Source organism: Zingiber officinale, chromosome 2A (genome assembly GCF_018446385.1).
Source record: "Zingiber officinale cultivar Zhangliang chromosome 2A, Zo_v1.1, whole genome shotgun sequence".
NCBI lineage: Eukaryota > Viridiplantae > Streptophyta > Magnoliopsida > Zingiberales > Zingiberaceae > Zingiber > Zingiber officinale.
Window position 1 is genome coordinate 264,319 of NC_055988.1, and position 288,358 is coordinate 552,676.

At 38.9% G+C, this 288,358-nt stretch overlaps 9 protein-coding genes, 3 long non-coding RNA genes and 2 pseudogenes across 42 annotated transcripts; 5 read left to right on the forward strand and 9 right to left on the reverse strand.

The window, feature by feature from the left end:
- The first annotated feature begins 5,912 nt into the window (after positions 1–5,912).
- LOC122040348 (leucine-rich repeat extensin-like protein 3) lies at positions 5,913–6,245 on the forward strand. The gene has a single exon (XM_042599669.1). It carries the CDS (start codon positions 5,913–5,915, stop codon positions 6,243–6,245), a length of 333 nt encoding a protein of 110 aa, XP_042455603.1.
- A 20,560-nt stretch (positions 6,246–26,805) lies between these two features.
- Positions 26,806–27,243, reverse strand: LOC122040350 (glycine-rich cell wall structural protein 1-like). The gene has a single exon (XM_042599670.1). The coding sequence runs from the start codon at positions 27,241–27,243 to the stop codon at positions 26,806–26,808; it is 438 nt and encodes a 145-aa protein (XP_042455604.1).
- A 4,386-nt stretch (positions 27,244–31,629) lies between these two features.
- Positions 31,630–31,962, forward strand: LOC122040351 (classical arabinogalactan protein 9-like). Its single transcript, XM_042599671.1, has one exon. It carries the CDS (start codon positions 31,630–31,632, stop codon positions 31,960–31,962), a length of 333 nt encoding a protein of 110 aa, XP_042455605.1.
- Positions 31,963–49,976: 18,014 nt separating this feature from the next.
- On the forward strand, positions 49,977–52,001 carry LOC122040352 (36.4 kDa proline-rich protein-like). Its single transcript, XM_042599672.1, has 3 exons — positions 49,977–50,305; positions 51,543–51,606; positions 51,714–52,001. The coding sequence occupies exons 1-3, from the start codon at positions 49,977–49,979 to the stop codon at positions 51,999–52,001; spliced, it is 681 nt and encodes a 226-aa protein (XP_042455606.1).
- Positions 52,002–110,081: 58,080 nt separating this feature from the next.
- On the reverse strand, positions 110,082–116,565 carry LOC122040416. Of its 2 annotated transcripts, none has more exons than XM_042599727.1 (4): positions 116,296–116,565; positions 115,481–115,655; positions 115,238–115,400; positions 110,082–114,592 (listed from the first exon to the last, which is right to left on the reverse strand). In XM_042599727.1, the coding sequence occupies exons 1-4, from the start codon at positions 116,356–116,358 to the stop codon at positions 114,562–114,564; spliced, it is 432 nt and encodes a 143-aa protein (XP_042455661.1). In that variant the 5' UTR covers positions 116,359–116,565; the 3' UTR covers positions 110,082–114,561. The 2 variants fall into 2 exon arrangements, with proteins under 2 accessions (XP_042455661.1, XP_042455662.1); XM_042599728.1 differs by having other exon boundaries at positions 116,305–116,564.
- Positions 116,566–123,947: 7,382 nt separating this feature from the next.
- LOC122040353 lies at positions 123,948–125,967 on the reverse strand (annotated as a pseudogene).
- LOC122040421 lies at positions 125,967–153,605 on the reverse strand. 11 transcript variants are annotated; one of them, XR_006128608.1, is made up of 10 exons: positions 153,325–153,605; positions 152,769–152,836; positions 152,319–152,660; positions 152,063–152,226; positions 151,820–151,982; positions 151,004–151,095; positions 145,364–145,452; positions 142,127–142,294; positions 129,390–129,580; positions 125,967–126,185 (listed from the first exon to the last, which is right to left on the reverse strand). It is a non-coding gene; the product is annotated as an uncharacterized LOC122040421 (long non-coding RNA). The 11 variants fall into 11 exon arrangements; XR_006128606.1 differs by lacking the exon at positions 145,364–145,452; XR_006128611.1 differs by lacking the exon at positions 142,127–142,294.
- On the forward strand, positions 144,697–176,062 carry LOC122040420 (ankyrin repeat-containing protein NPR4-like). Its single transcript, XM_042599732.1, has 2 exons — positions 144,697–144,788; positions 175,800–176,062. Exons 1-2 carry the CDS (start codon positions 144,707–144,709, stop codon positions 175,946–175,948), a joined length of 231 nt encoding a protein of 76 aa, XP_042455666.1. The 5' UTR covers positions 144,697–144,706; the 3' UTR covers positions 175,949–176,062.
- On the reverse strand, positions 163,775–184,720 carry LOC122040419. Of its 8 annotated transcripts, none has more exons than XR_006128599.1 (6): positions 184,442–184,719; positions 183,180–183,351; positions 182,937–183,099; positions 182,135–182,226; positions 167,105–167,295; positions 163,775–163,937 (listed from the first exon to the last, which is right to left on the reverse strand). XR_006128599.1 is itself a non-coding variant. In XM_042599731.1 (4 exons), the coding sequence occupies exons 1-4, from the start codon at positions 184,493–184,495 to the stop codon at positions 182,196–182,198; spliced, it is 420 nt and encodes a 139-aa protein (XP_042455665.1). In that variant the 5' UTR covers positions 184,496–184,718; the 3' UTR covers positions 176,540–182,195. The 8 variants fall into 8 exon arrangements, 1 of the variants encoding a protein (XP_042455665.1); XR_006128602.1 differs by lacking the exons at positions 163,775–163,937; positions 167,105–167,295 and adding exons at positions 183,436–183,777; positions 183,886–183,953 and having other exon boundaries at positions 176,540–182,226; positions 183,180–183,318; positions 184,442–184,720; XR_006128601.1 differs by lacking the exons at positions 163,775–163,937; positions 167,105–167,295 and adding exons at positions 183,436–183,777; positions 183,886–183,953 and having other exon boundaries at positions 176,540–182,226; positions 183,180–183,343; positions 184,442–184,720.
- A 2,671-nt stretch (positions 184,721–187,391) lies between these two features.
- LOC122040354 lies at positions 187,392–198,755 on the reverse strand (annotated as a pseudogene).
- A 188-nt stretch (positions 198,756–198,943) lies between these two features.
- Positions 198,944–230,757, reverse strand: LOC122040417. Of its 12 annotated transcripts, none has more exons than XR_006128594.1 (9): positions 230,437–230,757; positions 226,069–228,542; positions 225,512–225,721; positions 225,171–225,342; positions 224,928–225,090; positions 224,126–224,217; positions 215,191–218,596; positions 202,386–202,576; positions 198,944–199,238 (listed from the first exon to the last, which is right to left on the reverse strand). XR_006128594.1 is itself a non-coding variant. In XM_042599729.1 (4 exons), the coding sequence occupies exons 1-4, from the start codon at positions 226,120–226,122 to the stop codon at positions 224,187–224,189; spliced, it is 429 nt and encodes a 142-aa protein (XP_042455663.1). In that variant the 5' UTR covers positions 226,123–226,525; the 3' UTR covers positions 224,048–224,186. The 12 variants fall into 12 exon arrangements, 1 of the variants encoding a protein (XP_042455663.1); XR_006128595.1 differs by having other exon boundaries at positions 226,060–228,542; XR_006128596.1 differs by lacking the exon at positions 230,437–230,757 and adding an exon at positions 229,446–230,428.
- Positions 230,758–242,688: 11,931 nt separating this feature from the next.
- On the reverse strand, positions 242,689–244,914 carry LOC122040355 (subtilisin-like protease 4). The gene has a single exon (XM_042599674.1). It carries the CDS (start codon positions 244,912–244,914, stop codon positions 242,689–242,691), a length of 2,226 nt encoding a protein of 741 aa, XP_042455608.1.
- Positions 244,915–272,605: 27,691 nt separating this feature from the next.
- On the reverse strand, positions 272,606–282,228 carry LOC122044335. Its single transcript, XR_006129516.1, has 3 exons — positions 281,738–282,228; positions 273,012–273,149; positions 272,606–272,839 (listed from the first exon to the last, which is right to left on the reverse strand). It is a non-coding gene; the product is annotated as an uncharacterized LOC122044335 (long non-coding RNA).
- Positions 282,229–283,825: 1,597 nt separating this feature from the next.
- LOC122040423 lies at positions 283,826–286,924 on the forward strand. Of its 2 annotated transcripts, none has more exons than XR_006128617.1 (3): positions 283,826–284,518; positions 284,596–284,699; positions 285,183–286,924. It is a non-coding gene; the product is annotated as an uncharacterized LOC122040423 (long non-coding RNA). The 2 variants fall into 2 exon arrangements; XR_006128616.1 differs by having other exon boundaries at positions 283,826–284,403; positions 285,183–286,915.
- Positions 286,925–288,358: the final 1,434 nt, after the last annotated feature.

The following is a 288,358-nucleotide window of genomic DNA, read 5'->3' on the forward strand; positions in this document are numbered from 1 at the left end:
AACCGAGATTGAAATTTATTTTATTATGAAATACGGTTTTGTAGCTCCAACAAATCAGAACGGTGAAGAAAAAGAAGAAAGCAATTGGACAAAAAAAGAGCAGAATGAGTTCGTAGCAAACAGTCGTGCGGAACATCACCTGCTAAGCGTATTACCGCCTCAGGAAGTAAACCGCATCGGAAGCTACTCATCAGCTAAAGAACTTTGGAAGAAGTTTCTAGAACTCCACGAAGGCACATCCGAAGCAAAGCTCGCTAGAAGGGACATCCTCCGAAACAAACTAATGAACATCCGCTTGGAGAAAGGTTCGAAAGTAGCCGGTCTACATGCAAAGGTAAAAGAACTAGTTACTGGTCTCGAGAACCTCGGTGAAAGGGTAAAAAATCGGGACGTCTTACGCTACGCACTCAACGCCTTTCCCAGAACTCCAGAGTGGACGTCAATCATCGACGCCTACTACATCTCAAAGGACCTGGAGGTAAGTACATTAGAGGAATGTTTTTCTACTCTTGAATTACACGAAACTAGATGTGCAGGAACGACAAAGGATACAACCCAGACTATAGCGCTGAACACAACTCAGAAGGATGAACTCGAGTCAGATTCCGAAGACGATCAAGAAGCGCACATGGTAAGAAATTTTAAAAAATTCTTTAGGTCTAATAAATTTAAAATGCAGAATAAAAAGAATCAAAAAGGAGGAAGAAAGGTGCGATGCTACCAGTGTCAGAAGGAGGGACACATAAGAGAAGACTGCCCAGAAATCAAAAAGGACAAAAGGAAGTCTCCCAAGAAACACAACCTAAAAGCAACTTGGGATGACACTTCTTCATCTGAATCAGAAGCTCAAGAATAGGCCGGGATAGCACTGATGGCAAGCTACGATGGACAAAGTATATCAGAATCGAGCAACGATGAAGAGGGAGCGACCTCGGATGAAGGCAGCGAAGCAGGGGGAGATTCAGGCTTTAAGTCTGACATGGTAAGTGAGGTATGCCTCTTACCCCCTGATCAACTTTACTCTGGCATTAAGGCAATGACTAAATCCATGTATAAATTAGAAAAAGAAAATGCCAAATTAAAAAATGAAATTTTGGAAACAAAAGGAATTTTAGCAAAATCATGTCTAATAGAGGATTTTGATAAATTGAAAATTCACAATGAAAAACTAAAAGAAGAAATAGAAAGATTGAAAAAATATAAAAGTTCAAATATTTCTACTTTTAGAAATTATAGAGGTTTAAATTGGTATTATAGATTTCATCAAAGTCAAATTAGAAATATATCAAAAATCTATGTACCTAGGAAATACTTGGTTAACCCTGTAGGTAGGAACCTCTACTGGGTTCCAAAAACTTGTTTAATTTAGACTTAGCAGTTTCAGCAAGGAAATTAAACGACTAATTTCATTATGAGGCTTTGTCTAAGGAAGTGGTTGTTGCTCCAATAACCAAGAAGGCCTAGTGCCTCGCCACGACCTGGAAGTCAAGTATCGAAATGAAAAGTTTAATTGACTAATTGAAAAAGTATTAATTTAATTTACCTAATGCTTTAAAAGAGTTATTCAATTTGTGTTAGAAAATATTTTTTTTAAAAAATAATAATAATAATAATAAATTTTTTTTACTTAGAAAATTTCTGATAATTATTGATTTAGATATTTTTTTTATTAACTTAGAAATTTTTCTATGAATATTGTCTTAGACATTTTCCTATGAAAATTGCCTTAGAAATCTTTTATGAAGTTAGATAAAAGATATTCTGAATATTGACTTAGAATTTTTTTCTAAATATTCTCTTTTGAAACATTGCCTTAAAATTAATTTTTAAGTTTAAAATTAATTGCCTTAGAAAGTTTTATGAGAATTCACTTAAATTTTTTTTTACCTTAGACTTGTTTAAAGAACCCCTATTTTTAATGTGATCAAAGGGGGAGAAGAATGTTAAGTCTAGGGGGAGGTATATAAATTTTTTTTATTAAATATCTTTGGACTTAACTACAAATAAATTGTTTTTATTGCATCTGTTTTTCCCTAGCTTAACTTGGGTTGCTCACATCAAAAAGGGGGAGATTGTTGGAACCCCGAGGTGTTTTGATGTGATCAAACAAGTTAAGTTAGGTCCTGCGTTGTTTAACCCTTGTGTCTAAGTGTGCAGGAACTTAGGAACACAGGAAGTCGAGCGGAAGACGCGGCTAGCGAGAAGGACGGCACGGGAGAGAGCCGACGGGCTCGGTGCGTCCGAGGGACGAGGTGTCCGCGGAAGAGTACACCGTGGAAGAGAGACCGATGCGATCGAGGGACGAGAAACCGGGAAGGAAGGCTGCTCGAGGAGAAGGCCGGAACATGGGTTCGGGTGAGCCCTATTCCGGATGGCCAAGATCACCCAAGCTAGTGGAGCCGGAGCGAAAGGCCCGGACCGAGACGAGCTGAACCGAAGCGGAGGCCAGACTGAGAAAAGTCAACAGTTTACTTTTGGTCTGGGCGTCCGGAACCATTCCGGGCGCCTGGACCAGTCCGGGGCGCCCGGACCCAACGTTTGACCAGATCGAGTTCAAACTCGATCTGAACGTTGGGGGATAAAGTTTTATCCCCCCAGGGCGCCTGGACCCTTCCGGGCGCCCCGACCAAGGCTATAAATATAGCCTTGGTCCAAGAAATCAACAATTAACTTGTAATCAACTCCGTGCTTTACTTTTCTTCTTGCGTTAACGCTGTAAGAGGCTACTCCGCCCAGAGGAGAATCAGATAGTGCGCTTACATTCCTTGGATTAGCAATCCCCTGATTGCAAACCAAGTAAAACTCTGGTGTCTGTTTTTCTTTACTTAGTCTCTTTTATTTATTTAATTACAAGTTCTTTTAAGTTAGTTGAATATCCGAGAAAGGTTCGTGTTTTATCTTGTAGGGCAATTCACCCCTCCCCTCTTGCCGGCCTCCAAAGGGACCAACAGCTTCCACCTCCACCACCCGCCTTCCAGTCACCACTCACGGCCTCCAATGAGCCCTTCAAGGCCCCCAATCCCGCAAAGTAGGCTCCAAAGTTGCCCCCAAAGCCGTCGTCTCCACCGATTAAGCTGCCACCGATTGAGCTGCCGCTAATTCAGCTGCCACGGCAGCCGCTTCCACCACCCCCACCACACCTGTGACTTGTGAACCCTGTGAATTCATCCCTTTCTAGCTAGTAAATAATGTTAGGGACTGTTTATCTAGTCCAGTTTAATGAAATTATGAGGTTTTTCAACTAAAAAAAATGCACTGTGCAAGGTTATTAAACGACTGTGCTAGACAGTATATTGATACGTCGACAGCAAAGTGGGACAAATATGATTCACTAAACATGATATCTGTCCCATTGTAGAATATTTAACTATAAACTTGAAAACTTGCACAGATCTTTTAAAAATATATGTAAGTCACTAAGAACTTACTAAGTTCTACAAGGAACAGAGACCTTGAATGAGGCTTCAAGGGCTTCTTTTTAATTTTCTTCGTCTATATTAATAAGCATGTGAGTTTTAATTAAATCCTATACAAGAAAATAATAGATAAGAAAGAAAAAAAAAAGACAAAGACAAAGACAAAGACAAAGTGTGAATAATCAAAATATCTGCACATATTTTAATTAACGTAGTGAATTCAAAGGATTATAAATATTTTATTTGAATGAAGCTAGTAGCTTGTCCTTTCGTTTTTAGTTTTACAAAGCCAATTATAAATATTGCTCTAGTTTTCTTTTGCGTGACTGGCTGTTGTACTATTTGTGCTTGGTTCAGTTTCAATTGAACCTGAAAATATAAATTAAAATGTTTTTAATTAAAATATTCAAGTTTTTGTTGGTGTTTGATCGTCGTTTGATCATTGCAAACAACTTACCTCTATAGGATGAGAAATTATGACTAGGATATGGGAAGATTCATACATATGTTTGAGCCATGATAGTAGATACATATTATATGAGGTCATTCATTACTCATTAGAAAAATAATCCAATTGTTTTAGTTTGACCATTTAATTCAAGTATGCATCTTCATGGCCTATGTCTAAACTAATGCTCATAGATATCAATTATTTAATAAATCATTTATGTATTGAATGTTTTTAAGTTTTATGCATGATAGATATAGTGTATAAAGAGTCCTTTACTAGATGCATTGTGGGAGGGTCTTCAACTTAATTTGGTCGGTATTAATTAGTAATCAACTTAACCAGGTGCACTTTCTTAATTAAACCACTAAGAGTGGTATTTGGCCCCCCTTCAGCATCTCTATATCTCAAGCGACGCGAGCCTTTAATTCAATTTCTATGTATTTGACAGACAGAGATAATGACAGTGTTTATCAGGTAGTACTTAATTTCCAACTAATTTAGAGCTTAACAAACCCTTTAAATGAGCTCATTGTTGCTGGGCTCTTGCATATTTTATTTGGATAGATGCATCAATACCGTTTATTTTTCTCATCTCATCTTTTCTGCAAAGTTTCTCTTTATCATGCGTCCGCTTCTTGCTTGCATTCACTGCCATTAACCTTCGCCGCCTATCTTTTCTTGGACCTTCAGGACCCTCATCCTCCTCCGCTCTCATTTATGTCCCTAGTTACTATCGATCTTTGCGGCCGCCTTGAGTGATCCACTGTTTGCCTGAGTATTTCGGTAAGTTCCAGTATTGAAGCACCTATTTTGAGCTACTACACCTTTTCTTCTTCAGTTTTTTTGTAGTAGTGCTTGGCACCATTGGTCGATCAGGAAACTTAACTGTTTTTTGAAGTGTAGGTATTTTTTGCCTTCCCTTTTTCCTGAATCAGAACTGCAAGCAAAAAATAAAAAACAAGGTGGCGCCTTTTGATGCTTCAACCTTCCTGCGAGTAAGATCTCAAAGATTCTGCTAGAAGGCAGCGAGCGGGGGCAGGAGTGGAGGAGGAGAGGGACCAAAGCACTTGATTTTTAAAATGAGGTCGGAAACTAGACTAGATTCGTTGGTCTTCCAGCTTACACCTACACGCACCAGGTATGACGCCAAATCCTTATCAACGCCTCTATTTCTTGTTCGATAATGAGGGATAGATCGAGGGATTTATATAGAAAGACCAGATGTCCGAGAGTGTGAAAATTATAGATCTTGTAAGGTATTATTGTTTCTATGATGTGGTGATTTGAACCAAAAAAGTGATATCTAAAGATTTGATAATGGATGCATTTTATTTCCTGGTGGAAGACTACTTTGATGCCGGAATATTAATTAATACAATATGTTTTATAAAGAGACTGAGAGTATTTTTCTCGATCAAGATAGACGCTTTCCAGTTTTACACGTGCAATGGGTAAGAATTGAACTATGATTTGTTGATTTGGTAATGGTAGTGGTGTTTCCTTTTCCAACTAGCTGGTATGAGTGTGATATCATTTTGATTTGTGTGCATGCCTCTGCTGTAGACACTTCTAATAAACTTATGTATACTGAAGTTTGGTATACTGGATTTCTTTATACTAAAACTTCAGTATACCGAAGATTTGGTGTATCAAGTGTCAGTATACTAAAGTTCGCTAAATCGAAATTCTTTCTATTGATGCTTTGGTATACCGAAGTTTTGGTGTACCAAGTGTTGGTATGCCATAGTTCGGTATACCAAACATCAGTATAGGTATACTGAGCCGTGGTAGAGATGGACTACCTGTGGAAGAATATAGTGGAAGAACTTTGATAATTTTTTTAATCATTAATGTTTAGACAGAGGTTGTTGAGCCCCTCATTTTAGAACTAACATATTTTATAATCTGTATAATGTCCCTGTCTTTTTTTGCGAGGGTAACTGTCACATAGGGGTTGACGCCGCCGGCTCGCAGGCTACATGTACTGCCCCTCCTCTTCTTCTTTATAAGCTTCTCCTACCAGCTAGTAATTTTCATCTTCGACAATGACTCTTGTGGTGGTGGTTCTGATGATGACGCTCGCCGCGACCTGCGCTTCCTTCTGGCTTCCGCTATCTGTTGCACCGTTGATCACAGAGCCATTCAACGCCTCGAAGCCTCCAATGTTACTGCTGATAACAGAGCTGCCACAGCTGCCGCTTCCACCTCCACTACCCACCTTGCTATCACCACACACGGCCTCCAATGAGCCCTTCAAGGCCCCCAAGCCCGTAAAGTCGGTTCCAAAGTTGCCCTCAAAGCCGCCATCTCCACTGATTGAGCTGTCACCGATTCAGCTGCCACCGCAGCCACTTCCACCACCCCCACCACCCCTGTGACCGGTGACCTGTGAACCCTGTGAATTCATCCCTTTCTAGCTAGTAAATAATGTTAGGGATGATGTTTATCTAATCCAGTTTAAAAAAATTATGTGGTTTTTCAACTAAAAAAAATGCACTGTGCAAGGTTATTAAACGATTGTGCTAGACAGTATATTGATACGTCGACAGCAAAGTGGGACAAATATGATTCACTAAACATGATATCTGTCCCATTGTAGAATATTTAACTATAAACTTGAAAACTTGCACAGACCTTTTAAAAATATTTGCAAGTCACTAAGAACTTACTAAGTTCTACGAGGAACAGAGACCTTGAATGAGGCTTCAAGGGCTTCTTTATATTTTCTTCATCTATATTAATAAGCATGTTAGTTTTAATTAAATCCTATACAACAAAATAAAATAAAAAAAAGACAAAGACAAAGACAAAGACAAAGTGTGAATAATCAAAATATCTGCACATATTTTAATTAATGTAGTGAATTTAAGGGATTATATATATTTTATTTGAATGAATCTTGTAGCTTGTCCTTTCGTTTTTAGTTTTACAAGGCCAATTATAAATATTGCTCTAGTTTTCTTCTGTATGAATGACTGTTGTACTAGTTGTGCCTGGTTCAGTTTCAATTGAACCTTAAAATATAAATTAAAATGTTTTTAATTAAAATATTCAAGTTTTTGTTGGTGTTTGATCGTCGGTTGATCAATGCAAACAGCTTACCTCTATAGGATGAGAAATTATGACTAGGATATGGGAAGATTCATACATATGTTTGAGCCATGATAGTAGATACATATTATATGAGGTCATTCATTACTCATTAGAAAAAATTAATCCAATTGTTTTAGTTTGATGATTTTGTAAAATACCGGAAAATAGAGAAATAATAATAAGCGATTTTTCCGGAATTTTTGGAAATTTTTCGGGAATTTTTCCGAGCTCGTATGGATGAGTTAACGGGGACAAAAATGGGGCCCGGAAAAGCCTGTTTAGGTTACCCCATTTTAACGAGGAAAAGTTTCATTTTCCTTTTTATTTCTTTTTCTTCTTTTCCTTTTTTATTTATTTATTTCTTTTCTTTCTCTTCCTCGCGTATTTCCCCCGCGCGCCTTCTCCCCCTCGCGCCCGACGTCGTGCCCTAACCGGCGGCGGTTACTTCCCGCTCCTCCTTCTACTTCTTCCCTTCTCTTCATTTTTTCTGCCGACGCTACTTTCTCTTCTTCTTCCGACGCCGAGCAGCGCCGAGCCTAGCATCTCCGCCGACTCCCTCTCTTCGCCGGTACTCCCGCCGTCGCCTGTGCCCTAGCACCGCCGGGTGTCCCCCCTCCTCTGGTCCAACGAGACACCGTCGGCCTCACCTTCATCTCCTTCCTTCTATGCTGCCCGAGCCGACGATCACAGTTGACGCTAAGCCCTAGCCCCCGGCCAGCCTGCGATTTTCCCCTTTCTCCTCTTCTCTTTTTTCAACGATTTTGGAGGTAAGTGCCATACCAAGTTGGAGTTGGGTTTGATCTCTGTGTTTGATCTTGATTCCCTTCTTGGTTGCTGATCTAGTCACGGTTGGGAGCTGTGAGGGAGGGGAAGGCTCTGTTGAGAAGTATTCCAACATCAACAATTGGGGTTTTCGGCTTGAGTCCTGGCCAGCAACACAGTTCCAGCGGGGAAATCAGAGATATACAAGGGTAAGTGTATGGTAGATGTGGTGGATTAAAAGATTAAATTGTTGTCTGTGTTTTTAGGATAAATTGTGTTGTTGATCAGCCATTTCCACCTTGCTGCAGTCACTGGATCCAGCAGCAACTTTCTCTAGCAGTGGGTAAGTACAGATTTAGGTGAGTTTTTGTGTTGAATCTACGATGGTTTATATTATAGTAAGTCCTAATTAGAAGGTGGAACGATTAGGGTTAATGAAGTTAACTCTAATTGATTTATTTGGATTAGAATTTAGTTTGGCTAATTGTTGTATGATAGAATTAGCTAAACTAGACATTATGTTTGATGCCACAGGACTTTGACGTGAGACGAATATCTTGATGTCAGATTTGGACATTCCTATTGGAGGCGGGTACTTCTGACTTTATGTCGTTTGATATGCACAGTAGTGAATTTAACAAATTGCAATAATTATGTTTCTTATCTATTTCGATTAGTCACTACCCGATACTTGTTACATGCTTGATTGATACTTGTTTTGCATATCATGTTATTTCTTACCTGCTTATACATGCTTATAGGGGGTAGTGATATACCATGCTTCACCATGTTCAGGACCTAGGTTTTATACCTTGTTTTATCTGTGTACCTTTGATTTGATTCATTGACCTAAGGTGCACCTTCTATATATATATGGATTAGCTCAGGATATTTCCATGGTTAGTGTCATGCACCATTCGTATGATTGCATGCTGTGCGATAGTCCGCTTCATTATTGTTGAGCACATCGCCAGTTACATGGATCTGCACACACCACCACTCATGGGTTAGTGGTCGATTCAGGCAGAGTGTGTTGCAGCAGGGACTTTGTTAGGCACCGTTGGTCCGCCGACAGAGATTCCTCCCCGTCATCGTGTACAGGGAGTTGAGAGCGTTGTGCTCCCCCATTTATGATTTGGGATAGGAGGATAGGTGTACTCCGACAGCATCCCGTCCACTCGGCCACTCATCAGGAGCAGTGACGACAGAGTGCACGGTTGTCACAGCCCTACCCACTCTGTCTCACTATTGTGTGTGAGATGGTTGACTGGCGTCAGGGGTGACCAGGACGCATCATTGGTATCATACGCATTGATGCATTTATTTCTTGTGATTGTGTTTGCTGCATTTATTTGCTGCATTTTGGTTGGATGGCCATGCTTGACATGCATACAGGATTTCTATACCTCTCGGACTATTTATCCTTGTACCAGGTCCTGGTTAATACAGTTTTCTCTTGTTTACTACAGTTGCATTTTTTCCTTCTTATATCAGGAGACTGTACGCATGATTAGTGTTAGATGTTATTTCTCTACTATATATATCAGTTGTTACCCGCTGAGGAGTTGACTCACCCCGTGGATATTTACTATTTTCAGGTTGATGCTGTCAGGAGAGAGTTCCAGTTGCTAGTCCCCTGGAGTCCACGAGGATGTCTATTGTCTTTTGGTGTCTTTTACTAGACTATGTTGGAAACTGTATTGTTTTGATATACTTGGATTTTATATGGACATTGCCGATGGGTTTTTAATTGAATTTGTTTTACTACACGCCTGCCTAGATGGCAGAAGAGGTAAGTGGATTTTATCGTCGGATTTGAGCTTTATGAGTGTAGTGGAGTAGGATATCGGTTTTGAGCTTTACGAGTGTAGTTGAGTAGGGTTGTTTTTGAGTCATATTATCCCTATTCTAGTTTGTTATCTATTTAACTGCATGGATGGCTGTGTGATGTATTTTTATTATTGTTATTATTCGAGCCGCATGTGGCTGAGGTATATGGTGGTGTAGAAAGTCTCAGATTGTCCGTCGTACAGGGGAGATGCTGCCGAAATTTCTTCGAACAGGGACTCCTCCGGGGCGTGACAATTTAGTGGTATCAGAGCTTAAGTTTTACGATCTTTGTTTTCGTATTTTGGATATTTGGAATAACCTGATACCAATTTATTTGGTATCAGAGCGCCAAGGTTGGCGATACTTGTTTGATTTCCGTGTGTTGGATTTTCGAGATTTATCTGATACCAATTTATTGGTATCAGAGCGGGTTATGATACCTGCTTTTGGTGTTCTGGATATTTGGATATCTATTTCGGTTTGTACGGATTTCCGGTGATTTTTCTCGTTCAGAATTTTGAGGTCAAATTGGGGACTGGACAGCGACGGAACATCTCCAGACGGCAAATAGGTATGATGTTATTTTATGATTGTTATACTGGTAATAATATCTGTGATATAACTTAACAGATATGAGGAGGTCTACACGTATTGCTGTGAGACGTGGTGTTGGACGGCCACGTACGAGGACCGTGGGATCTCTGGACTTGCCAGAGATGCCTACTAGTGCTGAGCCTGTCAATCAGGGACAGACTCAGTATACTGCGGGCCCGTCGGGCTCTCAGATCCCAATGGCTCCTTTAGAGGTACCTACCTCTGCTGCACCGACTGTATCCACCCCTACTGTATTTACGGTATCACCAGGGGTAATACCGACATACCCCGCACCTGCTCCGACCCAGTCTATGGCGTACTCGGCACCACCGCCACCTGGACCTACAGTGTACCCGACACCAGTGACAGCACTTGCACCAGCGATGTCGGCTGCTCCACCTCCGGTATCACTACCTATTGTACCTCCAGTCGCGGCCACCTATGTTCATCCTACAGTGCCACCGACGGCTTATGCTCCAGTTTTTACAGCAGCACCGGGAGTACCTCCTCCGGTTTATTCAGCGATACCATCTGTAGCACCAGCTCTAGTAGTTTCGCCAGTTCCTGCAGCCGTCCCGACACACCTCACTGACATTGCCACGGCACGAGCTAGGATTCCAGTATTAGCAGAGTCGATGAAGAGTCGATTCACACTCTTCCAAGGAGACCTTGACCCAAGTATGTCTCTATCATGGATAGAGACTATGGAGCAGACCTTCTTCTATATGGCTTGCTCCGAGTGGGAGAAAGCAGAGCTGGCTGCTTTTCATTTACGGGATGAGGCTAACGCCTGGTGGATTACTCAGCGTTCCATAACATTACTTGGGCCAGGTTCAGAGAGGCTTTTGAGAGCCGTTTCTTTCCACTAGCATATCAGATGGCTCGCCGGCAGGATTTCATGAGTCTGCAGCAGAACAATCGCTCGGTGACAGAGTATAATACTGAATTCAACCGGTTGGCTAAGTTTTGTCCAGAGTTAGTTGCGGAGGACAGATCCTACATGATGCAGTTTATACAGGGACTGGATGGTCATCTGCAAGTAAGGCTTGCCGGTTTAGGGATCGCATCTTACTCAGATGCACTGGATCGAGCCTTGATGATAGAGTTAGCTCAGCAGAGAGCATTTTCGGACAGGAAGAGGAAGCATACGGGTCATACATCTAGACAGATCCAGCAACCATCGACTACACAGCAGCAGAACTGGAAACGACCCGACAGCGACATTCACTGTTTTAGATGTGGATCTAGAGATCACATCACCCCAGCCTGCTCTCTGGGACAGCCAGTTTGCTTTTATTGCAAACTGCCTGGGCACCAGAGCTGAGATTGTCAGCTGAAGGCTCAGCACACGGCTTCTGGAGGGTCGGGTCATAGGGGACAGTCTAGTCAGACGGGGGCGTATCGAGGAGGGCAGAAAGCCCAATCTTCACATCGTCAGCAGGGGATAGCTTCACCTGCAGCAGCGGCATTTGGCATGCTTGGACAGGAGTACTCCGGTGCTTCCATAGCACCCCAGAGTTCTGTTCCAGACGCAGGGGCAGTATCAGATGCAGCCTCAGCCTCTAGGCCAGTACCAGACTCAGTCCCAGCCATCGGTACAGTATCAGTCGCCACCCTCTCAGACTTCTCTGGCGCAGTATCCAGTACCACCTCAGTGGCAAGCTTCTGCCCAGCCGTAGCAGCCGTTGGCAGCGTTACCACCTCCTCCTCTGCCAGAGTCTGGACGTATTCATGCGATTACCAGAAAGGATGCGCAGCGAGTCGACGGATCCATTTTTCACGGTACGATTTCTATTTATGCCTTATCTGCAGATATACTGATAGATACTGGTAGCTCGTATTCTTTTATATCTCATACTTTTATACGAGAGATTGGTAGATTACCCAGTTTCAGACCCCAGGGAATGATCGTCTCTCTACCGTCTGGTGATACATTGGACGTCACTAGGAGGTCAGAGTTGCCGTTAGATTTTGGCAACATGATACTTACTGTAGATCTGTTAGTATTGGAAATGGTCGATTTTGATATTATACTTGGCATGGACTATTTGTCAGCATATCATGCCACAGTTGATTGCCAGACGAGGGTGGTCACATTCCGGTCATTATGAGTTTTTGGTAATGCCATTTGGTCTTACAAATGCTCTAGCGGTATTTATGGATTGTTGTGGTAGAGCGTTGCTCCCACATATATAGTATTTCTTGTGATGGAACGTTGCTCTCACATTCGATGATCTATTTCTCTAGTGATTTGTAGCCAGTGATCAGATTTCAGATTTGTTGTCGGGGATCTTATAGTTGAGTATGTCTGTTGTACGGGCATTATGAGTTATAGGTTTTACCATTTAGGCTTACAAAGCCCTAGATGTTTTCATGGACTCGATGATTTCGGTATTCCTAGGTTGTTTGGATCGGTTTCCATTGTCTTTGTTGACAATGGTGTAATCTATTTCTTTTTGATCCAAGCTCGATACCCCCATCTTTTCACTTGAGGTATGTGATTTAATTTACCGTTCAGCATTTATACTTTCTATCTGTTGTTAGTACTTGCTGATGGTAGATAACGAAATTTGGGGAACAAATTTTTGTTAGTGGGGGAGAATGTAAAATATCGGAAAATAGAGAAATAATAATAAGGGATTTTTTCAGAATTTTTGGAAATTTTTCGGAGCTCGTAAGGACGAGTTAACGGGGACAAAAATGGGGCCCGGAAAAGCCTGTTTAGGCTACCCCATTTTAACGAGGAAAAGTTTCCTTTTCCTTTTTATTTCTTTTTCTTCTTTTCCTTTTTATTTATTTATTTCTTTTCTTTCTCTTCCTCGTCGATTTCCCCCGCGCGCCTTCTCCCCCTCGTGCCCGACGCCGTGCCCAAACCGGCGGCGGTTACTTCCCTCTCCTTCTACTTCTTCCCTTCTCTTCATTTTTTCTGCCGACTCTACTTTCTCTTCTTCTTCCGACGACGAGCAGCGCCGAGCCTAGCATCTCCGCCGACTACCTCTCTTCCCCGGTACTCCCGCCGTCGCCTGTGCCCTAGCACCGTCGCCTGTGCCCTAGCACCGTCGGGTGCCCCCCCTCAGCCTCGTTGTAAGGACCCGCCTTCTACTAGCTAGGCTGTAAGGTCGGACCGTCACATTATGCTGTGCTAAACTATATCCATGACCATCACTAAATCTAGATGCGGAAGCTGTACTAATTAAAACTTTGCTAAGCTCTTATCATTCCTTTATTCTATATGTGCTAAGGGGTGTTATCTAAACTATTCATGACATATTGTACCTCCCCCATGCTCAAGGAACTGAACTAAGGGTCTTCCGGCTGTTGTCAGGCCTCCCAATCGATCCATGGATCGATTGGAATGGTCTAATCGATCCAGTGATCGACCCAGCACGCTACTGTATGCGGAACTTAGGTTGGATTGATCCAGTGATCGATCCAGCACGCTACTGTGCTCGGGGCAATATTCTGGATCGATCGGCTGATCGATCCAGACTGGCTAATCGATCTAGTGATCGATCCCAGAGCTTTCTGTTCGCGACAGAAGGCATCCAAATCGATCAGCTGATCGATCCAGGAGCTTACTGTTCGCGGTATGAACTTCTCAATCGATCGGCTGATCGATTGAGAAGCCTCCAATCGATCGGTCGATCGATTGGGGTTTCTGATTTCGTACCAGAAGTCTGATTTCAGCACTGTTTCATGCCTCAATCACACATACAAGTTCTAAAACAACTGAGAAACATTCTAACATCACATAACGAATGTTCTAAGCATGGTAGAGTGCATAATTTGCTAATTCATGGCATTTAACATACTAAGGTGCGGAATACTAAAATGCTAACAGTTCTAATGTTCAAAACAAAACTCGCTGCAATTCCCTAAAATCTTTGTTCCAAGTTCCATCCACACACGTCTTCATCATTGCATTGACCTCCAGCCTCCGCTAGTCCATCTTCCCTTTATTTTTATCTGCAGTATAAGGAAAATAGTATCTGTAAGCTTGAGAGCCTAGTAAGAAACCATCTACCTCACTAAAACATGCATACGATGCAAATTATGTTTTTAAAACATGCTATTTGAAATACATTCTGAATATGCTAAGCATGACATGACATACAACACATAGAAGCAAAACTGATCATGGCAATAAAGCTAATTTTAAACTATCATGTTGTATCAACAGAAAGCTAAACTGGTATCAAAGCTAGGCTAGGCTAATACTAATTTGGTGCTAGAGTTTTACTAAATCCACATAACTATTTGTGAAGTTTTGAAAACTATTTTCATAGATAGATTAAAATAATAAACATGCTGCTGTTTGGGCCCGACAACTGTACGTGCTATGCACGCATCCCTAACTAGACCCGGGTTTACAAGTCCCGAATTTAGTAGGGTTACTAGGTTAGCTGAACCTAGGGACGACTATAGGAGCCCAACCCAATGGATATCTAATTCAGTACAGTGCCACTAATAAAATAAAATACTGGTTATAGCTGAATTTTTGCTGTTCTTGCTATTTTTAGGTTATCTGAACCCAGAGCTAGGTTATCTGAACCTATAGGCGACTATGGGAGCCCACCCATTGGACCGTAGTCCCATATAAGCTGTACTAAAGCTAAACATACTGAATGAATGCTTCTATCGCATTTAGCTAAGCTAGTAAAATGCTCAAGTTGCATTTTAACCGTGCTAATAATTTAATCGAACACTTGGTATGCGCTAATTCACATCCTTTGTGCCGAAAATCCACATACTACTAAACTGAAGCATAAAATTCACACGGAAGCTACTTATACTGCAGGTGAGGGGTTTCTTACCTCCTGTTTGGATTTTCTTACAAATCTAATCGCTAGGTTTTCCGGAGGAGAGATCTCTTCGACGATCTTCTCGCGTCTATGTGTTCCTCTCGCGGAGGGGAGTATCCTCGTGTCGGAGTCGTCGCCGGAAGGTGGTCCTAGAGCCTAGGGGACGGAACCCTAGCCCTTGCTTGGTGCGCCGAGAGAAGGAGGAGGAGAGGGAGGGGGCGGAGTGAGGTTAGGGTGAGGGTGAGGAAAAGTTACGTTAAAAATAATTCTTCACTTATTAATTCCCTATTTATATTAAGTGGTTAATTTCGCCCAGCTCTAATATAAATTTAATTGTCTCCCTTCCCTTTCAGCACGACCCTGCTGGGTTCAACTGGTTACTAGGGCTATCTATAAGTCGTAGGACCCAATCGGTCTTGGGTTCAATTCCCGCGTAGGCTATTTTACGATTCCATTTATTTTTGCTATCTTCGCTACTCTAAAAATTCTGTAAAAATATCCTAAAATTCTAGAAAAATACTAGGATATTTCTAATAATTATTTTAAGAAATTCCGGGCATTACAATCCCCCATACCTTATAAAAAGTTCATCCTCGAACTTAGAATAACTCTGGGTACTTCTGTCTCATACTGGCTTCTGTCTCCCAAGTAGCCTCTTCTGCTGTGTGATTTTGTCAAATGACTTTTACTAATGGTACCTCCTTATTCCGTAATTTCTTAACTGCTCGGTCTATTATCTGAATAGGTCGACTTTCATAGCTGAGGTCTTCGCGGACTGGTACCGACTGGGGCTCAATCACCTGGGTGGCATCTGGGATATGCTTCTTCAGCATAGAGACATGAAATACATTATGGATGGCTGACATCTCTTGGGGTAGCTCTAGCTCATATGCTACCTTGCCAACTCTTCTAGTGATAAGGTATGGTCCCACATATCTGGGACTCAATTTGCCCTTCTTCCCAAAACGCATTACTCCCTTCATGGGAGCTACTCTGAGGAATACTGTATCCCTAACTGAAAACTCTAAAGGTCTGCGTCGTGTATCAGCATAACTTTTCTGGCGGCTCTGAGCTGTCTCTATCCTCTGGCGGATCTGCTGTATAGCTGCTGTGGTATCTGCTACTAGATCTGTCTAAAGTTCTAGTTCTTTCTGTTCACCACTCTCATACCAGCAGATTGGAGATCTACACCTCCGCCCATAGAGAGCCTCGTAAGGTGCCATGCCGATAGTGGCCTGATAGCTGTTGTTGTATTCAAATTCTGCTAAGCTCAGATACTTGCACCAACTTCCCTTGAAGTCTAGGGCACACGCTCGGAGCATATCTTCGAGTACCTGATTTACTCGCTCTGTTTGACCATCTGTCTGAGGATGGAAGGTTGTGCTAAACTTTAACTTAGTACCCAATGCTGACTATACACACTCCCAGAATTGAGAGGTGAATCTGCTGTCTCTGTCCGAAATAATGGTCCGTGGGACTCCATGTAGTCTGGCGATCTCCTTGAGATATAGCTGAGCTAGCTGTTCCATGGAGTAGGATATCCTGATAGCTAAAAAGTGGGCTGACTTAGTCAACCTGTCGACTATCACCCAGATGGTATCAAAACCATTCGTGGTTCTGGGTAGTCCCACTATAAAATCCATGGAGATGTCTTCCCACTTCCATTCTGGAATCTGGATAGGCTGCAGAACTCCTCCTGGTCTCTGGTGTTCTGCCTTGACTCTCTGACAAGTCAGAAAGGTGCTAACGTATCTAGCGATGTCTCTTTTCATCCCGGGCCACCAAAAACGTTTCTTTAAGTCCTGGTACATCTTGGTGGAACCAGGATGCATCGCATAGGGAGTCCTGTGAGCCTCATCTAAGACCTTCCTGCGTAGTTCCTCCTGATCTGGAACACAAAGTCTGTCACCAAAGTACAATACCCCACTATTGGTCATTCTGAACTCTCCACTTTCTGATTCCGCTAACCCTTGCTTGATTTTCTGTATTTCAGGATCCTGTTCCTGAGCTATCTGGATGTCACCAAGCAGGTAGATGCTAAGGTCATAGTAGAGAGTTGTCCCACTATGGGTTCGAGACCGAAATCTGTGATCTCCTTCTGTAGAGGCGGTGACATGGCTGCTAGGGATAGTAAGGTAGCACTGAACTTTCTGCTAAGTGCATCTGCTACCTTGTTAGCTTTTCCTGGGTGGTAGAGGATGTCTATGTCATAGTCCTTGACCAGCTCTAGCCATCTGCGCTGTCGCATATTCAGATCCTTCTGAGTGAAGAAGTACTTCAGACTCTGGTGATCTGTATACACTCTGCACTGAGCTCCATACAAGTAATGCCTCCAAATTTTGAGGGTGAACACGACTACTGCAAGCTCAAGATCATGAGTAGGATAATTCCTCTCATAGTCTTTGAGTTGTCTGGAGGCATAGGCGATCACCTTGTCATTTTGCATCAGCACTGCTCCTAGTCCCAATTTAGAGGCATCACTATAAATGTCAAAGCTGCCTGTGTTTTCTGGTAGAGTCAGAATAGGTGCACTGGTCAATCTCCTCTTTAGCTCGCTAAAGCTGTTCTCACAGTCCTCTGTCCACTGAAACATTCTGTTCTTTCTGGTAAGAGCTGTCAGTGGGGAGGCTATCCTGGAGAAATCTTCTACGAATTTTCTGTAATAACCTGCTAATCCCAGAAAGCTTCTGATCTCACTGGCGTTCTTGGGTCTTTTCCAACTACTCACAGCTTCTATCTTACTGGGGTTTACCATGATACCATCCTTTGAGATGATGTGACCCAGGAAGGACACCTGATCTAACCAAAATTCACATTTCGTGAACTTGGCGTACAGCTGGTTCTGCAGAAGGGTCTTTTCAGGTGCTCTGCGTGTTCTTCCTGAGTTCCTGAATAGATAAGAATGTCATCGATAAACACAATAACAAATTTATCTAAGTAATCCCTGAATACTCTGTTCATGAGGTCCATGAAAGTAGCTGGAGCATTGGTCACGCCAAAGGGCATGACTACGAACTAGTAGTGTCCGTATCTAGTCCTGAACGCTGTCTTGGGTATATCCCCTTCTTTAACCTTCACCTGATGATAACCTGATCTGAGGTCTATCTTAGAGAACACTGTTGCTCCCTTTAGCTGATCGAACAGGTCATCTATTCTGGGAAGACGATACCTGTTCTTGATGGTGACTTGGTTCAGTGCCTTGTAGTCTATGCATAAGCGCATGCTCCCGTCCTTCTTCTTCACGAACAATACAGGCGCTCCCCATGGTGAGTGACTAGGACGTATGAAGCCCTTGTCAAGCAGCTCCTGTAATTGCCCATGAAGTTCCTTCAGTTCTGCTGGAGCCATGCGGTAGGGTACTTTGGAGATAGGATTTGTATCGAGAAAGAGTTCTATTTCAAATTCAATCTCCCTGTCTGGTGCTAGTCCTGGTAACTCCTCAGGGAAGACTGCTGGGTAGTCACACACGACTCGGACCTCTGCTAGCTGTTGGTCCTTGTGCTGACTGGTATTGACTACATGTGCTAGGAATCCCGTACATCCTGAATCCATTAATTTCTGTGCTCTTAGAGCTGAGAGAAACTTCTTGGCCTTTCTCTTTGGTTCTCCGATGTACTCGAACTGTACTTCTGCTTCCGGTTGGAATACGACTTTCTGTTTACAGCACTCTATAGAGGCACCGTATCTGATCAGGAAGTCCATTCTAAATATGACATCATAATCAGTCATTTCTAGCACTATCAGATCACAAAAGAGTTCTCTGTCGGCTATAATAACTGGCACTGCTCGGAGCCAGTGCGTGGATGCCATAATTTCTCCTGAAGGTAGCATCGTCAAAAATTGGCTACTGAGTACCTCTGGAAGTATCACTAACTTCTCGGCAAATGCCCTGGATACATAAGAATGGGTTGCCCCAGTATCGAATAAGACAGTTGTACTTTGCTGTAAAATACTAATCTGACCTGAAACAACTGTCGAGGCATTCGCTACGTTCTCTCTGGTGAGTGAGTAGATCCTCGCATTGGTCATAACTGGAGGGGCTTCTAGTCTGCCCTGGCTGATGTGTGGACCATCTAAAGCGGCCTTCATCTGATGTAACTGAGCTGGCTGGCCTCCATACTGAATCAGCTGTGGTTGAGGAAGACTGGTCTTGTTTTGGCACTGCTTAGCCATATGCCCTTCCTGTCCACATTCAAAGCATCCTCGTGTGCCCTTACGACAAATTCCAGGGTGGAATTTCCCACAAGTAGCACATTTGGGATAACTAGGCTATTTACTAGCTGGTCCTCCTTTCGGGTAACTCCCTGGTTTGCGCTTGCTACTGGAGTTCCCTTTCCAGTTAGAGCTGTGGCTCTGTTGTTTCTGAGTACCTGAACTTCCTTGTCCTTTAGACTCTGCGAGGACTTGCTTCTGCTGCTTGATATTGTTCTGGTAGTGCTCGGAGGTCAGAGCACTGCTGACTAGTTCTTCGGTGGTTTGCGGCCTGTGAACGCCGCCAGCCACGTTCATTGCTATTTCCGGCCTCAGCATCTTGAGCATCAACCGAACTCGTTCTTTTTCTGTGCTGACTAATTCAGGGCATAGACGAGCCAATCTGTTGAATTTCTTCACGGCTTCCTCCGCTGAAAGGTTGCCCTGGCGAAACTCTGTGAACTCGTCATAGTGGCGGTTCGTGACCCGCATGTGAAAGAACTCCTCGAAGAATTCTTTCTCGAAGTCAGCCCATGTCATCTAGTTTACAGGGCACTTCGCTCTAATTCTCTCCCACCACATACGTGCATCTCCTGTCAAGCAGAAGGAGGCGCACTTCACCGTCTCATGTTCTGGCCAGTCCAGAAGCTCTATCGTACTCTCCAGTGTTTTGAACCAGGCCTGAGCATCCCATGGTTCACTAGTGCCTAAGAAATTCTCTGGCTTGACTCTCTGCCACTGGATCAGATAGGCTTCTCTTCTTGCCTCTGTTGCTGGGGCTACTGGTGCTGTAGGCTGGACTGGTGGAACCTCTAAGACTACTGGCGTTGCTAAGTTTGGTTCCGGGGTGACTGTGGGAGTTAGCCTTTAAGGTGGCTATCTCCTGTTGCTGTAACTGAGCCACTAATGCTGTAAGGTCTGGGGGAGGCACTGAACTGCCTGCCTCATGCTGGGGCTTAGTAGCTGGTGCCCTTCTAGCTGGGCGTCCTCGTGCCATTTCTAAAGACATAGAAGACATACATAACTAATCAAATCATGGTTACATAAATACTGCTATCTTGTTAAACATTATCACATACTAACATGCTTCAGTTAACATAAGTTATAACGAGAAAACAGGAACATAAAAAAAAATGAGAGGTATTCTTACTTGGAAGCTGCAGGTTCAATGCTGATGTGTGTGTAGGAAGTATGGAAACTGCTCTGATACCACTCTGTAAGGACCCGCCTTCTACTGGCTAGGCTGTAAGGCCGGACCGTCACACTATGCTGTGCTAAACTATATCCATGACCATCACTAAATCTAGATGCGGATGCTGTACTAATTAAAACTTTGCTAAGCTCTTATCATTCCTTTATTCTATATGTGCTAAGGGGTGTAATCTAAACTATTCATGACATATTGTACCTCCCCCATGGTCAAGGAACTGAACTAAGGGTCTTCCGGCTATTGTCAGGCCTCCCAATCGATCCATGGATCGATTGGAATGGTCTAATCGATCCAGTGATTGACCCAGCACGCTACTATATGCGGAACTTAGGTTGGATCGATCCAGTGATCGATCCAGCACGCTATTCTGCTCGGGGCAATATTCTGGATCGATCGGCTGATCGATCCAGACTGGCCAATCGATCCAGTGATCGATCCCAGGGATTTCTGTTCACGACAGAAGGCATCTGGATCGATCGGCTGATCGATCCAGGAGCTTACTGTTCGCGGTACAAACTTCTCAATCGATCGGTTGATCGATTGAGAAGCCTCCAATCGATCGACCGATCGATTGGAGTTTCTGATTTCGTACCAGAAGTCTGATTTCAGCACCGTTTCGTGCCTCAATCACACATACAAGTTCTAAAACAACTGAGAAACATTCTAACATCACATAACGAATGTTCTAAGCATGGTAGAGTGCATAATTTGCTAATTCATGGCATTTAACATACTAAGGTGCGGAATACTAAAATGCTAACAGTTCTAATGTTCAAAACAAAACTCGCTGCAATTCCCTAAGATCTTTGTTCCAAGTTCCATCCACACACATCTTCATCATTGCATTGACCTCCAGCCTCCGCTAGTCCATCTTCCCTTTACCTTTATCTGCAGTATAAGGAAAATAGTATCTGTAAGCTTGAGAGCCTAGTAAGAAACCATCTACCTCACTAAAACATGCATACGATGCAAATTATGTTTTTAAAACATGCTATTTGAAATACATTCTGAATATGCTAAGCATGGCATGGCATACAACACATAGAAGCAAAACTGATCATGACAATAAAGCTAATTTTAAACTATCATGTTGTATCAACAGAAAGCTAAACTGGTATCAAAGCTAGGCTAGGCTAATACTAATCTGGTGCTAGAGTTGTACTAAATCCACATAACTATTTGTGAAGTTTTGAAAACTATTTTCATAGATAGATTAAAATAATAAACATGCTGCTGTTTGGGCCCGACAACTGTACGTGCTATGCGCGCATCCCTAACTAGACCCGGGTTTGCAAGTCCTGAATTTAGTAGGGTTACTAGGTTAGCTGAACCTAGGGACGACTATGGGAGCCCAACCCAATGGATATCTAATCCAGTACAGTGCCACTAATAAAATAAAATACTGGTTATAGCTGAATTTTTGCTGTTCTTGCTATTTCTAGGTTATCTGAACCCAGAGCTAGGTTATCTAAACCTAGAGGCGACTATGGAAGCCCACCCATTGGACCGTAGTCCCATATAAGCTGTACTAAAGCTAAACATACTGAATGAATGCTTCTATCGCATTTAGCTAAGCTAGTAAAATGCTCAAGTTGCATTTTAACCGTGCTAATAATTTAATCGAACACTTGGTATGCGCTAATTGGCATCCTTTGTGCCGAAAATCCACATACTACTAAACTGAAGCATAAAATTCACACGGAAGCTACTTATACTGCAGGTGAGGGGTTTCTTACCTCCTGTTCGGATTTTCTTACAAATCTAATCGCTAGGTTTTCCGGAGGAGAGATCTCTTCGACGATCTTCTCACGTCTATGAGTTCCTCTCGTGGAGGGGAGCGTCCTCGTGTCGAAGTCGTCGCCGGAAGGTGCTCCTAGAGCCTAGGGGACGGAACCCTAGCCCTTGCTTGGTGCGCCGAGAGAAGGAGGAGGAGAGGGAGGGGGCGGCGTGAGGTTAGGGTGAGGGTGAGGAAAAGTTACGTTAAAAATAACTCTTCACTTATTAATTCCCTATTTATATTAAGTGGTTAATTTCGCCCAACTCTAATATAAATTTAATTGTCTCCCTTCCCTTTCAGCACGGCCCTGCTGGGTTCAACTGGTTACTAGGGCTATCTATAAGTCGTAGGACCCAATAGGTCTCGGGTTCAATTCCCGCGTAGGCTATTTTACGATTCCATTTATTTTTGCTACCTCCGCTACTCTAAAAATTCTGTAAAAATATCCTAAAATTCCAGAAAAATACTAGGATATTTCTAATAATTATTTTAAGAAATTTCGGGTGTTACACTCGTGTTGGCCCTCCTCTGGTCCAACGAGACACCGCCGGCCTCACCTTCATCTCCTTCCTTCTGTGCTGCCCGAGCCGACGATCACAGTCGACGCTAAGCCCTAGCCCCTGCCCAGCCTGTGATTTTCCCCTTTCTCCTCTTCACTTTTGTCAACGATTTTGGAGGTAAGTGCCATACCAAGTTGGAGTTGGGTTTGATCTCTATGTTTGATCTTGATTCCCTTCTTGGTTGCTGATCTAGTGACGGTTGGGAGCTGTGAGGGAGGGGAAGGCTCTGTTGAGAAGTATTCCAACATCAACAATTGGGATTTTCGGCTTGAGTCCTGGCCAGCAACACTGTTCCAGCGGGGAAATCAGAGATATACAAGGGTAAGTGTATGGTAGATGTGGTGGATTAAAAGATTAAATTGTTGTCTATGTTTTTAGGATAAATTGTGTTGTTGATCAGCCATTTCCACCTTGCTGCAGTCACTGGATCCAGCAGCAACTTTCTCTAGCAGTGGGTAAGTACAGATTTAGGTGAGTTTTTGTGTTGAATCTACGATGGTTTATATTATAGTAAGTCCTAATTAGAAGGTGGAACGATTAGGGTTAATGAAGTTAACTCTAATTGATTTATTTGGATTAGAATTTAGTTTGGCTAATTGTTGTATGATAGAATTAGCTAAACTAGACATTATGTTTGATACCACAGGACTTTGACGTGAGACGAGTATCTTGATGTCGGATTTGGACATTCCTATTGGAGGCGGGTACTTCTGACTTTATGTCGTTTGATATGCACAGTAGTGAATTTAACAAATTGCAATAATTATGTTTCTTATCTGTTTCGATTAGTCACTACCCGATACTTGTTACATGCTTGATTGATACTTGTTTTGCATATCATGTTATTTCTTACCTGCTTATACATGCTTATAGGGGGTAGTGATATACCATGCTTCACCATGTTCAGGACCTAGGTTTTATACCTTGTTTTATCTGTGTACCTTTGATTTGATTCATTGACCTAAGGTGCACCTTCTATATATATATGGATTAGCTCAGGATATTTCCATGGTTAGTGTCATGCACCATTCGTATGATTGCATGCTGTGTGATAGTCCGCTCCATTATTGTTGAGCACATCGCCAGTTACATGGATCTGCACACACCACCACTCATGGGTTAGTGGTCGATTCAGGCAGAGTGTGTTGCAGCAGGGACTTTATTTGGCTTCGTTGGTCCGCTCATGGGTAGTGTGACGCAGCGTGGTAGCCGGCAGAGATTCCTCCCCGTCATCGTGTACCGGGAGTTGAGAGCATTGTGCTCCCCCATTTATGATTTGGGGTAGGAGGATAGGTGTACTCCGACAGCATCCTGTCCACTCGGTCACTCATCAGGAGCAGTGACGACAGAGTGCACGGTTGTCACAACCCTGCCCACTCTGTCTCACTATTGTGTGTGAGATGGTTGACTGGCATTAGGGTTGACCAGGACGCATCATTGGCATCATACGCATTGATGCATTTATTTCTTGTGATTGTGTTTGCTGCATTTATTTGCTGCATTTTGGTTGGATGGCCATGCTTGACATGCATACAGGATTTCTATACCTCTCGGACTATTTATCCTTGTACCAGGTCCTGGCTAATTCAGTTTTCTCCTGTTTACTACAGTTGCATTTTTTCCTTCTTATATCAGGAGACTGTACGCATGATTAGTGTTAGATGTTATTTCTCTACTATATATATCAGTTGTTACCCGCTGAGGAGTTGACTCATCCCGTGGATATTTACTATTTTCAGGTTGATGCTGTCAGGAGAGAGTTCCAGTTGCTAGTCCCCTGGAGTCCACGAGGATGTCTATTGTCTTTTGGTGTCTTTTACTAGACTATGTTGGAAACTGTATTGTTTTGATATACTTGGATTTTATATAGACATTGCCGATGGGTTTTTAATTGGATTTGTTTTACTACACGCCTGCCTAGACGGCAGAAGAGGTAAGTGGATTTTATCGTCGGATTTGAGCTTTATGAGTGTAGTGGAGTAGGATATCGGTTTTGAGCTTTCTGAGTGTAGTTGAGTAGGGTTGTTTTTGAGTCATATTACCCTGTTCTAGTTTGTTATCTATTTAACTGCGTGGATGGCTATGTGATGTATTTTTATTATTGTTATTATTCCAGCCGCATGTGGCTGAGGTATATGGTAGTGTAGAAAGTTTCAGATTGTCCATCGTACAGGGGAGATGCTGCCAAAATTTCTTCGAACAGGGACTCCTCCAGGGCGTGACAGATTTAGTTCAAGTATTCATTACTCCTGGCCTATGTTTAAACAAATGCTCATAGATATCAATTATTTAACAAATCATTTATGTATTGAATGTTTTTAAGTTTTATGCATGATAGATATAGTGTATAAAGAGTCCTTTACTAAATGCATTGTGGGGAGGGTCTTCAGCTTAATTTGATCGGTATTAATTAGTAATCAACTTAACCAGGTGCACTTTCTTAATTAAACCACTAAGAGTGGTATTTTCCCCCCCCCCCCCCCTTCAGCATCTCTCTATCTCAAGCGACGCGAGCCTTTAATCCAATTTCTATGTATTTGATAGGCAGTGATAATGTCAGTGTTTATTAGGCAGTAATTAATTTCCAACTAATTTAGTGCTTAACAAACCCTTTAAATTAGCTCATTGTTGCTGGGCTCTTGCATATTTTATTTGGATAGATGCATCTATACCTTTTATTTTTCTCTTCTCATCTTCTCTGCAAAGTTTCTCTTTATCATGCGTTCGCTTCTTACTTGCATTCACTGCCATTAACCTTTGCCACCACTTTTTTCTTGGACCTTCAGGACCCTCCTTCTCCTCCTCTCTCATTTATGTCCCTAGTTACTATCGATCTTTTCAGCCGCCTTGAGTGATCCGCTGTTTGCCTAAGTATATCGGTAAGTTCCAGTATTGAAGCACCTATTTAGAGCTACTACGCCTTTTCGTCTTCAGTTTTTTTGTAGTAGTGCTTGGCACCATTGATCGATCTGGAAACTTAACTGTTTTTGGAAGTGTAGGTATTTTTTGCCTTCCCTTTTTCCTGAATCATCACTACAAGCAAAAAAATAAAAAAACAAGGTGGCGCCTTTTGATGCTTCAACCTTCTTACAAGTAAGATCTCATAGATTCTGCTAGAAGGCAGCGAGCAGGGATGGGAGTGGAGGAGGAGAGGGACCAAAGCACTTGATTTTTAAAATGAGGTCGGAAACTACACTAGATTTGGTGGTCTTCAAGCTTACACCTACACACACCAAGTATGACGCCAAATCCTTATCAACGCCTCTACTTCTTGTTCAATACTGAGGGATAGATCGAGGGATTTATATAGAAAGACCAGATGTCCGAGAGTGTGAAAATTTGAGATCTTGTAAGGTATAATTATTTCTATAATGTGGAGATTTGAACCAAAAAAGTGATATCTAAAGATTTGATAATGGATGCAATTAATTTCCTAGTGGAAGACTACTTTGATGCCCGAATTACTTAATACAAAATGTTTCATAAAGAGACTGAGAGTACTCTTCTCGATCAAGATTGACGCTTTCCTGTTTTTCATGTGTAATGGATAAGAATTGAACTGTGATTTTTTGATTTGGTGATGGTAGTGGTGTTTCCTTTTCCAACTAGCTTGTATGAGTTTGATCTCATTTTCATTTGTGTGCATGCCTCTGCAGTAGACACTACTAATAAACTTACGTATACTGAAGTTTGGTATACCGAATTTCTTTATACTAAAACTTTGGTATACCGAAGATTTGGTGTATCAAGTGTCGGTATACTAAAGTTCGCTAAATCCAAATTCTTTATATTCAAACTTTGGTATACTGAAATTTTGATGTACCAAGTGTTGGTATACCAAAGTTTGGTATACTAAACTTCAGTATAGGTATACTGAGTGGTGGTAGAGGTGGACTACCTCTGGAAGAAGATAGTGGAAAAACTTTGATATTATTTTTTAATCATTAATGTTTAGACAGACGCTGTTGAGCCCCTCATTTTAGAACTAACAGAGTTTATCTTATGTATAATATCCCTGTCTTTTTTTTTGCGAGGGTAACTATTCATATGGGGGTTGTGGCGCCGGCTCGCAGGCTATATGTACTGACCCTCTTCTTCTTTATACGCTCCTCCCACCAGCTAGTAATCTTCATCTTCGACAAAGGCTCTTGTGGTGGTGGTTCTGATGATGACGCTCGCCGCTACCTGCGCTTCCTTCAGGCTTCCGCGCTCTGCTCCACCACCGATCACAGAGTCATTCGACATTTCGAAGCCTCCAAAGTCACCGCCGATCACAGAGCCATTCGACGTTTCGAAGCCTCCAAAGTCACCGCCGATCACAGAGCTGCCATAGCTGCCATAGCTGCCGCTTCCACCTCCACCACCCACCTTGCAGTCACCACTCACGTCCTCCAATGAGCCCTTCAGGGCTCCCAAGCCTGCAAAGTCGGCTCCAAAGTTGCCCCCAAAGTTGCAGTCTCCACCGATTGAGCTGCCGCCGATGTAGCTGCCACCGTAGCCGCTTCCACCACCCCCACAACCCCTGTGACCTGTGACCTGTGAACCCTGTGAATTCATCCCTTTCTAGCTAGTAAATAATGTTAGGGATGATGTTTATCTAGTCCAGTTTAAAGAAATTATGAGGTTTTTCAACTAAAAAACATGCACTGTGCAAGGTTATTAAACGACTATGCTAGACATCATATTGATACGTCGACAACAACGTGGGACAAATATGATTCACTAAACATGATATCTGTCCCATTGTAGAATATTTAACTATAAACTGGAAAAAGTTGCACAGATCTTATAAAAATAGATGTTAGTCGCTAAGAACTTACTAAGTTCTATGAGGAACAAAGACCTTGAATGAGGCTTCAAGGGCTTCTTTATAATTTTCTCCATCTATATTAATAAGCATGTGAGTTTTAATTAAATCCTATACAAGAAAATAAAAGAAAATAAAAGACAAAGACAAAGTGTGAATAATCAAAATATCTGCACATATTTTAATTAACGTAGTGAATTCAAAGGATTATAAATATTTTATTTGAATGAAGCTAGTAGCTTGTCATTTCGTTTTTAGTTTTACAAGGCCAATTATAGATATTGCTCTAGTTTTCTTATGTATGAATGACTTGTGTACTAGTTGTTCCGGTTTCAGTTTCAATTGAACCTGAAAATATAAATTAAAATGTTTTTAATTAACATATTCAAGTTTTCGTTGGTGTTTGATCGTCGGTTGATCATTGCAAATAGCTTACCTCTATAGGATGAGAAATTATGACTAGGATATGGGAAAATTCATACATATGTTTGAGCCATGACAGTAGATACATATTATATGAGGTCATTCATTACTCATTAGAAAAAATAATCCATTTGTTTTAGTTTGACCATTTAATTCTAGTATGCATCTTCCTGGCCTATGTTTAAACAAATGCTCATAGATACCAATTATTTAATAAATCATTTATATATTGAATGTTTTTAAGTTTTATGCATGATAGATATAGTGTATAAAGAGTCCTTTAATAGATGCATTGTGGGGAGGGTCTTCAGCTTAATTTGGTTGGTATTAATTAGTAATCAACTTAACCAGGTGCACTTTCTAAATTAAACCACTAAGAGTGGTATTTGGCCTCCTTCAACATCTCTCTATCTCAAGCGAGAGCCTTTAATCTAATTTCTATGTATTTGACAGGCAGAGATAATGACAGTGTTTATCAGGCAGTAATTAATTTCCAACTAATTTAGTGCTTAACAAACCCTTTAAATGTGCTCATTGTTGCTGGGCTCTTGCATATTTTATTTGGATAGATGCATCTATACCGTTTATTTTTCTCTTCTCATCTTCTCTGCAAAGTTTTTCTTTATCATGCGTTCGCTTCTTGCTTGCATTCACTGCCATTAACCTTCGCCACCTCTTTTTTTTTGGACCTTCAGGACCCTCATCCTCCTCCTCTCTCATTTATGTCCCTAGTAACTATCGATCTTTGCGGCCGACTTGAGTGATCCATTGTTTGCCTGAGTATTTTGGTAAGTTCCAATATTGAAACACCTATTTAGAGCTACTATGCCTTTTCTTCTTCAGTGTTTTTGTAGTAGTGCTTGGCACCATTGGTCGATCTGGAAACTTAACTGTTTTTGGAGGAGTAGGTATTTTTTGCCTTCCCTTTTTCCTAAATCAGCAATACAAGCAAAAAATAAAAAGCAAGGTGGCTCCTTTTGATGCTTCAACATTCCTGCGAGTAAGATCTCATAGATTCTGTTAGAAGGTGGCGAACGGGGACGGGAGTGGAGGAGGAGAGGGACCAAAGCATTTGATTTTTAAAATGAGGTCAGAAACTAGATTAGATTCGGTGGTCTTCCAGCTTACACCTACTCGTACCAGGTATGGCGCCAAATCCGTATCAACGCCTCTATTTCTTGTTCGATACTAAGGGATAGATCGAGGGATTTATATAGAAAGACCAGATGTTCGGGAGTGTGAAAATTTGAGATCTTGTAAGGTATTATTGTTTCTATGATGTGGAGATTTGAACCAAAAAAGTGATATCTAAAGATTTGATAATGGATGTATTTTATTTCCTGGTGGAAGACTACTTTGATGCCGGAATATTACTTAATTCAATATGTTTTATTAAGAGACTGAGAGTACTCTACTCGATCAAGATTGATGCTTTCCTATTTTTCACGTGCAATGGGTAAGAATTGAACTGTGATTTATTGATTGGTGATGGAAGTGGTGTTTCCTTTTCCAAAAAGCTGGTATGAGTGTGATATCATTTTGATTTGTGTGCATGCCTCCGCTGTAGACACTTCTAATAAACTTACGTATACTGAAGTTTGGTATATCGAATTTCTTTATACTAAAACTTCTGTATACCGAAGATTTGGTGTATCAAGTGTCGGTATACTAAAGTCCGCTAAATTGAAATTCTTTATATTGGTATACCAAACTTTGGTATACCGAAGTTTTGGTGTACCAAGTGTTGGTATACCAAACTTCAGTATAGGTATACAGAGTGGTGGAAGAGGTGGACTACCTCTGGAAGAAGATAGTGGAAGAACTTTGATATTTTTTTTTAATCATTAATGATTAGACAGAGGTTGTTGAGCCCCTCATTTTAGAACTAACAGATTTTATCATCTGTATAATGTCCCTGTCTTTTTTACGAGGGTAACTGTTAACATGGGGGTTGTCGGCGCCGGCTCGCAGGCTACATGTACTGCCCCTCTTTTTCTTTATACGCTCCTCCCACCAGCTAGTTATCTTCATCTTCGACAATGGCTCTTGAGGTGGTGGTTCTGATGATGATGCTCACCGCTACCTGCGCTTCCTTCTGGCTTCCGCTCTCTGCTCCACCGCCGATCACAGAGCCATTCGACGCCTCGAAGCTTCTAAAGTTATCGTCGATCATAGAGCTGCCACAGCTGCTGCTTCTACCTCCACCACCCACCTTGCAGTCTCCACTCACGACCTCCAATGAGCCCTTCAAGGCCCTCAAGCCCTCAAAGTCGGCTCCAAAGTTGCCCCCAAAGTCGTCGTCTCCACCGATTGAGATGTCGCCGATTGAGCTGCTGCCGATTTAGCAGCCACCACAGCCGCTTCCACCACCCCCACCACCGCTGTGACCTGTGACCTGTGAACCTTGTGAATTCATCCCTTTCTAGCTAGTAAATAACGTTAGGGATGATGTTTATCTAGTCCAATTTAATGAAATTATGAGATTTTTAACTAAAAAATTGCACTGCGCATGGTTATTAAACGACCGTGTTAGACAATATATTGACACGTCGACAACAAAGTGGGACAAATATGATTCACTAAACATGATATCTGTCCCATTGTAGAATATTTAACTATAAACTTAAAAACTTGCACAGATCTTTTAAAAATATATGTAAGTCACTAAGAACTTATTAAGTTCTAAGAGGAACAGAAACCTTGAATGAGGCTTCAAGGGCTTCTTTAAAATTTTCTTCATCTTAATTAGTAAGAATGTGAGTTAATTAAATCATATACTAGAAAATAAAAGAAAAGAAAAAAAAAAGACAAAGACAAAGTGTGAATAATCAAAAATTTGCACATATTTTAATTAAAGTAGTGAATTCATGGGATTATAAATATTTTATTTGAATGAAACTAGTGAAAATTTGAGATCTTGTAAGGTATTATTGTTTCTATGATATGGAGATTTGAACCAAAAAAGTGATATCTAAAGATTTGAAAATGAATGCATTTTATTTTCTGGTAGAAGACTACTTTGATGTCGGAATTAGTTAATACAATATGTTTCATAAAGAGATTGAGAGTACTCTTCTCGATCAAGATTGAAACTTTCATGTTTTTCATGTACAATTGATAAGAATTGAACTGTGATTTTTTTTGATTTGGTGATGATAGTGGTGTTTCCTTTTCCAACTAGCTGGTACAAGTGTGATATCATTTTGATTTGTTTGCATGCCTCTGCTGTAGACACTTCTAATAAACTTACGTATATTGAAGTTTGGTATACCGAATTTCTTTGTACTAAAACTTCGGTATACCAAAGATTTGGTGTATCAAGTGTCGGTATACTAAAAGTTCGCTAAATCAAAATTCTTTATATTGAAACTTTGGCATACCGAAGTTTTGGTGTACCAAGTGTTGGTATATCAAAGTTCGGTATACCAAACTTCAGTATAGGTATAATGAGTGGTGGTAGACGTGGACTACTTGTGGAAGAAAATCATGGAAGAACTTTGATAAATTTTTAATTATTAATGTTTAGACAGAGGCTGTTGAACCCCTCTTTTAGAGCAAACAGATTTTATCATCTGTATAATGTCCTTCTCATTTTTTACGAGGGTAACTATTCACAAGGGGGTTGTCGGCGCCGGCTCGCAGGCTACATGTACTGCCCCTACTCTTCTTCTTTATAAGTTCCTCCCACTAGCTAGTAATCTTCATCTTCGACAATGGCTCTTGTGATGGTGGTTCTGATGAAGACGCTCGCCGCGGCTTGCACTTCCTTCTGGCTTCCGCTCTCTGCTCCACCGCCGATCACAGAGCCATTCGACGTCTCAAAGCCTCGAAAGTCACCGCCGATCACAGAGCTGCCACAACTGCCGCTTCCACCTCCACCACCCACCTTCCTGTCACCAATCACGGCCTCCAATGAGCCCTTCAAGGCCCCCAAGCCCGTAAAGTCGGCTCCAAAGTTGCCCTCAAAGCCACCGTCTCCATCGATTGAGCTGCCGCCGATTCAGCTGACACCGCAGCCGCTTACAACACCCCCACCACCCCTTTGACCGGTGACCTGTGAACCCTGTGAATTCATCCCTTTCTATCTAGTAAATAATGCTAGGGATGATGTTTATCTAGTCCAGTTTAATGAAATTATGAGGTTTTTCAACTAAAAAAAATGCACTCTGCAAGGTTATTAAACGATTGTGCTAGACAGTATATTGATACGTCGACAGCAAAGTGGGACAAATATGATTCACTAAAATAATATATGTCCCATTGTAGAATATTTAACTATAAACTTGAAAACTTGCATAGACCTTTAAAAAATATATGCAAGTCACTAAGAACTTACTAAGTTCTACATGGAATAGAGACCTTGAATGAGACTTCAAGGGCTTCTTTATAATTTTCTTCATCTATATTAATAAGCATGTGAGTTTTAAAATGAGTTCGGAAACTAGACTAGATTCGGTGGTCTTCCAGCTTACACCTACTCATACCAGGTATGACGCCAAATCCTTATCAACGCCTCTATTTCTTGTTCGATATTGAGGGATAGATCGAGGGATTTATATAGAAAGACCATATGTCCGAGAGTGTGAAAATTTGAGATCTTGTAAGATATTATTGTTTCTATGATGTGGAGATTTGATCCAAAAAAGTGATATCTAAAGATTTGATAATGGATGCATTTTATTTCCTGGTGGAAGAATACTTTGATGCCGGAATATTAATTAATACAATATGTTTTATAAAGAAACTGAGAGTACTTTTCTCGATCAAGATTGACGCTTTCCTGTTTTTCACGTGCAATGGGTAAGAATTGAACTGTGATTTGTTGATTTGGTGATGGTAGTGGTGTTTCCTTTTCCAACTAGCTCGTATGAGTGTGATATCATTTTGATTTGTGTGCATGCCTCTGCTGTAGACGCTTGTAATAAACTTACGTATACTGAAGTTTGGTATACCGAATCTCTTTATACTAAAACTTCGGTATACCAAAGATTTGCTGTATCAGGAGTCGGTATACTAAAGTTCACAAAATTGAAATTCATTATATTAAAACTTTGGTATACCGAAGTTTTGGTGTACCATATGTGGGTATACCAAAGTTCGGTATACCAAATTTCAGTATATGTATACTGAGTGGTGGTAGATGTGGACTACCTGTGGAAGAAGATTGTGGAAGAACTTTGATATATTTTTAATCATTAATGTTTAGATAGAGGCTGTTGAGCCCCTCTTTTAGAGCTAACAGATTTTATCATCTGTATAATGTCCTTGTCATTTTTTGCAAGGGTAAACATTCACAAGGGGGTTGTCGGCGCCAGCTCGCAGGCTACATGTACTGCCCCTCCTCTTCTTCTTTATAAGCTCCTCCCACTAGCTAGTAATCTTCATCTTCGACAATGGCTCTTGTGATGGTGGTTCTGATGAAGATGCTCGCCGCGACCTGCGCTTCCTTCTGGCTTCCGCTCTATGCTCCACCGCCGATCACATAGCTATTCGATGCCTTGAAGCCTCCAATGTCACCGCCGATCACAGAGCTGCCTCAACTGCCGCTTCCACCTCCACCACCCACCTTCCTGTCACCACTCACGACCTCTAATGAGCCCTTCAAGGCCCCCAATTCCGCAAAGTTGGCTCCAAAGTTGCTCCAAAGCCGCTGTCTCCACTGATTGAGCTGCCACCGATTGAGTTGCCGCCAATTCAGTTGCCATCGCAGCCGCTTCCACCACACCTGTGACTTGTGAACCCTGTGAATTCATCCCTTTCTAGCTAGTTAATAATGTTAGGGACTGTTTATCTAGTCCAGTTTAATAAAATTATGAGGGTTTTCAACTAAAAAAAATGCACTGTGCAAGGTTATTGAACGATTGTACTAGACTGTATATTGATACGTCGACAGCAAAGTGGGACAAATATGATTCACTAAACATGATATCTGTCCCATTGTAGAATATTTAACTATAAACTTGAAAACTTGCATAGACCTTTTAAAAATATATGCAAGTCACTAAGAACTTACTAAGTTCTACGAGGAATAGAGACCTTGAATGAGGCTTCAAGGGCTTCTTTTTAATTTTTCTTCATCTATATTAATAAGCATGTGAGTTTTAATTAAATCCTATACAAGAAAATAAAATAAAAGAAAGAAAAAAAAAAGACAAAGACAGAGACAAAGTGTGAAAAATCAAAATATCTGCACATATTTTATTTAACGTAGGGAATTCAAAGGATTATAAATATTTTATTTGAATGAAGCTAGTAGCTTGTCCTTTCGTTTTTAGTTTTACAAAGCCAATTATAAATATTGCTCTAGTTTTTTTTGCATGAATGGTTGTTGTACTAGTTGTGCTTGGTTCAGTTTCAATTGAACCTGAAAATATAAATTAAAATGTTTTTAATTTAAATATTCAAGTTTTTGTTGGTGTTTGATCGTCGGTTGATCATTGCAAACAACTTACCTCTATAGGATGAGAAATTATGACTAGGATATGGGAAGATTCATACATATGTTTGAGCCATGACTGTAGATACATATTATATGAGGTCATTCATTACTCATTAGAAAAAATAATCCAATTTTTTTAGTTTGACCATTTAATTCAAGTATGCATCTTCCTAGCCTATGTTTAAACAAATGCACATAGATATCAATTATTTAATAAATCATTTATGTATTGAATGTTTTTAAGTTTTATGCATGATAGATATAGTGTATAAAGAGTTCTTTACTAGATGCACTGTGGGGAGGGTCTTCAGCTTAATTTGGTCGGTATTAATTAGTAATCAACTTAACCAGGTGTACTTTCTTTATTAAACCACTAAGAGTGGTATTTGGCCCCCCTTCAGCATCTCTCTATCTCAAGCGACCCGTGCCTTTAATTCAATTTCTATGTATTTGACTGGCAGAGACAATGACAGTGTTTATCAGGCAGTAATTAATTTCCAACTAATTTAGTGCTTAACAAACCCTTTAAATGAGCTCATTGTTGCTGGGCTCTTGCATATTTTATTTGGATAGATGCATCTATATCGTTTATTTTTCTCATCTCATCTTCTATGCAAAGTTTCTCTTTATCATGTGTTCGCTTCTTGCTTGCATTCACTGCCATTAACCTTCGCCACCTATCTTTTCTTGGACATTCAGGGCCCTCATCCTCCTCCTCTCTCATTTTTGTCTCTAATTACTATCGATCTTTGCGGCCGCCTTGAGTGATCCGTAGTTTGCCTGAGTATTTCGGGAAGTTCCAGTATTGAAGCACCTATTTTGAGCTACTACGCCTTTTCTTCTTCAATTTTTTTGTAGTAGTGCTTGGCACCATTGATCGATCTGGAAACTTAACTGTTTTTGGAAGTGTAGATATTTTTTTTCCTTCCCTTTATCCTGAATCAGCACTACAAGCAAAAAATAAAAAACTAGGTGGCACCTTTTGATGCTTCAACCTTCCTGCGAGTAAGATCTCAAAGATTCTGCTAGAAGGAAGCGAGCGGGGGCGGGAGTGGAGGAGGAGAGGGACCAAAGCACTTGATTTTTAAAATGAGGTCGGAATCTAAACTAGATTCGGTGGTCATCAAGCTTACACCTACTCGCACCAGGTATGACGCCAAATCCTTATCAACGCCTCTATTTCTTGTTCGATAATGAGGGATAGATTGAGGGATTTATATAGAAAGAGCAGATGTCCGAGAGTGTGAAAATTTGAGATCTTGTAAAGTATTATTGTTTCTATGATGTGGAGATTTGAACCAAAAAGGTGATATCTAAAGATTTGATAATGGATGCATTTTATTTCCTGGTGGAAGACAACTTTGATGCCCGAATTACTTAATACATTATGTTTCATAAAGAGACTGAGAGTACTCTTCTCGATCAAGATTGACGCTTTCGTGTTTTTCATGTGCAATGGATAAGAATTGAACTGTGATTTTTTTGATTTGGTGATGGTAGTAGTGTTTCCTTTTCCAACTAGCTGGTACGAGTGTGATATCATTTTGATTTGTGTGCATGCCTCTACTGTAGACACTTCTAATAAACTTACGTATATTGAAGTTTGGTATACCGAATTGCTTTATACTAAAACTTCGGTATACTGAAGATTTGGTGTATCAAGTGTCGGTATACTAAAGTTCGCTAAATCAAAATTTTTTATATTGAAGCTTCGGTGTACCGAAGTTTTGGTGTACCAAGTGTTGGTATACCAAAGTTCGGTATACCAAACATCAGTATAGGTATATTGAGTCGTGGTAGAGATGGACTACCTGTGGAAGAAGATAGTGGAAGAACTTTGATATTTTTTTTAATCATTAATGTTTAGACAGATGTTGTTGATCCCCTCATTTTAGAACTAACATATTTTATCATCAGTATAATGTCCCTGTCTTTTTTTGCTAGGGAAACTGTTCACATGGGGGTTGACGCCGCCGGCTCGCAGGCTACATGTACTGCCCCTCCTCTTCTTCTTTATAAGCTCCTCCTACCAGCTAGTAATCTTCATCTTCGACAACGACTCTTGTGGTGGTCGTTCTGATGATGACGCTCACCGCAACCCGCGCTTCCATCTGGCTTCCGCTCTCTGCTCCACCGTTGATCACAGAGCCATTCGACGCCTCGAAGCCTCCAAAGTTACCGCCAATAACAGAGCTGCCACATCAACCGCTTCCACCTCCACCACCCACCTTGTTGTCACCACTCACGACCTCCAATGAGCCCTTCAAGGCCCCCAAGCCCACAAAGTCAGCCCCAAAGTTGCCCTCAAAGCCACCGTCTCCACTGATTGAGCTGCCGCCGATTGAGTTGCCACCGATTCGGCTGCCACCGCAGCCGCTTCCACCACCTCCACCACCCCTGTGACCGGTGACCTGTGAACCTGTGAATTCATCCCATTCTAACTAGTAAATAATGCTAGGGATGATGTTTATCTAGTCCAATTTAATGAAATTACGAGATTTTTCAACTAAAAAAAATGCACTCTGCAAGGTTATTAAACGATTGTGCTAGATAGTATATCGATACGTCGATAGCAAAGTGGGACATATATGATTCACTAAACATGATATCTGCCCCATTGTAGAATATTTAATTATAAACTTGAAACCTTGCACAGACCTTTTAAAAATATTTGCAAGGAGCTAAGAACTTACTAAGTTCTACGAGGAACAGAGACCTTGAATGAGGCTTCAAGGGCTTCTTTTTAATTTTCTTCATCTATATTAATAAGCATGTGAGTTTTAATTAAATCCTATACAACAAAATAAAAGAAAAAAAAAAGACAAAGACAAAGACAAAGTGTGAATAATGAACATATCTGCACATATTTTAATTAATGTAGTTAATTTAAGGGATTATAAATTTATTTGAATGAATATAGTAGCTTATCTTTACGTTTTTAGTTTTAAAAGGTCAATTATAAATATTGCTCTAGCTTTCTTCTGCATGAATGACTGTTGTACTAGTTGTGCCTGGTTAGGTTTCAATTGAACCTTAAAATATAAATTAAAATGTTTTTAATTAAAATAGTCAAGTTTTTGTTGGTGTTTGATCGTCGGTTGATCATTGCAAACAACTTACCTCTATAGGATGAGAAATTATGACTAGGATATGGGAAGATTCATACATATGTTTGAGCCATGACAGTAGATACATTATATGAGGTCATTCATTACTCATTAGAAAAAATAATCCATTTGTTTTAATTTGACCATTTAATTCAAGTATGCATCTTCTTGGCCTATGTTTAAACAAATGCTCATACATATCAATTATTTAATAAATCATTTATGTATTGAACATTTTTAAGTTTTATGCATGATAGATATAGTGTATAAAGAGTCCTTTACTAGATGCATTGTGGGGAGGGTCTTCAGCTTAATTTGGTCGGTATTAATTAGTAATCAACTTAACCAGGTGCACTTTCTAAATTAAACCACTAAGAATGGTATTTAGCCCCCCTTCAGCATCTTTCTATCTCAAGCGACGCGAGCCTTTAATCCAATGTCTATGTATTTGACAGGCAGAGATAATGACAGTGTTTATCAGGCAGTAATTAATTTCCAACTAATTTGGTGCTTAACAAACCCATTAAATGAGCTCATTTTTGCTGGGCTCTTGCATATTTTATTTGGATAGATGCATCTATACTGTTTATTTTTCTCTTCTCATCTTTGTTGGGATCCTTCGTACTCGGCTAGAGAGGGGGGTGTGAATAGCCGCCCCAAATCGATCGCGTTTCTTCCTACAATTCGTTAGCGCAGCGGAAAAACAAACAAGGAAACGAAAACAAGAAGATCAAACCTCAACGCGTCGATGTAACGAGGTTCGGAGATGATACTCCTACTCCTCGGCGTGTCCGTAAGGTGGACGAAGCCTCTCAATCCGTCGGTGGATGAGTCCCCGGAGAACCGGCTAATAATATACTCCTTGTGGGTGGAGAAACCTCACCACAATCTTTTGCAACAGCAAACAAAGGAGTACAACAATAGAGACAACAAACAAGAACAATAGAAATTGTAAAACACTTGCTTGCCTCTTGTTGTCGATTGGAACCTTGATGAAGCAGCCTCGGATCCAGCAGCTAGAACACCGGCAGAAACTCACGCAGAGCTTCAAGACGATGAGAGCTCAGCAAAGCTCACAGCAACTCAGTAGTCGAAGAGCGAAGCTCAAGAAGAAAGGAAGAAGATACCCTGTAGAAGCCCTCAGCCCTTTATAACTGCGAAGCAGAAAGATGGAGACGCTTCAATTCGTCAGACACCGATCGGTCTACGGACCGATCAGACTGGCCGATCGGTCCCGCATCGATCAGCCGCACGTAGCTCGATCGATCGTGGACCGATCAGACCTGGATCGGTCCACGCACCGATCCTAACTCTGTGCTTCCGCGACATCGTCTCCCGATCGGTCCCCGCATCGATCAGACATCTTTGATCGTGGACCGATCACCGCTTCTTTTCGCCTCTGTTCGCTTGCTGATCGGTCACTAGACCGATCAGTAACCGAACAGAGAGCTTCTGTTCGGTATCTGATCGGTCATCAGACCGATCAGAGAAAACAAGGTATCACTGGATCGGTCTGGTGACCGATCCAGAGCTTGGTTTTTGCCCAAACCAAGTCCAATATCCGGTCAACCTTGACCTATTGGAACTTCATCCCTAGCATCTGGTCACTCCCTTGACCTGCTAGAACTCCCTGCCAAGTGTCCGGTCAATCCCTTTGACCTACTTGGACTTTCCAACACCAGAAGTCCGATCATCCCTGATCCATCTGGATTTTCCTCTTCGTGCCAAGTATCCGATCACTCCCTTGACCTACTTGGACTTTCCATCACCAGAAGTCCGATCATTCCTGATCCATCTGGATTTTCCCTTGCCTGGTTTCACTCACCAGGACTCTCCAACTGCCTAACATCCCAGTTAGGACTTTCCCACTGCCTGGCTTCACTTACCAGGACTTTCCACACTGCCTAACATCCCAGTTAGGACTTTCCCACTGCCTGGCTTCACTCACCAGGGCTTTCCAACTGCCTAACATCCCAGTTAGGACTTTCCCATTGCCTGGCTTCACTCACCAGGACTTTCCAATTGCCTAACATCCCAGTTAGGACTTTCCCTCGTGCCAAGCTCCCTGCTTGGACTTTTCCAGTGCCAAGTCTCCATACTTGGACTTTTCGCGTGCCAAGCTCCCTGCTTGGACTTTTCCAGTGCCAAGTCTCCATACTTGGACTTTTCCAGTGCCAAGCTCCCTGCTTGGACTTTTCAGGTCAACCAGGTCAACCTTGACCTACGGTTGCACCAACAATCTCCCAAGTTCGTATTCTTGTCAACACATCAGAATACAACTTTTCTACTCTCGTCAAACATTGTCAAACATCAAAATACAACTCGAGTCAAGTCACCTCGAGTCGGGTCAACTAGGTCAACCTTGACCTAAGGTTGCACCAACAATCTCCCCCTTTTTGATGTTTGACAAAATCCAAAATCAAGTTAGGTTAACCTGATAACCTAACTTAGGTTTTCCAACGATCTTCCAATGTCCAATGTTCTTTCTTTGAACATTCTCTGGACATTCTCCCTTTAGGTTAACCCGATAACCTAACTTGGGTTCTCCAATAATTCTCCCCCTTTTTGACACACATCAAAAAGAATTCCAATGTTCTTCCTCGAACATTCCTTGACATTTTTCCCTTAGCTTAGGTTAACCCGATAACCTAACTTGGGTTCTCCAATAACTCTCCAATGAACACTCTCCCCTTTTTGACACACATCAAAAAGAAAAAGAGGGTATCAAGGTCAAAAGTTTCTTCCTAATGAAAGTCTCATACCTTTCATTGAAACTCTTAATTTCCCCCTTGATACTAAACTCAACAATCAACTTAGTGATAATCCCATATCACTAATCCTCAAAAGTCTTAAGGAGTAAAAACTCCCCCTAAAAGTCAACTCCCCCTTGACAATTAGGTAAAACTCCCCCTAAAGGTCAACTCCCCCTTGACCATTGCACCAACAATGTCTTTGTGAGTTCCAAACCTTTAGAAATCCACAAAACCCAACTTCCAGCTGAAATTTCAGACCAACAGCTGAAAATCAGAAACTGGCACGCTCTGATCGGTCCCCAGACCGATCAGGCCTTCACCAGATCGCACCAAGCTCTCTGGTTCTTACTGGATCGGTCTGCAGACCGATCCACGCTTCACTGGATCGGACCACAGACCGATCAGGACTTACCTGGATCGGTCCCCAGACCGATCCAGACTCTGATAGGCAGATTTCTGAAATTTCCTTCCCGAAATTCAGAAACTCCTAGAAAATTCCAGAAAATTCGAAAAATTGTGAAATTTTGAGGATACATTCCTCATAACATATATTATCATGGAAAAAATAGTTTTCTATGAGAATAACTTCCATTTTCAAATCTTGATACAAAATTCAAAAACTTTGAAATAGTTCAAAGTTAAGTCAACTTTGTATCACAATGTTCAATGATGAATGCTATCACTAGGAAAGCTTCATCAAGGTTTTTCAAATCAATTTTAAAATGCTTTTAAAATCATTTGAATTTAGGACCATAATCTTAGGGCTAGATGTACATGACTTGTACACAAGCTTTCCCTATGATCCTCCTTTTCTTGAATTAGGCTCATCTAGGTACAAAAACTATGCACCTTGATCCTAACTCATGATCCTAATATCTCACACACATCTAAGGTGTATCAAACCACATTCAAGTCAATTTGATGTGAGATATGGGTTTAGGTATCTTAGACTAAGTTCTCATGCATTTTCTAAACACAAATTTGATCTCAATATCAAAATGTGTTTTTCATCCTTAAATCAATTTCATTGATTCTTAATGCAAGAGATGATGACATGGCATAAATTAATAACATAAATGAAAACATGTGCCAATGTCATGATGTCATGGCATAAAGTTTGAAACTAAACTAACACATGACATATAATAACCTAAGCATTATCATGGCATTTCAAATGATCATAAATTAAATATGATGTCATGACATGGCATATGGCAAACAACCATGGTAAGTTAACACAAATAAAATACCTAGATTACCTATCTAAGTATCCTTAATCACTTAGCTAACTTAAATTCTAATCCTAGATTGCCCAAAGTGCTCCAAGAAAATGTCAAAACCCAAATTGACATTTCTTGATCTCTTGTTTGATTTATACCATTTAAAATTCTACAAGAGTAGCACTTCTAAGTTAAGGCCCGGATTGCCTTGATTACCTAAGAGAATATCAAAATCCCAATTTGATATTTCTCTAGGTTTTTCCAAATTGTGTCAATTTAAAGTAAGATTAATATATTCTCACTTTGGCACAACTTACTCTTCCAAGGAGTGAATGATAAAGATTATTCCATTTCATTTTCAAAGGTTTCCAAAAACCTTGAAAATGCTCCTTGAGTGTCAATTTCCTCAAAGTTGGGTTAACTACCCTTCTTATTGGAGTTGACACTCTCTAACCCATCTATGGGGTAGAGAAAATGCTCCTAGGGACCCAATACCTATTTGAGCTCATTGGGTTCACTAAAAATTCACTAGGGATGACTTCCCTAGCAACCCTCCTAATGACCCTCTTAGGCTTTAAAGCCTTGGTCATTTGGGTCTCATCAAAGTCAACTATAGGGGTGACTCCCCTTGTGACCTTGGTAATGGTCTTCCTAGTCTTAGGTTTTGTTCCATAATCGAATGGAACATTATGATAGGTGGGCTTGACCATTTGGGACTTAGGTTTGTGACCCAAACCCTTTTTGTCCTTGGACATTGGTTTTTGACCCTTAAACCCTAGAGATGACTTCTCCATGTTTTTAAGAGCCTTTTCTAAATTATCAATTCTTGACCTCAAGACTTGATTTTCCCTCTCTAATACCTCAAGTTTTAATTTGTCATTTTCTCTTGAGATATTCCTAGGCATGTGTCTTGTTTTCTTGGGATTTCTACCTAAGTTTTCCTTAACTTTAGAAGCGTTAATCCTAGGGTTGGTATTTCTAGTGTTATCCTTACCTAGGCTAACATGTTTAGCTCCTAAGCACATGTATTGGTTCCTAAAGTTAACATGCTTATCATTATTAACAATTGCAACAAAACTACTAGCATGAGTTTTATTAGAATTGCAATAATGAACCTTAGAGATTACCTTAGGGTTTGCCTTAGCTCCCCCTATCGATGTGCTCGGTCTCTTGTCCTTGTGAGATTGCCTCCCCCTCGGACATTGGCTCCTATAGTGTCCCCTTCGCTTGCATTGGAAACACACCACGTGCTCCTTGCCCTTGCGTGTCGGGACTCCGGCTTCCTTGACTTTTGGCGCCGGTGGAGTCTTTCTAACCCTCTTTGGACACTTACTCTTGTAGTGCCCAAATTCCCTACACTCAAAACACATTATATGCAATTTACTTGAACTTAAAGTGTTTGAGTTACCTAGGGTTGAGGATGAATGGATGCTCTCTTCTTCATCCCTCCCGGAGGTAGAAGCTTCTTCTTCGTGCTTCGATCTTGAAGAAGAAGAACTCACTTCCTCTTCTTCTTTAGATGTTGAGTAACCCTCAACTTCCAATTTGCTCTCTTCATGATGTGAGCTACTTGGCTCACTAGGCTCCTCTTCATGGCTTGAAGTGGAGCTCTCTTCATGGTACTTGGCCAAGTTATCCCATAATTCCTTGGCATTGTTGTAACCTATCTTACACAAGATGTTAGTAGGCAATGAAAATTCAATTATTTTCGTTACCTCTTCGTTGATTTCGGATTTGTGAATTTGTTCTCTTGTCCACTCCTTCTTCTCAAGTGGTTTTCCTTCCTTATCCACCGGAGGAGTAAATCCTTCTTGTACACAAAACCAATTCATTATGTTAGTCATAAGAAAATACTTCATCCTTACCTTCCAATACGCGAAGTCGCCGCATTCGTAGAAGGGTGGAATGGTGACGTCTTCTCCATAGAGATCCATTCTCTAGCTTTGCTCCCACGGGTGTTGATCCGATGAAGAGCGAACCTCGCTCTGATACCACTTGTTGGGATCCTTCGTACTCGGCTAGAGAGGGGGGTGTGAATAGCCGCCCCAAATCGATCGCGTTTCTTCCTACAATTCGTTAGCGCAGCGGAAAAACAAACAAGGAAACGAAAACAAGAAGATCAAACCTCAACGCGTCGATGTAACGAGGTTCGGAGATGATACTCCTACTCCTCGGCGTGTCCGTAAGGTGGACGAAGCCTCTCAATCCGTCGGTGGATGAGTCCCCGGAGAACCGGCTAATAATATACTCCTTGTGGGTGGAGAAACCTCACCACAATCTTTTGCAACAGCAAACAAAGGAGTACAACAATAGAGACAACAAACAAGAACAATAGAAATTGTAAAACACTTGCTTGCCTCTTGTTGTCGACTGGAACCTTGATGAAGCAGCAGCTTCTCAGATCCAGCAGCTAGAACACCAGCAGGAAACTCACGCAGAGCTTCGATGAGCTCAACAGAGCTCAAGAGCACACCAAAGCTCAATAGTCGAAGAGCGAAGCTCAAGAAGAAAGGAAGAAGATACCTGTAGAAGCCCTCGGCCCTTTATAGCCGGGAGAAAGCAATGAAGAAGGTCGTTGGAGACGGCTAGAACTCGATCGGTCTACGGACCGATCAGACTGGCTGATCGGTCCCCGCATCGACCGCCGCGTACGTAGCTCATCGATCGACCCTGGACCGATCAGATACCGGATCGGTCCACGCACCGATCCTAACTCGGCCGTGCTTCGCGACATCGTCTCTGATCGGTCCCGCATCGATCAGATAACTGATCGGTCCGTGGACCGATCACCGCCTTTTCGCCTGCTTGCGATCGGTCACTAGATCGACAAGAATCAACAGAGCTTGTTGATCGATCGGTCATCGACCGATCGAGAAAAACAGTATCATCGATCGGTCTGGTGACCGATCCAGAGCTTGGTTTTTGCCCAAACCAAGTCCAATATCCGGTCAACCTTGACCTATTGGAACTTCATCCCTAGCATCTGGTCACTCCCTTGACCTGCTAGAACTCCCTGCCAAGTGTCCGGTCAATCCCTTTGACCTACTTGGACTTTCCAACACCAGAAGTCCGATCATCCCTGATCCATCTGGATTTTCCTCTTCGTGCCAAGTATCCGATCACTCCCTTGACCTACTTGGACTTTCCATCACCAGAAGTCCGATCATTCCTGATCCATCTGGATTTTCCCTTGCCTGGTTTCACTCACCAGGACTCTCCAACTGCCTAACATCCCAGTTAGGACTTTCCCACTGCCTGGCTTCACTTACCAGGACTTTCCAACTGCCTAACATCCCAGTTAGGACTTTCCCACTGCCTGGCTTCACTCACCAGGGCTTTCCAACTGCCTAACATCCCAGTTAGGACTTTCCCATTGCCTGGCTTCACTCACCAGGACTTTCCAATTGCCTAACATCCCAGTTAGGACTTTCCCTCGTGCCAAGCTCCCTGCTTGGACTTTTCCAGTGCCAAGTCTCCATACTTGGACTTTTCGCGTGCCAAGCTCCCTGCTTGGACTTTTCCAGTGCCAAGTCTCCATACTTGGACTTTTCCAGTGCCAAGCTCCCTGCTTGGACTTTTCAGGTCAACCAGGTCAACCTTGACCTACGGTTGCACCAACAATCTCCCAAGTTCGTATTCTTGTCAACACATCAGAATACAACTTTTCTACTCTCGTCAAACATTGTCAAACATCAAAATACAACTCGAGTCAAGTCACCTCGAGTCGGGTCAACTAGGTCAACCTTGACCTAAGGTTGCACCAACAATCTTCTCTGCAAAGTTTCACTTTATCATGTGTTCGCTTCTTGCTTGCATTTACTGCCATTAACCTTCGCCACCTCTCTTTTCTTGGACCTTCAGGACCCTCATCCTCCTCCTCTCTCATTTATGTCCCTAGTTACTATCGATCTTTGCGGTCGCCTTGAGTGATTCGTTGTTTGCCTGAGTATTTCGATAAGTTCCAGTATTGAAGCACCTATTTTGAGCTACTACGCCTTTTCTTCTTCAATTTTTTTGTAGTAGTGCTTGGCACCATTGGTCGATCTGGAAACTTAACTGTTTTTGGAAGTGTAGGTATTTTTTGCCTTCCCTTTTTCCTGAATCAGCACTACAAGCAAAAACTAAAAAACAAGGTGGGTCCTTTTGATGCTTCAACCATCCTGCGAGTAAGATCTCATAGATTCTGCTAGAAGGCAGCGAACGGGGACAGGAGTGGAGGAGGAGAGGGACCAAAGCATTTGATTTTTAAAATGAGGTCAGAAACTAGATTAGATTCGGTGGTCTTCCTGCTTACACATACTCGTACCAGGTATGACGCCAAATCCTTATCAACGCCTCTATTTCTTGTTCGATACTGAGGGATAGATCAAGGGATTTATATAGAAAGCCCAGATGTCCGAGAGTGTGAAATTTTGAGATCTTGTAAGGTATTAATGTTTCTTTGATGTGGAGATTTGAACCAAAAAAGTGATATCTAAAGATTTGATAATGGATGCATTTTATTTCTTGGTGAAAGACTACTTTGATGCCGGAATATTACTTAATACAATATGTTTTATAAAGAGACTGAGAGTACTCTTCTCGATCAAGATTGACGCTTTCCTATTTTTCACATGCAATGGGTAAGAATTGAACTCTGATTTATTGATTGGTGATGATAGTGGTGTTTCCTTTTCCAACTAGCTGGTATGAGTGTGATATCATTTTGATTTGTGTGCATGCCTCTGCTGTAGACACTTCTAATAAACTTACGTATACTGAAGTTTGATATACCGAATTGCTTTATACTAAAACTTCTGTATACCGAAGATTTGGTGCATCAAGTGTTGTATACTAAAGTTCGCTAAATTGAAATTCTTTATATTGGTATACCAAACATTGGTATACCGAAGTTTTGGTGTACCATGTGTAGATATACCAAACTTCAATATAGGTATACTGAGTGGTGAAAGAGGTGGCCTAACTCCTGAAGAAGATAGTGGAAGAACTTTGATATTATTTTTTAATCATTAATGTTTAGATAGAGGCTGTTGAGCCCCTCATTTTAGAACTAACAGATTTTATCATCTGTATAATGTCCCTATCTTTTTTGCGAGGGTTAGTGTTCACAAGGGGGTTGTTGGCGCCGGCTCGCAGGCTACATGTACTGCCCCTCTTCTTCTTTATACGCTCCTCCCACCAGCTAGTAATCTTCATCTTCGACAATGACTCTTGTGGTGGTGGTTCTGATGATGACGCAGCCGCTACCTGTGCTTCCTTCTGGCTTCCGCTCTCTGCTCCACTGCCGTTCACAGAGCCATTCGACGCCTCGAAGCCTCCGAAGTCACTGCCGATCACAGAGCTGCCACAGCTACCGCTTCCACCTCCACCACCCACCAAGCAGTCACCAGGCACGACCTCCAATGAGCCCTTCAAGGCCCTCAAGCCCTCAAAGTCGGCTCCAAAGTCGCCCCCAAAGTCGCCGTCTCCACCGATTGAGCTGCCGCCGATTGAGCTGCTGCCGATTTAGCAGCCATCGTAGCCGCTTCCACCACCCCCACCACCCCTGTGACCTGTGACCTGTGTACCTTGTGAATTCATCCCTTTCTAGCTAGTAAATAATGTTAGGGATGATGTTTATCTAGTCCAGTTTAATGAAATTATGAGGTTTTCAACTAAAAAAAATGCAGTGTGCAAGGTTATTAAACGACTGTGCTAGACAGTATATTGATACGTCGACAGCAAAGTGGGACAAATATGATTCACTAAACATGATATTTGTCCCATTGTAGAATATTTAACTATAAACTTAAAATCTTGCACAGATCGTTTAAAAATATATGTAAGTCACTAAGAACTTACTAAGTTCTACGAGGAACAGAAACCTTGAATGAGGCTTCAAGGGCTTCTTTATAATTTTCTTCATCTTAATTAATAAGCATGTGAGTTTTAATTAAATCATATACTAGAAAGTAAAAGAAAAGAAAAAAAAAGACAATGACAAAGACAACGTGTGAATAATCAAAATATCTGCACATATTTTAATTAACATAGTGAATTCAAGGGATTATAAATATTTTATTTGAATGAAACTAGTGAAAATTTGAGATCTTGTAAGGTATTATTGTTTCTATGATGTGGAGATTTGAACCAGAAAAGTGATATCTAAAGATTTGATAATGGATGCATTTTATTTTTTGGTGGAAGACTACGTTGATGCCGGAATTACTTAATACAATATGTTTCATAAAGAGACTGAGAGTGCTCTTCTCGATCAAGATTGACGCTTTCCTGTTTTTCATGTGCAATGGATAAAAATTGAATTGTGATTTTTTTGATTTGGTGATAGTAGTGGTGTTTCCTTTTACAACTAGCTGGTACAAGTGTGATATCATTTTGATTTGTGTGCATGCCTCTGCTATAGACACTTCTAATAAACTTACGTATACTGAAGTTTGGTATACCGAATTTAATTATACTAAAACTTCGGTATATCGAAGATTTAGTGTATCAAGTGTCGGTATACTAAAGTTCGCTAAATCGAAATTCTTTATATTGAAACTTTGGTATACCGAAGTTTTGGTGTACCAAGTGTGGTTATACCAAAGTTCGGTATACCAAACTTCAGTATAGGTATACTGAGTGGTAGTAGATGTGGACTACATGTGGAAGAAGATTGTGGAAAAACTTTGATATTTTTTTAATCATTAATGTTTAGACAGAGGCTGTTGAACCCTTGTATAATGTACTTGTCTTTTTTTGCGAGGGTAACTATTCACAAGGGGGTTGTCGGCGCCGGCTCGAAGGCTACATGTACTGCCCCTCCTCTTCTTCTTTATATGCTCCTCCCACTAGCTAGTAATCTTCATCTTCGACAATGGCTCTTGTGATAGTGGTTCTGATGAAGACGCTCGTCGCGACCTGCGCTTCCTTCTGGCTTCCGCTCTCTTCTCCATCGTCGATCACAAATCCATTCGACGTCTTGAAGCCTCAAAAGTCACCGCCGATCACAGAGCTGCCACAACTGCCGCTTCCACCTACACCGCCCACCTTCTTGTCACAAATCACGGCCTCCAATGAGACCTTCAAAGCCCCCAAGCCCGCAATGTCGGCTCCAAAGTTGCCCTCAAAGTCGCTGACTCCATCGATTGAGCTGCAGCCGATTGAGTTGCCGCCGATTCAGCTGCCACTGTAGCCGCTTCACCACCCCCACCACACCTGTGACCGGTGACCTGTGAACCCTGTGAATTCATCCCTTTCTAGCTAGTAAATAATGCTAGGGATGATGTTTATCTAGTCCAGTAGAATGAAATTATGAGGGTTTCAACTAAAAAAAAATTGCACTGTGCAAGGTTATTAAACGATTATGCTAGACAGTATATTGAAACGTCGACAGCAAAGTGGGACAAATATGATTCACTAAACATGATATCTGTCCCATTGTATAATATTTAACTATAAACTTGAAAACTTGCACAGACCTTTTAAAAATATATGCAAGTCACAAAGAACTTAATAAGTTCTACGAGGAATAGAGACCTTGAATGAGGCTTCAAGGGCTTCTTTATAATTTTCTTCATCTATATTAATAAGCATGTGAGTTTTAAAATGAGGTCGGAAACTAAACTAGATTCGGTGGTCTTCCAGCTTACACCTACTCGTATCAGGTATGACGCCAAATCCTTATCAACGCCTCTATTTCTTGTTCGATACTGAGGGATAGATCGAGGGATTTATATAGAAAGACTAGATGTCCGAGAGTGTGAAAATTTGAGATCTTGTAAGGTATTATTGTTTCTATGATGTGAAGATTTGAACCAAAAAAGTGATATCTAAAGATTTGAGAATGGATGAATTTTATTTCTGGTGGAAGACTACTTTGATGCCGGAATATTAATTAATAAACATGTTTTATAAAGAGACTGAGAGTACTCTTCCCGATCAAGATTGACGTTTTCCTGTTTTTCACGTGCAATAGGTAAGAATTGAACTGTGATTTGTTGATTTGGGGAAAGAAGTGGTGTTTCCATTTCCAACTAGCAGGTATGAGTGTGATATCAATTTGATTTGTGTGCATGCCTCTGCTGTAGACACTTCTAATAAACTTACGTATACTGAAGTTTGGTATACCGAATTTCTTTATACTAAAACTTCTGTATACCGAAGATTTGGTGTATCAAGTGTCGGTATACTAAATTTTGCTTAATTGAAATTCTTTATATTGGTATACCAAAGTTTGGTATACCGAAGTTTTGGTGTACCAAGTGTTGGTATACCAAACTTCAGTATAGGTATACTGAGTGGTGGAAGAGGTGGACTACCTTTGGAAGAAGATAGTGGAAAAACTTTGATATTATTTTTTAAACATTAATGTTTAGACAGAGGCTGTTGAGCCCCTCATTTTAGAACTAACAGATTTTATCATATGAATAATGTCCCTATCTTTTTTTCGAGGGTAACTGTTCACATGGGGGTTGTCGGCGTTGGCTCGCAGGCTACATGTACAGCCCCTCTTCTTCTTTTTACGCTCCTCCCACCAGCAAGTAATCTTCATCTTCGACAATGGCTCTTGTGGTGGTGGTTCTGATGATGACGCTCATCGCTACCTGCGCTTCCTTCTGGCTTCCGCTCACTGCTCCACTGCCGATCACAGAGCCATTCTACGCCTCGAAGCCTCCAAAGTCACCGCCGATCACAGAGCTGCCACAGCTGCCGCTTCCACCTCCACCACCCACCTTGCAGCCACCACTCACGGCCTCCAATGAGCCCTTCAAGGCCCTCAAGCACTCAAAGTCGGCTACAAAGTTGCCCCCAAATCCGTCGTCTCCATCGATTGAGCTGCTGCCGATTCAGCAGCCAACACAGCAGCTTCCACCACCCCCACCACACCTGTGACCTGTGACCTGTGAACCTTGTGAATTCATCCCTTTCTAGCTAGTAAATAATGTTAGGGATGATGTTTATCTAGTCCAGTTTAATGAAATTATGAGGTTTTCAACTAAGAAAAATGCACTGTGCAAGGTTATTAAACAACTGTGCTAGACAGTACATTGATACGTCGACAGCAAAGTGGGACAAATATGATTCACTACACATGATATCTGTCCCATTGTAGAATATTTAACTATAAGCTTAAAAACTTGCACAGATCTTTTAAAAATATAAGTAAGTCACTAAGAACTTACTAAGTTCTATGAGGAACAGAAACCTTGAATGAGGCTTCAAGGGCTTCTTTATAATTTTCTTCATCTTAATTAATAAGCATGTGAGTTTTAATTAAATCATATACTAAAAAATAAAAGAAAAGAAAGAAAAAAAAAGACAGACAAAGACAAAGACAAAGTGTGAATAATCAAAATATCTGCACATATTTTAATTAACGTAGTGAATTCAAGGGATTATAAATATTTTATTTGAATGAAACTAGTGAAAATTTGAGATCTTGTAAGGTATTATTATTTCTATGATGTGGAGATTTGAACCAAAAAAGTGATATCTAAAGATTTGATAATGGATGCATTTTATTTTCTGGTGGAAGACTACGTTGATGTCGGAATTACTTAATACAATATGTTTCATAAAGAGACTGAGAGTACTCTTCTCAATCAAGATTCACGCTTTCCTGTTTTTCATGTGCAATGGATAAGAATTGAATTGTGATTTTTTTGATTGGGTGATGGTAGTGGTGTTTCCTTTTACAACTAGCTGGTACAAGTGTAATATCATTTTGATTTGTGTGCATGCCTCTGCTATAGACACTTCTAATAAACTTACGTATACTGAAATTTGGTATACCGAATTTCTTTATACTAAAACTTCGGTATACCGAAGATTTTGTGTGTCAAGTGTCGGTATACTAAAGTTCGCTAAATCGAAATTCTTTATATTGAAACTTTGGTATACCGAAGTTTTAGTGAACCAAGTGTTGATATACCAAAGTTCGATATACCAAACTTCAGTATAAGTATACTGAGTGGTGGCAGAGGTGGACTACCTGTGGCAGAAGAAAGTGGAAAAATATTGATATTATTTTTTAATCATTAATTTTTAGACAGAGGTTGTTGAGCCCCTCATTTTAGAACATACAGATTTAATCATCTGTATAATGTCCCTGTCTTTTTTTGCGAGGGGGACTGTTCACATGGGGGTTGACGCCGCCGACTCGCAGGCTACATGTACTGCCCCTCCTCTTGTTCTTTATATGCTCCTCCCACTAGCTAGTAATCTTCATCTTCGACAATGACTCTTGTGATGGTGGTTCTGATGAAGACGCTCGCCGCGACATGTGCTTCCTTCTAGCTTCCGCTCTCTGCTCCATCGCCGATCCCAGAGCCATTCGACCTCTCGAAGCCTCCAAAGTCACCGCCGATCACAGAGCTGCCACAACTGCCGCTTCCACCTCCACCACCCACCTTCCTGTCACCAATCACGGCCTCCAATGAGCCCTTCAAGGCCCCCAAGCCCGCAAAGTCGGTTCCAAAGTTGCCCTCAAAGCCGCCGTCTCCATCGATTGAGCTGCCGCCGATTGAGTTACCGCCGATTCAGCTGCCACCGCAGCCGCTTGCACCACCCCCACCACCCCTGTGACCGGTGACCTGTGAACCCTGTGAATTCATCCCTTTCTTGCTGGTAAATAATGTTAGGGATGATGTTTATCTATTCCAGTTTAATGAAATTATGAGGTTTTTCATCTAAAAAAAATGCACAGTGCAAGGTTATTAAACGATTGTGCTAGACAGTATATTGAAACGTCGACAACAAAGTGGGACAAATATGATTCACTAAACATGATATCTGTCTCATTATAGAATATATAACTATAAACTTGAAAACTTGAACATAACTTTTAAAAATATATGCAAGTCACTAAGAACTTACTAAGTTCTACGAGGAAAAGAGACCTTGAATGAGGCTTCAAGGGCTTCTTTATAATTTTCTTCATCTATATTAATAAGCATGTGAGTTTTAAAATGAGGTCGGAAACTAGACTAGATTCGGTGGTCTTCCAGCTTACACCTACTCGTATCAGGTATGACGCCAAATCCTTATCAACGCCTCTATTTCTTGTTCGAGACTGAGGGATGGTCGAGGGATTTATATAGAAAGACCAGATGTCCGAGAGTGTGAAAATTTGAGATCTTGTAAGGTATTATTGTTTCTATGATGTGGAGATTTGAACCAAAAAAGTGATATCTAAAGATTTGATAATGGATGAATTTTATTTCCTGGTGGAAGACTACTTTGATGCCGAAATATTAATTAATGTAATATGTTTTATAAAGAGACTGAGAGTACTCTTCTCGATCAAGATTGACGCTTTCCTGTTTTTCACGTGCAATGGGTAAGAATTGAACTGTGATTTGTTGATTTGGTGATGGTAGTGGTGTTTCCATTTCCAACTAGCTGGTATGAGTGTGATATCATTTTGATTTGTGTGCATGCCTCTGTTGTAGACACTTCTAATAAGCTTACGTATACTGAAGTTTGGTATACCGAATTTCTTTATACTAAAACTTCGGTATTCCGAAGATTTGGTGTATCAAGTGTCGGTATACTAAATTTTGCTAAATTGAAATTCTTTATCTTGAAACTTTGGTATACCGAAGTTTTGGTGTACCAAGTGTGGGTATACCAAAGTTCGGCATACCAAACTTTCAGTATAGGTAATACTGAGTGGTGGTAGATGTGGACTACCAGTGGAAGAAGATAGTGGAAGAGCTTTGATATTTTTTTAATCATTAATGTTTAGATAGAGGCTGTTGAGCCCCTCTTTTAGAGCTAACAGATTTTATCATCTGTATAATGTCCTTGTCATTTTTTGTGAGGGTAAACATTCACAAGGATGTTGTCGGCGCCGGCTCGCAGGCTACATGTACTACCCCTCCTCTTCTTCTTTATAAGCTTCTCCCACTAGCTAGTAATCTTCATCTTCGACAATGGCTCTTGTGATGGTGGTTCTGATGAAGATGCTCGCCGCGACCTGCGCTTCCTTCTGCCTTCCGCTCTCTGCTCCATCATCGTTCACAAAGTCATTCGATGCCTCGAAGCCTCCAAAGTCACTGCCGATCACAGAGCTGCCTCAACTGCCGCTTCCACCTCCACCACCCACCTTCCTGTCACCACTCACGACCTCCAATGAGCCATTCAAGGCCCCCAATCCCGCAAAGTAGGCTCCAAAGTTGCCCCCAAAGCCTCCATCTCCACCGATTGAGCTGTCGCCGATTGAGCTGCCGCCAATTCAGCTGCCACCGCAGCCGCTTCCACCACCCCCACCACACCCGTGACTTGTGAACCCTGTGAATTCATCCCTTTCTAGCTAGTAAATAATGTTAGGGATTGTTTATCTAGTCTAGTTTAATGAAATTATGAGGTTTTTCAACTAAAAATAATGCACTGTGCAAGGTTATTAAACGACTGTACTAGACTGTATATTGATACATCGACTACAAAGTGGGACAAATATGATTCACTAAACATGATATCTATCCCATTGTAGAATATTTAACTATAAACTTGAAAACTTGCACAGATCTTTTAAAAATATATGTAAGTTACTAAGAACTTACTAAGTTCTACAAGGAACAGAGACCTTGATTGAGGCTTCAAGGGCTTCTTTTTAATTTTCTTCATCTATATTAATAAGCATGTGAGTTTTAATTAAATCCTATACCAGAAAATAAAAGAAAAGAAAGAAAAAAAAAGACAAAAACAAAGACAAAGTGTGAATAATCAAAATATCTGCACATATTTTAATTAACATAATGAATTCAAAGGATTATAAATATTTCATTTGAATGAAGCTAGTAGCTTGTCCTTTTGTTTTTAGTTTTACAAAGCCAATTATAAATATTGCTCTAGTTTTCTTTTGCATGAATGGTTGTTGTACTAGTTTTGCTTGGTTCAGTTTCAATTGAACCTGAAAATATAAATTAAAATATTTTTAATTAAAATATTCAAGTTTTTGTTGGTGTTTGATCGTCGGTTGAGCATTGCAAACAGCTTACCTCTATAGGATAAGAAGTTATGAATAGGATATGGGAAGATTCATACATATGTTTGAGCCATGACAGTAGATACATATTACATGAGGTCATTCATTTCTCATTAGAAAAAATAATCCAATTGTTTTAGTTTGACCATTTAATTCAAGTATGCATCTTCCTGGCCTATGTTTAAACAAATGCACATAGATATCAATTATTTAATAAATCATTTATGTATTGAATGTTTTTAAGTTTTATGCATGATAGATATAGTGTTTAAAGAGTCCTTTACTAGATGCATTGTGGGGAGGGTCTTCAGCTTAATTTGGTCGGTATTAATTAGTAATCAACTTAACCAGGTGCACTTTCTTAATTAAACCAGTAAGAGTGGTATTTGGCCCCCCTTAAGCATCTCTCTATCTCAAGCAACGCAAGCCTTTAATCCAATTTCTATGTATTTGACAGGCAAAGATAATGACAATGTTTATCAGGCAGTAATTAATTTCCAACTAATTTAGTGCGTAACAAACTCTTTAAATGAGCTCATTGTTACTAGGCTCTTGCATATTTTATTTGGATAGATGCATCTATACCGTTTATTTTTCTCTTCTCATCTTCTCTGCAAAGTTTCTCTTTATCATGCGTTCGCTTCTTGCTTGCATTCACTGCCATTAACCTTCGCTACCTCTCTTTTCTTGGACCTTCAGGGCCCTCCTCCTCCTCCTCTCTCATTTATGTCCCTAGTTACTATCAATCTTTTCAGCCGCCTTGAGTGATCCGTTGTTTGCCTGAGTATTTCGGTAAGTTCCAGTATTGAAGCACCTATTTTGAGCTACTACGCCTTTTCTTCTTCAGTTTTTTTGTAGTAGTGCTTGGCACTATTGATCGATCTGGAAACTTAACTATTTTTGAAAGTGTAGGTAATTTTTGCCTTCCCTTTTTCCTGAATCAGCACTACAAGCAAAAAATTAAAAACAAGGTGGCACCTTTTGATGCTTCAACCTTCTTGCGAGTAAGATCTCATAGATTCTGCTAGAAGGCAGCAAGCGGGGATGGGAGTGGAGGAGGAGAGGGACCAAAGCACTTGATTTTTAAAATGAGGTCGGAAACTAGACTAGATTCGGTGGTCTTCCAGCTTATACTTACTCGTACCAAGTATGATGCCAAATCCTTATCAACGCCTCTATTTCTTGTTCGATACTGAGGGATAGATCGAGGGATTTATATAGAAAGACCAGATGTCCGAGAGTGTGAAAATTTGAAATCTGGTAAGGTATTATTGTTTCTATGATGTGGAGATTTGAACCAAAAAAGTGATATCTAAAGATTTGATAATGGATGCATTTTATTTCCTGGTGGAAGACTACTTTGATGACGGAATTACTTAATACAATATGTTTCATAAAGAGACTGAGAGTACTCTTCTCGATCAAGATTGACGCTTTCCTATTTTTCATGTGCAATGGATAAGAATTGAACTATGATTTTTTGAGTTGGTGATGGTAGTGGTGTTTCCCTTTCCACTAGCTGGTACGAGTGTGATATCATTTTGATTTGTGTGCATGCCTCTGCTGTAGACACTTCTAATAAACTTACGTATACTAAAGTTTGGTATACCGAATTTCTTTATACTAAAACTTCGGTATACCGAAGATTTGGTATATCAAGTGTCGGTATACTAAAGTTCGCTCCCTAAAATTACATCAGCGCCTCTTATCTATGCCATCAATTGTAGGGATCTTCTCTCTACCATCCGATGAGTGTGCTAGACAAAAACAACCACCATCAAAATCAAATCGCTACCATTAAAAGCTTTGGCAGGGATGTGGCTTTTCATTCTCCGTGGTGCATGTACCAAGATAATTATTGGATCTAGAAGTAAAAAAGGTACCACCATCCACTAATCATTAGATTAAATTTGACTTTAAAATGTTGCCAGCACATGTCCCTGCATTTAAGGCGTTCGGCGTGCTCGCGGCCCAAAGCAGAGAGCGTGAGCAATTTATTAAATGTCTTTCCACATTAAACCAAGAATTTGATCATGTACATTAAATACCGTGCCTTCTCATTTTTTTTTTTTTTTGTAGCTGACACCCACGTCACATTCCGAGCATAAACGAGATATTACAAAATTAATTGACGATAGTATGTTACACCTAGCATAACCCAATAAATGAAGGAAAAAAAGCAAAATGAATTCCAAAAAAATAAAGTTCATGAAGTAATTGTCTATCACAAGACAAGAGTACTGTCCCACCTAGATTACTCAAAAAAAAAAAAAAAAAAAAACCAACAACAACAACAACAACAGTGCATGAAGCTTACTTATCACATTAAAGGGCTGATACAGAGTTCTATTAGTAGGTAGGAGTATAATGGAGATCAAACCCTTTATTGATACAATAGAATCCATAGTTGCCACAAGATTCATTGAAAGAGGTTCACAAAAGAAATCACTATTTTTATGATAAAATCTGATGTAAACCCAGCAGAACCATTGGATTCAAGTTTTCTAATCCTTTTTCGGCAAGTAAGAATTCTTGATCAGACTGCATCATGAAGTTTGGCTTATGGAGGCAATTTTAAGTAGGTAAGTTGTGCCCATCTGGTTTAACCAAAGCTGTCGGTTATATACCATATAACAATTTGAAGTAATCTCAGACGAGCACCATACGTAATTTGGAGTGTCAAAGAATCAAAGCTATTTTCATGAAATTTATCTGATATATTTCATTATCTTAGTAACCAATGATTGTACTAATCCAACATTTTCTTAGCCTTTGATATCAACATAATTGATAGTGTCCATCTGATTCAATTAGTCAATCAATAAAGTCAATTTATTTCAGTCAGACAAGAGATAGGTCGCCTTTGGGTCGACCAGTAGCCTTCATCTTAGTTGGAGCCAATCTACGGAGTTGCAGACGACTAATTAACTGATGGAAGATGGAGCATGAGAACGGTTTGATATTAAATTGATGTTGCCTGAAAAATACTATGGTACCAAATTGATGCGGAACCAGATCGAATCAAACTCATAGAGACGATATTGAACATCTCGTCTTGTATCAAAACTACTAAACATCTTAAAATAAAATAATTACTATCTTGAAACACTAACCTACAACCAGTGTCGCAATCTCAACGATGAGGTTAGAGAAGTAATAAAATGCTATTGCCAAGTACTCATTCCTGAGGAATGAAACATGAACAGAGATGAGGAGGCTGTGTCAGTGACAATGGAAGATCAACCACATCAGCAAATTTTTTAATTTCACCAACAGTTGGCTTTCGAGCATCACTGATGGTCTCCTCAATAGTCAGCACGCACGAGTGTAGCTAGGATTTTGCTTGAATGCAAAGAGGACTTGAATGTCATCAGATTGGATGAAAACTAGCATCCGACAAGGCGACAATGCAGTAGGACCACATCCATTATTCCAAGGCCTTTCTTTGAAGCGAGATAAGCAACATTCTGCACGAACATGAGTTGAATGACATAAATTTGTAAAGAAGATTATCTTCTAATGATTGTCTCACTTGATCTCTTGATGTACAAATGCAGATATGAGCAGATGTGTCACTGTGTGCCTGATTCGTAAGATACAATGGTTTGATAACTAATTGACCAACACACGGTGGTGGAGCAGGTTTAATTTATGGATTCCAGACCGACTTTACGTAAAGTGCTCATCCATTTATCTAGTCGACTGGGAGCTATGTTGACTTGGTGTTATATATACCAACTGACATGGTCTCGGTTATGTATAAGACTTGGTATGTACGTGAACGGGTACTATGCATGCTATCGACCGGCACCTGTTCGCCGGCCTGTCAGCTCGCCCGATCAGTCACTGTCCGCTCGACCAACCTCTGTCACATCCCGGCCTGTCTGCCCGACCCGGTCGACTCCTCACTCGACCAGACTGCTCGACCGTGCAGCACTACATCCCGGCCTGTCTGCCCGACCCGGTCGACCCCTCACTCAGCCAGACTGCTCGACCGTGCAGCACTACATCCCGGTTAGCCGCTCTACCCTGTCTGATCGGCTGAACTGCTCACCCGACCTGCCTCTCGCCAGGCCTGTCTGTCGCCCAACTTGCTTTTTGCCAGGTTTGTCTGCACTCGGCCTGACTGCTTCGCCCGACCGGCTTGTTTGCCTATCAATTCGTCCGGCCTGCCTCTTGCTAGGCCTGTCTGCCCGATCGTACTGCCCAGTCAGCCTTTCTGCCCGCCCAACCGTACTGCTCGGTCACTCTGGTTGGAGTGCTGATCTGTCCGATCGGCCTGCCTGCCTCTTGACTGCTCAGCTTGGAAACATAGACCTGCTGCTTAGCAGATCTGCTTGCTCGGTGACTGAGTCCGATCTGCCGCTCTTCGACATGTAGCAGAAACCAGTCCCTGTTGACAGCCTGAGATTATCCGCTCATGTCATCTCGATTGTAAGTTGAATTTAGATTCTGTGTAATTTTAAATTCAGCTAAATTTCCAAAAATTTCCGACAACATATTGTTATCCAACATTAATGTCTTTCAACTAACACTTGAGATAAAATAGTAATTGAAATCAATCAAAGCAACATGACAATCACATTTGTTACAAATTCTTAATGAGCAATTGAATCGGGATTTTGAAACGGCCAATTAGAAAGCAATAATATTTATTCATTGAATTAAATTTGAAAAAGGTTGTAGAATATTAGTTTGAGAGGATTAATAATGCTTACTCATGGATGCTACAGGAGACAATAGACAGTTTATAATAGAGATAAATAAAACATAAGCTTGTATGATGTTTTCAATCATCAGATACATAATGGTAATAAGTCCATACTGAAAGTTCTTAATCAGACTCACTGACTCAGTTTCGGGTTGACTGAGTAGTGCATTTGTTCCAACATAATAATAATAATAATAATAATAATAATAATAATAATAATAATAATAATAATAATAATGTATTTGAGCGGATTTACCATCAGGTTTAATTTCACGGACGTATTAGCTAAGTAGGTATAATTGTCAATGTCAAGATAAGCTATGTTAAGTAAATAACCACATTTATTTATTTCAGGGCAATGGTTCGATGGTTAGATCTTTTAACTGATAATTAAGGGATCTCAGCTGTGGACTACTATAAAAAATTTTCCATCTAATGAAAAGTGAGCCTAAGAATATGTGGAAAAAATTTTTGAAGCTTGTTTTTATATTTTTATATTTTTTATTTTTTTGTTTTTTATTTTAAATTTGTTTTGCTTATAGAGTCGATGGCGTCGACGCATTGATAGCAGGTCGAGAAGACTGATGTGCCTCCTCAAATTTATAAATTCAGCTATTAGAAATTCACCAAGCGTATAAAAGAAAATGTGAATTGCGGCCCAGTAACTACTCATTACCATTCTACTAATAACCCAAAAATATGCCCATTTATTAGCCAATTACCAGTGGTTCTAATTATGAATCCAAATTCTCGGCCCTTTTACAAACCAATTATACGTGCATAATCCTATTAACGGACCTAGATATGATATATTTATAGGAATTTTTTCTCCAAATGGGAGACACAATCAAAAGATATTGGACTTTTGGGATGTCCGCTACGCATGCTTCCTAATTTATCCAGTTGGCCGATGAAAAAATTTCATAGGGTTGGATCAGTCATCCCATTTAAGCCCGCTAACAACCCACTTCATCCCAAATAATGCACAAATCGGGCCCATTAATGGCCCACGTAAAAGACAACCCATTTATTCCCAACAACGTGTAAGGGCCCACATAACGGCACAATTATTTCTAGATGGGTCCAAAGTTAACCCATTTAACCCATAAAGATATATGTGGTCTAATCACCGGCCTATTTATACAATGCCCACTTCATTCCAAATAGCATGTCATTGACCCATTTAGAAAATCTCACCGTCATGACCCTTTATAGCCCATTAATGGCCTGTTAATGTTAATTACCACCCAATCTCGGTCTTTTAGCCCAGCGTAAAGAACACCCTGTCATTCAAAATTTACCTCATTATTGACCCATCAATCCTACCAAGAGCACTTAACAAAAGCCCATTGCATATAATGGCACACCTTTGGCCTATTAACAATATTAAGGAGTCCACTAAATGCGAGATAAAGCCCCTATTAAGGCTATTACAAGGGCACTAACACAAACAGCCTACTTGTGCATGCTCAGAAGCATATCAAGCACAACTTAACTATCGACCCATTAACGGTCTATCAACAACTCGCAAATAGCGAATAACGCACTGTGGCGGTTGAATCAACCTTTTATAGCCCATCAATATCTTAATAACAGGTCTATCAGCGATTCATATATTGCCACTAAATCAGTTAACGTTGAACTTGGGTGACTGATCCAACCCACAAAGGTTTCACAACTCAGAAGCCCAATATCGCTTGGTTGCGCGTCCTATTTAGAGGAAAAATCTCTACAAATGTGTTATAGCTAAGAATCGAACCGTGAATACTTGAGAGCGACAACTAAACGTCATTCTAATGGACGCCCGTCCGTCATCCCTGTACAAGTACCCTCTAGCTTTAATCTTGTACTTTTTGAAGAAGTAAACAAGAACTTATAAATCCAATCACCATTATGAATGATGCCACGTAATAGTTTGAGTAGTTAGTAGCTAGAATTAATTAGAGTGTAAAAGGACCATCAAGTTCTGGATCTTGAAAATTTAACTGACATTTAGCTAGTGAGAATAAACCAAAGGGAATGAAATTTTCCCTCATACCATATTCTTTTCAATACCTCCATATTAAAAGTCACATAAGCAATTTTAATGCAATCAACATTCAATCTTACTCATCATCAAGTATTCATGACATCTCAGTGATTGATAGTCAAACCTCATAGTCTAATTGCAATGACGAAAGATATCGTGACTGAATAGTTAAAGCAAATTTCAGCTGGGTGGAGTAACTAAATCTGTAATATGCATGCATGAACTGTACAATTGTAGGAAAGAACATTTGTCGAATCCCAAAGGAGCTAACATTGATGAACCAGCTAAGAAAGGAATATAATGATCAGTTTAGCTAAGAGACAGGCCGACCCTGAGGCATGTCACCGGAAGCGATGACCAAGGGCCCCCAATTTTTAAGGGCCCCAAATTTGACATGTATATATAATATATATTATATATAATTAGATTGCTTTAATAAAAATCCAAAAAATATATTTTATTAGATTTTTTTAATAAAGGTAAAAATATATATTTTCTATTAAAATTTAAGAAAGAATTCTAAAAAGAAGGAAGGTAAACAATCCTATTTTTCTCTTTTCAAGATTTTATTTCTTGTATAACTTTTTCTTCATTAATTTATTTACATAAGTCATAAGACTCTAAAGAGTATTCCTCCCTTCTTTTCCTTTGAATCTCTTCTAATTACAGTGTTGGCCCTGGGACGGGTTGGCGGGGGCGCTGGCGGCAAACGTATTCACCTTTTTCTTTGAATCTCTTCTAATTAAATTAGAAAAGTTTATTCTCCAATTAAAATTTTAGTTTCATCAATATCAACATTCATCAATATATAAACTTACAACATAAGTTACCTACTTATCTATATTTTTTCTTATTATTAATATTCAATATTGATTTTTAATATTGTATTGGAGTCAATATTTTATGATTTTTTTACAGATTTGAAAGAGTTTAAATAAATCATCCCAATTTTAATCATAATAGAATAGATTATATCGATTATTTCAAGCACAAACAAGACTTTATTGTTCTTTGACTATTATTTTCATTATTTGTGTTTGTTTCATTATTAACTTTGTTGCTGGTTTTGTGTGTTTTATTTTTACATTTAAAATTTATAGTACAAACATGTTTCTAAAAAAATATCAATCTAATTGGAGACAGAAAAAAAATAAAAGAAAAAGAGTGGAACAAATTATTAAAACTCACAAAGTTGTTCTTAAGTTTTTAAAGCTTGCTCTTCAATTGAAGATTCAGTTGATGAATTACAAGAAGAAAGTCAAAAAGAACTAAATGATCATGCAACAAAAGAGTAACAATCGAGTAATCATGAAGAATTAAATGATCATGCAATCAATGAGTGGGAAGAATTGAGAGAAAATGATGATCATAATCATGCAACGAGTGAGCAGGAAGAATTAAGAGAAAATGATGATAATGATTTGAATGTAAATGACTTGATAATTTTATGCATAGAAAATGAGGGGTTAGAAAAACTTGATTTTGAAGACCTTATTAATGATTTTGCTTCTCAAAATGCTAGAAGATATAGATTTTTCAATAATTATTTCATACTTTTTTTTTGTATTTGTAAGTATTACACTTTCTGGAGAAACTTAGGAAACATATTTTGTATAGTGTTGCATTTTTTGAAGAATTTTGAGAAATATATTTTGTATGGAGTTTACCATATTTTAAATGAAATATATTGATTTTCAAGTTTATCTATTAAACTATATTCAAATTGTACATTAGTAAAAAAATTTTCCTATGGATGTCCCTTTTCTCTTTTTGCCCAAGGGCCCCCAAAAGTCAAGACCGACCATGCTAAGAGAAAGCCAAGTTAATTTGGTACGTAATTTGTCAATCTTCTTAATTAAAACAACAAATTCGTTTTTGTTTGAAAAGTCATGGAGTAACAAATTGTACCATGTCAACGATCAATTGCCTTGAAATTAAACAGTAACTTAACTTATGGGAGGCATGGTCAATTTCTACGTCACTTATCGCTAGCTAGCTCCTTGGCATGCATTTAGTTTTTTTCTCAATCACTTCACGAAATTATAATTAATTTTATTGGAGATCTATGGACGGAAAAATCGCATTGTTCATTGTCACAAATTGTACCATGTCAACTGATCTTATGATTGTAGCATGAACAGCTAGCGAGCGAGTGTTAATTAAGTCACGGTGTCAGCAACCAATTTTGCAATAGAGACTGAAAAGGAAGAAGACAAAGGAAAAGAGCAACTTCATCTTGGAAGGTTGAAGGAAACTGATAATAAGCATTGGAAGCTAGTCCCATTTTTTATAGAGAGGATTAAGCTGAGGGGGAGCAGTGAAATTAAATATCCTGTGGAGTGCTTTAACCAAGAAAGAAAAGAGCGGAAGAGATGGTGTGTGACACACATCAAATAACGTTAAATGTGACACGACAATGAAACATGCAATAATTATAATGTCCAAGAAATTTGGTTGGATTATGATTTTGATTTATTTGCTTGAAAATCAATTTTGAACCAAGAAATTACAGTATAATTTGGTAAATTTTAGAGGAGGATATTTTTATATTGATAAAATTTAACATGTTTCTTTATTATGTCACTATAGCGCTTATGCATGCATCTCCAAGCACATGCATGTTTTCCCAAATGTCCTATAAACAGAGAACTCAAAAAAGTGTACCTAAGACATTTCCTTAATCAACCATACCATTCTCTGATGTGATAGTCTGGAAGCTTCTAGGGTGTGTTTGGTTGGGGGTTATCCTTGATAACCTTGATTATTCATTCAAGGTTATCAACGAAAACCCTATTTGGTTTAAGTAATCGATAATTCTCGAGTAATGTTCTATGCTCGACACATCAGCAAAAGGGGCATGCAACCTGAAATCAAAAAACTTTGAAAACTGAGGTTTTTCTTGATTCCGGTGTTAACGAATTTTTTTATACTAAAAATACCCTTCGATAAGAGAACAACGTGAAAAAAAAAAGGAAAAAAATAAAGAAATTAAAGAAAAAGTAAAAAAATATATAAAAAATTAAAAATTAAAAATGGTAAAAAAAAGGGGGGAAAAAATAAACACATAAAAACATAAAAAAGAAAAGTAAAAAAAGAAAAAAAGAAAAAAGCATACCAAAAACAAGTAAAAAAATATAAAGAAACCTAAAAAATTAAAATAAAAACTTGGTAAAGAAAAAGTAAAAAAAAATGTTTAAAAAAAAGAAAAAATAAAGTTTAAAATAATATTACTAATAATTATTATTAAACTAGGTTATTCATTAAAACTTTCAAACAAATAAATTTTTATTACATTACCTAAATTAAACCAAACATTTGTTTATATTTTTTTTTACCATAACCTTGATTATGTGATTATCTGGTAATCAGATACTTTAATATACATGATAACTTGAAACAAATACACCCTAAACTCTAACTAAAATTAATAAAAAGATTACAAATAAATAAAAAAATTATTAAAAAAATAAGACTGTTAAAAAAATAGAAATAAAAGTTAAAAAAAATGGGGACATTGAATAAGGAGTATAAAGGTAAAAAAAAGCATGTCTCTTCTTTCACACAAACCCTTCTTAGCATATGGATTTAGTCAGCCGCCTCAACCTCCTTGCCGGATTCTCTTCCTTGAGCTGGTGCGGAACTAGGAAGCCTTCCTCTTCAAAATAGGAGTCCATTTTTGTAGGACGGGTAAGGAAGATGTCAGGTCATAATAGAAAGGGAATTGGTTGTTGCGGAAGCGAAATCAAAGCAATCCAGTTATTCACTAGCTCCGGTTTTCCTCTTGTAGTGTGGGACATGTGGAAATAGAGTTTTTTTGCAGGGGACAAGGAAGATGTCGAGTCTTAATAGAAAGGAAATTGATTTCTTCGGATGCGAAATCAAAGCAATCCACCTACTCACCGAGTTTGGCTTTCCTCTTGTACAACGGGACTAGTGGAGCACCGGACTACTGAACAAGCCAACTCTTTCTTCTACTCTTTTCTCTCTTAATTAAAGTTCTTCGTCCCTATTGTTTCTCCTCCCGATAAGCCGGAATAACCCATGGAGAACGGATTTTCGTCGGACGAGGGACGGATGTGAGCAACTCGAAGGTGGATGACTATGCAGAGAAGAGTTACACGACGCTGAGGACTGGGAACCACGGGATCCACAATCAAGACAGCACCTTCCGCTGCCCCTTCTGCCCTGGCAAGATGAAGCAGTGCTACTAGTTCAAGGATCTCTTCCAGCATGCTACGGGAATCACCGCCCCAAACTCCCACAAGAGCTCTCTCAAGGCCCAACACCGCGCCTTCGTCCGCTTCCTCCAGCATGACCTCGCTACGGTCGTCGACGGCTCTGTTCCTGCCACCGCAGTCGCCACCGACTCGTAGCATCGCCCTAAAGAGGAGCTGCTCGTATGGCCTTGGATGGCTATCCTAGTCAATGCTGATCCGTCCAATGCAGAGGGGGAAGCTAACTCACTCATTGACCAGCTCTCGGACTTCCATCCCACCGACGTCGTCTTCTTGCATTTGGAGGATGAGAAAGGAGGAAGATCTACTGGCACAACCGTGATTGTTAAGTTCCAAACCAGCTGGGTCGGGTTTGAGAATGCTATGTACTTTGAGAAACACTTTAAGGTAAGGCGACGAGGTAGGAAAGAATGGATTGAGCTGTAGGGTGACAGCTCCAGCGCATTGCATGGATGGTTAGCCCTCTCTGATGACTACAACAAAGACAACGACATTGGTCAGTACCTGAAGAAACATAGCGAACTAAAGACCGTAAAGCAGGTAACTGAAGAGGAAAAAAAGAAAAATGGTAAGCTTGTCGCCCATCTAGCACATGTACTGGACGTTAAAAATAAGCAGTTGCCTGACTTGGAAGTAACGAACAACAAAACTAACTTCTTCATCCACCAACCGAAGTATGAGAAAGCTTCATACATCGTTGATCCAGTCTAGAAGCGACGAAGTTTCAGTATAAATAACTTCGGTATATTGAAATTTTGTTATACCGAAGCTTCAGTATAAAGAACTTCAGTATACTGAACTTTAGTATACCAACACTTGATATACCAAATCTTCAGTATACCGAAGTTTTGGTATACCGAACTTTAGTATACCAAATTTTCAATATAATTTTATTTCATAATGTTCATATCAAAATTTTAGTATGATCGGCATGTAATTTATACTGTACCAAAAATTCAGTATTTTGAAATTTCAGTATACCCTCTAGCTCTAAACTTATACTTTCTTGGAAGTAAATTGGAACTAAATCCATATCACCATTAATGAATGTCATGTAACAATTTTGAGTAGTTAGAATTAATTAATTAGAGGGTAAAATGACCATCGAATTCTTGACCTTAAAAATTTTACAGACATTTAGCTAGAGAGAGTAAACCAAAGGGAATGAAATTTTCCCTCATACCATATTCTTATCAATACCTCCAAATTGGAAGTCACATGAGCAACTTATTTAAATGCAACCGACATTCAATCTTACTCATCATCAATTATTCATGACATCTCAGTGATTGATAGTCAAACCTCATGGTCTAATTGTAATGACGATCGATATCGTGGCTAAATAGGTAAAATAAATTTCAACAAGGTGGAGGAACTAGATCTGTAATATGCATGTAGAACAGTTGTAGGGAAGAACATTTGCCGAACAACAAAGGAGCTAGCATTGGTGAGTCAGGCAAGAAAGGAATGATTAGTTTAGCTAAGAGAAAGCCAAGTTAATTTGTTACGTAATTTGTCAATCTTCTTCATTAAAACAACAAGTCTATTTCCGTTTGGAAAGTCGAGCAGTAACAAATTATACCGTGTCAACGATCGATTGCCTTGAAATTGAACAATAAGTTAACTTATGGGAGGCATGGTAATTTTTTGCGTCATTTATCGCTGGGTCGGGTTTGAGAAACACTTTAAGGTAAGCAAACGAGGTAGGAAAGAATGGATTGAGCTGCAGGGTGACAGCTCCAGCGCATTGCATGGATGGTTAGCCCTCTCTAATGACTACAACGAAGACAACGACATTGGTCGGTACCTGAAAAACATGGCGAACTAAAGACCGTAAAGCAGGTAACTGAAGAGGAGAAAAAGAAAAATGGTAAGCTTGTCGCCCATCTAGCACATGTACTAGACGTTAAAAATAAGCAGTTGCCTGACTTGGACGTAACGAACAACAAAACTAACTTCTTCATCCACCAACCGAAGTATGAGAAAGATTCATACGTCGCTGATCCAGTCTGGAAGCGACTAAGTTTCAGTATAAAAAACTTCAGTATACTGAAACTTTGTTATACCGAAGCTTCAGTAAAAAGAACTTCAGTATAATAAACTTTAGTATACCAACACTTGATAAACCAAATCTTCAGTATACCAAAGTTTTGGTATACCGAACTTTAGTATACCTAATTTTTAGTAGAATTTTATTTCATACTGTTATATCAAAATTTTTGTATGATCGGCATGTAATATATACTGTACCAAAAATTCAGTATATTGAAATTTCAATATACCCTCTAGCTCTAAACTTATACTTTCTGTGGAAGTAAATTGAACTAAATCCATATCGCCATTAATGAATGTCATGTAACAATTTTGAGTAGTTAGTAGAATTAATTAATTAGAGGGTAAAATGGCCATCGAATTCTTGACCTTAAAAATTTTACAGACATTTAGCTAGAGAGAGTAAACCAAAGGGAATAAAATTTTCCCTCATACCATATTCTTATCAATACCTCCAAATTAAAAGTCACATGAGCAATTTATTTAAATGCAACCGACATTCAATCTTACTCATCATCAATTATTCATGACATATCAGTGATTGATAGTCAAACCTCATGGTCTAATTGTAATGACGATCGATATCATGGCTAAATACGTAAAGTAAATTTCAACTAGGTGGAGGAACTAGATCTGTAATATGCATGCAGTACAGTTACAGGGAAGAACATTTGCCGAACAACAAAGGAGCAAGCATTGGTGAGTCGGGCAAGAAAGGAATGATTAGTTTAGCTAAGAGAAAGTCAAGTTAATTTGGTACGTAATTTGTCAATTTTCTTCATTAAAACAACAAGTCTGCTTCCGTTTGAAAAGTCGAGCAGTAACAAATTATACCATGTCAACGATCGATTGCCTTGAAATTGAACAGTAACTTAACTTATGGGAGGCATGGTAATTTTCTGCGTCACTTATCGCTGGGTCGGATTTGAGAATGCTATGTATTTTGAGAAACACTTTAAGGTAAGCAGACGAGGTATGAAAGAATGGATTGAGCTGCAGGGTGACAGCTCCAGCGCATTGCATGGATGGTTAGCCCTCTCTGATAACTACAATGAAGACAACGACATTGGTCGGTACCTGAAGAAACATGGCGAACTAAAGACCGTAAAGTAGGTAACTGAAAAGGAAAAAAAGAAAAATGGTAAGCTTGTCGCCCATCTAGCACATGTACTGGACGTTAAAAATAAGCAGTTGCCTGACTTGGAAGTAACAAACAACAAAACTAACTTTTTCATCCACCAACCGAAGTATTAGAAAGATTCATACGTCACTGATCCAGTCTGGAAGCAACGTAGTTTCAGTATAAAGAACTTCGGTATACTGAAACTTTGTTATACCGAAGCTTCAGTATAAAGAACTTCAGTATACTAAAATTTATTATACCAACACTTGATATACCAAATCTGTAGTATACCGAAGTTTTGGTATACCGAACTTTAGTATACCGAACTTTAGTATACCAAATTTTTAATATAATTTTATTTCATAATGTTCATATCAAAATTTTAGTATGATCGACATTTAATTTATACTGTACCAAAAATTCAGTATATTGAAATTTCAGTATACCTTCTAAGTCTAAACTTATACTTTCTGTGGAAATAAATTGGAACTAAATTCATATCACCATTAATGAATGTCATGTAACAATTTTGAGTAGTTAGTAGAATTAATTAATTAGAGGGTAAAATGACCATCGAATTCTTGACCTTAAAAATTTTGCAGACATTTAGGTAGAGAGAGAAAACCAAAGGGAATGAAATTTTCCCTCATACCATATTCTTATCAATACAACCAAATTAAAAGTCACATGAGCAATTTATTTAAATGCAACCGACATTCAATCTTACTCATTATCAATTATTCATGACTTCTCTGTGATTGATAGTCAAACCTCATGGTCTAATTGTAATGACGATCGATATCGTGCGTGGCTAAATAGGTAAAGTAAATTTCAACTAGGTGGAGGAACTAGATCTGTAATATGCATGCAGAACAGTTGCAGGGAAGAACATTTGCCGAAGAACAAAGGAGCTAGCATTGGTGAGTCAGGCAAGAAAGGAATGATTAGTTTAGCTAAGAGAAAGTCAAGTTAATTTGGTACATAATTTGTCAATCATCTTCATTAAAACAACAAGTCTGCGTCCGTTTGAAAAGTCGAGCAGTAACAAATTATATCATGTCAACGATCGATTGCCTTGAAATTTAACAGTAACTTAACTTATGGGAGGGATGGTAATTTTCTACGTCACTTATCGCTGGGTCGGGTTTGAGAATGCTATGTACTTTGAGAAACACTTTAAGGAAAGCAGACGAGGTAGAAAAGAATGGATTGAGCTACAGGGTGACATCTCCAGCGCATTACATGGATGGTTAGCCCTCTCTGATAACTACAATGAAGACAACGACATTGGTCGGTACCTGAAGAAACATGGCGAACTAAAGACCGTAAAGCAGGAAACTGAAGAGGAAAAAAAGAAAAATGGTAAGCTTGTCGCCCATCTAGCACATGTACTGGACGTTAAAAATAAGTAGTTGCCTGACTTGGAAGTAACGAACAACAAAACTAACTTTTTCATCCACCAGCCGAAGTATGAGAAAGCTTCATACGTCATTGATCCAGTCTGGAAGCGACGAAGTTTCAGTATAAATAACTTCGGTATACTAAAACTTTGTTATACCGAAGCTTCAGTATAAAGAACTTCAATATACTGAACTTTAGTATACCAACACTTGATATACCAAATCTTTAGTATACCAAAGTTTTGGTATACCGAACTTTAGTATACCGAACTTTAGTATACCAAATTTTCAATATAATTTTATTTCATAATGTTCATATCAAAATTTTAGTATGATCGATATTTAATTTATTCTGTACCAAAAATTCAGTTTATTGAAATTTTAGTACACCCTCTAACTCTCAACTTATACTTTATGTGGAAGTAAATTGGAACTAAATCCATATCACCATTAATGAATGTCATGTAACAATTTTGAGTAGTTAGTAGAATTAATTAATTAGAGGGTAAAATGACCATCGAATTCTTGACCTTAAAAATTTTACAGACATTTAGCTAGAGAGAGTAATCCAAAGGGAATGAAATTTTTCCTCATACCATATTCTTATCAATACCTCCAAATTAAAAGTCACATGAGCAATTTATTTAAATGCAACCGACATTCAATTTTACTCATCATCAATTATTCATGACTTCTCTGTGATTGATAGTCAAACCTCATGGTCTAATTGTAATGACGATCGATATCGTGGCTAAATAGGTAAAGTAAATTTCAACTAGGTGGAGGAACTAGATCTGTAATATGCATGCAGAACAGTTGTAGGGAAAAGCATTTGCCGAACAACAAAGGAGCTAGCATTGGTGAGTCAGGCAAGAAAGGAATGATTAGTTTAGCTAAAGAGAAAGCCAAGTTAATTTGGTACGTAATTTGTCAATCTTCTTCATTAAAACAACAAGTCTGCGTTCGTTTGAAAAGTCGAGCAGTAACAAATTATACCATGTCAACGATTGATATCCTTGAAATTGAACAGTAACTTAACTCATGGGAGGGATGGTAATTTTTTGCGTCACATATCGCTGGGTCGGGTTTGAGAATGCTATGTACTTTGAGAAACACTTTAAGGTAAGCAGACGAGGTAGGAAAGAATGGATTGAGTTGCAGGGTGACAGCTCCAGCGCATTGCATGGATGGTTAGCCCTCTCTGATAATTACAACGAAGACAACGACATTGGTCGATATCTGAAGAAACATGGCGAACTAAAGACCGTAAAGCAGGTAACTGAAGAGGAAAAAAAGAAAAATGGTAAGCTTGTCGCCCATCTAGCACATGTACTAGACGTTAAAAATAAACAGTTGTCTGACTTGGAACTAACGAACAACAAAACTAACTTCTTCATCCACCAACCGAAGTATGTAAAAGCTTCATACGTCGCTGATCCAGTCTAGAAGCGACGAAGTTTCAGTATAAAGAACTTCGGTATACTGAAACTTTGTTATACCGAAGCTTCAATATAAACAACTTCAGTATACTGAACTTTAGTATACCAACACTTGATATACCAAATCTTTAGTATACCGAAGTTTTGGTATACCGAACTTTAGTATATCAAATTTTCAATATAATTTTATTTCATACTGTTCATATCAAAATTTTAGTATGATCGGCATGTACTTTATACTGTACCAAAAATTCAGTATATTGAAATTTCAGTATACCCTCTAGCTCTAAACTTATACTTTCTGTGGAAGTAAATTGGAACTAAATCCATATCACCATTAATGAATGTCATGTAACAATTTTGAGTAGTTAGTAGAATTAATTAATTAGAGGGTAAAATGACCATCGAATTCTTGACCTTAAAAATTTTACAGACATTTAGCTAGAGAGAGTAAACCAAAGGGAATGAAATTTTCCCTCATACCATATTCTTATCAATACCTCCTAATTAAAAGTCACATGAGCAACTTATTTAAATGCAACCGACATTCAATCTTACTCATCATCAATTATTCATGACATCTCAGTGATTGATAGTCAAACCTCATGGTCTAATTGTAATGACGATCGATATCGTGGGTAAATAGGTAAAGTAAATTTCAACTAGGTGGAGGAATTAGATCTGTAATATGCATGCAGAACAGTTGCAGGGAAGAACATTTGCCGAACAACAAAGGAGCTAGCATTGGTGAGTCAGGCAAGAAAGGAATGATTAGTTTAGCTAAGAGAAAACCATGTTAATTTGGTACTTAATTTGTCAATCTTCTTCATTAAAACAACAAGTCTGCTTCCGTTTGAAAAGTCGAGCAGTAACAAATTATACCATGTCAACGATCGATTGCCTTGAAATTGAACAGTAACTTAACTTATGGGAGGAATGGTAATTTTCTGCGTCACTTATCGCTGGGTCGGGTTTGAGAATGCTATGTACTTTGAGAAACACTTTAAGGTAAGCAGACGAGGTAGGAAAGAATGGATTGAACTGCAGGGTGACAGCTCCAGCGCATTGCATGGATGGTTAGCCCTCTCTAATAACTACAACGAAGACAACGACATTGGTCGGTACCTGAAGAAACATGGCGAACTAAAGACCGTAAAGCATGTAACTGAAGAGGAAAAAAAGAAAAATGGTATGCTTGTGGCCCATCTAGCACATGTACTGGACGTTAAAAATAAGCAGTTGCCTGACTTGGAAGTAACGAACAACAAAACTAACTTTTTCATCCACCAATCGAAGTATGAGAAAGCTTCATACGTCGCTGATCCAGTCTGGAAGCGACGAAGTTTCAGTATAAAGAACTTTGGTATACTGAAACTTTGTTATACCGAAACTTCAGTATAAAGAAATTCAGTATACTAAACTTTAGTATACGAATCTTCAATATACCGAAGTTTTGATATACCGAACTTTAGTATACCAAACTTTAGTATACCAAATTTTCAGTATAATTTTATTTCATACTGTTCATATCAAAATTTTAGTATGATCGGCATGTAATATATACTGTACCAAAAATTTAGTATATTGAAATTTCAGTATACCATCTAGCTCTAAACTTATACTTTCTGTGGAAGTAAATTGGAACTAAATCTATATCACCATTAATGAATGTCATGTAACAATTTTGAGTAGTTAGTAGAATTAATTAATTAGAGGGTAAAATGACCATCGAATTCTTGACCTTAAAATTTTTACAGACATTTAGCTAGAGAGAGTAAACCAAAGGGAATGAAATTTTCCCTCATACCATATTCTTATCAATACCTCCAAAATAAAAGTCACATGAGTAATTTATTTAAATGCAACCGACATTCAATCTTACTCATCATCAATTATTCATGACATCTCAGTGATTGATAGTCAAATCTCATGGTCTAATTGTAATGACGATTGATATCGTGGCTAAATAGGTAAAGTAAATTTCAACTAAGTGGAGGAACTAGATCTGTAATATGCATGTAGAACAGTTGCCGGGAAGAACATTTGCCGAACAACAAAGGAGCTAGCATTGCTGAGTCAGGTAAGAAAGGAATGATTAGTTTAGCGAAGAGAAAGCCAAGTTAATTTGATACGTAATTTGTCAATCTTCTTCATTAAAACAACAAGTCTGCTTCCGTTTGAAAAGTCGAGCAATAACAAATTATACCATGTCAACGATCGATTGCCTTGAAATTGAACAGTAACTTAACTTATGGGAGGCATGGTAATTTTCTGCGTCACTTATCGCTGGGTCGGGTTTGAGAATGCTATGTACTTTGAGAAACACTTTAAGGTAAGCAGACGAGGTAGGAAAGAATGGATTGAGCTGCAGGGTGACAGCTCCAGCGCATTGCATGGATGGTTTGCCCTCTCTGATGACTATAACGAAGACAACGACATTGGTCGGTACCTGAAGAAACATGGCGAACTAAAGACCGCAAAGCAGGTAACTGAAGAGGAAAAAAAGAAAAATGGTAAGCTTGTCGCCCATCTAGCACATGTACTGGACGTTAAAAATAAGAAGTTGCCTGCCTTGGAAGTAACGAACAACAAAACTAACTTCTTCATCCACCAACCGAAGTATGAGAAAGCTTCATACGTCGCTGATCCAGTCTGGAAGCGACGAAGTTTCGGTATAAAGAACTTCGGTATACTGAAACTTTGTTATACCGAAGCTTCAGTATAAAGAACTTCAGTATACCAACACTTGATATACCAAATCTTAAGTATACCGAAGTTTTGATATACCGATCTTCAATATAGCGAACTTTAGTATACCAAATTTTCAGTATAATTTTATTTCATACTGTTATATCAAAATTTTAGTATGATCGACATGTAATTTATACTGTACCAAAAATTCAGTTGGAGTCCAAGAGGTGGCCAGCCAAGCCATGCTTGGTGGCCAAGCCATGCTTGGTGTTCAAGCATGGGGCTGGCCACACATAGAATAAAAAGGAATTTTAATTTTGTGTTAAAATCTTTCCTTTTATAGCCATTAATGAAGGAATTTAAATGAGAAATTTTATTTTTAAAATTTCCTTTTATAGTCATCCACATGGTTTTAAAAGAGAGTTTTAAATTTTAAAATGTTTCCTTTTATAGCTAGGATCAAAAGAGAGATTTTAATTTTGTTAAAATCTTTTGTTATTTGTAGTTACCTATAATGTTTAAAAGGGTATTTTTAATTTTGATAAAATTTTCCTTTTTTGTAACCATGATTTAAAAGAGAAGTTTTAATTTTAATCTTTCCTTTTTTCAGTTGTCAAAATGTTTAAAAGAGAGAGATTAATTTTTAAAATTTTCCTTTTATAGCCATGTACAATAGGATATTTAAAAGAGAGGTATTTTAATTGTTGTTAAAATTTCCTTTTTTAAGGGGAGGCCACAAATAAGGAAGTTTTAATTATGTTTAAAACTTTTCTTTTTTTGCAATCAAGGAATATAAAAGAGAGGGAGGGGGTGCCTCATGAGACACACAACCTAGGTTTTCTCTTCTTCTCTTCCTTTGGTGGTCGACCATCCTTTTCTATCTTCCCTCTTCCTTGTGGCCGGTGGCATTAAGGAGAGAATCTCATCCTTAGTGGCCAGTTGTATAGAGAAGAAGAAGAAGAGAAAGAGGCATTGTATCCTAGCATCCCTTGGTGGTAGGTGGCCGGTTTTCTCTCTTTTCTCCCTTTCTTCTTGTGCTTCCTTAGGGTCGGCGGCACATCAAGGATTGGAAAGTCCTTGGTGGCCGATTGCTTGGAGTGGAAGAAGAAGAGAAGAAAGTTTCCTATTTTGACATCCCTTGATGGCTTAAGAGTCTTGGAGGAGGAGAAGTGGTTCGGGTGGATTTCATCTTGGTAGATCGTCGCCCACACGACGTCCAAGAGGAGGAGAGGAATACAATAGAAGATCAAGAGGTCTTTGTCTACAAAGAAAGGTACAACTAGATAATTATCCCTCCATGTTCTAGTTTATTTTCTTTGTGTGAAACCTGAAATACCAACACAAGAGGCTAACGATTTTAGGTTATCGATTTTGTCCATCAATTTCGTGTTTCGAATTTGTGTTTTGATCTTGTGCTTCTATTGAGGTCTCTGTAGTTAAACCTAGTTTACTTTGAGAAGTTTAAATATTCAATTTCTTTGAAAGACTTTGTCTAGGAAGTGGTGGATGATCTCATACCCAAGAAGGCCTAATGTCTCGCCATGTTTAACCTGGAAGCCAATCTTTGAAATAAATATTTAATCAACTTCTGTAATATCGTTTAACTTATGAAGAACACATCGATTAAACTTGGAGTAAAAATATTATGTTTTGTTTCCAATCCAAGTTTAATTTCTGAAGAGTAACTTGGATTAATCATGTTAAGCATCGTTTGCAATCCAAGTTTAACTTTAGTAGAACACATGGGTAGTTAGGAAAAGTTCTGTGCTTGTACAAAATTTTTGTACAGGGGAACAGAACGGAATCCGGTAGTAGCAACCAACAGAAAGGTGGTGTGTGACAACTAACACATCGGGATGTGATTAATAACGTTAAATGTGGACAGTGAGGAGGTTCTTGGTAGGCGGGTTTCGAATGCTGGAATGGGAATTAAATCTATTTCATTCCCATTCTTGATGCTTGGTAGATGGGAATTGGAATCAAAATATGGATTTGATACCCCTACTCTCATAACCCACCCACCCCTAGGTTATCATTAAACTCATTCCTCCCTATTCATGTGATTTTTTTTTGACGCCCAGCCCCTTGAGTCGAACCTTTTCTTCTCTTTTGATTTTCGCATTTCTGGGTCTTTCTTCCTCACTCGCTGCTGCGCCTCAACTCATCTCTTTGCCACAGTCTGGTTTATCGAAGTTGAGTCAGTTGCCTCAACTCATCTTTCTTTCTCTTTTGATTTTCGCATTACAGCATCTTTTTTTTTTACCTAATTTTCGTCAATCGGAATTAGTGTCCTTTATTTCTATTGCCTCCTTATTTTCTATTGGTGACAACAGTGGTCTTTTTTCTAGGACTATGGAACTCGATCGCCGCTTTTGAGATCTCTCTCTTCAGTGGATGTAGTTTTATCATTTTCGTTCGATCACTTCGTCATGTCATCTCTTATTTCCTATGATGTTCATTTACTCTATAAATATTTTTTGAAATGGTTGTATACTTTACTTTATGTGAAGTAAAAAATCTACAGAAAAAAAAGAAAAAAAAACATACAAACTATTTAATTATGGCCAAAATTTATACCACTTTTCTATATCTTGATTTAACTTAAGCCACTGTTTAAACCCAAATTTCTAGATAGGAGACATAAGTCAATGAGGTTACATGTTTTTTTATCTGAAATGTTGAGCATTGTTATGATTTGGTTCCGTATTTATTTATGTATGCATGAGCTGTTTGATATTTATTCATGTATGGTTTTGGTTCTGACTTATTATTGGTGACATCGGTTGCTATATGATGTAGATAAACATGGCACGACCACCGTTAAACTATAGAAGACAAAGATTATTATGCACTTTGTGGAATATGTATGGAATGCTCATGAGTTGTTTGGTTGTCATACTTTATCATATTGCAATACTTGCATATCGTCGAAGTAGGATTCGTCAAATAAAAAGTAAGGAGGACAAATCGATTGCACGTGTGAAATGGATGTTCAACCTTACAAAAGAGAGCGATGAAATAAGTATTAGTGACCTTCGAATGGATAGGAGAACATTCAGAAAAAATGTGGAACCGCCACATCAGCGGCCCCCTAGAGCCGGTCCCACGAATATGGAGGGAGGTAAATGTAGGTACACAGCTGAAAGCGCATAGACGGGACGCTAACCCCAGGTAATGACACCCCGAGGATCGAACCCTGGACCTTTCGGCCACGAAACTATGCACCCCTAGCTGTGCTACGCCCTGGGGACAAAGAGAACATTCAGGATATTGTGTGATATGGTTCAAGATGTTGGAGATTTAAAAGCCACAAAAAATTCCACCATTGATGAAATTGTGGCCTTATTTGTCTATGTGTTGGCACATCATAAAAAAAATTGAACGATGAGTCTCCTTTTTAAATGAAGTCGGGAGACAGTGAGTCGTCATTTCTATTAGGACCTTGACGTCCGCTAGAGGGGGGGTGAATAGCGTCTCACCCAAAAGTTTACTTCCTATAATGTTAGTGCACAGCGGAATACAAAAACAAACTAACAAATACGAAAGTTAACCTAAAACAAGAAAGAAGAAGACAACAAACCAAACACAAACCCTAACACAAGGTGTTTACGTGGTTCGGAGATAACTTGCTCCTACTCCACGACGTGTTCGTAAGGTGGACGATCCCTCAATCCGTCGGTGGATTAGTCCCCGGCAAACTCCGGCTAGCTCAACCTCCTTGTGGGTGGAGAAACCTCACCACAACTCCAACCAAGATCACTTGGACACAAGAGATCCTTGAGCACTTTGGTGACTACTAATTAGGCTTTAACCAAATCTAATTTCGTCACCTTGGCCGGCCATCCCAAGCTCCTTATTATAGAGCTTAGAACAAATCAGTAAGCTGATTTGCCAGTTACCAGTCGACTGGTCCTTGCACCAGTCGACTGGTGTCAGCCCAACGGCTCTCTCAACGGCTATCTACAGTGCACCAGTCGACTGCTACAGTCACCAGTCGACTGCTACAGTACTGCTACAGTAACGCTACAGTACTGCTACAGTAACGCTACAGTAAACCCTAATTCTAGGATTTTACCTCGAGTACATTCACTCAACACTCGTTCTCGCCCGACCAACCTAGACCTAGCCTTCTAGCCTCCTCCATCAGCCTTGCGTCCCTCGGATGCCTCCCCATCCTTCACGTCTTGCCTTCTGGAGCTTCCATCGGCCTTGTCATTGTTGTCGGGTCTTCCTTTGCCAAGAGATCGCGCCTCCGGGACTTCATCCATTGCCAAGTCACACTTGGACTTACGTTGCCAAGACTACATGCTTGGACTTAAACCGCCAAGACTCATCCTTGGACTTTCCTCCTTTGCCAAGATCACACTTGGACTTACGTTGCCAAGACTACATGCTTGGACTTACACCGCCAAGACTCACCCTTGGACTTTCCTTGTTGTACCTGTATCCTGCACACTCACAATGCATATCAAATACAACAATAAATCTAACTTAAACCTTTGCCCAAACATCAAAACTTAGGGCACCTAGATTGCTCCAACAATCTCCCCCTTTTTGATGTTTGGCAACCTGTTTAAGTTAGGGAAACATAAATGTAATACATATGCAAATAAATATGCAAATCAACTCTTGCATAAATAATGGAACCTAAATCTCTAGGCTCCCCCTTCACCTAAGCTCCCCCTTGAGCTAGGATTTCCCGCAAAGGTAAACTTCTTCCCCTTTGCCTAAACAATCGCTCCCCCTTCACCTAAGCTCTCCCTCGAGTTAGGATTTCTTGCAAAGGTGTATAGGTTTCCCACTTAAACCTAGACTTCTCCCCCTTTGCCATACATCAAAAAGAGCTCCAACAATATCCCAATTGTTGAAAACATGTCATCCAAATTGACCCTAAACTCATGTATTTATCCCCCATGGATCTCATACATTTAAACGAGTTGACACGGTCAAGAACAACGTTAAAAAACATTTTTAGGCTGGTATCAATCGACTGAACTAGGTACCAGTCGACTGCCCCCTTCGACAGAACATTACAGAAGCATTCTGTGGTCGAAATCTACTGTTACCAGTCGACTGGTATCGAAAAAATGAGCTTACAGAGACATTCTGTGCTCAAAAACACTGTTACCAGTCGACTGGTATCTGCACCAGTCGACTGGCACCCTATTTCTGTAAAAATCAGCCTTTTCAGGCCAACTTCAGAAATGCACCAGAAATTCTCTAGACCTCCAAAAATCCCTAAATTTTGTGGAGAGGTCTATTGTACCCTTGTATACTTGGGAAAAATATATATAAAAATATATTTATCACAGATCCCAAGATTGACACAAAATTCAAAACTAGCTAAATAGTTCAATTAAACATTGACCTAAAGTCCTAATTTTGGCTTCCTCTTGATGTATCTACCCATACTAAATCACAATACTTCCCTAGCATGGGTTTATATGACATCTATACATCAAAAACTAATTTTTATGCAATATGAGCCCTAATGTCATATTTTCATGCATGAAACACATCCCAATTGTGCTAACCCACTAGGTTAGAGACTTAAGTCTGTCTCCTAACCACTTGGCACATTTGATAACCCATATATCATGGGTCCCAAAAGCTCTTCCTATCCTTAGGAATCTTAACCTTAGTCACCTCCTTGGTGACTCATCCACTATGGCTAGGCCACTTCGATGCACCTCGGGTGACACTTGGACTACTAAACTCACATTCTTAACCTTAGACACCTTGTTTTTGATTAATTTCTTCTTGTCCTTAATCTTGGACACCTCATCCTTGCTTTAATTATATGCTACCCTAGCATATTCCTTCTTATTGACCTTGGATGACTCTCCCTTGTCCTTGGTAACACCTCTCCTACCAATGTCATGTGCTACCTTAACACTTGACCTCCTTTTGGTCTTGGAAAAGATTTTTATGTTTTCAAATAGTAACTCCCTCTAAAAATATGGTCAAACTTCTATCATTGCACCAACAATGACTTGGGGTTCTTAAATAATTAGGAAAACCAAAACTTGAAGTTTGAGGTTCAAAGTTCAATAATGAAACTAAACTTCAACCGAAACTTCACTCTAGTTTTTCTTAACCAATTCATACTTGTTTTCATCATGAAAACTCATGTAGACATTATTTAGGGTATACTTTATCAGAGAAAAATAGTTTTCTATGAAAATACTTTCTATTTTCAAAGATTGACACAAATTTGAAAACTCTTGAAAACTTCAATGTTTTCTCCTAATTTGTGTCTAACTTTTCAATGATGATTACTATCAAAAGATAGTCTTCACAAAGGTTTTGCAAAAGTATTTTGAAATCATTTTCAAAACCAATATCCAACCACGTTCTTTGGGCTCAATGCACATGACTTGTACATTAGCTTTTCCAATGATTGGAAGACACATAACTATGTGTTTTGATGAACCTAAAACTCAACAAGATGCACTAGATCAATATCTTGAGTTTTGTTCACCATCTTAACATCTCACTTGTATCTAACGTGTATTAAAACACATACAAGTCACCTTATAGTTCTTTGCGAGATGTATATTTGGTCTTGCCCTAAACTAAGGGATCATGCATCTCTATCTAGGCATTGTAAAAATCATGATCATCCATCTAAGATGTCACTTGATATGATCCCTCTTGTTGGAACACTTCCATACATAATAAATGCCTTTTGTCCTTAATCACAAGGAAATTGACATACTGCATGATGATTAATGACATATATCAAAATAAGCAATTTTCAAAAGCAAAGCATGTTATAGCTACATGATGTATGTATGACATGACATGATATTTTTGTATTTTTCATAATAAAATGTGAATGATGTCATGACATATGATGGGCAAACAATCATGGCAAGTTAGCATAAATAAAATTTACCTAAATTACCTATCTAAGTATTCTTAACCCTAGCTAACTCAAAATTTAACCCTAGATTGCCTAATTTTATTAATAAAATGTCAAACCCCAACTTGACATTTCTTTAATTTCTTTCTAAATTTGTGACATTTTAAGTTAAACAAATTCCTCAAAGTATTGCACATTTTACTCTTTCCAAGAGTAAATGAAATCAAATTAAAACTTAGATTCGCCTTTAACCTTCTAAGAAAATGTCAAAACTCCAACTTGGCATTTCTTATCCTTTTCTAAATGTGTCAATTTAAATTAAGTTCAAAACCTCAAAGTTTGACACATTTTACTCTTCCAAAGAGTAAACATCTTACATTAGGACCTAGATTTTCCTTTAATTACTCTAAGAAGATACAAAACCCCCAATTTGGTATTTCTTATGTTTTTCCACATTGTGCCAATTTAATTCAAACATAATTCCTTAAGATTTGGCACATGTTACTCTTTCCAAGAGTGACAATTTGGATTAAGGTTTGCATTTCCCTTAATTCCATAAGAAAATGTCGAATTCCAAATTTGGCATTACTTTTGCTTCTCTCTAGTGTGTCAATTTAAATTATATTTAACTCCTCAAATTTTGACACATATATTACTCTTTCAAAGAGTAACCCAATAACCTTTTTCTTTTTCAAAGGTTAACAATAACCTTGAAAATGCTCTCAAGTGTCAACTTTACAAAGGTTGGGTTAACTATCTTTCCAATTGGAGTTGACACTCTCTAACCTATCTAGGGTGTAGAGAATATGCTCCTAGGAACCCAAAACCTATTGGTGCTCCTTGGATACTCTAGGTACTCACTAGGGATGACTTCCATAGATACCTTCCTAAGGACCTTTTTAGGCTTCTTAGAAACCTTGGTCACTTCCACTAGGTCACTTCTAGGGTTAACTCCCCTTGTAACCTTATTTGTGACTTTGTTTAGCCTTTTTGGAGCCTTAGTCACCTTTACTAAGTCAACTCTAGGGATGACCTCCCTTGTGACCTTCTTTGTGACATTATTAGACTTCTTAGAAGTCTTAGTCACATTGGTCTTTGCAAAAGTACTCTTAGAGACAACTTCCCTTGTACTTTTAGCTTGACCACTAAACCTAGGGTTGGTCCCATAATTATATGGAACCCTATGAAAGGAAGTCACATCCTTTTTGGCTTTAGGTTTGTATCCCAAACCTATATAACCATTGGATGGCTCTTGTCTAGCTTTTCCTAGGTTATGCTCATTTTGACCCTTAAGAATATTTTCCATTCTTGCTAGGGTTCTTTCTAAATTATCAAGTCTTGACCTCAAGACTTGGTTTTCCGTCATTGAATCGATAGACTTGGATTTTTCTTGACCCCTATGAGCATTTCTATATCTAGGCATATATCTATAATCCTTAGAGTTATTGCCTAAATTGTTATCTACCTTCCTAGCCTTATGTGTGATAAATCTAGCATGAGGAGGAATATATTTACCCTTAGTGTCATCATGCTTCCTGCTTTCATGATAATTAGTATTAAAACGATTTAAATTTGAACTAGCATTCAAATTAGGGTTTACCACCCTTACCCTTGAAGCTCTCTTCTTCTCCCACTTCTTCAAGTGCACCAATTTCTTGAGCTCTCTTCTCCTTGGGCACTTTGTGTGGTAGTGACCCCACTCACCACATGTAAAGCACCTAATATGCTTCTTCCCCTTCTTCTTCTTCTTCCTACAACTCACATTAGTTTCTAAATTAACTTTAGTGAGTTTAGGGTTTACCTCCTTTACCTTCTTGAGCGAAGGACATCTACTCTTGTAGTGCCCCATCTTACCACACTCAAAGCATTTGATGTGGTCCTTTGTGCTCTTCTTGGTAGTTGAGGTGGAGGTTTGAGCTTCCAAGATCTCCTCTTCCTTGGATTGCTCTTCTTCCTCTTCACTTGAAGATGTGGAAGGTTCCACTTCTTCCTCCCTTGATGATGTGGATGATACCTCCTCATCTTCCTTCTCCTTCTCGGATGTTGAGCTCATGTCAACATTCGATTGGTCCTTCTCTTCTTGGACCAATGAACCCTTCTCCTTGGGCTCTTCCACTCCTTGGATTTTTGTAAAGTCTTCATGATAGGCAATGATATTTTTCCAAAGATCACTTGCATTTGTGGTTTCACCTACACTCAACAAAAAATTAGAAGGTAGTAAACTATGTAAAATTCTCGTTACCTCCTTGTCCGCCTCCGATTGCTCTCGTTGCTCTTCGGTCCAATGTCGAGGTCGGAGGCGTTTACCCTTCTTGTCCGTAGGAGCTTCAAATGGGTCACTCAAGACAACCCATTGATTCCAATCCATTTGGAACCATGTCTCCAACCGCTTCCTCCAATAATTGAAGTCTTCTTTGTCATACGGAGGTGGAATTCGGATATCCCATCCGAGCGGTCCTTCGGACTCCATCTTCTTCTTCCTCTAGCTTCTTGCTCTCTTGGCGGTTAGTCCGTAGAAGAGCGACCTCTCTTTGATACCACTTGTTAGGACCTTGACGTCCGCTAGAGGGGGGGTGAATAGCGTCTCACCCAAAAGTTTACTTCCTATAATGTTAGTGCACAGCGGAATACAAAAACAAACTAACAAATACGAAAGTTAACCTAAAACAAGAAAGAAGAAGACAACAAACCAAACACAAACCCTAACACAAGGTGTTTACGTGGTTCGGAGATAACTTGCTCCTACTTCACGACGTGTCCGTAAGGTGGACGATCCCTCAATCCGTCGGTGGATTAGTCCCCGGCAAACTCCGGCTAGCTCAACCTCCTTGTGGGTGGAGAAACCTCACCACAACTCCAACCAAGATCACTTGGACACAAGAGATTCTTGAGCACTTTGGTGACTACTAATTAGGCTTTAACCAAGTCTAATTTCGTCACCTTGGCCGGCCATCCCAAGCTCCTTCTTATAGAGCTTGGAACAAATCAGTAAGCTGATTTGCCCGTTACCAGTCGACTGGTCCTTGCACCAGTCGACTGGTGTCAGCCCAACGGCTCTCTCAACGGCTATCTACAGTGCACCAGTCGACTGCTACAGTCACCAGTCGACTGCTACAGTACTGCTACAGTAACGCTACAGTTCTGCTACAGTAACGCTACGGTAAACTCTAATTCTAGGATTTTACCTCGAGTACATTTACTCAACACTCGTTCTCGCCCGACCAACCTAGACCTAGCCTTCTAGCCTCCTCCATCAGCCTTGCGTCCCTCGGATGCCTCCCCATCCTTCACGTCTTGCCTTCTGGAGCTTCCATCGGCCTTGTCATTGTTGTCGGGTCTTCCTTTGCCAAGAGATCGCGCCTCCGGGACTTCATCCATTGCCAAGTCACACTTGGACTTACGTTGCCAAGACTACATGCTTGGACTTACACCGCCAAGACTCATCCTTGGACTTTCCTCCTTTGCCAAGATCACACTTGGACTTACGTTGCCAAGACTACATGCTTGGACTTACACCGCCAAGACTCACCCTTGGACTTTCCTTGTTGTACCTGTATCCTGCACACTCACAATGCATATCAAATACAACAATAAATCTAACTTAAACCTTTGCCCAAACATCAAAACTTAGGGCACCTAGATTGCTCCAACAATTTCAATCTATGTTTTCGAGCAATTTACAACTACACAACATATTGCTCAAGAAACCTGAACCAATACGTAGTGACTATGAAGAAGATAGATGGAAACCATTTAAGGTAAGCATTCTTTAATTGCCTATAATTCTTCAGTTTAATTGTATTTTTTATTTCAATATATAATTCTTATATTAAAAATTATTATAGGGTTGTTTAGGTGCTTTAGACGGTACCTTTATCCAAGTGACGCCCCCTAAAGAAGAAAAATAATGTTATCGCACAAGAAAAGGGGGATTGTAACAAATGTGTTACGACTGTGTTGCCCACAAATGCAATTCATTTATGTGTTACCTGGGTGGGAAGGTTCTGCCCATGATGGTCGGATACTTCGTGATGCCACCAGTAGATCATCTGGTTTTAATGTCCCCCAAGGTAAATAACAAATACTTTTTATTCGAAGTTGGAATTATGACAGAGTTTCAAATTTCTGGAATACTTGCATTTATTAACTAGTGTCCTTGGTTTAGGCTGTTATTATTTGGTCGATGCTAGATATTGCAACTCAGATGGATTTTTGGCAGCTTATCAAGGGCATAGGTATCACCTCAATGAATGGGAAGGTCGTCATCCAGAGACAGCCGAAGAATATTTTAACATGAAGCACTCTAGAGCTAGGAATGTTATTGAGAGGTGTTTTGGATTGTTGAAGGGACGTTGGAAAATTTTAGCTCCCCCTTCATTTTTTCCAATGCAAACCCAGGTTCGTATTATCATTGCTTGTTGTTTGCTTCATAACTTGATCCTTAAATTCGTGAGCCATGATCCTCAGGAGTGTATTCCTGATGAAGATGAACAAAGTGAAGATGATGATAGTGATCACAGGACTGAAACGGAATACATACGTGCAATTACCCCAACTGATCAATGGACTGCATTTAGGAATAATTTAGCACAACAAATGTTTAACAATTGGGAAAATGAAGTAATTGATATAGAATGACTTTCATTGTTGTGATGTTTGTTCTGTTGTCTATGCAACTTTGTGAAAACTTTTATGCATACTCCTTATTTTGATGTTTGTTTCATTTGATTTGTTGCCTATAAAAAAACTTTTATGTGTCATTAAAATGAACATTCTTTCAACTAGATTTGATATTCTTGTAATTTCATTGTTATATTATATGTCATATTATGCAATATTCTTTCCTCTTCATATTATATTTTATGTGACTCTGATATGACCAGGATAGTAGGATGGAGAGTAATCCAGAGGAATCTGTGGGAAAGAATGTAGCATGAGGAAGAGGTAAAAACAAAGTTTTCTGGACGGAAGAGGAGAGTTGGGCATTAATAAGATGTTTGCAAGATATGACAACCGATCCTCTTAGGAAAACAGACGGAGGGTTCAAGAACAACTACATGGTCGAGATAAGAAAGATTATGATCCAAAAGTTGCCAACTTTCACAAAATCTGTCAGTCACATTGAATCTAGGATCAAAACCTTAAAGAGGAAATTCCATGCTATCATTGAAATGTGCGGACAAAGTGGTTGTACTTGGAATAATGTTGAAAAGAAGATAGTTATGAAGAAACATGGTATCTTGAATGGATTAAGGTATGTATATTAGTCATTATTTGTTTTTTTTTTCAAATTACACGCTATCAAACTTTGTTAAATTGATTGTTATGTTTTGTTTTTTTGGATAGAATCACAATGACGCTAAAGGTCTCTATAATGTATCATTCCCTTATTTTTCGGAGTTAGAGATGGTATATGGCAAAGATAGAGCAACATGCCTTATCGCGGAAGATCCTATGATGGCTGCACAAAATATCACTGATATGGATGCTGGGTTGACCATATCGGGTGATAATTCACTTGCTGAAAAAGGAGTTGAAGTTGATTCGATGTCAAATCAACAACCTTCTGTTACATCAAGGGCATCTCACTCTAAGGAGAAAAATCCATTGACAGAATTCAAAAAGTTTCGAAGAGGGCAAAGACTTCAGCTGTGCAAAATGTCGATTCTGACTTCAAGTTACTCAATGCTCAGGTTGAGGGATTTATGCAAACTGTTAACTCACAATTTGAGTCAATGTCATCTTGGGTTCAAGGTAAATCCTCAAAAATGCCACAAGTTCTTGAGATGTTGGATAAGTATGGTTTCGTTGGGAAGAACAAGTACAAGGCTACTCAAGTAATTTGTGAAGATCCTGTGAAGGTTGAGTTATTGCTCAGTTTGGATCTCTCGGAAGTTCAAGATTTTATACTCAGTTGCTTGGAATAGTATGTTTGTGATGTCGTTGGATTTGATGAATATTTTTTTGCTTCTATCATTTTTGATATTGTGATAGATGTTCTAATTATGCAAGACCATTGACAAAGTTGTTGCCATCATATTGCATTTTTTTTAATAAAATTGTTCAGTCCATGACTTTGTGTGATTAATTTTGTATTTTACTTATAAGGGTAAAATGAGAATTTTGGCCGATTCCCATTCCATAATTTAAGTCAAACCAAGCAACATTAATGGGTATAATATCCATTTCAGTATCTACACCAAGTATCATCAATCCAGTAATCATTCCCATTGTCATTAATCCCTCAATCAAAACACGTTATCATTCTCATTGCCAAATATATACCAAGCGCCCCTGAATGTGCAAAAAGTTCACTTTGATTAGGGGTGACATACTGAAAATATCAAAAAAATTGCGTATACCGTATACCATATGTTGTACAAAAATATTTGGTATACACTCAAATTATGTTGATACCATACCAAAATTTTAGTATACTAAAAATTCAGTATATCAAATTTTAAATATACTGAATTTTCAGTATGATTAAATTCCATACTATTTAATGTAAGATGTCAGTATCAGTATAGTATACAAAATTTTTTGATATAAATGTTATACCGATACCGATATTGAAAATTATGAAACGGTATAATACCGAACCAAAATTTTCAATATACTGTTAAATCAGTATGATTTGATATATTTCAGAATGATATGTGCAGTATAACAAAATTTTAATATTTTTTCCCACCCTTAACTTTGATGATGCATACAGTAACTGGGGCATCCTTATTGGCTGTGATTTAAACTAATGATTGCCTATTCTTAGCGCCCTCTACATGCACCATTATTCTTGCTGACTATTACGTTTCTTCTCTTTTCCATCATTTATTTTAGTTGTGTTGAATAGAAAGATATATGAAATAGAGAATAATCATCCCAATCCCCTAGTTACATTAATACGTCAAAGATAATAATTATTACAGGATGACATCGGTTCCATTGGCTCCAAAGTCACAGTCATGACTCACGGCTCCATCGGCTCCTTCTAGCACCCAACGGGTGGGTACCATATTGCAGTTATAACAACCATACTCCTATTTGCCAAACAACAAATATGAATTCGTTCAGCAGGATGCGATGGTGGAGGAGGTGGTGGTGTCATGGCGTCAGCAGCCAATCTTACAGCAAGAGGCAATGGCGGGGGAAGTGGTGGTGCTGTGGCGTCAGAAGCCAGTCATACAACAAGAGGAAGAGGCACAAGAAGTAGTGGTTGTAGGTTCAGCGGAGGCCAGCAAGAGGGGGGTGAATTACTCCTGAAAAATAAATATACCCTCCTCAACGTTTTTAACAAAATAACTAGCAACTATAATAAAATTAAAAGCAGAAAGGAATCAGAGAAGACCCAGAATTGACTTGGTTACAACCGAGACAATTGTTAATCCAAGGTGATGAAAAGCGCAATCAAGATCTCCTTCTCTGAAGGCGGAGAAGCCTTTTACACACTTAAAGAGCTCACAAGTTGCTAGGAAATCGAATACAGAATTCAATAATTATTTCCTAGCTCCAGGTGCCTTTATATAGCTTCTGGAAGTTCTATCCCGAGGGTCCAAGGTGCCTCCAACAAGGTTCAAGGCGCCTCTAACCAAAGTCAACGGATAAGGTTCTATCCGCAGCTCAACGACTGTTTTGACCAGATTGGAGGCGCCTCCAGCCTGATTGGAGGCGCCTCCAATGTGGAGGCGCCTTCAATGCAGATGGAGGCGCCACCAAGATGGAGGCGCCTCCATGATGGAGGCGCCTCCATTAAGGCTTGAGGCGCCCTAAGAAGAATTTCCAGCATGGTGCTTCTTTTGCTTCGGCTTCCGATGCTCCGTTCTTTTGGGTGATTCCCGCCAACCGGAATAGGGCTCACCCGAACCCAATTCCCGGCCTTCCCCTCGAGCAGGCTTCCGTCCGGCTTCTCGTCTCTCGAACGCCGCGCACGTTCTTATCGCTCCACCGGAGTACTCTTCCGCAGCTCTCTCGTCCTTCGGACGCACCCAGCCCGTCGGCTCCTTTCCGGTGCCGTCCTTCTAGCTAGCTGCATCTTCCGCTCGACTTCCTGCGCTCCTAAGCTCCTGCACACTCAGACACAGGGATCAAACACAAAGCAGGACCTAACCAACTTGGTTGATCACATCAAAACTACCACGGGGTCCAACAATCTCCCCCTTTTTGATGTGCATCAACCCAAGTTCAAGTTAGGGTAACAATATACATAAAAAGTAATTTAAAGAAAAATTACTAAACTAACAAGTTAAGCATAATTTTTACAATTAGTAAAATTACAACACTTTTTATAAAAATATAATTTTTTTTTAACTCCCCCTAAATTTGTACTTTTCTCTCCCCCTTTGATCACAGCAAAAATGGGGTCTTAAGAAAAAAATTTTCAAGTAAGATTGAAGTTTTGAAAAATTTTCTAAGTAAAAATGAATTTTTTTTAAAAAAAAATTTCTAAGTCAATTAAAAAAAATCCTAAGTAAACTTTTTGAATGTTCCCAAAAAATTCCTAAGTCAAATAAAGTTATTAAGAATTTCTCTAGGAAAAAATTTCTAACTAAAATAAAAAATAATTTCTAAGTTAGAATTTTTAAGAATAGTTTCTAAATAAAAAAATGTTTGATAAACTTTCAAAGCATTATTTAATTCTTGTTTTTAATGTTTTCTTTTTGGAAAGTTAATTAAACATTTTCTTTCAATATTTTAGCTTCCAGGTCGTGGCGAGGCACTAGGCCTTCTTGGTTATTGGAGCAACAACCACTTCCTTAGACAAAGCTTCCATAAAGAATTTCAATGTTTAATTTTCTCTCTTAAAGCTTTTAAAAAAATATTTAATTTAGCACAGATTTTGGAACCCAATAGATGTTCCTTCCTACAGGGTTATTCAAAAATTTAGGGGGTACATAGTCTCTTGGTACTTTTCTAAGTTGACCCTGATGGTTTCTAATGTACCAATTTAATTTACCATAAATTCTAATTTTTTAATTTGGAAACTTCTTTAAGCATGCATCATTTTTCAATTTTTCAATATCATTTTTTAATTTTGTATTTTCTAATTTCAAATTTTCATTTTCCTTTTCAAATTTATCTAACTCTTTAGAAAGTGCTTTTATAAATTTAAAGGACTGAGTCAGGGTTAGATTGCGTACCTTACTTACCTGACTCGGTGATGCTCCCCCTTCACTGCAGCTTTCCTCTTCTGACGTTCCTCCCCCTTCATCGATGCTCATCTCTGAGCTAGACGTTTCTTCTAGCTGATGGTTGGCCATCAGTGCTAGTCCCGAGAATGCTTCGAGTTCCGATTCGGAGGATGACGAATCATCCCACGTTGCCTTTAGGTTGTGTTTGGTTCGAGCTGGCTTCTTGCTCCTTTCCTTATCCTCCTGTTTGCTCTTCAATTTTGGGCAGTCCTCCTTGATGTGCCCTTCTTCGTTGCAGTTGTAGCAACAGACTGTCCTTCTCTTTTGACGATGTTTACTTGACTGCGATCTAAATTTGTTAGATTTAAAAAACTTCTTAAAATGTCTTACCATTAATGCAGCTTCGTTTTCGTCGATTGTCGCTTCGGAGTCAAGATCGTCGAAGGTTGAAAATAATTGTTCCAATGTACTTACCTCGAGATCCTTAGAGATGTAATACGCATCTACTAAGGAAGCCCAATCGGGAGTTCTCAGGAAGGCGTTGAGCGCGTACCGGATTGAGTCCCGGTTCGTTACCTCTTCTCCAAGATTGGTTAGTTACGTGATCAGCTCTTTGATCCTTGCTTGGAGTTGCGCTACCTTCTCGCCTTGGTTCATCCGGAGGTTCGTCAACTGGTTCCGGAGGATGTCGCGCCTCGCTAGTTTCGCTTCGGAAGTACCTTCGTGAAGCTCCAGGAATTTCTCCCAGAGATCTTTTGCGGAGTCGTAGCTTCCGATCCGATTTACCTCCTGAGGTGGCAGTACACTGAGTAGATGGAACTCAGCCTTTCCGTTGGCGACGAAATCGGCTTGCTCCTTCTTGCTCCATGTGTTTTCTTCTTTGTCTTTCGGCGCTGCAAAACCATATTTCATTGTAATAAGAATATCAAAATCTGTTTTAAAAAATACCTCCATTTTGCGCTTCCATGTGGCGAAGTCTCCGTCGAACTTCGGGGGATGGATGTTCGCTCCGGCCATCGTCTTGATCGTAGTGCTTCAGTTGGCTGTTAGTCCTTCTGAGGCGATCAGACTCTGATACCAATTGTAGGATCAGCGGAGACCGGCAAGAGGGGGGTGAATTGCTCCTGAAAAATAAATATACCCTCCTCAACGTTTTTAACAAAATAACTAGCAACTATAATAAAATTAAAAGCAGAAAGGAATCAGAGAAGACCAGGAATTGACTTGGTTACAACCGAGACGGTTGTTAATCCAAGGCGATGAAAAGCGCAATCAAGATCTCCTTCTCTGAAGGCGGAGAAGCCTTTTACACACTTAAAGAGCTCACAAGTTGCTAGGAAATTGAATACAGAATTCAATAATTATTCCCTAGCTCCAGGGGCCTTTATATAGCTCCTGGAAATTCTATCCCGAGGGTCCAAGGTGCCTCAAACAAGGTTCAAGGCGCCTCTAACCAAAGTCAACGGATAAGGTTCTATCCGCAGCTCAACGGCTGTTTTGACCAGATTGGAGGTGCCTCCAGCCTGATTGGAGGCACCTCCAATGTGGAGGCGCCTTCAATGTAGATGGAGGCGCCTCCATTAAGGCTTGAGGCGCCTTAAGCAGAATTTCCAGCATGGTGCTTCTTTTTCTTCGGCTTCCAATGCTCCGTTCTTTTGGGTGATTCCGGTCAACCGGAATAGGGCTCACCCGAACCCAATTCCCAGCCTTCTCCTCGAGCAGGCTTCCGTCCGGCTTCTCGTCCCTCGAACGCCGCGCACGTTCTTCTCGCTCCACCGAAGTACTCTTCCGCAGCTCTCTCGTCCTTCGGACGCACCGAGCCCGTCGGCTCCCTTCCTGTGCCGTCCTTCTCGCTAGCTGCGTCTTCCGCTCGACTTCCTGCGCTCCTAAGCTCTTGTACACTCAGACACAGGGATCAAACAAAAAGCAGGACCTAACCAACTTGGTTGATCACATCAAAACTACCACGGGGTCCAACAGTGGTGCTATAGCATCAGTATATATGAAAATCCAAAAGCCAAAAACAACGACAAAGAGCTTCATGTTGAAGGTTGAAGATAAACGAAGCAGATGGTAAGCGTTGTTGCAAGCTAGCCCAATTTATAGAGAGGATTAAATGTAGGGGGAGTAGCATTTAATTGTTCACGTGAAGGGCTTGGTTTTAACCTAGAGAAAAGCACATACAATTGTCGTTTGCGGAGTGTTTTAACCAAGAGAGTAAGAGGGGTGGTGGTGCGTGACAACAATAGCATCAAATGTTGACTAGGGTTGGAGAAAAATACCAAAAATTTGGTATACCATACTTATTGTACCAAAATATACTAAAAATACTGATTTTGTAGTATACCAAAAATTTTTGTACGATATTATTGTTAGGACCAAAAGTAGCTAGAGGGGGGGTGAATAGCTCGTCGCTCGACGTTGCTTGTTTCTTCTAAGATGTGCAGCGGAAAATACAGAAACAAATCACACAACGCTAACACGGTTGGTTTACTTGGTATCCACCTCACAAGAGGTGACTAGTCCAAGGATCCACACCACGCACGCACCCTCCACTATGAAAACACTCCTTTTCGGTAACTACCGAGGGCGGAGAAGCCCTACAAGACTCTCAGTACAAGAAGAAAGGAAAGGGAAACAAAATACAAGCGCAAAGCTTACAATGAGTACAGAAAACCCTAACCCTAACTTCTCTTCTTGCCTTTGATCCGCCTCTTGACTTGGAAAGCTTCCAAGATCCTTCAAGAACTGGCGATCTGATCTTTGAGAGCGCTGTGGAGGAGTTTGCGAGAGATCTGGAGTGAATCGGTGAAGAGATACTGAAGGAATCGCACGCCAACAGCTATAAACGACGCCAACGGTCGAATCCCAATCGATTGGATTGCTCCCAATCGATCGGGGAGGGTTTGGATCGATCCACGGATCGATCCAGAGCGCCTCTGTGCTCTGGAAAAATGCCTGGATCGATCCACGGATCGATCCAGCGCTTATCGCGCGAAGCAGCAGCGTCCCAATCGATCCACTGATCGATTGGGACCTCTGGATCGATCCACGGATCGATCCAGAGGGGTTCTGTTCGCGGGGACTCACCGGATCGATCGGCGGATCGATCCAGATCTTCTGGATCGATCCACTGATCGATCCAGATCTGCTGGATCGATCCACGGATCAATCCAAACCTGCTGGATCAATCCACGGATCAATCCAAACCTGCTGGATCAATCCACGGATCAATCCAAACCTGCTGGATCAATCGGCTGATCAATCCAAATCTTGGTTTTTGCCCAAAACCAAGTCTAAAGCCCCTAAACCAACATCTAGTCAACCATGACTTGTTGGTACATAAGACCTAGCATCCGGTCATCCTTGACCAGCTAGGACTCTCTCACCAAGTGTCTGGTCAATCCCTTTGACCCACTTGGACTTTTCTCCTTGTCAAGTATCCGGTCGGTCCCTTCGACCTACTTGGACTTGTCTTTTTCGTGCCAAGTATCCGGTCAATCCCTTTGACCTACTTGGACTCTCACCAAATGTCTGGTCAACCTTGACCCATTTGGATTTCTCTTGCCTGGCTTCACTCACCAGGACTTTCCCAATTGCCTAGCTTCACTCACTAGGTCTTTCACCTGGCTTCACTCACCAGGATTTTCCTCCTGCCTAGCTTCACTCACTAGGACTTCCCAATTGCCTAGCTTCACTCACTAGGTCTTTCACCTGGCTTCACTCACCAGGATTTTTCTCCTGCCTAGCTTCACTCACTAGGACTTCCCAGTCAAGTATCCGGTCATCCTTGACCTACTTGACTCTTCTTCAATCAACCTTGCATTATCAAACATCGAAACTCAAACCAAGACTCAAGCTTGGTCAACCAGGTCAACCTTGACCTGAGGGATGTTGCACCAACAATCTCCCCCTTTTTGATGTTTGACAATACCAACACTATCACTTACAATACCACATGTAATTTAGGCTAATCCCATAGCCTAAACCTTCTTCATGCCACTAGGTAATGAATACATAAGTTAAGCCCTTCATTCTCCCCCTAAGAGGGCAAACTCCCTCTAGATAATGAAAGCCTAACTTACTCCCTTTCATTCTCCCCCTATTGGCACACATCAAACCATCTTTGAGCACACATCAACCCGTGCCTCAATTTTGGGCACTCTTCAACAAATGCCCCATTGTTGAAAACTCTCCCCCTGAAGAGTTGCTCATCGTTGTTCACAACTTCACTCGTTGTGACCAACACGATAATGAAGGTCTCATACCCTTCATTAACCTTAACCCTACATTCTCCCCCAATATAGGCAAATGCCCATCCTTGAGCATTATCCACTTGAAGCCACTTGAACAATGAGGATATCCACTCCCCATTAAAGTTCAAACGCTCAACCTTAAGCATGTTCTTAATGGAAGGTTGACCACCTTCCAAGGTTCATGAAAAATAGTTTTCATGTCTTTAAAGAGTCCCTCCCCCTAAAGACATGGTGGTAACTTCTGTCATTGCACCAACAATGACTTGGAATCCCCAAAACTTTAGGAAACCCAATTTTTAGAAGTTTTGAGGTTTAAATATTCAAAATTTGAAACAAACCTCAACCTAAACTTCAACTTAGCCTTCCTTAACCAATCCATCCTTGTTTTCCACACGAAACCATCCTTTTTATGTATACAAATGTATTTTCAGGGGTTTGGAATGGTTACCTAGACTAAAATAGGTTCAAAATGTTGAAAATAAGCTTTCCCAGCCAAAATCAGCATCTTCAATCGATTGGAGTTGGGTTCCAATCGATTGAACCCTGCTGAATCGATCCACTGATCGATTCAATCTTCTTGGATCGATCGGCTGATCGATCCAGCGAGCTTCTGCTCGCGAGAAATGCCTTCTCAATCGATCGGCTGATCGATTGAGGCACTCCAATCGATCCACTGATCGATTGGAGGCCTGAAATTGCTGAAATTCAATTTCAGCCAATTTCAGAAACCCCTAGAAAATTCTACAAAATTCCAAAAATCGTAAAAATTTGTGTAGACATTATTTAGGGTATAATTTATCATGAAAAAATAGTTTTCTATGAAAATACATCATATTTTCAAAGATTGACACAAACTTGAGAACTTGCAAAAACTTTAGTGTTTTCTTCAAGTTTGTGTCTAACTATTCAATGGTGATTACTATCAAAAGATAGCCTTCACCAAGGTTTTCCAAAATTATTTTAAAAACATTTTCAAAACCAATATCCCACCATATTCCTTGGGCTTAATGCACATGACTTGTACATTAGCTTTCCCAATGATGGGAAACACACATAACTATGTGTTTTGATGAACCTAAAACTCAAAAGAATGTACTAAATCAACATCTTGAGTTTTGTTCATCTTCCTAACATCTCACTTGTATCTAATGTGCACTAAAACACATACAAGTCACCTTATAGTCCTTGTGAGATGTGAGATTTCGATTTTGCCCTATTCTAGGGATCATGCATATCTATCTAGGCATTTGAGAGATATTAGACATCCACCTAGGATGTCACTTGTTAATAAGTGTTGTTAAATGCTGTTTGTCCTTAATTACAAGGAATTAAACTTAATGCACGATTATGTTATGACATACATCAAAATGAAATTTTTTTTTAAAAAAAAATATCCTATAACTACATGATGTATGGATGTCATGACATGGTATTTTTGGACTTTTCATAATAAAAACATGAATGTAAACATAAATATGATGTCATGGCATATAATGGGCAAGCAATCATGGCAAGCTTTAGCATAAATAAGAAAATATACCTAGATTACCTATCTAAGTATCCTTAAGCACTTAGCTAACTCAAAATATACCACTTGTTTTAACTTAAAACGTTAAACCTAGATTGCCCTAAATGCTTCAAAGAAATGTCAAAACCTAAATTGACATTTCTATTTCTCTTGATTTGTTTATGCCACTTAAAAATTAAGCATATCCTCAAATATTGGCATATTCCATTTTTCCTCAAGAGTAATCACATAAATCAAAGCCCGGATTGCCTTAAATTTCTAAGAGAATACCAAAATCCTAACTTGGTATTTCTCTAGGTTTTCCCAATTTATGCCATTTTAAGATAAAATCAAATTTTCCACCATTAGGCATATTTTACTCTTTCAAGGAGTAAATAAAAATTCCATTTCATTTTCAAAGGTTAACAAAAACCTTGAAAATACTCCTTGAGTGTCAATTTCCTCAAAGTTGGGTTAACTACCCTTCTAATCGGAGTTGACACTCTCTAACCCATCTATGGGGTAGAGAAGATGCTCCTAGGAACCCAACACCTATTGGTGCTCCTTGGATGCTCTAGGTACTCACTAGGGATAACTTCCCTAGATACCTTCCTAGTGACCTTGTTGGGCTTCTTAGAAGCCTTGGTCACATTTTCTAGGTCAACTCTAGGAATAGCCTCCCTTGTGACCTTGTTAGTAACTTTCTTAGACTTCTTGGAAGTCTTAGTCACATTGGTGGCAAAGATACTCTTAGGGATGACCTCCCTAGTATTTTTGACTTGACCTCTAGACTTAGGGTTTGTTCCATAACTATATGGAACCCTATGATAACTAGGCATATCCCTTTTTGCTTTGGGTTTGTATCCCAAACCTCTATGGCCATTGGATGACTTTTGTACCCCTAAACCTAGGTTATGCCCATTTTTCCCTAATAGGATATTTTCCATCCTTTTTAGGGTCTTCTCCATTTTATCAAGTCTTGATCTCAAGACTTGATTTTCCCTCACTAAGTCCTTTGTATTTGATTTTTCATTTGTTCCATGAGCATTTTTATTCTTGGGCTTGTATCTATTATCCTTAGCGTTCTTGCCCAAAAGTCTATCTACCTTCCTAACCTTAGGTTGGTTGGTCTTGGCATGTAGGGCCACATGCTTTTCCTTAATGCCCTCATGCTTTCTATTCTTATGGTAAATTGCATTAAAATGATAAAAATTTGAACTATCATGCTTTTTACCATAATGTAAAGGAATAGACTCAATGAATGTTACCTTCTTCTTTACCTTAAAGGCTCCCCCTTGACTAGAGCTTCCTCCAAGAGCCTTGACCACCTTCTTCCCCTTAGGGCATTGACTTCGGTAATGCCCCTTTTGATTCCAAGAGAAGCACACAATGTGCTCCTTGCTCTTCTTTGTCCCGGGGGTGGTCTCCTTGGGCTTCTCCTTGCCCTTTTGTGCCACTTGGCCCTTCTTCTTGGCCAATTTAGGACACTTGCTCTTGTAGTGTCCATTTTCCCTACACTCAAAACATATTATATGTTTTTTATTTTTAATTGAAACATTTATACCTTTGTGTGTAGGGGTGACATCTTTTCCTTTGGATTCGGAGGTAGAAGCTTCCTCTTGATCGGACCTTGATTCTCCTCCATTTGATTTTTCTTGACTTGTAGAGGTAGTTGCTTCTTCCTCCTCTTCTTCTCTCGACCCGGATGTAGAAGCTTCTCCTTCTTCTTGATCCGGCGTCACCAAGGATTGCTCCCCCTCAATCCTAGAGGTGGAGGCTTCATCATCTTGAATATGAAACAAGGAGTATGCTCCCTCCTTGTTCCCTTCGGTGCATTCCCTTGAGGATGAAGCTTCTTGGATTTCCTCTTCTTCGGAGGTTGAGCATCTCTCAACCTCGGAGTCCTCCTCTTGGTCTTGCTCCAAAGAGTCACCCTCTGGATTCTTCTTGCTCTTGTACAGTGGGGATCTCTTCATGAAGCTTGGCCAATTTGCTCCATAGTTCCTTTGCATCTTCAAATTCTCCAATTTTGCAAAGGATGGTGCTTGGCAATAAATTGACCAAGAGCCTGGTCACTTTGTCATTGGCCTCGCACCTTTGGACTTGCTCTTGGCTCCACTTGCTCCTCTTGAGAACTTTGCCCTTTGAATTTCTTGGAGCCTCGAAGCCTTCCATTAGAGCAAACCATTGCTCTATCTCCATCATAAGGAAATTTTCGATTCTTGATTTCCAAGAATCGAAACTCGTGGAAGTGTATGGTGGAGCCACCCTTGTGTCAAATCCAAGTCCATCTTGGAATTGCATCTTGAAGTTGAGCTTGATAAAGTCTTGAACTTGAAGAATTTGCTCCAACTTCTTCACCCTCTAACTTTTCTTGTTATACTTGACCCTTCCGGCGATGATTCCGGTGAAGAGCGGCCTTGCTCTGATACCACTTGTTAGGACCAAAAGTAGCTAGAGGGGGGGGTGAATAGCTCGTCGCTCGACGTTGCTTGTTTCTTCTAAGATGTGCAGCGGAAAATACAGAAACAAATCACACAACGCTAACACGGTTGGTTTACTTGGTATCCACCTCACAAGAGGTGACTAGTCCAAGGATCCACACCACGCACGCACCCTCCACTATGAAAACACTCCTTTTCGGTAACTACCGAGGGCGGAGAAGCCCTACAAGACTCTCAGTACAAGAAGAAAGGAAAGGGAAACAAAATACAAGCGCAAAGCTTACAATGAGTACAGAAAACCCTAACCCTAACTTCTCTTCTTGCCTTTGATCCGCCTCTTGACTTGGAAAGCTTCCAAGATCCTTCAAGAACTGGCGATCTGATCTTTGAGAGCGCTGTGGAGGAGTTTACGAGAGATCTGGAGTGAATCGGTGAAGAGATACTGAAGGAATCGCACGCCAACAGCTATAAACGACGCCAACGGTCGAATCCCAATCGATTGGATTGCTCCCAATCGATCGGGGAGGCTTTGGATCGATCCACGGATCGATCCAAAGCGCCTCTGTGCTCTGGAAAAATGCCTGGATCGATCCACGGATCGATCCAGCGCTTATCGCGGACAGCAGCGTCCCAATCGATCCACCGATCGATTGGGACCTCTGGATCGATCCACGGATCGATCCGGAGGGGTTCTGCTCGCGAGGACTCACCGGATCGATCGGCGGATCGATCCAGATCTTCTGGATCGACCGATCGATCCAAATCTGCTGGATCGATCCACGGATCAATCCAAACTCGGATCAATCCACGGATCAATCCAAACCTGCTGGATCAATCCACGGATCAATCCAAACCTGCTGGATCAATCCACGGATCAATCCAAACCTTGGTTTTTGCCCAAAACCAAGTCTAAAGCCCCCTAAACCAACATCTAGTCAACCATGACTTGTTGGTACATAAGACCTAGCATCCGGTCACCCTTGACCAGCTAGGACTCTCTCACCAAGTGTCTGGTCAATCCCTTTGACCAACTTGGACTTTTCTCTTCTTGCCAAGTATCCGGTCAGTCCCTCTGACCTACTTGGACTTTTCTTTTTCGTGCCAAGTATCCGGTCAATCCCTTTGACCTACTTGGACTCTCACCAAATGTCTGGTCAACCTTGACCCATTTGGATTTCTCTTGCCTGGCTTCACTCACCAGGACTTTCCCAATTGCCTAGCTTCACTCACTAGGTCTTTCACCTGGCTTCACTCACCAGGATTTTCCTCCTGCCTAGCTTCACTCACTAGGACTTCCCAATTGCCTAGCTTCACTCCTAGGTCTTTCACCTGGCTTCACTCAACAGGATTTTTCTCCTGCCTAGCTTCACTCACTAGGACTTCCCAGTCAAGTATCCGGTCATCCTTGACCTACTTGACTCTTCTTCAATCAACCTTGCATTGTCAAACATCGAAACTCAAACCAAGACTCAAGCTTGGTCAACCAGGTCAACCTTGACCTGAGGGATGTTGCACCAACAATTATATTGTAAATTTTTAGTATCAATATAATATTTATATCAAAATTTTTAGCATACCGTACCGATATTGAAATTTTACTATAAACGGTATGGAATTGATACCATGCTGGAATTTCGGTATACCAAAAATATGGTATAACAAAATTCTAGTACTGTATCAGTATGAAATTTTTTTATTTACAATTTTTCGTATGATAACGTCGTACGAGTTGGTGGTTCAATATACTGTATTGAACTACTCTTAATGTTGACATAGAACATGTAATGTTAATGCCATTTGAGAAGGAAGCATTGGCATACCTTGAGAAAGGAAATTTTGCAAGCTATTACAACCAAACAATAGATGGTTGTTAAGGTCATTTACCAAACAAAATAATCTGGATGTAAGAAAATTATGAGATGGTAAGATCCTATATTTTCACCTTAGTAAACAAAGTTGATAGCAGAAGCGCTATTTATTGAGTGAGTATTCATAGAATGACTACCTAACTCAAATGAGTTTAGGGTATCCACGGATATTAAATTTTTGTTTAGATTAAGAATAGAACAATGGATTGTTGTGATGGGTGTTGGACACATAATGAGTATTGTGTCTGCAAAATGTATGGAATCGATGACGAAAGGCGATCCGTGAGGTGACTTTGGTAGAGAATGTCATCCACACATAATAAAGTGTATGGCTGAGTATTATTGTAATTATGGGATGATTATTATTGAACTATCTATTTTCTCTAAAATCAAAAGAAAAAGAAAACAAAGCAGGAGACAAATTGACTAGAATTAATGAAACTAAATAAGAGGAAAAATGAAAAAGTAAAATAAGGATGCATTTGTTCACACTTCTCAATTTAGGTAAAGAAGATCAAGACAAAGTGCTTCATGTTGAAGGTTGAAGACAAAGGAAGTAGATGATGGTGTCGTCGTAAACTATCAATTTATAAAGAGGGGGGGAGTATGTGACATTAAATGTCCTATGTGGAAAGGTGGTGCGCTACAGCTATCACATCAGGATATGACAAATAACATTAAATGTGGATAGTGAACGTGCAAAAAATTTTCTTTGATTAGGGGTGGCATACCGAAAGTATCAAAAAAAATTATATATCGTATATCGTACTGAAATATTTAGTATACATAAAAATCATACCAATATCGTACAAAAATTTTGGTATATCTAATTTTCAGTATACTGAATTTTTGGTAAAGTTAAATTTTGTATCATTTAGTGTAAAATTTTGGTATTGGTACGGCATACCGAAAATTTGATAAAAATTTTATATCAATACTAATACTAAAAATTTTAGTATAGTATAATCTATACCAAAATTTTTAGTATACCGTTAAATCAATATGATTTAATATATTTCAATACGATATGTGTGATATATCAAAATTTTAGTATTTTCTCCCACCCCTAACTTTGATGCAGACAATAATTGGGGCATCCTTACTCATTGTGATTTACACTAACGATTGCCTATTCTTAGCACTCCCCACACATAGCATTTTTCTTGCTGACTATTAAATTTCTTGTTTCTTTTCCATCGATCTTATCTTTTAGTTGTGTTAGACAGAAATAAATATGAAACAAGAGATACGAAATAGATAATAATCATACCAATCTCCCAGTTACATTAATACATCAAAGATAATGATTGTTATGGAATGATATTGCCTCCATCTACTCCAAAGTCATAGTCAAGACACACGGCTCCATCAGATCCTTCACAGGTAGTTGTGGTGGAGCTAGCACCCAATGGAAGGATACCACATCGCAGTTGTAACAACCATACTCCTGTTTACCTTATAACAAACCTAAATTTATTCCATAGGAAGCGGAGACAGAGGAAGTGATGGTGTCGTGGCATCAGCAACCAATCTTACAGCAGGAGGCGGAGGTGAAAAAAGTGGTGGTGTCGCGATGTCAGAAGCCAGTTATGTAGCAGGAGGTGGAGGCGGAGACGAAGGAAGTAGTGGCACTGCGACATTAACATAGATGAGAATCACAAAGACAAACAAAGGCAAAGAGCTTCAAGTTGAAGGATGAAGACAAAGGAAGCGGATGGTAAGCATCATTACTAGATAGCTTGATTTATAGAGAGGATTAAGCGGAGGGAGAGTAGACGTTAATTGTCTGCGTGAAGAGCTTGGTTTTAACCAAGAGAAAAGCAGAGACAATTGTCGTCTGTAGAGTGTTTTAACCAAGAGAGGAAGATGGGAGGTGGTGCCCGACAACAGTAACATCAAATGTTGACTCGAGTGGGGAAAAATACCGAAAATACCGAAAATGTAGTATACCATGTTGAATTGTAATTCAAACTATTCCCTTCCCTTTAGTTTTTAGTCCCACATTGCCAAGCTAAGAACTTTGGAAGGCCTTATATATGGAACCCTTCCATCCTTGCTTAGCAATGATAAGGGGGCCTACACGCATGCGCGGGCCAAGCCCAAATCGAATGGATTTGGGGGGTTCGAGCCGGAAATCCATAAACCGGGCGTCACGTACGCGATTATCGCGCGCAGGGGGGGTGCAAATCCCCAGCTCATGGGCCTCGCGCTTACGGGCGGCCCGGTCTGGTTTGGTTCACTCCGTTTGGTTTTGTTGCATGATTTATCTATTCCGGTTCGGTTCTTTTCCGCGCCGCGTGGGAAATCAAAACAGCGCGACGCACTGTTTCTGTCCGCGTGAACGAAGAGACGCGGTTCTGTTCGCGTGAAGGAGCAAAGCGACGTACACTTTGGTGCGTGCGCTGTTTCGAAGTGTATAAATACACTTCCTCCGTTCCTTCTGAAAACACACTGAAGCAAAGCATTTCTTCTGCCTTCAGCTTCTTCTTCTCTCCCCTTGTTCTGAGTTCTGAGGCTTGGTTTGCGATTTGAGGTTGAGTCCGAGTGCGGCGTTCGTCTTGGAGTGCACCTACGAACGACGCGAGCGGTTGTCGGATCTTAGGAGGATTTTGCCGGAGAGCCTCTGCACCGTGGGCGGTAACAAATTCTCTAAAGACAGTAGGCACGTCTGACGCTTCAACTGGAGATACACAAATTCTTAACTTTTACTCGTTTTACCAGTTTATTGCATGCTCGTCATTTATTGGTGCAATTATAGATTATTGTGTTACCATAATCAGTTTTACTACAATTACTACAATTTTAGAGAATTTGTTGTAGCATCAATAAACATGATGAACGATAGGGTAACGGGGTCTGATGAGGCTAGCGCCCGACCCGAAAGATTTTTCGGACAAAACTTCAGATGTTGGCAACAACGAATGAAATTTTGGCTTACTACGCTAGGGCTATTCTCCGTTATAGAAACAGACCCTCCTTCACCTAATGAAGAGGAACCTGCCCGTAGTGTTGCCTTAGAGAGGTTTAAGCAAAGAGATTATCTCTGCCATGGGAGAATTCTATCTGCTCTCTCAGACGCACTATTTGATGTGTACTGTTCAACCGCTTCAGCTAAAGAGCTGTGGAAATCTTTGGATAAAAAATACAACTCTGAAGATTCTGATTTAGAAAAGTACACTGTGGCAAAATTCCTAAACTTCAAAATGGTTGAAGAAAAATCTGTGATAGAGCAAACACATGAATTCCAAGTCCAAATTCATGGTCTTGCTGAAGGAGATATGTCATTACCTGAAAAATTTCAGGTCTTGTCAATCATCGAAAAATTGCCTCCGAGTTGGGAAGATTTTGGCATGACTCTTAAACATCGGAGAGGTAAAATCTCTCTCGAAGATTTGATGATTGCCTTAAATATCGAAGAAGAACATCGGAAGCAACATAAAAATGATGATACAAGAATGCCTATGGATTTTATTCCAAAGACGAATGTAGTAGTCTCATATGACAAGAAGAAATTCAAAAATCAGAAAATGAAAAACAAGATGAAACCTAAACCAAAGGTTCAAAAGAAAACTGGAACCAAACCTAAGCCTTGCTGGGCATGTGGATAGGTTGGACATTATGCCAAATTCTGCCCTAAGCGAAAGGACAAGGAGAAAAACCAAAACAATACGTGCAACACCAAGGCACAAGTAAATGTCGTGACTGCTAGTGACGACACCAGCGATAGGTTTGTTACCTTCAAACCCGAACTAAACTTGATCTATCAACCCAATGAATGGTTAGTTGATACAGGTGCTAATGTACACTGTTGTGCTAATCGCTCTGCCTTCCTTACTTATCAGGTAATCGAAGGCACTTCCGTGACCATGGGGAACCATTCTGCGGCCAGGGTGTTTGGGATAGGACAAGTTGACCTGAGGTTCACCTCTGGAAAAGTCCTATCACTACATGAGGTGCATCATGTTCCAGCGGTTCGTCGGAATTTGATTAACGGATCAAAGTTAGTCCGTGCTGGTTATGAGTTGAACTTTAAATGTAATAAAGTTGTAATATTACATTTAGGAACCTTTATTGGAAAAGGTTACCTTAATGAAGGTTTATTTAAACTAAATGTAGAAAATGCTACTTTAAATAAAACTTCTGATATTGATTGTTCATATAATATTGAGTCTTATGATCTGTGGCATGACAGATTAGGACATATCAATTTTAATACCGTAAAAAGGATGATGAATCTTGACATGATCCCTAAGCATGCAATAAATGATAAGAAAAAATGTGAAATTTGTGTGCAATTTAAACAAACCCGTAAACCCTTCAAATCAGTTGATAGAAATTCTGATATTTTAGAATTGATTCATACTGACTGTTGTGAGTTTAACGGTGTAATAACTAGAGACCATAAAAGGTATTTCATTACCTTCATTGAATATCACTCTCGTTATTGTTATGTTTATTTGCTAAAAACCAAGGATGAAGCTTTATATAAATTTATGGTTTTTAAATCTGAAACTGAGAATCAAACCGATAAAACAATTAAGAGGTTAAGGTCTGATAGGGGTGGAGAATTTACCTCGAACCTGTTTCAAAAATTTTGTCAAGATACAGGTATAATCCATGAGGTAACTGCTCCATATAGTCCTCAATCCAACGGTATAGAAGAACGAAAAAATCGAACCCTTGAAGATATGATTAATTCCATGTTAGGCAGTTCTGGGTTACCCAACTTTATGTGGGGGAGGCTCTATACACTGCATGGCATGTGCTAAATAGAGTCCCAATGAAGTTAAGGGATAAAACCCCATATGAGCTTTGGAAAGGCCGAAGGACAAGTTTGAAATATCTTAAAGTGTGGGGGTGCCTTGCAAAGGTACTAGTACCTGAACACATAAGGAAAAAACTTGGTCCAAAGACCGTAGATGGTATCTTCTTGGGTTATGCTCAAAATAGTATTGCATATAGGTTCCTGATTATTAAATCAGAAATTCCTGGAATAGACGCAAATACTATTGTAGAACTTCGCGATGCTACATTTTTTGAGGATATATTTCCTATGAAGACGAGAACACCTCAATCTAGTATTCCTACTAGAAATGAGTCTTCTTCTGTAGAGGTTCCATTATCCGTAGTGGGTACACCTTCCTCAAGTCACTCTAGACTAGATGAATCTAGTGAGTATACAGAACCGAGAAGGAGCAAGAGGCAACGTGTATCTACAGATTTAGACCAGGACTTTATCACCTATAATATAGAAGGTGACCCTGTGACATATAGAGATACTATGGCTTCTCCTGAAGCTAAGCACCGGAAAGAGGCCATTAAAAGTGAAATGGACTCTATTATCTCTAATGCCACTTGGGAGTTGGTAGATTTACCTCCTAGGTGTAACACTATAGGATGTAAATGAGTGTTTAAAAGAAAACTAAAACCTGATGGGTCAGTAGATAAATTCAAAGCCCGCCTAGTTGCTAAGGGATTCAAACAGAAAGAAGGGATTGACTATTTTGACACTTATTCTCCTGTTACAAGAATTACTACAATCCGAGTATTAATAGCATTGGCGTCCATATATCATCTTGAGATCCATCAAATGGATGCCAAAACGGCATTCCTTAATGGAGATCTTGAAGAAGAGATATATATGGATCAACCTGAGGGATATGTAGTTTCTGGAAATGAGAACAAAGTTTGTAGGTTAGTCAAATCTCTTTATGGTTTGAAGCAAGCCCCAAAGCAATGGCATGAAAAATTTGATAGAGCTATGCTATCATTTGGTTTTGAAGTGAATGACTCTGATAAATGTGTGTATGCTAAAATGAAAGGTGATAATTGTATTATCCTATGCTTATATGTAGATGATATTCTACTGTTTGGAACTAACCTTTCTATTATAAATGAAACTAAGGCCCTCTTAAGTGGTAAGTTTGATATGAAGGATATGAGTCGTGCTGATATGATTTTAGGACTGAAGTTGACTCGATCAACTGATGGAATAGCAATTTCTCAGTCACTCTATGTTGAGAGAGTATTAGAGAAATATGGCTATAACCAAGTTAAATCTGTTGTCACACCATATGACCCTTCAAAAACTCTCCACAAGAATAATAGTGGTGTGGCAGTGTCTCAATTAAGATACTCACAAATAATAGGTAGTCTAATGTATTTAGCTAATTGTTCTAGACCTGATATTTCTTTTGCTATAACGAAATTGAGCAGATTTACCAGCTGTCCGGACAGAACGCATTGAGATGCATTAGACAGAGTACTCAGATATCTGAAAGGCACTATATCCTTGGGCTTGTGGTACGGGAGATTCCCTGCAGTCCTGGAGGGATATAGTGATGCTAGTTGGATAGCTGACACTGCTGAGTGTAAAGGCGTTACTGGTTATGTCTTTACACTTGGAGGCGGTGCAGTTTTTTGGAGGTCTGTTAAACAGACGATTATAACCCGGCCTACATCTGAGGCAGAATTGTGTGCTTTGGATACCACAGTAACTGAAGCTGATTGGCTTAAGGGTCTTCTTTCTGAAATTCCCTTGATGATGAAGCCAATACCTTCTATTTCAGTACACTGTGATAATCAAACAACAATAGCTCAGATTAGAAGCTCCAAGTATAACCAGAAACAGAAGAGACATGTACGAATAAGATTAAAGTCTATTCGTGAGCTAGTGTCTCTTGGAGTGGTGTCATTGGACTTTGTAAGTTCAAAAGACAATATTGCTGACCCACTCACTAAAGGACTTGATTCTGAGAAAATCAAGAGATCCAGTAAGGGAATGGGACTGAGGCCTGTCCTGGTTTCATCTATAGCGGCAACCCAACCTATCTGATTGGAGATCCCAAAAAGTAGGTTCAATGTGGTACAAACAAGCTATAAGGGTGAAACGTAAGCATCAAATTGATTGAGATGTAATCTCATAGTCTCTTCCCTGGATAGATGCTTGACTGCTAGTAAGGATGAGCTTAGTAGCTCTTAATGAGTTCAAGGTCTTAATGACAGGATGCTTGGAGTACATCCTTGGAGAACTCACCTATGTAAGTGTAACTGTGGGGCCGCAGTGTGGGGGGGTCTAGGCAACTCTCCTTAGCACTTATGAAACAAGATTCGGTGGCATGGCCGTAATGCACCAACCCAGAAGGATTCAACCGTCGCCAGTGATGAGTTGTTACCAATTGATCTTCACATACAAAAGGTTTAAGATCAAGACTCAGTTCTCTTCAAACCTATGTGAATAAGATTGGTGTACTTAGGTGAAAATTCAAACCGGAAGGTATTTTCACTGAAAGCTCATTGCAACTAAGCCTCAGAACATATCTTTCTTTTCTTCTAAAATAATTTGAATTAGTGGAGGATTGTTGAATTGTAATTCAAACTATTCCCTTCCCTTTAGTTTTTAGTCCCACATTGCCAAGCTAAGAACTTTGGAAGGCCTTATATATGGAACCCTTCCATCCTTGCTTAGCAATGATAAGGGGGCCTACACGCATGCGCGGGCCAAGCCCAAATCGAATGGATTTGGGGGGTTCGAGCCGGAAATCCATAAACCGGGCGTCACGTACGCGATTATCGCGCGCAGGGGGGGTGCAAATCCCCAGCTCGTGGGCCTCGCGCTTACGGGCGGCCCGGTCTGTTTTTGCCAGTCCGGTTTGGTTCACTCCGTTTGGTTTTGTTGTATGATTTATCTATTCCGGTTCGGTTCTTTTCCGCGCCGCGTGAGAAATCAAAACAGCGCGACGCACTGTTTCTGTCCGCGTGAACAAAGAGACGCGGTTCTGTTCGCGTGAAGGAGCAAAGCGACGTACACTTTGGTGCGTGCGCTGTTTCGAAGTGTATAAATACACTTCCTCCGTTCCTTCTGAAAACACACCGAAGCAAAGCATTTCTTCTGCCTTCAGCTTCTTCTTCTCTCCCCTTGTTATGAGTTCTGAGGCTTAGTTTGTGATTTGAGGTTGAGTCCGAGTGCGGTGTTCGTCTTTGAGTGCACCTACGAACGACGCGAGCGGTTGTCGGATCTTGGGAGGATTTTGCCGGAGAGCCTCTGCACCGTAGGTGGCAACAAATTCTCTAAAGACAATCGGCACGCCAGACGCTTCAACCGGAGATATACAAATTCTTAACTTTTACTCGTTTTACTTGTTTATTGCATGTTCGTCATTTATTGGTGTAATTATAAATTATTGTATTAGCATAATCAATTTACTACATCTAGTTGGGCTATTCTACATATTTTATGCTGATTGCATGGATTCATACCAAATGAACCATCTCAGCATCCTTTTATGTACATAATATTTAATATGTCATGTCAATTTATTGTGCTTTTAACCATCACCATTTAAGACCGTCATTTTAAAAAAAACGAAATGTAAAAGGCAACCAATGTCTTAGAAAATTGCCTAAATTAGCTTGTAGGCACTACTTCTGAAATTCTTGAATCCTTACTGAAGCATCGTTCACTAGTTTAGGGAGTGAAGGATTTATAACCATTCTGACTAAATCCTGCTTTAGGACATTGAATGTAACCTCTCTGCTTGCATCATTCAAGAGACGTCTTAAACTAGATATCCTCTCTGGGTGTGTCATTCCCCTGTGTGCATCATTACGTAGGATATCTCAATCAGATATATTTATAACAAGCCGATCTCTATAATATATTTGAATCATTTTTGAGGGGGATGTCAAGGACTAATCAATAAATATGAAATATTTCATATTCACCGATATTATATATAAATAGAGAGGGTTCGGCAGTAGTGTATCTAGAAGAAATCTCATTTTTCTTAATAGTCGATAGCATGCATAATACCCGTTCACGTGCATACCAAGTCCTATGCATAATTGGAACCGTGCCAATTGGTATATATAACACCAAGTCAACATAGCTCCTAGTTAACACGATAAATGGATGAGTATTTCAGGTAAAGTCGGTCTGGAATGCATAAACCTACTCGACCACCATGTGTTGGTAAATCAATTATCAGACCATTATATCTTACGAATCAGACACACAGTGAAACATCTGCTCATATCTGCATTTGTACATCTTCTTTACAGATTTATATCATTCAACTCATGTTTGTGCAGAATACAGGTTATCTCAATTTAAAGAAAGGCCTTGGAATAGTAGATGTGGTCTCTAATGCATTGTCAAATACTAGTTTCAACAAACAACCAAATAAACAAGTTTTCATCCAATTTAATGACATTCAAGTCCTCTTTGCATTCAAGCAAATTCCTGGCTATACTTGTGTGCTGACTATTGAGGAGACCATCAATGATGCTCCAAAGCCAACTGTTAGTGAAATTAAAAAATTTGTTGTGATCTTCAATTGTCATTGACACAGCCTCCTTTATCTCTGGCTTCACAGATGTCATCGAGAAGATGCACGCAGCAAACATCTCTGCTCGTATCATTCCTCAGGAATGAGTACTTGGCAATATCATTTGATTACTTCTCTGACCCCATCGTTGAGATTGCGACACTGGTTGCAAGTGTGTTTATAAATATATATATTTTAACACATAAAATTAGTGTCAGAATTTGTTGGGTTGTAAGAAGAGAATCCTATTGATCACCATGCCTTTATATATACAATTAATACTTCAAGATGGTAATTATCTTATTTTAGGATGTTTAGTAGTTTTGATACTAGATGAGTTGTTTTAATCTCATCTCATCAATTTGATTCGATCAGTTTTGCATCAATTTGATATTAGCCATCTGCATGAACTTGGTAGATTGGCTCCAACTAAGATGAAGGCTACTGGTCGACCCAAAGTCAACCTATCTCCTGTCTGACTGAAATAAGTTGACCCTATTAATTAATCAGTTGAATCAGATGGACATTATCAATTATGCTGATATCAAAGGCTAAGAAAATGCTGGATTAGTATAGTCATTCGTTACTAAGACAATAAGATATATCAGATAAATTTCATAAAAATAGCTTTGAATCTTTGATACTCAGAATTACATAGTGTTCAAATTGTTATATGGCATATCACCGGTAGCTCTGCTTAAACCCGATGGATACAACTTACCAAGTTAAAACGCCTCCATAACTGAATTTCATGATCTAGTCTGATCAAGACTTCTTACTTGCTAAAAAAGGCTTAGAAAACGTTAATCCAATGGTTCAGCTAGGCTTACATCAGATTTTATCATAAAAATTGTGATTTCTTTTGTGAACTTCTTTCAATGGATCTTGTGATAACTCTAGATTCTATCGTACCAATAAAGAGTTTATCTCCATTACACTCCTACCTACTTCTTGTAGAACTCTGTATCTGCCCTTTAAAGTAGATAAGTAAGCTTTATGCTTTGTTGTTTTTTTTTTAATACTCTAGGTGGGGCAGTACTTTTCTCTTATGATAATCAATTACTCCAGAAACTCTACATTTTTGGAATTCTTTTTTTTCTTCATATATCGTGTTATGCTGAGGCGTAACACACTATCGGCAATTAATTTTGTAATGCATCGGTTCTGCTCCGAATGTTATGTGGGGTCTCGACTACAAAAGAAACGAGAAGGTGTGGTATTTAATGTACATGATCAAATGCTTGGTAACTTAATGTGGTAAGACATTTCATGAGCTGCAAGCGTTCTCTGCTTTCGGCAGCGAGAACTTCGAACCGCCTTAAATGCAGGGGTGTGTGCTTGCGACATTTTTAACGTCAATTTTAATCTAACGGTGAGGGTATAGTGACACCTTTTTTACTTCTAGATCCAATAATCATCTTAGAATACCACAGAGAATGAAAAGTCACCTCGTAAGTTATCTCTGCCAAAGTTTTTAATGGTGGTGATTTGATGATGGCTGTTTTTGTCTAGCACACTCATCAGATGGTAGGAAGATCCCTACAATTGACGACATAGAGAAACGGTGCAATACCACCGTTTCTAACTATGTCTTCTTCTAACTATTTTCGCTACCTTTCACTATTGTGTTCTTGCGCTCTTCTCCTTTAACCATCTTCTATCCCTGCAAAGATAAGTAAGTTGTGACTCCTTCAGCTGGATTTTTCCCTCCATCTCTCTACTCTTCCGCTTCTTTTTTCCTCTACAACAATGATTGCTAGTAGACCCTCTATCAGGTGGTATGCGACTCAATGGACGATTCTCCTTGAAGCTGCAAGACCCAAACTACGGGAGCTTTACATCATTCCGTTAGACCATGAGATTAGGATTCCCCGACGAGATCATCGACTTAACATTCCTCCTCCCGATTTTACTACTTTCTTCTATGATCAATTGATAGACGGCTTACGGTTTCCCATCCCCTCCATACAAGATTTAGATCATTATTTCGGCATCTAAACTGCAACCCAACTCCTACCGTATGATTTACGGCGCATCCATCATCTTCCGGATATATGACATTCCCCTTAACGAAGTTATCTTCCATTATCATTTTTACATTCGGCCTCCCGAACTTGGAAACTTCATTTTACTGTTAGGAATAAATATAAATTTTTGGGTGACTGCCCAACCTCCAACAAAGCATTGAAAGATCAATTCTTTTTCATTAAACGACCTAAACCCTATTCTTAAGGACCTAATGTTGAACGCCATCCTCTTGGTGGAGAATGAGGTGTTGCTTCATCTGGTCAGGTTCGACACAAAAAATATGCCGCTGACCGACAGCTTGAGTGAGATTTTCATATCTAGTAATTTTCTTTTTGTATTAACTATCCTTTCTTTGTATTGCAAAGAAAACTTTATATGACGTTTCCATCAGCAAGAAACCGAACTGGGAGTTGACATCCAACAACGACCAGCTCATGTCGATGGATAGAGGTGGGTGTCTTATTAAGCGCTAGTTTATCTTCCTTCTTTAGTGTCCGACATCATTAATAGTGAACTGTCTGAGTTAGCCCCGATACCGCCACTCATGTGATGCTATATTCATTGACAATCACAGCTTCTACCCATGTGACTGATTTAACGAAGTCACCTGAGGCAAGAGCTCCATCAGAGTTTCGCTTTCGGGGAAAAAGGTTAGTCCTACGACAATCATCTCCTCCTAACCTTTCTACCCCTGGTGGGAGTCAAGTGCAGATTCACGAAGCCAAAGCCAAGGAGAAACATTATCGAGAGTCTGCAGGCCCTATGGGCGACCTTGCAGAGCTGGATGCTGAAGCAAGAGCTGCAAAGAATAAGGAAGAGTGACCCTCTTTCATTGAGAGAAATTCACCTCACCCTCAAAGACATAGCTCGGGAGATGCGTTGTCTAGTGGCTTAAGGGGTTATCCCTAGCTCTCGCTCCTGCATTTGACAATGCTTCTCCGGAGTTATGTCTTTGAGGATAAGGTGAATTTCCCCCGCTAAAGGAGGATCACTCTTCCTGAAGGAAGGCACTGAAACAGGCTCTTTAATTGGTCTAACGGATCTCTTCTTCTTCTTCTTCATAGCTCTCCCTTCAACAGCCACCTCTGCAAAGTCGTCCACATGATATATTTGGCCTCCAAGCTCTGAATGATGTTTCTCCTGGGCCTTGGCTTCGCAAATACGCCCTTGACTCCCACTAGGGACAGAAATATTAAGAGAGGATGATTATCGTATGACCATCCCTTTTCCCTGAGAGCGAAACTCTAATGGAGCACTTGTTTCAGATGACTCTGTCAGATCATTCACATGGGTAGAAGCTGCGATTGCCGGAGAATATAGCATCGCATGAGTGACGGAATCAACGACCGACTCAGACCCTCACTATTAACGATACTGGACATCAGAGAAGGAAGAGAAACTAACACCTAATGAGACTCCCTAGCTTTATTCATCAACAGGAGTAGGTCGCTGGGGAAGTCAACTCCCAATTCAATTTCTTGCGGATAGAAACGTCATACAAAGTTTACTTTGCAAGACAAAGAAAGGATAGTTAATACAAAAAGAAATCTACTAGACATGAAAAACTCACCCAAGCTGCATATTTTGGGCTCAACCCGACCAGATGAAGCAACGCCTCATTCTTCACCAAGAGGATTGCGTTGAACATTAGGTCCTTAAGAATGAAGGTCATCTCCAAGCACACTAGCTTCGATTTGTAGTCTCCCCGCTTAAGTTTATTGTGGAGTTTGTCGAGCCAAAGAGTAGACTAAGTATAGCGCTTAGGTAGTTTAATGAAAAAGAATCGATCTTTCCATGCTTTGTTGGAGGTTGGACAGTCACCCAAAAATTTACATTTATTCCTGACATTAAAATGAAGGTTCCAGGTTCGACAGGCTGAATGTAAAAAAGATATTGGAAGATAACTTCGTTAAGGGTAATGTCATATATCCGGAAGATGATGGATACGCAGCAAATCATACACAGTGGTTGCAGATGAGATAAGGAGATACAAAAATAATGAGCTAAATCTTGTATAGAGGGAATGGGAAACCTTGAGCCGCCTATCAATTGATCATAGAAGAAAGTAATAAAATCGGGAGGAGGAATGTTAGGTTGATGATCTCGTTGGGGAATCTTAATCTCATTGTCTAACGAAAACGTAAAGCTCCCATAGTTTGGTCCTGCAACCTTAGGGAAAATCATCCATTGAGTCTCATACTACCTAATGACGGATCTACCGACAGTCATAGTTGTAGAGGAAAAAAGAAGGAAACGGAAGAGCAAAGAAAGGAGGGAAAAGATAAGTTGAAGGAGTCACAACTTACTTATCTTTGCAAGGACAAAAGGCACGGACGATGGAAAAAGGAGAAGAGTGCAAGAACACAACAGTGAAAGGCAGCAAAAATAGTTACGAGAAGTAAAAAACTATGATGGCGGTATCGCATAGTTTCTCTAAGTCATCAATTGTAGGGATCTTCTCTCTACCATCCGATGAGTGTGCTAGACAAAAACAGCCACCATCAAATCGCCGCCATTAAAAGTTTTGGCAAGGATAATTTACGAAGTGACTTTTCATTCTCCGTGGTATTCTAAGATGACTGTTGGATCTAGAAGTAAAAAATGTGTCATCATACCCTCACCGTTAGATTAAAATTGATGTTAAAAACGTCGCCAGCACACACCCCTGCGTTTAAGGTGGTTCGGTGTGCTCACGTTCCAAAGCGGAGAGCGCTTGCAGCTTATTAAATGTCTTACCACATTAAACCAAGTATTTGATCATGTACATTAAATACCGTACATTTTCGTTTTTTTGTAGTCTGAGACCCTATAGAACATTTGGTACAAAAACAAGGCATTACAAAATTAATTGACGATAGTGTGTTACGCGCCTCAACATAACACAGTAAATAAAGGGAAAAGAAAACTCCAAAAATATAGAATTCCTAGAGTAATTGACTACCGCAAGATAAAAAGTATTGTCCCATTTAGAGTATTCAAAAAAAGGGTCAGACCTGCATCCAAAGCAAGAGCAACAGGTAATTGACTCCAGGTTGATAAAACTTTGCTCTTCCACTATCCGAAGCAACAGCAACAAGGGTCAGACCTGCATCCAAAACCCAAACTAGTTTCAGTGCAAGCAAAGCAGTCAAAACTCAGCATCAGAATAGAATTACAGAGGGATTACATTATATAACTTAAAATAAAAATACTTTTGCTCCATCTGAAAACAGTATGAAATGTGAACTTTAGTATTTGTTGTAAACATCAGCAAACAAAGGTACAGAAGCATAACATCAAACTTCGATTGTAGTTATTCAAGTTACAAGAATAGATATGATCAACATTCGTGTAATGCTAGCTTTGCTATCTTTGAGGAACAAAATAACAAGAACAAACATGATGAGTATCCATGAGTAACGGATAAAAGAAGGATGTTTTCCATAACAAGAACCATTTTCTGTACTGATACAAGTAAACAAAGCTAAGAATTGATCATGTAGCGATTTGTTGTAAATATACTGATAACAATACCGGATGAAGAATGCTAGAGTATAAAAAAATAAGTCCAGAAAATCATTAAATAAAATACTCAAATAACTGCATCTACAATTAGTATGTGAAAATCAATCATGTGTATCACAACAAGATAAGATATTACATAGCAAAAAATTCTGAATTCTTTGACATAGAAATTACTCAATACGACCTGAAGATTTTAAAAGAAAAATAACCCAAATTAAAAACTCACGATTTTGTAACTATTTCAGCTACAAGAGGAACTTTAGAGACCATTTCCTCATATGAAGCAATTTCTGGCACCAGACACAATGCAGTAAGAAAGGTGATGGAGAGCCTCAAATATGGCTCTTTATCCTCCGCACTACCAAACCCACCAGATCCCTTTCCCATACCTAAAAGAAAACCCAAGGAACTTGAATCATGAGAAAATAAACAAAAGTTGAAGTTATTAGGAAAAGGTCCCAAGAATTACCGGTTAAGATGAGTCTCTGAAGAAAACAAGCACCGACAGCATCATAGACCTTTAGAACAGCAGTTGTGTCGTCCCCATGACAGAGTTTTGAGGTGAGAAGGAGACCGACCAGCTTTTTCTCATCCCACTGGCCTCTCAACAGCTTCAAACAATCATCCAAGGGTCCACTCAATGCCTGAGGAAAAAAGGGAAAGTTAGCAAATGTACAATTTTTTGTGTGGATGTGATAAAGAAAGAGAAATGAAGGAAGAAGTATGCTTGCTTCTTGGAACGACAAGTTGAATTAGAGGAGTTCTAGTGCCCAAGCTTTCCACGGATAGAACAAAGAAGTATGTTCACCTCTCTATCTCGCAAATAGTGACAGTGAGAGGCAGAGAGGGAGAAACACAGAAGTGCAAGAGAAGTAGAAAGACAGTAGGAACAGCCTTTCTAGCCTCTGGTGGCTACGGCTGTGTGCACGACAAGGGGCAACCAAACAAATCCTTTGTTAACAGAACTTTCAAAGAGATATGATGACAACTGCATGTAGCTAAACTTGTGGCGGTTTCAGAAGGATTACAAACTTTCAAAATAGCCAACGGAAAATACTAGGAGAATAAGAAAACATAGTGGAAGAAGATCAACTTGCTAAGGAAGACACAAGTATCTGGTTTTTGGCTTTCATGTCTTAGAGATTTTAAAAAAAGAAAAAGAAAAAGAAAAAAGAATCCCCTTTCACTAAGGTTAAACCTAATGATCACTCGATTCGTCAATCTCTGGAAACAGTAAAAAAAAAAAATACAAGGAAAAGTAACGGAGGAGCTTAAATCTCTCACAATGCTAACCCTTTTAATGGAGAAGCACTCGCCATAACCTCCATTCCGGCAAACGCTCGGCATCCTCGTTGCCAGAGTGAACGAGAGGAAACAATGCTCAGTTTGCCGCAGTTTAAGAACTATATTAGCTGTATTCCGGAGGCTACTGCTGAGACTGCTGCGCTGTTGCCGAGGCTGCAGGTGACCGTTGCTGAGAAACGGCTACCGCCGAGTGCCGAGACTTCAGAGACACAGTTGAGTTTCCTTGCGGGGCGGGCGATGTTGGTTCTGCCCTAATTATGGGCTCCCACCATTTGCTTACAACATTAAATGGACATTTATGCCCCTTAAATTTTCAAAAAAAATGACATATAAACGATATAGATAAATCCATTCAAATAAATTATCAAACGGAGGATATGCAAGGCCAAGCAACAATGATCTCTTGTTAAATACTAAATTAATTGGAAATTAAATGTCTGATACCACTCTTAGTGGTTTAATTTGATTACTAATTAATACCGACAAAATTAAGCCGAAGACACAATACATCTAGTAATATACACTATATTTGTCATGTATAAAATTTAAAAACATTCAATGCACAAATGATTTATGAAATAATTGATATCTAAGAGCATCTGTAAACACATGGAAGATACATACATGAATTAAATGGTCAAACTAAAACAATTGGATTTTTTTTTGATGAGTAATGAATGACCTTATATAATATGTATCTACTGTCATGACTCAAACATATGTATGAATCTTCCCATATCCTAGTCATAATTTCTCATGATCAACCAACGATCAAACACCGACAAAAACTTAAATATTTTAATTAAAAACATTTTAATCTATATATTTAGGTTCAATTGAAACTGAACCAGACACAACTAGTACAACAATCGTCCATATAATTGGCCTTGCAAAACTAAAAATGAAAGGACAAGCTACTAGATTCATTCAAATAAAATATTTATAATCCCTTGAATTCACTACGTTAATTAAAATATGTGCAAATATTTTGATTATTCACTCTTTCTCTTTGTCTTTGTCTTTGTCTTTTTTTTTTCCTTTCCTTATATAGGATTTAATTAAAACCCACATGCTTAATATAGATGAAGAAAATTATAAAGAATCCCTTAAAGCCTCATTCAAGGTCTTTGTTTCTCGTTGAACTTGTAAGTTCTTAGTGACTTACATCTATTCTTTGGGGGCAGCTTTGGGAGCGACTTTAGCAGTAGTGATCACCCTCGTGAGGGGTGGTGGTGGCAGAGACAATACTCTTGGTGGCAACTCGATTGGTGTAGACAGAGACTTTGGGGGCTTCGGCCCGTTGAAGGTCTCATGGGAGGATGTGATCGGTGGTTGAGCGGATGGTTGGAGCGAAAGCAAGAGGGAGGAAGCACAGGCAAACGTCATCATCAAAACCATCACCACAAGAGTCATTGTCGAAGATGAAGATTACTAGTAGGTGGGAGGAGCTTATAAAAGAGAAGAGGAGGGGCAACACATGTGAGTTGGCATCGGCAGACATGTGAACCAACGCCGACAACTTTCATGTGAACAGTTACCCTTGCAAAAAAAGACAAGGACATCTTACAGATGACAAAACCTGTTAGGTTGAAATGAGGAGCTAAATATTAATAAAGATTAAAAATATTAAATATGTATAATATGTTTAATATTAAACCTAGTAAATATGTAAAATAATTTAAATTTGAATGAAAATAGAAATAAATGTATTTTCAGGAAAAAAAAATCAAAAAGTAAATATTATGATTGTTTGACGGAAAATAAATAATAAATATTTATTTAAGTACAATATGATATTAAATTTTCTACTTAGTCCAATAGACTTTAAATGAGTCACAATTATTGGGCCGGAGAGATGAGTAGATCTGATGTTAAAATTAAAATATTTTTGTAAGTTAGTTTGATGGGCTGATACAGTTTGTTTAAATATAGGATGATACTATCAAAAATTAAATAAAAATTCTATTTCAATTAGCGTGAGCCTCAAGTCTTTGAGGCTAATGGTCAATTTGTTTTGATCGATAAAGAACATTTCATCAAACTAACTCTAACTCTAACTCTTAACTTTGAAAGAATTGAGAAAAAAAATACCCCCTCCGATATGGTGGGAAAACTTAAGTGCTAATTTCAAATAATAAAATCATATGGGTTAAGACTAACGATCTAGAATGATGTCTACCATTTATCTAGCTTCTCCTAAAGATCAATCAAACTAAAAGAGTCTCTCCTATGTGAACAAACGTTTCACAAGTAAACTCATACAGCTCAAGATAATGTGTATCAACAAATGCATCATGAATTCTTCTTCCTTTAGCCAAGATCTAGCACCAGGATGTGCCTGTCCTCCTCACCAACCTATCCCCATTTGTCTTGAGTTATATAGCTCTTCCGATGACGGGACCTGAGCTTCTGATGTAGGTTTGCATGTAAGTTATTACTGATGCCTCTGCGATCATTCAACAACTAGTTAGCCAAAATTCTTCTGTGAGTGAAATTTCAATGTTCTAATCTTAAGCATAGATAGATCTACGATGTACTCCACAGTGTTTTAAAACCAGTTAAGTGTATGGATTGCTGATACACTACCTCATGTTTACTTTTATGTTTACCCTAGAATTGTGTCTTATTCATCATCCATTTTGACAGTTAAGGTTTGATGATAATGAGTCATTCCAATATCAATAGCAGAAACTCATCATCTTCATTTAGCTTCTTCAATAGCTGTGCTTTTGACAGAAGGGCATACATTCCTGTAGTAACTGCATGCTTTCCATACTGCCCAACCATGGTGAGCAACAAACACCTTTGCATATGCTACAATGGCAGGGTCCCTTAGGAATTTTCACTGTGTTGGCAACGAACAAAATGAAAAAGAATTAAAACACTGGGTGCCGACATCTGTAATAGTTCATTATCTAAACGATCTTCAATTTAATACATACTAAATCAACTGTTTTGGGGAGGAGTTTGCAAAGATTTACTAATATTTACAGTAACTGAAGTTTGAAAACCAATTCTACAAATTTTAGAATCATTTCCATTTTCTGACAAATGAGATGAAGTTTATTGTTCAACCGGCAAAACAGAACATATTGTTGGAAACCAAACAATATGTAGCCGGAGATTTACAGAAAATTAATTGAATCTAAATACTCGAATTAAATTCAGCTCACAGTTAAGATGACCTGAGCAGATAATCTCAAGCTGCTAGTAGGGGCTGGTTTTTTGACCTCAGAGTCTGAGCAATCAAAGCGTCCGAGCAGACTGAAGGATAAACAGGCAGGTCGGGCAGATCAGAAGGGCGAGTGGCCGACCCAGCAGATGAAGACTCCAACCGAGAGGACAGACAGAGCAACGGACCGAGGCCTGCGATCGACGCAGTTTCCTTGAAACAGATTCGTCCCACCTCCGGCTGTGCTTCGAGGTTTTCTCGGATCGTCTGTTTCCCATGATACAACGACAAAACCACGAACACAACCAAGCACTAGTTGTTCGTGGCGAATTGAGAATGCACCTGAGTGTAATCACAAGTAGTTTAGCCGAGCGGATGCACGACTGAGAGAAAAGAATCGGGGAACGAAGGTGGAGGAATTCTCTTGTTTTTGCTTAATTAAAACTCACATGCTTAATATAAGATTTAATTAAAACTCACATGCTTAATATAGATGAAGAAAATTATAAAGAAGCCCTTAAAGCCACATTCAAGGTCTCTTTTCCTCGTTAAACATGTAAGTTCTTAGTGACTTACATCTATTCTTTGGGGGCAACTTTGGGAGCGACTTCGGCAGTAGTGATCACCCTCATGAGTAGTGGTGGTGGCAGAGGCAATACTCTTGGTGGCAACTCGATTGGTGTAGACGAAGACTTTGGGGGCTTCGGTCCGTTGAAGGTCTCATGGGAGGACGTGATCGGTGGTTGAGCGGATGGTTGGAGCGAATGCAAGAGGGAGGAAGCACAGCCATGCTGGCGGCGAATGCAATTATAGCTCGGATTGTGTCTAGCCGAGCTACTGGGGCAAACGTCTCCCCGTAGTCAATTCCAGGCTGTTGAGAATATCCTTTGGCCACAAGTCTGGGTTGTGCTTTACTTTGTAGATCCATTTAACACCTATAACTTCTTTGTCTCTTGGTTTATCGACGAGCTGCCATGTCTGATTTTTTTTCAATTACACGAACTTCCTCCTCCATCGCTTTTTTCCATGGTTCTTCTTTGATTGCTTCAGCAAAGTTCTCAGGCTCAATTGAGCAATAATTGCATGTAGCATATATATCGCTCAATGATCTGTACCTTTTTGGAGTTGCGCTTGGGGATGAGGAGTTTGATGAAGTTGGATCAGTTGAGCTTTCTTCGTTGGGTTGAGATGAGCTTGAATCTGGTGTGCTTGGCTCAATTTCATCTTCTTTGTCAGTACTGATCAGAATGTCTTTCTTTTCAACTTTGTTTTCTTCCCAATTCCATAAAGCATTTTCATCAACTTGAACATCTCGGCTAATAATAACTTGACCCAGCTGTAGGTTAAATAGTCTATAACCTTTGCTCATGGTGCTGTAGCCGACAAAAATACATCTTTCGCTAGATTCGTCAAGTTTGCTTCGCTTCGCTTTTGGAATTTGAGAATAGCAAATGCTTCCGAATACCTTGAGATGGTTCACCGATGGTCTTCTACCACTCCATGCTTCAAACGGAGTCTTGTTTGGTATGACTGTGGTTGGGCATCGATTAGATAAATAAACGGCTGTGTAGACTGCTTCAGCCCAGAAGATTTTGGGTAAACCTTTCTCATGCATCATTGATTTTGCCATTTCAACGATTGTCTGGTTTTTCCTCTCGGTAACACCATTTTGTTGAGGGGTGTACCTTACCGTTAGTTGCCTTTCTACTCCTTCATCTTCACAAAAATTGTGAAATTCTTTAGAAGTGTATTCTTTGCCTCTGTCACTTCTTAAGGTTTTGATGAAGCATCCACTGCTTTTTCGACGAGACTCTTAAACTTCTTGAATATCATGAATACTTCGGACTTCTGCCTCATGAAATAGACCCAAGTCATACGAGTGTGATCGTCGATGAAAAGAATGAAATACCTATTCTGAGCATGAGAAAGGGTGTCCATCGGCCCGCAGACGTCGGTGTGGATAAGTTCCAACTTTTCTTTAGCTCTCCATGATACTCCTTTTGGGAAAGGTAATCGATGTTGCTTTCCAAACGCGCATCCTTCGCATACATGTTGCTTTCCTTCTATGTGAGGAAGTCCTTGCACCATACTCTTGCCAGATAACTCTTTGAGGCTTTGTAAATTGAGATGACCGAGTCGTCGATGCCATAAGGTTGATGTCAGGTAGTCCGAGGTAGAAGCTTGATGAGCTTTTAGGTCGGCATAATTGATGTTGAGAGCGAAGCTTCGATTGACCATTTTGATCTTTGTGAACACCTTTGACTTATCTCTCCTGTCAAATATAACACATTCATTGTTATCGAAGCAGAGCTTGTACCCATTTTCCACCAATTGTCCGAGGCTGAGTAAATTTTGACTCAAGCTCGGCACACACAAGACATTGTTGATGCAACTCGGTCCTTCCTTCGTCTCGATGGCGATTTTCCCAAGTCCTTTTGACTTTGTTTGCTCTCCGTTTCCAAACTGAACAGGAGCATTGATGCTAATGTCGAGTTCAGAGAAAATTTCTGAGATCGGCGTCATATGGTTGCTACATCCGCTGTCCAGCAACCATTTTCATTGCTCCTTGTTGGTGGCCGTGTGACATACATAGAATGTTCCATGTGTCTCCTCAGCTGTTTGATTTTCTCCAACCTGATTTGCCTGATAAATGTTCCTATTTCGGCAATCTTTGGCGAGATGACCAAATCGATTGCATATTTTGCATCTCGATTGACCTTTGAACCAACAGTCCTTCTCGGAGTGATTTGGCTTATTGCAATTGCTGCAATTCGATGAGTTGTCTTTTCCTTTTCCTTTTGAGATACGTCCACCTCGTCCTCTTGATTTCCATCCAAATCGTGATTGGCCTTCTCGTTCGTTGTTACCAATTTTGAGCTTTGATTGGAATGCACCCTCTATTGGCTTCTCAGAATGTCTGGACAATCTTTGCTCGAACGATTTTAGGGACGCCATCACTTCTTGAACGGTGAGTGTTGTTAGGTCCTTTGTTTCTTCAATGACGGCAATAATGGGATCATATTTCTCAGGAAGACAGATGAGAATTTTGCGTACCAGCCTTTGATCTGTAATATCTTCACCATGAGATTTCATTATATTGACCAGATCAAAGATTCTGGTTGAGAATTCCATGAGTGTTTCTTTCTCCTGCATCTTGGCATTTTCGAAATCCTTGAGTAGTGATTGGAGCTTAATCGCTCTTACTTTCACATCTCCTTGAAATTCGCTCTGCAAGATCTCCCACGCATCTTTAGCCGTGTTGGCTCGCATGATTCTGGGAAATATAGCCTTAGTGACTGCTCTTTGAAGGATTGAGAGAGCACTTGCGTCGGCTTGTCGAGACTTCTCTAATTTCTTCAGACCGGCCTCATTGAGGGCAGTGGCTTCCTCGAGCTCTTGTACTCCATTCTCCACAATCTCCCATTGGTTAAGAGATCGAAAGATGGTCTTCATCTTCACGTACCAGAAATCATAGTCTTCGCCATTAAACTCTGGAATGAGATGGTTGATGTTTGTTAAACTCGAGCTGGCCATGGATTTGGATTGGTAGAACCTGGACGCTCTGATACCAACTGTTGAAATTGGAAAGTATTTTGGTAGAGCTCTTGAGGAGAAATAGATAGTTTTTCTTGATTCTTAAACTTTTGATTACAAAGCCTTTATATAGACTTGAAAGAAACTTAGGGGGCAAGTAACCTAGCAACTTAGGGGGCAAGTAACCTTAGAAACTTAGGGGGCAAGTAACCTTAGTGATGAGTAAACTTAAGTGATAACACATTAACTTTAACATACCCTCGCAACAAAAGACAGGGACATCCTACATATGACAAAACCTGTTAGGTTGAAATGAGGAGCTAAACATTAATAAAGATTAAAAATATTAAATATGTATAATATGTTTAATATTAAACCTATTACATATGTAAAATAATTTAAATTTGAATGAAAATAGAAATAAATGTATTTTCAAGAAAAAAAATCAAAAAATAAATATTATGATTGTTGGACGGAAAATAAATAAATATATTTTTTTTGTGTACAATATGATATCAAAATTAAAATAATTTTGTACTTAATATTAAATGGTCATAATTATTGGGTTGGAGAGATGAATAGATCTGATGTTAAATTAAAATATTTTTGAAAGTTAGCTTGATGGACTAGTACACTTTGTTTAAATCTTAGATGATACTATTAAAAATTAAATAAAAATTCCATTTCAATTAACGTGAGCCTCAAATCTTTGAGGCTAATGGTCAATTTGTTTTGATCAATTTGTTTTAAGTGCTAATTTCAAATAATAAACTCATATGGGTTAAAACTAACGATCCAGAATGATGTCTATCATTTATCTAGCTTCATATAAAGATAGAGTCTCTCCTATGTGAACAAACGTTTCACAAGTAAACTCATGCAGCTCAAGACAATGTGTATCAACAAACGTTCCTTTAGCCAAGATCTAGCACCAGGATGCGCCTGTCCTCACCAATCTATCGCCATTTTGTCTCGAGTTATATAGCTCTTCAACGTACGTGATGACAGGACCTGAGCTTCTGATGTAGGTTTGCATGTAAGTCATTACTGATGCCTCTGCGATCATTCAACAACTAGTTAGCCAAAATTCTTCTGTGAGTGAAATTTCAACGTTCTGATCTTAAGCATAGCTAGATCTACGATGTACTCCACACTATTTTTAAAAACAGTTTTAAGTGTATGGATTGCTGATACACTGCCTCATGTTTACTTTTATGTTTACCCTAGAACTGTGTCTTATTTGTCATCCATTTTGACAGTTAAGGTTTGATGACAATGAGTCATTCCAATATCAATAGTAGAAACTCACCGTCTTTATTTAGCTTCTTCAATAGCTGTGCTTTTGACAAAGGGCATACATTCTTGCAGCAACTGCAAGTTTTCCGTACTGCCCAACCATGGTGAGCAGCAAACACCTTTGCATATGCTACAGTTGCAGGGTCCCTCGGGGAATTTTCACTGTGTTGGCAAAGAACAAAGTGAAAAAGAATTAAAACACTTGCTGCCGACATCTGTAATAGTTTATTATCTAAACGATCTTCAATTTAATACATACTAAATCAACTGTTTTGAAGGAGGAGTTTGCAAAGGTCTACTAATATTTACCATAACTGAAGTTTGAAAACCAATTCTGCAAATTTTAGAATCATTTGCATTTTCTGACAATGAGATGAAGTTTATTGTTCAACAGGCAAAAGAGAACATATTAACAAGATGAAACACACAAATGCAGCAACAAAACTACAAGAGGAAATACATAGTAATGTCAACTTAGGTTTCAGCAGAGATATTTATCGGATCAATTTTGAAGAAGCAAAACATAATGTTCTTAAGCAACCAAGATGTGCAAAGAAACACCTGAATGCATACTGAATAGGAAATGAATTGTTTCAGATGATCAGAAAACTACATTTTGGAATTCTAATACTATGGACTTAATTCAATGACTAAAAACTGATATTTAATTTCATCATTTTAATGTTTTGTTTGAAAACATGAAAGTAACTTTGTGTTATTATTATAAATAGTTTACAGGTAATTTCTGAACCCCGCAAATATGCAGTCTCGGTACTTAATTGTCATGCTTTTGTAAATTTTAAGATGGATGATTAGTCTACCCATTAAAAATATGGCTTGAAATGCTCATAAAACCGGATTAGTTTATATTTCAAATTGGCAAATCCTTAACTACATGTAAGAATGATTTATGATGGAAATCATTATTTCGGTCAGTTACTAATGGATTTGATTTGAACATTCTTGTTGATTGTCATTCTTTCTTTGAAGCTTAAGTTATCATTGTAATGTATTTGAATTTTGTTTAAGCATGATTTGAACTCGTTGGCAAATGTATGAAGAATAATCTAATAATGCTTTCAAATATTTTTGAAGTATAGCCGAAGCTAGTTGGAATACAAAACTTTAGCCATCCTTTTATTTTGTCATCATATAATGTTTAGCATGCATATTACAAATGGAAAAGAAAGGTATGAGTTTATGTCCATACTCTTTTTCAAGAATCTGCTCAAACAACACCTTGACCATGTCAAGTCCACGCTTAACTCTAAGTAGATTACGTGAATGGCTGCCACCTTATTTCACACGATCCTGTTGAATATCTAACTCAAGCAAATTGTTTAAAGTTGAGATTGATTTTGATGTTTCATATAAATCTTCAACCTATATTCAGAATCCACTAGAAAGTGATAGAAAAGAAAGAAATCAGTTAATAGATTGGCATCTAAAAAATAGGGTAAAACCTCATGATAAGTGTGCGCATAAGCATAGATAACGATTGGACTTGGTTATGGAGGTTTCCTTTCTCCTCAATGCATGGCTTTCTAAGCCAAAGCTAATGCAATTGAAAATGGGATTAAACTAGAGATGAGACCAATGTTGTCACTTGCCAAAGTATTCAGGTGAAATGAAGCTGGTCACGTCAACATGATGAAGCTTGGTATGGAAAAACTCTTAAGATATAGTTTGTCTTCTTCAATGGAAGAAATAATAAAAATTCATTTGGTAAATACATCTCATAAGAACATGTTTTTTCGTCTTCAATACATGTTGCCCATAAATATATGGAGTCGGCATTCAATGTCCAAACTCTCTCAATATGTCATTTTGCATTGCACCTTGTGCAACAACAACACAAGCACCGAAGCTGCAAAGTAATTAAAGTACAGGAAACAATGAGCATATTATCAGTATAGGTATTAAAGTGTTTTCAAAAATAATAAAAATGTAAGTTGTCTATAAAATTATCTACCCAATGCATTATCATCAATCTATTCAATATCACAAGGTAAACACACAGAAACAACAATGAATCATGAATTCACCAAGGAAGGAGTATATAACAAGTCCTCTTGATTGCCTAGCAAGCCTTTGAATCATTGATTCTGTTGTGGCTAACCACATGCTCAGTGTAGAAACTGCTAGATTGTCATCCATCATGTTTTTATCTTTGTTTTTCTTCTTAAAAGTTCTTAAAGATGTTTTATCTTTGTTTTGGACAATCACGCTGGTCTATTGCCTAAGGACAAGATGGTGATTGACACATGAGATGGTGATCAACACAGTGTGAGAGTGGTAATCTACACAACGTCTAGATCTTTTCCAAATTCAAGCATAACCATTGACTTCTAGATCTTTTCCTTGTAAAAATTCAAAAATTAATATCTAGTTTAAAGTTTTCTTAATGTACTATAGCATAAATCTTGTCAATTAGCTAAGCAGAGTTGAAGGTACATAATGACACTTAAAAAGTCTTAAGTCATGTTGAGAGGGATGTCTGGAAATACTAGGATAAAATAAAGACTTATATACTAATATTGAAGAGCAATTAGGTGTAGTTTTCAATTGATGAAAAATGAGTAAATGGCTATTAGAATGCTAGGTAAGGATGGAGAAAGACTAACAATAGCCAGTGCTCACTTTGGAACTTGAATCACAATTTCACACCACATGATCAGCCAAGTCTCCAAATTAACTCTTACAAAAAGAGTATGACGTAGATTCATATAAATAGATAATTTAGCTAAGTCTCCAAATTAACTCTTACAAACTTTGATAACCTATCATCTAAATATAAAGTTTTACCTACATAAAATTCCATTAAAAGTATATTTAACCTCATCATAACAGATTCTAATTTCATTATCCATGGCCACTTAGATTTTAACCACTTTCTTAAAATAAGATAATGGAGAAAGAAGCATCTTATCATTTTCATTGGTTGAAGGTTCACTATCAAATATCTTTCAAGCGGAGAAGCCTTTTACAGCAGTTTAAGCACTAGATTACAATGTAAAACAATAAGAATATCGTTTTCAAGTGTTGTGTTAAACTACTGAAATCAGGCTCCGGGTACCTGGGTGTGGATAAAACTTTATCCACACCGCAACGGATCGCAACGGCCTGGTCGGGATAGACTTTGTTGGTCCGGGAGCCTGGAATGGTTCCCGGTACCCAGACCGTGCTAACTCAGCCCCTTGCTTAACGAGGGCACTCGCCGACCTCAGAGCACCTAGGGGGTCCGGGCGCCTGGACTAGGTCCGGGCGCCCGGACAGTCAACAACTTGTTGACTATTCGATTTCTCCCCATTCCGATTCCGTTCGCTTCAGTGATTTTAGCCATCTAAAATAATGCTCACTCGATCTCATTTTCCAGCCTTCTCGAGCAATCCTTCTGCTTTAGGCTCTCGTCTCTCGGAAACACCGCGCGCTTCCTTCTCATCCGTCAGTGTACTCTTCCACAGCGCCTGGTCTCTCAGACGTATCAATCTCGTTGACTATCTCTCGTACCGTCCTCGCTAGCTACGTCTTTCGCTCGACTTCCCTATGCTCTTAAGTTCCTTCACACTTAGACACAGGGATCAAACCACAACAGGACCTAACTTGACTTGGTTAATCACATAAAACTACCACGGGATACTTATAATCTCCCCCTTTTTATGTGAACAAATCAAGTTAGAGTAAACTAGACATAAAAGACTTGGAAAAGAATTTTCGAAAATCAGAATTTTTTGTGATTTATAAACTAGTTTTTGAAGAAAGAATTTTAATAATATATTGTCATTGAAAAATTTTAAAAATATTTATAACAGTAAAACATTATTATCCAAGACAGTGATAAAATTTTCACGAAATTATGAAATTTAATTTAAGATATAATAAATAATTTTCGATATAAATTTATATTTATTTAAAAAAATACTTAAAAATAATTTCCAAGCTCAAAATATCGTAAAATTTTTTTTGAGAATATAATAGAGCACATAAAAAATAAATTTTCAAAAATTTTTAATATTAAAAGTTAGCATTTAGATAAATAATTCATATAAAATTCAATAACGGTCTAAAGATTTCAAAAATATTTTCAAGGCTAGAGAAGATGATAATATTTCATAGAAAAATAATTTTTTTCAAAAACTCTACGAAATATTTTTAAATAAAAAAATATAATTTTTGTTAAAAAATTTATAAAAAATAATTTAACGGTCAAAAAATTATGAAAATTTTTTCTATGATAGATAACATGATAAGTTTTCACAAAAAAATAAATTTTGCAAAAATCACGCCGCAAAATATCTTTAAATAAAAATATATAAATTTTGTTAACAAATTTATAAAAAATAAGAAACGGTCGAAAAAATTTAAAAATTTTCTACAAATAGGAAATGAAATCATCTTTCTTAGAAAAATTAATCTCTAATTAATTTTGAATAGAAATATTACGACACAAATTTTTGCTCAGATATCTGTGATTACTGTTTTTTTTTTCCCCACTAGTCCAGCAACCCCAGTAGATATATCCGAGATATCAACCATAATCGTATTAGCACTTGTTGATCCTGATCCAACTTGGTTGATTTGTTTTGGGTTCTGCTGAGTTTAACAAATATGATAGTAGGTAGGCGATGCAAATAGAAAAGACAATCATGTGGGCTAGAGATGAAAATGAGGCAAAGGAGGGAGAGGTCTACTAAGTCATATTTTTTGAACTAATAGTATGTAGTCTTATAAACACTGAAATATAAATTAATTATGTTTGGTAGAAGCACTGAGAAACAGTCAATATACAAGGAAAATATGAAACATGAAACATGACTTCTTGGAGTGAGTTAAATTGAAGTCGATTGCTATGATGCAGGTTTGCTATCACTAATGTATTGGCACTTGCATATGATTTAAAAAAAAAAAAATTCACTAGATCTTGTGAGTTTAAAATTCACAATCAGAGTATAGTTTCTACATGGAACATGGTCTGTGTTGATTGGCAAACATCTTTAGTCGTAACGCGTGTATTCAATGGATTACTATGCTTATGGAACATTAAATTACGAGGATATACTGAAATTTATACCTTTGCTACTGCCATCTTTTCTTTTGCACTACATGCCTCCACTGAGCAAAGGAGCAGGCTATTGACGTCAATAGAGAGACTCAACCATTCTATTGAAAGAATAAAGGAGGGCAGAAGGACAGTGTTAGAGACTGAGGAGCTCGGTGTTTCAATTCTTCAAGACTTGCATCAACAGCGACAGTCTCTTAGATCTGCAGTGCACAATATGTTTCTTTGCTAATTATCTTTAGTTAATACTTTGTCTCTCTAGTTGGGCTATTCTACAGATTTTATGCTTGCATGGATTAATACCAAATGAACCATCTCAGCATCCATTTGTGTACATAGTATTAAATATGTCATGTCAATTTATTGTGCTTTTCACCATCACCATTTAAGACCGTTCATTTAAAAAAATCGAAATGGAAAAGGCAACCCATGTCCTAGATAATTGCCTAACTTAGCTTGTAGGCACTACTTCTGAAATTCTTTAATCCTTGCTGAAGTATCGTTCACTAGTTTAGGGAGTGAAGGATTTATAACCATGCTGACTAAATCCTGCTTTAGGACATTGAATGTATCCTCTCTGCTTGCATCCTTCAAGAGACGTCTTAAACTGGATATCCTCTCAATCAGATATATTTATAACAAGCCGATCTCTATAATATATTTGAATCATTTTTGAGAGGGATGTCAAGGACTAATCAATAAATATGAAATATTTCATATTTATCAATATTATATATAAATAGAGAGGGTTCGGCAGTAGTGTATCTAGATGAAATCTCATTTTTCTGAATAGTCGATAGCATGCATAGTACCCGTTCATGTGCATACCAAGTCCTATACATAACTGAAACCGTGCCAATTGGTATATATAACACCAAGTCAACATAACTCCTAGTTAACACGATAAATGGATGAGCATTTCAGGTAAAGTCGGTTTGGAATGCATAAACCTACTCGACCATCATGTGTTGGTCAATCAATTTTCAGACCATTATATCTTACGAATCAGACACACAGTGACACATCTGCTCATATCTGCATTTGAACATCTTCTTTACAGATTTATATCATTCAATTCATGTTCGTGCAGAATACTAGTTATCTCGATTCAAAGAAAGGCCTTGGAATAGTAGATGTGATCTCTAGTGCATTGTCAAATGCTAATTTCGACAAACAACCAAATAAGCAAGTTTTCATCCAAATCTAATGACATTCAAGTCCTCTTTGCATTCAAGCAAATTCCTGGCTACACTTGTGTGCTGACTATTGAGGAGACCATCAGTGATGCTCAAAAGCCAACTGTTAGTGAAAGCAAACAATTTGTTGTGATCTTCAATTGTCATTGACATAGCCTCCTTTATCACTGGCTTCACAGATGTCATCGAGAAGATGCACGCAACAAACATTTTTGTTCATGTTTCATTCCTCAGAATGAGTACTTGGCAATAACATTTGATTACTTCTCTGACCCCATAGTTGAGATAGTGACACTGGTTACAAAGTGTTTATATATATATATATATATATATATATATATATATATATAACTCATAAAATTAGTGTCAGAATTTGTTGGGTTGTAAGAAGAGAATCATATTGATCACCATACCTTTATATATACAATTAATATTTCAAGATGGTAATTATCTTATTTTAGGATGTTTAGTAGTTTTGATACTAGATGAGTTGTTTTAATATCATCTCATCAATTTGATTCGATCAGTTCTGCATTAATATGATACCTTAGCTTTTTTCAGGCAACATCAATTTGATATCAAAGCGTCCTCGTGCTCCATATTCCGTCAGTTTATTAGCCATCTAACTAAGATGAAGGCTACTGGTCGACCCAAAGCCAACCTATCTCCTGTCTAACTGAAATTAGTTGACCCTACTGATTAATCAATTGAATCAGATGAACACTATCAATTATGTTGATATCAAAGGCTAAGAAAATGTTGGATTACTATAATCATTGGTTACTAAGACAATGAGATATATCAGATAAATTTCATGAAAATATCTTTGAATCTTTGATACTCAGAATTACAATAGTGTTCGTCTGAGTTTACTTGAAATTGTTATATGGCATATCACCGATAGCGTTGCTTAAACCGATGGACACAACTTACCAAGTTAAAATCGCCTCCATAACCGAACTTCATGATCTAGTCTGATCAAGAATTCTTACTTGCTGAAAAAGGCTTAGAAAACTTTAATCCAATGGTTCTGTTGGGCTTACGTCAGATTTTATCATAAAAATTATGATTTATTTTGTGAACCTCTTTCAATGGATCTTGTGGCAACTCTACATTCTATCGTATCAATAAAGGGTTTATCTCCATTACACTCCTACCTACTTCTCGTAGAACTCTGTATCTGCCCTTTAATGTAGATATGTAAGCTTTATGCTTTGTTGATTTTTTGAATACTCTAGGTGGGACAGTACTTTTGTCTTGTTGTAGTCAATTACTCCAGGAACTCTATATTTTTGGAAAAAAAATTTTCTTCATATACTGTGTTATGCTGAGGCGTAACACACTATCGTCAATTAATTTTGTAATGCCTCAGTTCTGCTTCGAATGTTATGTGGGATCTCGGCTACAAAAGAAAAGAAAAGGTACGGTATTTAATGTACATGATCAAATGCTTGATAATTTAATGTGGTAAGGCATTTCATGAGCTGCAGGCGCTCTCCGCTTTAGGCCGCGAGCACGCCGCACCACCTTAAATGCAGGGGGGTGTACTGGCAACGTTTTTAACGTCAATATTAATCTAACGGTGAGGGTATGGTGACACCTTTTTTACTTCTAGATCCAATAGTAATTTTAGAATACCACGGAGAATGAAAAGTCACCTCATAAGTTATCCCTGCCAAAGCTTTTAATGGTGATGATTTGATGTTGGCTGTTTTTGTCTAGCACACTCATCAGATGGTAGGAAGATCCCTACAATTGACGACATAGAGAAACGGTGCAATACCACCATTAGAGTCTTCTTCTAACTATTTTCGCTACCTTTCGCTATTGGGTTCTTGCGCTCTTCTCCTTTCTCCATCTTCTGTCTTTTATACCTGCAAAGATGAGTAAGTTGTGACTCCTTCAACTGGATTTTTCCCTCATTTTCTCTACTCTTCTACTTCTTTTTTCCTTTGCAACTATGACTGCTAGTAGATCCTCCATCAGGTGGTATGAGACTCAATGGACGATTCTTCCTAAAGCTGCAAGACCCAAACTACGAGAGCTTTACGTCATTCCGTTAGACCATGAGATTATGATTCTCCGAAGAGATCATCGACCTAACATTCCTCCTCCCAGTTTTACTACTTTCTTCTATGGTCAATTGATAGATTTCTCATGCCCTCCTTCATACAAGATTTAGCTCATTATTTCGATATCTCAACTGTAACCCAACTACCGTATGATTTGCGGTGCATCCATCATCTTCCGGATATATGGCATTCCCCTTAACGAAGTTATCTTCCATTATCATTTTTACATTCAGCCTCCCGAACCTAAAACCTTCATTTTATTGTCAGGAATAAATGTAAATTTTTGGGTGAATGTCCAACCTCGTAGAAAGATCGATTCTTTTTCATTAAACGGCCTAAACCCTATACTTGGCCTACTCTCTGGCTCGATGAACTCCACAATCAACTTAAGTTGGGAGACTGCAAATCGGAGCTAGTATACTTGGAGACGACCTTCATTCTTAAGAATCTAATGTTCAACGCTATCCTCTTGGTGGAGAATGAGGCGTTGCTTCATCTGGTCGGGTTCAGCTCAAAAAATATGTCGCTGGCCTACAACTTTGGTGAGATTTTCATGTCTAGTAGTTTTCTTTTTGTATTAACTATCCTTTCTTTGTATTGCCAAGCAAACTATATATGACGCTTCCATCAGCAAGAAACTGAACTGGGAGTTGACTCCAACAGCGACCAGCTCATGTCGATGGATAGAGGAGGGGTGTCTTATCAGGCGCTAGTTTATCTTCTTTGTTTGACATTGTTAATAGTGAAGGCTCTGAGTCAACCGCCAATACTGCCACTCATGTTATATTCTCCGACAATCACAGCTTCTACCCATGTGACTGATCTAACGGAGTCGCCTGAGGCAAGGGCTCCATCAGAGTTTTGCTCTTGAGAAAAAAGGTTAGTCCTACAACAATCATCCCCTTCTAACCTTTCTGTCCCTGGTGGGAGTCAAGTGCATATTCACGAAGGAGAGACATTATCGAGAGTCTGGAGGCCAAATATCTCCTATGGACGACCTTGCATAGATGGCTGCTGAAGCGGGGCAGCTGAAGCGGGGCAGCTGAAGCAGGAGCTGCGAAGAATAAATTGATCCTGTTAGACCCTCTCAAAGAGCTTGCTTCAACGCCTTCATTAAGGAAGAGTGACCCTCCTTCAGCGAGAAAAATTCATCTTACCATCAAAGACACAGCTCGGGAGATGCGTTGTCAAATATGGGAGCGAGAGCTAGGGAAAATCCCTCAAGCCACTAGCAAATCGCTTCCTCTCCCCTATGTGCCAACTGAGACTTTAGGCATTGGTCAGACATCTCCTCCTGCCAGCGCTGAACAGGGTACCCCTCTAACTTAGCCTCTCTCAGACTCGAGGCAGCCAACGAACAGAGGGGACTCAATCCCTCTCTTGAAAAGCAATTAAAATATTATATGGAGGATCTGATACCTAACATGAGTATTCTTAAGATAATAGAATGCTCAACTTTCTCTGATCGGAAGGTATCACATCCTCCTTATATTATTTCAATTGCTCTTCAAGAGAGGGACTGAGTCCCTTCTGTTCGCTAGTCGCCTCGAGTCTGAGAAAGGCCAAGTTAGAGAGGGAATCCAGTTCAACGCCGGCAGGAGGAGACGCTTGACCAATTTCTAATGCCTCTGTCCAGTTGGCACATAGGAGAGAGGAGGCGATTGGCTAGTGGCTTAAGGGATTTTCCCAAACTCTCGCTCCAGCATTTGACAACGCATCTCCCGAGCTGCGTCTTTGAGTGCAAGTTGAATTTCTCCCGCTGAAGGAGGGTCACTCTTCCTTAAGGAAGGCGCTTAAGCAAGCTCTTCGGGGGGTCTAACAGGATCAACTTATTCTTCGCAGCTCCCTCTTCAGCAGTCACCTCTACAAGGTTGTCCACAGGAGATATTTGGCCTCCAAGCTCCCTCTTCAGCAGTCAACACCTAGTTTAGTTTTTTGCTGATGGATATGTCATACAAAGTTTGCTTTGCAAGACAAAGAAAGGATAGTTAATACAAAAAAAAAAAACTACTAGACATGAAAATCTCACCCAAGCTGCCGGCTAGCGGCACATTTTTTGGGCTCAACCCGACTAGATAAAGTAGCGCCTCATTCTCCACCAAGAAGATGACGTTAAACATTAGGTCCTTAAGAATGAAGGTCGTTTCCAAGTACACTGGCTCCGATTTGTAGTCTCCCAGCTTAAGTTGATTGTGGAGTTCGTTGAGCTAGAGAGTAGGCCAAGTATAGGGTTTATGCATTTTAATGAAAAAGAATCGATCCTTCCATGCTTTGTTAGTGGTTGGATAGTCACCCAAAAATTTACATTCATTCCTGGCAGTAAAATCAAGGTTCCAGGTTCGAGAGGCCGAATGTAAAAATGATAATGGAAGATAACTTCGTTAAGGGGAATGTCATATATCCGGAAGATGATGGATACGTCACAAATCATACGGTAAGAGTTTGGTTGCAGTTGAGATTCAGAAATAATCCCTAACCCCGAACCCCGAACCCTAAAACCTTAAACCTTAACCCTAAACTCCAACCCCCAACCCCCGAGCCCCTTAAACCCCAAACCCTAACCCTAACTCCTAAACCCTAAACCCTAAATCCTAAACCCGAAAACCCTAAAAACCCTAAACCCCAAACCCTAAACCCTAAAACCCTAAACCTCACTCCAGTGGCTCCATATGGTGCATTGAAAGAGCATTCCTTGACAAAGCAAGGGCGAGACACATAGAAATGAATCCTCAAGATAAGGGACATATTCTTTACATTCGTGGATAGAATGAGAATAGCGGATAGATAAAGACTCTATCACTTGTTCTAGAGCGTAGTTTCGAATAAATCCAAGAGTTGAGGAGCACCTTCGGCATTTAGGACATGTAACTAGGAATCCTTTCTCAAATTGCAAAGTGTCCATTTTAACTCCCAACAAAAGATCAACAACATATAAACTCAAAGAAGGACCTGGTAGATAGGTGGGATGAGACGGCCGTTGCACAGAGCACATCTAAGGATATCGAGTTTTATCCTCACCATCGTCCACTCTGAAGGACTGGATGAGTTTTATCCTCACCGTCGTCCCTCAAGTTATGATATGAACATTTACATTTATCAAACATATTAAGCAGCACAAAGATGTCGCCGTCGTCGTCATTGCTTGCATTGAGCACTAGTAATGGCTCCGCTAGACTCAGAGAAACTCGTAGTGGGATATCATAACTGAAGTTGTAAATTGTGAAGTTGTGCTCCGTCGTAAGGTGTTGTACCAGGGCTCCATATGGTGCATTGAAAGAGCTTTCTTTGACAAAGCAAGGGCGAGACCGATAGCTACATTCCTTTTCATGGTTTGAAATGAATCCTCAAGATAAGGGACATATTCTTTACATTCGTGGATAGAATGAGAACAACGGATAGATAAAGACTCTATCACTTGTTCTAGAGCGTAGTTTCGAATAAATCCAGGAGTTGAGGAGGAGCACCTCCGGCATTTAGGACATGTAACTATGAATCCTTTCTCAAACTGCAAAGTGTCCATTTTAACACCCAACAAAAGATCAACAACATATTAACTCGGGAAGAACCACAAAAGATCAACAACATATAAACTCGAAGAAGGACCTGGTAGATAGGTGGGATGAGATGGCCGTTGCACAGAGCACATCTAAGGATATCGAGCTTTATCCTCACCGTCGTCCACTCTGAAGGACTGGATGAGTTATTCTTCTCTTCCATATTTTCAGTTGAGGGACTGGATGAGTTACTCTTCTCTTCTATATTTTTAGTTGAGGGGCTTGATGAAATACTCTTCCTTCTTCTCTTTTTCCTTTTGCCACTGGAGTGTTTGATTGGCATGGAGGTCGAGCGATGGAGCACCGTCGTCAATGCAGGAGCAAATAGAAGAAGGCGAAGGTGAAGGCGAAGGTGAAGGTGAAGGTGAAGGCGAAGGCGAGAAGAATGTGTAAGCGAGAGGAGAGGCAGTTTACAAGCCGAGAAAGAGAGAAGGAAAGGATTCTGCAACAAATTTAATGTCTCTCTTTTTTTTGCTTTAATACATCTTGTCTCTTTAATACGTCTTGTGACCTACATATAGACAGCTTTTGAAATTATTTAAGGCATATGACTGGATAGCATATCAATAAAAAGTCACAGTGTGATGCCGCTGCTCATTCTCATGATGTTGCCTTCAATGTGATTGTCAGACGATTGGGTGGGGCGAGGGTAGGAAGTTAATGTGAAGCAAATGTGTGATGAGATCCGATTGAAGCATACGGAGAAAAAGGTGTTCAACCATCTGGATTCTGTCATCTTGGTCCAAACCCGTAATATCGTTTTAAATCTGATTTAAATTTATTATAAGCTCAAACTAAAATTAAATTGACCTCCATCTACTTTATTCCCAATAAATCCTAATTAACATATATATAAAATCTTAATCAAATTTGATTAATAATTTTGTTGATCATTTGGAAGTGTATTGTTTAATACAGAACCTGACAGTAGGATATTAATCGGGGCTCGCTTTAGGCATAGTCCATTAAGGCATATGCCTAGGTCCCCAATTTTTATTGGGGTCCACTATTTTTAAAATATTAAATATATTTTTATTTGCTTTTTAAAGAGAATAAAAAAGAATAAGATTTATGTGATAAAAGATTGCACAATCTCATTTTCTAAAAATTTGAACTATTATTTATAATATATTAAATATATTTTTATAATAGGACCCACGTGATTAAAGATTTACATGATCTCCATCTCTAATCAATGCTTCGGAAAAATCTCATTATGGTTCCAATTGATAAAGTCATAAAGGAACTCTCTTGTTTTAACAAATTAAATTTATTTTTAATTATAGATGTTATTTTATAAGATACAAATCTATTCCTCTTCTATCTCTCAATCCTAGTATTTTCTTGTTAGTTTCCTTTTCATTAGTGATGTTTTCTCCTTTAATTAATAATAATATGGATTAGAAATTTTTTATCATATCCATACAATGTAAAATAAAATTTTTAATTTTTTTTAGTTCCCCTATTCCCCTTTTCCAACTCCCTCTCTCTGTGCTTCTCTTGTTCGTTGAGATTGGAGAAGAGAAACCACACCTAACACTAACATGCTAATCTGTGCTGCTACTATGCTCCTTAATTAATTAAATTCAAATATTGATGCATTCATCCATATTTTGTCCAATCGAAATAGAAAATTTTATTATTTTTGAGCAATAATGAGTTAGATACCTTTATCATTTCGTTTCCTTGATATATATTAAGTTTAACTTTTATTTAGATGTATTTATAGTCATAAATTGTTGGATTTTCCCTTTGTCTCCGTTCTATCATTTACAACTATTCTAGTTTAGGTATAAAAAATATGGTTTATTTTTTCTTTTGCGTCATGCCTAAAAAGGCTCACATTTAGTTCTTTATAAATGATAATATTTTAAGGATTATATTGAGCTATAGTACGCGATTCATCTACCAAGTCCAGCTTCAAAAGCCTCCGCTGGGCGTTGTCTTCGCTGTAGTGTTGTATCCGATCGAAATCAACTCCGACTTCGACGGGGACGACCGCTTCGCAAGCATACACCATGTGGAACAGAGTTACCCCGGTCCCTTCTTTTGGAATTGTGCGCATAAGATTCGCAAGATCTCCCGATTGCGACTTTAGCCTACCCGTTGCTCTTAGGATAGGCCACGGAGGTGAAAGATTGCTGGATGTCATATCCTCCGCACCATTTTATGAGTTTCTGACACGCAAATTGCCTTCCGTTATCTGAGACGAGCCGGCGCGGGAAGTCGAACCAGCAGATGATGTGTTGCCAGATGAACTTCATGACCATCTTTTCGGTTATTCTTGCCAGCGGCTCGAATTCGACCCATTTGGAAGTAATCCACTGTGATGAGCAGGAACTTCCGCTCACCTGTCGCCATGGGCAATGGCCCCACAATGTCCATGCTCCACTGGTCGAACGGGCAAGAGACTGTGGACGCCTTCATCTCCGCAGTCGGTCTAAGCGAGAGGCTATGGTATTTCTGACAAGACAGACTGCGGAGATGAAAGCACATAAAAATATATTTAATATTTTAAAAATAATGGACCCCAATAAAAATTGAGAACCTAGGTATAGGCCTTAATGGACTGTGCCTAAAGCGAGCCTCGATTAATATCCTATAGTCAGGTTCTGTATTAAACAATACACTTCCAAATGATCAACAGAATTATTAATCAAATTTGACTAAGATTTTATATATATTTTAATTAGGATTTATTGGGTATAAAGTAGATGGAGGTCAATTTAATTTCAGTTTGAGCTTATAATAAATTTAAATCAGATTTAAAACAATATTACGGGTTTGGACCAAGATGACAGAATCCAGATGGTTGAACACCTTTTTCTCCGTATGCTTCAATCGGATCTCATCACACATTTGCTTCACATTAACTTCCTACCCTCGCCCCACCCAATCGTCTGACAATCACATTGAAGGCAACATCATGAGAATGGGCAGCGACATCACACGGTGGCTTTTTATTGATATGTTATCCAGTCACATGCCTTAAATAATTTCAAAAGCTGTCTATCTGTAGGTCACAAGACGTATTAAAGAGACAAGATGTATTAAAGTAAAAAAAAGAGACATTAAATTAGTTGCAGAATCCTTTCCTTCTCTCTTTCTCGGCTTGTAAACTGCCTCTCCTCTCGCTTACACATTCTTCTCGCCTTCGCCTTCGCCTTCTTCTAATTGCTCCTGCATTGACGACGGTGCTTCATCGCTCGACCTCCATGCCAATCAAACACTCCAGTGGCAAAAGGAAAAAGAGAAGAAGGAAGAGTACCTCATCAAGCCCCTCAACTAAAAATATAGAAGAGAAGAGTAACTCATCCAGTCCCTCAACTGAAAATATGGAAAAGAAGAGTAACTCATCCAGTCCTTCAGAGTGGACGACGGTGAGGATAAAGCTCGATATCCTTAGATGTGCTCTGTGCAACGGCCATCTCATCCCACCTATCTACCAGGTCCTTCTTCGAGTTTATATGTTGTTGATCTTTTGTGGTTCTTCCCGAGTTAATATGTTGTTGATCTTTTGTTGGGTGTTAAAATAGACACTTTGCAGTTTGAGAAAGGATTCATAGTTACATGTCCTAAATGCCCGGCGCTCCTCCTCAACTCCTGGATTTATTCGAAACTACGCTCTAGAACAAGTGATAGAGTCTTTATCTATCCGTTGTTCTCATTCTATCCACGAATGTAAAGAATATGTCCCTTATCTTGAGGATTCATTTCAAACCATGAAAAGGAATGTAGCTATCGGTCTCGCCCTTGCTTTGTCAAAGAAAGCTCTTTCAATGCACCATATGGAGCCCTGGTACAACACCTTACGACGGAGCACAACTTCACAATTTACAACTTCAGTTATGATATCCCACTACGAGTTTCTATGACTCTAGCGGAGCCATTACTAGTGCTCAATGCAAGCAATGACGACGACGGCGACATCTTTGTGCTGCTTAATATGTTTGATAAATGTAAATGTTCATATCATAACTTTTCAGTAGTGTGTTACAGTCAATCTCGTCCTTCTAGGACATCTACTAAACTGGTAGTGAGGACAGATACAGGAATAGAGCTTCAGCTTAAGGCTTCCGTCCAACAATGGAAAATTTTATTTGAATTATTTCCGGACAAGTTTTTCTTGTGGTTCCTGGTAACTTTTACAGTCATGATGGAAAGCTCGATCTGGAAATTCAGATGTATGCATCGTCATGACGCATCAAATGTTGTTATTGTTTATGTTTATCCATGGTGGCAAAAGACGAATAAGCTCGCCCCAACGCCCCCGCCAACCCGTCTCAGGACAAACACGGAGGAGGTAAATCTCGGACGTCTACTAGCTTTTGGAATAGTGACTAGCACATAAGGGAGACATTTAACTCGGCTACTAGTCTCGATTTATGTTTATCCATGGTTCTGTAGAAAGTAGTTTAGTTTGTAGATGAAGTAGTTTAGTTTGGTGTCCTGTTCCATCCTGTCATGCGAGGTCATATATATTGCGTTTACTTGTGGTAAAAAGCTTGAATTCGTCCAATATTTGAATTGTCTTGCTCATTTTCTGATTAAGTTATTTTAATTCTGATGTTTTGAAAAATTTAGCCATACTAATCTGATATGAAATTTGTTCAATAGTGTTAGACTACTATCTACCCAGAGGCATCCTTTTAAAATGTAACGATTATTTAACAATAAATTAAAACTTATGTTTGTCTAAATGTAACGATCGATGTAATAATAAAGAGAGACATGCGATATCTTACTACCGCTTTAAATGTAATGCTTAATAATAAAGAGAGGTTAAGGGTAAACTTCTTCTCTCTCTTTTTTTTGTCATTCTATTGTAATTTCAACGAAATTCTATGCATTTAGTAATGCTTATAAATGTGTTACGTGTTGCCTTTGTATTTTAATTTTTCTAATTGATTTTTTTGTTGACTTTAGACTTGCAATATTAGATTTTTTTAAATGTTAGGTCTTAACCCGGCATGTGAACTCATCTTGGAGTTCGAGTTGAACTTAATGTCCGAGATTTATAGTGGTTTATAGAAACATAATTTTTTCTATGAACTGAATCTAGTTTCTATTTTTAACTTTAGTCAACGTGTTATCACTTATTCATCTCTAAACTTTCAAATGTAATATGATCCGAGACTCGGCCACTAATCTGAAACTATAGGCTATTATCGGTCCACTAATCTGAAACTAAGGAGATCCCAACCTATAGTTTACTACAATTGTTGGTGGAGCCAAAAGTCAGAGACTAGTCCGATACAAGTAGATTCAAGTCCATTAAAGCAGAAAGAAAGAAAAATACTCTTAGACACGATGTATCCACCCTAGTTCTACGGTGAATACTGACTGAAAAGGAACGAGGGATCTGACAAAGCTGTCGGTAGGCCTAAGCCACATAGCCGGGACCGCCATCTCCATGGCCGTGGTCAAGTTCGAGGAGCCACCGAGAATAAAAGCACACTTATTAATAAAAATACCATATAGTGATAGGAGAAGCAAAACAAAAACAGTGCTAGAAAAAATGGGTATTGCTCCAACATAACTTCAATGTCCACAAGAGCAAGTCTAAGTAAAAGTTATGAACAATTTCAACCTATCGTACAGGATTAACATGCTGAAATTCACAAAGCAGAACCTCAACGTAGTAAATAAGATGTGATTTCAATATAGAACTACAACATAGCATATTGGAACATAACATGAGGCAATTCATAGGACAGAACTTGAACATTGTAAATCTACAACAATTCACAACCAAATTTCAGCATGGTAAGCATGAAGCAATTTCCAACAGTACTTTAACTTAGCCTAATGGGTAATAACATGATGCAATTCATAAGACAGAACTGTAACTTAGTAAGCATGAGGCAATTCACAATATAACTTCAACATAGCATAAATGGATAACAACATGAGGCAATTGTGGCAACCTTTATTAGCGCACATTCATTTGGTCCTTATTCATGATCCATTGAGAGGTACTTCTTAGGAGAATATAAATTGTCCATCCGTAGCCATTCTACATTTCTTTATCATTCATGTTTGGAAGGGTCCTCCCCATGACAGCCATCCCATACTATCACCGCTCATGCCCATGTCTATAATTAGTTAGATAAATAGAGAAACTCGATTTAATCATATGTAAACACACAAGTAATCATGCATAGTTCTTCTACTAACATAAGGTGATCTATTTGGTATTGCTAATCATACATATACAATCAAAGCATCAGTAGGTAAGTAAAAAAAAAACATTTACTAAAATAATGCAAATTCCGATCCTTACAAATAAATCACAATTCAAACCCAAAACTATTCCAAATCCTCACCATCTTCATTTGCTATCAAACCCGAGATGCTCTCATAACATAAATACCAAAACCACAACCAAGCACACAAAAAAAACCAAAACCGAATCCTAACACCTGTTCACAAACCCACAACATCATCCGATTGTTCATCAACATAAATGCAGAAAACTCCACACCCATTTCACTATCAACTCCTTCTCCAGATCGTTCATCAACACAAATGCAGAAAAACTCAACACCTGTTCAAACTCCCACTCCATCATCAAAGCATATATCATTACAATTGCAGAAATCCAATACCATCATCTAGATGTTCATCAAGAACAAACTCAGAAAACCCAACATCTGTTCAAGAATCCAGAAAAAACATCACCACATTGCATATCAAAAGCATATTCCAGAACGCACCGAGACCTACTCCAAGAAAAAGACAGTACTAACACAAAAGACTACACCACAACTAGCCGACGGAAGCAATGATGGGCGTCCTATCCAAATCCCTCTTAACAAAACCTATTGTTATTCAGAAATTTCCCAGTAAGAAATGTGAGAAATTAGAAATTGATTCGCCAACTCCTAAATCTGTTCTGATGAGTCAAAAATCAAATAAAGGAGCAAAGAAATCAATCTGCAAGAGTGAACTTAAAAGAATTACCAATCCTAATCCTAACCAAGCTGCAAGAGAATAGCTGTTGGAGTTCAAAGGACGGTAAGTAAAAGATCATTAAATTCTACAATGTTTTTAAAATGCCTCATAAAGCTCAAGTTTTGTATATCATTGTCCTAGCTCCTTCTTATGTTTTGAAACACTAAGAGATCAACAAAGGTGAAAGCATGTTTCTAGTACTTTTCTTTGTACTTGTGTTATCATTTGTGGTCTAAAATTCAGTCAATAGTGATACCAATCCTTCCTTGGACTACTATGTACCTTCAACATTTGCTAGATCAAATATGCAATGGTTTGCTCCAATGTCAAATGAGTGGTGTTGCATCCTATAAATAGTGTGTTAATTATGCCATAAATAGATGAAATATGAATGAAATAAGTTGATACTCTTGTTTATTTACTGCCTTATATGATGTAGATGAGTATTGAGCTCATTATTCTAAAGTGTCAATACAATTTGTTTTTACTCTTCAAATTCTACATGTTTGGCACTCTAAACTCTGCTACCAATGCATTAGTTGAGCAATAATAATTTGTCTAAAATTTTAATATTAATCTAATGAAAACTTTTGTAAAATACCAAAAATGGGCATATCATCTTAAGAGAATTTTTCGGAATTTTTAAAAAATTTTCGGAGCTCGTATGCACGAGTTTACGGGGATAAAACGGAGCCTCGGGGAAACCTGTTTAGTACCCAATTTAAGCGAGGAAATGTTTTATTTTCTTTTGTTTTTCTCTTTTTTTTATTCTTCTCCGTTTTCTTTTTTTTTCTCTCCCGCGTGCCCGAGCCGTTCCCCGACGCGCCCTCTTCTTCATCTTCGCCGAGACCTAACCGCCCTTCCCAACCGGCGCCACAAAAACCGCCTTCTCCCTCGTGTACAAGGTGATCGGCCAAGGAGTCCGAGCCTCTGCCGATTCTCCCCTCTTTATGCTCGTGGCCTAGCTAGCCACCGGCCACCACAACCAACGCCGACTTCCTTTGCCTAGCGTTGCCAGCCGACCGCCACGAGAGCACCGCCGGCTCCTCCTCTCGGCCAATCCATCCTCGCCGGCCGACGAGAGCCAAGGAAAGAAGATCTCTTCCTCACGCGATTTCCTCTGCCGACACCGACCCTCATCTCCTCTGCTCAGTGTCGCCGGCACAGATCTAGTCTCTTCATCGCCGGCGACACTAAGAGATCATTAAATTCTAGTACTTTTCTTTGTAATTGTGTTATTATTTGTGGTCTATAAAATTCAGTCGATAGTGATACCAATCCTTCCTTGGACTACTATGTACCTTCAACATTTGCTAGATCAATATGCAATGGTTTGCTCCAATGTCAAATGAGTGGTGTTGCATCCTATAAATAGTGTGTTAATTATGCCATAAATAGATGAAATATGAATGAAATAAGTTGATACTCTTGTTTATTTACTGTCTAAAATTTTAATATTAATCTAATGAAAACTTTAAATAAAACTAATAATTGTAGAGGCATTGCTTGGAAAGGATCCGCATCTTGCCAGGACGACAGATAAGAAGGGGCATATGGCTGTGACGGGCACAAACTGTGAAGTTGTTAAAGCCCTTGTGGATGCTGATCTAGCAATAGTGATGCTACCAGACAGAGGTACATTGTAAATGTATTACATATTACATTTCTGGTGCTCTGGTTCGAGTTGCTTATGTTAGCTGCAACAATTTATTCATTTAGGAAGCTTTCAATATATGGTGTTAGCTTTCTCTTCTTTTGTATTTCAAGTATTCTCTTTCTATTGCAGATAGTAAATCTTCTACTGCTCCTCCCAGGTCTACTAAGTCATATTTTTTAAGCTAATACTATGTAGTCTTATAAACACTGAAATATAAATTAATTATGTTTGGTAGAAGCACTGAGTTACAGTCAATATACAAGGAAAATATGAAACATGACTTCTTGGAGTGAGTTAAATTGAAGTCGATAGCTATGATGCTGGTTTGCTATCACTAATATATTGGCACTTGCATATATGATTTTTTTTAAAAAAAAAAATTCACTAGATCTTGTGAGTTTAAAATTCACAATCAGAGTAGAGTTTCTACATGGAACATGGTCTGTGTTGATTGGCAAACATCTTTAGTCGTAAGCGTGCCACACACGCGTGTATTCAATGGATTACTATGCTTATGGAACATTAAATTACGAGGATATACTGAAATTTATACCTTTGCAACTGCCATCTTTTCTTTTGCACTACATGCCTCCCCCAAGCAAAGGAGCAGGCTATTGATATCAATAGAGAGACTCAACCATTCTATTGAAAGAATAAAGGAGGGCAGAAAGCCAGAAAGACAGTGTTAGAGACTGAGGGCAGAAAGTAGTGCACATTATGTTTCTTTGCTAATTATCTTTCATTAATACTTTGTACATAATATTTAATATGTCATGTCAATTGATTGTGCTTTTCACCATCACCATTTAAGACCGCTCATTAAAAAAAACGAAATGGAAAAGGCAACCAATGTCCTAGATAATTTGCCTAAATTAGCTTGTAGGCACTACTTCTGAAATTCTTTATAACCATGCTGACTAAATCCTGCTATAGGACATTGAATGTATCCTCTCCGCTTGCATCATTCAAGGGACGTCTTAAACTTGGTAAATTGACTCCAACTAAGATGAAGGCTATTGGTCGACCCAAAGTCAACCTATCTCCTATCTGACTGAAATAAGTTGACCCTATTGATTAATTAATTGAATCAAATGGGCATTATCAATTATGTTGATATCAAAGGCTAAGAAAATGTTGGATTAGTACAATCATTGGTTACTAAGATAATGAGATATATCAGATAAATTTCCTAAAAATAGCTTTGAATCTTTGATACTCAGAATTACATAGTGTTCATCTGAGATTACTTCAAATTGTTATATGGCATATCACCGGTAGCTCTGCTTAAACCCGATGGATACAACTTACCAAGTTAAAATCGCATCCATAACCTAATTTCATGATCTAGTCTGATCAAGAATTCTTGCTGAAAAAGGCTTAGAAAACTTTAATCCAATGGTTCTGCTAGGCTTACATCAGATTTTATCATAAAAATTGTGATTTCTTTTGTGAACCTCTTTTAATGGATCTTGCGACAACTCTAGATTCTATCGTATCAATAAAGGGTTTATCTCCATTACACTCCTACCTACTTCTTGTAGAACTCTGTATTTGCCCTTTAAAGTAGATAAGTAAGCTTTATGCTTTGTTGTTTTTTTTTAATACTCTAGGTGGGACAGTACTTTTATCTTATGATAGTCAATTAATCCAAGAACTCTATATTTTTGGAATTCTTTTTTTTCTTCATATATTGTGTTATGCTGAGGCGTAACACACTATCGTCAATTAATTTTGTAATGCATCGGTTCTGCTCCGAATATTATGTGGGGTCTCGGCTACAAAAGAAATGAAAAAGTGCGGTATTTAATGTACATGATCAAATACTTGGTAATTTAATGTGGTAAAGCATTTCATGAGCTGCATGCGCTCTCCGCTTTGGGCCACGAGCACGCCGAACCGCCTTAAATGCAGGGGTGTGTGCTGGCAACATTTTTAACGTCAATTTTAATCTAATGGTGAGGTATAGTGACACCTTTTTTACTTCTAGATCCAATAGTCATCTTAGAATACCACGGAAAATGAAAAGTCACCTCGTAAATTATCCCTACCAATGTTTTTAATGGTGGTGATTTGATGGTGGTTGTTTTTGTCTAGCACACTCATCAGAAGGTAGGAAGATCCCTGCAATACCACCGTTAGCCTTCTTCTAACTATTTTCGCTACCTTTCACTATTGTGTTCTTGCGCTCTTCACCTTTCTCCATCTTTTGTCTTCTATCCCTGCAAAGATAAGTAGGTTGTGACTCCTTCAACTGGATTTTTCCCTCCATTTCTCTACTCTTCCGCTTTTTTTTCCTCTACAACTATGATTGCTAGTAGATCCTCCATCAGATGGTATGTGACTCAATGGACGATTCTCCTTGAAGCTGCAAGACCCAAACTACGGGAGCTTTACATCATTCCGTTAGACCATGAGATTAGGATTCCCCGACGAGATCATCGACCTAACATTCCTCCTCCCGATTTTACTACTTTCTTCTATGGTCAATTGATAGGCGGCTTACGATTTCCCATCCCCTCCATACAAGATTTAGCTCATTATTTCGGTATCTCAACAGCAACCCAACTCCTGCCGTATGATTTGCGGCGCATCCATCATCTTCCGGATATATGACATTCCCCTTAACAAAGTTATCTTCCATTATCATTTTTACATTCGGCCTCCCGAACCTGGAACCTTCATTTTACTACCAGGAATAAATGTAAATTTTTGGGTGACTGTCCAACCTCCAACAAAGCATGGAAAGATCGATTCTTTTTCATTAAACGACCTAAACCCTATACTTGGTCTACTCTCTGGCTCGACGAACTCCACAATAATTTAAGATGGGAGACAACAAATCGGAGCCAGTGTACTTAGAGACGACCTTCATTCTTAAGGACCTAATGTTGAACGTCATCCTCTTGGTGGAGAATGAGGCGTTGCTTCATCTGGTCGGGTTCAGTCGGGTTCAGCCCAAAAAATATGCCGCTGACTGACAGCTTGGGTGAGATTTTCATATCTAGTAATTTTCTTTATGTATTAATTATCCTTTCTTTGTATTGCAAATAAAACTTTATATGACACTTCCATCAGCAAGAAACTGAACTGGGAGTTGACATCCAACAGCGACCAGCTCATGTCGATGGATAAAGGTGAGTGTCTTATTAGGCGCTAGTTTATCTTCCTTCTCTAGTGTCCGACATCATTAATAGTGAAGGGTCTGAGTTAGCCCCAATACCGCCACTCATGCGATGCTTTATTCTCTGACAATCACAGCTTCTACCTATGCGACTTATCTAACGGAGTCACCTGAGACAAGAGCTCCATCAGAGTTTCGCTCTCAGGGAAAAAGGTTAGTCCTACGACAATCATCTCCTCCTAACCTTTCTACCCCTGGTGGGAGTCAAGTGCAGATTCACGAAGTCAAGGTCAAGGAGAAACATTATCGAGAGTCTGGAGGCCAAATATCTCTTATGGATGACCTTGCAGAGGTGGTTGAAGCAGGAGCTGCAAAGAATAAGATGATCCTGTTAGACCCCTCAAAGAGCTTGCTTCAACACCTTCCTTAGGAAGAGTGACCCTCCTTCAGCGAGAGAAATTCACCTTACCCTCAAAGACATAACTCGGGAGATGCGTTGTCAAATGCGGGAGCGAGAACTAAGGATAATCCCTCAACCCACAAGTAAATCACCTCCTCTCCCCTATGTGCCAACTGAGACAAAGGCTTTAGGCATGGGTCAGGTGTCTCCTCCTATCGACGCTGAACAGGATTCCTCCTCTAACTTAGCTTCTCTCAAACTTAAGGCAACCGACAAACAAAAGGGGCTCAGCCCCTCTCTTGAAGAGCAATTAAAATATTATAAGGAGGATGTGATACCTTCCGATCAAAGAAAGTTGAGCATTCCATTAGCTTAAGAATACTCATGCTAGGTATCAGAACCTCCTTATAATATTTCAATTGCTCTTCAAGAGAGGGATTGAGTCCCCTCTGTCTATTGGCTGCCTCAAGTCTGAGAGAGGCCAAGTTAGAGGGGGAACTTTGTTCAGCGTCGACAGGAGGAGACATCTGACCAATATCTAAAGCCTCTAACTTAGTTGGCATATGGGGGAGAGGAAGCGATTGGCTAGTGGCTTGAGGGGTTATCCCTAGCTCTCGCTTCCGCATTTGACAATGCTTCTCCGGAGTTGTGTCTTTGAGGATAAGGCGAATTTCCCCCGCTAAAGGAGGGTCACTCTTCCTGAAGGAAGGCATTGAAGCATGCCCTTTAATTGGTCTAACGAATCTCTTCTTCTTCTTCACAGCTCTCCCCTTCAGCAGCCACCTCTGCAAGGTCGTCCACATGATATATTTGGAGGCGATGATGTTTCTCCTAGACCTTGGCTTCGTAAATACGCCCTTGACTCCCATTAGGGGCAGAAAGATTAAGAGGGGATGATTGTCGTATGATCATCCCTTTTTCCTGAGAGCAAAACTCTAATGGAGCACTTGTCTCAAGTGACTCTGTTAGATCATTCATTTGGGTAGAAGTTGCGATTACCGGAGAATATAGCATCACATGAATGACGGTATCAGCGATTGACTCAAACCCTCACTATTAACAATGTTGGATACAAGAGAAGGAAGAGAAACTAACACCTAATGAGACTCCCTAGCTTTATTCATCAACATGAGCAGGTCGCTGGGAAGTCTAACTCCCAGTTCAGTTTCTTGCTGATAGAAGCGTCATACAAAGTTTACTTTGCAAGACAAAGAAAGGATAGTTAATATAAAAAGAAATCTACTAGACATGAAAACCTCACCCAAGCTACATTTTTTGGGCTCAACCCGACCAGATGAAGCAACGCCTCATTTTTCACCAAGAGGATTGCGTTGAATATTAGGTCCTTAAAAATGAAGGTCGTCTCCAAGTACACTGTCTCCGATTTGTAGTCTCCCAGCTTAAGTTGATTGTGGAGTTCGTCGAGCGAGAGAGTAGGTTAAATATAGGGTTTAGGTAGTTTAGTGAAAAAGAATCGATCTTTCCATGCTTTGTTGGAAGTTGGACAGTCACCCAAAAATTTACATTTATTCCTGGCAGTAAAATGAAGGTTCCAGGTTCGGCAGGCTGAATGTAAAAAAGATATAGGAAGATAACTTCGTTAAGGGGAATGTCATATATCCGGAAGTTGATGGATATGCAGCAAATCATACGGTGGATGTAGATGAGATAAGGAGATACAAAAATAATGAGCTAAATCTTGTATAGAGGGAATGGGAAACCTTGAACCGCCTATCAATTGACCATAGAAGAAAGTAGTAAAACCGGGAGGAGGAATGTTATGTCGATGATCTCGTTGGGGAATCCTAATCTCATTGTCTAACGAAATGGCGTAAAGCTCCCATAGTTTGGTCCTGCAACCTCAGGGAAAATCACCCATTGAGTCTCATACCACCTAATGAAGGATCTACGAACAGTCATAGTTGCAAAGGATAAAAGAAGGAAGCGGAAGAGCAGAGAAAGGAGGGAAAAATTCAGTTGAAGGAGTCACAACTTACTTATCTTTACAAGGACAGAAGGCACAAACGATGGAGAAAGGAGAAGAGCGCAATAACACAACAGTGAAAGGCAGCAAAAATAGTTACGAGAAGTAGAAGACTATGATGGCAGTATCGCACAATTTCTCATCAATTGTAGGGATCTTCTCTCTACCATCCGATGAGTGTGCTAGACAAAAACAGTCACCATCAAATCGCCACCATTAAAAGCTTTGGCAAGGATAACTTAAGAAATGACTTTTCATTCTCCGTGGTATTCTAAGATAACTGTTGGATCTAGAAGTAAAAAATATGTCATCATACCTTCACCGTTGATTAAAATTGATGTTAAAAACGTCGCCAGCACACCCCTGCATTTAAGGTGGTTTGACGTGCTCACGTTCCAAAGCGGAGAACGCCTGCAGCTTATTAAATGTCTTACTACATTAAACCAAGCATTTGATCATGTACATTAAATACCGCGCCTTTTCATTTTTTTTGTAGTCGAGACCCTACAGAACATTTGGAGCAGAAACAAGGCATTACAAAATTAATTGATGATAGTGTGTTCCACCTCAACATAACACGGTAAATGAAGGGAAAAGAAAACTCCAAAAATATAGAATTCCTTGAGTAATTGACTACCGCAAGATAAAAGTATTGTCCCATTTAGAGTATTCAAAAAAAGGGTCAGACCTGCATCCAAAGCAAGAGCAACAGGTAATTGACTCCAGGTTGATAAAACTTTGCTCTTCCACTATCCGAAGCAACAGCGACAAGGGTCAGACCTGCATCCAAAACCCAAACTAGTTTCAGTGCAAGCAAAGCAGTCAAAACTCAACATCAGAATAGAAGATTACAGAGGGATTACATTATATAACTTAAAATAAAAATACTTTTGCTCCATCTGAAAACAGTATGAAATGTGAACTTTAGTATTTGTTGTAAACATCAGCAAACAAAGGTACAGAAGCATAACATCAAACTTCGATTGTAGTTATTCAAGTTACAAGAATAGATATGATCAACATTCGTGTGATGCTAGCTTTGCTATCTTTGAGGAACAAAATAACAAGAACAAAATAACAAGAACAAACATGATGAGTATCCATGAGTAACGGATAAAAGAAGGATGTTTTCCATAACTAGGTAAATCGGTTGGCCAATGGCAACCACAAGGAAAGTATGCGATAAAATATCGGTATGTACTCGAACCATTTTCTGTACTGATACAAGTAGACAAAGCTAAGAATTGATCATGTAGCGATTTGTTGTAAATATACTGACAACAATACCGGATGAAGAATGCTAGAGTATAAAAAAATAAGTCCAGAAAATTATTAAATAAAATACTCAAATAACTGCGTCTACAATTAGTACGTGAAAATCAATCATGTGTATCACAACAAGATAAGATATTACATAGCAAAAAATTCTGAATTCTTTGACATAGAAATTACTCAATACAACCTGAAGATTTTAAAAGAAAAATAACCAAAATGAAAAACTCACGATTTTGTAACTATTTCAGCTACAAGAGGAACTTTAGAGACCATTTCCTCATATGAAGCAATTTCTGGCACCTGACACAATGCAGTAAGAAGGGTGATGGAGAGCCTCAAATATGGCCCTTTATCCTCGGCGCTACCAAACCCACCAGATCCCTTTCCCATACCTAAAAGAAAACCCAAGGAACTTGAATCATGAGAAAATAAACAAAAGTTGAAGTTATTAGGAAAAGGTCCCAAGAATTACCAGTTAAGATGAGTCTCTGAAGAAAACAAGCACCGACAGCATCATAGACCTTTAGAACAGCAGTTGTGTCGTCCCCATGACAGATTTTTGAGGTGAGGAGACCGACCAGCTTTTGCTCGTCCCACTGGCCTCTCAACAGCTTCAAACAATCATCCAAGGGTCCACTCAATGCATGAGGAAAAAAGGGAAAGTTAGCAAATGTACAATTTTTTGTGTGGATGTGATAAAGAAAGAGAAATGAGAGAGAGAGACTCACCAAGAAGGAAGAAGTATGCTTGCTTCTTGGAACGACAAGTTGAATTAGAGGAGTTCTAGTGCCCAAGCTTTCCACGGATAGGACGAAGAAGTATGTTCACCTCTCTATCTCGCAAATAGTGACAGTGAGAGGCATAGAGGGAGAGACACAGAAGCGCAAGAGAAGTAGAAAGACAGTAGGAACAGCCTTTCTAGCCTCTGGTGGCTACGGCTGTGTGCACGACAAGGGGCAACCAAACAAATCCATTGTTAACAGAACCTCTCCTCATTGTCATCAAAAAAACTTTAACAGAACAATGCCAAAGTTATCTCCTTTTTATGATAATTTCCCACTAGCATTCCCCTGTTAAGACATAATAGATGACTTGCACTTTCTTTCCAAAAAAATATTTGTTTCTAATCAAATATTTTCAAGACGAAAAAGAAATGAATTGAAAAGGCTACAACAAACCTGTGTGTTCTATTCGGTGTAGTCTCAGCACTTGATTGCTCTAATTGTTCCTTTAATGTTGTGATATACTGTCAAATGTTATAAGTTGATGACTTTGTCAATTGAAAAATAATAATAATACAAAATTCTTTAATCATCAATTTATGGAAACAAATTAGAAACACAAGAAAATTAATGATGTTCATATATATTTCTACCAAACTGAAAAGCCTTAGATATGATGACAACTGCATGTAGCTTAACTTGTGGCGGTTTCAGAAGGATTACAAGCTTTCAAAATAGCCAACGGAAAATACTAGGAGAATAAGAAAACATAGTGGAAGAAGATCAACTTGCTAAGGAAGACACAAGTATCTGGTTTTTGGCTTTAATGTCTTAGAGATTTTAAAAAAAAAAGAAAAAGAAAAAAGAATCCCCTTTCACTAAGGTTCCGATTGATGGTTTCCTGGTCCCAGGAAACCTAATGATCACTCGATTCGTCAATCTCTGGAAACAGTAAAAAAAAAAAAATACAAGGAAAAGTAACGGAGGAGCTTAAATCTCTCACAATGCTAACCCTTTTAATGGAGAAGCACTCGCCGTAACCTCCATTCCGGCAAACGCTCGGCATCCTCGTTGCCAGAGTGAACGAGAGGAAACAATGCTCAGTTTGCCGCTGTTTAAGAACTATATTAGCTGTATTCCGGAGGCTACTGCTGAGACTGCTGCGCTGTTGCCGAGGCTGCAGGTGACCGTTGCTGAGAAACGGCTACTGCCGAGTGCTGAGACTTCTGAGTTTCCTTGCGGGGCGGGGGATGTTGGTTCTGCCCTAATTATGGGCCCTCACCATTTGCTTACAACATTAAAGGGACATTTATGCCCCTTAAATTTAAAAAAAATTGTGACATATAAACGATATAGATGCATCTATCCAAATAAATGATCAAACGGAGGATATGCAAGGGCCAAGCAACAATGAGCTAATTTAAAGGTTTGTTAAGCAGTAAATTAATTGGAAATTAAATGCATGATACCGCTCTTAGTGGTGTAATTTGATTACTAATTAATACCGACCAAATTAAACCGAAGACCCTCTCCATAATACATCTAGTAATATACACTATATTTGTCATACATAAAACTTAAAAACATTCCATGCACAAATAATTTATGAAATAATTGATATCTAGGAGCATCGGTAAACACAAGGAAGATGCATACTTGAATTAAATGGTCAAACTAAAACAATTGGATTTTTTTTTTTATAAGTAATGAATGACCTTATATACAATGTATCTACTGTCATGGCTCAAACATATGTATGAATCTTCCCATATTCTAATCATAATTTCTCATGATCAATCGACCAAACACCAACAAAAACTTAAATATTTTAATTAAAAATATTTAAATTTATATATTTAAGTTCAGTTGAAACTGAACCAGGCACAACTAGCTAGTACAGCAGTCGTCCATACAAAAGAAAATTAGAGCAATATTTATAATTGGCCTTGTAAAACTAAAAATGAAAGGACAAGCTACTAGCTTCATTCAAATAAAATGTTTATAATCCCTTGAATTCACTACGTTAATTAAAATATGTGCAGATATTTTGATTATTCACTCTTTATCTTTGTCTTTGTCTTTTTTTTTTTTTCTTTTCTTGTATAGGATTTAATTAAAACTCACATGCTTAATATAGATCAAGAAAATTATAAAGAATCCCTTAAAACCTCATTCAAGGTCTTTGTTCCTCGTTGAACTTGTAAGTTCTTAGTGACTTACATCTATTTTTTGGGGGCAGCTTTGGGAGCGACTTTAGTAGTAGTGATCACCCTCGTGAGGGGTGGTGGTGGCAGAGGCAATACTCTTGGTGGCAACTCGATTGGTGTAGACAGAGACTTTGGGGGCTTCGGCCCGTTGACGGTCTCATGGGAGGATGTGATCGGTGGTTGAGCGGATGGTTGGAGCGAAAGCAAGAGGGAGGAAGCACAGGCAAACGTCATCATCAAAACCATCACCACAAGAGCCATTGTCGAAGATGAAGATTATTAGTAGGTGGGAGGAGCTTATAAAAGAGAAGAGGAGGGGCAACACATGTGAGTTGGCATCGGCAACCATGTGAACCAACGCCGACAACTTCCATGTGAACAGTTACCCTTGCAAAAAAAGACAAGGACATCTTATAGATGACAAAACCTGTTAGGTTGAAATGAGAAGCTAAATATTAATAAAGATTAAAAATATTAAATATGTATAATATGTTTAATATGAAACCTAGTAAATATGTAAAATAATTTAAATTTGAATGAAAATAGAAATAAATGTATTTTCAGGAAAAAAAATCAAAAAGTAAATATTATGATTGTTTGACGAAAAATAAATAATAAATATTTATTTGAGTACAATATGATATTAAATTTTCTACTTAGTCCAATAGACTTTAAATGAGTCACAATTATTGGGCCGGAGAGATGAGTAGATCTGATGTTAAAATTAAAATATTTTTGTAAGTTAGTTTGATGGGCTGATACAGTTTGTTTAAATATAGGATGATACTATCAGAAATTAAATAAAAATTATATTTCAATTAGCGTGAGCCACAAGTCTTTGAGGCTAATGGTCAATTTGTTTTGATCGATAAAGAACATTTCATCAAACTAACTCTTAACTTTGAAAGAATTGAGAAAAAAAATACCCCCTCCGATATGGTGGGAAAACTTAAGTGCTAATTTCAAATAATAAAATCATATGGGTTAAGACTAACGATCTAGAATGATGTCTACCATTTATCTAGCTTCTCCTAAATATCAATCAAACTAAAAGAGTCTCTCCTATGTGAACAAACGTTTCACAAGTAAACTCATACAGCTCAAGACAATGTGTATCAACAAATGCATCATGAATTCTTCTTCCTTTAGCCAAGATCTAACACCAGGATGTGCCTGTCCTCCTCACCAACCTATCCCCATTTGTCTTGAGTTATATAGCTCTTCCGATGACAGGACCTGAGCTCTGATGTAGGTTTGCATGTAAGTCATTACTGATGCCTCTGCGATCATTCAACAACTAGTTAGCCAAAATTCTTCTGTGAGTGAAATTTCAATGTTCTGATCTTAAGCATAGCTAGATCTACGATGTACTCCACACTATTTTTAAAAACAGTTTTAAGTGTATGAATTGCTGATACACTGCCTCATGTTTACTTTTATGTTTACCCTAGAACTGTGTCTTATTCGTCATCCATTTTGACAGTTAAGGTTTGATGACAATGAGTCATTCCAATATCAGTAGTAGAAACTCACCGTCTTTATTTAGCTTCTTCAATAGCTGTGCTTTTGACAAAGGGCATACATTCTTGCAGCAACTGCAAGTTTTCCGTACTGCCCAACTGTTAGCCCCTTAGACTCGACGGCATGGCTGGGCGTAAGGATTGGCTCGTTGCTCCTTGGATCCAGCAAAGTGGGCATGTGCGCAAGACATGCCAAGCAGCGGGTGGACAAGTGGCAGTGCGCGGGCACTGTCCGAGCACAAGTCGAGCGGGAGGTCGACTTGGCGGTGGCAAACAGATGCAAAGAAGCGGACGCGCGGAATCGGAGCATTTGGCCAAGCATGGCTCGGAGAAATCGTGAGCCATGGCATGCAGCGGGTGCATGCAATGCAGCATACGGAAGGATGCAGCAAAATGGGCTATTTCGGCCCAAGCTAGCCCATGGAGCAGAACCATGGACAGCACAAGGGTGCAGGCTGGCTTTGACATGGCGCCAAGGCAGCGACGAGGTGGCTGGCAGTTTGGGACATGTGGCATGGCAGTTGAGCCAACTGCCATGCAACTGCTTGTAAACTGCCAAACCAACCCTGCCTATGCATTATAAATAGGCAAGGGGGTGGCAAAGGCAAGGCACAAGAGAGTTTTGTATGAGCATTCTGCCAAGAGAGCCATTGTAATCCTTTGTTAGTGAATACAAAAGGTTGGGAGTTTCCTGTACGTTTGGCTTGTCTTCTTTGTGCGTGGCTTGTGCATTCTCTAGCACGTTGGTGGTGCAACTCGGAGGCTGAATCAAGTGCGGAACTTGACTGCCGCGCAGGAGTTTTCAAAGGTGAAAATTTACCCCTGTGACAACTGGTATCAGAGCGCAAATTCATGGCTGGTGGTAGCCACGAACTAAGGGAAAGGCTTTCCGTTGTGGAAGCCTTGCTCGGTGCGGTGCCGGATGGAGAGGACGTTTGCGATCTGGTGGCAAGGTTCCTCAACTTGGAGGGAAGTCTGTTGCATATCCAAGAATCTCTTATGGAAGAGATGGCGCAAAGACGGAAGAACAACGAGGATCTTCGCTACAAAATCATTGTTCTGCAAAGAGCAATGGCTTCTAGTTCCGAAGCGGTGCCTCAACGTCCATTGGTGAGAGTTCCTGAACAAAAGTCTTTCGGAGGCACGCGGAGTGCCAAGGAACTCGAGAACTTTCTGTGGGACATGGAGCAGTACTTTGTTGCTGCCAAAGTGCCTGAAACCGAGAAGGTAACAATCTCTAGCATGTACCTTATTGGCGATGCGAAACTCTGGTGGCGGACTCGCATGGTGGATGATGCAAATGCGGGCCGACAGAAGATTGATACATGGGATCGGTTGAAGAAGGAAATGAAGGACCAATTCCTTCCTGGCAATACTTCCTGGATTGCGCGCGACGGCTTGAAGCGTCTCAAACAGAGTGGTTCTGTGCGAGACTATGTCAAAGAATTCAGTTCTTTGATGTTGGACATTCAGAACATGTCCGAGGAGGACAAATTGTATAATTTCCTGTATGGCTTACAACCTTGGGCGCAGGTTGAACTTCGTAGGCAAAACGTGAGGGATTTGCCTAGTGCAATTGCTGCTGCCGACGCCTTGGTGGACCTTCGCATGAGCAAGGAAAATCTGAACGTGTCTTCATCTTCCAAGTCCAATTTTGTTCACAAGGACAAGAAGGGAGATTGGAAGAAGGAAGGCAAGAAGGATGCTAAAATGAAGGATCCGGGGAACAACCATGGCAAAGGGAAAGCAGAACATTCGGCGGTTCGAGGGAAAGATAACTCGAAGAATCAGGGTTGTTTCCTATGCAACGGCCCTCATTTTGCCAAGGACTGTCCGAAACGCGAGAAGTTAAACGCTCTCTTGTTGGGTGACCAAGAGGATGACTACGAACAGGAAGTTGCTACACTTGTCAATCCTTTAAAATTGCTCAACACAATTGTTGCTTATGAGCCCCTTGAATTACTAACCAATATGTCAGAGGACATGGTGCGGGCTCATTCTCAACTTCTGCATGTTTCTGTGATGTTGAACGGGAAAAGTGCATATGCAATGGTGGATACAGGGGCTACTCATACCTTCGTATCTGCCAAACTGGTGCAAGAATTTGGGCTGTCAGTAAGCAAATGGCCGAAATACATCAAGTCGGTGAATGCCAAGGCGCAAGCAGTTGTGGGTATGGCTTACAATGTACTTTTAACTGTTGGCACTCAGGTGGGGAAAGCGAACATGATGGTGATTCCACTTGAAGATTTCCAAATCATACTTGGTATGGATTTCTTACGAAAGACGAAGACGGTGCCTATGCCTCACTTGGATGGAGTGATGGTAATGCAAGAGTCCAACCCGTGCTTCGTATCGGCTGTGCATCCTTACGGAAAGGGCCAGAACAAGGGGAAAACCAACATCATATCAGCCATATCCTTGGAGAAAGGCTTGAGGCGAGGCGAAACAACTTACTTGGCAGCCTTGATCGATGCAAAACCTGACCAGAATGTCGAACTGCCAGTTGGTGTTCAAGACATTCTGTCGAAATTTGAAGATGTGATGCCTTCGGAGTTGCCAAGATGCTTACCACCAAGGAGGAATATCGACCACAAAATCGAACTCGTCCCTGGTGCGGTCCCTCCTGCGAGTTCGCCATACCGCATGTCTCCATTGGAACTTGCGGAATTACGGAAGCAATTGAACGAGTTGCTGGAAGCAGGACATGTGCGACCATCAAAGGCTCCTTTTGGTGCACCGGTGCTGTTCCAAAAGAAGAAGGATGGTGACCTGAGGATGTGTGTGGACTACAGGGCCCTGAACAAAGTGACGGTGAAAAACAAGTACCCTGTTCCACTAGTGCAAGATCTATTGGACAGACTAAGCAAGGCATCATGGTTTTCGAAGCTTGACTTGCGATCGGGATATTGGCAAGTCAGAATTGCGGAAGGAGACGAGGCAAAGACAACTTGTGTAACTCGTTATGGTTCATACGAGTTTCTGGTCATGCCTTTTGGCTTGACCAATGCCCCTGCCACTTTCTGCAACTTAATGAATGAGGTGCTGTATGACTTCTTGGATAACTTTGTTGTTGTTTACTTGGACGATATTGTTATCTACAGCAAGTCCTTGGAGGAACATTTGGAGCACTTGGGGATGGTGCTCGAGCGGCTAAGGAAGCATCAACTCTTTGTGAAGAAAGAGAAGTGCGAATTTGCAAGCCAAGAAGTCATGTTCTTGGGACATTTGGTCAGCAAGTGCAAGGTGCGGATGGATCCAAAGAAGGTGCTTGCCATTGTTGAGTGGCAGACCCCTTCGACTATTCCAGAACTACGATCATTCTTGGGCTTGGCAAACTACTACCGCAAGTTTATTGCTGGATATTCAAAGAAGGCTGCCCCATTGACAGACCTCCTAAAGAAAAACATGCGGTGGGAATGGTCAGATGCATGCAAGGAAGCATTTGAAAAATTGAAGACGGCAATAGCATCTGAACCTGTATTGCGACTACCGGACTTCGAATTGCCCTTCGAAGTTCATACGGATGCTTCTGATAGAGCCATTGGCGGCGTGTTGGTGCAGGAAGGCCACCCCGTTGCCTTTGAAAGCAGAAAACTCAATGCAGCGGAACAGAAGTACTCTGCCCATGAAAAAGAAATGGTGGCAGTAGTGCATTGCCTTCAGGTTTGGCGGGTATATTTGCTGGGAACCAAATTTCTTGTTCGAACAGACAACGTTGCTAACACTTTCTTTGCAACACAAAAGAAGTTGTCTCCTAAGCAGGCCTGTTGGCAGGAATTCTTGGCTGAGTATGACTTTGCTTGGGAGCACAAACCTGGAAAGCACAATCAAGTGGCTGATGCATTGAGTCGGAAGGAAGTTTTTGCTACTTTCTACTCTATCTCAAGAGTAGAATCTGATATGATGGACAGGATAAAGGCTGTTGCTGCTAGCGACACAGCTTATGGGAAGTTGGTGCAGCAAGTAAGAGATGGAGTCATTCGGCGGTATTGGATTGAGGCCGATCTCCTAGTCTACAAGAGGGGGGGGGGGGGAGTCTTTGTGCCTGCAGCGGGTGGTCTGCGGAAAGAGTTGCTGAAAGAGACTCATGATCCACTATGGGCTGGACATCCGGGTGTCGAGCGGATGCTGGCTTTATTGGCTCGTTCTTACATATGGCCAAAGATGGAGAACGACGTAGAAACTTACGTCAAAACTTGTCTTGTGTGCCAACAAGACAAGACAGAAAGAAAAAAGGAGGCAGGACTACTTCAGCTGCTGCCCATTCCGGAGAAACCTTGGGTTTCTGTTGCGATGGACTTCATTAGTGGCTTTCCGAAGGTGGACGACATGTCTTCCATCATGGTGGTGGTGGACAGATTCTCAAAATATGGCATTTTCATTGTGGCTCCTTCGGCTTGCCCCTCGGATGTCGCTGCGGAATTATTCTACCGTCATGTGGTAAAGTTCTTTGGCTTGCCTAATGACATTGTGAGTGACAGGGACACTCGATTCACTGAGAGATTTTGGACGGCCTTGTTCAATATGATGGGGACCGACCTAAAGTTTTCAACAGCAAATCATCCGCAGACGGACGGGCAAACTGAGGATAAACCATGTCCTTGAAGAATACTTGCGGCACTATGTGACAGCAAGTCAGAAGAACTGGTTGGGGCTGTTGGACAGTGCGCAATTTTGCTACAATCTGCACAAGTCCTCTGCAACAGAAAAGAGTCCATTTGAAATTGTGCTGGGCGAGCAACCTACAACTCCTATGGAGATAGCAAAGCAAAAGTCTGGAGGAAAATGCCCTGCAGCCTACAGATATGCAAGGGAAAAACAGGAGTTGCTTGAGGAAGCCCAAGACAGTTTGAGGAAAGCGACTAGAAGGATGAAAAAGTATGCTGATAAGAAAAGAAGGCCTTTGGAATTCTCTGTTGGGGACGAGGTATTACTGAAACTAACTCCTCAAATTTGGAAGAGAATAAGCAGTAAGAATGCTCACCGTGGGCTAATTGCCAAGTATGACGGACCTTTCCAAGTTGTGGAGAAGGTTGGGAATGTGGCTTACAGGCTGAACTTGCCTGAAAGGCTCAAGGTACATCCCACATTTCATGTAAGTTTCTTGAAGAAATATCATGCAGATGACATGGATCCCTCAAGAAGCTGTGCCAAGAGAGCTCCGCCTGTTGTACGGATGCAATTCAGTGATGATGTTGCGGAAATCCTGAACCACAGAACATTTGGCATGAGCAAAAAGAATAGAAGGACAGAATTCTTGGTGCTGTGGAAAGGAAAACCCAAGTCAGAGGCTACATGGGAAAGAGATGTTACTTTGTGGCAATTCGAGAAGCAAATCCAGGCATACTTACAGAAGCAATCGACGAGGGCGTCGACTTCTTCTGGTGGGGGTGGTTTGTTAGCCCCTTAGACTCGACGGCATGGCTGGGCGCAAGGATTGGCTCGTTGCTCCTTGGATCCAGCAAAGTGGGCATGTGCGCAAGACATGCCAAGCAGCGGGTGGACAAGTGGCAGTGCGCGGGCACTGTCCGAGCACAAGTCGAGCGGGAGGTCGACTTGGCGGTGGCAAACAGATGCAAAGAAGCGGACGCGCGGAATCGGAGCATTTGGCCAAGCATGGCTCGGAGAAATCGTGAGCCATGGCATGCAGCGGGTGCATGCAATGCAGCATACGGAAGGATGCAGCAAAATGGGCTATTTCGGCCCAAGCCCATGGAGCAGAACCATGGACAGCACAAGGGTGCAGGCTGGCTTTGACATGGCGCCAAGGCAGCGACGAGGTGGCTGGCAGTTTGGGACATGTGGCATGGCAGTTGAACCAACTGCCATGCTACTGCTTGTAAACTGCCAAACCAACCCTGCCTATGCATTATAAATAGGCAAGGGGGTGGCAAAGGCAAGGCACAAGAGAGTTTTGTATGAGCATTCTGCCAAGAGAGCCATTGTAATCCTTTGTTAGTGAATACAAAAGGTTGGGAGTTTCCTGTACGTTTGGCTTGTCATCTTTGTGCGTGGCTTGTGCATTCTCTAGCACGTTGGTGGTGCAACTCGGAGGCCGAATCAAGTGCGGAACTTGACTGCCGCGCAGGAGTTTTCAAAGGTGAAAATTTACCCCTGTGACACCAACCATGGTGAGCAGCAAACACCTTTGCATATGCTACAGTTGCGGGGTCCCTCGGGGAATTTTCACTGTGTTGGCAAAGAACAAAGTGAAAAAGAATTAAAACACTTGCTGCCGACATCTGTAATAGTTTATTATCTAAACGATCTTCAATTTAATACATACTAAATCAACTGTTTTGAAGGAGGAGTTTGCAAAGGTCTACTAATATTTACCATAACTGAAGTTTGAAAACCAATTCTGCAAATTTTAGAATCAATTGCATTTTCTGACAATGAGATGAAGTTTATTGTTCAACCGGCAAAAGAGAACATATTAACAAGATGAAACACACAAATGCAGCAGCAAAACTACAAGAGGAAATACATACTAAATGTCAACTTAGGTTTCAGCAGAGATATTTATCGGATCAATTTTGAAGAAGCAAAACATAATGTTCTTAAGCAACCAAGATGTGCAAAGAAACACCTGAATGCATACTGAATAGGAAATGAATTGTTTCAGATGATCAGAAAACTACATTTTGGAATTCTAATACTATGGACTTAATTCAATGACTAAAAACTGATATTTAATTTCATCATTTTAATGTTTTGTTTGAAAACATGAAAGTAACTTTGTGTTACTATTATAAATAGTTTACAGGTAATTTCTGAACCCCGCAAATATGCAGTCTCGGTACTTAATTGTCATGCTTTTGTAAATTTTAAGATGGATGATTAGTCTACCCATTAAAAATATGGCTTGAAATGCTCATAAAACCGGATTAGTTTATATTTCAAATTGGCAAATCCTTAACTACATGTAAGAATGATTTATGATGGAGATCATTATTTCGGTCAGTTACTAATGGATTTGATTTGAACATTCTTGTTGATTGTCATTCTTTCTTTGAAGCTTAAGTTATCATTGTAATGTGTTTGAATTTTGTTTAAGCATGATTTGAACTCGTTGGCAAATGTATGAAGAATAATCTAATAATGCTTTCAAATATTTTTGAAGTATAGCCGAAGCTAGTTGGAATACAAAACTTTAGCCATCCTTTTATTTTGTCATCATATAATGTTTAGCATGCATATTACAAATGGAAAAGAAAGGTATGAGTTTATGTCCATACTCTTTTTCAAGAATCTGCTCAAACAACACCTTGACCATGTCAAGTCCACGCTTAACTCTAAGTAGATTACGTGAATGACTGCCACCTTATTTCACACGATCCTGTTGAATATCTTACTCAAGCAAATTGTTTAAAGTTGAGATTGATTTTGATGTTTCATATAAATCTTCAACCTATATTCAGAATCCACTATAAAGTGATAGAAAAGAAAGAAATCAGTTAATAGATTGTCATCTAAAAAATAGGGTAAAACCTCATGATAAGTGTGCGCATAAGCATAGATAACGATTGGACTTGGTTATGGAGGTTTCCTTTCTCCTCAATGCATGGCTTTCTAAGCCAAAGCTAATGCAATTGAAAATGGGATTAAACTAGAGATGAGACCAGTGTTGTCACTTGCCAAAGTATTCAGGTGAAATGAAGCTGGTCACGTCAACATGATGAAGCTTGGTCTGGAAAAACTCTTAAGATATAGTTTGTCTTCTTCAATGGAAGAAATAATAAAAATTCATCTGGTAAATACATCTCATAAGAACATGTTTTTTCGTCTTCAATACATGTTGCCCATAAATATATGGAGTCGGCATTCAATGTCCAAACTCTCTCAATATGTCATTTTGCATTGCACCTTGTGCAACAACAACACAAGCACCGAAGCTGCAAAGTAATTAAAGTACAGGAAACAATGAGCATATTATCAGTATAGGTATTAAAGTGTTTTCAAAAATAATAAAAATGTAAGTTGTCTATAAAATTATCTACCCAATGCATTATCATCAATCTATTCAATATCACAAGGTAAACACACAGAAACAACAATGAATCATGAAGTCACCAAGGAAGGAGTATATAACAAGTCCTCTTGATTGCCTAGCAAGCCTTTGAATCATTGATTCTGTTGTGGCTAACCACATGCTCAGTGTAGAAACTGCTAGATTGTCATCCATCATGTTTTTATCTTTGTTTTTCTTCTTAAAAGTTCTTAAAGATGTTTTATCTTTGTTTTGGACAATCACGCTGGTCTATTGCCTAAGGACAAGATGGTTATTGACACATGAGATGGTGATCAACACAGTGTGAGAGTGGTAATCTATACAACGTCTAGATCTTTTCCAAATTCAAGCATAACCATTGACTTCTAGATCTTTTCCTTGTAAAAATTCAAAAATTAATATCTAGTTTAAAGTTGTCTTAATGTACTATAGCATAAATCTTGTCAATTAGCTAAGCAGAGTTGAAGGTACATAATGACACTTAAAAAGTCTTAAGTCATGTTGAGAGGGATGTCTGGAAATACTAGGATAAAATAAAGACTTATATACTAATATTGAAGAGCAATTAGGTGTAGTTTTCAATTGATGAAAAATGAGTAAATGGCTATTAGAATGCTAGGTAAGGATGGAGAAAGACTAACAATAGCCCGTGCTCACTTTGGAACTCGAATCACAATTTCACACCACATGATCAGCCAAGTCTCCAAATTAACTCTTACAAAAAGAGTATGACGTAGATTCATATAAATAGATAATTTAGCTAAGTCTTCAAATTAACTCTTACAAACTTTGATAACCTATCATCTAAATATAAAGTTTTACCTACATAAAATTCCATTAAAAGTATATTTAACCTCATCATAACAGATTCTAATTTCATTATCCATTGCCACTTAGATTTTAACCACTTTCTTAAAATAAGATAATGGAGAAAGAAGCATCTTATCATTTTCATTGGTTGAAGGTTCACTATCAAATATCCTTCAAGCGGAGAAGCCTTTTACAGCAGTTTAAGCACTAGATTACAATGTAAAATAATAAGAATATCGTTTTCAAGTGTTATGTTAAACTACTGAAATCAGGCTCCGGGTACCTGGGTGTGGATAAAACTTTATCCACACCGCAACAGATCGCAACGGCTTGGTAGGGATAGACTTTGTTGGTCCGGGCGCCTGGAATTGTTCCTTGTACCCAGACCGTGCTAACTCAGCCCCTTGCTTAACGAGGGCACTCGCCGACCTCAGAGCACCTAGGGGGTCCGGGCGCCTGGACAGTCAACAACTTGTTGACTATTTGGTTTCTCCCCATTCCGATTCCGTTCGCTTCGGTGATTTTAGCCATCTAAAATAATGCTCACTCGATCTCATTTTCCAGCCTTCTCGAGCAATCCTTCTGCTTTAGGCTCTCGTCTCTCGGAAACACCGCGCGCTTCCTTCTCATCCGCCAGTGTACTCTTCCACAGCGCCTGGTCTCTCAGACGTATCAATCTCGTTGACTATCTCTCGTACCGTCCTCGCTAGCTACGTCTTTCGCTCGACTTCCCTATGCTCTTAAGTTCCTTCACACTTAGACACAGGGATCAAACCACAACAGGACCTAACTTGACTTGGTTGATCACATAAAACTACCACGAGATACTTATAATCTCCCCTTTTTATGTGAACAAATCAAGTTAGAGTAAACTAGACATAAAAGATTTGGAAAAGAATTTTCGAAAATCAAAATTTTTTGTGATTTATAAACTAGTTTTTGAAGAACGAATTTTAAAAATATATTATCATTGAAAAATTTTAAAAATATTTATAACAGTAAAACATTCTTATCCAAGACAGTGATAAAATTTTCACGAAATTATGAAATTTGATTTAAGCAATAATAAATAATTTTCGATATAAATTTATATATATTTAAAAAAATACTTAAAAATAATTTCCAAACTCAAAATATAGTAAATTTTTTTTTGAGAATATAATAGAGCACATAAAAAATAAATTTTCAAAAAATTTTAATATTAAAAGTTAGCATTTAGATAAATAATTCATATAAAATTCAATAACGATCTAAAGATTTCAGAAATAATTTCAAGGCTAGAGAAGATGATAATATTTCATAGAAAAATAATTTTTTTCAAAAACTCTACGAAATATTTTTAAATAAAAAAATATAATTTTTGTTAAAAAGTTTATAAAAAATAATTTAACGGTCAAAAAATTAAGAAAATTTTTTCTATGATGGATAACATGATAAGTTTTCACAGAAAAATAAATTTTGCAAAAATCACGCCGCAAAATATCATTAAATAAAAATATATAAATTTTGTTAACAAATTCAGAAACGGTCGAAAAAATTTAAAATTTTTCTACAAATAGGAAATAAAATCATCTTTCTTAAAAATTAATCTCTAATTATTTTCGAATAGAAATATTACGACACAAATTTTTGCTCAGATATCTGTGATTACTGTTTTTTTTTCCCCCCACTAGTCCAGCAACCCCAGTAGATATATCCGAGATATCAACCATAATCGTATTAGCACTTGCTGATCCTGATCCAACTTGGTTGATTTGTTTTGGGTTCTGCTGAGTTTAACAAATATGATAGTAGGTAGGCGATGCAAATAGAAAAGACAATCATGTGGGCTAGAGATGAAAACGAGGCAAAGGAGGGAGAGGTCTACTAAGTCATATTTTTTGAACTAATAGTATGTAGTCTTATAAACACTGAAATATAAATTAATTATGTTTGGTAGAAGCACTGAGAAACAGTCAATATACAAGGAAAATATGAAACATGACTTCTTGGAGTGAGTTAAATTGAAGTCGATTGCTATGATGCAGGTTTGCTATCACTAATGTATTGGCACTAGCATATATGATTTTAAAATTTTTTTTTCACTAGATCTTGTGAGTTTAAAATTCACAATCAGAGTATAGTTTCTACATGGAACATGGTCTGTGTTGATTGGCAAACATCTTTAGTCGTAACGCGTGTATTCAATGGATTACTATGCTTATGGAACATTAAATTACGAGGATATACTGAAATTTATACCTCTGCTACTGCCATCTTTTCTTTTGCACTACATGCCTCCACTGAGCAAAGGAGCAGGCTATTGACGTCAATAGAGAGACTCAACCATTCTATTGAAAGAATAAAGGAGGGCAGAAGGACAGTGTTAGAGACTGAGGAGCTCGGTGTTTCAATTCTTCAAGACTTGCATCAACAGCGACAGTCTCTTAGATCTGCAGTGCACAATATGTTTCTTTGCTAATTATCTTTAGTTAATACTTTGTCTCTCTAGTTGGGCTATTCTACAGATTTTATGCTTGCATGGATTAATACCAAATGAACCATCTCAGCATCCATTTGTGTACATAGTATTAAATATGTCATGTCAATTTATTGTGCTTTTCACCATCACCATTTAAGACCGTTCATTTAAAAAAATCGAAATGGAAAAGGCAACCCATGTCCTAGATAATTGCCTAACTTAGCTTGTAGGCACTACTTCTGAAATTCTTTAATCCTTGCTGAAGTATCGTTCACTAGTTTAGGGAGTGAAGGATTTATAACCATGCTGACTAAATCCTGCTTTAGGACATTGAATGTATCCTCTCTGCTTGCATCCTTCAAGAGACGTCTTAAACTGGATATCCTCTCAATCAGATATATTTATAACAAGCCGATCTCTATAATATATTTGAATCATTTTTGAGAGGGATGTCAAGGACTAATCAATAAATATGAAATATTTCATATTTATCAATATTATATATAAATAGAGAGGGTTCGGCAGTAGTGTATCTAGATGAAATCTCATTTTTCTGAATAGTCGATAGCATGCATAGTACCCGTTCATGTGCATACCAAGTCCTATACATAACTGAAACCGTGCCAATTGGTATATATAACACCAAGTCAACATAACTCCTAGTTAACACGATAAATGGATGAGCATTTCAGGTAAAGTCGGTTTGGAATGCATAAACCTACTCGACCATCATGTGTTGGTCAATCAATTTTCAGACCATTATATCTTACGAATCAGACACACAGTGACACATCTGCTCATATCTGCATTTGAACATCTTCTTTACAGATTTATATCATTCAATTCATGTTCGTGCAGAATACTAGTTATCTCGATTCAAAGAAAGGCCTTGGAATAGTAGATGTGATCTCTAGTGCATTGTCAAATGCTAATTTCGACAAACAACCAAATAAGCAAGTTTTCATCCAAATCTAATGACATTCAAGTCCTCTTTGCATTCAAGCAAATTCCTGGCTACACTTGTGTGCTGACTATTGAGGAGACCATCAGTGATGCTCAAAAGCCAACTGTTAGTGAAAGCAAAAAATTTGTTGTGATCTTCAATTGTCATTGACATAGCCTCCTTTATCACTGGCTTCACAGATGTCATCGAGAAGATGCACGCAACAAACATTTTTGTACATGTTTCATTCCTCAGAATGAGTACTTGGCAATAACATTTGATTACTTCTCTGACCCCATAGTTGAGATAGTGACACTGGTTACAAAGTGTTTATATATATATATATATATATATATATATATAACTCATAAAATTAGTGTCAGAATTTGTTGGGTTGTAAGAAGAGAATCATATTGATCACCATACCTTTATATATACAATTAATATTTCAAGATGGTAATTATCTTATTTTAGGATGTTTAGTAGTTTTGATACTAGATGAGTTGTTTTAATATCATCTCATCAATTTGATTCGATCAGTTCTGCATTAATATGATACCTTAGCTTTTTTCAGGCAACATCAATTTGATATCAAAGCGTCCTCGTGCTCCATATTCCGTCAGTTTATTAGCCATCTAACTAAGATGAAGGCTACTGGTCGACCCAAAGCCAACCTATCTCCTGTCTAACTGAAATTAGTTGACCCTACTGATTAATCAATTGAATCAGATGAACACTATCAATTATGTTGATATCAAAGGCTAAGAAAATGTTGGATTACTATAATCATTGGTTACTAAGACAATGAGATATATCAGATAAATTTCATGAAAATATCTTTGAATCTTTGATACTCAGAATTACAATATTGTTCGTCTGAGTTTACTTGAAATTGTTATATGGCATATCACCGATAGCGTTGCTTAAACCGATGGACACAACTTACCAAGTTAAAATCGCCTCCATAACCAAACTTCATGATCTAGTCTGATCAAGAATTCTTACTTGCTGAAAAAGGCTTAGAAAACTTTAATCCAATGGTTCTGTTGGGCTTACGTCAGATTTTATCATAAAAATTATGATTTATTTTGTGAACCTCTTTCAATGGATCTTGTGGCAACTCTACATTCTATCGTATCAATAAAGGGTTTATCTCCATTACACTCCTACCTACTTCTCGTAGAACTCTGTATCTGCCCTTTAATGTAGATATGTAAGCTTTATGCTTTGTTGATTTTTTGAATACTCTAGGTGGGACAGTACTTTTGTCTTGTTGTAGTCAATTACTCCAGGAACTCTATATTTTTGGAAATTTTTTTTTCTTCATATACTGTGTTATGCTGAGGCGTAACACACTATCGTCAATTAATTTTGTAATGCCTCAGTTCTGCTTCGAATGTTATGTGGGATCGCGGCTACAAAAGAAAAGAAAAGGTACGGTATTTAATGTACATGATCAAATGCTTGGTAATTTAATGTGGTAAGGCATTTCATGAGCTGCAGGCGCTCTCCGCTTTAGGCCGCGAGCACGCCGCACCACCTTAAATGCAGGGGGGTGTACTGGCGACGTTTTTAACGTCAATATTAATCTAACGGTGAGGGTATGGTGACACATTTTTTACTTCTAGATCCAATAGTCATTTTAGAATACCATGGAGAATGAAAAGTCACCTCATAAGTTATCCCTGCCAAAGCTTTTAATGGTGGTGATTTGATGTTGGCTGTTTTTGTCTAGCACACTCATCAGATGGTAGGAAGATCCCTACAATTGACGACATAGAGAAACGGTGAAATACCACCATTAGAGTCTTCTTCTAACTATTTTCGCTACCTTTCGCTATTGGGTTCTTGCGCTCTTCTCCTTTCTCCATCTTCTATCTTTTATCCCTGCAAAGATGAGTAAGTTGTGACTCCTTCAACTGAATTTTTCCCTCATTTTCTCTACTCTTCCACTTCTTTTTTCCTTTGCAACTATGACTGCTAGTAGATCCTCCATCAGGTGGTATGAGACTCAATGGACGATTCTTCCTAAAGCTGCAAAACCCAAACTACGGGAACTTTACGCCATTCCGTTAGACCATGAGATTAGGATTCCCCGACAAGATCATTGACCTAACATTCCTCCTCCCAGTTTTACTACTTTCTTCTATGATCAATTGATAGATTTCCCATGCCCTCCTTCATACAAGATTGAGCTCATTATTTCGGTTTCTCAACTGTAACCCAACTACCATATGATTTGCGGTGCATCCATCATCTTCCGGATATTATGGCATTCCCCTTAACGAAGTTATCTTCCATTATCATTTTTACATTCAGCCTCCCGAACCTAAAACTTTCATTTTATTGCCAGGAATAAATGTAAATTTTTGGGTGACTGTCCAACCTCATAGAAAGATCGATTCTTTTTCATTAAACGGCCTAAACCCTATACTTGGCTTACTCTCTGGTTCGACGAACTCCACAATCAACTTAAGTTGGGAGACTACAAATCGGAGCTAGTATACTTGGAGACGACCTTCATTCTTAAGAATCTAATGTTCAACGCTATCCTCTTGGTGGAGAATGAGACGTTGCTTCATCTGGTCGGGTTCAGCTCAAAAAATAAGTCGCTGGCCTACAGCTTTGGTGAGATTTTCATGTCTAGTAGTTTTCTTTTTGTATTAACTATCCTTTCTTTGTATTGCCAAGCAAACTATATATGATGCTTCCATCAGCAAGAAACTGAACTGGGAGTTGACTCCAACAACGACCAGCTCATGTCGATGGATAGAGGAGGGGTGTCTTATCAGGCGCTAGTTTATCTTCCTTGTTTGACATTGTTAATAGTGAAGGGTCTGAGTCAACCGCCAATACTGCCACTCATGTTATATTCTCCGACAATCACAGCTTCTACCCATGTGACTGATCTAACGGAGTCGCCTGAGGCAAGGGCTTCATCAGACTTTCGCTCTTGAGAAAAAAGGTTAGTCCTACAACAATCATCCCCTCCTAACCTTTCTGCCCCTGGTGGGAGTCAAGTGCATATTCACGAAGGAGAGACATTATCGAGAGTCTGGAGGCCAAATATCTCCTATGGACGACCTTGCATAGATGGCTGCTGAAGCGAGGCTGCTGAAGCGGGAGCTGCGAAGAATAAATTGATCCTATTAGACCCTCTCAAAGAGCTTGCTTCAACGCCTTCATTAAGGAAGAGTGACCCTCCTTTAGCGAGAAAAATTCACCATACCATCAAACACACAGCTCGGGAGATGCGTTGTCAAATGCGGGAGCGAGAGCTAGGGAAAATCCCTCAAGCCACTAGCAAATCGCTTCCTCTCCCCTATGTGCCAACTGAGACTTTAGGTATTGGTCAGACATCTCCTCCTGCCAGCGCTGAACAGGGTACCCCTCTAACTTAGCCTCTCTCAGACTCGAGGCAGCCAACGAACAGAGGGGTCTTAATCCCTCTCTTGAAAAACAATTAAAATATTATATGGAGGATCTGATACCTAACATGAGTATTCTTAAGATAATGGAATGCTCAACTTTCTCTGATCGGAAGGTATCACATCCTCCTTATATTATTTCAATTGCTCTTCAAGAGAGGGACTGAGTCCCTTCTATTCGCTAGTCGCCTCGAGTCTGAGAGAGGCCAAGTTAGAGAGGGAATCCAGTTCAACGCCGGCAGGAGGAGACGCTTGACCAATTTCTAATGCCTCTGTCCAGTTGGCACATAGGAGAGAGGAGGCGATTGGCTAGTGGCTTAAGGGATTTTCCCAAACTCTCGCTCCAGCATTTGACAACGCATCTCCCGAGCTGTGTCTTTGAGTGCAAGGTGAATTTCTCCCGCTGAAGGAGGGTCACTCTTCCTTAAGGAAGGCGCTTAAGCAAGCTCTTCGGGGGGTCTAACAGGATCATCTTATTCTTCGCAGCTCCCTCTTCAGCAGTCACCTCTACAAGGTTGTCCACAGGAGATATTTGGCCTCCAAGCTCTCGATAATGTTTCTCCTGGGCCTTGCCTTCGTGAATTTGCACTTGACTCCCACAAGGGATAGAAAGATTAGGAGGGGATGATTGTTGTAGGACTAACCTTTTTTCCCAAGAGCGAAACTCTGATGAAGCACTTACCTCAGGTGACTTTGTTAGATCAGTCACATGGGTAGAAGCTGCGATTGTCGGAGAATATAGCATCACATAAGTGGTGGTATTGGCGGTTGACTCAGACCCTTCGATATTAACGAAGTCGGACACCAGAAAAGGAAGAGAAACTAGCATCTGATGAGACACCCCAGCTATCCATTGATATGACCTTGATGCTGGTGGAAGTCAACTCCCAGTTTAGTTTTTTGCTGATGGAAATGTCATACAAAATTTGCTTTGCAAGACAAAGAAAGGATAGTTAATACAAAAAAAAAAACTACTAGACATGAAAATCTCACCCAAGCTGCCGGCTAGCGGCACATTTTTTGGGCTCAACCCGACTAGATGAAGTAGCGCCTCATTCTCCACCAAGAAGATGACGTTAAACATTAGGTCCTTAAGAATGAAGGTCGTTTCCAAGTACATTGGCTCCGATTTGTAGTCTCCCAGCTTAAGTTGATTGTGGAGTTCGTTGAGCTAGAGAGTAGGCCAAGTATATGGAATCGATCCTTCCATGCTTTGTTGGTGGTTGGATAGTCACCTAAAAATTTACATTCATTCCTGGCAGTAAAATCAAGGTTCCAGGTTCGAGAGGCCGAATGTAAAAATGATAATGGAAGATAACTTCGTTAAGGGGAATATCATATATCCGGAAGATGATGGATACGTCACAAATCATACGGTAAGAATTTGGTTGCAGTTGAGATTCAGAAATAAACCCTAACCCCGAACCCCGAACCCTAAAACCATAAACATTAACCCTAAACTCCAACCCCCAACCCCCAACCCCCGAACCCCTTAAACCCGAAACCCTAACCCTAACTCCTAAACCCTAACTCCTAAACCCGAAAACCCTAAAAACCCTAAACCCCAAACCCAAAACCCTAAACCCTAAAACCCTAAACCTCACTCCAGTGACTCCATATGGTGCATTGAAAGAGTATTCCTTGACAAAGCAAGGGCGAGACACATAGAAATGAATCCTCAAGATAAGGGATATATTCTTTACATTCGTGGATAGAATGAGAATAGCGGATAGATAAAGACTCTATCACTTGCTCTAGAGCGTAGTTTCGAATAAATCCAAGAGTTGAGGAGCACCTCCGGCATTTAGGACATGTAACTAGGAATCCTTTCTCAAATTGCAAAGTGTCCATTTTAACTCCCAACAAAAGATCAACAACATATAAACTCAAAGAAGGACCTGGTAGATAGGTGGGTTGAGACGGCCGTTGCACAGAGCACATCTAAGGATATCGAGTTTTATCCTCACCATCGTCCACTCTGAAGGACTGGATGAGTTTTATCCTCACCGTCGCCCCTCATGTTATGATATGAACATTTACATTTATCAAACATATTAAGCAGCACAAAGATGTCGCCGTCGTCGTCATTGCTTGCATTGAGCACTAGTAATGGCTCCGCTAGACTCATAGAAACTCGTAGTGGGATATCATAACTGAAGTTGTGAATTGTGAAGTTGTGCTCCGTCGTAAGGTGTTGTACCAGGACTCCATATAGTGCATTGAAAGAGCATTCTTTGACAAAGCAAGGGCGAGACAGATAGCTACATTCCTTTTCATGGTTTGAAATGAATCCTCAAGATAAGGGACATATTCTTTACATTCGTGGATAGAATGAGAACAACGGATAGATAAAGACTCTATCACTTGTTCTAGAGCGTAGTTTCGAATAAATCCAGGAGTTGAGGAGGAGCACCTCCGGCATTTAGGACATGTAACTATAAATCCTTTCTCAAACTGCAAAGTGTCCATTTTAACACCCAACAAAAGATCAACAACATATTAACTCGGGAAGAACCACAAAAGATCAACAACATATAAACTCGAAGAAGGACCTGGTAGATAGTGGGATGAGATGGCCGTTGCACAGAGCACATCTAAGGATATCGAGCTTTATCCTCACCGTCGTCCACTCTGAAGGACTGGATGAGTTACTCTTCTCTTCCATATTTTCAGTTGAGGGACTGGATGAGTTACTCTTCTCTTCTATATTTTCAGTTGAGGGGCTTGATGAGGTACTCTTCCTTCTTCTCTTCTTCCTTTTGCCACTGGAGTGTTTGATTGGCATGGAGGTCGAGCGATGAAGCACCGTCGTCAATGCAGGAGCAATTAGAAGAAGGCGAAGGCGAAGGCGAGAAGAATCTGTAAGCGAGAGGAGAGGCAGTTTCCTAGCTCCTTCTTATGTTTTGAAACACTAAGAGATCAACAAAGGTGAAAGCATGTTTCTAGTACTTTTCTTTGTACTTGTGTTATCATTTGTGGTCTAAAATTCAGTCAATAGTGATACCAATCCTTCCTTGAGCAATAATAATTTGTCTAAAATTTTAATATTAATCTAATGAAAACTTTTGTAAAATACCAAAAATGGGCATATCATCTTAAGAGAATTTTTCGAAATTTTTAAAAAAATTTCGGAGCCCGTATGCACGAGTTTACGGGGATAAAACGGAGCCTCGGGGAAACCTGTTTAGTACCCAATTTAAGCGAGGAAATATTTTATTTTCTTTTGTTTTTCTCTTTTTTTTATTCTTCTCCGTTTTCTTTTTTTTTTTTCTCCCGCGTGCCCGAGTCGTTCCCCGACGCGCCCTCTTCTTCATCTTTGCCGAGACCTAACCGCCCTTCCCAACCGGCGCCACAAAAACCGCCTTCTCCCTCGTGTACAAGGTGATCGGCCAAGGAGTCCGAGCCTCTGCCGATTCTCCCCTCTTTATGCTCGTGGCCTCGATAGCCACCGGCCACCACAACCAACGCCGACTTCCTTTGCCTAGCGTCGCCAGCCGACCGCCACGAGAGCACCGCCGGCTCCTCCTCTCGGCCAATCCATCCTCGCCGGCCGACGAGAGCCAAGGAAAGAAGATCTCTTCCTCACGCGATTTCCTCTGCCGACACCGACCCTCATCTCCTCTGCTCAGTGTCGCCGGCACAGATCTAGTCTCTTCATCGCCGGCGACACTAAGAGATCATTAAATTCTAGTACTTTTCTTTGTAATTGTGTTATTATTTGTGGTCTAAAATTCAGTCGATAGTGATACCAATACTTCCTTGGACTACTATGTACCTTCAACATTTGCTAGATCAATATGCAATGGTTTGCTCCAATGTCAAATGAGTGGTGTTGCATCCTATAAATAGTGTGTTAATTATGCCATAAATAGATGAAATATGAATGAAATAAGTTGATACTCTTGTTTATTTACTGCCTTATATGATGTAGATGAGTATTGAGCTTATTATTCTAAAGTGTCGATACAATTTGTTTTTACACTTCAAATTCTACATGTTTGGCACTCTAAACTCTGCTACCAATGCATTAGTTGAGCAATAATAATTTGTCTACAATTTTAATATTAATCTAATGAAAACTTTAAATAAAACTAATAATTGTAGAGGCATTGCTTGGAAAGGATCCGCATCTTGCCAGGAGGACAGATAAGAAGGGGCATATGGCTGTGACGGGCACAAACTGTGAAGTTGTTAAAGCCCTTGTGGATGCTGATCTAGCAATAGTGATGCTACCAGACAGAGGTACATTGTAAATGTATTACATATTACATTTCTGGTGCTCTGGTTCGAGTTGCTTATGTTAGCTGCAACAATTTATTCATTTAGGAAGCTTTCAATATATGGTGTTAGCTTTCTCTTCTTTTGTATTTCAAGTATTCTCTTTCTATTGCAGATAGTAAATCTTCTACTGCTCCTCCCAGGTCTACTAAGTCATATTTTTTAAGCTAATACTATGTAGTCTTATAAACACTGAAATATAAATTAATTATTTTTGGTAGAAGCACTGAGTTACAGTCAATATACAAGGAAAATATGAAACATGACTTCTTGGAGTGAGTTAAATTGAAGTCGATAGCTATGATGCTGGTTTGCTATCACTAATATATTGGCACTTGCATATATGATTTTTTTTTAAAAAAAAAAATTCACTAGATCTTGTGAGTTTAAAATTCACAATCAGAGTAGAGTTTCTACAAGGAACATGGTCTGTGTTGATTGGCAAACATCTTTAGTCGTAAGCGTGCCACACACGCGTGTATTCAATGGATTACTATGCTTATGGAACATTAAATTACGAGGATATACTGAAATTTATACCTTTGCAACTGCCATCTTTTCTTTTGCACTACATGCCTCCCCCAAGCAAAGGAGCAGGCTATTGATATCAATAGAGAGACTCAACCATTCTATTGAAAGAATAAAGGAGGGCAGAAAGACAGTGTTAGAGACTGAGGGCAGAAAGTAGTGCACAATATGTTTCTTTGCTAATTATCTTTCATTAATACTTTGTACATAATATTTAATATGTCATGTCAATTGATTGTGCTTTTCACCATCACCATTTAAGACCGCTCATTAAAAAAAACGAAATGGAAAAGGCAACCAATGTCCTAGATAATTTGCCTAAATTAGCTTGTAGGCACTACTTCTGAAATTCTTTATAACCATGCTGACTAAATCCTGCTATAGGACATTGAATGTATCCTCTCCGCTTGCATCACTCAAGGGACGTCTTAAACTTGGTAAATTGACTCCAACTAAGATGAAGGCTATTGGTCGACCCAAAGTCAACCTATCTCCTATCTGACTGAAATAAGTTGACCCTATTGATTAATTAATTGAATCAGATGGGCATTATCAATTATGTTGATATCAAAGGCTAAGAAAATGTTGGATTAGTGCAATCATTGGTTACTAAGACAATGAGATATATCAGATAAATTTCATAAAAATAGCTTTGAATCTTTGATACTCAGAATTACATAGTGTTCATCTGAGATTACTTCAAATTGTTATATGGCATATCACCGGTAGCTCTGCTTAAACCCGATGGATACAACTTACCAAGTTAAAATCGCATCCATAACCTAATTTCATGATCTAGTCTGATCAAGAATTCTTGCTGAAAAAGGCTTAGAAAACTTTAATCCAATGGTTCTGCAAGGCTTACATCAGATTTTATCATAAAAATTGTGATTTCTTTTGTGAACCTCTTTTAATGGATCTTGCGGCAACTCTAGATTCTATCGTATCAATAAAGGATTTATCTCCATTACACTCCTACCTACTTCTTGTAGAACTCTGTATTTGCCCTTTAAAGTAGATAAGTAAGCTTTATGCTTTGTTGTTTTTTTTTAATACTCTAGGTGGGACAGTACTTTTATCTTATGATAGTCAATTACTCCAAGAACTCTATATTTTTGGAATTCTTTTTTTTCTTCATATATTGTGTTATGCTGAGGCGTAACACACTATCGTCAATTAATTTTGTAATGCATCGGTTCTGCTCCGAATGTTATGTGGGGTCTCGGCTACAAAAGAAACGAAAAAGTGCGGTATTTAATGTACATGATCAAATACTTGGTAATTTAATGTGGTAAGGCATTTCATGAGCTGCATGCGCTCTCCGCTTTGGGCCACGAGCACGCCGAACCGCCTTAAATACAGGGGTGTGTGCTGGCAACATTTTTAACGTCAATTTTAATCTAATAGTGAGGTATAGTGACACCTTTTTTACTTCTAGATCCAATAGTCATCTTAGAATACCACGGAAAATGAAAAGTCACCTCGTAAATTATCCCTACCAATGTTTTTAATGGTGGTGATTTGATGGTGGTTGTTTTTGTCTAGCACACTCATCAGATGGTAGGAAGATCCCTGCAATACCACCGTTAGCCTTCTTCTAACTATTTTCGCTACCTTTCACTATTGTGTTCTTGCGCTCTTCTCCTTTCTCCATCTTTTGTCTTCTATCCCTGCAAAGATAAGTAGGTTGTGACTCCTTCAACTGGATTTTTCTCTCCATTTCTCTACTCTTCCGCTTTTTTTTCCTCTACAACTATGATTGCTAGTAGATCCTCCATCAGATGGTATGTGACTCAATGGACGATTCTCCTTGAAGCTGCAAGACCCAAACTACGGGAGCTTTACATCATTCCGTTAGACCATGAGATTAGGATTCCCCGACGAGATCATCGACCTAACATTCCTCCTCCCGATTTTACTACTTTCTTCTATGGTCAATTGATAGGCGGCTTACGATTTCTCATCCCCTCCATACAAGATTTAGCTCATTATTTCGGTATCTCAACTGCAACCCCACTCCTGCCGTATGATTTGCGGCGCATCCATCATCTTCCGGATATATGACATTACCCTTAACAAAGTTATCTTCCATTATCATTTTTACATTCGGCCTCCCGAACCTGGAACCTTCATTTTACTACCAGGAATAAATATAAATTTTTGGGTGACTGTCCAACCTTCAACAAAGCATGGAAAGATCGATTCTTTTTCATTAAACGACCTAAACCCTATACTTGGTCTACTCTCTGGCTCGACGAACTCCACAATAATTTAAGATGGGAGACTACAAATCGGAGCCAGTGTACTTAGAGACGACCTTCATTCTTAAGGACCTAATGTTGAACGTCATCCTCTTGGTGGAGAATGAGGCTTTGCTTCATCTGGTCGGGTTCAGCCCAAAAAATATGCCGCTGACTGACAGCTTGGGTGAGATTTTCATGTCTAGTAATTTTCTTTATGTATTAATTATCCTTTCTTTGTATTGCAAATAAAACTTTATATGACACTTCCATCAGCAAGAAACTGAACTGGGAGTTGACATCCAACAGCGACCAGCTCATGTCGATGGATAAAGGTGAGTGTCTTATTAGGCGCTAGTTTATCTTCCTTCTCTAGTGTCTGACATCATTAATAGTGAAGGGTCTGAGTTAGCCCCAATACCGCCACTCATGCGATGCTATATTCTCTGACAATCACAGCTTCTACCCATGCGACTGATCTAACGGAGTCACCTGAGACAAGAGCTCCATCAGAGTTTCACTCTCAGGGAAAAAGGTTAGTCCTACGACAATCATCTCCTCCTAACCTTTCTACCCCTGGTGGGAGTCAAGTGCAGATTCACGAAGTCAAGGTCAAGGAGAAACATTATCGAGAGTCTGGAGGCCAAATATCTCTTATGGATGACCTTGCAGAGGTGGTTGAAGCAGGAGCTGCAAAGAATAAGATGATCCTGTTAGACCCCTCAAAGAGCTTGCTTCAGCACCTTCCTTAGGAAGAGTGACCCTCCTTCAGCGAGAGAAATTCACCTTACCCTCAAAGACATAACTCGGGAGATGCGTTGTCAAATGCGGGAGCGAGAACTAAGGATAATCCCTCAACCCACAAGTAAATCACCTCCTCTCCCCTATGTGCCAACTGAGACAAAGGCTTTAGGCATGGGTCAGGTGTCTCCTCCTATCGACGCTGAACAGGATTCCTCCTCTAACTTAGCTTCTCTCAAACTTAAAGCAACCGACAAACAAAAGGGGCTCAGCCCCTCTCTTGAAGAGCAATTAAAATATTATAAGGAGGATGTGATACCTTCCGATCAAAGAAAGTTGAGCATTCCATTAGCTTAAGAATACTCATGCTAGGTATCAGAACCTCCTTATAATATTTCAATTGCTCTTCAAGAGGGGGATTGAGTCCCCTCTGTCTATTGGCTGCCTCAAGTCTGAGAGAGGCCAAGTTAAAGGGGGAACTTTGTTCAGCGTCGACAGGAGGAGACATCTGACCAATGCCTAAAGCCTCTAACTTAGTTGGCATATGGGGGAGAGGAAGCGATTGGCTAGTGGCTTGAGGGGTTATCCCTAGCTCTCGCTTCCGCATTTGACAATGCTTCTCCGGAGTTGTGTCTTTGAGGATAAGGCAAATTTCCCCCGCTAAAGGAGGGTCACTCTTCCTGAAGGAAGGCATTGAAGCATGCCCTTTAATTGGTCTAACGAATCTCTTCTTCTTCTTCACAGCTCTCCCCTTCAGCAACCACCTCTGCAAGGTCGTCCACATGATATATTTGGAGGCGATGATGTTTCTCCTAGACCTTGGCTTCGTAAATACGCCCTTGACTCCCATTAGGGGCAGAAAGATTAAGAGGGGATGATTGTCGTATGATCATCCCTTTTTCCTGAGAGCAAAACTCTAATGGAGCACTTGTCTCAAGTGACTCTGTTAGATCATTCATTTGGGTAGAAGTTGCGATTACCGGAGAATATAGCATCACATGAATGACGGTATCAGCGATTGACTCAAACCCTCACTATTAACAATGTTGGATACAAGAGAAGGAAGAGAAACTAACACCTAATGAGACTCCCTAGCTTTATTCATCAACATGAGCAGGTCGCTGGAAAGTCTAACTCCCAGTTCAGTTTCTTGCTGATAGAAGCGTCATACAAAGTTTACTTTGCAAGACAAAGAAAGGATAGTTAATATAAAAAGAAATCTACTAGACATTAAAACCTCACCCAAGCTACATTTTTTGGGCTCAACCCGACCAGATGAAGCAACGTCTCATTTTTCACCAAGAGGATTGCGTTGAACATTAGGTCCTTAAAAATGAAGGTCGTCTTCAAGTACACTGTCTCCGATTTGTAGTCTCCCAGCTTAAGTTGATTGTGGAGTTCGTCGAGCGAGAGAGTAGGCTAAATATAGGGTTTAGGTAGTTTAGTGAAAAAGAATCGATCTTTCCATGCTTTGTTGAAAGTTGGACAGTTACCCAAAAATTTACATTTATTCCTGGCAGTAAAATGAAGGTTCCAGGTTCGGCAGGCTGAATGTAAAAAAGATATTGGAAGATAACTTCGTTAAGGGGAATGTCATATATCCGGAAGATGATGGATACGCAGCAAATCATACGGTGGATGTAGATGAGATTAGGAGATACAAAAATAATGAGCTAAATCTTGTATAGAGGAAATGGGAAACCTTGAGCCGCCTATCAATTTACCATAGAAGAAAGTAGTAAAACCGGGAGGAGGAATGTTATGTCGATGATCTCGTTGGGGAATCCTAATCTCATTGTCTAACGAAATGGCGTAAAGCTCCCATAGTTTGGTCCTGCAACCTCAAGGAAAATCACCCATTGAGTCTCATACCACCTAATGAAGGATCTACCAACAATCATAGTTGCAAAGGATAAAAGAAGGAAGCGGAAGAGCAGAGAAAGGAGGGAAAAATTCAGTTGAAGGAGTCACAACTTACTTATCTTTACAAGGACAGAAGGCACAAATGATGGAGAAAGGAGAAGAGCGCAAGAATACAACAGTGAAAGGCAGCAAAAATAGTTACGAGAAGTAGAAGACTATGATGGTGGTATCGCACAATTTCTCATCAATTGTAGGGATCTTCTCTCTACCATCCGATGAGTGTGCTAGACAAAAACAGCCACCATCAAATCGCCACCATTAAAAGCTTTGGCAAGGATAACTTAAGAAGTGACTTTTCATTCTCCGTGGTATTATAAGATGACTGTTGGATCTAGAAGTAAAAATATGTCATCATACCCACACCGTTAGATTAAAATTGATGTTAAAAACGTCGCCAGCACACCCCTGCATTTAAGGTGGTTTGACGTGCTCGCGTTCCAAAGCGTAGAACGCCTACAGCTTATTAAATGTCTTACCACATTAAACCAAGCATTTGATCATGTACATTAAATACCGCGCCTTTTCATTTTTTTGTAGTCGAGACCCTACAGAACATTTGGAGCAGAAACAAGGCATTACAAAATTAATTGATGATAGTGTGTTCCACCTCAACATAACACGGTAAATGAAGGGAAAAGAAAACTCCAAAAATATAGAATTCCTTGAGTAATTGACTACCGCAAGATAAAAGTATTGTCCCATTTAGAGTATTCAAAAAAAGGGTCAGACCTGCATCCAAAGCAAGAGCAACAGGTAATTGACTCCAGGTTGATAAAACTTTGCTCTTCCACTATCCGAAGCAACAGCGACAAGGGTCAGACCTGCATCCAAAACCCAAACTAGTTTCAGTGCAAGCAAAGCAGTCAAAACTCAACATCAGAATAGAAGATTACAGAGGGATTACATTATATAACTTAAAATAAAAATACTTTTGCTCCATCTGAAAACAGTATGAAATGTGAACTTTAGTATTTGTTGTAAACATCAGCAAACAAAGGTACAGAAGCATAACATCAAACTTCGATTGTAGTTATTCAAGTTACAAGAATAGATATGATCAACATTCGTGTGATGCTAGCTTTGCTATCTTTGAGGAACAAAATAACAAGAACAAACATGATGAGTATCCATGAGTAACGGATAAAAGAAGGATGTTTTCCATAACTAGGTAAATCGGTTGGCCAATGGCAACCACAAGGAAAGTATGCGATAAAATATCGGTATGTACTCGAACCATTTTCTGTACTGATACAAGTAGACAAAGCTAAGAATTGATCATGTAGCGATTTGTTGTAAATATACTGACAACAATACCGGATGAAGAATGCTAGAGTATAAAAAAATAAGTCCAGAAAATTATTAAATAAAATACTCAAATAACTGCGTCTACAATTAGTACGTGAAAATCAATCATGTGTATCACAACAAGATAAGATATTACATAGCAAAAAATTCTGAATTCTTTGACATAGAAATTACTCAATACAACCTGAAGATTTTAAAAGAAAAATAACCAAAATGAAAAACTCACGATTTTGTAACTATTTCAGCTACAAGAGGAACTTTAGAGACCATTTCCTCATATGAAGCAATTTCTGGCATCTGACACAATGCAGTAAGAAGGGTGATGGAGAGCCTCAAATATGGCCCTTTATCCTCGGCGCTACCAAACCCACCAGATCCCTTTCCCATACCTAAAAGAAAACCCAAGGAACTTGAATCATGAGAAAATAAACAAAAGTTGAAGTTATTAGGAAAAGGTCCCAAGAATTACCAGTTAAGATGAGTCTCTGAAGAAAACAAGCACCGACAGCATCATAGACCTTTAGAACAGCAGTTGTGTCGTCCCCATGACAGATTTTTGAGGTGAGGAGACCGACCAGCTTTTGCTCATCCCACTGGCCTCTCAACAGCTTCAAACAATCATCCAAGGGTCCACTCAATGCATGAGGAAAAAAGGGAAAGTTAGCAAATGTACAATTTTTTGTGTGGATGTGATAAAGAAAGAGAAATGAGAGAGAGAGACTCACCAAGAAGGAAGAAGTATGCTTGCTTCTTGGAACGACAAGTTGAATTAGAGGAGTTCTAGTGCCCAAGCTTTCCACGGATAGGACGAAGAAGTATGTTCACCTCTCTATCTCGCAAATAGTGACAGTGAGAGGCATAGAGGGAGAGACACAGAAGCGCAAGAGAAGTAGAAAGACAGTAGGAACAGCCTTTCTAGCCTCTGGTGGCTACGGCTGTGTGCACGACAAGGGGCAACCAAACAAATCCATTGTTAACAGAACCTCTCCTCATTGTCATCAAAAAAACTTTAACAGAACAATGCCAAAGTTATCTCCTTTTTATGATAATTTCCCACTAGCATTCCCCTGTTAAGACATAATAGATGACTTGCACTTTCTTTCCAAAAAAATATTTGTTTCTAATCAAATATTTTCAAGACGAAAAAGAAATGAATTGAAAAGGCTACAACAAACCTGTGTGTTCTATTCGGTGTAGTCTCAGCACTTGATTGCTCTAATTGTTCCTTTAATGTTGTGATATACTGTCAAATGTTATAAGTTGATGACTTTGTCAATTGAAAAATAATAATAATACAAAATTCTTTAATCATCAATTTATGGAAACAAATTAGAAACACAAGAAAATTAATGAAGTTCATATATATTTCTACCAAACTGAAAAGCCTTAGATATGATGACAACTGCATGTAGCTTAACTTGTGGCGGTTTCAGAAGGATTACAAACTTTCAAAATAGCCAACGGAAAATACTAGGAGAATAAGAAAACATAGTGGAAGAAGATCAACTTGCTAAGGAAGACACAAGTATCTGGTTTTTGGCTTTAATGTCTTAGAGATTTAAAAAAAAAAAGAAAAAGAAAAAAGAATCCCCTTTCACTAAGGTTCCGATTGATGGTTTCCTGGTCCCAGGAAACCTAATGATCACTCGATTCGTCAATCTCTGGAAACAGTAAAAAAAAAAAAATACAAGGAAAAGTAACGGAGGAGCTTAAATCTCTCACAATGCTAACCCTTTTAATGGAGAAGCACTCGCCGTAACCTCCATTCCGGCAAACGCTCGGCATCCTCGTTGCCAGAGTGAACGAGAGGAAACAATGCTCAGTTTGCCGCTGTTTAAGAACTATATTAGCTGTATTCCGGAGGCTACTGCTGAGACTGCTGCGCTGTTGCCGAGGCTGCAGGTGACCGTTGCTGAGAAACGGCTACTGCCGAGTGCTGAGACTTCTGAGTTTCCTTGCGGGGCGGGGGATGTTGGTTCTGCCCTAATTATGGGCCCTCACTCACCATTTGCTTACAACATTAAAGGGACATTTATGCCCCTTAAATTTTAAAAAAATTGTGACATATAAACGATATAGATGCATCTATCCAAATAAATGATCAAACGGAGGATATGCAAGGGCCAAGCAACTAGGGGTGAGCAGTCAACCCGTCAAACCGACCAACCCGCTTATACCGACCCGAACCGAACCGAAAAAACAAAATCCGCCAGATATAGGGCCGGATGTAGGGTCATGATATTACATTATCCGATCTAGTAGGGCCGGATAGTTTTTTATCCCAATAACCGAACCAACCCGATCCGCGATCACCCCTACTTGTAGCAACTAGTGTCGATAAGTTGTTACACGTTATAGTAGCTACTGCGGATAAGCTGCTACACGTTGTAGTAGCTACTGCTGATAAGTTGTTACACGTTGTAACAGCTATTGACGATTAGCTATTACAACGTGTAATGAGTAATGTCTATTATCATTTTAAAATATTTTATTTTTTATTATTTTATATTTATATTTTATATTTCATTGGATATAGGGTCGGATATCCAAATAACTGACAACCCGTCGGATATTTAATACATAATAACCGCCGGATATAGGGTCGGATGTAGGGTCATATATTACATTATCCGATCTAGTAGGGCCGGATAGTCTTTTATCCCAATAACCGAACCAACCCGATCCGCGATCACCCCTACAAGCAACAATGAGCTAATTTAAAGGTTTGTTAAGCAGTAAATTAATTGGAAATTAAATGCATGATACCGCTCTTAGTGGTGTAATTTGATTACTAATTAATACCACCAAATTAAACCGAAGACCCTCTCCATAATACATCTAGTAATATACACTATATTTGTCATACATAAAACTTAAAAACATTCCATGCACAAATAATTTATGAAATAATTGATATCTAGGAGCATCGGTAAACACAAGAAAGATGCATACTTGAATTAAATGGTCAAACTAAAACAATTGGATTTTTTTTTATAAGTAATGAATGACCTTATATACAATGTATCTACTGTCATGGCTCAAACATATGTATGAATCTTCCCATATTCTAATCATAATTTCTCATGATCAATCGACCAAACACCAACAAAAACTTAAATATTTTAATTAAAAATATTTAAATTTATATATTTAAGTTCAGTTGAAACTGAACCAGGCACAACTAGCTAGTACAGCAGTCGTCCATACAAAAGAAAATTAGAGCAATATTTATAATTGACTTTGTAAAACTAAAAATGAAAGGACAAGCTACTAGCTTCATTCAAATAAAATGTTTATAATCCCTTGAATTCACTACGTTAATTAAAATATGTGCAGATATTTTGATTATTCACTCTTTATCTTTGTCTTTGTCTTTTTTTTTTTTCTTTTCTTGTATAGGATTTAATTAAAACTCACATGCTTAATATAGATCAAGAAAATTATAAAGAATCCCTTAAAACCTCATTCAAAGTCTTTGTTCCTCGTTGAACTTGTAAGTTCTTAGTGACTTACATCTATTTTTTGGGGGCAGCTTTGGGAGCGACTTTAGTAGTAGTGATCACCCTCGTGAGGGGTGGTGGTGGCAGAGGCAATACTCTTGGTGGCAACTCGATTGGTGTAGACAGAGACTTTGGGGGCTTCGGCCCGTTGAAGGTCTCATGGGAGGATGTGATCGGTGGTTGAGCGGATGGTTGGAGCGAAAGCAAGAGGGAGGAAGCACATGCAAACGTCATCATCAAAACCATCACCACAAGAGCCATTGTCGAAGATGAAGATCATTAGTAGGTGGGAGGAGCTTATAAAAGAGAAGAGGAGGGGCAACACATGTGAGTTGGCATCGGCAGCCATGTGAACCAACGCCGACAACTTCCATGTGAACAGTTACCCTTGCAAAAAAAGACAAGGACATCTTACAGATGACAAAACCTGTTAGGTTGAAATGAGAAGCTAAATATTAATAAAGATTAAAAATATTAAATATGTATAATATGTTTAATATGAAACCTAGTAAATATGTAAAATAATTTAAATTTGAATGAAAATAGAAATAAATGTATTTTCAGGAAAAAAAATCAAAAAGTAAATATTATGATTGTTTGACGGAAAATAAATAATAAATATTTATTTGAGTACAATATGATATTAAATTTTCTACTTAGTCCAATAGACTTTAAATGAGTCACAATTATTGGGCCGGAGAGATGAGTAGATCTGATGTTAAAATTAAAATATTTTTGTAAGTTAGTTTGATGGGTGATACAGTTTGTTTAAATATAGGATGATACTATCAAAAATTAAATAAAAATTCTATTTCAATTAGCGTGAGCCACAAGTCTTTGAGGCTAATGGTCAATTTGTTTTGATCGATAAAGAACATTTCATCAAACTAACTCTTAACTTTGAAAGAATTGAGAAAAAAAATACCCCCTCCGATATGGTGGGAAAACTTAAGTGCTAATTTCAAATAATAAAATCATATGGGTTAAGACTAACGATCTAGAATGATGTCTACCATTTATCTAGCTTCTCCTAAATATCAATCAAACTAAAAGAGTCTCTCCTATGTGAACAAACGTTTCACAAGTAAACTCATACAGCTCAAGACAATGTGTATCAACAAATGCATCATGAATTCTTCTTCCTTTAGCCAAGATCTAACACCAGGATGTGCCTGTCCTCCTCACCAACCTATCCCCATTTGTCTTGAGTTATATAGCTCTTCCGATGACAGGACCTGAGCTCTGATGTAGGTTTGCATGTAAGTCATTACTGATGCCTCTGCGATCATTCAACAACTAGTTAGCCAAAATTCTTCTGTGAGTGAAATTTCAATGTTCTGATCTTAAGCATAGCTAGATCTACGATGTACTCCACACTATTTTTAAAAACAGTTTTAAGTGTATGGATTGCTGATACACTGCCTCATGTTTACTTTTATGTTTACCCTAGAACTGTGTCTTATTCGTCATCCATTTTGACAGTTAAGGTTGTTGGTTGCTACTCGGAAAGCCTATAGGTTCCACTGTACAAAAATTTTGTACAAAGGTCTGAACCTTTTCCTAGCTACCATGTGTTCTTTTAAATTAAATTTTGGATCTCCTGCGGAACTTAACACGTTTGATCCAAAACTTAATCTATTTGTTCTTTTAGGTTTTGACTTGGATCTCCTGCGGAACTTAACACGTTCGACCCAAGTCTCCTTAAGTTATTAATTCCATTAAATATCAATTTCCATAAAAGGTTCCCAGTACTGACGTGGCGAGGCACATGGCCTTCTTGAATATGGGAGCAACCACCACCGACTAGACAAAACCTTTAATAGAAAGCTAATATTTAATTTCCTAAAATAACTTTAGGTTAACCAAAGAAAACAATCAAATCACAAGGAAAAGAAAGAAACAAAAGAACACAACTTCGAAAAAACATATTCGAAATACTAGAACGTAAGCCTCTTGTATTTGGTATTATTTCCATAAATAACTAGCATGATGCGGAAATAGAAATTACTAGTTATACCTTGTAGAAAAACCTCTTGATCTTCTACCGTATTCCTCTTCTAACCTCGGACGTTGTGTGGGCAACGATCTTCCAAGATGAGAAACCACCAACCACCTTCTTCTCCTCCAAGCAAGGTTCGGCCACAAAGGGAAACTTCACCAAGGAGGAAAAAACAAAATACTAACCAAGCTCCAAGAGATGCTAGCTTTCTCTCCTTCTTCTTCTTCTTCTCCGAGTAGTATCCGGCCACCACAAGAACTCCAAGGGAGAGGAAGAGGTTCGGCCACCACAAGAGGAAGAGAGGGAGAGGGTAATGGCCGGCCACAACACCAAGGAAAAAGGGAGAGAAAACAATAGAGGTTGTGTCTTGTGAAGGCACCCTCACCCCTTCTTTTATATTCCTTGGCCTAGGCAAATTAGGAAATAAATTTTCCTTAATTTCCTTAACATGATTTAATTGAGAGAAATAAAATAAAATTTCCCCAATTAATTTGTGATGGCCGGCCACATCATTGGAATACAAAAGAGGACAAGTTTTAATCAACAATTAAAACTTCCTAATTTGTTTCCGGAAATTTTTAAAAAATAAAATTTCTCTTTAAAATCTCTTCATGGTTAATAAAAAGAAATATCTATAATTTTAATTTTATTAACATGTGAATAATTTTAAAGAGAAAATAAAACATCTCTCCAATCTACAAATAAGGAAAGAGATCTAATCTCTTTCTTTAATCTTTTGTAGATCTTTTATAAGAGAGATATTTTAATTTTAATTCTCTTTAAAATATATCTTCCATAATAATAAAATTAAAATTAAATTTCTTTTTAATTTTATTTGGCGGCCCTACTAGCTTGGGTTCAAGCTAGGCCGGCCACCCTAAACCGCCGGCCCTAGCTTAGTTCCCAAGCTAGCTTGGCCGGCCTCTGGGTGGGTGTAGAAGGTGGGTATAGGTGGGTATAGTACTCTATAAATAAGAGGCTACGATAGGGACCGAGAGGAGGAATTGGTTTTGGTCTCCGATAAAATTAAGCATCCGTGTTCGCCCCGAACACACAACTTAATTTTATCAATGATAATTCATTCCACTAGAGAACTATCATTGAACTACCGCACCAATCCCAAATTACATTTTGGGCTCCTTCTTATTATGAGTGTGTTAGTCTCCTGTGTTTAAGATATCGAATGTCCACTAATTAAGTGAGTTATTGACAACTCATTTAATTAATATCTAAGTCCAAGAGTAGTACCACTCAACCTTATTATCATGTGGACTAAGTCCACCTGCAGGGTTTAACATGACAATCTTTATGAGCTCCTCTTGAGGACATTATCAACCTAGTATCACTAGGACACGGCTTCCTTCTATAATCAACAACACACACTATGAGTGATACCATTTCCCAATTTATCCGGATTATTGATTCATCGAACTAAATCTCACCCATTGATAAATTAAAGAAATAAATATCAAACATATATGCTTGTTATTATATTAGGATTAAGAGTCACACACTTCCATAATAACTGAGGTCTTTGTTCCTTTATAAAGTCAATATAAAAGAAACGACCTCAAATGGTCCTACTCAATACACTCTGAGTGTACTAGTGTAATTATATAGTCAAGATAAACTAATACCTAATTACACTACGACTTTTTAATGGTTTGTTCCTTTCCATTCGGTCGTGAGCTACTGTTTATAATTTATAAGGTACTGATAACATCATCTTCGTATGTGACACCACATACTATGTTATCTACAATATAAATTAAATGAACAACTACAAACAAATGTAGATAATTAGACCAAATGTGATTCTTTATTCATAATGAATGTTTACAAAGCTTAGGCTTTCAGTATACACTCCAACAATCTCACTTATACTAATGACTAAGCTATCTTCTACCATACATCCGATTCCCATTCCCTCCACATGCCGATCAAAAGCTTATGGGAAGGGCCTTAGTGAAAGGATCGCCAGGTTATGCGATCTTGGCGATGACAACTTCTCCTCGCTTACGATATCTCGTATCGTGGTACTTGCGCTCTATATGTTTACTCGCCTTATGGGCTCGTGGTTCCTTCGAGTTTGCAACTGCTATTATCACAATAAATTGTGATGATTTTGGGCAAACCAGAATCACATCTAAGTCCATTAGAAAGTTCCTGAGCCATACCGCTTCTTTGGCTCCACATACTCAACTTCCATGGTTGAGTCGAATTTCTACTTAACACTCCTCCATGAAATGGCTCCACCTCTAAAGTAAACACATAGCCTGATGTAGACTTACTGTTATCCCTATCCGATTGGAAATCGAATCCGTGTAACCCACGAGGAGCAAATCATCCGCTTGGTAAACTAGCATATAATCCCTAGTCCTTCTCGTGTACTTTAATATATGCTTTACTGATAAAGTCGAATCTGTCACATCTGCTAATCAAATTGTACAAATATGTCTCGTGTATAACATACATTAGGCTTCCTACTGAAGCAGGAACCGCTTTCATGTCCTCTATCTCTTTTGATGTCTTTGGAGACATCTCTTTAGATAGAGCTACTCCATGTCTAAAAGGTAAGAAAACTTTCTTGGAGTCTTGCATGCTAAAACGAGCAAGGATTGTATCTATATATGAAGCTTGGGATAGACACAACATTCTTTTCTTGCGATCCCTTATAACTTTGATCCCAAGAATGTGTGCACATTCTCCTAAGTCCTTCATATCAAATTGTTTGGACAACCATACCCTTACATCCGATAATACCTTGACATTGTTGCCAATTAACAAAATATCATCTACATATAGTACAAGAAATACCACCACGTTTCCGTTACACTTCTTATATACACAAGACTCATCCGGACTTTGAATAAATCCATATGACTGGATTACTTCATTAAACCGGATGTTCCAAGATCTTGAAGCTTGCTTCAGTCCGTAAATGGACCGATTGAGCTTGCATACTAGATGCTCTTTGCCTTTTTCAATAAATCCTTCGGTTGCTTCATATGGATGTTCTCTTCAAGACTTCCATTAAGGAAAGCTGTCTTGACATCCATTGCCAAATCTCATAATCCATATGAGCGAGAATGGATAAGAGTATCCGGATAGACTTAAGCATGGCTACCGGTGAAAAGGTTTCCTCATAATCGATTCCCTCTTTCTGAGTGTACCCTTTCGCAACAAGCCTAGCTTTGAAGGTTTCTACCTTCCCGTCCCTCTTTTCCTTTTGTAGATCCACTTGCATCCAACGGCTTTTACACCATCGGTGGTTCTACTCAGACCTTATTAGAGTACATGGACTCTATTTCAATTCATTGCCTTTTGCCAAGATGTTGCATCTATATCTTGAAGTGCTTCGTCATATGACTAGGGATCGGGTTCATGTTTCCAGGGATCAAGTCCAAGACTCTCCCAAAACATGAATCTTCCAGGTTGCCTACAACCCTCCCTATGACGAGGCATTGTCCGTGGTTGTGTATCATGTGTGACACGTGTTGCGGTCTCTTGTGGTACTTCATCTTGTCCTGTTGACTGAAGTAGACATGTCCTCTCTAAGTTCTTCTAAAACAATTTTACTCTGGGCTTGTGATCCATTATATAGTCCTCTTCTAAAAGCGGGCATTGGTGCTAACAATGACCTTACGTTTTTAGGACTATAAAATAAACCACCTTCGTTCCTTTGGGATATCCTACAAACACGCGAACTTCTGTACGAGATTCTAACTTATCTGGTTTCAGCACGTGTGTTGGACTACCCCATATCCGAATATGTCTTAGGCGGGTTTTCGCCCATTCCACAATTCTATGGGAGTAGAAGAAGCGATTTAGAAGGTACTAAGTTCGAGCGATATCTTCTGTTTCGAGCATATCCCAAAACAATTTGGTAATTGAATAACTCATCATTGATCTAACCATCTCCATAAGTCCTATTCCTTCGCTACACCATTACATTTGGGGTGTTCGGTGAGATAATTGGGATTGAATCCGGACTTCGATAAGTAATTCCTAAACTCTCTAAGAGGTATTCGCCACCGCGATCGGCGTAGTGTCTTGATACTTTACCTAGTCGTTTCTCCACATCGACCTTGTATTCTTTGAACTTATCAAAGCACTCGGACTTCGGCGCATTAGGTAAATGTATCCATATCTTGAATAATCGTCTATGAAAGAGACAAAATATTCAAAACCTCCTCTTGCCTGGACAGACATAGGACCACACAAATCAGAGTGAACCAACTCTAACACTTCTTTGGCTCTATACCCCTTGGCCTTGAACGGCCTCTTGGTCATTTTACCTTCTAAGCAAGATTCACAAGTTGGAAAATTTTCCAACTCTAATGAACTTAAAAGTCCATCGGCTATAAGCCTCTGAATCCTACTTAAGTTAATATGACCAAGCCTTAGATGCCAAAGATATGCTTGATTCATTTCTGAAGGTTCTTTTCTCTTATTAGAATTAGAAGATGAATTATAAATTTCCATGTTTTGCTTTGTGGAAGAATTTGGATTTAAAATATACAAATTGCCAACTAATGCACCAGAGCAGATAATCACTTTATTTCTTTTAATAACTACATCGTTACTGAAAGAAACTGAATATCCATCTAAAAACAGTTTAGAAACTGAAATTAAATTCTTTCTAAAACTGGGTACATAAAGATAATTTCTTAAAACCAAATTTCTATTTCTACTAAAAGATAAGTAGACGTCTCCCACTGCAATAGCTGCCACCTTAGTAGCATTGCCCATGTAGACAGTAATCTCTCCTTCAGATAGTCGTCGGGTTTCCTGGAACCCCTGCAAGGAATTGCAGACCTGATCAGTGGCTCCCGTATCTACACACCAGGTGCTAGTAGATAACACCGCTAAACATGTTTCAACAACTAGAGTATGAGATATACCTTTGTTTTGGTTCCTACGAGGACGGTCAGTCCTGCCTGCTTGCAGATGAAGCACTTGCCCTTCGGCTTCTTCATTCCAGCTTTAAATCCCGTACTCTGAGATTTATTCACTTTCTTTGCTGAACCATCTTGTTTCTTCTTCTTCTTTCCTCTCGGTTTAGAAGTAGAACCATTTTCAGCATAGTGAATTTGAGCATTGTGATGAAATAATCCTTCTGCGAAGTTCCGTCAGTAGTTTCCCTAATGAATAAATCCTTTTATTCATATTATAGTTCAGTGGATGCTCAAAACTTCTAGGTAGGGTTTGGAGGATCATATCGATCTGGGTTTCCCATCAATTTCTCCTCAAGGATCTGTATTTCGTTCGGATAAGCCATCATGTTTAGGATATGATCCCTTGAGTACCCTCTTGCATGGTGGTCGTCATTATCTTTCTCATAGCTTCTTGTCTAGAAGCCCTATCACGATGACCAAAGAGTTCCTTGAGATTGTTCATAATATCATGTTGGTAAATCTTTATGTTGATGTTGCAATACATTTGACATTGAAGCCAAAATGTAACACCGTGCCATCTCATCTGCTTTTACCCATTTCCTATGATATTCAATCTCCTCTTGGGTAGATTCACCGATGGGTGCATCAGGGCAATGCTCGATCAAGACAAATTTATAGCTTTCAGCAGTAAGAACAATATCCAGGTTTCTTTTCCAATCTATGTAATTTGGTCCAGTAAGTCTATTTTGTTGAAGTATGATGGACAGTGGGTTGAAAGTCATCCTAAGAATCACAAATAACTTTTGGTCGAACTCTAAATTTAGAATAATATTGATTCCTCAAACAATACTATTTTAAATTAACCAACACCTTAAAACACCGTGAATTTTGTATGCCACGTTAGTGTGGATATACAAATTCAACATTTGTAAAGGAGGGTTTTAACCCATTAATTTTATTATCTTGTCAACCTAACTTTTGACAAATAAAATCAATAGTTGGTATTATTTGGTCACACAAATAATAGCAATGACTCCGTTGGGGAGGATACTATTAGATGTGTCTAAGTGTACACCATTACTTGACACTAAGTCCATTAATAAGATTATGCCCCTTCGTTGGGGAAGATCACACGCTCTTAATTAACTTCCTATAGTCATCCAAAATGGAAGTCCGTTCTAGTGATCCGCAAACAAGCTCATCCGTTATGGAGGAAGGCACTCAGAGCCAACGCGCAAGCTTGTTTGCATCACTTACAAACCAGTAATGGAGACCATGGGATTTACTTAAAATTCCTCTCCCACTTAGTTATTTATAAATGAGGAATTTTAACTATGCTAGCCTACTAAACTTGTAAACTAACATGCACACACCTAATATAAAAGCAATAGAAAATCTAATTTTCAACTATTATGGCTTTTATCTTTAATTGTCCTCCGTGTGTTGTCATCCAAGCTGCTGCCATATTTGGCCACCGCCTTGCTCCTTGTTCCGCTGCGCCTCTGGTCCTTAGAAGGTTCCACGCTTTGCAAGATTCGATCCATGACATAAATAGAATTTTACATTTTGATCCTATATTCCATAAAAGGAATGTACATGTATCTAGATCAAAAATAAAATCCTAATAAAACTAAATCACTCCTGTTTTTTTTTATACAATCATGCACACACATATAAATTGCCCTTGACATGTCCAAGGGTCCAATCACACATAATTAACTAAAAGCCATAATAGTTGGATCCTGCATCAAGAAAGTTAGCACATCCTACTATTAACCTGCCTAAATTATGTATGACATGTGCATAATTAAACTAAATACCAAATACACAGAGGCAAAACCCTAGCTCTGATACCAATTGTTGGTTGCTACTCGGAAAGCCTATAGGTTCCACTGTACAAAAATTTTGTACAAAGGTCTGAACCTTTTCCTAGCTACCATGTGTTCTTTTAAATTAAATTTTGGATCTCCTGCGGAACTTAACACGTTTGATCCAAAACTTAATCTATTTGTTCTTTTAGGTTTTGACTTGGATCTCCTGCGGAACTTAACACGTTCGACCCAAGTCTCCTTAAGTTATTAATTCCATTAAATATCAATTTCCATAAAAGGTTTCCAGTACTGACGTGGCGAGGCACATGGCCTTCTTGAATATGGGAGCAACCACCACCGACTAGACAAAACCTTTAATAGAAAGCTAATATTTAATTTCCTAAAATAACTTTAGGTTAACCAAAGAAAACAATCAAATCACAAGGAAAAGAAAGAAACAAAAGAACACAACTTCGAAAAACCATATTCGAAATACTAGAACGTAAGCCTCTTGTATTTGGTATTATTTCCATAAATAACTAGCATGATGCGGAAATAGAAATTACTAGTTATACCTTGTAGAAAAACCTCTTGATCTTCTACCGTATTCCTCTTCTAACCTCGGACGTTGTGTGGGCAACGATCTTCCAAGATGAGAAACCACCAACCACCTTCTTCTCCTCAAAGGTTCAAACGAGGAAACTTCACCAAGGAGGAAAAACAAAATACTAACCAAGCTCAAGAGATGCTAGCTTTCTCTCCTTCTTCTTCTTCTTCTCAGTAGTATCCGCCACCACAAGAACTCCAGGGAGAGGGAGAGGTTCGGCCACCACAAGAGGAAGAGAGGAGAGGATGACCGGCCACAACACCAAGAAAGAGGGAGAAAACAATAGAGGTTGTGTCTTGTGAGGCACCCTCACCCTTCTTTTATATTCCTTGGCCTAGGCAAATTAGGAAATAAATTTTCCTTAATTTCCTTGACATGATTTAATTGAGAGAAATAAAATAAAATTTCCCCAATTAATTTGTGATGGCCGGCCACATCATTGGAAGGCAAATAGGACAAGTTTCAATCAACAATTAAAACTTCCTAATTTGTTTCCGGAAATTTTAAAAAAATAAAATTTCTCTTTAAAATCTCTTCATGGTTAATAAAAGGAAATATCTATAATTTTAATTTTATTAACATGTGAATAATTTTAAAGAGAAAATAAAACATCTCTCCAATCTACAAATAAGGAAAGAGATCTAATCTCTTTCTTTAATCTTTTGTAGATCTTTTATAAGAGAGATATTTTAATTTTAATTCTCTTTAAAATATATCTTCCACATAATAATAAAAATTAAAATTAAATTTCTTTTTAATTTTATTTGGCCAGCCCTACTAGCTTGGGTTCAAGCTAGGGCCGGCCACCCAATATAGGCCGGCCCTAGCTTGATTCCCAAGCTAGCTTGGCCGGCCCCTTGGGTGGGTGTAGAAGGTGGGTATAGGTGGGTATAGTACTCTATAAATAAGAGGCTACGATAGGGACCGAGAGGAGGAATTGGTTTTGGTCTCCCGATAAAATTAAGCATCCCGTGTTCGCCCCGAACACACAACTTAATTTTATCAATGATAATTCATTCCACTAGAGAACTATCATTGAACTACCGCACCAATCCCAAATTACATTTTTGGGCTCCTTCTTATTATGAGTGTGTTAGTCTCCCTGTGTTTAAGATATCGAATGTCCACTAATTAAGTGAGTTACTGACAACTCATTTAATTAATATCTAAGTCCAAGAGTAGTACCACTCAACCTTATTATCATGTCGGACTAAGTCCACCTGCAGGGTTTAATATGACAATCTTTATGAGCTCCTCTTGAGGACATTATCAACCTAGTATCACTAGGACACAGTTTCCTTCTATAATCAACAACACACACTATGAGTGATACCATTTCCCAATTTATCGGGATTATTGATTCATCGAACTAAATCTCACCCATTGATAAATTAAAGAAATAAATATCAAACATATATGCTTGTTATTATATTAGGATTAAGAGTCACACACTTCCATAATAACTGAGGTCTTTGTTCCTTTATAAAGTCAGTATAAAAGAAACGACCTCAAATGGTCCTACTCAATACACTCTGAGTGTACTAGTGTAATTATATAGTCAAGATAAACTAATACCTAATTACACTACGACTTTTTAATGGTTTGTTCCTTTCCATTCTGGTCGTGAGCTACTGTTTATAATTTATAAGGTACTGATAACATCATCTTCTGTATGTGACACCACATACTATGTTATCTACAATATAAATTAAATGAACAACTACAAACAAATGTAGATAATTAGACCAAATGTGATTCTTTATTCATAATGAATGTTTACAAAGCTTAGACTTTCAGTATACACTCCAACAAAGGTTTGATGACAATGAGTCATTCCAATATCAATAGTAGAAACTCACCGTCTTTATTTAGCTTCTTCAATAGCTGTTCTTTTGACAAAGGGCATACATTCTTGCAGCAACTGCAAGTTTTCCGTACTGCCCAACCATGGTGAGCAGCAAACACCTTTGCATATGCTACAGTTGCGGGGTCCCTCGGGGAATTTTCACTGTGTTGGCAAAGAACAACGTGAAAAAGAATTAAAACACTTGCTGCCGACATCTGTAATAGTTTATTATCTAAACGATCTTCAATTTAATACATACTAAATCACCTGTTTTGAAGGAGGAGTTTGCAAAGGTCTACTAATATTTACCATAACTGAAGTTTGAAAACCAATTCTGCAAATTTTAGAATCATTTGCATTTTCTGACAATGAGATGAAGTTTATTGTTCAACCGGCAAAAGAGAACATATTAACAAGATGAAACACACAAATGCAGCAACAAAACTACAAGAGGAAATACATACTAAATGTCAACTTAGGTTTCAGCAGAGATATTTATCGGATCAATTTTGAAGAAGCAAAACATAATGTTCTTAAGCAACCAAGATGTGCAAAGAAACACCTGAATGCATACTGAATAGGAAATGAATTGTTTCAGATGATCAGAAAACAACATTTTGGAATTCTAATACTATGGACTTAATTCAATGACTAAAAACTGATATTTAATTTCATCATTTTAATGTTTTGTTTGAAAACATGAAAGTAACTTTGTGTTATTATTATAAATAGTTTACAGGTAATTTCTGAACCCCGCAAATATGCAGTCTCGGTACTTAATTGTCATGCTTTTGTAAATTTTAAGATGGATGATTAGTCTACCCATTAAAAATATGGCTTGAAATGCTCATAAAACCGGATTAGTTTATATTTCAAATTGGCAAATCCTTAACTACATGTAAGAATGATTTATGATGGAGATCATTATTTCGGTCAGTTACTAATGGATTTGATTTGAACATTCTTGTTGATTGTCATTCTTTCTTTGAAGCTTAAGTTATCATTGTAATGTGTTTGAATTTTGTTTAAGCATGATTTGAACTCGTTGGCAAATGTATGAAGAATAATCTAATAATGCTTTCAAATATTTTTGAAGTATAGCCGAAGCTAGTTGGAATACAAAACTTTAGCCATCCTTTTATTTTGTCATCATATAATGTTTAGCATGCATATTACAAATGGAAAAGAAAGGTATGAGTTTATGTCCATACTCTTTTTCAAGAATCTGCTCAAACAACACCTTGACCATGTCAAGTCCACGCTTAACTCTAAGTAGATTACGTGAATGGCTGCCACCTTATTTCACACGATCCTGTTGAATATCTAACTCAAGCAAATTGTTTAAAGTTGAGATTGATTTTGATGTTTCATATAAATCTTCAACCTATATTCAGAATCCACTAGAAAGTGATAGAAAAGAAAGAAACCAGTTAATAGATTGGCATCTAAAAAATAGGGTAAAACCTCATGATAAGTGTGCGCATAAGCATAGATAACGCTTGGACTTGGTTATGGAGGTTTCCTTTCTCCTCAATGCATGGCTTTCTAAGCCAAAGCTAATGCAATTGAAAATGGGATTAAACTAGAGATGAGACCAGTGTTGTCACTTGCCAAAGTATTCAGGTGAAATGAAGCTGGTCACATCAACATGATGAAACTTGGTCTGGAAAAACTCTTAAGATATAGTTTGTCTTCTTCAATGGAAGAAATAATAAAAATTCATCTGGTAAATACATCTCATAAGAACATGCTTTTTCGTCTTCAATACATGTTGCCCATAAATACATGGAGTCGGCATTCAATGTCCAAACTCTCTCGATATGTCATTTTGCATTGCACCTTGTGCAACAACAACGCAAGCACCAAGCTGCAAAGTAATTAAAGTACAAGAAGCAATGAGCATATTATCAGTATAGGTATTAAAGTGTTTTCAAAAATATTAAAAATGTAAGTTGTCTATAAAATTATCTACCCAATGCATTATCATCAATCTATTAAATATCACAAGGTAAACACACAAAAACAACAATGAATCATGAAGTCACCAAGGAAGGAGTATATAACAAGTCCTCTTGATTGCCTAGCAAGCCTTTGAATCATTGATTCTGTTGTGACTAACCACATGCTCAGTGTAGAAACTGCTAGATTGTCATCCATCATGTTTTTATGTTTGTTTTTCTTCTTAAAAGTTCTTAAAGATGTTTTATCTTTGTTTTGGACAATCACACTGGTCTATTGCCTAACGACAAGATGGTGATTGACACATGAGATGGTGATCAACACAGTGTGAGAGTGGTAATCTACACAACGTCTAGATCTTTTCCAAATTCAAGCATAACCATTGACTTCTAGATCTTTTCCTTGTAAAAATTCAAAAATTAATATCTAGTTTAAAGTTGTCTTAATGTACTATAGCATAAATCTTGTGAATTAGCTAAGCAGAGTTGAAGGTACATAATGACACTTAAAAAGTCTTAAGTCATGTTGAGAGGGATGTCTGGAAATACTAGGATAAAATAAAGACTTATATACTAATATTGAAGAGCAATTAGGTGTAGTTTTCAATTGATGAAAAATGAGTAAATGGCTATTAGAATGCTAGGTAAGGATGGAGATAGACTAATAATAGCCGGTGCTCACTTTGGAACTTGAATCACAATTTCACACCACATGATCAGCCAAGTCTCCAAATTAACTCTTACAAAAAGAGTATGACGTAGATTCATATAAATAGGTAATTTAGCTAAGTCTCCAAATTAACTCTTACAAACTTTGATAACCTATCATCTAAATATAAAGTTTTACCTACATAAAATTCCATTAAAAGTATATTTAACCTCATCATAACATATTCTAATTTCATTATCCATGGCCACTTAGATTTTTACCACTTTCTTAAAATAAGATAATGGAGAAAGAAGCATCTTATTATTTTCATTGGTTGAAAGTTCACTATCAAATATCCTTCAAGCATAGAAGCCTTTTACAGCAGTTTAAGCACTAGATTACAATGTAAAAAACAATAAGAATATCGTTTTCAAGTGTTGTGTTAAACTACTGAAATCAGGCTCCGGGTACCTGGGTGTGGATAAAACTTTATCCACACCGCAACGGATCGCAACGGCCTGGTCGGGATAGACTTTGTTGGTCCGGGCGCCTGGAATGGTTCCCGGTGCCCAGACCGTGCTAACTCAGCCCCTTGCTTAACGAGGGCGCTCGCCGACCTCAGAGCACCTAGGGGGTCCGGGTCCGGGCGCCCGGACAATCAACAACTTGTTGACTATTCGGTTTCTCCCCATTCTGATTCCGTTCGCTTCGGTGATTTTAGCCATCTAAAATAATGCTCACTCGATCTCATTTTCCAGCCTTCTCGAGCAATCCTTCTGCTTTAGGCTCTCGTCTCTCGGAAACACCGCGCGCTTCCTTCTCATCCGCCAGTGTACTCTTCCACAGCGCCTGGTCTCTCAGACGTATCAATCTCGTTGACTATCTCTCGTACCGTCCTCGCTAGCTACGTCTTTCGCTCGACTTCCCTATGCTCTTAAGTTCCTTCACACTTAGACACAGGGATCAAACCACAACATGACCTAACTTGACTTGGTTGATTACATAAAACTACCACGGGATACTTATAATCTCCCCCTTTTTATGTGAACAAATCAAGTTAGAGTAAACTAGACATAAAAGACTTGGAAAAGAATTTTCGAAAATCAGATTTTTTTGTGATTTATAAACTAGTTTTTGAAGAAAGAATTTTAAAAATATATTGTCATTGAAAAATTTTAAAAATATTTATAACAGTAAAACATTCTTATCCAAGATAGTGATAAAATTTTCACGAAATTATGAAATTTGATTTAAGCAATAATAAATAATTTTCGATATAAATTTATATTTATTTAAAAAAATACTTAAAAATAATTTCCAAGCTCAAAATATCGTAAAATTTTTTTTGAGAATATAATAGAGCACATAAAAAATAAATTTTCAAAAATTTGTAATATTAAAAGTTAGCATTTAGATAAATAATTCATATAAAATTCAATAACGGTCTAAATATTTCATAGAAAAATAATTTTTTTCATAAACTCTACAAAATATTTTTAAATAAAAAATATAATTTTTGTTAAAAAATTTATAAAAAATAATTTAACGGTCAAAAAATTATGAAAATTTTTTCTATGATAGATAACATGATAAGTTTTCACAGAAAAATAAATTTTGCAAAAATCACGCCGCAAAATATCATTAAATAAAAATATATAAATTTTGTTAACAAATTCATAAAAAATAAGAAACGGTCGAAAAAATTTAAAATTTTTCTACAAATAGGAAATAAAATCATCTTTCTTAAAAATTAATCTCTAATTAATTTCGAATAGAAATATTACGACACAAATTTTTGCTCAGATATCTGTGATTACTATTTTTTTTTCCCCCCACTAGTCCAGCAACCCCAGTAGATATATCCGAGATATCAACCATAATCGTATTAGCACTTGCTGATCCTGATCCAACTTGGTTGATTTGTTTTGGGTTCTGCTGAGTTTAACAAATATGATAGTAGGTAGGCGATGCAAATAGAAAAGACAATCATGTGGGCTAGAGATGAAAACGAGGCAAAGGAGGGAGAGGTCTACTAAGTCATATTTTTTGAACTAATAGTATGTAGTCTTATAAACACTGAAATATAAATTAATTATGTTTGGTAGAAGCACTGAGAAACAGTCAATATACAAGGAAAATATGAAACATGACTTCTTGGAGTGAGTTAAATTGAAGTCGATTGCTATGATGCAGGTTTGCTATCACTAATGTATTGGCACTAGCATATATGATTTTAAAATTTTTTTTTCACTAGATCTTGTGAGTTTAAAATTCACAATCAGAGTATAGTTTCTACATGGAACATGGTCTGTGTTGATTGGCAAACATCTTTAGTCGTAACGCGTGTATTCAATGGATTACTATGCTTATGGAACATTAAATTACGAGGATATACTGAAATTTATACCTTTGCTACTGCCATCTTTTCTTTTGCACTACATGCCTCCACTGAGCAAAGGAGCAGGCTATTGACGTCAATAGAGAGACTCAACCATTCTATTGAAAGAATAAAGGAGGGCAGAAGGACAGTGTTAGAGACTGAGGAGCTCGGTGTTTCAATTCTTCAAGACTTGCATCAACAGCGACAGTCTCTTAGATCTGCAGTGCACAATATGTTTCTTTGCTAATTATCTTTAGTTAATACTTTGTCTCTCTAGTTGGGCTATTCTACAGATTTTATGCTTGCATGGATTAATACCAAATGAACCATCTCAGCATCCATTTGTGTACATAGTATTAAATATGTCATGTCAATTTATTGTGCTTTTCACCATCACCATTTAAGACCGTTCATTTAAAAAAATCGAAATGGAAAAGGCAACCCATGTCCTAGATAATTGCCTAACTTAGCTTGTAGGCACTACTTCTGAAATTCTTTAATCCTTGCTGAAGTATCGTTCACTAGTTTAGGGAGTGAAGGATTTATAACCATGCTGACTAAATCCTGCTTTAGGACATTGAATGTATCCTCTCTGCTTGCATCCTTCAAGAGACGTCTTAAACTGGATATCCTCTCAATCAGATATATTTATAACAAGCCGATCTCTATAATATATTTGAATCATTTTTGAGAGGGATGTCAAGGACTAATCAATAAATATGAAATATTTCATATTTATCAATATTATATATAAATAGAGAGGGTTCGGCAGTAGTGTATCTAGATGAAATCTCATTTTTCTGAATAGTCGATAGCATGCATAGTACCCGTTCATGTGCATACCAAGTCCTATACATAACTGAAACCGTGCCAATTGGTATATATAACACCAAGTCAACATAACTCCTAGTTAACACGATAAATGGATGAGCATTTCAGGTAAAGTCGGTTTGGAATGCATAAACCTACTCGACCATCATGTGTTGGTCAATCAATTTTCAGACCATTATATCTTACGAATCAGACACACAGTGACACATCTGCTCATATCTGCATTTGAACATCTTCTTTACAGATTTATATCATTCAATTCATGTTCGTGCAGAATACTAGTTATCTCGATTCAAAGAAAGGCCTTGGAATAGTAGATGTGATCTCTAGTGCATTGTCAAATGCTAATTTCGACAAACAACCAAATAAGCAAGTTTTCATCCAAATCTAATGACATTCAAGTCCTCTTTGCATTCAAGCAAATTCCTGGCTACACTTGTGTGCTGACTATTGAGGAGACCATCAGTGATGCTCAAAAGCCAACTGTTAGTGAAAGCAAACAATTTGTTGTGATCTTCAATTGTCATTGACATAGCCTCCTTTATCACTGGCTTCACAGATGTCATCGAGAAGATGCACGCAACAAACATTTTTGTTCATGTTTCATTCCTCAGAATGAGTACTTGGCAATAACATTTGATTACTTCTCTGACCCCATAGTTGAGATAGTGACACTGGTTACAAAGTGTTTATATATATATATATATATATATATATATATATATAACTCATAAAATTAGTGTCAGAATTTGTTGGGTTGTAAGAAGAGAATCATATTGATCACCATACCTTTATATATACAATTAATATTTCAAGATGGTAATTATCTTATTTTAGGATGTTTAGTAGTTTTGATACTAGATGAGTTGTTTTAATATCATCTCATCAATTTGATTCGATCAGTTCTGCATTAATATGATACCTTAGCTTTTTTCAGGCAACATCAATTTGATATCAAAGCGTCCTCGTGCTCCATATTCCGTCAGTTTATTAGCCATCTAACTAAGATGAAGGCTACTGGTCGACCCAAAGCCAACCTATCTCCTGTCTAACTGAAATTAGTTGACCCTACTGATTAATCAATTGAATCAGATGAACACTATCAATTATGTTGATATCAAAGGCTAAGAAAATGTTGGATTACTATAATCATTGGTTACTAAGACAATGAGATATATCAGATAAATTTCATGAAAATATCTTTGAATCTTTGATACTCAGAATTACAATAGTGTTCGTCTGAGTTTACTTGAAATTGTTATATGGCATATCACCGATAGCGTTGCTTAAACCGATGGACACAACTTACCAAGTTAAAATCGCCTCCATAACCGAACTTCATGATCTAGTCTGATCAAGAATTCTTACTTGCTGAAAAAGGCTTAGAAAACTTTAATCCAATGGTTCTGTTGGGCTTACGTCAGATTTTATCATAAAAATTATGATTTATTTTGTGAACCTCTTTCAATGGATCTTGTGGCAACTCTACATTCTATCGTATCAATAAAGGGTTTATCTCCATTACACTCCTACCTACTTCTCGTAGAACTCTGTATCTGCCCTTTAATGTAGATATGTAAGTTTTATGCTTTGTTGATTTTTTGAATACTCTAGGTGGGACAGTACTTTTGTCTTGTTGTAGTCAATTACTCCAGGAACTCTATATTTCTGGAATTTTTTTTTTCTTCATATACTGTGTTATGCTGAGGCGTAACACAGTATCGTCAATTAATTTTGTAATGCCTCAGTTCTGCTTCGAATGTTATGTGGGATCTCGGTTACAAAAGAAAAGAAAATGTACGGTATTTAATGTACATGATCAAATGCTTGGTAATTTAATGTGGTAAGGCATTTCATGAGCTGTTTGCGCTCTCCGCTTTAGGCCGCGAGCACACCGCACCACCTTAAATGCAGGGGGGTGTACTGGCGACGTTTTTAACGTCAATATTAATCTAACGGTGAGGGTATGGTGACACCATTTTTACTTCTAGATCCAATAGTCATTTTAGAATACCACGGAGAATGAAAAGTCACCTCATAAGTTATCCCTGCCAAAGCTTTTAATGGTGGTGATTTGATGTTGGCTGTTTTTGTCTAGCACACTCATCAGATGGTAGGAAGATCCCTACAATTGACGACATAGAGAAACGGTGCAATACCACCATTAGAGTCTTCTTCTAACTATTTTCGTTACCTTTCGCTATTGGGTTCTTGCGCTCTTCTCCTTTCTCCATCTTCTATCTTTTATCCCTGCAAAGATGAGTAAGTTGTGACTCCTTCAACTGGATTTTTCCCTCATTTTCTCTACTCTTCCACTTCTTTTTTCCTTTGCAACTATGACTGCTAGTAGATCCTCCATCAGGTGGTATGAGACTCAATGGACGATTCTTCCTAAAGCTTCAAAACCCAAACTACGGGAGCTTTACGCCATTCCGTTAGACCATGAGATTAGGATTCCCCGACGAGATCATCGACCTAACATTCCTCCTCCCAGTTTTACTACTTTCTTCTATGGTCAATTGATAGATTTCTCATGCCCTCCTTCATACAAGATATAGCTCATTATTTCGGTATCTCAACTGTAACCCAACTACCATATGATTTGCGGTGCATCCATCATCTTCCGGATATTATGGCATTCCCCTTAACGAAGTTATCTTCCATTATCATTTTTACATTCAGCCTCCCGAACCTAAAACCTTCATTTTATTGCCAGGAATAAATGTAAATTTTTGGGTGACTGTCCAACCTCACAGAAAGATCGATTCTTTTTCATTAAACGGCCTAAACCCTTTACTTGGCTTACTCTCTGGTTCGACGAACTCCACAATCAACTTAAGTTGGGAGACTACAAATCGGAGCTAGTATACTTGGAGACGACCTTCATTCTTAAGAATCTAATGTTCAACGCTATCCTCTTGGTGGAGAATGAGGCGTTGCTTCATCTGGTCGTGTTCAGCTCAAAAAATATGCCGCTGGCCTACAGCTTTGGTGAGATTTTCATGTCTAGTAGTTTTCTTTTTGTATTAACTATCCTTTCTTTGTATTGCCAAGCAAACTATATATGACGCTTCCATCAGCAAGAAACTGAACTGGGAGTTGACTCCAACAACGACCAGCTCATGTCGATGGATAGAGGAGGGGTGTCTTATCAGGCGCTAGTTTATCTTCCTTGTTTGACAATCACAGCTTCTACCCATGTGACTGATCTAACGGAGTCGCCTGAGGCAAGGGCTCCATCAGAGTTTCGCTCTTGAGAAAAAAGGTTAGTCCTACAACAATCATCCCCTCCTAACCTTTCTGCCCCCGGTGGGAGTCAAGTGCATATTCACGAAGGAGAGACATTATCGAGAGTCTGGAGGCCAAATATCTCCTATGGACGACCTTGCATAGATGGCTGCTGAAGCGGGGCTGCTGAAGCGGGAGCTGCGAAGAATAAATTGATCCTGTTAGACCCTCTCAAAGAGCTTGCTTCAACGCCTTCATTAAGGAAGAGTGACCCTCTTTCAGCGAGAAAAATTCACATTACCATCAAAGACACAGCTCGGGAGATGCGTTGTCAAATGCGGGAGCGAGAGCTAGGGAAAATCCCTCAAGCCACTAGCAAATCGCTTCCTCTCCCCTATGTGCCAACTGAGACTTTAGACATTGGTCAGACATCTCCTCCTGCCAGCGCTGAACAGGGTACCCCTCTAACTTAGCCTCTCTCAGACTCGAGTCAGCCAACGAACAGAGGGGACTTAATCCCTCTCTTGAAAAGCAATTAAAATATTATATGGAGGATCTGATACCTAACATGAGTATTCTTAAGATAATGGAATGCTCAACTTTCTCTGATCGGAAGGTATCACATTCTCCTTATATTATTTCAATTGCTCTTCAAGAGAGGGACTGAGTCCCTTCTGTTCGCTAGTCGCCTCGAGTCTGAGAGAGGCCAAGTTAGAGAGGGAATCCAGTTCAACGCCGGCAGGAGGAGACGCTTGACCAATTTCTAATGCCTCTGTCCAGTTGGCACATAGGAGAGAGGAGGCGATTGGCTAGTGGCTTAAGGGATTTTCCCAAACTCTCGCTCCAGCATTTGACAACGCATCTCCCGAGCCCTCTTCAGCAGTCACCTCTACAAGGTTGTCCACAGGAGATATTTGGCCTCCAAGCTCTCGATAATGTTTCTCCTGGGCCTTGCCTTCGTGAATTTGCACTTGACTCCCACAAGGGATAGAAAGATTAGGAGGGGATGATTGTTGTAGGACTAACCTTTTTTCCCAAGAGCGAAACTCTGATGAAGCACTTACCTCAGGTGACTTTGTTAGATCAGTCACATGGGTAGAAGCTGCGATTGTCGGAGAATATAGCATCACATAAGTGGTGGTATTGGTGGCTGACTCAGACCCTTCGATATTAACGATGTTGGACACCAGAAAAGGAAGAGAAACTAGCATCTGATGAGACACCCCAGCTATCCATCGACATGACCTGGATGCTGGTGGAAGTCAACTCCCAGTTTAGTTTTTTGCTGATGGAAATGTCATACAAAATTTGCTTTGCAAGACAAAGAAAGGATAGTTAATACAAAAAAAAACTACTAGACATGAAAATCTCACCCAAGCTGTCGGCTAGCGGCACATTTTTTGGGCTCAACCCGACTAGATGAAGTAGCGCCTCATTCTCCACCAAGAAGATGACGTTAAACATTAGGTCCTTAAGAATGAAGGTCGTTTCCATGTACACTGGCTCCGATTTGTAGTCTCCCAGCTTAAGTTGATTGTGGAGTTCGTTGAGCTAGAGAGTAGGCCAAGTATATGGAATCGATCCTTCCATGCTTTGTTGGTGGTTAGATAGTCACCTAAAAATTTACATTCATTCCTGGTAGTAAAATCAAGGTTCCAGGTTCGAGAGGCCGAATGTAAAAATGATAATGGAAGATAACTTCGTTAAGGGAAATGTCATATATCCGGAAGATGATGGATACGTCACAAATCATACGGTAAGAATTTGGTTGCAGTTGAGATTCAGAAATAAACCCTAACCCCGAACCCTAAAACCATAAACCTTAACCCTAAACTCCAACCCCCAACCCCCGAACCCCTTAAACCTGAAACCCTAACTCCTAAACCCTAAATCCTAAACCCGAAAACCCTAAAAACCCTAAACCCCAAACCCCAAACCCTAAACCCTAAACCCTAAACCCTAAACTCTAAAACCCTAAACCTCACTCCAGTGACTCCATATGGTGCATTGAAAGAGTATTCCTTGACAAAGCAAGGGCGAGACACATAGAAATGAATCCTCAAGATAAGGGACATATTCTTTACATTCGTGGATAGAATGAGAATAGCGGATAGATAAAGACTCTATCACTTGTTCTAGAGCGTAGTTTCGAATAAATCCAAGAGTTGAGGAGCACCTCCGACATTTAGGACATGTAACTAGGAATCCTTTCTCAAATTGCAAAGTGTCCATTTTAACTCCCAACAAAAGATCAACAACATATAAACTCAAAGAAGGACCTGGTAGATAGGTGGGATGAGACGGCCGTTGCACAGAGCACATCTAAGGATATCGAGTTTTATCCTCACCATCGTCCACTCTGAAGGACTGGATGAGTTTTATACTCACCGTCGTCCCTCAAGTTATGATATGAACATTTACATTTATCAAACATATTAAGCAGCACAAAGATGTCGCCGTCGTCGTCATTGCTTGCATTGAGCACTAGTAATGGCTCCGCTAGAGTCATAGAAACTCGTAGTGGGATATCATAACTGAAGTTGTAAATTGTGAAGTTGTGCTCCGTCGTAAGGTGTTGTACCAGGGCTCCATATGGTGCATTGAAAAAGCATTCTTTGACAAAGCAAGGGCGAGACAGATAGCTACATTCCTTTTCATGGTTTGAAATGAATCCTCAAGATAAGGGACATATTCTTTACATTCGTGGATAGAATGAGAACAACGGATAGATAAAGACTCTATCACTTGTTCTAGAGCGTAGTTTCGAATAAATCCAGGAGTTGAGGAGGAGCACCTCCGGCATTTAGGACATGTAACTATGAATCCTTTCTCAAACTGCAAAGTGTCCATTTTAACACCCAACAAAAGATCAACAACATATTATCTCGGGAAGAACCACAAAAGATCAACAACATATAAACTCTAAGAAGGACCTGGTAGATAGGTGGGATGAGATGACGGTTGCACAGAGCACATCTAAGGATATCGAGCTTTATCCTCACCGTCGTCCACTCTGAAGGACTGGATGACTTACTCTTCTCTTCCATATTTTCAGTTGAGAGACTGGATGAGTTACTCTTCTCTTCTATATTTTCAGTTGAGGGGCTTGATGAGGTACTCTTCCTTCTTCTCTTCTTCCTTTTGCCACTGGAGTGTTTAATTGGCATGGAGGTCAAGCGATGGAGCACCGTCGTCAATGCAGGAGCAATTAGAAGAAGGCGAAGGCGAAGGATTCTGCAACTAATTTAATGTCTCTTTTTTTTGCTTTAATACATCTTGTCTCTTTAATACGTCTTGTGACCTACAGATAGACAGCTTTTGAAATTATTTAAGGCATGTGACTGGATAGCATATCAATAAAAAGCCACAGTGTGATGCCGTTGCCCATTCTCATGATGTTGCCTTCAATGTGATTGTCAGACGAATGGGTGGGGCGAGGGTAGGAAGTTAATGTGAAGCAAATGTGTGATGAGATCCGATTGAAGCATACGGAGAAAAAGGTGTTCAACCATCTGGATTCTGTCATCTTGGTCCAAACCCGTAATATCGTTTTAAATCTGATTTAAATTTATTATATGCTCAAACTGAAATTAAATTGACCTCCATCTACTTTATTCCCAATAAATCCTAATTAACATATATATAAAATCTTAATCAAATTTGATTAATAATTCTGTTGATCATTTGGAAGTGTATTGTTTAATACAGAACCTGACAATAGGATATTAATTGGGGCTCGCTTTAGGCATAGTCCATTAAGGCATATGCCTAGGTCCCCAATTTTTATTGGGGTCCACTATTTTTAAAATATTAAATATATTTTTATTTGCTTTTTAAAGAGAATAAAAAAGAATAAGATTTATGTGATAAAAGATTGCACAATCTCATTTTCTAAAAATTTGAACTATTATTTATAATATATTAAATATATTTTTATAATAGGACCCACGTGATTAAAGATTTACATGATCTCCATCTCTAATCAATGCTTCGGAAAAATCTCATTATGGTTCCAATTGATAAAGTCATAAAGGAACTCTCTTGTTTTAACAAATTAAATTTATTTTTAATTATAGATGTTATTTTATAAGATACAAATCTATTCCTCTTCTATCTCTCAATCCTAGTATTTTCTTGTTAGTTTCCTTTTCATTGGTGATGCTTTCTCCTTTAGTTAATAATAATATGAATTAGAAATTTTTTATCATATCCATACAATGTAAAATAAAATTTTTAATTTTTTTTAGTTCCCCTATTCCCCTTTTCCAACTCCCTCTCTCTGTGCTTCTCTTGTTCGTTGAGATTGGAGAAGAGAAACCACACCTAACACTAACATGCTAATCTGTGCTGCTACTATGCTCCTTAATTAATTAAATTCAAATATTGATGCATTCATCCATATTTTGTCCAATCGAAATAGAAAATTTTATTATTTTTGAGCAATAATGAGTTAGATACCTTTATCATTTCGTTTCCTTGATATATATTAAGTTTAACTTTTATTTAGATGTATTTATAGTCATAAATTGTTGGATTTTCCCTTTGTCTCCGTTCTATCATTTACAACTATTCTAGTTTAGGTATAAAAAATATGATTTATTTTTTCTTTTGCGTCATGCCTAAAAAGGCTCACATTTAGTTCTTTATAAATGATAATATTTTAAGGATTATATTGAGCTATAGTACGCGATTCATCTACCAAGTCCAGCTTCAAAAGCCTTCGCTGGGCGTTGTCTTCGCTGTAGTGTTGTATCCGATCGAAATCAACTCCGACTTCGACGGGGACGACCGCTTCGCAAGCATACACCATGTGGAACAGAGTTACCCCGGTCCCTTCTTTAGGAATTGTGCGCATAAGATTCGCAAGATCTCCCGATTGCGACTTTAGCCTACCCGTTGCTCTTAGGATAGGCCACGGAGGTGAAAGCTTGCTGGATGTCATATCCTCCGCACCATTTTATGAGTTTCTGACCCGCAAATTGCCTTCCGTTATCTGAGACGAGCCGGCGCGGGAAGTCGAACCAGCAGATGATGTGTTGCCAGATGAACTTCATGACCATCTTTTCGGTTATTCTTGCCAGTGGCTCGAATTCAACCCATTTGGAAGTAATCCACTGTGATGAGCAGGAACTTCCGCTCACCTGTCGCCATGGGCAATGGCCCCACAATGTCCATGCTCCACTGGTCGAACGGGCAAGAGACTGTGGACGCCTTCATCTCCGCAGTCGGTCTAAGCGAGAGGCTATGGTATTTCTGACAAGACAGACTGCGGAGATGAAAGCACATCAAAATATATTTAATATTTTAAAAATAATGGACCCCAATAAAAATTGAGAACCTAGGTATAGGCCTTAATGGACTATGCCTAAAGAGAGCCTCGATTAATATCCTACAGTCAGGTTCTGTATTAAACAATACACTTCCAAATGATCAACAGAATTATTAATCAAATTTGACTAAGATTTTATATATATGTTAATTAGGATTTATTGGGAATAAAGTAGATGGAGGTCAATTTAATTTCAGTTTGAGCTTATAATAAATTTAAATCAGATTTAAAACAATATTACGGGTTTGGACCAAGATGACAGAATCCAGATGGTTGAACACCTTTTTCTCCGTATGCTTCAATCGGATCTCATCACACATTTGCTTCACATTAACTTCCTACCCTCGCCCCACCCAATCGTCTGACAATCACATTGAAGGCAACATCATGAGAATGGGCAGCGACATCACACTGTGGCTTTTTATTGATATGTTATCCAATCACATGCCTTAAATAATTTCAAAAGCTGTCTATCTGTAGGTCACAAGACGTAGTAAAGAGACAAGATGTATTAAAGCAAAAAAAAAAGACATTAAATTAGTTGCAGAATCCTTTCCTTCTCTCTTTCTCGGCTTGTAAACTACCTCTCCTCTCGCTTACAGATTCTTCTCGCCTTCGCCTTCGCCTTCGCCTTCTACTAATTGCTCCTGCATTGACGACGGTGCTTCATCGCTCGACCTCCATGCCAATCAAACACTCCAGTGGCAAAAGGAAGAAGAGAAGAAGGAAGAGTACCTCATCAAGCCCCTCAACTGAAAATATAGAAAAGAAGAGTAACTCATCCAGTCCCTCAACTGAAAATATGGAAGAGAAGAGTAACTCATCCAGTCCTTCAGAGTGGACGACGGTGAGGATAAAGCTCGATATCCTTAGATGTGCTCTGTGCAACCGCCATCTCATCCCACCTATCTACCAGGTCCTTCTTCGAGTTTATATGTTGTTGATATTTTGTGGTTCTTCCCGAGTTAATATGTTGTTGATCTTTTGTTGGGTGTTAAAATGGACACTTTGCAGTTTGAGAAAGGATTCATAGTTACATGTCCTAAATGCCGGAGGTGCTCCTCCTCAACTCCTGGATTTATTCGAAACTACGCTCTAGAACAAGTGATAGAGTCTTTATCTATCCGTTGTTCTCATTCTATCCACGAATGTAAAGAATATGTCCCTTATCTTGAGGATTCATTTCAAACCATGAAAAGGAATGTAGCTATCTGTCTCGCCCTTGCTTTGTCAAAGAATGCTCTTTCAATGCAGCATATGGAGCCCTGGTACAACACCTTACGACGGAGCACAACTTCACAATTTACAACTTCAGTTATGATATCCCACTACGAGTTTCTATGAGTCTAGCGGAGCCATTACTAGTGCTCAATGCAAGCAATGACGACGACGGCGACATCTTTGTGCTGCTTAATATGTTTGATAAATGTAAATGTTCATATCATAACTTTTCAGTAGTGTGTTACAGTCAATCCCGTCCTTTTAGGACATCTACTAAACTGGTAGTGAGGACAGATACAGGAATAGAGCTTCAGCTTAAGGCTTCCGTCCAACAATGGAAAATTTTATTTGAATTATTTCCAGACAAATTTTTCTTGTGGTTCCTGGTAACTTTTACAGTCATGATGGAAAGCTCGATCTGGAAATTCAGATGTATGCATCGTCATGACGCATCAAATGTTGTTATTGTTTATGTTTATCCATGGTGGCAAAAGACGAATAAGCTCGCCCCAACGCCCCCGCCAACCCGTCTCAGGACAAACACGGAGGAGGTAAATCTCGGACGTCTACTAACTTTTGGAATAGTGACTAGCACATAAGGGAGACATTTAACTTAGCTACTAGTCTCGGTTTATGTTTATCCATGGTTCTGTAGAAAGTAGTTTAGTTTGTAGATGAAGTAGTTTAGTTTGGTGTCCTGTTCCATCCTGTCATGCGAGGTCATATATATTGCGTTTACTTGTGGTAAAAAGCTTGAATTCGTCCAATATTTGAATTGTCTTGCTCATTTTCTGATTAAGTTATTTTAATTCTGATGTTTTGAAAAATTTAGCCATACTAATCTGATATGAAATTTGTTCAATAGTGTTAGACTACTATCTCCCCAGAGGCATCCTTTTAAAATGTAACGATTATTTAACAATAAATTAAAACTTATGTTTGTCTAAATGTAACGATCGATGTAATAATAAAGAGAGACATGCGATATCTTACTACCGCTTTAAATGTAATGCTTAATAATAAAGAGAGGTTAAGAGTAAACTTCTTCTCTCTCTTTTTTTTGTCATTCTATTGTAATTTCAACGAAATTCTATGCATTTAGTAATGCTTATAAATGTGTTACGTGTTGCCTTTGTATTTTAATTTTTCTAATTGATTTTTTTGTTCACTTTAGACTTGCAATATTAGATTTTTTTAAATGTTAGGTCTTAACCTGGCATGTGAACTCATCTTGGAGTTCGAGTTGAACTTAATGTCCGAGATTTATAGTGGTTTATAGAAACATAATTTTTTCTATGAACTGAATCTAGTTTCTATTTTTAACTTTAGGCAACGTGTTATCACTTATTCATCTCTAAACTTTCAAATGTAATATGATCCGAGACTCAGCCACTAATCTGAAACTATAGGCTATTGTCGATCCACTAATCTGAAACTAAGGAGATCCCAACCTATAGTTTACTACAATTGTTGGTGGAGCCAAAAGTCAGAGACTAGTCCGATACAAGTAGATTCAAGTCCATTAAAGCAGAAAGAAAGAAAAATACTCTTAGACACGATGTATCCACCCTAGTTCTACGGTGAATACTGACTGAAAAGGAACGAGGGATCTGACAAAGCTGTCGGTAGGCCTAAGCCACATAGCCGGGACCGCCATCTCCATGGTCGTGGTCAAGTTCGAGGAGCCACCGAGAATAAAAGCACACTTATTAATAAAAATACCATATAGTGATACGAGAAGCAAAACAAAAACAGTGCTAGAAAAAATGGCTACTGCTCCTACATAACTTCAATGTCCACAAGAGCAAGTCTAAGTAAAAGTTATGAACAATTTCAACCTATCGTACAGGATTAACATGATGAAATTCACAAAGCAGAACCTCAACGTAATAAATAAGATGTGATTTCAATATAGAACTACAACATAGCATATTGGAACATAACATGAGGCAATTCATAGGACAGAACTTGAACATTGTAAATCTACAACAATTCACAACCAAATTTCAGCATGATAAGCATGAAGCAATTTCCAACAGTACTTTAACTTAGCCTAATGGGTAATAACATGATGCAATTCATAAGACAGAACTGTTAGTAAGCATGAGGCAATTCACAATATAACTTCAACATAGCATAAATGGATAACAACATGAGGCAATTGTGGCAACCTTTATTAGCCCACATTCATTTGGTCCTTATTCATGATCCATTGAGAGGTACCTCTTAGGAGAATATAAATTGTCCATCCGTAGCCATTCTACATTTCTTTATCATTCATGTTTGAAAGGGTCCTCCCCATGACAGCCATCCCATACTATCACCGCTCATGCCCATGTCTATAATTAGTTAGATAAATAGAGAAACTCGATTTAATCATATGTAAACACACAAGTAATCATGCATAGTTCTTCTACTAACATAAGGTGATCTATTTGGTATTGCTAATCATACATATACAATCAAAGCATCAGTAGGTAAGTAAAAAAAAAACATTTACTAAAATAATGCAAATTCCGATCCTTACAAATAAATCACAATTCAAACCCAAAACTATTCCAAATCCTCACCATCTTCATTTGCTATCAAACCCGAGATGCTCTCATAACATAAATACCAAAACCACAACCAAGCACACAAAAAAAACCAAAACCGAATCCTAACACCTGTTCACAAACCCACAACATCATCCGATTGTTCATCAACATAAATGCAGAAAACTCCACACCCATTTCACTATCAACTCCTTCTCCAGATCGTTCATCAACACAAATGCAGAAAAACTCAACACCTGTTCAAACTCCCACTCCATCATCAAAGCATATATCATTACAATTGCAGAAATCCAATACCATCATCTAGATGTTCATCAAGAACAAACTCAGAAAACCCAACATCTGTTCAAGAATCCAGAAAAAACATCACCACATTGCATATCAAAAGCATATTCCAGAACGCACCGAGACCTACTCCAAGAAAAAGACAGTACTAACACAAAAGACTACACCACAACTAGCCGACGGAAGCAATGATGGGCGTCCTATCCAAATCCCTCTTAACAAAACCTATTGTTATTCAGAAATTTCCCAGTAAGAAATGTGAGAAATTAGAAATTGATTCGCCAACTCCTAAATCTGTTCTGATGAGTCAAAAATCAAATAAAGGAGCAAAGAAATCAATCTGCAAGAGTGAACTTAAAAGAATTACCAATCCTAATCCTAACCAAGCTGCAAGAGAATAGCTGTTGGACTTCAAAGGACGGTAAGTAAAAGATCATTAAATTCTACAATGTTTTTAAAATGCCTCATAAAGCTCAAAGTTTTGTATATCATTGTCCTAGCTCCTTCTTATGTTTTGAAACACTAAGAGATCAACAAAGGTGAAAGCATGTTTCTAGTACTTTTCTTTGTACTTGTGTTATCATTTGTGGTCTAAAATTCAGTCAATAGTGATACCAATCCTTCCTTGGACTACTATGTACCTTCAACATTTGCTAGATCAAATATGCAATGGTTTGCTCCAATGTCAAATGAGTGGTGTTGCATCCTATAAATAGTGTGTTAATTATGCCATAAATAGATGAAATATGAATGAAATAAGTTGATACTCTTGTTTATTTACTGCCTTATATGATGTAGATGAGTATTGAGCTCATTATTCTAAAGTGTCGATACAATTTGTTTTTACTCTTCAAATTCTACATGTTTGGCACTCTAAACTCTGCTACCAATGCATTAGTTGAGCAATAATAATTTGTCTAAAATTTTAATATTAATCTAATGAAAACTTTTGTAAAATACCAAAAATGGGCATATCATCTTAAGAGAATTTTTCGGAATTTTTAAAAAATTTTCGGAGCTCGTATGCACGAGTTTACAGGGATAAAACGGAGCCTCGGGGAAACCTGTTTAGTACCCAATTTAAGCGAGAAAATGTTTTATTTTCTTTTGTTTTTCTCTTTTTTTTATTCTTCTCCGTTTTCTTTTTTTTTTTCTCCCGTGTGCCCGAGCCGTTCCCCGACGCGCCCTCTTCTTCATCTTCGCCGAGACCTAACCGCCCTTCCCAACCGGCGCCACAAAAACCGCCTTCTCCCTCGTGTACAAGGTGATCTGCCAAGGAGTCCGAGCCTCTGCCGATTCTACCCTCTTTATGCTCGTGGCCTAGCTAGCCACCGGCCACCACAACCAACGCCGACTTCCTTTGCCTAGCGTCGCCAGCCGACCGCCACGAGAGCACCGCCGGCTCCTCCTCTTGGCCAATCCATCCTCGCCGGCCGACGAGAGCCAAGGAAAGAAGATCTCTTCCTCACGCGATTTCCTCTGCCGACACCGACCCTCATCTCCTCTGCTCAGTGTCGCCGGCACAGATCTAGTCTCTTCATCGCCGGCGACACTAAGAGATCATTAAATTCTAGTACTTTTCTTTGTAATTGTGTTATTATTTGTGGTCTAAAATTCAGTCGATAGTGATACCAATCCTTCCTTGGACTACTATGTACCTTCAACATTTGCTAGATCAATATGCAATGGTTTGCTCCAATGTCAAATGAGTGGTGTTGCATCCTATAAATAGTGTGTTAATTATGCCATAAATAGATGAAATATGAATGAAATAAGTTGATACTCTTGTTTATTTACTGCCTTATATGATGTAGATGAGTATTGAGCTTATTATTCTAAAGTGTCGATACAATTTGTTTTTACACTTCAAATTCTACATGTTTGGCACTCTAAACTCTGCTACCAATGCATTAGTTGAGCAATAATAATTTGTCTACAATTTTAATATTAATCTAATGAAAACTTTAAATAAAACTAATAATTGTAGAGGCATTGCTTGGAAAGGATCCGCATCTTGCCAGGAGGACAGATAAGAAGGGGCATATGGCTGTGACGGGCACAAACTGTGAAGTTGTTAAAGCCCTTGTGGATGCTGATCTAGCAATAGTGATGCTACCAGACAGAGGTACATTGTAAATGTATTACATATTACATTTCTGGTGCTCTGGTTCGAGTTGCTTATGTTAGCTGCAACAATTTATTCATTTAGGAAGCTTTCAATATATGGTGTTAGCTTTCTCTTCTTTTGTATTTCAAGTATTCTCTTTCTATTGCAGATAGTAAATCTTCTACTGCTCCTCCCAGGTCTACTAAGTCATATTTTTTAAGCTAATAGTATGTAGTCTTATAAACACTGAAATATAAATTAATTATGTTTGGTAGAAGCACTGAGTTACAGTCAATATACAAGGAAAATATGAAACATGACTTCTTGGAGTGAGTTAAATTGAAGTCGATAGCTATGATGCTGGTTTGCTATCACTAATATATTGGCACTTGCATATATGATTTTTTTAAAAAAAAAAAATTCACTAGATCTTGTGAGTTTAAAATTCACAATCAGAGTAGAGTTTCTACATGGAACATGGTCTGTGTTGATTGGCAAACATCTTTAGTCGTAAGCGTGCCACACACGCGTGTATTCAATGGATTACTATGCTTATGGAACATTAAATTACGAGGATATACTGAAATTTATACCTTTGCAACTGCCATCTTTTCTTTTGCACTACATGCCTCCCCCAAGCAAAGGAGCAGGCTATTGATATCAATAGAGAGACTCAACCATTCTATTGAAAGAATAAAGGAGGGCAGAAAGACAGTGTTAGAGACTGAGGGCAGAAAGTAGTGCACAATATGTTTCTTTGCTAATTATCTTTCATTAATACTTTGTACATAATATTTAATATGTCATGTCAATTGATTGTGCTTTTCACCATCACCATTTAAGACCGCTCATTAAAAAAAACGAAATGGAAAAGGCAACCAATGTCCTAGATAATTTGCCTAAATTAGCTTGTAGGCACTACTTCTGAAATTCTTTATAACCATGCTGACTAAATCCTGCTATAGGACATTGAATGTATCCTCTCCGCTTGCATCACTCAAGGGACGTCTTAAACTTGGTAAATTGACTCCAACTAAGATGAAGGCTATTGGTCGACCCAAAGTCAACCTATCTCCTATCTGACTGAAATAAGTTGACCCTATTGATTAATTAATTGAATCAGATGGGCATTATCAATTATGTTGATATCAAAGGCTAAGAAAATGTTGGATTAGTGCAATCATTGGTTACTAAGACAATGAGATATATCAGATAAATTTCATAAAAATAGCTTTGAATCTTTGATACTCAGAATTACATAGTGTTCATCTGAGATTACTTCAAATTGTTATATGGCATATCACCGGTAGCTCTGCTTAAACCCGATGGATACAACTTACCAAGTTAAAATCGCATCCATAACCTAATTTCATGATCTAGTCTGATCAAGAATTCTTGCTGAAAAAGGCTTAGAAAACTTTAATCCAATGGTTCTGCAAGGCTTACATCAGATTTTATCATAAAAATTGTGATTTCTTTTGTGAACCTCTTTTAATGGATCTTGCGGCAACTCTAGATTCTATCGTATCAATAAAGGATTTATCTCCATTACACTCCTACCTACTTCTTGTAGAACTCTGTATTTGCCCTTTAAAGTAGATAAGTAAGCTTTATGCTTTGTTGTTTTTTTTTAATACTCTAGGTGGGACAGTACTTTTATCTTATGATAGTCAATTACTCCAAGAACTCTATATTTTTGGAATTCTTTTTTTTCTTCATATATTGTGTTATGCTGAGGCGTAACACACTATCGTCAATTAATTTTGTAATGCATCGGTTCTGCTCCGAATGTTATGTGGGGTCTCGGCTACAAAAGAAACGAAAAAGTGCGGTATTTAATGTACATGATCAAATGCTTGGTAATTTAATGTGGTAAGGCATTTCATGAGCTGCATGCGCTCTCCGCTTTGGGCCACGAGCACGCCGAACCGCTTTAAATGCAGGGGTGTGTGCTGGAAACATTTTTAACGCCAATTTTAATCTAATGGTGAGGTATAGTGACACCTTTTTTACTTCTAGATCCAATAGTCATCTTAGAATACCACGGAAAATGAAAAGTCACCTCGTAAATTATCCCTACCAATGTTTTTAATGGTGGTGATTTGATGGTGGTTGTTTTTGTCTAGCACACTCATCAGATGGTAGGAAGATCCCTGCAATACCACCGTTAGCCTTCTTCTAACTATTTTCGCTACCTTTCACTATTGTGTTCTTGCGCTCTTCTCCTTTCTCCATCTTTTGTCTTCTATCCCTGCAAAGATAAGTAGGTTGTGACTCCTTCAACTGGATTTTTCCCTCCATTTCTCTACTCTTCCGTTTTTTTTCCTCTACAACTATAATTGTTAGTAGATCCTCCATCAGATGGTATGTGACTCAATGGACGATTCTCCTTGAAGCTGCAAGACCCAAACTACGGGAGCTTTACATCATTCCGTTAGACCATGAGATTAGGATTCCCCGACGAGATCATCGACCTAACATTCCTCCTCCCGATTTTACTACTTTCTTCTATGGTCAATTGATAGGCGGCTTACGATTTCCCATCCCCTCCATACAAGATTTAGCTCATTATTTCGGTATCTCAACTGCAACCCAACTCCTGCCGTATGATTTGCGGCGCATCCATCATCTTCCGGATATATGACATTCCCCTTAACAAAGTTATCTTCCATTATCATTTTTACATTCGGCCTCCCGAACCTGGAACCTTCATTTTGCTACCAGGAATAAATGTAAATTTTTGGGTGACTGTCCAACCTCCAACAAAGCATGGAAAGATCGATTCTTTTTCATTAAACGACCTAAACCCAATACTTGGTCTACTCTCTGGCTCGATGAACTCCACAATAATTTAAGATGGGAGACTACAAATCGGAGCCAGTGTACTTAGAGACGACCTTCATTCTTAAGGACCTAATGTTGAACGTCATCCTCTTGGTGGAGAATGAGGCTTTGCTTCATCTGGTCGGGTTCAGCCCAAAAAATATGCCGCTGACTGACAGCTTGGGTGAGATTTTCATGTCTAGTAATTTTCTTTATGTATTAATTATCCTTTCTTTGTATTGCAAATAAAACTTTATATGACACTTCCATCAGCAAGAAACTGAACTGGGAGTTGACATCCAACAGCGACCAGCTCATGTCGATGGATAAAGGTGAGTGTCTTATTAGGCGCTAGTTTATCTTCCTTGTTTGACATCGTTAATAGTGAAGGGTCCGAGTCAACCGCCAATACTGCCACTCATGCGATGCTATATTCTCTGACAATCACAGCTTCTACCCATGCGACTGATCTAACGGAGTCACCTGAGACAAGAGCTCCATCAGAGTTTCACTCTCAGGGAAAAAGGTTAGTCCTACGACAATCATCTCCTCCTAACCTTTCTACCCCTGGTGGGAGTCAAGTGCAGATTCACGAAGTCAAGGTCAAGGAGAAACATTATCGAGAGTCTGGAGGCCAAATATCTCTTATGGATGACCTTGCAGAGGTGGTTGAAGCAGGAGCTGCAAAGAATAAGATGATCCTGTTAGACCCCTCAAAGAGCTTGCTTCAGCACCTTCCTTAGGAAGAGTGACCCTCCTTCAGCGAGAGAAATTCACCTTACCCTCAAAGACATAACTCGGGAGATGCGTTGTCAAATGCGGGAGCGAGAACTAAGGATAATCCCTCAACCCACAAGTAAATCACCTCCTCTCCCCTATGTGCCAACTGAGACAAAGGCTTTAGGCATGGGTCAGGTGTCTCCTCCTATCGACGCTGAACAGGATTCCTCCTCTAACTTAGCTTCTCTCAAACTTAAGGCAACCGACAAACAAAAGGGGCTCAGCCCCTCTCTTGAAGAGCAATTAAAATATTATAAGGAGGATGCTGATCACCTTCCGATCAAAGAAAGTTGAGCATTCCATTAGCTTAAGAATACTCATGCTAGGTATCAGAACCTCCTTATAATATTTCAATTGCTCTTCAAGAGAGGGATTGAGTCCCCTCTGTCTATTGGCTGCCTCAAGTCTGAGAGAGGCCAAGTTAGAGGGGGAACTTTGTTCAGCGTCGACAGGAGGAGACATCTGACCAATGCCTAAAGCCTCTAACTTAGTTGGCATATGGGGGAGAGGAATCGATTGGCGAGTGGCTTGAGGGGTTATCCCTAGCTCTCGCTTCCGCATTTGACAATGCTTCTCCGGAGTTGTGTCTTTGAGGATAAGGCAAATTTCCCCCGCTAAAGGAGGGTCACTCTTCCTGAAGGAAGGCATTGAAGCATGCCCTTTAATTGGTCTAACGAATCTCTTCTTCTTCTTCACAGCTCTCCCCTTCAGCAGCCACCTCTGCAAGGTCGTCCACATGATAAATTTGGAGACGATGATGTTTCTCCTAGACCTTGGCTTCGTAAATACGCCCTTGACTCCCATTAGGGGCAGAAAGATTAAGAGGGGATGATTGTCGTATGATCATCCCTTTTTCCTGAGAGCAAAACTCTAATGGAGCACTTGTCTCAAGTGACTCTGTTAGATCATTCATTTGGGTAGAAGTTGCGATTACCGGAGAATATAGCATCACATGAATGACGGTATCAGCGATTGACTCAAACCCTCACTATTAACAATGTTGGATACAAGAGAAGGAAGAGAAACTAACACCTAATGAGACTCCCTAGCTTTATTCATCAACATGAGCAGGTCGCTGGGAAGTCTAACTCCCAGTTCAGTTTCTTGCTGATAGAAGCGTCATACAAAGTTTACTTTGCAAGACAAAGAAAGGATAGTTAATATAAAAAGAAATCTACTAGACATGAAAACCTCACCCAAGCTACATTTTTTGGGCTCAACCCGACCAGATGAAGTAACGCCTCATTTTTCACCAAGAGGATTGCGTTGAACATTAGGTCCTTAAAAATGAAGGTCGTCTCCCAGTACACTGTCTCCGATTTGTAGTCTCCCAGCTTAAGTTGATTGTGGAGTTCGTCGAGCGAGAGAGTAGGTTAAATATAGGGTTTAGGTAGTTTAGTGAAAAAGAATCGATCTTTCCATGCTTTGTTGGAAGTTGGACAGTCACCCAAAAATTTACATTTATTCCTGGCAGTAAAATGAAGGTTCCAGGTTCGGCAGGCTGAATGTAAAAAAGATATTGGAAGATAACTTCGTTAAGGGGAATGTCATATATCCGGAAGATGATGGATATGCAGCAAATCATACGGTGGATGTAGATGAGATAAGGAGATACAAAAATAATGAGCTAAATCTTGTATAGAGGGAATGGGAAACCTTGAGCCGCCTATCAATTGACCATAGAAGAAAGTAGTAAAAACCGGGAGGAGGAATGTTATGTCGATGATCTCGTTGGGGAATCCTAATCTCATTGTCTAACGAAATGGCGTAAAGCTCCCATAGTTTGGTCCTGCAACCTCAGGGAAAATCACCCATTGAGTCTCATACCACCTAATGAAGGATCTACCAACAGTCATAGTTGCAAAGGATAAAAGAAGGAAGCAGAAGAGCAGAGAAAGGAGGAAAAAATTCAGTTGAAGGAGTCACAACTTACTTATCTTTACAAGGACAAAAGACACAAACGATGGAGAAAGGAGAAGAGCGCAAGAACACAACAGTGAAAGGTAGCAAAAATAGTTACGAGAAGTAGAAGACTATGATGGCAGTATCGCACAATTTCTCATCAATTGTAGGGATCTTCTCTCTACCATCCGATGAGTGTGCTAGACAAAAACAGTCACCATCAAATCGCCACCATTAAAAGCTTTGGCAAGGATAACTTAAGAAATGACTTTTCATTCTCCGTGGTATTCTAAGATAACTGTTGGATCTAGAAGTAAAAAATATGTCATCATACCCTCACCGTTAGATTAAAATTGATGTTAAAAACGTCGCCAGCACAACCCTGCATTTAAGGTGGTTTGACGTGCTCGCGTTCCAAAGCGGAGAACGCCTGCAGCTTATTAAATGTCTTACCACATTAAACCAAGCATTTGATCATGTACATTAAATACAGCGCCTTTTCATTTTTTTGTAGTCGAGACCCTACAGAACATTTGGAGCAGAAACAAGGCATTACAAAATTAATTGATGATAGTGTGTTCCATCTCAACATAACACGGTAAATGAAGGGAAAAGAAAACTCCAAAAATATAGAATTCCTTGAGTAATTGACTACCGCAAGATAAAAGTATTGTCCCATTTAGAGTATTCAAAAAAAGGGTCAGACCTGCATCCAAAGCAAGAGCAACAGGTAATTGACTCCAGGTTGATAAAACTTTGCTCTTCCACTATCCGAAGCAACAGCGACAAGGGTCAGACCTGCATCCAAAACCCAAACTAGTTTCAGTGCAAGCAAAGCAGTCAAAACTCAACATCAGAATAGAAGATTACAGAGGGATTACATTATATAACTTAAAATAAAAATACTTTTGCTCCATCTGAAAACAGTATGAAATGTGAACTTTAGTATTTGTTGTAAACATCAGCAAACAAAGGTACAGAAGCATAACATCAAACTTCGATTGTAGTTATTCAAGTTACAAGAATAGATATGATCAACATTCGTGTGATGCTAGCTTTGCTATCTTTGAGGAACAAAATAACAAGAACAAACATGATGAGTATCCATGAGTAACGGATAAAAGAAGGATGTTTTCCATAACTAGGTAAATTGGTTGGCCAATGGCAACCACAAGGAAAGTATGCGATAAAATATCGGTATGTACTCGAACCATTTTCTGTACTGATACAAGTAGACAAAGCTAAGAATTGATCATGTAGCAATTTGTTGTAAATATACTGACAACAATACCGGATGAAGAATGCTAGAGTATAAAAAAATAAGTCCAGAAAATTATTAAATAAAATACTCAAATAACTGCGTCTACAATTAGTACGTGAAAATCAATCATGTGTATCACAACAAGATAAGATATTACATAGCAAAAAATTCTGAATTCTTTGACATAGAAATTACTCAATACAACCTGAAGATTTTAAAAGAAAAATAACCAAAATGAAAAACTCACAATTTTGTAACTATTTCAGCTACAAGAGGAACTTTAGAGACCATTTCCTCATATGAAGCAATTTCTGGCACCTGACACAATGCAGTAAGAAGGGTGATGGAGAGCCTCAAATATGGCTCTTTGTCCTCGGCGCTACCAAACCCACCAGATCCCTTTCCCATACCTAAAAGAAAACCCAAGCAACTTGAATCATGAGAAAATAAACAAAAGTTGAAGTTATTAGGAAAAGGTCCCAAGAATTACCAGTTAAGATGAGTCTCTGAAGAAAACAAGCACCGACAGCATCATAGACCTTTAGAACAGCAGTTGTGTCGTCCCCATGACAGATTTTTGAGGTGAGGAGACCGACCAGCTTTTGCTCATCCCACTGGCCTCTCAACAGCTTCAAACAATCATCCAAGGGTCCACTCAATGCCTGAGGAAAAAAGGGAAAGTTAGCAAATGTACAATTTTTTGTGTGGATGTGATAAACAAAGAGAAATGAGAGAGAGACTCAATGCCTGAGGAAAAAAGGGAAAGTTAGCAAATGTACAATTTTTTGTGTGGATGTGATAAAGAAAGAGAATTAAGAGAGAGAGACTCACCAAGAAGGAAGAAGTATGCTTGCTTCTTGGAACGACAAGTTGAATTAGAGGAGTTCTAGTGCCCAAGCTTTCCACGGATAGGACGAAGAAGTATGTTCACCTCTCTATCTCGAAAATAGTGACAGTGAGAGGCAGAGAGGGAGAGACACAGAAGCGCAAGAGAAGTAGAAAGACAGTAGGAACAGCCTTTCTAGCCTCTGGTGGCTACGGCTGTGTGCACGACAAGGGGCAATCAAACAAATCCATTGTCAACAAAAAAACTTTAACAGAAAAACGCCAAAGTTATCTCCTTTTTATGAATAAGAAAACATAGTGGAAGAAGATCAACTTGCTAAGGAAGACACAAGTATCTGGTTTTTGGCTTTAATGTCTTAGAGATTTAAAAAAAGAAAAAGAAAAAGAAAAAGAAAAAAGAATCCCCTTTCACTAAGGTTCCGATTGATGGTTTCCTGGTCCAGGAAACCTAATGATCACTCGATTCGTCAATCTCTGGAAACAGTTAAAACAAAAATACAAGGAAAAGTAACGGAGGAGCTTAAATCTCTCACAATGCTAACCCTTTTAATGGAGAAGCACTCGCCGTAACCTCCATTCCGGCAAACGCTCGGCATCCTCGTTGCCAGAGTGAACGAGAGGAAACAATGCTCAGTTTGCCGCTGTTTAAGAACTATATTAGCTGTATTCCGGAGGCTACTGCTGAGACTGCTGCGCTGTTGCCGAGGCTGCAGGTGACCGTTGCTGAGAAACGGCTACTGCCGAGTGCTGAGACTTCTGAGTTTCCTTGCGGGGCGGGGGATGTTGGTTCTGCCCTAATTATGGGCCCTCACCATTTGCTTACAACATTAAATGGATGTTTATGCCCCTTAAATTTTAAAAAAATTGTGACATATAAACGGTATAGATGCATATATCCAAATAAATGATCAAACGGAGCATATGCACCAAGCATCAATGAGCTCATTTAAAAGTTTGTTAAGCACTAAATTAATTGGAAATTAAATGCCTGAGACCGCTCTTAGTGGTTTAATTTGATTACTAATTAATACCGACCAAATTAAGCCGAAGACCCTCTCCATAATACATCTAGTAATATACACTATATTTGTCATGCATACAACTTAAAAACATTCAATGCACAAATGATTTAGGAAATAATTGATATCTAGGAGCATCTGTAAACATATGGAAGATACATACTTAAATTAAATGGTCAAGCCCTCAGGGCGTAGTACAGCTGAGGACGCATAGTTTCATGATCGAAAGGTCGAGGGTTCGATCTTCGGGGTGTCATTATCTGGGGTTAGTGTCCCGACTATGCGCTTTCAGCTGTGTACCTATATTTATCTCCTTCCATATTCGTGAGACCGATTCTAGGGGAGCTGCTGATGTGACGATTCCATATTTTTTTTTTTGAATTAAATGGTCAAACTAAAACAATTGGATTTTTTTTATGAGTAATGAATGACCTTACATAACATGTATCTACTGTCATGGCTCAAACATATGCATATCCTAGTCATAATTTCTCATGATCAACCGACGATCAAACACCAACAAAAACTTAAATATTTTAATTAAAAACATTTTAATTTATATATTTAGGTTCAGTTGAAACTGAACCAGGCACAACTAATACAACAATCGTCCACACAGAAGAAAACTAGAGCAATATTTATAATTGGCCTTGTAAAACTAAAAACGAAAGAACAAGCTACTAGATTCATTCAAATAAAATAATCACTTGAATTCACTACGTTAATTAAAATATGTGCAGATATTTTGATTATTCACTATTTATCTTTGTCTTTGTCTTTTTTTTTCTTTTCTTGTATAGGATTTAATTAAAACTCACATGCTTAATATAGATGAAGCAAATTATAAAGAATCCTGATACGGATATGGGTAGAGGGTAGTGAAAGAATTAAAGGGAGAAGGAGGGATAATTTGGTCTTTTCACTTTGTGGAGAGTTTTGAGGGCTTAAGGTGGCACTGTAGCATGCAAGAGAGAAGGGGCTTCGTTTTCTCTCCGCCGCCGCCAACAGAAACATCTTCTTCCTCCCTCTCCGACGCTGTCACCAGAGTCGATGCCGGCCACCCTCTTCTCCTCCTCTACTCTCCCTCGCCTCCGGTCGCACCTCCTCTTCTTCCTCCTCTCGCCCTTCGCCGGAGCCGACACTGCCACTTCCCTCCTTTTTTCTTCCCGGGGACGCTGCTGCTCCAGCTGACGCCGCCGGCCGCCACCTCTCTTCCTCTCCCTCTTCTCCGTGCCTCGTGACGCCTGCCGCAGCTAGGTCGGTCCTCCAGACCAACTGGACTTTTGATCAGCCCCAAGACTTCAGGTCTTCATGCTCAACATCCATTTCATGACCCGTCCAGACTTTCACCTGATTTACGATCACCAGAATTTTCACCTAGAGTCCCCGACTCTAGGATTTCGCCCAAAGTTCATGACCCACAAAAACTTTCCACTTAGGGTTGACCTAGGGTTACTCCCCTAGGGTTACCCTTCTAGGGTTTTCCATAATCTAGGGTTACCACCCCCTAGAACCTAGGGTTATCTCCCCATAGGGGTTTCCACCTGTCTAGTATCCAGTAGGACTTTTGCCTAAGAACACTTAAGACTTTCCTGCAAGCTCAATCACACTTGTTAGATAACAAGACAACTTAACTTTGAACCTTTTGCTATTATCAAAATACAGGTTCGATCATCTGGTGCTTGCCACACCAACTGAAACGTCCCTAGATTATCCCTCAAGTTTTTATTTTTTTTTTACAATCACTCTCGACATCTGCAATGTAGATAACCGTAATATAATTCTATCGAAATGATCTAGCTTATTCCATGTAATGATAGCTTCTCAAACAAGAGTTTAATAGAAAGAGTCAATGAATCCTCAAACATAAGAACCTCTCACAATAGGGCAAGTAAGCTCTGCACTCTTAAAATGCCCGGACAGTGTCACGCGTCCATTCCATCTCCTCATCTACTCCGTCAGTAGGCCTTCCATTATATCCTAGGAGACGTCCTCACCTGTAACGTAAGCATCATGAGTCTACGAACCCAACAAGTATAATCCGATATGAATAAGATGACATCTATAAAGTAGCAAGAATAGCAACTAGTAGACATAAAACATAACTTAAATACAGTATAGCGAAGAAAATACGATATATACAAGGTCCTACATAGCTAATGAGGGTGAGTATGTCACATATCCGGTAACCACTATTAGAGTCAGTCAACAGTCCCATGACCCTAGAGGTACCTCCTAGGAGAACATGCAGTCATATAGCCGACACTAACAATAAATTACAGTATCAGTAATAAATTATTGTATCAGTCATGTTTGGAAGGGCCCTCTCCGAAGCTCATCCCGAGACACCCAACCCATACTGTCACCACATATACTCATACCCATCCAATTAACTATATAAAAACTTAATCTATCCACGTTATAATGCTGTCAATAGCTCAGTCCAATCAATCAGTAGGCATAGCATTTCACAAGACCTTTTCAGATCCAAGTCAAACATAACTTAAGAATAATATTGAATAGGTACTGAACTCACATGCAATGAAGTAACTAAGTAAAATAGTAGCTAAAGCTTGCAATACTTGACTGAGTGCTAAAGGAAAAGAATTCAGCACATATGACAGCTATCAATCTAGAAGAATCCACTTCAAATTCTAACACAAGGTGCAAATCACAAAATTCATATCTCATTCTATAGATCCAACTACCAAAATCATGTCCAGCTCAAAGTTCAATTTCCAAGCAAAATTCACTAACAAAAGCCAACCAAATCCCCAAATCCGAAAAGTAGAAAAGTAGAACATCACTGTCTCGACCACAATCCCAAAATCAAATCCGTCCACAATTTAGATAGCATTTTAAGGAAACAAGCACATTCTCGAAATCAGTCAGAAATCTACCAGTTCAAACCTCTCAATCCACAACTGATAGTCAATACAACACCATCAAGAACACAGCAACAGAGGAAGACAAGGCAGCGAAACAATTTGAAATCAGCTCAGCAATCCCAATTCTATCCAAGATCCCGAACCCAACTTGAAGAACAGATCCATATCAAGTCAATTATAAATCTCTAAACAGCAGCGAAGGAAATTGAGACTAGCAACAAGACGACCGATTGAACCAATCGAAAACAACTCAAAACCACTCTTCTGGATACACACTACCAAACCACAAGATCAGACCTCAGCAAAACCACCATAAAACTTCAACAAATGTTCACCAGAACATAACATTAACAAAATTCAACCAACTACCTCAGCCATCTACAGAAATGGATCAACACAGTTGATTCCCCATAAACCCACAACGTTTTCAGTAGCATAGACAAAACCACGTTGAAATCCAAACCAAACCATGACTGTTCGGAGAGCAGATCAACAACCAATTAGAACAGCAGGAAGAATGAAAAACGGTAATCATCAAGGTTTAAGCCATCAACATTCTAACTGCAGCTTTCGGGAATCCAAGAAGGAGGCAAATCATCCTCGAAATTGACTCAAAGACCTCACAGGAACCAAAACCAAATCCAGAGCTCCACAGAAAACCCAAAATGCATTCTCATACCACCAATTAACAGCTCGGCCAGGCATTTAAACAAACAGGTAACATTCAGAAAGCTCGCAACATCAACAACATGGAGGAAATCGAAACCAAACCCACTCACAGCCATGCGAACACCGCGAGAATAAAAAAAATGGAACAGTTCCACTGGCAACCGAACTCCATCGATACAGAATGCACTGGCGAGATCTAGGAATCATGCAAACCAAGTAGGAACTTCAATGAAACCTCAAAGCGAATCAAGAATATCGCGGAAAACAAATCGATCCATCATCAATCGGAGTTTGTTGGCAAGTTTATCAACCTACCTAGCTACCTATCCCTTACCTCACCGATCCCATATCATCATAGAGGATGTACTTGCCTTTCCTTGCCTTGTGCCACCATCGGAAGTCTCTGCCCTAAGTTACTGCGCCGGCGAGGATCCCTGTCTAGTCGTGAGGTCCTCCAAGGAAATCAGCTTCGTGGGACGACGCTTGGCCGGAGCTCCAGGCACGGTGGGAAACTCCGTCGAAGCATTGGAGATGAGCGAGGAGAGGGAAGCGGCGATCGTGTGCGGGGAGTAAGGCGGAGGGATCGGGAACAGTGCATAGGCTTTTATACTTTAGGGTATTTAACAACTTGGGATAATTATGGTTTATCAACTCGTAACCTAGATGGGGCATCATATGTTTCCCCATAATTTAATAGTTCTATCCCCTTGAATTAAAATTAAATCAATTAAAATTTTGAAAAATTCCTAAAACTCATAGAATATTTAATAAATTAATCATCTAATTAACGCTTGTGTGACCTTATATATTTTCATAAATAAATTCCTTAATTTCGCTAGTGGGTCCTTACACCAATAATCTCTTCCTTTTTGAATATGACAACACAATTTAAAGTTAAGTAAAAACAACAATATTTATTATAATATAATGAAAAGAAATTTAAGCATGAACATAAAAATTTAAGCATGAACATAAGTAAAGTACAATAATTTTGACATATTTAAAAAAACTCCCCCTTATGCTCATGTTTTATGTTTAACTCTTAACTTTAACTTTTCTCTCCCCCTTTGCTATATATCAAAAAAGATACTAAGTTAGAGATAAAAAGAATATTTAAATCCGAAAGACTAGTTTTTTTTAATCTTTTAAACTCTCCCTAAAGGGTAGCACTTATTTGGCTTAAAAATCATTTATCTTTTAAACAAAATAGTTAAATATCTAGATTTGAAAAGGTTGCATTTGAGAAATACTTAACTCAATACTTAGCTTTGAAAAGATTTTCTTAGAAAAAAACTTAGCTCAATACTTAACTTTTAAAAGATTTTCTTTAAAAAGTTAGCTCAATACTTAGTTTTTAAAAGATTTTTAACAAAAACTTAGTTAAGTACTTAGCTTTTAAAAAATTTTGATAAAAACTTAGTTAAGTACTTAACTTAAAAATATTTTGATAAAACTTAGTTAGTTAAAAAAACTTAGCTAAATTTAAATTTTGAAAAGAATTCCTTGAAATAATACTTAGTTAAGAAAATAATTTCTTTAAAAAAATATTTAGATAAGTTGAAAACACTATATCAAGTACTTTTCTTTTTGAAAATATTTTTAAAACACTTAGTTAAGTACATAAAAACTTAGTTTTCCAACTAAAAATATTTGAACTTCCTTTTTTCAAATAAAATTTTAAAGTTGTTTTTCAAAAATAGTTAGACTTTCTTTTCAAAAATAGTTAAGCATAAAAAATTGAACATCATTTTTGAAAATTACTTTGATTTGAAATCTTAAAAAGGAATACTATTACTTTGAGAAAACATTTAAGAAAAATTAATATCACTCCTCCTTTAAGAAAAATTTTCTTGAACTTCCTTTCACTCCCCCTTAATTAATGCAAAAAAAAAAAAAAAATGAATGCTTTCTGTTTTAGGGTCTTAGAGTCCAAGCACGAGAGTTCAAAGTTAAAACACAAGTCAAAGTAAAAGTAATTATTTAATTTTCTAATTTTCCATCTCACCCATTCTATGTTATCAAGCATGTTCAACTTATGAGTTTATGTGAGATGGAGTTAAGTTAATTTTAAAGTTAATTTTATCTATTACTTTGAAAAATATTTATCATATTGAAGAATATTTAAGTTTGAGTTTAAACATGGATTTCAAAAATATCAAATTTTAAATTTTTAGCTTGAATTTAAATTTGGGTTTAAAATATTGAATTTTGAATTTTAAGTTTGAATTTAAAAATTAATTAAAATTTAAAGATTAATTAGATTTGAACATTTGAGGATAATTAAAATTTTAAAGATAAATTAACATTTAAAAATAATTAATATTTTAAAAATTTATGATTTGAAAAATAATTATAATATTAAAATTAATTATGAAGATGATTAATATTTTGGAGATTAATTATGATTTGAAAATAATTAATATTTTGTAGAGTAATTATGATTTAAAAATAATTAATATTTTGAAAATTAATTAGAGTTTTGAAATGATTTGAAAATAATTAATATTTTGGGGATTAATTATGATTTAAAAAAGTTAATATTTTGGAAATTAATTATGATTTAAAAATAATTAATATTTTGGAAATTAATTAAGATTTAAAATTAATTATAGTTTTGAAATGATTTGAAAATAATTAATATTTTGGAGATTAATTATGATTTAAAAATAATTATTATTTTAGAAATCAATTATGATTTCAAAATAATTAATATTTTGGAAATTAATTATGATTTTAAAATGATTAATATTTTGGAAATTAATTAAGATTTAAAATTTATTATAGTTTTGAAATTAATTAAGATTAATTATAGTTTTGAAATTAATTATGATTTAAAATTAATTTTAGTTTTGAAATTAATTAAGATTAAAAATTAATTATAATTTTGAAATTAATGTGACTTAGATTAATTAATTAGAATTAATTTTAATTGAATTAAACTTAATTAATTTAAATTTGGTTAACTACTTTTTTATTTTAAACCTAGGTCCATCTCACCCTTTTTTAGATTTTCAATCAAGATACCTTAATAGTTTTGTGAGATGGTTAATTTAATCTTCTGTTCAGATTAAAATCTAAGGATTGATCTACATTTGAATTAAACTATGGTTTAACAGTTAGCTAATTAAATGTTCATTTTTATAATTGACTTCCAGATTATGGCGAGACACTGGGCCTTATTGGGTATTGGATCATCAACCATTTCTAGACAAAGTCTTTTAAAAAAAAATTTGAGTATTTAATTTCCTTTCTGAGAATCCTTGGTTTAACTAAACAAGTGTTGATCAAACCTAAGTCCTTATCTACCATAATCTAAGCATGTATAATAAAAAGCAATAACGCAAACATCACATAAATTTATTTAATGAATATGGTCTTCCTACTGGCTCCCCCTGGATCATAGCCTAGATAGGGTTTATCAAGATAATGAATTTGACCTTTGGGGATCCAATATTGACCAAGTCCAACTTGATTAATCAAGTTAGACTTTGGGACCCATGCTTGAACTATTTTTCTATTTGTTCAGTTAACTAGAGATAGATAAGATTTAAATTTGTGTTTAGCCTTAAATCCAAGTCCGGTTCGGTTGTATATGACCCTTTATTTTCCAAGAATCTAATCAAGATTATTGGAACCCAAGGTGAACCGTTCCAATGTGTCCTTAAGTTCCTTTGACTTGACTTTTCAGGTTGTAATTTTCTTCCTCAAGTTGTTGGACTTGAGTTGAAGTTCCAATTTGAACTGATTTAGTCAAGGAGCTTGGATTAATCACCTCTTTAAGAGCTATTACCTCCTTTTGAAGTGATTTGACTCGGACGTTGGATTTGACTACTTTACACGTTAGATAATTTACTAAGTTATGTAATTCTTCTACTTGAGTACCAGCGAACATAGAACTTACAATGTTGTTAGGCCCTTCGGAAATGGATATGGATCTGTGGATTCTTTCGAACTCTATTTTTGATTCGGCTCCAGTTCCGGACTCGGACTCAGTTTCGGCAACGTAAGCTTGTACCGATAGGGCAAGGACACTTGTTTGCTCGTCTTCTTCGTCGGAATCTTCCAAGGATTCAGACCACGTTGCTTTCAAGGCCTTCCTTCTTCTTTGCTTCTGTTTTGGACACTCCTTCTTGTAGTGTCCCTTCTGATTGCAACCATAGCAGATAACTCCAGACTTGGTCTTCATATTCGATTAAGTTACCTTCTTCCTCCTAATGCTTTCTGAACTAGTTTGACTAGTTTAGTGGTGATTTCATCTTCTTCTGAGTCTGATTCATCTTCATGCTCGGGTTTGGTTTGGCAATTGATATTTAGTTCTCATGTTTTGCTTGTACCTATGATCAAAGTAATACCTTTCTCATCCGACAATGCATTAGTCTGTTCGTGTAGCTTAAAATCAGAAAATAATTCATCTAATCTAATAATTGAAAGATCCTTGGATACTTTGTAAGCATCTACCATCGATGCCCACAAGGTATTTCTTAGAAAAGCATTCAACACGTACCTAATTACATCGCAATTCTCCACTTTTTGTCCGATCGCGTGGAGTCCGTTCAAAAGATCTTGGATGCGAGCATGTAGTTGGCTCACATACTCACCTTCATGCATTTTTATATTATATAATTTGTTTAATAGTAGATCTCGTTTGCATACCTTTGAGTCGGAAGTACCCTCAGGCAGCTCGATCAATTTTTCCCACAGCTCCTTTGCGCTTGAGAATAGACTGACTCTATTCAGTTCTTTTTTTGTTAGGCCGCATTGTAGAGTACATGTTGCCTTAGTGTTGACTTTGATCTTCTTCATCAAATTTGTATCCCAGTTCTCGCATGATACTGGTTTTCTAGTGCCGTCAAGTGGAAGTATGATCTGGATGATCATCCACATCTCGACTCGCGTCTGAAGGTGGTACTCCATTAGACCCTTCCAGTAGCCGAAGTCTTCACTAGAGAATAGTGGAGGGTGTGTTGTGTTGTAACCTTCTTGGTGGCCTTTTTAATAAATAAATCTTGCACAAAAATAAATAATGAAACTTGTTCCAAGACTAAGTCTTGGATTAGTAGCGTGAGAGAGAAATAAAAAAGTATTTCACTAATTTCAAGAAAAATAATAAAATAATAAAAAATATTATTATAAATTTTAATACATGTGATATTTCATCAACACTGACCAATGGTGAAAAAATAAAAATGTTTTTTTAAAAAAAATTTGGAGGAAAAATGAAAGGCGTAAGAATATTTTTTACAAAAAAAATGATATATATTTTACTTTTAAAAGGATCCCTCTACTCGATTTATGGTTTCACTAATTCAGAGTGGCCTATCTTCGATACCAATTGTAGGATCAATGATGTGCTAGATGGGGGGGGGGGGGAAGGGTGAATGACACTCGTGACTTTTTTACTCGTTTTGGAAAAGTCAGAATAAACGCAGCAGAATAAAGAACAAGGAAAACAAAAGGAATACTAACATACACTACAAAAAAAATACCCGTATAGGAGCGGTTTATTAGGAGCGGTTTTAACACCGCTCTTGAAAATCAAACAATAGAAATAGTTTGAATTAAATCGTTTCTAATGTCTTACCTTTTTAGAACGGTTTTGCAACCGCTCTTGTTAAATAGTTCTAACACAGATTTGAATAAACCGCTGCTGAAACCACTCTTAATGATTCAACTATTAAAAGCAATCTTGAAACTACTGATATTCGGTACATTTAGCAGCAGTTCTATGTTAAACGCTACTACTAACTATTTCTATTGCTCTAATTTCTAATAACAGTTATCAAATAGTACACTTTTAGCAGTCATTATGTAAACCACACTTATCGAAGTTGAAATTGATTAATATTTTTTTTTAAAAAAAAATAACAATTAAAGTGTACAATTTACTTAATGTAATTTTATTTTGTACATCTCAAATTTAAATTTATTTATTTAATATAAATATTTATTAGTCAAACAAATTATTCTTTAAATAATTTATAAAATCTTAATTTTATTTATATCAATTTTCATTCTTTTCTTATTTTTATTTTTGTTAAAAGAAAATTCTTAATTTTATATATACCAATTTTCTTTCTTTTCTTATATGTATTTTTCTTAAATTTGTTTCCTTAATATTTTTTCCCTAAACACATAACTTTCATTCCCGGCATCGCACGCAACCTCCACACCTTCATCTTCCTCTATCTATCTCCGAAATTCTAAATCTCATGTAAAAAATCTTTCCTCTTTTTCTATTCAACTCCGCACCTAGATCTCACGCAAAAAACTTTTCTTGTTCCTCTATTCAACTCCAAAATCCTAAATCTCACTCTGAAAAACCGTTCTCTTTCTTTATTCGATTTTATCTATCCTCCAATTCACACTACTAGAATATAACTTTGATATTTTTTATAAATATTTTATAATGACATTTGATCCTGTCCGAATCGCTGAATCAATGGACGCTGGGCACGTGGCGCTCTCCTTGTGGCTAACGTAGATCTCTGACCGATCGTATGGCGCCTCGACGAACCTGCAAAGGAGTCGGGCCGGGAAGAGGTTCCCGGCGACGACCCTCCGACGCTCAAGTCAGGCAAGTGGACAACAAAGAAGTGACTCTCAATCTCCGAGAATACGTACCTCCGGTGAAGAATGAGGACCCTTATATAGAGCCAGGAAGAGACTTATGCGCACGTACCAAGGCAAATACATGTCTTCTCACCATACCTTAGTATGGGCTTGTCAGAAGAGCTTACCTGACACCATACTGCTACAGTCTGAGCACATCTATGATGGGACAGCGGAACCCTCTGTCGTAAGATCCTGCGTATGGCCAGGTAGTTGAGCATATCCGCTGTCAGAAGCTGTTCCCTGGTCCTTTTGTCTCTTCCCACCCTATGCCGAGCGTCCGGCCGTTCGGCAGTCCCCTCACGTCCGGCCGGTCATATGTGCTGGTCCGCTCGGGAGATTCCTGGTCGTGTGCTCTGCTGACTGTTCACAGTAATGCTACTTTAGGTCTTCGGCCGAGCGGGTTACCCGCTCGGCCATACGACTCTGTTCAACATGAGCATCGGAACCCCGACTCCCCGCCAGGGTGTCTTTGCTTCCGCTCGGAACATTCGACCGGTCGCCCCAATCTTTATCCGCTCGGCCAAGCTTCTGGTTGACCTTTTACCTTTCAACCTCCACGTGGCGTTGACTCTGCCAAAGGGGGTCCCCCATTCTTACTACCGGATCAACATTTATTAAAAATTATTTATTTAAAAATTAAAAAATAATATTAGATTATTTATGATCAGAATATTATTAAATATTATTATTATTTATATAGAACCATTATTTTTAAAATATATTAACCTTATTATTTTTTTCTCTTAAATTTTTGCTTTTATTAGCCTCTAATAGCAAGTAAAGCTAACCTAAATTTTTTCCTTTCCACTTTTCAGCATCAACTAAAACCAAAGTCCATTCCACAGATCATCTTAGTCTCATATTCCCATAGGTAATCAAAATCGTTTACTAAACCTGACATTGTTGGACTTATTAAGAATAAACATATAGTAAAAGGAAATTATTAATTAATTATTTAATAATTAACTAGCATATAAAATTATCTATCAGTAAGGGATTATAAATTAATAAATAAATGAATAATTATGTCTCTTAATTTTCTCCTAATTACTAAGAATAACAATATAACAAAAGAAATTATTGACTAGTTATTAAATAATTAACTAACACATAAACATATTAATAGCTGTAGTCTAGTTGGTTAGGATATTAGGTTATAATTTAGTAGACTTAGGTTCAAATCCCAGTAACAACTAATTTCTTTTCCAACTTTAAAAGAAAATAAAAATAAAAATAGAGTTCACTTGCCATTCTAACACTTAAAGAGTTTTAGAGCGGTTTGAACCGCTCTTGAATACATAGTTGTATAACGTGTAAGATCGGTTTCAAACCATACCTATAAAGTATAATAGGAACGGTTTTTTAATTTTTACCAACGGTTACGAAAACCGCTTCGATAGGATATAGGGACGGTGACAAAAGGAGCGGTTTTCAAACCGTTGGTAAAAGTGTAGGAGTGGTTGAAAGTCACTCTTAAAAGTAAAAATCCCTATATGGGTGTTTTTTTTTTGTAGTGATAATTTCTTTTACTTGGTTAGGAGCTTGTGAGGACTCCTACTCCAAGGCCCACGATTGTTGATCACTTTCATTGGACAATCACTATAGATCGGAAAAGGCTTTACAAATATACAAGTACAAGTATTAATAAAAACAAAGTGTACCGACAACAAATGATTAGTAGTTTGTTGATTGTTGGAGCAGCAGTTAGACATTGTTGAGTTGTTCCGAAGCAGTGTGCAAGTAAGAAGATCATTCTGAATTGTGTTATTCAAAGCTGCTGGTCGACACTCCTTTTATAGCCGACCCAAACATAATCCATATCCACTGATCTCGGGATCAATCTTTGACTTGAAGTTGATTGTTTGACCGATCTAAGTATTCGGTTGACCGAACCCTCTGAACCTACCTAGCTTTTCGCCCACATGCTTTTGTTCGGATAAGAGTCTTCATTCGGTTGACTGATCCCTACGTTCGGTTGATCGATCCTGCCGATGATCTTTGACATATCTGATTCAATCAACCCGGTCCGAAGATAATCCACGTTCGGTCGACTAAACCTCCCTGTTCAGTCAATCGTTCCCCTGGTCAACAGTTCATCGCGAACTAGAATCTAATCTGTTCACTCAATGGTTCGATCGACCAATCCAAAGGTTCAATCGACCGATCAAGGCCGACTCATCAACCTATAATATGTTAGTTCCCTACAAAACAGACATTAGAAAATAGGCAGATACTATGTAAAGTAAAATTTGTTTTGATAGTCATTGGACTGTCCAGTTCTGACTTTCATATTTCACCAAAAATCCTAGGTTAAATTGACATCTATTGTTCCCTCTTCGGGGAACACGTCCTCACCTACTCCTCTCAGAAGATTTTACCTTTTGCCAGACCGGTCCTCTAGACCGACTGGACTTTTGCTCAACGCAAGATACTTTAGGTGTTCATGCTGGACGTTCGCTCCATGACCCGTCCAGACTTTCACCTGGTCCGCGACCACCAGGATTTTCACCTAGAGTCCTTGACTTTAGGATTTCACCCAAAGATCATGACCCACCAAGATTTTCCACATAGGGTTACGACCCCTAGGACCTAGGGTTACCTCCTCCTAGGATTTTCCATAACACCCCTTAGGACCTAGGGTTATCTCCCCCTAGGATTTTCCACCTTCCTAGTATCCACTAGGACTTTTGCCTAAAAATACTTAGGACTTTCCTGCAAGCTCAATCACACTTGTTAGATAACAAGATAATTTAACTTTGAACCCTTTTCTATTATCAAAATATAGGGTCGATCGTCTGGTGCTTCTGGCACCAACAGAAATTCCATGCAGGTTAAGGTGAATTAGATGCTTGGAAATTAATGAAGTTTTAACAAACCAAGAGTATTAAATGCTAGACAAGTAGAAGTTCCATAGGAGTAGTCTATGCCTGTGGATGTCTTAGTGAATCAATGTGGAACTAAAGTTGGGTAGGTAGAAATCTTGGCTTATAAAGAATGAAGTCTTAGATACACGATTTCTAAGGATGTTAAGATCAAATAAACTGAGATAAACTAATATTAGACAAAATGAGGAAGTCTCAAAGACATGAGTTCACTTGGTGAGGACTCAGCTCTTGAGTGATTGGAGTTAGTTTCAATCAATTGAAGACTCATTTCGATCAATTGATGGTTGAATGAGTCAAACAACTGTTGACTCAAGCTGGAATGCCAACAAAGAAAATACCATTCTAGTAGTCAATCAACCAAGCGATTAACTAAAGCAAGACTGGTGAACTAATAGGTGAGATCAGTTAACTAACACATCAACAAAATTCTAAGAAGATAGTTGTTAATATAAAAAATTTATGGGTGTGAGGTGACTCAAATGCTATGGAAGATAAATTAAGTAAATAGAGGATCAATCGACTCAACTAGTCATTACAAGCTAGGGCAGTCAATTACATGAAGGTTCAATCGACTCAACTAATACAATAAACTGACTAACATAAATTAATAATTGACTAATATGACAAATTCAACAGAGCTATTAGTAGCAAGAGCTCTATAAGAGGGGATTGATCGGAGATGTTGGCTTCAACGGTTGGCCACTAAAAACAAATGAGATTGAAAGCTAGTACTAACAAGTGATAACAAACTAAAAGAAAGCTCCAGTTATATAATATTTTCTTATGTTATATTTATTTTATCTAATATCATATATCCTTGATGATGTTGTAAACTCAAATTTATATCTCAATAAAGTATTTAAAAGAGAAAGTATACAGATATTCTAGGAGTGATCCAATGATATATCATATATCATAAAGTAGGAGTCTGTGAATTGGCAAATCACTTATCTTAGTTTGTTGTGTGTATTTGTATGTTTATATTTATGCTGTTCTATATTTTCCTCGTCTATTAATAAATTATAAACAAGAGAATGAAAAAAAAGTGACTAACTATTAGCTTTTCTAGCCAAAATATCAATCCAACACCTATAACAGAGAACAATTGCTGAGTCACTGAATACATTGATTAGACTGTTGGGTTTTTCGGGCAGTAAAAATCGCTTTTTCGCGTCGCGAAAACCCTGAAAGCCCCTAGCCAACGGATCCGTGCAAAGAAAAGTTTGAAAACATACGAATACGAGTTTCTACCTAGATCTACACTTAGATCTACAAAAGAAAAGGTTATACCTTTGAAGCGAAGCCCTTCGTGTTCCCGCTCGTCCAAATGGTGCCGGATCTCGAAGTTGTCAACGTAGACAACTCTCTATATGTATCCACACGAACACGTAGATGGAAAATCACACAAAAGATGTGCTAGCACCTTTTTGATGATTCGGCCAAGAAGGAGGAGAGGGAGAAAGGAGAAGAGCACTTGAGGAAGAAGATGGAATAATACCACTTGAATGAAAATGAATCCAATTCATTCAAAATTGTGGCCGGCCACATTTCCAAAATGTAACCCCCATTCTCATTAAATGTAGTCATTAAAGAGAATGGCTTTGTAACCCCCATGAGGTGGAACACTTTGATGATGTGGCACATCATCATTAGTCCTCCTAATGCTAAATCACTAATGATGTGACAAATAGTCAAGTCAAACTTGACTCTTCCTCTTCCTCTCAAGTCAAGTCAAACTTGACCAAATCTCTCCCATGGTTGATCTAATCCAACCATTTGATTCAAGCCAACTTAATATAATGAATCTAATTCATTTAATTAAATTGATTCAATGAGTCATAATCTAAATTAGACTCATTGAACACATGAATCAACTTGAGTCTAACTCAATTAGCCCAATTAGGATTACTCTTAATCTAATTTGATTCATCAAATGAATTTAATCCTCTTGGTTCATCATATGAACATAATCTCCATCTATTTGTCCTTAGTGTGTGACCCTATAGGTTCTTGTAACGTTGGCAATGCCCCTAAACTCATTTAGGAGCATAAGTAATGAGTGGTATCTAGCAATACATCATTACTACCCAAGTTACAAGAATGTTGAGATCCAACATCACCTTGTGACTACTAATTGTGACTCCTTACAATATATGACAAGTGTCCTTCTATTCTAGACATCTAGATTGATCAATGTGAGGCATAGACCGTGTCATCCTCTGATCAATCTAAATCCTGAACTCCAAGTAGACTCACTAAATCAAATGAGCTCAATATCTCATATTAACTCATTTGGGCATGGTCATGCACTTCGTGGTCTCACTCTATCAAGAATATCGATGTCGCTCCCGTCATATAGGAGGGATAGATCCCATCTACATCACTCACATCCCTCTGCATAATTCGTTACATACCCAGTAATCGCCTTTATAGTCCACCCAGTTACGGGTGACGTTTGACGAAACCAAAGTACATAACTCCTTATGTAGGGATCCATGGTGACTTCAGGTCCAAGGACTAGTAGTCATACTAATAGTCACATGAGAAAGTATATGACACTCATATAACGATCCATGATACTTTCTCATGGCGGGTCATTCAGTATACATTCTCTAATGCATACCCATGTGTCAACTTGATATCTCTATATCCATGACTTATGAGATCAAGTCATCGAGTTGACCTACATGCTAGTCTTATTGCATTAACATTGTCCCTGAATGTTAATACTCGACTAGGAATGATTAAGAATAGTGTTCCCTATATCATCTCACTATCGATTCAACCAATCGATTGATATAGGTAAGAACCTTCTACTCAAGGACGTTATTATACTTAGTTTATTTGGCACCAATACAAGTAAGTATAATAACAAAAAACCAAATGCCTTTATTTATATAGAATATGATACAACAAGTTTAAAAATACAATCATCAAATGATTGACTCTAGGGCTCTAGCTAACATAGACGAGCAATCGAGTGGATGGCAATGACACGGGCAAGAGGAGTCAAAATTAATTAGAAATAGAATTTGTTAAACATTTATTGATTCAAGTCCCCAACCTAATTTATTCATTCATATATTTTTTTAAGCATATATTTGAAAGGAAGAAGACAAACTAGAGCTAGCGTTGCAACACTCCAGGGCAGAGACGACAAATGGGCTAGTCACCACATACTTATTGTCATCGGAGGTCCAAGTCAACTTTCCCTCCACAAATTGATTTCCGGAAGTGGGAGGTCCGCCAACACCCCATTTCGCACTCACAGTGAATGACTTCTGCTCGTTCAACTCGTTGAAAGTTAGCGTCTTGGGGGTGACAGTAGTCAACACGGCAGTCTTCGATATGCTCACCGACACCGTGTAGCTCGATTTCGCTGGTCCAACATTCGTGACCGTCCGGGTCACTTTGGCCACAGCCCCGCCTTTGGGGGCCAGCAAAATCGACGGGTAGTTGAGCTCCTCTTCCGCCACTCTCTTTGAGCAGTCCACGACTCTGCGTGCTATATTTCTTGCGCCATCTTTGCCGAATTTGTCGCAGATGTAGGAGACGTAGTCATCGTCGGTGATGTTGTAAATAAGACCCGGATTAGTAGCTTTGTTAGGGTTGATGTGTCCTGCACCCTTGACAAAATAGGGTGCCAACTCAAGTAACTCATTAGAGACGTTGGCGTCTGCCGTGGTGATGATCGCCGACCTGATAGCTGCCGGCGACCAAGTAGGATGTGCTGCCTTTAAGAGCGCGGCGACACCGCTGAGGTGAGGCGTTGCCATGGACGTGCCAGATATAATATAGTATTGATCTGGAGTGTCTCTTGAATGAATATAGGCCGCGAAGATGTTAAGGCCAGGGCCGGAGATGTCTGGCTTGAGGATTCCCGGCGTTGCTTGAGATGGCCCACGGGAGGAGAAGAAAGCCACGACAGGGGCAGGGGATACGCCAAGAACTGTCCCGTTGAAGACGATTAATGCGGAGGGTTCGGAAGTAGAGTTCAAATACGATATGAGGTGGGAGCCTTCTTGGATAGTGAGCACTACTCCGGGAAAGTTCATCTTTCTGATCGAGATGGTGGCGCCCTCTATCTTCGAAGAAATGGAGATCAACGCCCTGGCGCCGTGGGACTTGGCGAACGCCACCACACGTCCAAGATCGCCGCGTCTAACCTCACATACCCAGACGCTGCCCCTGTGGCTATCATCAGGAGGATCGATGTCGCAGGACGGCGACTCAGTGGAATAGTACAGGGGAAGAGAGCTTTTAGGGAAGTTGCTAGGTTGGTCGAGAGACTCTCCAGGGATCACCTTCCCACTGGGAAGCTTCACGGAGGCCCTGAAGCTTCGATCGACACTGCTTGCAGCCACAGTGAGGATCCACGGTGCCTCGTTGGAGAGGGTGAAGTAGTCAGGTCCATCATTGCCGCCAGCGCAACTGACGAAGATGCCCTTCCTAACCGCCGCGAACGAACCGATGGCAACGACATCTTCGTCAAGAGGCATAGAGCCGCCGCCAAGCGAGAGAGAGAGGATGTCAACGCCGTCCTTGACAGCTGCGTCCAACCCTGCGAGGATATCGCCTTCATTGCAGCCTTGGGCGGTGCAGACCTGGTAGATGGCGAGGTGAGCCCGAGGGGCCATTCCGGCAGCCGTGCCTTTGGCGAAGCCGAAGTAACTCACGTTTCGGACGAAGTTACCAGCGGCGGTGGCGGAAGTGTGGGTCCCATGGCCGACCTCATCAATGGGAGACCTCTCATCACCATCGACGATCATCGACCTGGCACCGATGAGCTTGTTGTTACAACCGGTCTCTAGGTTGCATGAGCCCTTCCACGTTGAGGGCGGAGGCGGGACCCCCTCGTCGTCATAGGAAGGGTGGCCGGGCGTCACGCCGGTGTCGAGAACTCCGATGACGACTCCTCTCCCTAGCTTCGAGTCTTTCCACAACCCCTTGCTCCCGACCTTGAGCCCTAGGAAATCTGGCGTGTGGGTGGTCATTACGCGCAGCACTCGGTCGGGGAACGCGCGCACGAAGCCTTTCTTCTTCCCCATCGCCTGCAGCTCTTCCTCCGTCAGCATAGCTGTGAATCCGCTAAATACATCACTGTAGGAGTGCAGTAGCCGCCGATCGACACCAGACGCCTCGACGGCGGGAGGCAGGAAAGATTCGTGCCACCTTTTCAGGCTCCTTTCTGTCAGCGGCTCAATTGGCTCTTCCACTTGAATAATGTAACGGCTCATAGAAGAAGAAGGAGAGGCGACAGAGGGATTCGAGAAGAAGGCAAGGAGAAGAAAGAGCAGCCATGGCACAAAATCCATGTCGAGAATCTAAATTGCTATATCTTCTGATAAACAAAGATCCTTCTGTACCATATATATGGAGAGCCTTGCGCTACTAAATATGGAGACAATGTATGATTAAAATATAATAACTCATCCGTTGTAGAATTTACTAAATACCTAATATAGTCATATGATAATTCATGGAAATATTAAATTGCGTGTCTATCAAATAGTAATTACATGCCCATTTGGTGCATCATTTCTCAAAGTCTCTTGCTATCTCTCATCTCTGTAGTAATTTAACTTGTATAGCATTAAATATTTTCTAGACAGAGTTTTTAATTAAAGTAAAACCATGTTATATCACTTGGCTATTAAAATTATATTTTTGTTAATTTTACAGATGCTACTGGGTGTGTAATAAATACTTACCGGATCATAAGATTGAGTGAATAATTAATTTTTTTTATTTAAATATGAAAGAAATATGTTGTAAATATTTACTTAAGGATGATTGTGATTTTTAGGTGAGAAGGAAATAAATTTACATTAAAATTAAATAAAATGAATTGAATGTAGATATAATAAATATTTAAGATATTTTTGATAAATTAAAGATTTGCTTTTTTATTATTGTTGTTTAGTAATTAGTCATTTTAATTGGTTATTGCTTAATTAGGTGAATAAAAAATAAGTAAAATAATAAAAAAAGACCTCAATTATTAGAATTGTCAAAAAAGATATTCTATTTATTAAAAAAATATAAAAAATACCACATCATAATTCTCATACATAATGATCTGATCGAAGGTCGAGGAATGGATCAAATTCCCCTAGAACTCACTTCTTTGATAGGAGTATTTGCTATGTAGCACTTAGTTCTATTTTCTTTATGGACTTTATCATAACTCCAATTAGAAGTGAACTAAAAAGGGGAACTCGCAAAGAAGATTAGAAGGATGGTCAAGTCGAGCTTGACTCGACCCTACAAAAAGGCAATGGGTCGCAAGCCAAACGCTAACAAAGTGGAATTCGGTAGGGGAAAGGGGGTGTACATAAGGCATATAATCACTTCGGAGATAGCATGACAAGGAAACCATGGGTGAAAACAATTTGGCAGAAGGACCTTCAACTGAGTCATGCATATACCTATGGTTGCTAATACATGGGAGGCTATTTGTACATGCCAAGGAGTATCAGGAGGACAGGCAATCGACCTTCTATTGACATGAGGTGGAGAACCTAGATCATGTATTCTAGGGTACATTTGTTGGATAACCTGATGTGGTGCGCGTTAAAATGTATTTCAAAAACATGCATAATGAAAATAAAAAAATAATAATTCTTAATTATTACTTTACACATATCATATGCATGCAAGAATACAACATGATATGACATGATCATAAAATAAAATTTTTTAAAATAACTTTTACTCTAGATATATCTGACGGATGATGCGAAGTGGAAAGGGCATCAACTAGCAAACCCAACGGACTTTGCCTCTACTCTTTTTATTTTATGAAAAGGTAAATATATATTATCAAAATGTACACAACCATACAAAAAGTAACTGATCATATATGAAGGTTATGAGATGGCGTGCTAGCTCCGATGGATGGTTGGTTGAAGAGTAACGAGCCTCTCGAGATATGAAGGAACTCCCCAACGATCTTGTCCACACTTAGATGATCAAACAAAGCATTAGTAACCAAGACTGGGGTGGGGATCTATGGAAAGGTCCTCCGACACTCAAGTTAGTACAGTTCTCAGAAGGTGCTCCCAGAAGAAGAAGAACAGTAGTCTAAGTGCTCTCGCAAAAGTAGGGTTTAGATGCTAGAGTTTGCGTACCTTGCCAATGGAGAGAATCCTCCTTTTATGCCACTTCACATAACCTCCGTGATCGTGAGGTGGTCCCTTAGTACTTCAGAGTTTGTTAGCAGATAAGAGAAGTACCACCTAGATATCATGCTATCATCCTCTGAGAATCTTTTTTCTATCCCAGATGTACCTTTTCTGTCGTTTATGGTTGGAGTCTTCAATTAAATACTTGAAGGAGTATACCATTATAATTGATTAATGAGGAAGCTTCGAGGAAATATTCTCCAACAAGTTTGTAGGTTGTTCTAATGTTGTCAGCTGTTTGTCTACTAGATGTATCTGGATTAGTCATTGAGCTGACCATATATTTAGAATGTGTTATGCTGAAGGCATCTCGGCTGGTCCTCAAGCTAGTCCTTATACTTGGGCAACCTAAAATCTGATTAGCATATAACACTAAGGAACATTAAGCCTTGTCGGGTGCATATGGAGAACTTTACGTTCGGTCGGCCTTCGCCCGGTCGATTGAATGCTAAGAGTTTTATAAATCTAGGCATTCTTAAGTTCATTCGGCCTTTACTCGACTGAGTACGCATAGAGAACCTTATGTTAGATCGACCTTTGTCCGACCATCGAATGCTAAGATTTTTTATAAATCTAGGTGTTCTTAAGCTCGTTCGGCCTTTACCCGACCGAGTACGCGTAGAGAACTTTATGTTCAATCGACCTTTGCCCGATCGATCGAATACTAAGAGTTTTATAAATTTGGGCGTTCTTAAGCTCGTCTGACCTTTAACTGACTGAGTACGTGTAGAGAATCTTATGTTCGATCGACCTTTTTCCGGCCGATCGAATGCTAAGAGTTTTATAAATCTGGACGTTCTTAAGCTCATCTGGCCTTTACTCGACCGAGTACGCATAGAGAACCTTATGTTCGATCGACCATTATCAAGCTGATCGTATGCTAAGAATTTTATATAAGGCTAAATGTCCTTAAGTTCACTTGAGCTTTGCTTGGTCGAGTGTACACAGAGAGCCTTATGTTTGATCGGCCTTTGCATGACATATTGAATATTAAGTACGTTATCCAGCCTAAATACTTAGAGCCTGGACAGCCTTTCGCTTAGCCGAACTCCTTGAACCCTGATTGACCTTTTGCTATCTGTGCACCCTATTTCTTTATTTTCACCATAAAGCCTTAGAGTCTTTATATTCGATCGGGTTCGTAACCGGTCAGTCCGATCCGAGCATTCTACTCTGAGACCACATAGGCATGCTTCAAGGACTTTGGTGTGGGGCGATTAACAGAACCAAGTAACAACCCTATTCGCTCCTTGATTGCCACCTCACCTTGACTTTAGTATCCACATCCTCCCCTGAACTTGCTCACCATAACCTGTATTACTAGCCTCCCCCTCAAGTCTAGTCGAAGGAGGTGTAGCTGACTGACTAGACTCAGGTTCTAGTCTCATTTATTTTTCATTGATCTTAAGATTCTCTTACAACTCAAGTTTTCGATAGTACCTTGAGCTCTTAACAATTTGTACTTCAAGCACTTAGTGATTCTTTCATAAAACGGTCTGCATTCTACGAAATCGAGTACCGAGGGTGTGCGAAAAGACATTTTTAGCTGCATAAAGGTCTCGCTAGTCACACTCTTCATAAATGCCTATTCATGGATGATCGCCATGTGTCACTACCACTCATTCCTTGCGACGTTTGATGACATCCATCGCCTTGTAAAGTACAATGGCACGTTTTGCTTAACTCTGCAAATCAATGCTCCTTATATGGGTCGTTTCAATCCAATGGTGATGCTTGAACTTTTTCCCATAAAACCCTAAATATCACTAGTTCTTCCCATATACCTTATCATTTCTTCCAATCTGTTCTTTCCAATGATCTCTCCTCCTCTGCCTTTCTTCCTTCTTGATTTCTAGCAAACCCAATAAGTTGCTCGTCTTTTATTTAGACTTGGTTCTACCATGATCGAAGAATCCTTCCCCCCTGGTATGCCTCTACTTCGTCAAGCTTTGATGCATCCAATCGAGTCCATCTTTACTCAAAGTATGGAATACCTCGTAGCTATCAAATTTGTCTCCCTTCTCCGAATGAACATCCTCATCTTTCTCCTGATAACCACATCACTTTCTTCTCTGACCAAGTAGTAGCTGACTTACACTTTTCTATCCACCCCTTTTTCTTAGAAGTAAACCAATACTTTCACATTCCGTTACAACAATTTGTCCCGAATGCTTTCCGATACATGTGTGGGATGTTTATGTTATTTCACTTATTTGACATTCCTCGCACTCCCTAAAATCTATATTTGTTTACCTATCCTAAAAATCAGAGCCCGAGACCTTCCTTTTCCAATCTCGCCCAAAGATAATTTTCATTAAGGATATGTTGTCCTCAATCAAGAATTGGAAGTCTCACTTCTTTTCCCTAGAGATGCCCCACCTTGCCACTTGGCATACTATGTGGCAATCTTCTTTTCCTCCTCTCGCAGATCCCGCGAAACTTAAACAAGATTCGATCTTCATCTCTTATCTCCCTAAATCAATCAGCCAATGTTCAAAATTCACTGGTGGCTGCACGATGACTTTTTATATCTTTTTGGTCTAAATCCCGTCCATAAGAAACTGCCATGTTCCTTCGGTAAGTTTTAGTATCTTAATGTTTATGTTATCACTAATTAAGATGTTATCTATTCTATGAAGTGGATGACATTTTAGAAGCTTTGATTACTAAATCAATCGTCCTCTCTGAGGAGGAACTCCTCACTAAGGAGCAAGAGTTATTGACTGAGCGAGGCCTATTACCGACTACTACTTCTAGTCAAGCTGTGGAAACTAGTGCAACTACGGTCTCTATGGATCCGACCCTTGCTTCACATTCCCTGCCAGAAGATATTCCTTTGGAGCCAGAAGTGCCTCTGAAGAAGTAACACAAGGGGTGAAAGCTTCGCTCATTCTCCCAAAAGGAATGCAATAACTATCTCCGAAGATATCTCTCTCAAAGAGAGACATGAGCCATCTCCAGAGACAACTTTGTCTGCTCTCTATCCTACCCTCTTATCACCTAGCTCTATTCCTACTGGAGAAGGCCCCTCCTTGCTGAGCGCTCCTCTAGATTCCAACCTTTTGCTTTCCCCTCAAGGAAAGTCTAATGACATCGTACCACAAGAGCTTAGTCCGTCTCCTATGCTCTTCTGTTACCTTCTACCCCCAATCCAATCTCCCCCGCATATCTTCCTCCTTTTACCTTTCCCCTTTTGTTAGGAGGTCATTTGGTAAATGCTTGGTCCAACACCCAAAAACTACTTGGTGAACTTTCCCTTAAGGAACTATTAGATGAGCTTGCCTATGTACAGACAAAGATATTGTAACCTAAATAGATTGTTTTTCTTCTCCTCTATCACAGTGGTTCATGATCGTGTTTATCATTCAGGGTTGGGCCATTAGTATAGATGTTGCTCAACGCCTACATGACTTAGCCTGAGAGAACGAATTGTTGAAGTAATAAAATTATGAAGTAGTGGGCATCTAGGACTCCGGCCAAATAAAAAAATTATCAGCTCGACTCCAAGAAGCTCAAGAACTAACCAAGGCTGAGCTTGAAAAGGCGACCCAATGGAAGACTGCATTAGATTCGATTGAGTCTCAACTTCAGATAGAAACAAGTCTTTGAGCCGAATTGCAAGCAAAGCTGATCGAGTTGACCAAGAAGAATGTGCAATTATCTAGTTAACTACAAACACAAGAAGTTTCCCATATTGCTGAGCTAGCTTCCAAAGCATCAGAGCTAGCAACTCAAAAGGCTGAATGGGATTCTTTGGTGTCTGAGCTGACCGCCACCCAAATTAATCTAGTGTTTGCCCAAATTGAATTGATGACCATCCAAGAAGAATTCGGAACTTATCGAGCAGAAGAGGAAGAGTGGCTTAACACAAAGAAGAATGAGCTCTTCCAAATGCAAGAGTTTAATGCACCGCTTGCTCACTCCATTGTCCATGCACTCATACTGGGAGCATAAGGCGCGATGGAGCAATTGAGGGAAGGCGGCTACTTAACTTCTAATTCTCCTACTAGTTCTCTAGATTATGATCGAATAACTAAAAGTGCTCCCCCTGATCTATTTCCTAAATTCCCATGATTCATCTTGTCCTTTATCAATCTATGCACTCCATGCCCCATATGTTGACATTTTTAATGTGCTAAGTTTCCAATTTTTACTTAATTTTAACATTTCTATTTATGCTGAAGTTTCATTGTTCATTAACTGCATTCTTTCTTCTGATTCTATAAGAGAGTTCCACCCAGTCCACAAACTGAATGGGATAAGACAAGGATCACTCATAAAAAGATAAATCTTTCTAGGCTTAAGGTGTGTTCGCACTTTAAGACCAAGCAAATCCTACTTCATGTAACCCGTTGCCCCCAGCCTTCATTGCCAATCGAGCAAACTATGGCATGCGGAACTTGTCAGTTTGATCAAAACTCGTTCGGCATTAAGCCAGTCAAGTGAACTGTGGCGTGCAGGGCTAATTATCATCCTAACCAAAACTCGCTCAGGTTTGTCCTAAATGAAATTATTTGAGACTAACTCGAGTTAAACCTGATCGAGATGTAGGATCATTCTCGATCAAGTAGGGTTGTTTTTTTTTACTTATTACTTTTTATCCGAACCATAAAATTCGTTCGAACCTATAACTAAAGAATTGCACAAGAAATCAAATCCTCCTTGGTAGAAGCGATAATGCCTCGAAATGACTACCTATCGAATCAACTTCCAGCGCAGGATTTTTATTGGTGACACGTGTGTATACATCATTAGAGGAATACAACTTTTTCTTTCCCCATTGCCTTACCTTCCTCATCTCACGGCTCACACTTGATCTACCTTTCTTATGGTTATGATCGGATGGTCATATTTAGAAAACCCCTTTTAGAGGGTCCTCATAAGCATTCTTGTCCACATGAGCATTCTTCAAAGAAACCTAAGGCTTTCTTTTCATTGTTGTCTTCATCCTCTCCTTTTCACCTTCCCACTACTCCTCTCTTTCAGCTTGCACAATCTTTTCTTCCTAAATGGTGGAGACTAACGAGTGGTACATGCAATGCTCTTCTAGCTTCACTCTCGAGGAGGCTTACCATCTCCATCTCAACTACGACCTACCTCCTGATGCCATAATCTCTACTTTCAAAGATCATCCTCATTGTTCCCCTCCGAGAGGTGTTGCCATTTTTGTAGAACAAGTTGTATCAGGGCTTCGATTTCCCTTGTCTCCTTTCCTTGTCGCAGTCAGCCACTACTTCAATATACCACTGAACCAACTCATTCCTCAATCCTTTAATATTTTAAGTGGCTTTGTCATCGTTTGTCGTTTGCTCAATATTACCTTATCCCCCTTATTTCACTATTATTTTCTTCCTCTTCCTGTAGCAAATATCCTGTTTAAATTTCAATCTTGCCCTAAGGTGATTCTATTCAATTGAGTACCAACCCAGGAGGAATGGAGAGATAGGTATTTCTTCATTCATCTCCCCTCTCCTCCCCCATACCCTACAAATTGGCAGCAAGATCTTCCTCCTATCCCAAATTTTAGGCACCTTCATGTAGATACAAATTTGGTTTCAGCTATAGAATATATGAAAGGCCTAAAATTTAGCTTGCTCGAGTTAATTATAGTGGGCCTATTGTATATTTTTAGACTTACTTCAGTCAACCTTGAACTAAGCGCTTCATTTGGTAAGAAGAAACTCTTATTTTTTCCTCGTAATTTGCCTACTATGAAAATTTTTGGTGTTTTTGTAGTCGAAGCTATTAGCGTGGTCTTCCTCTTCAAGAAACCCAAAATAATGAAAGAAGCCTTAAATCAAATAGGCAAGAATTTGCTAAGGGAACATTGACAGGAACAAGCTTCATCCCCTATCGGGCTACTTCTGTTGGATCGTGATGCACGTGAGAGGGGGGATGAATCACATGATTTTTAAAACTTATTTTCTTTTAAAAATTAAAAGTAGAGTACGCATCAAAAAATGAAAATGAGAAAGCAAAGACCAAGACACAAGAAAACACAGGTGGTTTTTACTTGGTTTGGTGCCTTCGGTGACTCCTACTCCAAGGCCTAGCCCCGCGGACTTATCGATGGACAATTCACTAAAAATCTCTTCTGATACCCCCAGAAGAGAGAATTGAGTACAAAAAGGTTAGGTCAAGTGCAACACACTGCACTTGCCCTTTTATTGTAATTAAGTGCAAAGACAAAGTTACCAACACTTTTATGGATCGAAATGAGAGCTCTTCTTGTGTTGATGTCTGTCTACTGGGAATGACCGAAACTCCCCGGATCAGTCGTCGTGCTCAGCAGCTTCGTAGTAGAGTTGTTTTATCAATCGGGAGCAGTCAAAAGCTTGAATGAACGTACAGTAGCTCATATGTAGTTGTTGTATAAGTGCCTACTTGAGACTAAAGGGCTTGGAGGGCGCCTCCCATAGCCATGGAAGGCGCCTCCAATGAGGCAAAACCTATCCCAATTTCCTTAGCACTTATCCGCAGTAAAGTCAAATTTTATCCGCGGAGGGCGCCTTCCATGAACAGTACTGAAGCGCCTTCCATAGCCATGGAGGGCGCCCTCGGGTACTGTTCACCCGAAGGCAGCTTGCTTACAATATAATAAATAGAGTAATTAGTTCATGTCCTCCCAGGACTAGGAACTAGTCAAGGTCTCAGTGTAGGGATCCCAAATGGACATAAACTGGACCGACGCCTACTATCCCTCAACTGGGACACATCCTCATAGTCACTCTCCTCCAATGACTTCCCTTCACTTACTGTTTGCCAGACATCCGGTCAGCTCGTCGACCTGTCTGGACTTCTTGCCAGCTATCCGGTCGGCCCGTCAACCTAGTTGGGCTTCATGCCAGATATCCGATTAGCCCGTTGACCTATCTGGACTTTGTGCCAACTATCCAGTCGGCTCATCAATCTAACTGGGCTTCACACCGGCTATCTGGTCAGCCCATCGACCTAGCTGAATTTCTCTTACACACTCAGTCAAAGTGTTAGATCACAACAAAACTAACTTAACCTACTTTGTCATTCATCTAAGCCTGAGTTAGACCATTAGTGCTAACCACACCAATAATCTCCTCCTTTTTGATGTAATGACAACCTAGGTTAAGTTTATGAAAAATATGAAAAAATAACTAGACTAATGAAAGAATTTTGATTTAGTTAGTTTGGTGTTTTGTCTAGTATTTTGCTTAACTTAATCCACTTAACCCTCCCCTTTGGCATTCATAAAAAATAATAAGCATAGACAAGTTTAGAAGAATTGGCTAAGTAAAGTAACTTAAATTTTTTTTTTCAAGGTTTACTTAGGGGAGGTTAACTTTAAAAATTAAAGATGTCTTTAAAAATATTTTTGAAAAATTATTCTCATAAATGGATGTTTAAGAACTTGATAGCAGGATTTTCAAAAATAGCTAAGAGAAAGACACAAAGTTTGATAAAGCTAGATTTTTGAAAAAAAAAATTTCAGAAAACAACATTTTCAAATTGTAAACAAGGAATATTTTGAAGTATATCTTTTCAAAGTATTTTGGAAAACTTTTCGAAAATGAATTTTTGAAAAAGATATAAGGAAAATTTTCAAAAATCGAATAGTAAAACTTTAAGTAAGATTTTGAAATCTTAAAAAAAACTGATTTTCTAAAGCTATCTTTAAAACTTATTGTTTTAATTTTAAAAGAACTTTTGAAATTTTAAAAAGGCTAAAAAAAATTTAAACACAATTTTGCAAAATATGTTCAATAGTAATTCTCCCTCTGAACCTGATATTACTTTAAAGTAAAAATAACTAGAAAGTATCCTTAATTGTCTAACCATTAGTTACTTACTAATTATCAGAATATAGCAGCTTTCACTTGGTTAGTCAGGTTAAATTTAGTTTATTCAGTCAGTATTTGACTAAGTTGAATAACTTAACCTGATTACTGTAAGTTTAGTTTTTAACACCGAGACTTGTATTGATGCACTGATATAATCATCTTTAAGTCCAGGCAATCTGCCTAGCATCTCACCCCTTTCTAAGTTTAACAATACATAAATAGGGTAATCCTAGTGTATTGGTGAGATGCTCAAGTTCTAGAGCTATAGGAGCATACTTTCTAAGAGTTTGATCTATACAAAGGCTAAAAATTGATTTTGAAACTTCTAAAAACAGGGAATTTTGAGAAATAAAAAGTTTTATCCTAGAATTTGAAAGAAAAATTTTGAAAATACTTTTAAAAGTAAAAGTCCTAGTCTATTAATCACATTCCTAATTTCTAACGTAAGTTAGTAAGTTACTAAACTCACATTCAGGGAGGGGTATAGTGAATATGTCAGCTAAGTTAGACTTGGACTCAATGTATTTGAGTTCAATATCACCTTTAGTGACATGATCCCTGATAAAGTGATGTCTAATTTTAATATGTTTAGTTCTTGAATGATGCACAAGATTTTTTTAAATTAATTGAACTAACATTATCAATTAGTACTTTTGTATTTGTAAAGTTTAAATTAAAATCTTTTAAGGTGTGTATCATCCATAATAATTGTGCCACACATTCTCCTATAACTATATATTCTGACTCAGTAATAGATAAGGTAACATTGTGTTGCTTTCTACTAAACTAGCTGACAAGTGATGGACCCAGTAGTTGACATTCACCACTTATACTTTTGTGGTCTAATTTACAGCCAGCGTAATCTGAGTCAAAATAGCCTATTAGTTCAAAATTGATTGTTCTAGGATACCAAATTCCTATATTTGATGTTCCGTTGAGATACCTAAAAATTCTTTTGAATTGAGTCAAATGTGATTCTTTAGTACAGGTTTGGTATCTAACATACATACTAACTGTAAATAAAATATCAGGTCAACTTGCAGTTAAGTATAATAGACTACCTATGATACTCCTATAGTATTTTAAGTCAACTTGTTTTCCATTTGAATCATCATGTAAGGTTGTGTTAGTTGTCATAGGTGTCTTTATTTCCTTAGTGTTTTCCATTCCAAATTTTTAAGTAATTCATTAATATATTTTGTTGATAAATATAATTTCTCTCATTTGTTTGTTTAATTTGTAGTCCTAAAAAGTAAGTTAGTTTACCTACTAGGCTCATTTCAAATTCCTATTCCATTAGGGTTATAAATTCTTGTAAAAATTCTAAATTAGTTGATCCAAAGATTATATTGTCTACATAAACTTGGGCTATAAAAATATCTTGTTTGATTGATTTGACAAATAGGGTTGGGTCAATTTATACTTGGTTGAATCCTTTAGAAATTAGGTGGGAGGTTGGTCTTTCATACCATGCCCTAGGTGCTTGTTTAAGTCCATATAGGACTTTCTTAAGTTTAAATACATGATCAGGATGATCTAAACTCTCAAACCTAGGTGGCTAACCTACATAAACTTCTTCTTTGATTAGCCCATTTGAGAATACGGATTTAGCATCCATTTGATAAAGTTTAAATCCTTTATGGGATATATAGCTAAGTAACATTCTAATGGACATAAGTCTGGCTACTGGGGTATATGTTTCATCATAATCACGTCCCTCTACTTGACTAAACCCCTTAGCAACTAGTTTAACCTTATTTCTAATACTTTCCCCAATTTCACTTAGTTTGTTTCTAATTACCCATTTATTTCTATTATCTTTTTATTTTTGGGTGGTGGTACTAAGTCCCAGACTGAGTTTTTCTTAAATTGGGCTAGCTCTTCTTGCATGGCTATAATCCAGTCAGGGTTAAGTAAGGATTCAGCTATTGTTTTGGGTTCAATTTTTGAAATTTGGGATATTTGACTTAGGTTCCTGAAGGATGACCTAGTCTGAACCCTTAGGTCTGGGTCACCGATTATTTAGTCAATTGAATGATCTAAGTTGAATCTTAAGGTTCTAGGAGGTTCATTCACTTGAAGTTGATCTTCTTCTTCGTGAATTAGGTTTTCATTAGCTCTCCCTAGACTAGTGTCACCTTGAATAAAATTAATTGGTTGAATTTGGGTTTATTCTAAGTTTTGGTTGGTATCTTCAAATTTCACATTTGAGGTTTCTTTGATTTTCAGTGTGACTTTGTTATATATTCTATAACCTCTACTATTTAATGAATATCCTACAAATATTCCATTTTCTATTTTTGAGGTAAATTTTCCTAAGGGTTCTCTTGTATTTAATATGTAGACTGGACATCCAATACTTTAAAGTATTTAATATTAGGTTGTTTATTATAATATAATTCAAATAAGATTTTATTGTGAGTTTTATTTATTGTAATTCAATTTTGTACATAACAAGCTATACTAAAAGCTTCTGCCCAAAAATATTTGATAAGTTATATTCATTCAGCATTGTCCTAGAAGTTTTAAGTAGAGTTCTTTGTTTCTACTATTCCATTTTGTTGAGGTATTTTAGGACATGAAAATTCATGATGATAACTATTTTCAAGACAAAATTGGTTAAAGTTATGATTTTAAAATTCTCCTCCATTGTCACTTCTGATTCTTTTAATTTTTAGATCTTTTTTATTTTCAACTTGTTTGCAAAAATTAGTGAAGATTTCAAATGTTTCATCTTTACTTTTTAAGAATTTTATCCAAGTGAATATAGAGTAGTCATCTATTATTACTAGGCAATATAGTCTTCCACTTATTGATTTAACTCTATGGGAATCAAATAAGTCAAAGTGTAACAGTTCTAGTGTTGAATTTGTTTGAAGTTGATTAGTTGGTTTGTGAGTAGATTTTGTTTGTTTTCCTTGTTGACAAGCATTACAGATTGTTGACTCTAAGTTGGATAATTTTCGTAAACCTCTAACTAATCCATTTAACTTACTTATATTTCTAAAGTTGGTGTGTGCCATTTTTTATGCCATAATCAGGTTTCTTCTTTTTTTGTTAAATAATACTTAAGTGAAGAAGAGGTTAGGTTAATTGCATAGATATTATCTTTTCTAAACACTTTTAGATTTATAGTAGGATTATCTAAGTGCTTAATTAAGCATTCTGAGGATAGGAATCTAATCTTATATCCAGAATCATGCAATTGACTAATGCTAAGAAGGTTATACATGAAATTTTTGACAAGTAATATTTTTTTAATAATAAAGTTAGTTTTGAGTTCAATATCACCTATCCTAATTACCTTGAGTTTACCGTTCTTTCCAAAGGCAACTATTTCTACGCTTTTGTAAGTTAGTTAAGTGAAATTAGTGTGATCCCCAGTTATGTGATTGGAGAAACCACTATCCAAAATCCACTTAGATTCCTACAACAGGTAGGAGTTAAGATCAGTTTGAATGTTTAAGTTCTTAGTTTTTTTTTAAAAAAAACTTTAAGTTAATTTTAATTTTTAAGTTAATTTTTAATATAATTTTTAAGTTAATAATTTTTAAAGTAATTTTTTAAAGTTAAAATAAATTTTTTAAAGATAATTTTTAAGTTAAAATAATTTTTAAGATAATTTTTAAGTTAAAATAATTTTTAAAATAATTTTTAAGTTAAAATAATTTAAACTAATTTTTAAGTTAAAATAATTTTTTAAAATAATTTTATAGTTAAAGTAGTTTAAAATAATTTTTAATTTAAGGAATAATTTTTAAGATAATTTTTAAGTTAAAATAATTTTCAAGTTAAAATAATTTTTAAAATAATTTTCAAGTTAAAATAATTTTTAAGTTAAAATAAATTTTTAAAATAATTTTTAAGTTAAAATAATTTAAAATAATTTTTATGTTAAAATAATTTTTAAAATAATTTTTAAGTTAAAATAATTTTTAAAATAGTTTTTAAGTTAAAATAATTTTTTTGAAAAAATAATTTGGAATTAAATTTTGAATTTAAGTTTAAATTAAATTTTAATTTGATTAAATTTAATTTAATTTTAATTTAATTTTAATTTTAACTTTAGGTCCTTAGGCATCTTACCCGATTTATGTTTTCAATCAGGGAATCCTATAATTTTTATGAGATGAGTTAAGTTCAAATTCAGGGTTTGGTTTAACCTTATGTTAGATTCAGGTTTAGCTTTGAGTTCAATAAATAGGTATTTTTTGGATAAACTTCTGGGCTATGATGAGTCACTTTGACATCATTAGAGTAACCATGACTTCGAAGTTTTTCAAATAGTCTCATCCATTGAACTTAGTAAAAAACCTTGGTCTAACTAGTTAAGATCCATAAGTGGTAGCGTCAATTAGTTCTTCTAAGTCAAATATATCAGGTCAAAGCCATATCTTCCTAGACATGCATAGACATAGCTTCTCTAACTTACTATCATCCAAAACTTCACCAGTACCGTAAGTAAAGTTAAACTTTTGTCCCTTTTTAAGCTAATCTTAATTACCCTGCCGGGTAGGTTATTTTTGGAGGTGCCAACTAATTTAGAGCCTTCCTCTGAATTATTAATTTGGATTAAATTTTAGTTTTGGGTTTATGTCGATTACTTTTATAATTTCAATGAACTTGATGATAATTGGGGTTTGAGTTGGTCTTGTAATTATTTCTATGGTTTGACTTTGGTTTGGTTGATTTAATTTTATGTTTTGAATTTTGATTTGGGTTATTTGATTTTATATAATATATTTTATCTTTGGGTATATAGTATTGGTTAATTCCTATTTGCGTGGTTAGACACATTTTTGGAACCCAAGCTTTAGTTTGTGTTTTGATTTGAGTTATAAGTGACATAAATGATTTATTTGTTGAGATGGATTTGTACCCAAGCCCAGATTTGTTGTATACTGCTTTTTGATTATTTAATATTAGATCTAAATTTTTAGATCTAGTTATGAAATTTTCTAACAACCCTTTAACTTTGTTAATTTCAATTTTTAGTGTTGATTTTTCCTCAAGTTTTACGACTTGATTTGTATTTGATTTTTCAATTTGTTCCTTGAGTTGTTGGTTTTTCTCAAGGAGCAATTCATTTTGATTTTCTTGTTTAGTTAATTTTCTATTTAAACATGCGATGACTTTAAAAAACTTTTTACTTAAATTAAAGTTTACCTCCTCAAAGCCTTCGAAAACGAGTACGGATTATGGCTTGATTCGGGTTCGGAGTCGTCTTTCGATTCATCCTTCGATTCTGATTCACGGGCCATCAACATGAGGTAGCTTCAGTGCTTCTGATCTTCGGCATCCGATTCATCTGAAGACAATTTGTCCCACGTTGCTTTGAGTGCCTTCTTTTTTGGTTGCCTTGGTTTTGTCGTTCTTTAGCTTCAGGCACTCATTCTTGTAGTGACCCTTCTTGTTGCATCCGAAGCAGGTCACATTCTTTAGTTCGGTAGTGGAGTTGATCTTCTGCAGGTCATTTTTGCTGAAGTTCTTCTTTCTCCTGATGAACATTTTTCTTACCAAGGTGTTCTTCGTCTTCTGAGTCTTGGTCAGACTCACCTTCAGGTTCAGGAATGGTTCTTGACTTTTCCTTGGAGGAACCTGTTGGATCGAAAGCGCTAGAGGGGAGGGGGTGAATAGCGCTCGTGATTTTCATGTTCATTTCGTAAAACACACAGAATACGCAGCGGAATAATGAAGAGAAACAAATGCTAACACAATTTCTTTTACTTGGTTCGGAGCATGTGTCGACTCCTACTTTAAGGCCCACACGTGAAAGTGTTTTCGATGGGCAATCACTATAAGCTCGAAAATCTTTAGAAATAAGTAAATACAAGTATTGAACTTTAAATGATTATACCGACAAATACAAAGATGATGGAAGTAGTTGTCGATTGTCGGAATAGCAGAGCGTAGTTGAAGCGTTCGGAGTAGCGCATAGGAGCACAGGTTGTTCTGTTTCAGGTTGTGTTTGAAGTGCTACCCGAGGCTCCTTTTATAGCCTCTTTAGATCTAATCCAGATCCTTGAAACTCGGGATCAGGTTTGACCCGAAGCGGATAGGTCGATCGATCCCCATGTTCGGTCGACCGATCCCCATGTTCGGTCGACCGATCAGATGATCTCCTCATCTGATCCGATCACCCCAACTCTGATTAGGTCAACTCTTATCCTCAGTTTGGTCGACCGATCCCTAGGTTCAATTGACCGATCCCTCAATCGAACCCGGTCGGTAATATGAAAATCTAATCCTGTTGTACTGGGGTTTGACCGATCTGGCAGTTCGATCGACCTATCAAGGCTAAGTCCGACCCTATAGAATTATTAGTTTCCTACAAAATAGAGAGTTAGACAAATAGCAAATATTATTAAACAAATAAGTTGACAGCCTTCGGACTGTCCGATTCTGACTTCGAATTTCCTCCGGAAACCCTAAGTCGAACTGATGCCTACTGTTCCCTCACCGGGGAACGCGTCCTCACCTACTCTACTCAGGAGAGTTTACCTGTTGTCAGTCCGGTCCTCCAGACCGACTGGACTTTTGCTCAGCACCCGAGGCTTCCGGTGTAACGCCTGAAAATTCTCAAAATAATTATTAGAAATATCCTAGTATTTTTCTGGAATTTTAGTATATTTTTACAGAATTTTTAGAGTAGCGGAAGTAGCAAAAATAAATAGAAAACGAAAATAGCTTAAGCGGGGATTGAACCCGAGACCTATTGGGTCCTATGACTTATGGTGAACCATGGTAACCAAGTGAACCCAGCAGGGCCGTGCTGAAAGGAAAGGGAAACAATTTTATTTGAGTTGGAGTTGGGCCGGAATTATCACTTAATATATATAGGAAATAATTAAGTGAAGAGTTATTTTCTTTGATCGTAGCTTTTCTCCACCCCAACCTAATTCCGCCGCCCACTTCTCCTCTCCCTCTCTCGGCGCCAACCACAAGAACAAGCAAGGGTTCAGTTCCAAGGGTAATTCCGGCGACGACTTCGACACGTGGATGTTCCCCTCCGTGAGAAGAACGCATAGACGCGAGAAGATCGTCGAAAGGATCGTATCCTCCGGAAATCTAGCGATTAGAATCGTAAGAAACTTCGAATAGGAGGTAAGAAACCACTCACCTGCAGTATAAGTAGCTTTTCGTACGATAGAATGCTTTTAATTTAGCCATATGTAGATTTTTCGACGCATAGCGTGTATTTAACCCTCCTCGCAGATTTAGGGATCTAGTTGAGCACCTCTAGATGGGCCAGACACGTTTTCTCCTTTCAGTTGGAGATTCTAGACGATGTCGGGTGCCTTGAGGTGATCTCCCTAATAGAGGGGAGAGTTGGAGCACACTAAGTGTTCGATAAAATGCTTAGCTCAGTAAAGTGCTACAGTAGGCATTTTTAATAGCTCAGTAAATGCACTAGAAGCATTTAAAATAGCTTAGTTAGTCTTGCTACAGCATATATGGGACTACGGTCCAATGGGTGGGCACCCATAGTCGCCTCTAGGTTCAGATAACCTAGTAAAAGCAAGATAAATTAGTTAGCTATGATCCAGTATTTTACTTTCAGTAGGGGCACTATACAGGATTAGATATCCATTGGGCTGGGCTCCCATAGTCGGTCCCTAGGTTTAGATAACCTAGTAAACCTTACTAAATTCGGGACTTGCAACCCCGGGTCTAGTTAAGGATGCGCGCATAGCATGTACAGTTGTCGGGCCCATTAGCAGTATGATTATGTATTTTGATCTATTATGGTAATAGCTTTCCAAACTCACAATCAGTTATATGATTATGTTTTGAAATCAGTTGTAGTTCAGTTTTAGTTAACTCAGTTATATTTCAGTTAGTTCTTTCTTGTTGATACTTCAGTTATTGCCATGAGTAGCTCTTGGTTTTTATGTCTTGTATGATAGTATGCCATGTCTAGCACTCACCATCATGTTTTCAATCAGCATCTTTCAAAGCATGAACTTATCGTATGCATGTTTTTGTGAGTAGATGGTTTCTTACTAAGCTTATAGATACTTTCTTTCCCTTATACTGCAGATAAAGGTAAAGGAAAGATGGACTAGCGGAGGCTGGAGGGCAATGCTACGAAGATGTGTGTGGGCAGGAACTTGGAGTAGAGATCTTAGGGAACCTTAGCAAGCTTTGTTTCAAACATTAGAACTTTTCAGTATTTTATCATTTGCACTTTAGTATGTTCACTGCTACGAATTAGTTAACCATGCACTTTATGATGCTTAGAACGCTAGTTTTATGATGTTAGAGTGTTTATTAATCATTCTAGAACTTGTATTGTGATTGAGGCACGAAGCAGTGCTGAAATCAGACCTTGGGCACGAAATCAGAAACTGGAATCGATCAGTTGATCGATTCGAGAGTTTCCAATCAATCGAAGGATCGATTGGGCATCTGGTCTCGCGAACAGTAGGTGTCTGGATCGATCCGCCGATCGATCCAGCAATTTCTGTCGCGAACAGAAGGCTCTGGGATCGATCACTGGATCGATTGACCAATCTGGATCGATCAGCCGATCGATCCAGAATATTGCCCGAGCACAGTAACGTGCTGGATCGATCATTGGATTGATCCAACCTATGTTCCACATACAGTAGCCGGCTGGATCGATCACTGGATCGATCCGACCATTCCAATAAATCCGTGGATCGATTGGGAGGTCTGATAACAGCTGGAAAACATATATTTCAGTTCCTTGACCATAGGGGATGTAGTATATGTTAGGTATACTCTAGATTACACTCCTTAGTACATGTAGCACCAAGAAATGTTAACAGCTTAGCAAAATTTTAATTAGTCCAGCTTCCGCATCTAGTTCTAGAGATGGTCAGGGAATAGTTTAGCACAGCAAAATGTGATGATCGACCTTATAGCCTAGTTAGTAGAAGGCGGGTCGTTACAGAGTGGTATCAGAGCAGTTTCCATACTTCCTACACACACATCAGCATTGAACCTGCAGCTTCCAAGTAAGAATACCTCTACTTTAATTATGTTTCTTGCTTTCTTGTTGTAGTTCATGTTTATAGATAACTGATGCATGTTAGTATGTGATAGTAGATAACATGATAGCAATAGTTATACAATTATAATTATATTTGTTATGCATGTCCTGTCCTCTATGACTTTAGAAATGGCACGAGGACGCCCAGCTAGAAGGACATCAGCTACTGAGCCCCAGCATGAGGCAGACAGTTCAGTGCCTCCCCCAGACCTCACAGCGTTAGTGGCTCAGTTACAGCAGCAGCTAGCTGAACAACAACAGGAGATAGCCACCCTCAAGGCTAACAGCTCAGCCTACAGCGCCAGCGCCAGCACCAGCACCAGTACCAGCACCAGCAGTCCCAGCAGCTGAGCCAAGAAAGGAAGCCTATCTGATCCAGTGGCAGCGAGTCAAGCCAGAGAACTTTTCAAGCACTAGTGAACCATGGGATGCACAAGTCTGGTTCAAAACACTGGAGAGCACGATAGAGCTTCTGGAACACGAGAAGGTGAAGTGTGCCTCCTTATGCCGACGCACGCGTGTGGTGGGAAAGAATCAGCAAGCGCCCAGTGAACCGGATGTTATGGCTGACTTTGAGAAGGAATTCTTTGAGGAGTTCTTTCACATACGAGTTACAAACCGCCACTATGGCGAGTTCACCGAGTTTCGTCAGGCAACCTTTCGATTGAGGAAGCCGTGAAGAAATTCAACGGTTGGCTCGTCTATGCGGAGCTAGTCAGCACAGAGAAGGAGCGAATCCGGTTGATGCTCAAGATCCTGAGGCCGAGATAGCGATGAACGTGGGTGGTGGCATACATAGGCCACAAACCACGAAGGAGTTAGTGAGCGGTGTCTTGACCACAGAGCATTACCGAACAGCATAAAGCAGCAGAAGCAAGTCTCCTCGAGTCCAAAGGCCAAGGAAACTCTCACACTCAAAAACAGCAAGGCCACAGCTCTAACTGGAACTCCAGCAGCAAATCGGAGTGACCCCAAAGGAGGACCATCTAGCAAGCGACCCGGTTATCAAAGTGTGCTACTTGTGGGAAATTCCACCCGGGGTTTGTCGCAAGGGCACACGAGGATGCTTGAATGTGGACAAGAAGGGCACATGGCCAAGCAAAGGTGCCGAACAAGACCGGTCTTCCTCGGCCACAGCAGATTCAGCATGCAAGTTATATCAGATGCCGGCCGCTCTAGAAGGTCCACTTATCGGCCAGGGCAGATTAGAAGCCCCTCCGGCTATGGCGAATGCGAGGATCTACGCAAGAGAGGACGTAGCCAATGCCTCGGCAGTTGTCACAGTCGATTAGCATTTTACGGTATAGTGCTACTGTTCATACTTGGGCAACCCATTCATATATAGCCGGGATGTTCTCCGAAAAATTAGAAAGACCCTCGGAGATACTCGGTGGTCAGTTTTGACCAACTTTCTTGGAGAGATCATGACATCCACGCGCTGGCTCAGAGCGGTCATCATAGCAGGCAGAGAGCTCTTTTGTGATCGATAGTGCTAGAGATGACCGACTATGACGTGATCTTTGGAATGGACTTTCGATCGATACGGTGCTACCATAGAGTGCAGTAAACAGAAAGTCATCTTCCAACCTGAAGTTGCAGCGGGGAACCAAAGAGAAAGGCCAAGAAGTTTCTCTCAGCTATGAAAGCACGAAGATTACAGGATGTACGGGGTTCCTAGCACACGTAGTCAACGCCGGCCAGGACAAGAACCAGCTAGCAGAGGTTCGAGTCGTATGGGACTACCCATCTTCCCGGAAGAGTTACCAAGCTTAGCACCAGGGAGATTGACTTTGAGATAGAGCTCATTCCGGTACAAATCCTATCTCAAGCGCCTTATCGCATGGCTCCAGCAGAATGAAGGAACTGGGAGCAACTTCAGGAGCTGCTTGACAAGGGTTTCATCCCCTGAGTCACTCACCGAGCGCCTGTATTGTTCGTGAAGAAGAAGGATGGAAGCATGCGTCTATACGATCACAGAACCAAGTCACGATCAAGAACAGGTATCCCTTCCCAGAATCGATGACCAGCTGAAGGGAGCAGCGGTGTTCTCTAAGATAGACCTCGGATCAAGTTATCATGGTGAAGGTTAAAGAGGGATATACCCAAGACAACATTCAGAACCAGATTACGGACACTACGAGTTCGTAGTCATGCCCTTTGGCATGACCAATGCTCAACTACATTCATGGATCTCATGAGCAGATCTGGGAGTATTTAGATAAGTTTGTTATTGTGTTTATCGATGACATTCTTATCTATTCAGGAACTCAGGAAGAACATTCAGAGCACCTGAAACTAGTATTGCAGACCCTTCAGCAGAACCAGCTATACGCCAAGTTCACGAAATGTGAATTTTGGCTAGATCAGGTGTCCTTCCTGGGTCACATCATCTCAAAGGATGGTATTATGGTAGATCCTAGCAAGATAGAAGCAGTAAGTAACTGGAAGAGACCTAAGAACGCCAGCGAAATCAGGAGCTTTCTGGGATTAGCAGGATATTACAGAAAGTTTGTAGAGGACTTCTCCAGGATAGCCTCCCCACTGACAGCTCTTACCAGAAAGAACAGGAAATTTTAGTGGACAGAGGACTGTGAGAACAACTTCAGCGAGCTAAAAAGGAGATTGACCAGTGCTCCCATTTTGGCTCTACCAGACAACACCAGCAGCTTTGACATCTATAGTGATGCCTCTAAGTTGGGACTGGGAGCAGTATTGATGCAAAATGGCAAGGTGATCGCCTATGCCTCCAGACAACTCAAGGATTATAAGAAGAATTACCCTACTCATGACCTTGAGCTTGCAGCAGTAGTGTTCGCTCTCAAAATTTGGAGACATTACTGTTGGGGTTGCAAGGTTGCAAACATAGTCCCATATTGGAAACACATGGAAAAGATCATGGGTTTATAAGAGAAAAGATATCTCCATTGGCTTGAGGCCTTTTGGGGAGAGCCCAAGAGCAAAACCATGAGGGCTTAGGCCCAAAGTGGACAATATCATGCAATTATGGAGATATCTAAATTCTTTTCGATCCTACAATTGGTATCAGAGCCCGGACTACCAGAAGGTTTAACCGTCGACTGTGCACAAGAGCTATGGTCTGATTGAGCCATGTGGGTACAATATTGACCTCGAACAAAGAAAGTGGGGGCTCCTATGTTCCAATCAAGAGGACCAGACACCAGGCAGGAAGTCCTAGTTGCGACTAGGCAAGGAAGTCCTAGTAGGTCGGGTGGGCCGAGGGGCAGGAAGACCTGGTGGGTCGAGGATCGGACGTGGGAAGCCTATGGTCCTTTGTTTGAGGGGGGGATTGTTGGGGTTGCAAGGTTGCAAACATAGTCCCATATTGGAAACACATGGAAAAAATCATGGGTTTATAAGAGAAAAGATATCTCCATTGGCTTGAGGCCTTTTGGGGAGAGCCCAAGAGCAAAACCATGAGGGCTTAGGCCCAAAGTGGACAATATCATGCAATTATGGAGATATCTAAATTCTTTTCGATCCTACAATTACTTATATGGAGCTCAGTGCAGAGTGTATACAGACCATCAGAGTCTGAAGTACTTCTTCACTCAGAAGGATCTGAACATGCGACAGTGCAGATGACTTGAGCTGGTCAAAGACTACGATATAGACATCCTCTACCATCCAGGGAAAGCCAATAAGGTAGCCGACGCACTTAGCAGAAAATCCAGTGCTACCTTGTTATCTCTTACAGCCATGTCACCGCCCCTACAGAAGGAGATTGTAGATTTCGGTCTCGAACTCATCGTTGGACAGCTCTCTACTATGACCTTAGAGTCTACCTTGCTTGGTGATATTCAGTCAGCTCAGGAGTAGGACCCTGAAATTCAGAAAATCAAGCAAGGGCTAGCAGAATCAGAAAGTAGAGAATTCAGAGTGTCCGATAGCGGGGTGTTGTATTTTGGTGACAGACTCTGTGTTCCAGATCAGGAGGAGCTACGGAGACGAATTTTAGATGAGGCTCACAAGACTCCCTATGCGATGCATCCAGGTTCCACCAAAATGTATCAAGACCTGAAGAACCATTTTTGGTGGCCCGGGATGAAGCGAGACATCGCCAGATATGTTAGCATCTGCCTCACCTGTCAGAGGGTCAAGGCAGAACATCAGCGACCAGGAGGAGTTCTGCAGCCTATACAGATTCCAGAATGGAAGTGGGAGGATATCTCTATGGATTTCATAGTGGGACTGCCCAGAACCACGAATGGTTTTGACGCCATCTGGGTAATAGTCGACAGGTTGACTAAATCAGCCCACTTCTTAGCTATCAAGATATCCTACTCCATGGAGAAGCTAGCTCGGTTGTATCTCAGGAGATCGTCGGACTACATGGGTCCCACGAACCATCATTTGAGACAGGCGATTCATCACACTTCGGGAGTGTGTACGGTCACGTTGGGCACTAAGTTAAAGTTCAACCTGACATTCCATCCTCGGATAGATGGTCGAGAGCGAGTAAATCGGTACTCGAAGATATGCTCGGCGTGTGCCCTAGACTTCAAAGGGAAGTTGGTGAAAATATCTGAGCTTAGCAGAATTTGCATACAACAACAGCTATCAGGCCACTATCGGCATGGCACCTTACGAGGCTCTCTATGGGCGGAGGTGTAGATCTCCAATCTGCTGGTATGAGAGTGGTGAACAGAAAGAACTAGAACTTCAGACAGATCTAGTGGCAGATACCACAGCAGCTATACAGCAGATCCGCCAGAGGATAGAGACAGCTCAGAGCCGCCAGAAAAGCTATGTTGATACACGGCGCAGACCTTTAGAGTTTTCAGTTGGGGATTCAGTGTTCCTCAGAGTAGCTCCCATGAAGGGAGTAATGCGTTTTGGGAAGAAGGGCAAGCTAAGTCCCAGATATGTGGGACCATACCTCATCAGCAGAAGAGTGGGCAAGGTAGCATATGAGCTAGAGCTACCCCAGGAAATGTCAGCTGTCCACAATGTATTTCATGTCTCTATGCTGAAGAAGCATACCCCAGATGCCACCCAGGTGATTGAGCCTCAGTCGGTACAGATCCGCGAAGACCTCAGCTATGGCAATCGACCTATTCGGATAATAGACCGAGCAGTTAAGAAATTGTGGAATAAGGAAGTACCATTAGTCAAAGTTATTTGGCACAGTCACACAACAGAAGAGGCAACATGGGAGACAGAAGCCAGTATGAGACAGAAGTACCCAGAGTTATTCTAAGTTCGAGGATGAACTTTTTATAAGGTATGGGGGATTGTAACGCCCGAAAATTCTCAAAATAATTATTAGAAATATCCTAGTATTTTTCTGGAATTTTAGGATATTTTTACAGAATTTTTAGAGTAGCGGAAGTAACAAAAATAAATAGAAAACGAAAATAGCTTAAGCGGGGATTGAATCCGAGACCTATTGGGTCCTATGACTTATGGTGAACCATGGTAACCAAGTGAACCCAGCAGGGCTGTGCTGAAAGGAAAGGGAAACAATTTTATTTGAGTTGGAGTTGGGTCGGAATTATCACTTAATATATATAGGAAATAATTAAGTGAAGAGTTATTTTCTTTGATCGTAGCTTTTCTCCACCCCAACCTAATTCCGCCGCCCACTTCTCCTCTCCCTCTCTCGGCGCCAACCACAAGAACAAGCAAGGGTTCAGTTCCAAGGGCAATTCCGGCGACGACTTCGACACGTGGACGTTCCCCTCCGCGAGAAGAACGCATAGACGCGAGAAGATCGTCGAAAGGATCGTCTCCTCCGGAAATCTAGCGATTAGAATCGTAAGAAACTTCGAATAGGAGGTAAGAAACCACTCACCTGCAGTATAAGTAGCTTTTCGTACGATAGAATGCTTTTAATTTAGCCATATGTAGATTTTTCGACGCATAGCGTGTATTTAACCCTCCTCGCAGATTTAGGGATCTAGTTGAGCACCTCTAGATGGGCCAGACACGTTTTCTCCTTTCAGTTGGAGATTCTAGACGATGTCGGGTGCCTAGAGGTGATCTCCCTAATAGAGGGGAGAGTTGGAGCACACTAAGTGTTCGATAAAATGCTTAGCTCAGTAAAGTGCTACAGTAGGCATTTTTAATAGCTCAGTAAATGCACTAGAAGCATTTAAAATAGCTTAGTTAGTCTTGCTACAACATATATGGGACTACGGTCCAATGGGTGGGCACCCATAGTCGCCTCTAGGTTCAGATAACCTAGTAAAAGCAAGATAAATTAGTTAGCTATGATCCAGTATTTTACTTTCAGTAGGGGCACTATACAGGATTAGATATCCATTGGGCTGGGCTCCCATAGTCGGTCCCTAGGTTTAGATAACCTAGTAAACCTTACTAAATTCGGGACTTGCAACCCCGGGTCTAGTTAAGGATGCGCGCATAGCATGTACAGTTGTCGGGCCCATTAGCAGTATGATTATGTATTTTGATCTATTATGGTAATAGCTTTCCAAACTCACAATCAGTTATATGATTATGTTTTGAAATCAGTTGTAGTTCAGTTTTAGTTAACTCAGTTATGTTTCAGTTAGTTCTTTCTTGTTGATACTTCAGTTATTGCCATGAGTAGCTCTTGGTTTTTATGTCTTGTATGATAGTATGCCATGTCTAGCACTCACCATCATGTTTTCAATCAGCATCTTTCAAAGCATGAACTTATCGTATGCATGTTTTTGTGAGTAGATGGTTTCTTACTAAGCGAAAGCTTATAGATACTTTCTTTCCCTTATACTGCAGATAAAGGTAAAGGAAAGATGGACTAGCGGAGGCTGGAGGGCAATGCTACGAAGATGTGTGTGGGCAGGAACTTGGAGTAGAGATCTTAGGGAACCTTAGCGAGCTTTGTTTCAAACATTAGAACTTTTCAGTATTTTATCATTTGCACTTTAGTATGTTCACTGCTACGAATTAGTTAACCATGCACTTTATGATGCTTAGAACGCTAATCATTCTAGAACTTGTATTGTGATTGAGGCACGAAGCAGTGCTGAAATCAGACCTTGGGCACGAAATCAGAAACTGGAATCGATCAGTTGATCGATTCGAGAGTTTCCAATCGATCGAAGGATCGATTGGGCATCTGGTCTCGCGAACAGTAGGCGTCTGGATCGATCCGCCGATCGATCCAGCAATTTCTGTCGCGAACAGAAGGCTCTGGGATCGATCACTGGATCGATTGACCAATCTGGATCGATCAGCCGATCGATCCAGAATATTGCCCGAGCACAGTAACGTGCTGGATCGATCATTGGATCGATCCAACCTATGTTCCGCATACAGTAGCCGGCTGGATCGATCACTGGATCGATCCGACCATTCCAATCGATCCGTGGATCGATTGGGAGGTCTGATAACAGCTGGAAAACATATATTTCAGTTCCTTGACCATAGGGGATGTAGTATATGTTAGGTATACTTTAGATTACACTCTTTAGTACATGTAGCACCATGAAATGTTAACAGCTTAGCAAAATTTTAATTAGTCCAGCTTCCGCATCTAGTTCTAGAGATGGTCAGGGAATAGTTTAGCACAGCATAATGTGACGATCGGCCTTATAGCCTAGTTAGTAGAAGGCGGGTCGTTACATCCGGTCTTCATGCTGGACGTTCGCTCCACGACCTGCTCAGACTTCTACCTGGTCCGCGATACTAGGATTTCAACCTAGAGTCCCTGACTCTAGTATTTCTACCCGAAACACTGTACCTGTCAAGACTTTCTGCCTAGGGTTACCACCCCTAAGGGTTTCCACCTGCCTAACCGCAACTAGGACTTTTGTCTAAGTACCCTTAATACTTCCCTGCAAACTCATTCAAACATGTTAGATCATAAGACAACTTAAATTTGGATCCTTTTCTATAATTAAAACTTAGGTTCATCGTCTGGTGCTCCCTGCACCAACAATCTTCTCCTTTTTTATTATGGTAACTTGGTTCAAAGTTAAGTAAAATATATCTGTAATAAAAGTAGTTTAAGCAAGAGTAAGAGCATAAGTTAAACAAATTTTATATAACATTTTATATAACAAAATCTCCCCCTTATGCTTTAACTTAACTTTAACTATTCTCTCTCCCTTTGACATAAATCAAAAAGAATATAAGTAGAGAGAACTATATAAAAAAAACTAGTTTTTAATCTGTTTAACTTGAAACTCCTCCTGAAGGGTAGCACCCTCTTTGTTTTTCTTTTTTTTTGTAAACGTAGCTAAATTCTTAGATTTTTTTTAAAGAAATTTTGTCAAGTACTTAGCTTTTGAAAATGCATTTTGATAAAAGGCATAATTAAGAACTTAGCTTTTAAAAAGATTTAGATAAAAAGGATAGTTAAATACTTTAGCTTTTAAAAAGAAAAACATAGTTAAGTACTCAGCTTAAAAAAATGATAAAACTTTGTTAAGTCCTTACCTGTAAAAAGATGTTGATAAAAGATTAGTTTTGGTAAAGGACTTAGCTTTATAAAGGTTTTAATAAAAAACTTAATTAAAAGTACTCAGTTTTAAAAAAAAATTATAAAAGCTTAGTTAAGGAGTTAGCTTTTCAAAAGATTTTGATAGAACACTTAGTTTTAAAAAGATTTTCTTCTAAATATACTTAGCTAAGAAAATGATTTCTTTGAAAAATATTTAAAAAATACTTTATCAAGTATTTAGATTTTGAAAAGATTTTTAAGAAAAACTTAGTTAAGTACATTGAAACTTAGTGAATTTTTTTTAAAAAAAAATATTTGAACTTGATGAAATATATATTTTTTAAAAAATTAACTTTAAAAAATATTTTATTTTAAAAATTTTGAAAAAGAATTAATGCTTTAACTTTCTTTCACACTCCCTTAATTAATGCCAAAAATATTTTAGGGTGTCCTAGAGTCTAAGCATGAAAATTAAAAAAAAAATACAAGTTTAAAATATAAGTAATTATTTATTATCCTAATTTTTCATTTCACCCTTTCTAAGGTATCAAATATGTTCAGCTTATGAGTTTATGTAAGCAGTAGCGGATCCAGACAAAAATTTAAAAGGGTGCTAGTTAAAAATTTAAGATAGTGTAGCTTCCGAAAGCCACGTAGTATTGTTGATGACAAAGGAGATCATGAAATTTAAAGAAATTGACAAATGTCACTACACTTCCAGATGCTTTGGTCCCTCTCAGTAGCGGTAAACATGTGTTGGAGACCAAACAAAGAAACCTCCAGGTCTAAGAATCTTATTGAGCTCTAGTAGCTTCCCACCTGCATTAACATAGTTCGGATATAAAATTGAGGATAAACATTACTCTACAAAAGTAAAAGAATTGATTAAAATATAACAGGTACTATTTGCATCCCAGTGGACTATACAGAGTAAACAGCGAATCAAATCAAATACATTGTTAGGAAATAACAGCTTCTGAGTTCCAATTACCGATAAAAAGGCTGGAATACCACACTCTAATGCAAATTGTATCGGATCCTATCCCTTAAATATCCACCAAAGCTTGCAACACCACAACCAACATCAAGGACCCCTTGTGTGCCCTCCCCCATTGATGGCTAGAAGATTCTGGTCAAATCAAGAAAAGAAATGTTACTAGTTTAGACAAATCTATCAATTATCAGATTGAGAATCCCATTAAAAATCAGCTTTAGAAAATCAAAGTGGCATATATGCTTATTACAATTTGAGAACTTATTTAAAAAATGATTAAAAATCAAAGAAAAATAGAAAAAGTTTTAACTTGAATGTAGTTTTACAAAAGATCATTGCACATTTTCAGGAATGGTTTCCCATATCTAAGATGATTTAGTGATGATGGCATTAAAAAAATTAATGTTACCAACACAAGGATAACAAATAATTGTTAGGATCCTTTGTACGGCTAGAGAGGGGGGGTGTGAATAGCCGCCCCAAATCGCTCGCGTTTCTTCCTACACTTCGTTAGCGCAGCGGAAAAATAAACTAGAAACGAAAGGAAGAATATCAAACCTTAGACGCAGCGATGTAACGAGGTTCGGAGATGATACTCCTACTCCTCGGCGTGTCCGTAAGGTGGACGAGCCCTATCAATCCGTCGGTGGATGAGTCCCCGGAGAACCGGCTAATGTCAAACTCCTTGTGGGTGGAGAAACCTCGCCACAAACGTTTGCAAAAGCAAACAAAGAGTACAAGTACAAAGAATAAGCAAGAAATATAGTAAGAATACACAAGCACTCTACCAATCTTGCTTTCTCGTCGACTGGAGTCCGGATGAAACCAGCTGTTCCAGTCGGGGAAGCTCACGCGAAGCTTGCGAGGAAGGAACTCAACAGAGCTCAAGCACCAGAACAGCAATGTAGCGGAAGAGAAGAGGAAGAAGAAGGAGTGCGGCCCCCCCTTTATACTGCGAAGAAAGAAGAAACTGGCGGTTGCGTCGCAGAACCTGATCGATGCGTGGACCGATCAGTAACATCTGATCGGTCTGCGGACCGATCGGGAAAAACCTATGCTTCCGTCCCGATCGGTTCATGGACCGATCGGGCCCGATCGGTCCCGGACCGATCGGCGATGTCTGAAACATACATGCGTACTCGATCGATGCGTGGACCGATCGGGACATAGGATCGGTCCACGCCGATCGGTAACTCTTCCTTCGCGGCGTCGTCTCGATCGGTCCCGGACCGATCAGGGACGATCGATCGTGGACCGATCGGCTGCCTCTCTTGCCTCGTTAGCGATTGGTCACGGGCCGATCGATGCAACGAAACTTCGATATCGATCGGTCACGGACCGATCGAACAAACAATATCCGGATCGGTGCGGTGACCGATCCGAGCTTGTTTGGCCCAAACCAAGTCCCAAGACTTCAAACCAATATCCGGTCAACCTTGACCTATTGGTACTTCATCCCTAGCATCCGGTCACTCCTTGACCTGCTACTACTCCGCCAAGTGTCGGTCAATCCCTTTGACCTACTTGGACTTTCTCAACACCGGATGTCCGATCATCCCGATCCATCTGGATTTTCCTGCACGGCTTCACTTACGGGACTTTCACGGCTTCACTCACGGATTTCCACACCGCCTAACATCCCGTTAGGACTTTCCCACTGCTTCACTCACGGGACTTTCACCGCTTCACTCACGGGACTTTCCCTTTCACCTAGCTTCACTCACTAGGATTTTCACCGCCTCACCCAGGATTTCCACCTAGCTTCACTCACTAGGTCTTTCCCTGCCTGGCTTCACTCACAGGACTTTCACTACTCACCGGGACTTTCCACCGCCTGGCTTCACTCACGGGACTTTCTCCTGCAAACTCCCTGTTTGGACTTTCCCGTGCCAAGTCTCCATACTTGGACTTTCCGCGTGCCAAGCTACACCTTGGACTTTTCCCGTGCCAAGTCTCCGTGCTTGGACTTTTCGGCCAAGTCTCCATACTTGGACTTTTCGCCAAGCTCCTGCTTGGACTTTTCCGTTGCCAAGTCTCCATACTTGGACTTTTCAGTCCCGGTCAACCTTGACCTAGGGTTGCACCAATAATCTCCCAACCATCTATTCTTGTCTCACATCAAGAATACAACTCTTCCACGAGTGTCAAACATCAACATGCAACTCAACTAGGTCAATCTTGACCTAAGGTTGCATCAACAATCTTCCCAAGTCAAACATCAAAATACAACTCGAGTCAAGTCAACTCGAGTCGGGTCAACCAGGTCAACCTTGACCTAAGGTTGCACCAACAATCTCCCCCTTTTTGATGTTTGACAAAACTATAATCAAGTTAGGTTAACCCGATAACCTAACTTAGGTTTTCAACCATCTTCCAATGTCCAATGTTCTTTCCTTGAACATTCTCCGGACATTCTCCCCTTAGGTTAACCCGATAACCTAACTTGGGTTCTCCAATAGTTCTCCCCTTTTGACACACATCAAAAGAATTCCAATGTTCTTCCTTGAACATTCCTTGACATTCTTTCCCTAGCTTAGGTTAACCCGATAACCTAACTTGGGTTCTCCAATAACTCTCCCTTTTTGACACACATCAAAGTAAAGGAGGATATCAAGGTCAAAAGTTTCTTCCTAATGAAAGTCCCATACCTTTCATTGAAACTCTTAGTTTCCCCCTTGATACTAAACTCAACAATCAACTTAGTGATAATCTCATATCACTAATCCTCAAAAGTTTTAAGGAGTAAAAACTCCCCCTAAAAGTCAACTCCCCCTTGACCATTGCACCAACAATGTCTTTGAGAGTTCCAAACCTTTAGAAATCCAAAATCACAACTTCCATAACTGAAATTTCAGACAACAGCTGAAATTCAGCAGGTTGGCACGCCCTGATCGGTCCCCGGACCGATCAGAACCCCTCTGGATCGGTCCCGAACTCACTGGATCGGTCTGCAGACCGATCCACAATACTCTGGATCGGTCCGCAGACCGATCAGAGCTTCCCTGGATCGGTCCGCGGAGAATTTCTGATTTCCCCTTCCGGAAATTCAGAAACTCCTAGAAAATTCCAGAAAATTCGAAAAATTACGAAACTTTGAGGATACATTCCTCATATCATACACTATCATGGAAAAATAATTTTCTATGAAAATAGTTTCCATTTTCAAATCTTGATACAAAATTCGAAAACTTTGAAATAGTTCAAAGTTAAGTCAGTTTTGTATCACAATGTTCAATGATGAGTGCTATCACTAGGAAAGCTTCATCAAGGTTTTTCAAATCAATTTCAAAATGATTTTAAACCTTTTAATTTGGGACCACAATCTTAGGGCTATATGCACATGACTTGTACACAAGCTTTCCCTATGATCCCCCATTTCTTGAATTAGGCTCATCTAGGTACAAGAACTATGTACCTTGATCCTAACTCATGATCCTAATATCTCACACACATCTAAGGTGTATCAAATCACATTCAAGTCAATTTGATGTGAGATATGGGTTTAGGTATCTTAGACTAAGGTCTCATGCATTTTCTAAACACAAATTTGATCTTAATATCAAAATGTGTTTTTCATCCTTAAATCAATTTCATTGATTATTAATGCAAGAGATGATGACATGGCATAAATTAATAACATAAATGAAAACATGTGCCAATGTCATGATGTCATGGCATAAAGTTTGAAACTAAACTAACACATGACATATAGATAACCTAAGCATTATCATGACATTTCAAATGATAATAAAATAAATATGATGTCATGGCATGGCATATGGCAACCAATCATGGCAAGTTAGCACAAATAAAATACCTAAATTCCCTATCTAAGTATCCTTAATCACTTAGCTAACTTAAGTCCTAATCCTAGATTGCCCAAAGTGCTCCAAGAAAATGTCAAAACCCAAATTGGCATTTCTTGATCTCTTGTTTGATTTATACCATTTAAAATTCTACAAGAGTAGCACTTCTAATTTAAGGCCCGGGCCTAAGAGAATATCAAAATCCCAATTCGATATTTCTCTAGGTTTTTCCAAATTGTGTCAATTTAAAGTAAGATTAATATATTCTTACTTTGGCACAACTTACTCTTCCAAGGAGTGAATGATAAAGATTATTCCATTTCATTTTCAAAGGTTCCCAAAAACCTTGAAAATGCTCCTTGAGTGTCAATTTCCTCAAAGTTGGGTTAACTACCCTTCTAATTGGAGTTGACACTCTCTAACCCATCTATGGGATAGAGAAGATGCTCCTAGGAACCCAATACCTATTAGAGCTCATTGGGTTCACTAAATATTCACTAGGGATAACTTCCCTATCAACCCTCCTAATGACCCTCTTAGGCTTTGAAGCCTTGGTCATTTGGGTCTCATCAAGGTCAACTATAGGGGTGACTCCCCTTGTAACCTTGGTAATGGTCTTCCTAGCCCTAGGTTTTGTTCCATAATCGAATGGAACATTGTGGTAAGTGGGCTTGACCATTTGGGACTTAGGTTTGTGACCCAAACCTTTCTTGTCCTTGGGCTTTGGTTTTTGACCCTTAAACCCTAGAGATGACTTCTCCATGTTTTTAAGAGCCTTTTCTAAATTATCAAGTCTTGACCTCAAGACTTGATTTTCCCTCTCTAATACCTCAAGTGTTGATTTATCATTCTTTCTTGAGGTGTTCCTAGGCATATGTCTAGTTGTCTTGGGGTTTCTACCTAGGTTCTCCTTAGCCTTAGATGAGTTAATCCTAGAGTTGGCCTTCCTAGTATTATCCTTATCTAAGTTAACATGCTTAGCATCTAAACACATGTATTGATTCCTAAGGTTAACATGCTTATCATTATTGACTAATGCAATAAAATTACTAGCATGTATCCTACTAGAATTGCACGAATGAGCCTTAAAAGATACCTTAGGGTTTGCCTTAGCTCCCCCTATCGATGTTCTCGATCTCTTGTCCTTGCGAGGTTTCCTCCCCTTCGGACATTGGCTCCTATAGTGTCCCCGTTGCTTGCATTGAAAGCACACCACGTGCTTCTTGCCTTTGCGTGTTGGGACTCCTGCTTCCTTGACCTTTGGTGCCGGTGGAGTCTTCCTAACTCTCTTTGGACATTTGCTCTTGTAATGTCCACACTCCCTACACTCAAAGCATATTATATGTAACTTATTTGAAATTGAAATGCTTGAGTTACCTAGGTTTGGGCATGGGTGTGAGCTCTCTTCCTCATCCCTTCCGGAGGTAGATGCCTCTTCTTCTTGCTCCGAACTTGAACAAGAGGAACTCTCCTCCTCTTCTTCCTTGGATGTTGAGTAGCCCTCAACTCCCAATTCGCTCCCTCCATGATGTGAGCTACTTGGCTCACTTAGCTCCTCTTCATGGCTTGAACTTGAGCTATCCTCATGGAACTTTGCCAAGTTGTTCCACAATTCCTTGGCATCGTTGTATCTACCTATCTTATGCAAGATATCACTAGGTAATGAAAATTCAAGGATTTTCGTTACCTCGTCGTTGATTGTGGATTGGTGGATTTGCTCTTTCGTCCACTCCTTCTTCTTGATAGGTTTTCCTTCCTCATCCATCGAGGGGAAAACCCTTCTTGTACCCAATACCAATTTAACATATGAGTCCTAAGAAAATACATCATCCTTACCTTCCAATATGTGAAGTTGTCGGGAGACTCGTAGAAGGGTTGAATCGTGACATCTCCTCCATAGATATCCATCTCTAGCCCGTGCTCCCCGGGTGTTGATCCGTCGAAGAGCGGCCTCGCTCTGATACCACTTGTTAGGATCCTTCGTATTCGGCTAGAGAGGGGGGGTGTGAATAGCCGCCCCAAATGCTCGCGTTCTTCCTACACTTAGCGTTAGTCGCAGCGGAAAAATAAACTAGAAACGAAAGGAAGAATATCAAACCTTAGACGCAGCGATGTAACGAGGTTCGGAGATGATACTCCTACTCCTCGGCGTGTCCGTAAGGTGGACGAGCCCTATCAATCCGTCGGTGGATGAGTCCCCGGAGAACCGGCTAATGTCAAACTCCTTGTGGGTGGAGAAACCTCGCCACAAACGTTTGCAAAAGCAAACAAAGAGTACAAGTACAAAGAATAAGCAAGAAATACAGTAAGAATACACAAGCACTCTACCAATCTTGCTTTCTCGTCGACTGGAGTCCGGATGAAGCAGCAGCTTCAAAAACCCTAACAGCAGCAGCTGTTCCAGTCGGGGAAGCTCACGCGAAGCTTGCGAGGAAGGAACTCAACAGAGCTCAAGCAGGAGCAACGAGACGAAGAAGAGGAAGAAGAAGGTGCCGGACCCCTTTATACTGCGAAGAAAACAGCGAAGAAACTAGCCGTTGCGTCGCAGCTAGAACCTGATCGATGCGTGGACCGATCGAACATCTGATCGGTCTGCGGACCGATCGAAGAAGCTTATGTTTGTCCGCCCCGATCGGTTCATGGACCGATCGGGCCTGATCGGTCCCCGGCCGATCGGCGATCTGAAACCTGCGTACTCGATCGATGCGTGGACCGATCGGTAACTGGATCGGTCCACGCCGATCGGTAACTCTTCCTTCGCGTCGTCTCTGATCGGTCCCGGGCGATCGAGGACATCTTTGATCGATGCGTGGACCGATCACCGCCTCTCTTTGCCTCGTTGGCGATTGGTCACGGGCCGATCGATGCAAGAATCGAAAGCTTGACCGATATCGATCGGTCACGGACCGATCGAGCAACAAATATCCTTTGGATCGGTGCGGTGACCGATCCGAGCTGGGTTTGGCCCAAACCAAGTCCCAAGACTTCAAACCAATATCCGGTCAACCTTGACCTATTGGTACTTCATCCCTAGCATCGGTCACTCCCTTGACTGCTAGAACTCCCCGCCAAGTGTCCGGTCAATCCCTTTGACCTACTTGGACTTTCCTCAACACGGATGTCCGATCATCACTCCATCTGGATTTTCCCTGCACGGCTTCACTTACCAGGACTTTCAGCTCTTCACTCAGGATTTCCACACCGCCTAACATCCCGTTAGGACTTTCCCGGCTTCACTCACGGGACTTTCACCTGCCTCACCAGGACTTTCCTTTCACCTAGCTTCACTCACTAGGATTTTCACCGCCTCTTCACTCACCTCACACCGCCTAGCTTCACTCACTAGGTCTTTCCCTGCCTGGCTTCACTCACGGGACTTTCTCCAACTGCTGCTTCACTCACCGGGACTTTCTCACCGCTGGCTTCACTCACTAGGACTTTCTCCGTGCCAAACTCCTGCTTGGACTTTTCCGTCCAAGTCTCCATACTTGGACTTTCCGCGTGCCAAGCTACCGCTTGGACTTTTCCCGTGCCAAGTCTCGGTACTTGGACTTTTCGTTCCAAGTCTCCATACTTGGACTTTTCGCGTGCCAAGCTCCCTGCTTGGACTTTTCCGTTTGCCAAGTCTCCATACTTGGACTTTTCAGGTCAACCAGGTCAACCTTGACCTAGGGTTGCACCAATAATCTCCCAACCATCTATTCTTGTCTCACATCAAGAATACAACTCTTCCACGAGTGTCAAACATCAACATGCAACTCAACTAGGTCAATCTTGACCTAAGGTTGCATCAACAATCTTCCCAAGTCAAACATCAAAATACAACTCGAGTCAAGTCAACTCGAGTCGGGTCAACCAGGTCAACCTTGACCTAAGGTTGCACCAACAATAATTTCTTTTCATTTACCAAAGACAAGGTTTGTTGCTACCTTTGGAGGTTGATATCCAATACTGCCTAAGATTGGATAAAATAATCATTCTCATTAGGTAGTCTATTTAATGAAAATAGAGTTCATCTCAAATGAGTCATTGGAGAAGAGTGAAGACATAATATTAAAAAAATACAAGATACTAGAATGTATTCCCACCCAGGACAATCAACAATGGATAATATTGCAATGAAAATTTATCAAAAATTTGGAATTAATAAAGTGCATTGTACATTTTAAAGAAAGTAACAGAAACAGAATGGAACAGGGCATGCATTCATGTTCATTACTCAATAATATCAAAAGGTAAGCCTTAGGTCATAAGTGCTAATTGAACCAATTAAAAGCAAAATTCCACTGACTCTAGAGAAAAAAATAATCAAACAAGAAACCCATAATTATAGAAGGAATAGCATCTTGGCATGTCCAGCAATTTCTTTGGTTGAAATCAACAACAGAATATCAAAATAGCTGAGAATACTTGCTTACTTGCTCGATGGACTCAATGTATTTAGAAACACCATCTTTAAATTGAGTTCCACTAAGAAGGAAAACCAAGTAATCACCTCCGTACTCAGTTTTGGTCTTTCTTATATTCAACGAGTTTGGTGTGAGGAACATTATCATACCAAATCTATTGACTGCAAAATAGAGAATTTAGGAAGACCAAATGAATGACAAGCAAAGCTCCAAAGCAACCAAAATATCATCTGATAGCAAGCAGAATACTTTCGTCATTTTCCCTTCTATTTTCACACTTATCAAAGTTCCATGGATGTGATCTGAGATAATCATACTCGACAGATGCTAACTTATCATACCATATTCTTCTCAAAGTGGTAGCACGTTCCTCCTTTACAGATCAGTATGAGTCAACACGGGAATCGGAAGCAACGAGAAACTAGCTAGGGCAATCATCAGGGGTAATAAGATACATTGCGACCATCAATGAGAGAATTGGGGAAAATAAAAATCATAACCGGCTTACCCAAGAATCAATCTCACCATATCTCTGCTCTTGGGCCATGGAACCGACACATTGTACCTCCACGGTAGCGACACAAGATACCTGAGGCTAGGCTTGGGGCAATGTTTCTCTCAGTGCTCCATGAGTTGTCGTGACTAGAGCTTCTTGATGGCCTTCCAATTATCCAGGTACGGAATGTAGTTGGAGGCTTGGAACGTCTTACCACACTTACAAACCTCCAATTTGATATTCACTTCCTCTTCTCCCCCACCGTCTCGGCCATCCTACTCGTCGGCCACATCTCTATTGTCGCCGTCCACCTCCATCTCATTGAAGTTTGCAACGGAGGTAGGGTTCGATGGGAGCTCTGGTGTCGAGATCGGAGGAGAGGGAACGATCGGGAGGAGGAAGGAATGAGATCCTTGGTGGACGTCGTTGGTGGAATTTCCGGGAGCAAGGGGGTGCTTCCGCACACCCCCGTGCCCCCTTGCCTCCGCCATTGTGTGTGAGATAAACTTAAGTTATTTTTCAACTTAATTTTAACTTTATATACATTTAAAGATATTGAAAATGTTTATGTCTGATCTTAACTTTAGATAATTTTGAATTTAAATTTGACTTTAAATTTGGATTTCAAAAATATTAAATTTTGAAAATATTTAAGTTTGATATATTTTGAAAAATACTTAAGTTTGATCTAGGTTTCAAAATATTGAATTTTGAAGAATATTTAAGTTTACTTAGAACTTGGATTTCAGAAATATTGAAATTGAGACTTAAAAATTTAAGTTTGACTTTTAAATGAGTTTGAATTTCAAATTTTAAAATATAAGTGTAGGATTAATCAGAATTTAGAAATAATTAAGATTTTGAAGGTTAATTATACTTTGAAAATCAATTAACATTAACCCTTTAAAAAATTAATTAAATTTGAAAGTTAATTGATATTTAAAACTTAATTAGATATGAAAGTTAATTGATTAAAATTTTGAAATTAAAGTTTTGAAATTAATTAAAGTTTTATAATTAATTAAAGTTTTAAAATTAATTAATCTTAGAAATTGATTACAATTTTTTAATTAATATTTAAAAAATAATTAAATTTTGAAAATCAATTGAGAAGATTTTGAAAATTAATTATGATTTGAAATTAATTATGCTTTTGTAATTAATTAAGAGTTTTGAAATTAATTATGAATTTAGAAATTAATTAAGAATTCATAAATTAATTAAGAATTTAGAAATTAATTAAGTTAAGTTTATTAGGTTGAGTTAAATTTATTAAGTTGACTAAATTTATCCTAAGTCCACCTCTGTCTTTTCTAAATTGTCAATCAGGGAAACTTATGAGTTATTTGTGAGATGGTTAATTTTATCTTAAATTTAGATTGCAATCTAAGGATTGGTTTACATTTCAGTTAGACTCAGGTTTTACAGTTAGTTCATTAAATATTTATTTCGATGATTGGCTTCCAAGCTGTGGCGAGACATCAAGCCTTCTTGGGTATGAGATCATCCACAACTTCTAGATAAAGCCTTTTAAAGAAATTAAATATTTAATTCCCTTACAGTAACTCCTAGGTCTAACTAGTCAAGTGTAAATCGAGCTTAGGTCCTTATCTAGCCTAGTCTAAGCATATATAATAAAAGCAGTAAAAACAATCATCAAACAAATCTATTTATTAATAAAAATAGTATTTCTATTGGCTCCCCCTGGATCATAACCTCGATAAAGTCTATCAAGGTAATGGATTTGATCATTGGTGACCCAATATTGTCCAAGTCGAACTTGATTAACCAAGTTTGACTTGGAGACTCATGCTTGGACTAAGTTTTGCCTTGTATGCAAGTCTAGTTCGGTTGTATACTATAATATAGGGCAAATTTAATAATAAGTGTTATTGGAGAAATAACCTTATTGAAATTTTTTGAAAATTTTTAGAAATTTTTCGGGATTTAAACGGAGTACGTATGACTCGTTTTGAGGGGATGAATCGGTGGAGCTAGATAAAAGCCTGTTTGGAATATCCAAATTAAGTAGGAGTTGATTAAAGAGTGAACTTAGAGTTTGATTAAAGCTAACCCTAAGTATTTATAAAATTTCTCCTATTTCCTCTTCATTTCATTTCCTCAAATCTTCTCCTCTTCCCCGACGCTGGGCCGAAGCCACACTCCCATTCACGCTGATGCCATTCGACGCACCGCCGGCTGAGCCTCCCTCCTTCCTCTCCCTTTCGCGACGTGGAGCCTCTCACCCTTCTCGCGATTGAGCTATGACCGGCCACCGAATTTGAGCCTTTCTGCCCCTCTCTTGCAATTTCCCCCGATTTCACTGCAAATCACTGACGCGAGCCTCCTGATCTCGTCGATGTTGTTCAAATCATTGCCGATGTCAACCACCTTTATTTTGATCTCCTCAGCCGATCTCTCCTCCTCGGATGAAAGCCCCGACCAGGGGTCGATCGATGCGTCGGCTGCCACAGGTCTCACTGAGCCAAGCCCTAGTCGTCGATCCACCGTCGTCCTCTGCATGCCGTGGCTCCGACCAGCGGATCTCTTCCTCCTTAGCTGATCGTTGTAGGAGACCAGACCTTCTCCTTCGATGGGCGATCGGTTCCGATTCTTGGTTGCCGGTGGCTAGCTGTAGCCATTAGATCCTCTACTCCGGCTAACCCTTTACCTCTAGGGTTAGTGTCGGATCTCTCCTTCTTCTCTGTAGTGAAGCTTTGGCTAGAATCCCTTTTCTGTCTAGAATTCTAGCAAACATTAGCAATATGAACATAACATAGGGATCAATGAAGGGTAAGTGGTTAGTTCGAGGTTTATGGATTTTGAATTTAGTCTTATGCTTAGTCGAGAATGTGTTGATTATGTTGTAGGATAGTGGAAGTGGGAGATCAGCAACCTCACCTTGCATCAACTACCAATTCTTGGTAGCCAACGTCATCGGCTTTGGTTCATCAGTGGTGCATCCAGATAAGGGGTGAGTTTTTGAGGTAATTTCATTTCTACATTGGTTTGGATTAGTAGATGGATTGTAGATTATGTTTGGAAAGATTGAAGGATTTATGAGGAGATTTGAATAGTGAGAATTAAGGACTTCATTTGGTTAAATGGTTCTTGATGCTTAATCAAATATTTGATAAGAGATAATGAGATGTTTATGGATGATTGGATTTGATTAGTGTGATGATCAGTTGTAATTAATTTTGGGTTGGATTAATTGAGGTAGATGAATTATGTAAGGTTGATTTTGGATGTTTAGTAGAGATGATACAATGGATTGATTAATAGATTGTAGATTATGTTTGAATTTAGAAGGAGTTGGAATAAGGATGGATTTATCATCTAATTAGATCTTTAGGTGGAATTAAACATAATTATCTAATCGACGTAGGATTAGGTTCTGGGTTTAGCTAGATGTTGTTTATGTGATTAGCTAAACTATACATCATGTGATTTACAGGACGGTGATTCGAGGCGAGCGTCTCGACGTGGGATTAGTTTATCACGATCGAAAGATAAAGATGAGTATTTTTCCTTGGCTTCTATGTAGTTCTTTGAACTTAGTGCATGGTTATTATGTAATGGATTATGTTGCTTTACCTTAAATCATGTTCGTTTGCTGTTTTTCCTGCTTGATACTTATGCTTGATCTTTGAGGTGATCTAATTATATCATATACAGTCTACCTGAACTTTGTTGTATATGCATGTAGAGTGTATCATAGGGATGTCTAGTTGATTTGGGTTAACATGCTGATTTTGTATATCTTTGTTGATTGTGCACATAATTAGTATGTGTTGTAGGAGTCACATGATTGACTGTCCATTTGCATGTAGTGTGTGTACACCTTTCTAGTGTGGTTATGGTGGGTTTCTTGTGGAATATACCTTGTGGTTATGAGCATATGTGTTTTGTATGGATATCGAAGGATTCTGGTTGATTATATCTATGTGGTTATGTGTATATGTCTGGTTGTGTACGTTGTAGAGTGTGTACGTGTATGGTTGTTACGAGCCTGGTGTGCTACTTGATGTACTTTGTTGTTTAGTAAACATCAGATGAATTTACCTATACCTATAGGTGTTAGATGAATTTTTATACTGGAGGTGTTTATGTGGATTGGGGATGTTGCATCGATGGTGACTGTGTCAGTATCATGATTATTTATCATGTTCATCATTCATTGCATGCTGATGACCATTGTCTTCCTTGTGGTGTGAGATAGTCGTTAGTCATTTATAGCTGTCCATTCGGCCACTATGGGAGAGTGGTAGATAGGAATGGAGCTAGTTCTGTTCTGCTCACTAGGCCGTTCAGTGTTCTATCCGCCTCGACCACTCTGGAGTAGTGGGTCTGGAGGGTTTAGTAGTTAGGGGGCTAGTGATGTGAGTAGTCAGGGATCCTGATGTTATGTAATTAGATAACTACTTAGCAAATCGTTCGCCTCGGCCGCTCTATAGCGGTGCATGTACTGGAGACTAGTACGGTTTGTCAGGGACCCAATCCTCTCGGCCATACAAGGGTCGTGGTGTCTGGAGAGGTGGTGGGGGTGACCATGTGGTATACATACGCATTTGCATATGATGTGCGGTGCATCTGTGGAGTTATATCTACATACATGTCTATCAGATACTAGTTGCATGTGATTGTGATATGTTGCACTTGTTTGAGATATAATTGTTGCATATGGTTGTCATGCTTCATACATGTCATTTATTATACATGCATATGCTGTCGTATATATTGCACAGGTGTTACGAGCAAATTTGTTACTGAACCGGTGAGTTTACTGATTATTGTACCATGTGTCGATTCCAGATTGGGTATGTATTTATCATTATGTCAGTTATGGTTTAAGTAGTTGGTATGTCAGTTATGATTATGTATGGTTATTATATCGATTATGTTAGATGGATTGATTATGTCAGTATGATCATGTTCTTTAATGCCCTACTGAGATTATATACTTTGATCTCCATGTTTATTTTATATAGACAATGCACTATATTATCTATTACCCGCTGAGTGACCCGCACTCACCACCCCGTTTGTATTTTTATGCTTTCAGGTAGCAGATAGATGATTGTGGAATCACTTGGAGTATCTTGTCTGCCAGTCCTACATTACATCAGAAGACTACACACACACACACACACACACACACACACACACACACACACACACACACACACACACACATATATATATATATATTCATTATTGTATTGTCGTTGTATTGGTGTTTAGCCATGTGGTTATTTTATCATTTTTGGTGTTGTATTTGTATTTAAGTCGTGTCGGCATGCATTGTATCTATTTGGTTTGTCTTGGCTTTTCTTTCATTTTTCGCTGTGTTTTTAGTGCAGTCGTGTGGGCTGTTTAATATATATAACTGCGTGGTTGTGATTATTTTGTTCTAGCCGAGTGGGCTGAGTATATAACTGCGTGGTTGTCTATATTCCAACTGTATGGGCTGATGTATATAGTTTGTGTATGTATTTATGATTCATATTGTCATAGTTACAGGGGAGATGTTGTCCGTTTGCCGGGCAGGGACTCTTCTGGGGTGTGACAATTTATTAGTATCAGAGCCAAGTTTATATGAGGCTTATTTCCTGTGTTTTGGATTTCATGTTTTGGGTTTTCTCGATGTGACTTTTTGAGTTTTGGGACCAGGCAGCCGTAGGACATCTCTAAGCTATAGGAGGTATGTTTGTTTACTGTTATCATGCACTTCTTTTAGTACATGCATAGTGGTCTATGAGAGTTATCTTATGTATTAGTACTCTTTTGTTAGTACCTGTCTAGTTGTTTGTAGCATGCATTTCATGTGTTGGGTAAATCACTGATCACAGTTGACCCTACTGGAGATCAAAGATTACAGTCTCAGGGGATTTCTTATATCATACTACCAGTAGATTTAGCTTCTGATACTATTAGTTGGTTGAAAGTTAGAGTCACATACCAGTCTCAACTACTATTAGCTGGGTAGTGGATAGTATCTGTATACTCATGTTGACTCAATTTGTAGAGTATCGGTATACTCTTGTTGGTTTAGTCAGTAGAAGACTGATTTACCTTTGTTGATTTGGTCAATAGAGAATTAATTTACTTCTGTTGGTTCGGTCAGTAGAGGGTCGATTTGCTCATGTTGTGGATCGATTTACCTTAGTTGGTTTAGTTAGTAGAGGATTGATTTACTCTTGTTGGATCAGATAGTAGTTGATCGATTTATTTTGTTTGTTCGATCAGTAGGGGACCGACTTACTCTATTATATAGAGATTTTGATCTTTGGGTTACCTGTGCTTGATTTGATATCTTGGAAGGCACATTTGAGTACATAACTTGTACCAATGTAGAAAGGACTGAATTAGCTGGATACCATTGTCAGTTTGGTCAGTCTATAGAGGATCGATGTATCCTATTCCATGGGGACTTTGACCATGGATTGTCTGTACTTGGTTGGATGACTTAGAAGGTACATTCGGCTAGGATACCCCCACTGATGTGGAAAAGTGTTAAGCTACCTGCTTAACACTTATGAGATACAACCGTTATTAGGGTATAACTTGGAGAGTACATTCGGATATATGATTTGTACTAGTGTGGAAAAGATGATGTTAGCTGCTTAACCT

Bases quoted from the DNA above. Each gene is read 5' to 3' on its own strand.
- LOC122040348 (XM_042599669.1), top strand. From the start codon at position 5,913: ATGACTCTTGTGGTGGTGGTTCTGATGATGACGCTCGCCGCGACCTGC.
- LOC122040350 (XM_042599670.1), bottom strand. From the start codon at position 27,243: ATGAATTCACAGGGTTCACAGGTCACAGGTCACAGGGGTTGTGGGGGT.
- LOC122040351 (XM_042599671.1), top strand. From the start codon at position 31,630: ATGGCTCTTGTGATGGTGGTTCTGATGAAGACGCTCGCCGCGGCTTGC.
- LOC122040352 (XM_042599672.1), top strand. From the start codon at position 49,977: ATGGCTCTTGTGGTGGTGGTTCTGATGATGACGCTCATCGCTACCTGC. The intron at 50,306-51,542 runs GTGACCTGTGAC...TTTTTTTGCGAG, and splicing joins CCACCACCCCCACCACACCT to GGGGACTGTTCACATGGGGG. The intron at 51,607-51,713 runs GTTCTTTATATG...GCTTCCTTCTAG, and splicing joins CATGTACTGCCCCTCCTCTT to CTTCCGCTCTCTGCTCCATC.
- LOC122040416 (XM_042599727.1), bottom strand. From the start codon at position 116,358: ATGCCGAGCGTTTGCCGGAATGGAGGTTATGGCGAGTGCTTCTCCATT. The intron at 115,656-116,295 runs GTGAGAGATTTA...TTTTTTCCTCAG, and splicing joins CCATTAAAAGGGTTAGCATT to GCATTGAGTGGACCCTTGGA. The intron at 115,401-115,480 runs GTAATTCTTGGG...GTTTTCTTTTAG, and splicing joins TCAGAGACTCATCTTAACCG to GTATGGGAAAGGGATCTGGT.
- LOC122040420 (XM_042599732.1), top strand. From the start codon at position 144,707: ATGGCTGTGACGGGCACAAACTGTGAAGTTGTTAAAGCCCTTGTGGAT. The intron at 144,789-175,799 runs GTACATTGTAAA...TAATAATTGTAG, and splicing joins AGTGATGCTACCAGACAGAG to AGGCATTGCTTGGAAAGGAT.
- LOC122040419 (XM_042599731.1), bottom strand. From the start codon at position 184,495: ATGCCGAGCGTTTGCCGGAATGGAGGTTACGGCGAGTGCTTCTCCATT. The intron at 183,352-184,441 runs GTTAGCATTGTG...TTTTTTCCTCAT, and splicing joins AGTGCTTCTCCATTAAAAGG to GCATTGAGTGGACCCTTGGA. The intron at 182,227-182,936 runs GTGAGTTTTTCA...TTTTGGATGCAG, and splicing joins GCTGAAATAGTTACAAAATC to GTCTGACCCTTGTCGCTGTT.
- LOC122040417 (XM_042599729.1), bottom strand. From the start codon at position 226,122: ATGCCGAGCGTTTGCCGGAATGGAGGTTACGGCGAGTGCTTCTCCATT. The intron at 225,343-226,059 runs GTGAGAGATTTA...TTTTTTCCTCAG, and splicing joins CCATTAAAAGGGTTAGCATT to GCATTGAGTGGACCCTTGGA. The intron at 225,091-225,170 runs GTAATTCTTGGG...GTTTTCTTTTAG, and splicing joins TCAGAGACTCATCTTAACTG to GTATGGGAAAGGGATCTGGT.
- LOC122040355 (XM_042599674.1), bottom strand. From the start codon at position 244,914: ATGGATTTTGTGCCATGGCTGCTCTTTCTTCTCCTTGCCTTCTTCTCG.